At 38.2% G+C, this 288,358-nt stretch overlaps 1 protein-coding gene across 6 annotated transcripts; it reads right to left on the bottom strand.

The window, feature by feature from the left end:
• Positions 1-58,167: 58,167 nt before the first annotated feature.
• TRIQK (triple QxxK/R motif containing) lies at positions 58,168-175,298 on the bottom strand. 6 transcript variants are annotated; one of them, XM_061439388.1, is made up of 7 exons: positions 175,162-175,298; positions 166,155-166,360; positions 164,229-164,331; positions 153,714-153,868; positions 111,696-111,774; positions 66,540-66,625; positions 58,168-61,289 (listed from the first exon to the last, which is right to left on the bottom strand). In XM_061439388.1, exons 3-7 carry the CDS (start codon positions 164,272-164,274, stop codon positions 61,176-61,178), a joined length of 480 nt encoding a protein of 159 aa, XP_061295372.1. In that variant the 5' UTR covers positions 164,275-164,331; positions 166,155-166,360; positions 175,162-175,298; the 3' UTR covers positions 58,168-61,175. The 6 variants fall into 6 exon arrangements, with proteins under 6 accessions (XP_061295372.1, XP_061295370.1, XP_061295371.1 ...); XM_061439386.1 differs by having other exon boundaries at positions 111,696-111,777; positions 175,162-175,297; XM_061439387.1 differs by lacking the exon at positions 166,155-166,360 and having other exon boundaries at positions 111,696-111,777; positions 175,162-175,297.
• Between the last annotated feature and the right edge of the window lie 113,060 nt (positions 175,299-288,358).

Here is a 288,358-nt window from a genome sequence, read left to right as displayed (position 1 = left end):
GCTTTCAAAAATAATATGGATTCTTTACATTACTTGATTGTACTGTTGTTTTTTCCTTCTAATTTAATTTTTTCTTTACTCCTTATACTTTGTAGAATCTTTGTAAATTATATTCCATAATACTACTTACTATATTTCAAATACAAAGAATACTCAGAAGAAATGGACCAAAAAAAATTGTGTAAATTAAACTTTTTTTTTTTCATGGAAAGTAGTCAGTGTAGTAATCAAATTGTCCAGCTACATTACTAATGACTTGTGCCAGCATCCACCACTGAATGCTAGGTGTTTAATGAATGAAGACACCATAAAAACTGTCAACAGTTGTTCTCTAAGGGGAAATGGGATAATGAGTCACATTGATTTCTTCTTGTATTTTCTATGTTGAAACTTTCCACAAGAAGTTGTTATTTTGTTAGCAGAAATAATATACTACTTATATTGTGAATTTATGAAGTAAATTTATGATGTAAAGTATTATATACTTATATTATTTAGATAAATTTAAAGGTACATACAGCTGATAACATATTGAAATTGAAAAATAATTACTTTACATAAACTAGTTTCATAAGAAGCTTTTTTTGCACTGAATGCTGTCCCCTGTCTCATTGTGTATAGAGGCCTGACTTATTGTGTACAGAGGCAACTTAGATGGTTAATTTTCTTCTGCTGTCATGTTTTTCCATGTATAAATTAAGAGCAGTTGCATCAATCCAAATACAGGATAATCTTCCAAAATATATATTTAAAGCCCATTAATAGCTTTTATATTTAAATATAAATTTACAGACCTAATTTTGATTTAAAGCTTTCCTCTAGCTTTTATTAATTGTATTATTGGTTGCTGCTGCTGCTGCTGCTAAGTCACTTCAGTCGTGTCCGACTCTGTGTGACACCATAGATGGCAGCCCAACAGGCTCCCCCATCTCTGGGATTCTCCAGGCAAGAACACTGGAGTGGGTTGCCATTTCCTTCTCCAATGCATGAAAGTGAAAAGTGAAAGCAAAGTCGCTCAGTTGTGTCCGACTCTTAGCGACCCCATGGACTACATACAGCCTACCAGGCTCCTCCGCCCATGGGACTTTCCAGGCAAGAGTACTGGAGTGGGTTGCCATTGCCTTCTCTTGGTATCAAAATCTTAAGGGAGTTCAAATTTGGGCTTTCATCCCTGAGTCATTTTTATCAACATTTCATGTGCATTTTATGTCTAATTAAGTTTAAGATTAGATTAAAAATGAAAAGTACAGAGAATTGATCTCTATTATAGAATCATAGTTTATGATTACTAAGGAGATCAGCCCTGGGATTTCTTTGGAAGGAATGATGCTAAAGCTGAAACTCCAGTACTTTGGCCACCTCATGCGAAGAGTTGACTCATTGGAAAAGACTCTGATGCTGGGAGGGATTGGGGGCAGGAGGAGAAGGGGACGACAGAGGATGAGATGTCTGGATGGCATCACCAACTTGATGGACATGAGTTTGGATAAACTCCGGGAGTTCGTGATGGACAGGGAGGCCTGGCGTGCTGCAATTCATGGAGTCACAAAGAGTCAGACATGACTGAGTGACTGAACTGAACTGTAAGGGCCTCTTGATGAGAGTGAAAAAGGAGAGTGAAAAAGCTGGCTTGAAACTCAATATTTAAAAACTAAGATCATGGCATCTGGTCCCACAACTTCGTGGCAAATAGAAGGGAAAATAGTAGAAGCAGTGACAGATTTTTTTTCTCAAACTGGCTCTCAAATCATCATGGATGGTGACTGCAGCTATGATATTAAAAGATTCTTGCTCCTTGGAAGGAAATCTATGACAAGCCTAGACAGCATAGTAAAAAGCAGAGCCATCACTTTGCCAACAAAGGTCCATATAATCAAAGCTTTGGTTTTTCCAGTAGTCATGTATGGATGTGAGAGTTGGGCCATAAAAAAGGCTGAGCACTGAAGAATTGATGCTTTTGAACTGTGGTGCTGGAGAAGACTCTTGAGAGTCCACTGGACAGCAAGGAGATCAAATTAGTCAATCCTAAAGGAAACAAACCTTAAATATTCACTGGAAGAACTGATGGTGAAGCTGAAGCTCTGATTTTTGGCCACTTGATATGAAGAGCTGACTCATTAGAAAAGACCCTGGTGCTGGGAAAGATAGAGGGCATGACAAAAAGGGGATGACAGAGGATGAGATTGTTGGATGTTATCATCAACTCAATGTGTTTGAGTTTGAGCAAATTCCAGGAGACAGTAAAGGAGAGGGAAGCCTGGCATGCTGCAGTCCATGGGGTTGGCAATCAACATTAGCAACAACTTTCTCAGTCATGTCCAACTCTTTGCGACCCCGTGGACTGTAGCCCACCAGGCTCCTCCGTCCATGGGATTCTCCAGGCAAGAATACTGGAGGTGGTTGCTATTTCCTTCTCCAGGGGGATATTCCCAACCCAGGGATCGAACCCAGGTCTCCTGCATTGCAGGCAGATGCTTTAACCTCTGAGCCACCAGGGAAGCCCATTAGCAACAACAAGCAGAGGATATTGGGACTAGTTTGAGTCTCTCATATTCTTATGACAGATAAAATGACTTAATATGTCAAATATACTAATTTTCCTGAGAAAGAAATATTCCATAGAGCTAAACATATGGCAACTTAGTCTTAAAAGCAAAAGATTTCTTTAATTAACTAGGTTCACATGTATTGTTATTGTTGTTCAGTCACTAAGCTGTCTCTCACTCTTTGTGACCCCAGCGTCTGTAGTATGCCAGGCTCCTCTGTTCTCCACCACCTCCTGGAGTTTGCTCAAATTCATGCCCATTGAGTCAGTGATGCTATCTAACCTTTTCATCCTCTGCCACCCTTTTCTTTTGCCTTCAGTCTTTCTCAGCATCAAGTTCTTTTCCAATGAGTTAGCTCTTCACATCAAGTGGCCAAAGAATGGAGCTTCAGCTTCAACTTCAGTCCTTCCAATGAATATTCAGAGTTGACTTCCTTTAGGATGGACTGGTTTGATCTCCTTGCAGTCCAAGGGACTCACAGAGTCTTCTCCAGCACTGCAATTTGAAAGCATCAGTTTTTCAGTGCTCAGCCTTCTTTATGGTCCAACTCTTACATCCATACATGCCTATAGGAAAAACCGTAGCTTCGACTGTATGGACCTTTGTCATCATAGTGATGTCTCTGCTTTTCAATATGTTTTTTAGGTTTGTCATAGCTTTCCTTCCAAGGAGAAAGACTCTTTTAATTTCAGCTTTTTCACTCTCCTCTTTGGCCTTCATCAAGAAGCTCTTTAGTTCCTCTTTATTTTCTGCCACCAGAGTGGTAACTGGAAGAGGAAATGCCAGTTCACTCCAGTATGCTTGCCTGGAGAACCCCATGGACAGTTAGCATGTATATAGATAGATTAATGTGAAGAGATAAGATCAAGTTATTTCCTGATGAGAAATAATTTTTAAGAATAAATACTCCTGCAAGTATCCATGAAAAAAATAGGTCACAAGCAAAAGAAAGACATCATACAGATTTCCAGTTTCTCCATGATGTTTAAAGTTTGAAACAACCCTTTTAGAGCACTTCAGGGCAAAAGATGTAATGAGGAATTTTATATCCATCCAAGTTGTCGTGAGAGATAATCTCAAATAGTTAATGATTTACAAAGTTCATTACTAAAAATATTTCCCTGAAAAAAAGTCTCAAATATGTTACTGATGTAATCAAAAATGCACGAAGTATAGAATTCAAAAATAACGATGGTTTACTTAAGAAGAAAAATGAAAAGTTTTTAAATATGCTATTTTATATATAAAATTTATGATTAATGTGGTTATAAAACACAAGGCAGAGTCATTAATGAGAAAGTCTTGTTAGATAAGATATAATTTATAGTAAAATTCTTTTGGACTGTGGTATTGGAGAAGACTCTTGAGAGTCCCTTGGACTGCAAGGAGATCCAACCAGTCCATCCTAAAGGAAATCAGTCCTGAATATTCATTGGAAGGACTGATGCTGAAGCTGAAGCTCCAATTCTTTGGCCACCTGATGTGAAAAACTGACTCCCTGGAAAAGACCCTGATGCTGGGAAAGATAGAAGGCAGGAGAAGGGGACGACAGAGGATGAGATGGTTGGATGGACTTCATCCAACTCGGTGGACTTCAGTTTGAGCAAGCTCCAAGAGTTGGTGATGGACAGGGAAACCTGGTGTGCTGCAGTCCATGGGGTCTCAGAGTCAGACACGACTGAGCAGCTGAACTGAAAATTCACCAGTGACCAAATCAAAATTTCAGAGTACACAAACAAGAGTTACACACACAAATTCAGTTTGGGGGAAACACAAGTGTCATCATTTTTTCTCTTCTTTCCTTCCATTTCCCAAATTTTCTACAAGAGGAATAGTTAACCTATTTAAACAAAATGCACGTGCACGCATTAGTGCACGCATGCTCAGTTGCTTTAGTTGAGTCCACCTTTTTGCAACATTATGGACTGTAGCCTGCCAGGCTCTTCTGTCCACGAGATTCTCCAAGCAAGGATACTGGAGTGGGATGTCATGCATAACATAATGATTTTACGTTGTTCAGTCGCTAAGTCCCGTCTGAGTTTTCACCACCCCATGCACTACAGCACCTGAGGCTTCCTTGTCCGGCACTACCTCCTGAAGTTTGCTCAAATTCATGTCCATTCAGTCGTGGATGGACTATCCACCCACGTGATGGATGCTGTCTAACCACCTATCTATCTCATCTTCTGCCACCCCCTTCTCCTTTTGCCTTCAATCTTTACCAGCATCAGGGTCTTTTCCAGTGAGTCAGCTCTTCATGTCAGAGAGCCAAAGTAATAACATAAATGGAAAATTTTATTATTAACTTACATGTTTTTGTATTGAATGTTAATATATTTTATTAGGGTTAATACAGTGTACTCTTTAAATGTATATAAGCCACAGCAAACAATGTATTCCACATTTATCCCTGAAAGTAGCATTGCTCCCCAGCTATATCCCAGTGTCTTCTGGGAATCAAGATACTCTCAAGTTATTAATACAATGTTCATTTCCCCTCCTGTGTTTTCTGACTTGTTCTCCTTCTTTTACTGGGAATATTTTCAGTGCTCTAACGCTACGCAGACACAGCTTCTGTAAAGCTTCTACTTCCCCACTCTGTTGGAGGACATCATTCTTTCCTAATATATCACATGATGAATGTACAGCTCAACTCTTCCCAACTGCTTATAATTGCACATGGAATCTTTCAGTCTCATCCTTGGCCATGAATGGATGGGACCCATTTCCACTTCACTCTGTTCACCTTCTCTATTATAATCTTCTCTAAGCTTAACAAAGCTTTATTGCATTTTCACATAGCAGTCCCTTGCTTTGGTCAAACTCACAGTTCTAATCATTATTCCTGTTGACCTTGTTTGTGGCTCATACGCTTTGCACATAAGTCCCTCATAATCATAGTTTTGGATGATATTTCTTTATCCTTTACATATTCTTACATTGTCCATATTAACAGTGAAAGTATTAGTTGCTCAGTTGTGTCTGACTCTTTGTGACCCCATGAATTGTAAGCCTGCCAGGTTCCTCTGTCCATAGAATTCTCCAGGCAAGAATACTGGAGTCAGTAGCCATTCCCTTCCCTAGGAGATCTTCCTGCCCAAGGATCAAACCCAGGTCTCACCCATTGAAGGCAGAGTCTTTGCCATCTGAGTGACCAGGGGAATGCTATAAGCAATGATATTATTGGTTGTTCCTTTTTAAATGACAATTAAAGTTCATAATTATTCTTCCTGGGTCAAGAATATAAAAAAATCTAACAGAAAATTTTATAAGAATTTATCTTCATGCATGCTGATTTGTGAATGAAAAATGGAGACATGAGGTCAATTTTGGAAAGATAAAGTCAATGAAATGACAAAGAATGCAGTTAAATTCCAGTTTAAAAGTATCTGCTTAATAGCTTTTGATAAAGTCTCCCTAAAATTGCCTTTAAAATATATAAAGAAAGAATTTTTTTTTATAATTAGTACTATTATCCCAAATCAAGATATGTGGAGTTCAGGAATATTTCATCAAATACAAATATAAGGTGGCAGGAATATAAAAAACTTGTTAATAGACATCTCATGTTTGATCTCATTAAAAAGTGCAGGAAACAGTGGAAGTCCTTCTTAGGATTCTTCTATTTGAGAGAGTGTAGGAAGGAACCTTGTTTCCTTCGTTCAAAGCTCAGAGCATATAATGACCCCTGATCTGGTCACAGATCTCTTTTCTTTGATATTATTTTTTGTAAGTTGTGCATCATGCTATTCCCTTTTCACCTGATTTTCAGTACCCTTCCAGACAAACATCTTCCAGAATATTATAGGACAGTAATGAGACTCAACTGGTAGGAGCACTCTGCACTTAGGGAGGACTTGAAGATGGGGTAGCGAGAGGGGTTTTATTAGAATGACTAAAGGTTCTGAGATGGAAATAGGCATGGCATTTTTCAGGAAAGCTATTGCGATTGGAAGATAACGCACAACAGAGGAATGGTGGGAAGTGAAATCAAGAACGTAGGCAGTATAAGAAGTTTAGATCTTACTCCAATATCAAATGTTGCCAAAGAAGGTGTAAGCATGGGATGGTGTGCACTGATTCTTGCTTTCCAAAGGTCACTGTGACCGCAGGATGGAAAACCACTGAAAGGGAAAGTAGGGAGAGCAGATAAAAGGCACAGTCACGATAGATACCTTGAGTTAACAGTGCTTTTTGTATGTGTGACACATCCCTAGCAGGCGGGGATGCTAAGCCCTGTCAGAGCCAAGAGTGGAGCTGGGGAGGCAGTTTGTATAGAGCTTAGAGTGCAGTTAAAGGGGTTGGTTTGGAGGGAAAAGCACAATCAGGGTCTTGATATGGCAACCAATGGGGTCACAGTCTGAGCTGGGCCAGTGAGGTATTAGAGAGAAGGAGCCAGGATCAACAGCTAAAAACCAGTTTGCCCGCTAGGGCCTCTTAGACAACTGGTTTCGTGTAGTGTATTAGTTGGTTTCTGCTGTGTAACAAATTACTCCAAGATTCACGAGATCTAACTATTTATCATTTATTCTCACTGATGGGCCTGGAGGTTGGCTGAAGTTAACTGAAAGAGGTTGGGCTCAGGTGGGCTTAACTTTGTACGGTGGGTTGAGTCTCTTATATCCTGATGGGTTGGTTGAGACATACCCCTCATGTGGCTATCACCAAAAAACAGAGGGGCAAGCAGAGACGCCTGATGCCTTCAAAGGGCTGAGGCAGACCTGGTGCACGTCATTCCCACCCACATTCCCCTGGCTGAAGCAAATCACCTGGTCAAGCCCAATGTCTTAGTCCACTCGGGCTGCCATCACAAACATATGATGAACCAGGTGGCGTATAAGCAACAAAAATGTATTTCTCAGAGTTCTAAAGGTTAAGAAGTGCAAAGTGATGGCACCACCAGATTTGATATCTGATGAGAGTCTGTTTTCGCATTGTAGACCATTTTCCCACTATGACCTCACATGGAAGAAGGGGCAAAGATGTTTTGGGAACCTCTTTTATAAGGGTTTCCCTGGTAGCTCAGGCAGTAAAGAGAAGATTCTCTGCTGAAGGGGATGGCTACCAACTCCAGTATTTTTGCCTGGAGAACTCTATGGACAGAGGAGCCTGGAGGGCCCTAGTCCATGGGGTTGCAGAGTCAGACACAACTGAGTGACTTTCACTTTATAAGGGCACTAATCCCATCCATGTGGGACACACCCTCATGATCCCTCACTTTCCAAAGCCCTCGCCTCCTAATACCATTATCTTGGAGGCTAAGATATCAGCATATGAACTTTTTTGGGGGACACAGACTTCAGACCATTGCACCCAATATCCACAGGATGGAGACACAGTGACTCTAGGGGAAGAAACTGGAAGGTCACCTGGCAAAGGCTGGAACAGGACTGCCTTCATGTTATTTGTACAGGCAGAGCCACAAGCTTCTAAGGATCCATGGTTAGTTTAATGCTTTGCTATTGCTGTCTTGAAATTTTTAATCACATTTTAACAAGGAGCTACACATTTCCATTTGCCTGAGGTCCCGGAGGTGGTACCAGGAAGAGTGAAGCATCTGGGCGAGTAACAAAATCTGCCACAGGGAGCTATGCACATTTATATCATGTATTTTAAGGCACCACGTGGCCCACAGTTATTATTAAAAAGAAGCAAAAACATGATAATAACAGGAGTGATATACTGATTAAAAAGCAGACTTTATTAAAGGAAAATGAAAGATCTGAGATAAAGTAATAGGTGAGGAAACAAAACTGAAAGTCTTTGGGAAAGAAGTTTTAACAGCGAGAGTTGAGCACTGACAGAGGAGAAAGAGAAAACAAGAAAATTCTTCCCAGACTAATTTGAGCATAAGTTGATCATGACATCAGTTCAGTGCAGTTCAGTTTCTCAGTCATGTCCGACTCCTTGCGATCCTATGGACCGCAGCACACCAAGCCTCCCTGTCCATCACCAACTCCCGGAGTTTATTCAAACTCATGTCCATTGAGTCAGTGATGCCACCCAACCATCTCATCCTCTGGTGTCCCCTTCTCCTGCCTTCAATATTTCCCAGCATCAGGGTCTTTTCCAATGAGTCAGTTCTTCACATCAGGTGGCCAGAGTATTGGAGTTTCAGCTTCAGCATCAGCCCTTCCAAGGAATAGTAAGGACTGATCTCCTCTAGGATGGACTGATTGGATCTCCTTGCAGTCCAAGGGACTTTCAAGAGTCTTCTCCAACACCACAGTTCAAAAGCATCAATTCTTTGGCGCTCAGCTTTCTTTATAGTCCAACTCTCACATCCACACATGACTACTGGTAAAACCATAGCCTTGACTAAATGGACTTTTGTCAGTCCATTTGTTAGTCCATTACCAAAGTAATGTCTCTGGTTTGATCATGACATTCAGCTATTCAATTAACTGAGAAAAAACATACATTTTTGCAAATTTAAAAGATTGCTCTCCTGAATTTTATTCCTTTCAGAAATGTAGGATAATATTTTTAGATAAATGATTAAATCTGTTAACATCTCTTTAAGCAATTATGATACAATGGTTATAAAAATAAAGTTAGCTTTTAATTAGGATAAAAATTATTTATTGATAATTTTGGCTGGCAAGATTTCAAACACTATATTAGGTGATGATCATATGTTTTGTGACAGTATTATAGCCTGCATCATAAACCATTCTGAAATGTATTACAATATTAAAATTATTGGCTACTTAAAACATCATATTCAAATTGCATTCAAATTTCACATCTGCCTATGAACTAGTATATCAAGTCTAAATGCTACTAAATAACATACTTAATCGCTTAATCACTCACAGTCATTTTGTTCATTCTTAAGAAAATTTTTATTGGCCTACTCTGTGCTAGAAACTTTGCTTCATTGTTTTCACAGGGGCTGTTATCATATCTTTAAAAATCCTTCAATAAATTGTTAATAGATAGAAATAGTAACTTTTTACTATGACTTTCTTTTAGTAGAACAAATAAATTCCACTGGATTAAGGGCATCAAGCAAAGTCCCTTAGGTCTTAATTCAGAATGAAGTGTAAGAACATCAGGAGAACAGTGCCCAACATTTTGTCCAGCAATAAAGAGATTTAGACTTTTTCTATAATGTTCTGAAATAAATGAGACTATTGGAAACAATAGTTGAAAACATAAGGCTGTTGAGGGAAATGTGGTTATTAGAAGAGATCAGGATGCCTATGTAAAGAAAGAGATTGAAGACATATATAAAGGGACAAACCTTTATAAAAGTGATGTTGATAGTCATTGAGGAGTACAAAATAAGAGAATTCAGCAAATACAGGAAGCTGAACTGATAGCAGCAATTAAATAAATTTCTTTTTCAGCCACCTTTGACTGGTAAAAATCCACTTTGGACAGATTCTGTGGGGCTTTCTTGGTAGCAAAAAAATGTAAGCCATTCAGCAATTTATCCTTTTGCCAAGCTCATAAAATATTGTTCACTGTTCTAACATACCCCAATGAATATTCAATAAACACAAGATTGGGCTAAGAGGAAGCTATATATACAGAAAACCCCCTATTTATGCTATCACAATTTTGCATTTTCTCATTTTCTGAGCCATGAAGTTGTCTATGTTGCTAATGTACAGATTTCCTGCCATTTGCTATCATTTCTCAGAAACTGTTAAAACATAATCCCATGTTTGCTGTGAAATTAGCCTTGAAAAGAAAGCTGCTGAAGAGTACATAGCACCTTCTTCAGTAGTACACACCTCCCCAATTCCCACTGCTTTCCTATTTGGGTAGAAGAACACTGTATTTCTCTAGTCTGTGAACAGACTGACGTTCTTAAACACTCTCTGCTAGGCACTGTATTAGCCACTGAGACACAAGACAAGAGCTGACCACACCTGCTCAGGAAGGTTATCAAAGGGCAACGAGTACAGGAGAACTGCTCTGAGTTACATTGTAATTGGCTCATTCTCACTGCTGCATAAAGAATAGACTCAGGACAGATGGCCAGGACAGGGGGCAAGAATGAGGTCAGAGACTCTCTCAGTATCCATTGTGCCAGGGCTTAGGTCAGTCACTTGGCTAGAGCATTATTTGTGAAGATTATGAGAAGTAGTCGCATTTGAGACAGAAGTGGGATCCATATCCTAACAAGGAGTTGAGGATGAAAACAGGGTGTTTCGGTTGGCTTGAGGATGAGCGGCGGTACCATTTACTGGGATGACAAACATTAAGAGAGATGGGCTGGGGAAGAACTAGTAAATCAGAGGGGAGCACTGGACACATCAAGTCTGAGATGTTTGTTGGATGCCCAAGTGGAGAGGTTAGGTAGGTGAGGGAGAGGTTGGAGATAAACATTAGCTCTAAGTTATCGTCAATATGAGGATGACATTTAAAGTCATGAGACAGGATGAGATCATCAGGGGAGTAATTTTCATACAGAAGAGACGATGTAACAACAAGATGTCCTGCTTTACAGCAGTAACTTCGATCTCAGCTCCACTCTGAAGGGTGGTGATCTTGACAACTGATCACTTCCTGAAACTCACAAAGGATTCCAGGATTTTCTTGCACAGAAGCCACTGGCATCATGTTAGTCTCAGAGTGTGAGTTGTGTTGGCCCTCCATTTACTGGCTTTTTCTGAGCATGAATACAACCTCCTTCCTTCCTTATTTGAGTCAAAGGCCCTGGTAACACACTGGTTGTATGTTAAGAGGACTGTCAAACACCAGCACCCATCATAAGGAAGTTATGTTACAGAAAAAGGAAACAAAAATCAATGTCCACTATCATCACTTCCAAAGGACATCATCTGAGTCTTCTGGAACTTTCCTCCCTCCTGAGCAAGGGTAACAGATACTGCTCTCTATCAGTTGCTGCAAAACCTCATCTCCATTCCTCAGTCCTCTCTGCTCCCAGCCCAGCCCCTACACCTCATACCTTCCACAGCCTCAAGGAGCCTATCTGTTTAAATCACACAATTTAACTGTTTTTAACTTCCTCATTCCTAACAGTATCATGGTATACTCAAAAGTTCTAATAAGATGCTTTACTAAACAAAAGAGCAGTTTTTCATCCCAGAATAAATTCTGCCAGTCCCGAGAATGTAAAAAATTCTGCACTGTCCTTTGTTCTAACTATATTCGTATTACTTATGAATTACATGCACTTCTAAGGGGATTCCTAAACTTATTCCTGTTCATGTTCAGGTCTGGTACTTGCAAGCACTGTGCCAGTTTCCTGGGATGTGTTAAGTTTAGAAAAAACATTTAACTTTGTAATAAGCCAATCATTGTCCACAGTAAAATGAATGTATTGTATTCTTTCTAATGTTTTTTCACTTATACTTTCTTCCTATTATTATTCATTCTTCCTTTTCACTACAAAAGTGAAATAGAAATGACTGACTGGCCTACAGAAACAGGAAATCGCTGGGAAACCAGCAACAGAATTTTGGAAATGGCCCAGCGTGGGAGCTGGGCTCATCTCTGTCTGATCCCAGCTCTTCTCACACCAAGCTGTGTGGCCCCGAGACGCTCATTCAACTGGCTTTGGGTTTCCCATCTGTAACACAGTGACCATCCCCTTGGACGGTTGCTCTGGAGACAGAAAATATTTGTAAATATCTGCAACACAATAGGCACTATGTTCTTATTATTACTTGAGAGGTTCCGTTCCTGCCCTTTCGATGGGCTACAGAAGGTGGTCTAGCCACTGAGCAAGCTTGGCAACACCACGGATATTTTGCATAGACTCTGACCCTGGAACATGCAGGGGAACAATCCCTGGGTTGCCCATCTCACTTGTCAGCTATTATATTTGACTCCCATCTGCCATGTCAAAATCACAGGGCTTCTGCTCTTGGCAGGGAGCCCTGGGCTGTCAGCAGTTGCTGACAGGTGAGACCCACTGGCCCAAGATCAGAAAGCTTGCTTGCCTTGCAAAAGGACCCACCTCACCTGTCAGCTGTCACCATCACTCTCTTTACACTGCTCCACTCCAGGAAAGGTGATCTGTCATTCAGGAGAAGAAGTCTGGAGTTAGGAAGTACAAATGAAGTTATGGCTGTTTGTTTACTAGCTTGTGGGTGGTGTTTCTGAGAACTGCATTGCTTTCGGGGGGAACCTTTAGAAATGGCTTATTCCATGGCACTCTGGAGTCATACAGAAGGTTGTGAGGCTGGCTGGCTGGCTGAAAAAGTGGGGTGTGCTGCTAAAAAGACCCCAAATTAATCAGCAGATTCCACCTGGCAGGTGACAGGCCAGGCTCAGGGTCTGGCTGCCGTGAGTACATGGTGGGCTCCACCTGTCAGCTGGCCTTCAGCCAGTCTTTCTGAGTTTGGAGGCTGAGTTCTAAACATGAAACACTGAGCTGCATAAAATCAGTGGTTTGCCCTAAACATCCAACTGAAGGGCAGCATCTTTGGAAAAAGCAAACAAACAGTAAATGATATTAAAGAACCGCCCCTATCACTGCCCCTATATGTAAGCACCATTTTAATTCTACTGAGGCTACAGACTATAAGAAGTATGACAATTTCATCTCCTCTGCTATCAACATACACTAACACACACACAGAGACATGCGCACACACCATTATGTGCACACACGCACACAACACATACATAGTATTTTTCTTCCAGTTTTATTGAGATATAATTGACATACAGCACTGTATAAGTTTAAGGTATATAGTACACTGGTTTGAGTTTCATATAACACTCAACGATTATCACAATACATTTAGTAAATGTCTATTATCTCATAGAGATATTAATACAAAATTAAAGAACTCAATTTTTTTTTCTTTTTCCAGGAACAGGATTTACTAACACTTTCATAGAAAGCATACAGCAGTAGTAATCACATTTATCATGTTGTCCATTACATCGCTCAGACTGATCTGTCTTATATCTGGTAGTTTTTACTATTTGACCTCCTTCATCACTTTTCTCTTTCCCTTGTCTCCCACTCCTGTTATGTACAAGTCTAGTTTCTTTCTCCATGAGTTTGTTTTTTTTTTTTTCTGAAGTATAATTGATCTACAACACTATGTTAGTTCCTGTTACAAAACATAATGATTGTATATTTCTAGACATTTTTAAATGATCACAATAAGTTTAGTTACATTATGTCACCATACAAAGATATGACATAGTTATTGAGTATATCCCCGAAGTCTTTCTTGTTTTGGGTAAAAAAAAAATTGTGTGTGTTAGTCCCTCAGTCACATTTGACTCTTTGCAACCCCATGGACTGCGGGGTCCTCATTCGATACAGGCACCTCTGTGTACATAATCCCACAGGCAAGAATACTGGAGTGGGTTGTCATTTCCATATTCCCAAAGTCTTTCTTATTTGGGGGAAAAATACTTACCCTTTCAGAAACCCTCTTTCAAATACCAACTTCCTAAAATTAGAAATAAAGTAGCAATTACAAAATATCAGAGTAACACAAGCAGAGCAACAAAAAGGAGGAGAAACAAAAATAGTAATTTCAAAATACACAGTTTTTGTTACAACAGTAACTCAGGGACTTAAAATTCAAAACTTAGAGTAGTGTGAAATGGAACATTTATGTATTATCTTCCCCAACTACTTCCAGAAATTCCCACAACGTGACTTTTTAACACACACATTTGCTCAATGCTGTCTTTCCCCGCTAGGATTTCACCTCAACCAGTGTTTGCTGGGGGGTTTCCTGGGTGGCTCAGTGATAAAGAATCCACCTGCCAAAGCAGGAGCTGCAGGAGCTGCAGATGCAATCCCTGAGTCAAGAAGATCCCCTAGAGGAGGAAATGACAAGCCACTCCAGCATTCTTGCCTGGAGAATCCCATGGACAGAGGAGCCTGGAGGACTACAGTCCATGGGGTTGCAAAGTTGGACACGACTGAAAGACTGAGCACAGGACACACAGCTCTTGTGTGCCAGGCAGTGCTGTGGAAGAGGCTGCTGTTTGTCTAGCTCACCAGAGTTGAGCCCAGTGTGTGGTAAGAGCAGTCATTCAATATCTTCATGGACTTTACACCCCTTCACATAAAGTCAGTCTTTCACTGGTACTGGACTATTGAGAACCTGAAAGGTTGATCTCGTCTCAATCAAGAACACGACATGCCTGTACTTTGCTGTTTTTCCCAGTAGTCATGTATGTGAGAGTTGGAATGTAAAGAAAGCTGAGTGCTGAAGAATTGATGCTTTTGAACTGTGGTGTTGGAGAAGACTCTTGAGTCCCTTGGACTGCAAGGAGATCAAATCAGTCCATCCTAAAGGAAATCAGCCCTGAATATTCACTGGAGGGACTGATGCTGAAGCTGAATACTTTGGCCATGTGATGCGATGAACTGACTCATTTGAAAATACCGTGATGCTAGAAAAAATTAAAGACGGGAGAAGGGGATGACAGAGGATGAGATGGTTGGAGGGCATCACTGACTCAATGGATATGAGTCTGAGTAAGCTCCAGGAGTTGGTGATGGACATGGAGGCCTGGTGTGCTGCAGTCCGTGGGGTCACAAAGAGTCAGACAGGACTGAGCGACTGAACTGAACTGACCTGAATTGAACTTTAATCTCATTAGTAAATTACATCTTGTCCTGGCTGCCATCCATTCCCATTGAAAAGACAGCTAAAAAATTATATTTGAAAGACAGTGCCTAAGGCAATGTTTTCTAACTTGAATTATTCTATAAACTTGCCAACTTTCCAAATTTTTACATGGACACAATGATTTAGGCAAAAGGGGGAACAGGAGAGAAGCAATCAAGTTACTGAGGATGGGGCTGAGGGGAAGCAACCATTTTGTAGCAAGAGTGTTCTTGCCAGAGTTGGATTTGAGTTTGGGAATTAGGTTCAAGACAGCTATTCTTAACTATAGACAGACAGACTGGGTTCTACGTAGGCTGTGAGATGTATCATTGGTCATTTACTGCTAGTAAGAAATAACTGGAATATATGAATATAACTTTGATATAAACTAAAGACTGGAGGTCAATATTGTAGCTCTCACTCACACGTTTTTAAATTCTTTCTTATATGGTAGAGAAAGGACAGGTGATTTAGCAACACATCTACACATGCATTTCTCCGGCAATGGAAATGCATCACCCTTGTTAAAAAACATCCTTTCTGTGGTTGTGGCAAAAAGTGGTAAAGGATTTCTGGCATAGAAAATATATTTACTGTGTTATTCTCTCAGGCTATATCTATACCTTTATCGAGTTAAGACACCAGAGGGAAACAATATAAATGACATTAATTTCCCTTGGTGAAAATATTTCTACAATGTATATGAAGCCTTTTGCTTTCATAAGGGGTAATAACAATGTTGTTGTCTTATAAAATACATTAATTTTAGATTGGGTATTTTTATGATTCCACTTTAGCTCTTTTGTTGGTTTAATATATAGCTGTGACTATTTTGCTACTTGAGTGGTTGTTTTAGGGTTTACAGCATACATCTTTACCATATCACTCCATCTTCTTATGATGCTTCACTTACAGTATAAGAATCTTGCAACAGTGTGCTTCTATTTCTTCCTTCCTGGTCTTTGTGTTATTGTTGCCACAGATTTTAGTTCTCCATGTACTATAAGCTTCATCCTACACTTTTTATTTTTATTCAGCCAACCTTTTTTTCTTAAAAAAAAAAAAAAAGAGGTTTGAAACGAAGAAAATGATCTTGTGCGTTAACCCAGTATAGCCACCGTTTCCCATGCTTTTCCCTGCTTGTGCATGGCCATGTTTGCTTCTGGTACCATTTTCAATCTGCCTAAATGCTTTCCTTTAACACTGTTCACAGTATGGGTATGCTGGGGATGGATCCCTTTAGCATTTGTATGTCTGCACGTCTTCATTTTGTCTTCATTGAGGAAAACATTTTCACTGGCTAGAAAATGTAAGTTGACAGGTGAAATTTTTTTCTTTTCCTTTGCTGAAGATGGCAGCCATTGTCTCCTCACCTGCCTTCTTTCCAAAGAGAGCTCTGCTCTTATCCAGTTTCCCCCCGACTCTTTCTAAGACTTTTCTTTAGTGGGTTTGAAGCAATTTGATTATGATGGTCTGTGGTATAGCTTTCTTCATTTCTTGAGCTCAAGAGCTTGTTGAGCTTCTTAGATCTGTAGGTTTACAATGTCATCCAGTTTGAAATAATTTGACCCTTATTTCTTGAGCTTTTAATCTGCCTCTCCCTTAGACATTCCTTAATAAACAATATGCTTATTGTTAGGCTGTTTGAAATTTTCCAAAGCTTCCTGATGCTATATTCATTTATTTTAGCTTCTTTTTTTCCTCTATGTTTTGAGTAATTTCCACTGTTGTCTTCAAGTTCATTAATCTTTTCTTCAACAAGTATCTAATCCAGTCTTTTATATTTGCTTTTAAATTTATTTTATCATCTCACACATTACAGTTTTAATCAGTAGAAGAAGGATTTGGGTCCTTTTTATATCTTCCATGTCTTGGCTTAACACATTCGATCTTACCTCTAAATTTTGAAAATATGGAATGCTGTTATAATTTGTCTGCCAATTCTAACATCTGTGTCAGTCAATTTTGACTGATTTTTTTCCTCATTATGGATTGTATTTTCCTGCTACTTTGCATGTCTGGTAATTTTTTATTGGACGTCTTGTTGGATATTTATATATTGCTACAAATATACTTGAGTTGTATTCTGGAACAGGTGGAGCTACTTGGAAACAGTATGATCATGCTGGGTCTTGTTTTTAAGATTTGTTAGGTTGGAACCAAAGCAGTTTTAGTCTAGGGTTATTGGAATCCTAGTCACTGACCTGTGAATTAGAAATTTCTCTACTCCGACTTCTGGGAATAAGCGCTGTTCCTCGGCCTGTGCGAGCTCCTTGCACTGTTGCTTCTCATGCATTTGAGTGGTTCTTTCCCCAGCTCTGAGTAGTGAGCTTTCTCACAGGGATGTGCTGAGCAGTACTCAGCTGAATACTTGAGAGGGGGTTTCTGCAGGTCCCTGGAGCTCTCTCTGTGTGCAGTTCCTTCTTTCCTCCGTGGTTCTCTATCTTGAAAACACTGGCTGTGTTGGTCTCTTCAGAATCTCAATTCTGTCTCCTCACTTCAAAGAACCTGTACATTTTGCTTGGGTTTCCTTTCCCTGTTCTGGTCTTCCCAGATGTCCCTACTGGTAAAGAACCTGCCTCCCAGTGCAGGAGATGTAATAGACGTGGATTCGACCCCTGGGTCGAGAAGATCCCCTTAAGGCATGCACACCAACCCACTCCAGTATTCTTGCCTGGAGAATCCCATGGTCAGAGCAGCGTGGCGGGCTACAGCCCATAGGGTCACAGAGTTGGACATGACTGAAGCGGCTTAGCATGCAGGCACTACAGTGGCCTGGAAGCTCTCTCAAGGCAACAAGCTAGGACAGTTAGAGGGCTTACTTCTGTTTCTCATCAGGACTGCTGCCCTTTGTTATCCAGTTATGATATCCGGTATCTTAAAACCATTGTTTCTTATAGTTTTCCTGTTTTTCGGTTGTATGAGTCAGTACAGCAAATCTGGTCTTTGTTACCCCAGTGTTAACTACATAATACTAATTATGTAGATTAAATTAAATTAATTTTTGCTCTTTCCAATAAAGAAATCAAATTATCTCAATGCTAACACTTTAAATACAGTAATTTTAAATGTCTATTGTTTGATTTTTGCCTTAACATATTTATTTTTTTCCTTCCTGGGAAGAAAATACTCTTTCCTAGCTTTCTGAAAAATTGAAGCAATGGCTATACCTACATGAAATGATACTAATTTCCTTTAGAAAGTAACTGATTACTTGGGGAAAAGTTTATGAAATATTTTTACAAGCTTTTATAGCTAGTATGTGGGGATTTTAGAAGGCGTCTAAGTGACTGGGTGTCTAAGTCACTATTTCTCCCTTTCGTGTCATAGAAAGTTCCCCTGAGAAATTAGTGTAGAGTGGGCCTCAGTGATGTGGCAGCTTGGGCATCATAAAACATTATGGAAAACTCTTTTTAGGATTCTTAATTGTACCAGTGACTCTGGTACAATTTTGTTCCCACTTCCTGGTAATAATTAAATAAATACAATGATTTATTTAATTCTTCAAGACTCAGCCGAAACGAGTTGGTTTTTATTTTTCACAACTCTTCCAAACTAATGTCAATACTACCATCTTCTGCTGCTCACCTAGCATTTTGTAAATAGCTCCACTTACTGCTCACAGGGATATACAGTAGTCATTTATTGTCACGTCCTTTCCACCAATAAGAAAGAGTAGGCACTCTTATATTACAGGGCCCTATTGTTCATATTTACATCAGTACATCCTACCCACTACATAAGCTGATAAATATTTATGAGGCCAAATAACATGTAAGACATTCAGAGATGGTGGTAAGAAGATATTAGTGGTAGGAACCAAGAATAACTAATAGGGTGTGTATGTGTGTTAGTCCGTCAGTCGTGTCTGACTCTGTGTAACCCCATGGACCATAGCTCACCAGGCTTCCCTGTCCATGGAATTCTCCAGGCAAGAATACTGGAGCAGTTGCCATTTCCTCCTCCAGGGGATCTTGCTGCCCAGAGATCGAACGTGTGTCTCTTGTGTCTCCTGCATTGGCAGGTGGATTCTTTACCAACTGTGCCACCTGGGAAGCCCCAAATCTGACACTTTCCCTGGAAAGTGTCAGATTAGAAATGGAAAGTTACTAAGAGCATTTACCCTTAAATCAGAATGAATGCCTAATAAATGAATACTACTAAAGAAGATCAAATTTCATAAAACAAGTTTGCATATTTTCCTTTCAAAAGGTACAAATTTGATTATCTTAAAAATTTCTCATAATTTCAATATTTCAAAAACACTTGAGGCAAAGTACAAAATAAACACATACTTTAGAATCTATACCTACCCCATCTATCTATCTCCCTTTCTTCTCCATCCTCCTTCCCCTCCTTATAGCTTAAGGGTATTTTCTAAACACTGAAAGCTATTTTTTAAACCACTTACATAAATGTTCAGTATTTGCACTGAATACTGCAACTGTTTCAGGAACACTTAATATTTAGCCATCATCATATGCAAAACCTGTATACAGGTCAAGAAGCAACCGGACATTGGAAAACAAACTGATTCAACATGGGGAAAGGATCATGTCAAGGTTGTATATTGTCATCCTGAAATTAAAATCATATGCAGAATACATCATTCGAAATGCCAGGCTGGATGAAGAACAAGTTGGAATCAAGACTGCAGGGAGAAATATCAATAACCTCAGCTATGCAGATGACACCACGCTCAAGCAAAGACGAATTAAAGAGCCTCTTGATGAAGGTGAAGTTGGCTTAAAACTCAACATTCAAAAAACGAAGACCATGGCATCTGGTCCCATCACTTTATGGCAAATAGATGGGGAAACAATGGAAACAGTGAAAGACTTTATTTTCTTGGGCTCTAAAATCTTTGCAGATGGTGACTGCAGTTATGAAACTAAAAGATGTTTGCTCCTTGGAAGAAAAGCTATGACCAACCTAGACAGCATATTAAAAAGCAAAGACATTATTTTGCCGACAAAGGTCCATCTAGTTGAAGCTATGTTTTTTTCCAGTAGTCATGTATGGATGTGAGAGCTGAACAATGAAAAAGGCTGAGAGCCAAAGAATTGATGCTTTTGAACTGTGGAGCTGGAGAAGACTCTTGAGAGTCTCTTGGACTGCAAGGAGATCCAACCAGTCCATCCTAAAGGAAAACAGTCCTGAATATTCATTGGAAGGACTGAGGGTGAAGTTAAAACTCCATACTTTGGTCAACTGATGCAAATAGCAGACTCACTGGAAAAGACCCTGATACTAGGAAAGACTGAAGGCAGGAGGAGAAGGGGACAACAGAGGAGATGTTTGAATGGCATCACTGACTCAGTGGACATGAATTTGAGCAAGTTCTGGAAGCTGGTGATGGATAGGGAGGCCTGATGTGCTGCAGTCCATGCATGGGGTCACAACTGAACAATAACAAATATTGATATTTCCATAAGGCTTATCTCCATCTTTAGATCTGGTAAAAAAAAAAAAAAAATCTTTTTAATAGTAACTGGTCACCAAGAAGTAGGAGAATTTGATAATGAACAGAAAAGCAAATGCTTTAAAATGCTTAAAATGACCAAATCAGGATATTAGGATAGTAAAATCAGTATAAAGTAATAAGCAACCTCAGTTCAAAAATTTATTTCAAAACTACCTCTAATGTATTGTAATATGATGATAAAGTTGTGGTACCTCTAACATAAATGACCTGTGTGAAGGACCATTACCACTTAAGGTTTAAAGCTAACACACAAAGTTAAAATCCAGCGTGGTGCAAAGCCAAAAGGAAGTCTGCTTAATTTGGGGGCACACAGTGCACATGATGCACTGTTTGTTTCCCGAGTCACTACTTGGAGCCACTTGCTTCTAGACTTTCCATTCCTGCTGCCTCTTAGAACGTCTCACTGGGACTGAACTGCTACTTTGTATTAAACATGCTTCATATAAATACAAATCACTCCTCCCTTCCTCCCTTTCTCTCTCCCTCCCTCTCTTCCTTTCCTCCAACTTACATTTACTGCTGCACTACTGGTCAACGAAACAAAGCATACTTATCTCTTTGTCAAAGCAGAGGAAAGATAGACACGTGAACAAAGTAAATCTAATTGATAAGTTGGCTAAAGTGTCAAAAAGGTTATTCTCCACTTATCCCCCCTTTCTCCTACATCCATCCTTCTCCCTGTACCACAGCGGATGGGCATGCCTCTGAGAATACATTCTTCAGACTCTCTTGCCACCTGACTTGCAATTTATTCTGGCCAATAAGAGGCTGCTAAGGTGCACATCTCTGGCAATAGCAGAGCTCCTCCAGAATGGAAGTGCTCCTCCTCCAGAGCTCCACTCTCACTGGTCCTAGTAACCCTCCTTTCTCCCCTTACTCTTTCATCTCTGCTGCTGCTAAGTCGCTTCAGTTGTGTCTGACTCTGTGCGACCCCATAGATGGCAGCCCACCAGGCTCTGCCATCCCTGGGATTCTCCAGGCAAGAACACTGGAGTGGGTTGCCATTTCCTTCTCCAATTCATGAAAGTGAAAAGTGAAAGTGAAGTCGCTCAGTCGTGTCCGACTCTTCTCGACCCCATGGACTGCAGCCCACCAGGCTCCTCCATCCCTCTTTCATCTCTAGAGTTGGTAATTAATTTTCATTTCTAGTCTCCGAATGCATTTGCTTGTTCCTTTGTAAATAGTTTCTTGATTTGAACCAGCTGGAGGGCTTTCTGCCAAGACCCTACCTTGTTGTAGAAGCATAAGACAAGGCTGCTAGTTCTGTCTGGGGAAGTTAGAGAAGTGTATTTTGCATTGATACCTAAAAGATAAGTAGTTATTCCTAGGCAGTATGGCAGGTCGAGAAAGTACAAAGAGAAGAGACTGGACCTATAGTAGAGCAGAGTACGTAAGAACCTGGCATGAATATGACACCAATTATAAAAGACCCAGTATTTCCAAGCGTGAAGAGAAAGGCCTGGTCACCAAGAATTAAATCTTTGACGTTTATTTAGCTGATCCTCTCTAAAGGATTTTGGGCTTCCCCAGCTGCCTGCCAAACAGGAGACACAGGTTTGATTCCTGGGTCAGGAAGATCCCCTGGAGAAATAAATAGAAACCCACTCCAGTATTCTTGCCTGGGAAATCCCATGGACAGAGGTAACTGGTGGACTATAGTCCATGGGGGGGGGGGGTCACAAAAAATCAGACACAGCTTAGCGACTAAACAGCAGCAGCTCTAAAGGATTTTGAATTATTTACCAAATATGGTCAAATTTCCTTCTCATGAAAAATATGAAAACTCTGATTTATTTGACACCACTTATGTATGAGAAATTGTTCTAGCTGCTTTTGGTGTGTGACTGCTGTGTAGTATACTGAGGTGGGCAAGCTCAGGTAGAGGAGGTGAACAACTCTTTCAGAGAAACACCTAAATACTAATTGTAAATGGAGTGTCCATATGATCTACTATAAATAATGGCAAAGACATTCCTGTCTTTAAACTTAAAATGCCAGATTAATAAAGTGAAGCAGTAGACTTGGAATACTAGAATGAGCCTCAGAAATCATCAGATGAGTTGTTGCCGATTCATCTCTTTAACATCAGGGTATTCCCTGTGCATACCAGGAATGTAGCAATCAGAACTATCAGTCTTCCAAGGCTCCTTGATTCTACCTTTGTACAGTTCTTTGTCTTTGACAATAAGACAACTCTGTGCTTGAAGTTGAGCTAGAAAATAGCTCCTTATTTTGCCAACTAAAACAGCACTCCCCAAATTCTTTCTATATTATGCTGACATTACATGTGCTCTCTGGAAAGAGATTTCCAAGAAATATGGAAAAAAAAAAAAAGCCTGCATAATATCCACCTTATTAAAGAAGTTTTGTAGTAAGTGAATCTATTTTTATTTAATGCAAAGTTCTCCAAATATACTTGACCACGAAGTGTTTGTCTATTTTGCTTATCATCACATTGCATGTTAACATTCTAGGAACTGGTTGTCTTTGTGTAGATCCTCTAAAAATGAAAGCTTGAGCCAAGGAAAAAGTGGAGGTAATATATGTATGTAATATATGTAGAAGGTACAAGCCCAGAGAAGCAAATGGCAACCCACTCCAGTACTCTTGCCTGGAAAATCCCATGGACAGAGGATCCTGGTGAGCTACAGTCCATGGAGCTGCAGAGAGTTGGACACAACTGAGCGACTTCACTTTTACAAGCCCAGATGACACTAAAGAGGATGTGAAGCAGGCAGGGGTAGAATGTGTCAGCTGCCACTTTACAGGGAGCCAGACGGAGATACAGCAGAGTTACACCTCCACTCAAAATGAGTGGGTCACACAGGGGATAGAGGAAGGGAAGTTATCTGCCAAACTTCCTCAGACCACCTTCTTTATAGTCAAGGATGACCTATCCTAACTCTCCTCTATCCTCAGGTTGCCATGGTTGGCCCTCAGATGGTCCTGGGGAGTCAGATTCCAATCCCTACATTTGAATCTAAAAATAGAGGGGTGTGTCCTCAAGGGCAGGCCCACCTGTGGGGTGTAAAGGCCATCAGATCCCAGGCGTCAACCTGGACTGTAGCCAGCTCACAGAGCGTGGCGTGGTGGAAGCAGCTGCTGTGCTGTGGACTGAATGGTGCAGGACTGCCTTGGGATCATGGAAACGGTGATTCTCTTTTCACATAGTCATCCTTTAAATATTAGTAGGCTCATGACAACTTTGAGACTTTTTAAAGTTGATACCCTCAATTCCTAAGACCGAATCCTTTTGTCTGCCTCTCCTTTGGTAAAGTGAAAGTGAAGTCGCTCAGTCGTGTCCGACTCTTTGCGACCCCGTGGACTGTAGCCTACCAGGCTCCTCCGTCCATGGGATTCTCCAGGCAAGAGTAATGGAGTGGGGTGCCATTTCCTTCTCCAGGGGATCTTCCCAACCCAGGGATTGAACCCGGGTCTCCCGCACTGGAGGCAGACGCTTTAACCTCTGAGCCACCAGGGAAGCCCTCTCCTTTGGTAGCTCTTCTATTAATATTTACTTCTGGTCTATTTAAAAAGGATATATGTATATGTATAACTGATTCACTTTGCTGTACACCTGAAACTAACATGACACCGTAAATCAACTATACCCCAATTTAAAAAAAATTTTTTTCAGAAGGTACTTTAAAAAATGACTTCTTTTACTACAAACTGTATCCCTGGTGTCTAACTAGACTGTTCTACATTCTAGATAAAGGATTCTGTCCATACTGCCAAAAAAAAATTGTCTTTTATGGCACATGTATCACATTCTGTCTTGAGAAACTGCTAAGTTGTTTCTTTTCTTAAACTGCTGTTTACCCATCCTGCAGTAGAGGACTGGAAATTTTCATTATCGAATATACATTTAAAAAGATAAAGTTCAAAGAGTAGCACTTAAACTTTATCTTTTTAAATATATTATAGTTGAATTGAATCCATTGCTTCAATCAACTGGTTTATCCCACTATCTTAATCAGAATGAGATACCTTTCAGATTTATGTTGCTTGAAGTGAAGTGAAGTAAAAGTCACTCGGTCATATCTGACTCTTTGCGACCCCATGGACTGTATAGTCCATGGAATTCTCCAGGCCAGAATATTGGAGTGGGTAGCCTTTCCCTTCTCCAGGGGATCTTCCCAACCCAGGGATTGAACCCAGGTCTCCTGCATTGCAGGTGGATTCTTTACCAACTGAGCTATGAGGGAAGCCCACTTGCAAAATATGCTGTCTAACTCATTTTCTAGTATGCCTCCTAAAATTTTCCTGTAGGCTTGCACTAATTCTCTGGTCCAGGAGTCTCCAGACATTTTTGAAATCCCACCACCATAATAAAAAGATAATTGAAAGACTCAAAGTGCTACATATATATTATATGTATATATATGTTGCTGCTGCTGCTAAGTCACTTCAGTCGTGTCCAACTCTGTGAGACCCCATAGACAGCAGCCCACCAGGTTCCGCTGTCCCTGGGATTCTCCAGGCAAGAACACTGGAGCGGGTTGTCATTTCCTTCTCCAGTGCATAAAAGTGAAAAGTGAAAGTGAAGTCGCTCAGTCATGTCCAACTCTTAGCGACCCCATGGACTGCAGCCTACCAGGCTCCTCTGTCCATGGGATTTTCCAGGCAAGAGTATTGGAGTGGGTTGCCATTGCCTTCTCCAATATATATGTTAGGTAGTTAGAATAGGAAAACGGAGTTCACAGTGGCGGTGGCTAAAAGACAAAGAAGGGAAAAACCCATGAAAATAGAACAAAGGAAGGTCTGAGGACCAGAGTGCAGACTTCAGGTAGAACAAACAGGGCTCCTGGCTAGCTCGATTTACACAGGGCAGGCTCAGGGGGAGGAGAAAAAACATATAAAAAGAGGAGCCAAAGTTGAGCTGGGGGATTCTCTTCTCTTTGCGTCTTTTGGGTGGGCCTGCCCTCATGTCTTGAGGATGTATTTTCCTTTGCTTTCTAAATAAAACTGAACTGTAACACAAAGCTGTAACACTGGTCCGTCCATCGCTTCAAATTTTTGTTGCAATGAGACAGAACTGAGGAAATTACAAACTCCCCCAACATATATATATATAAATGAAATGAAGTCACTTCAGTTATATCCAACTCTTTGCGATCCAATGGGTGGTAGCCCACCAGGCTCCTTCATCCATGGGATTTTCCAGGCAAGAATACTGGAGTGGGTTTCCATTTCCTTCTCCATTACATGCATTATTATGGCATTATTTCATTAACAAACTCAAAAAATTTTTTAATATTTATCATCACCTTTAATGAAATTATGTATAATACTAAGATGAGTTTCAAATAACTTTAAATGTTAAGAAAAAAAAATAGGCTTGCTTCAAAAGTTAGATGCCTTAATTTTAAAAGTCTTTTTATTATTAGTTTATATTGTCGTTAATATCTCAAGGCAAGATAAGGTTTATTAGTTATAGCAGATAAGATCTACATATTGAATACTGTTCATAATAGTTTCTAAATATTTTTCAAATTCTTTGGGGATTTGATTAGATTACCATGATTATTCTTTCAAATATGACCAACAAAATCCTGTCCTAATATGTAAGAAGTCTCAGCTTTGCCATTTTCCTATTGTGCACGTGTATTTATGCTATTAGTATTGTCTTCATGCTATCAGTATTGTCTTCAATGGTTTTTTGTTGTTGTTGTTTTTTATTTCTGGGCTTCCCTGGTGGCTCAGTGATAAAGAATACAAACCCGCAATGCAGGAGATGCAGGAGATGCTTATTCGATTCTCTCCAAGAATTCCTGGAGAAGGAAATGGCAAGCCACTCCAGTATTCTAGCCTGGGAAATTCCATGGACAGAGGAGCCTAGGGGGGCTACCATCAATGGAGTCACAAAAGAATCAGACACAATGTCGCAACTAAACAATAGCACAACAAGGAATCTTTAGAAGGCATTTATCTGTTTTGTGGCAATGCTCATTTACTTAAAACAAGAAAATATATTCTTTAAATCAGTTTAATGAGGCACATAGCAGCCCAATACATTGCAATACCTTGAAAGCAAATGAGGGCAAGGCTGCATGCCTCTTCGTGTTGTAGATGAACCCTGTATATTTACAGATAAATGACTGCCTGATATACAATATGCTGAACAGAGGTGTTATTTTTAGGCCCCATGTTAAATATTAATTGAGTTTAATATCGTGATCATTTTCATATAAAAAATACAAAGATAGCTTATAACATTTTCTTTGCAAACCCAGCAAATCATCTTGTGCATCACACTTTGATGACCACTACTCTAAATCACACCTATTTATATGGTCAATTAGGGCAACTTATTCACCTCTCTGCATCTCAGTCATCTCCCAGTTAAAAATAAAATCATTCCTGTTGTAGTTTAGGGTCCAAATTACACAGTGCTCTTCTCCTTCAAAGCCTAATCAGTTCAGTTCAGTCACTCAGTCATGTCTGACTCTTCGCGACCCCATGGACTGCAACAGACCAGGCTTCCCTGTCCATCACCAACTCCTGGAGCTTACTCAAACTCATGTCCACTGAGTCGGTGATGCCATCCAACCATCTCATCCTCTGTCATCCCCTTCTCTTCCCGCCTTCAATCTTTCCCAGCATCAGGATCTTTTCAAATGAGTCAGCTCTTCACATCAGGTGGCCAAAGTATTGGAGTTTCAGCTTCAGCATCAGTCCTTCCAATGAATATTCAGGACTGATTTCCTTTAAGATGCACTGGTTGGATCTCCTTGCAGTCCAAGGGACTCTCCAACACCACAGTTCAAAAGCATCAATTCTTTGGTGATCAGCTTTCTTCACAGTCCAACTCTCACATCCATACAGGACTACTGGAAAAACCATAGCTTTGACCAGATGGACCATGGTTGGCAAAGTAATGTCTCTGCTTTTTAATATGCTGTCTAGGTTGGTCATAAGCCTAATGGTAAGAAGTGGAACAGGGAGATGGTTGAAAATCAAAGCCTCAGCCTATTTAGGGATGTGCATCACTTCAAAAGTATAATAATTCATAACAAAGATACATGATTGATAACTGAGGTCAACATGGCTGTCTCCTGCCCTCTCCCCAGCCCCATCCCCATGCCCACCCTTGACTCCTTGCCCAGGTCTAGACCTCAGAAATGGGGAAGAATGTGGTCTGCAAACAGCCTCAGATACCTGCTCCATGTCTGCTGCTTGGAGAGTAGCTCTGCCTCAGGGTAACAGCAGCGACACTCACTATATGCCTAGAGGGGAGCCCCAGTGGGCTCAGCAGAGCACAGTGAGCTCTATAACATGTCCTGGGTCTGTGAGTTCAAGGGCAGAGGGAGCTGAGGAAAAACCTCATCTTAATTCTCTTCAGCTAAACAAAGAGCTCAAGAGAACCAAGATGGAGTCTGTACCCACGACTGAGGGGCAACCGTGTGTGAGACAGTTGGGATGAGAAGCACTGACTGTTAGGCTCTCCACAGGCCTGGGAGGAGCAAGTATGGAGAGCAGAGAATAGAGCCAGAAATGTCCCCCCTTAAAATTCCCCTTAAAGGCCCCTTCCATGGAAATATAAAAATAGAGGAGAAGGATTCCTCCCTGAAAAATCCACCTGGCAGGACTGGTAAAATGATTAAAGGAAGTGTACCTGGAAAGCTCCTGAACATGGTTATATACGTAGCAGGTATTTCATAAAATTAGCTGAAAAAGTCAGAATAGTCCTTGAACTATACATCTGAACTCCAATGGGAAGAAGTTGCCAGTAATTACTAATAATGACTAACTTTTCCACAAGCACTTTAGTCCCTCCTTGTATATTATTGCTATTATTAAGTCCCTAACAAGGTTTGTTGGCATAGAACAATGCATTGCCTTGAACTGAAAATAGGCAGGAATTCAATAGAAAAAAAAATTTATAGGCAGTGTAGAACCCCTTAAGTTGAATTAGATTCTTAAATATAGTACTTATAGTACCCTTGATGTAAGCTTTTTTAAAGCATTAGGGGAATCAAACAAACAAGGTCTATATTTTTGCATAGGGTGTTTTATGTTAAATGCTGCAATATTTATGTTTGGCACTATTCACTCCCTGGGAAAATATAGGCTGTGTGTCTTTTGTTCCCTTGATAGTTCAGACACACTGATACCCAAGGGCTTACTACACCCACAGATTTTGTCACAATACTTATATTTTGAAAAGGGATTTTTACCATTCAAAAGCAAGCCAAGACTAATTTTGTAATTGATGTATACTGTGAGATGTTATTATTTAGTATGTGTGAAGTGCCTCGAATATCTATCGGCAGTGAATATGACATAACAATCTATTTTACACAGTAAAATGACTTGCCAGGATCTGTTTTATCTCCAACCAATCCCCAATTTAAAAACTCTTGTTTCTTTTTTTTTTTCCTTCTTTCTTTTTTTGCCTTATTTAATTTACCATCAAAGCGAGCAAAAGCTTGGATTATTTATCCAGTTCTCCCGCACCTATTTAGAACAAGTGGATTCTGACTTCCTTGTTAATTTCAAAAGTTAACGTTTTGCTTATGGAACATTTAAGTATTCCTTTCTTTGAGGTATTCCTTTCTTAAAGCAACCATAGTGAAGGTCAATTAGCAATATTATTTCCTAGGGCTATGTAACACACCAGTTTTTTTCTCTCAGAAATAGCAGAAGATAAGCACTTTCTTTTGCTTTTACTTGGGAAAATGGAGTGATGCTCAATAGTTGGGAACTTAGAGATGGCAAAAAGACTACTTCCTAGAGGAGAGTGCAGCACTCAAGGATCTATTGACCAAAGGTCAGATTCTAAGCAAAGAAGAAAGATGATGACTATATAAGGTTCAACGCTTTCCAAAAGGAAGAGCATGCATTTCAGTTATACTTTCTCCACCAAACTGTGCTGGCGTTATGTGTCAGGTGCTTTACAGATTCACCCAAATGCTTTAGCAAATAAATAAACCAAAGCTGCTAGAGGTTAAGGACATTAGTAATGTCAGGGGAGTTTGTGATTTCCTCGGTTCGGTCTCATCGCAACAAAAATTTGAAGCAACGGATGGACCAGTGTGACAGACCTGTGTAATTTCCTCGGATGGACCAGTGTTACAGCTCAGTTTTATTGGCAAGCTAAGGAAAATACATCCTCGAGGCATGAGGGCAGGCTGACCCAAAGACCGAAGAGAAGAGGAGCCCCCGGCCCAATGTTGGCTCCTCTTTTTATCTGTTTTTTCTCCTCCCCTGAGCCTGCCCTATGTAAATTGTAAATTGGGCTAGCCAGGAGGGCTGTTTGTTTTACCTGAGGTCCTCACTCCAGTTCTTGGACCTTCCTTTGTTCTATTTTCGTGGGCTGTTCCCTTCTTTGTCTTTTGGCCACCACCATTCTGGACTCCTTTTTCCTATTCTAACTATCTAACAGAAAGATCAGGAAGTTCACAGATCATGCTGCAGGGACTCAAGCCAACTCAGTCTATGATTTTTTCCACTAAACTATTATCATGTAAGAAAAAAGCTACACTCATCAAACTATCATTTGTGCTTCATTTGTACAGAAAGTCTAAGCTATTTAGATTCTAGTCCACTGCCACCTATCAGCACTATATCTGTGGGGAGGGATCACACTAATTTCAGTTCAATCACGCTGACTCAAAGGCATGCATGGGTTTATGATTACAAATACCTCTGTGATTCAAAAAGGCAACAGTTCTTCAATTTTTTCCAATCCATCAAGTTGACTACTTCAGAATAAAACACTCCTATATAAGATGTTGCATGCTGATAATAAGCTTTTTAAAAAAGAAATGGAATTAACATTCATTACGCCAGGTCTTGTGCAAGAGTTTGCTTTCGTGATTCTAAAATAACTTAACAGGAGGGTGTATTAGTTCCATTTTATGGATCAGGAATTTAAGTCTCACAGAGAACATGTCAGTTGACCAAGAAGACAGAAGAGGCCAGTAGTCGAGCTCTCCTAAACACAGAATGGTGGGAACACAGACACCGAAGGGATGAGACAGACCTAGGGTCCGGGCTGGCACTGTTCCTAACCATAACCTTGCCAGCCTCTGGACTATGCATAGGGGTATCAAGAAAGACTAAATTTCTCTCATTTGTTTTGCTTACGGGTGTAGTTTCTTTGATGACCTAGTTCTGTGGTGTGGCTTTTCAGGATCATTCTTGAGAGCTCTACCAAGTGTCCATTTCCTCAGCTCTCAGGATGACTTTGTAACCCATCTACTCATTGTAGAAAGTCCCTTCCTGCTTGAAGAAAATTAAGTGGATTGGTGCTCTGTTAGAGAATTCTCATCAATATTCATGCAAATACAATGGGTTAGTAGAATTTGTGAATCAGACAACATCATTTATACCCTTAGTACTTAATATTTTAGACTTTAGGCATTACAATTCATGAAAATGTGTAACCATATTGTTGGTTTAATAGAGGGCCAGACAGTTTGACTTTTCTTTAAAAGGCAGAAAACCTGGTAAGAGATAGGGCTAAAGGGAAAAACAAAACAAAACAAGGTAACAGATGCAGCAGCCCAGGATAAGATGGCAGCTTGTGGATTATCTGCAGCAATTTTTCTTCTTACTTTGTTTTACCTCTTTGCCATGTGTGTGAAAGAGAAACTAAAAAGTGAAAGCCTAAGGAAGAGACTGTGGAAGTCATGGACAAAGTTTTTTAAACAGAATAAAAATAAAGAAAAGAAAAATGCCATCAAGAAGTGTTAGATAACACATCACACAGAAAGATTAAATATTGTTTAAAAATTATCTCTTGATGTTAGTTCAAGATTTACAAATGGATTATGAACTGAAGTTTAGAACACACTGGTCTAAAGAGATTGTGTCCCGAGGAGTTCCAATTCTTCCACTGTCTTTGGGAGATCTTTCTCTTTCCCAATTTCTGCCTTTCTAGTCTTCCACTTTTTTTTCCCCCCCAGAGGCAGTCTTAATTGTGTCCTAGTAGTTGGAGTTTTGCCAAAAAAATCAACCCATCTTTCCAGCCCTATCTCCAAACTACCCAACCATTTAAACTTGTTGACTTTGACTTACCCCCAGGATTTCAGGAAACCAAATTATTAAACTAAATTGTGTCCAAACTCAATAAAGCAGCAATTCTTTTTACAATATCCCTGAAGAATAGCCATTAAACCTCTGCTTGAACAGTTATGTTAATGCTTTTGTTGCCTAATTAATTAAGGGAAGGAATTCAGGTCAGATGTGAAGAATAGTCAGGTATTCTTCCCTAAAAGCAATTAACCACTTGGTTTTAACGTTTATGCTCCTTGAAAACATTATGCTTATTTACATTGTGCTTCTTTATCTCCCTCCCCAATTCAGGTGTAAACAAAGTGATAAAGTGTTTTCTGGTGCATCTGTTAACATAATATTAGCTTCGAACAGCTGAGGATGGCTGGACCTTAACCTCTACTTTATTTCCTCAAAATAACAGTTGTCAGATGCATACATACAGACATGACTACATAAATAAAACCTCAGAAATAAACATTTGCAGAGAATCATATGCTCAAACTAAAATTTCTTAATACCACTCAATCAACTGATGTTTTAGTCTTTTCAAGTTCAAGTGATGATCAAAGATTTATATCAGATATGCAGATGACACCACCCTTAGGAAGAACGTGAAGAAGAACTAAAGAGCCTCTTGAGGAAAGTGAAAAAGGAGAGTGAAAAAGTTGGCTTAAAGCTCAACATTCAGAAAACTAAGATCATGGCATCTCGTCCCATCACTTCATGGCAAATGGATGGGGAAACAGTGGAAACAGTGGCTGACCTTATTTTGGGGGGCTCCAAAATCACTGCAGATGGTGACTGCAGCCATGAAATTAGAAGATGCTTACTCCTTGGAAGGAAAGTTATGACCAAGCTAGACAGCATATTCAAAAGCAGAGACATTACTTTATCAACAAAGGTCCATCTAGTCAAGGTTATGGTTTCTCCAGTAGTCATGGATGGATGTGAAATTTGGACTATAAAGTAAGCTGAGCGCCGAAGAATTGATGCTTTTGAACTGTGGAGAAGAGTCTTGAGAGTCCTTTGGACTGTAAGGAGATTCAACCAGTCCATCCTAAAGGAAATTGGTCCTGAATATTCATTGGAAGGACTGATGCTGAGGCTGAAACTCCAATACTTTGGCCACCTCATGTGAAGAGTTGACTCATTGGAAAAGACTCTGATGTTGGGAGGGATTGGGGGCAGGAGAAGAAGGGGATGACAGAGGATGAGATGGCTGGATGGCACTGACTCAATGGACATGAGTTTGGTTGGTAATTGGGAGTTGGGAGTTGGTAATGAACAGGGAGGCCTGGCATGCTGTGGTTCATGGGGTCACAAAGAGTCGGACATAACTGAGCGACTGAACTGAACTGAAATTTCGGGTGTACACAAAATGAATCAGACATATTGTTAATCAACTATACTCCAGAAAAATTAAAGCAACAACAACAAAACAGCGACAAAAATCCACATGGGGAGAGTTAAATATAGAGCCAACAGAGGAGGCTGCTCTCTGAAAAATCTCTGGTCCTCCACACCAAAAGCAGTAGGGATGCTGTTGAGGAGCCCAGCCCAGAAAAAACTACTGAGAAACTTGGACAAATGTGAAGTCCTGATCTGCATCTCCATATTCTTCTGTCTTTGGACTTTCCCCTTCCCCTTATTCATTATTCTTTAAGCATTTATATGCAGTCTCCTATCTAGGACCAGTTGTATGTATGTTGCCTTAAGGATCTGGTATTTAGGACCCACACCTCCTCCTTATAGCAGATCATCTGAGAGACTTAGAAAAAGAGAATGAATCTCAAGAAGAAAATGTTTTAGTTAACAGTCTCAGAGATCTCAAGCAATGGATATGTTGGACAGGAGCAAAGAGGAGTATTCTTTTATAGAGAGTATTCTTTTATCCTCTGACCAGAATACAGAGTGAAGAGAAGTAGACATTTCCTGTTGCACAGCTGAAAATAATAGCAGCTTTTTGAGGCAGACTACCTCACATTCTTTTGCTCCTATTTTCATTTCTCCACATTAGACAAATTTTTGAAAATATTGTCATTTTTTGCTAGTTTTTAACCTTTGCTTATCTTTGAATTTCTATAGCTAGAAACAGAAGAATGAAGAGATGGAGTTTTATTTCCTATTATACAGCCCAGAGTTTACCTTGATGTGAATTTGTGCAGGCAATAGGAACATACAGGGACATGATGGCAACCCACTATGTATTGTCCTCTGATCCACCTCCTTTGTCCTTTTCTGGAGTGAAGAACAGGGACAGCTGCTTTTAGCACAAACTTGGCAATTCCCCCAGAAGAGGCTCAATTAGCAAAGGTGATTTTCTCTGCTGGACTACTGTTCCCCAAAGAGCAGTGGCAGCATTTCAGCTGATTTAGTTATGACGGATGGGGATTGTCAGGTTCTAACTGTCAGTTCCTTAGATCAATAATATTGAGCTCTCCTTTGGGGTGTCCAAAGCAGTGGGTGTGGCATAGATCTTCCATCCTTTTCTACGAGGAAGAAATATCACATGCAACATTCCAGATCTCCCTCGCTTCATTTTTTCATGGTCCTAAGAAACCTGGGAATTCAAACATAAGTTTATCCTGTGCAGTGCAGAAAGCCAACACAATGAATAGAAGCTGATTCCTTTCTTAAAATGATGGTATATCTTTTTAACAAGATAGTGAAAATAAAAATCTTAGTAACAGAAAAATAAACCTATGTGTAGCCTATAATCTAGACAAAAGTCAAAGCTTTAGTTTATCTTATCTATGCATTTTTAAATAGGAAAAGTGAATGATCAGGAGAGCTGTATACTTCTGAAACACCGGAATAAGTCAAACTATAATTCTTTCTGGAGACACACTAGTTGTTTGTCTGTTTGTTTATTTACTGGAGCTTCATCTGCTTTGCTTCCATAATGTAGCCTACTCAGTCAGTTTCCCTGAGCCCAATGACCTTCTAGTGGAAACACTTGCAGCTCCTTGCCCAGTAGCTGAGCTGACCACAGGAGCATTCTCATACTGTGTGTGATGGGCAGATTGGAAATGCTGAGTAACAATGATGGACAGCAGTTGGAAGATGAAAAGCCTCACTTTCTCAACCCCCTGGTGCATAGCCCTGCGTAACACTCTGTGCAGTTTTCCAGCTGTCCCCAGGAGGACTGAGTCCCAGTTGCACATGTGGTTATCTGTCCATGCGTACCCTGTGTGGGCATCAGTCTCTTTCCTGCCTCCTTTCTGCACTCCCTGCTAGTGCTTCTTGTGGTCACTTCTTAAATAAACTACTTGTGTTCAAATCCTTGTTTTAAAGTGTACTGGTGGGAGAGCCAACCAGTGAAAAAAGAATATTTTTATTTTGCTACTGTTTTCTGATTATAAAAATCACACTTGCCTACTGAAAGTAACTTAGAAAATATAAGCTACTAAAAAAAAGACAAAAACTGTCAGAACGTAGATGCAGTAGATACTATTACATTTTTTAAAGTTTTGATGTATTTCAGTCCATATAAAAAACGTAAAGTATTAGAGTTGTATTAACCATTCAAGTTTGTATCCTGACACTACCATCACCAAGATGCATAATTTAGTAATTTAGACATTTCACCTTTAGCCATCTTAATTCTATTATTGGTAAACAATGTTTGCACACACAACCAGATTGTTATAAAGGTTAAATGCAATAAAATGTCAATGTGTCTGGTGCAAATCCAGTAGCTAATATTCGCCATTTTAGTTGTTCTCCTTTTCAGGGATTTTCAGTGAAATAGATGGTCTGCCTTTGCTTCTCCCAGCCTATTTGGTGATCTCTCTTCAGATCCAAACTTTCCAATAGGTAAAAGTATATAGATCAGTGTTACCCAAAGTATAGTTGAAAAAGTCACTGAGCATCAGAATTACCCAAAGAGTTTAATAAAAAGGAAAATTCCTATAGTCTACCAAGTCAATCTCTGAAACAAGGCCCAGCATTTCAACAAAGCACCTCACATGATTCTTGTTCCTGTTAAAGCATGAGAGGAAAATATTTAGGTTAATGAAAAGGACTTGGGAGACCTAAGACAGTGCTGTGGGCTTTCCCCTTTTTAGGAGTCAGACACACTGGTGGACATACCTGGGCTGAGACTTTGCCTACGCTGAAAGATCATCGCTGTTCCGAGTCTGGGCTTTGAAGCCAGGAAGACTTGAACTCAAGTCCTGGCTTTGCCCCTTACTTACTGTTGGATCTGGAGCTGGTTACTTGGTTACTGTGAGCCTCAGTGTCTTCCTATGTGAACTATGGGTAATAATGGTAACTATTTCAGAGGGCTTGCATGCTGTGCGTACTCAGTCGCTTCAGTCGTGTCCAGCTCTTTGCGATGCTGTGGACTGTAGTTCCTCTGTCCATGGGATTCTCCAGGCAAGAATACTGGAGTGGGTTGCCATGCCATCCTCCAGAGAATCTTCCCAACCCAGGGATCAAACCTGAGTCTCTTATGTCTCCTGAACTGGCAGGCTGGTTCTTTACCACTAGCGCCACCTGGGAAGCCCGGAGGCACTTGGGGATGATTAAAGGCAATAATGACGTAGGTAAAGCATAACACCTCGCTTAGAGAAAGTGACCAGTGAGTGGTTGCCATCTTCACAACTATTATCTGCTCCCAGGAAAGCACAGGCAGTATACGCTAATAAAGATTTCCTAAAAAATCTTCCAGCAGCTAAGCTGTGGAAGCATCGGTTCCTCACTGGGACAATATAACTAGAAGATAAATCATTGACTTCAAATTGGGTGCCACAGAATTTCCTACCAAGTTGTCAATTTCTTTTCCAGGACAAATTCTAAAACCAACTGAATGCCTAGATATCAGCTGAAAACTGGGATCTGCCCAGGTAAATCAGGAGACTACATGGTCGCCCTGCTTATAATTTAACGTTAATACTGCAAAAAGGCAGTCTTTGGAATGGAAAATCCCAATATTGCACAGTCTGTCATTTTCTGCTAGTATCTAAAAAAAATATGATCTCAATTTCCCCCAATTGTTCAATAAATCAGTGCTAACCCTATGCTTTCTAATTCTGGATTAAATAAATTATTTCTTTGTTTAGCAGACTATATTTGCCAAGAGGTGCTACTTTTTAGGTTATACTTCAATGCATGACAAATAATGTAACAGATACAATTGAAAAAATCATTTGTCAGCAGTTCATAATTTAATTTCTGTGACTGGAGAATGAGGTATGATGCAGTAGAGAACCATATAAAAATTTAGGAGAGTTAGATTATTTGGCTTGTCATCCTGACGCCATCACTGGCTGGCTGTGTGATCACAGGCAAATCACTAAACTCTGCTGTGTTGCACAGTTCCATCAGCTGGAAAATGAGAAAAATGCCACTTGCCCTAAGTCCTTCCAAGATTGGTAATAAGATCAAATGAGATGTCAGAGTAAGTGCTTTGAAAAAGTATGACAAAAGAACACTTATTTTTAGTAAAGGATGGAGCCTCACTTCAAGAGGAAACACCCATATCTCCTTTTAAGCCACCAAATAGAATTCAAAGAGACGATGTATAATTATAATAGAGCTCAAAAGATCTGGTCTCATGGGCCTCATCCTCTCTGTTCTGCTATTGTTGCGGCAGATGATTAATCATCAGATTCTTGACTTCCCTCTTTGCTGACTGGCCACCCTAGGGTTGTAGCTACATTTCAAATCCATCTTTGGGCTTTGCAGCGATGCAGGGCAAAAAGCCTTCCCTAGTGTTAGGGCATGCCAAAGCTGAACCTGGAACCCCCATTAGCCTAATTGACAGCATGACTTTCCCCTGGGGAGAAGAGTGATCATCTAGCTATTTATCTTGTCTGTAGGTTTATCACCACTGCGCTCAGGCAGAGATGCTTAAATATAAAAATGAGGTAAGGCACATTTTTGCCAGACTATGTGCCATTAAAGCCAGGTTGGGGGTCAGAAGCATGAAAGGGGAGCATCTGGGATCGCGGTCCTCTCTGTTGCCGCTTAATGTCTCAAGTGGCCTTGGCGTAAGGGGCTGCTCACGAGGGCACTAAGGGACATCTCTTTGTAATTGGGAGCAAGCTGGAGCTGCGTGGCCACTGCTACCCACGGAGCTGCTGCCTGCAAGCGGCTAGACTGCTGGTTTTCTGCGAGGCAGGAGAGGCCCATTAGAAGCATGGAGGGGCGGTTTAATTCTGCAACAAGATGTGTACAAATGTATGCCTCCTATTGAAACCCATGCAACAGCTTCCAAAGTTAATTAAAAGCTAATTTTCTAATGAGGTGGCAACACTGGCAACAACATGCTATCAGTATGAGTGCTGCAGCCAGCAGCCGGTGAGGGAACAGGCGGCCTCCCTCTTACAGGATGGAGCATCCTACCTGTACCCATTAATTAGCCTCCAGCTGTATTGCTTTAATACTAGACACCAGTATAGATGGTCATAAAACTCATAAATTGCTTTGGCATTGCCAAGACATCATTGATACTTATTTTACAGTAGGACTCTTTCCAGCAATAACGTCACAAGCAGTGAAATCCGTTCCTGGAAGTATTAAAGCCGGGGGCAGTGTGAGAGCAACTCTGTTATATGACGTGGACATTTTAATCCCTTGGGCAATCATTGTATGTGAAACAGACTTGAAATTAGCTTTAATAAATAGAGAGAAAGTACCTTAAATTAACTATACTTATGTTGATTTTGCCTCTTGTTTTGATTTCCAACACATAGCCCGGCAGGATGACTCGTGGTCATTATCCTAATGATATGGGTCTCCTGGACATAGTCAGAATGTGCCAGGCACCTGTGGCCGTTCCTTGGCGTGCTTCACAGGGAATGTATAATGATGCCATGCAAATAGATGCTGAGAACAACCAAAGAAAATGCTATGGAAGCTCTAGGATACTAGCTTGTTGGTTAAATTCTATCAGTAAATAATTGAAGACATACTTAGGGACTCTAAGATAGTCTAAGAAATTGAATAAACCTGTATTATATATCCAGTCAATGCTAAGCAGCAGGTATAAAAATTTGCTTCGAATGTACTGCTTCTGCAGGAAGCTTCTTGCTGCCAAAGGAGAGTAATCTTTTAAAAATTCACATGCTTTTAAAATAGTACAGAGATTGGTCTTTTCAGTTAACTAGTCTTTATGTACACACTGGCTTCCCTGGTGGCTCAGTCAGTAAAGTCTGCCTGCAATGCAGGAGACCTGGGTTTGATCCTTGGGTTGGGAAGATTCCCTGGAGAAGGGAATGGCAACCTACTCTACTATTCTTGCCTGGACAATTCCATGGACAGAGGAGCCTGGTGGGCTACAGTCTATGGGGTCGCAGAGTCGGGCACAACTGAGTGACTAACTTTATGTACATACTCCTTTCTCTTATTTCTGGATGTCTTTTTATTCTCTCTCATAGTCTCTTTTGTAGCTTCTGTCTTTCTCATTAATTTCTTATTCTTGTTTCTCCTCTCTCATATTCTTAGCAGATGGTATGTCCTTAGTACTTAATTTTAAATTTCAGAGTGACATCATTACAACACAAGTCCAATATTGCATACTTTATTGAGTCTTTAAGTAAATATTCATTCAGCAACTATTATGTGCCAGGTGCTGTTCTGAACCAGTGCTGAGGAACCACAATTAACAAAATCAATGACACTTTTTCTGTTGAGGAGCTGAGATTCTCATCTATTTCGCACCCAACAAAAAGCAAACAATCAATGAAGTAGATGCTAATCGCATTTAGCACATGGAAATACTGTAGCTTAGAGATATTAAATACCTTGATTAACATTATATATCAAAGCCTTGTATTTTTCCACTACACACATTGCCTTAGTTGAATAAATAAAAAAAAATAGCTCTGGGAGAAAATTAAGGTGGTAAACAAATCTTATGAGAACGGTCTTCAAAATTAGACATCTGTAAACTGGTGGTGTCAGACCCTAAAATAAATATTTTTAAAATTAAATTATTTAAAACAGAAAACTTATAACTGACGCCACAGAAAGACAAAGACATACAAACAATTATATATCAATAAAATGAACCACCTTAAAAAACTACCAGATCTTGGAAATGTACGATTTTCTATGACTTAACCAGGAAGAAATAGAAAACATGAACAGATCAGTAATGAAACTGAATCAGTAACTTTAAAAACCTCCAACAAGCAAGTCCAGGACAGGCAGTCTCACAGGTGAATTCTACCAAATATTTAGAGTAGAGATAATACCTATCCTTCTCAAACTACACTAAATCATTGCAGAGGAAGGAAGATTTCCTAATTCATTCTACAAGGCCAGCATCACTCAGATACCCAATCCAGACAAAAATACTTGAAAAAAAATTATAGTCCAATACCACTGATGAACATAGATCAAGAATTCCTAAGAAAACATTAGAAAACCAACTTCAACAATACATTAAAAGGATCATCCACCATAATCAAGTGGTATTTATCCCAGGGATGCAAGAATGTTTTCATATCTGCAAATCAATCAATGTGATACATCACATTAAAAATTGAAGAATAAAAATTATATGATTGTCTCAATAGATTTGGAAAAAGCTTTTGACAAAATTCATCTATTTGTGATTTTTTTTTAAGTGTCAGCTAAATGGATATAGAGGGAATATACTTCAACATAATAATGGTCATATATGACAGACCCACAGTTAACATTGTATTCAATGGTGAAAACAGAAACAAGTCAAGGATGCCCACTCTTGCCACTTTTATTTAATATGTTATCTAATAACACATTGATGTTGTCCTAGGAACAACAATCAGACAAAAAATAGAGAAAGAAATAAAAATATCAACTACAAATTGGCACTTGCCATTTACCTCTACAAGGATCAGGTCATAAGCTTCTGTGACTGCTGACCTTCAACACAGGCTGAGAGGAGGAGAAGGTGGAGATCACTGTGCCTTGGAAAAAGCTCACAGAAGAGAATTCAGATATTTTCAGGAGGAGATTTTATGAGCCCAATTCTTACATCTCCTCATATCTAGAAAAGTACTAAAATCTTTAATGGTGATGTCTATTTCTTGAGATTAGCAGTAACTGTCATAAGACAAGCAGCAGACTTCTGCAAAACAGTGTGTGCTTAATTTCATGTATTTTCCCTTTACCAAAATCACATATGCACTGACCTACCCCCTTATCTTTTTGGAGAAGCTTCTCAGAGCTATCTGAAATGCTATCTCTTAGGCTATAGTCCTGATTTTGTCCCAAATAAAACTTGACTCACAACCAACACATTGTGTGTTTTTTTAGTTGACAAAAGAATTCCAAATTGAAAATGAAGAAAAACTGTCACTGTTTGCAGATGACATGGTACTTTATATAGAAAACCTTAATGAGGCAGCAAGACTATTAGAGCTCATCAAGGAATGCAGAAAAAGTTGTAGAATACAAAATTTATATCTGTAAATCTGTTGCATTTGTATACACAAATAGCAAAACTATAAGAAAGAGAAATTAAGAAAATAATTCTATTTATAGCTGCATCAAAAAGAACAAAATACAGAGGAATAAATCTGAGGAGGAAGAAACTTGTACTTGGAAAACTATGAGGCACTGATGTAAGGAACTGAAGATGACACAAACAATATGAAGATATGTCCTGCCTGTGATTGGGAAAAATTAATATTATGATCATCATACTCTCCAAGGCAATCTGCAGATTCAAGAAATCTCTATCAAAATACAAACAGCATTTTTCACAGAACTTGAACAAATAACTGTAAAATTTGTATGGAAGCACAAAAGCCCCTCAACTGCCAAAATGATCTTGAGTAAGAAGGATAAAGCTGGATGTATCATGCACGCTGACTTCAAATTATACTACTGAGCTACAATAATCCAAACAATATGCCACTCAGACAAAAGCAGACACAGTAATCAATGGAACAGAATAGAGGGCCCAGAGCTAAATCCAAAATTACATAGCCAATTAACCTACAAGAAAGGAGGCAAATATACACAATAAGGGAAAGATAGTCTCCCCAGCAAATGGTTTGGGGAAAACTGGACAGCTACATGCTGTCAAAATTTAACTAGACTATTTTCTCATACTACATACAGAAATAAACTAAAATGGATTAAAAACTCAAACATAAAACATGAAATCTTAAAACGCCTAGAAAAAAACACAAGCAGCATGCTGTTTGACATCGGCCTTAGCAATATTTGCTTTTTCGCTCTGTCTCCTCCGGCAAGGGAAACAAAAACAAAAATAAATAGGACTACATCAAACAAAAAGTCTTTTGAACAGCAAAGGAAAATAACAGCAAAATCTAAAGGCCATCTGTGCTTAGTTGGTCAGTCATGTCTGACTCTTTGTGACCCCATAGACTGCAGACCACCACGCTCCTCTGTCCATGGGGACTCTCCAGGCAAGAAGACTGGAGTGGCTTGCCATATCCTTCTCCAAAGTGCCCATCAATAGATAAATGGCTAAAGAAGATATGATACATATATAGACACAATGTAATATTGCTCAGACATAAAAAATAATGAAATTTTACCATTTGTGACAACATGTATGGATCTGGAGTGTATTACGCTAAATAATGTAAGTCAGAGAAAAATGGATACTGAATGATTTCACTGATATAAGGTATCTGAAAAATAAATGAGCAAACATAACAAAACAGAAACACTCATCAATACAGAGAACAAAACAGGTGGTTGCCAGAGGGGAAGGGACTGAAGGAGAGGAAATAGATTAAGCAGATTAAGAGAGACAAACTTCCAGTTACAAAATACGTAAGTCAGGAGTATGAAATACATGATGTGGGGAACATAACCAAAATAATGTGACATTTTGCATGGTAACTAGACTTAGCATGGTTATCATTTATAATGCATAGAATAGAGATATTGAATCACTGTTTATATACCAGGAATTAACATAATGTTGAAAGTCAAAAAGTACAAACTTCCAGTTATAAGATAAATACATACTAACAGGTGTAATATACAATGTGGTTGATATAATTAATACCGCTATATGTTTTAAATATAAAAGTAGAGAGAAAATCCTGAGTTTTCATCACTAGAAAAAAACTTTTTCCCTAATTTCATATCTGTATAAGATGATGGGTATTTAAACTTATTGTGATAATTATTTCATGAGGTATGTACGTTAAATTATTATGCTGTACACAAACTTACACAGTGCTGTATATTAATTAGAAGGAAAAGTGAAAAAGTTAAATTATTTATATTACATTTTCACTGCCTCAATACAATTATGATAATCCTGATAAAGATAAAATGAGAAAAGTCTTTACAGATTTGAGTCTGTAGGTGCATTGTTCAAGGAGTGTGGGTGTCTTGAGCTTTCATCAGGTCCCCAAAGCTTGTTCATTCAACTGGTCTAGAACCATCACTTGAGAGGTTACATATACCTCTAATGCGTGCTTTCTGGTGGATTTCAATGTAAAAAGGTATATTAAAGAAGAATAAATTGAGAATAATATTTGTTATTCTTTAATACATCTTGAAAGCTCTCTTTAGAGGCATATGTAACTTCTAAAGTGATGGTTCTAGACCGACTGAATGAACAAGCTTCAATGTTACTCTCTCTGTCCTTCCCACCCTCTCCTATACCAAAGCGTCCACAAGTCTTTCTCTAGGTCTGCATCTCCATTGCTGCCCTGAAAATAGGGCCATCCTTACTCTTTGATGTGCCAGAAGGCTGTCTAAAGTGAATATTGTCAATATGAAATATTATCGCCAGAGAAACTAAAGATATTTTATATCATTCACTGGTTGGATTTGTTAAGCCGTAGGTTTTTTCTTTTAATGTTTACTATACAGTTTAACCATCTTCACTTGAAAAAAATGCTACCATCATCTTTCTTCTTAAAACACTGTAAATATAAACAGGTTTTGACAATAAAAGCAAAACAAACAAAAATACAACAAAAATTTTAAAGAAAAAACTTGCTACCACAAATAAAGAACAGATACCAAAAAAGTAGTAGCAGAGACTTTAAAGAATGCCATCAAGAAGTTCAAGTTTCTAAGTTCCTAAATGAATTGAAGTGAGAGCAAATTGATAAAGACAAATACAAAAAAGTTTCACTTATATTCCAAATAAGAGCAAGGAAGTTCCACATTGCTGGCTGCTTGGGTCCTATTGTATCAGTACTGACAGATGACAAGTAGAGAACAGACCTGGTAAAGGCTAACCATTTCTTTCTGCCTTGGTTGTCGAAGGAAGATGATCCTCAGATAGGAAAGCTGGGACATATGCTTGTAAGAGGAAATCAAAGCCTTCGATCCATAAGAAGAATTTTTGTCTCAACTACATTTGTCTCTTAGCTTTCATGTATCACTTATTTAAAACTTTAAGGAAATTTAGTGTGAATTCGTCAGTCTAGTTTGGATATCCTTATGGAATCATGGGGCTTCTCTGGTGGCTCAGATGGTAAATAATCCACCTGCAGTGTAGGAGACCTGGGTTCGATCCCTGGGTCTGGAAAAATTCCTGAGAGAAGGGAATAGCTACCCACTCTAGTATTCTTGCCTGGAGAATTCCATGGACAGAGGAGCCTGGTGGGCTGTAGTCCATGGGGTCCTAAAGAGCTGGACATTACTGAGTAGCTAACACACTCATGGGGTCACAAAGAGTCAGACACGACTGAGCAACTGAACACACACACACACACACACACACACACATACACAATGAACTCATGAAGACTTCCCAGGGGGCACAGTGGTAAAGAATCCACCTGCCTATGCAGGAGACACAAGAGACTCAGGTTCCATCCCTGGGTAGGGAAGATCCCTTTAAGTAGAAATGGCAATCTACTCCAGTATTCTTGCTTGGACAATTCCATTAATACAGGAGACTGGCAGGCTACAGTTCATGGGGGTCACAAAGTGTTGGACATGACTGAGCAACTGAGCACACACACACACACACACACACACACACGGAATCATGAAGATGTGAAATTTTGAGAGACTTGAGGTGGACAAACTTAGCTCTGCTCTTTCAAAGCAGGTCAGAGAATTTGACTCCAGTCAAGAGTCTAGGATGTGTTGTTTAAAAATGTATTTTGTGAGCACTTAAAGTGAAACTCCAGTACTTTGGCCACCTCATGCGAAGAGTTGACTCATTGGAAAAGACTCTGATGCTGGGAAGGATTGGGGGCAGGAGGAGAAGGGGACGACAGAGGATGAGATGGCTGGATGGCATCACTGACTCGATGGATGTGAGTCTGAGTGAACTCTGGGAGTTGGTGATGGACAGGGAGGCCTGGAGTGCTGCGATTAATGGGGTCGCAAAGAGTCGGACACGACTGAGCGACTGAACTGAACTGAACTGAAAGTGAAGGCAAAATTGTACAATAAGAACTTATATCAGGTTTATTTTCATTTATAAAATATTATGGAAATGCAGTAATCATATCTCATACCATAATGTGTTTAATAAGTTCCTTATCTGGGAACACTTGTTTTTTTCCTAGAGCAAAGTACAGCATGACCTTACAGATGTGAAATACAAAAACTGGCAGACTCAGTAGAAGTGGCATTGTTTATACAAATATGTCTTACTGACAGCAAAGATATTTAGAAGCTGAATAAGCACGGTTTAAAGACTGGCTCTAAAATCAGACATTTTTATTTTGAAAACTTAGATTCATTACTTCCAGATCACGACCTTGAAAAATCACTTCACTTTTCTAAGCCTCAGTTTCAATGCAAAATGGGGATAACAATATGGTTTGCCTCCTGGGGTTCTGTAAGGATCAAAGAAAATGATACACACGAAGTGCCTACCAGTAGACTTCACTGGCACAGTGCTCAGTAAATGGTAGCTTTTATTGTTACTATTATAACTAGCTAGTAAAATGTTGCCGTCTTGGTAGTTGTAAGCCAAAGCAATGCTTAAGGAAAAGGGGTCAATACAATAACATGACAAATTTTAAAACCGTCAAAGAAATTATCATATGAGGACTATTAATAATAAGTCCTAATCTTCTCATGTTAATATAATGCCTCATTAAATTGTTATTAGTAATCATTAATGTTAATTTTATTTCAGAGTGAGCTCTTCCAAGGTACTCAGAGAACTGTGAAGTCATACATAATAGATGTGTAAAACATTATAAAAACATGTGAAATAACAGTATTGATGTACATATAGTTCATTGAAACTGAAGAAAAGATAACCACTATAATTTGCATATTTGTAAATCTGTTTTATATATTTTCTATAAATATATATATTTTCCTATATTTTCATGTCTGGTTTTTCAGAATATGAAAAAGATACCTGCTTCTCAGTGATGCTGTGCTGTACCCATCACTCACTGAGTGGTTTCATCAAGCACAATGTTTTCAACAGGACAGGAATTAGTGTGCTCACTTCTTAATTTCAGAGTATGTTAGGTATTCAGGAAGTTGCTAACTAAGTGGCATTTTCCTAGTGATTATTATTGTGCCATTATAATATCAGCCCATTTACTGAATCTCAGCTATATAAAGCCAGTGCAGTAAAAGATGAATCAGACATGTGGCCAGCCTACAGGGGGATGATAGAATGTATGATGAATGCTAATGCTTGCTGGGCTGTGGTCAGCACCTTACTGAAGCTGAGATGCTCTGGGGAGGAAGGGACTGGCTATTCCAGTTGAGTCTGAAAGAATCAGTACTACAGATCTGATAGTGGGTTGATGGTGAAAGCAGAAAAAGAATCCAGAAAGTAAGGACAGTGTGGCCAAAAAGCAGAGAAGAAAAACATAGGTGAGCATTGGGGAATGAATGAATTTCATTCAATTTAATTAGATTGGAACCAGGGACTCAGATTAAAGACAGAGGAGTGCTGAGAGGATCACAAATGGACCTCTGAGGAACACTGGCCTGTTAAGGGCAGAGAGAGAAAGGGGAGGCTGCAAAAAATCAGGAGAGGTGAAAAAGTAGGCTAGGGAGTGACCAAATACAGTGGCAGTTTAGAAGCACTGGGGAGAGGATATGGCATCAGGTTGCAATTTTAAGTAGACTAGTTAGGGTCGGCCTCATTGAGAAGGTGTCATTTGAGCAAAGATTAGAGATGAAGGAAAAAGTCAATAGACGTAAGTCAGTGCAAAGGCCCTCTGGTGGAAGTGTGTTTGGTCAAATCAGGAAGAGCCTGAATTGTGGCTTTGGTAGAGCAAGTTGAGTGAAGAGACACTCCTTTGCCAAGCCCCTGACCTTCTTTTCCTCCACAGCACTTCTTATCACCTGGCATATTATGTTTATATATTTGTACATATTTTTTAATTTGTTCATTTTCTATTTCTGCTCACTTACTCCTCCAGAATATGCACTCTATGTGGACCTAGATTTTATCATTTTTGGCTCACTGCTATATTTCCAGTTGCTAAAAAGTGCCTTACTTCTAGTAGAAATATAGTAAATATTTGTTGAAAGAATGAATAAACAAGAATAAAGCAACATGGCAGGCCTGTATATGTCTACATTTGTGTATCTTTTCATTAAAGACAGCAAAAATTTGGGTATTACTGTAGTCACAGGCTATTGAGATCTGTGAACAAATATATTGCATATTTTATAATATGAAAGAATAAAGTCTAGAAGGCTAAAAGCAAACTAATTAATGAATAGATGTTATTAGGGTATATTTATGGACAATATGATTTTGGTTTTTTGTTTTTGCATTTTTCCTATAATTATTTTTTCTATATATATATATATATATTCTAAGCCTGTGATATTTGCTGAATTAACTTAAACTTTTGAAATAGAGGAGGTCTGTGTATATTAAAGCCTCGCTTTGGTATCTTATTATAATTTTTGGTTCGGTGGATTATAATTGTAGTATACCTCCACAAGCCACAATTTAATGAACCTAGAGCTTCATTTCTAGCACCAAAGAGAATTGGCAAACCTGGAGCTCGATAATGCTGTTTTGTTTCATTAAATGTTCTCACTGCCTGTGTGGAAATAAATGTGCGTCGTCCCTGACAGATGATAAAAGGCAGCAGACATCATTAGTGTCCATCACATGACTCCTGACACCTACTGGAGAGAAGGCTTCTGTTTGCTCATGATCAGAGGTAAAATCTTTCTACAGATTGATTTGAAATTACTTCTTAACTTCAGTGGTTCAGATCTGGCCATGAAGCCAAGAGTGGCTTCCTATTCCAACCTTAAAAACCTTCTTCTGAGGTTTTAAATTATTTCAGCTCTGTATTGCAGGATGTTTCAAGGGGGCAACCATGCTCACAAAGGAAAAGGGCTCCGTGGAATGCTTTATTAGAATTTCAAAAAAGTGCCATCTCTTGAACTGCTCATTACTAGGAACAACCTGATGCCAAGAAATTTATGATTATTAAAACATATAATTTGCATTTAAATTAAATGAATTAATAAATAGCAGAGATTACAAAAATGTGTTATATTTTCTTATTGCTTGCTGCTTTAATTTTTACACATGTTAAAATGAACAAAATTTATAGGTTTCCACTTATGTTTTACAGAGAAATTATTGAAAAAAAATAAATTGGAGAAACTACTTAGTCTCTATTATTTCCATCTTTTTCGTGAGAATATGTGAACATATTTGTGTTTCTTTTAAAACATGGCTTCTTTTAGAGAAATTCTCAAGATATTTTAAGTAATAGCTTTTAGAAGATATTTCTCGGGTTTATCTAACACATCTTTTTGAAAAGATGTATAGGGAACCCAAATATTTTGCTTAGAATTTCTTATATAAAAAGGTTTTCTTATATTGATAAATGATAGTTGTAATAACTAAACAGTTAATAGAGAAACTATTATGTGTATGAAAAGTATACCAGGTATCAGGATGAATCAGATTCAAATGAATATAATTTGAATTATATTAAATTATAAAAGTCCAAATTATAAAGTCCATTTAGGGGTATACAATTAGAAGACACAAAAACATTTTAAAAATAAAAATATAATAAGGTCTATAGAAACCAAATCAAAGGTGGCTTTGTACATTTAACCTAGAAAATGAGCAATTTCAAGATTTATTTAAAAACCGTGGGAATTGAGATAATGAAATCCTCCTGAAGTGAAATTTCTCAAGTCTTCTACCCAATGATATCAAAATATGACTGCAAATACAATCACAAATGGCTCAAGCATTAAGCCTTCCTAGGAAGTAGAAAATACCAAAATCAAACAGAAACATAAATACCACAGTCCAATAGGCATCTTATGACTACTGTAAGAGATTGCCCTAGTGATACAGTGGTTAAGAATCTGCCTTGCAATACAGGGGATGAAAGTTGATCCCTGGTCAGGGAACTAAGATTTCACATATTGTGAAGTAACTAAATCTCAACTACTAAATTACTGAGCCTGCACACTACTGGAGTCTGTGCACCACAATGAAAGATCCCACATGCTACAACCAAGATCCAGTGCAGTCAAATAAATATTTTTAAAAAGACTACTGTAAACCTGTGGGTTCCAAAATTAGGAAGCTTCAATTCAGTCACTCAGTCATGTCTGACTCTTTGCAACCCCATGGACTGTAGTACTCCAGGCCTCCCTGTCCATCACCAACTCCAGGAGCTTGCTCAAACTCATGTCCATTGAGTCAGTGATGCCATCCAACCATCTCATCCTCTGTCGTTCCCTTCTCCTGTTTTCAATCTTTCCCAGCATCAGGATCTTTTCCAATGAGTCAGTCCTTCCCATCAGGTGGCCAAAGTATTGGAGTTTCAGCTTCAGCATCAGTCCTTCCAATGAATATTCAGGACTGATTTCCTTCAGGATTGCTTAAGACACACCATTAAAAAGTGGAGCACATCAATAAGTCATGGACCCCAGAGAAAGGAAATAATACTAAGCGCCAACATTTGAGGTCTGGTATTTGGCACTTCACAGTACCAGCTATAGGAGAAAGGTTTGAAAATGAGTAATACTGGAAGAAGTTAGCAGCATCAAAAGTGCATAGCTTCCTATAAAGAATCATAAAAGTAGAGAAAAGATTATGCTCTTGAGCAAGTAGCAGAAATGAGAAAGAAGGTAAAAGAAAAACTGAGGATCTGTCAGAAATGAAAAAGAAATCAGGCATGCCAATCCTGCCTGTCTCCCCTACCACTGAGAGCATTCATCAAAGAAACTGTCTTCAGCAGGTTGTTGTAAAGAGAGAATCCTGGAGTACAGACTCAATTCCTAAAATGACTAGAAATAGAGAAAAAAATCAAGCCAACTACATACAAAGCTAATGGAAGAATAAAACAGAAAATTCAAATCAAAACACTTCAGCTGAAGAATTGTTCCATACCAAAAAACAACAACAACAAAACACAAATCAGAAGAATGCTAACACAATTTTTAACTGAACTAAAAATGCTCAAATAAACATTTGGAAATTAGATGTAGATATGTAGAGATGCAGATGTAAATGTAGATGCAGATATAAACTAGAAATAGAAATTTTAAAGCTTAAGACCACAGTGACAAAATGTGGAATAATGCAGTAGGAGCTGATCGATCTCAGCAAAGAAACTGGAAAAAAAAGCCCAACTCACAAACAGAGAATACACTGAAAGGTACCCAAGGTATATAATAGATTGTAGCAAAATTTACTGAGACTCAAGAAAAGCAGGAAAACCAAGAAGATAAAAGTGAAATAAAGTAGTAAGTAAAAGGGTCAAGGAAAATCTGGTGAAATGGAAGACGTGAAAAGAGAATTCAAAATACATATAGTTGAAGTGTCTGAAGAAGGAAAACAAAACATTCTCTAACTGACATGAAAGTATAATTGAAAACTTTTCAGAACAAAGAAAATATTATTTTTACATATTTAAAGGGCCCACTGTGTGCCCAGGAAACTAAAAAAAATAGAGAGAGAGAGACATATCCTAGAAAAACAATTAGAATTCAGGGTATACAGGCAGTAAGATCAAGTTACTTGCCCATGGAGGGGGAACTGGGAAAGAATGGCATTAAGCTTTTCAAGGGCAGCAACAACAACAAAAACAAAGCAATATTGTGGCAACATTTTGAAGAAATTGAAGGAAAAAAAGTGCAAGTCAAGTATTTTATAATAACCATATTGCCTCAAGCGTAAAGGCAATAGAAAAAAAATACTTAAAAGGTTCATGGATCCAGGGAATACTTTATAGATGAGCCCTTCCTTAGCTGGCTGAGCTTCATTCAACTAGGAGATAACCTAGAAAATTTTGGCAAAAGAACTGATGATAAGCATTTCATACATTTTTAATTCTAGAGTTAAATTTAAGAGTAAAATACCAAAAAGGGTAGATGAATACACTCTAGAAAAGTAGAGAGAAAACAACTAGAGATGGATGAAGGGAAAGACAAAGGAGAAAGCAGTCTAAGATTACTGACTGCTGTATAGGTAACAGACGAAGGTCAAGGGTATCATGTAAGCTTGACCGTCCACTGAGTAACAGATTATTTGTGAAAATGTATATTAAGTGTATTAAAAATGTATGAATATAAGTGAAATCTCTAGATAAAAATACCAATGTTCAAAAATACCAAATTTTTTAGAAGCAAAGACACATTAAATACAGTAACATATATATGTCAATACATTTGATGACTGTAAAGTTATAAAATTATTTGCAGCATTGATAATATTGAAAAATGTGAATGGGTTTCACTTAGCTATTTCCAAAAAAATTCCAAATCGGCTCATAAAACAAATCTGAACTCTGCGATTGTTAATTCTATGTAAAGGGCACACCTAACATACAGTGATTCAGAAGGTTGAAATTATAGTTATAGAAAGAATATATAAAAAAAACTAAGTCTGCAAGCATCGTGACATTTTTATTAAAAAAAACTGCAGAACTCAGATATAAAAGCATCAAAGACATTCTACAATGCTAAAAGCCAAAACTCATAATCAAGATTTAATAACTTTGAATATCAATACACCAAATAACAAGACACCAGATAACAGAGCAACCATGCTCAAAAAGCAAAAACAACAGAAAATACAAAGTTGCCCTAGTCTAACTGATGGATCAACGAGTGGTCACACCTTCTTGATGACGTCCTCCAATAATAACTATGGCAGGAGGAGGTCCTACTGGCATAGACTTGCATACAGGGTAGAGTACATGGCTAAGCATCCTCCAATGCACAGGACAGAAGCCCCACCACAGAATGATCTGGCCCAAAATGTCAACGGTGCCAACACTGAGAAACCCTATTCTAGGGAATGGGGTGTAGTATTTATTCATTCAAAAATATTTACTGTGGCAAAAACCATGGGTCTACAGGCATTCTTGGCATTTGAGATACAGCAATAAAACTCAGAATCCTCACTGAATGACCTCAGAGTCCAGTTGGAGAATTATATAAATGAATAATTGTCATGGAATAAATTCTCTGAAAGACAAAGAATCATCACCTCACCTATCCGTGAGTTGGAAGGGATGGGGACTGGAAGGGGAAAGGCCAGGCAAATCGGGGAACAGAGAGGTCTTCAAGGATAGATAGGTAGGCATTTTCCAAGATTAAATATAAGGAAATAGTTTTAGGCAGAGGAAAGAAAGGTGACAGTGAGTACAAAGGGACGTTAACAAATGACCTTCTCACTCCATCTACCTCATGCCCTCTGTGTTCCAGCCACTCTTGGCTGCAACAGGCCAAGTGCTAGTATATCTTTATCCTCTTTCAGTGGTTTTCTCTTGCTTTAGAAGACACTTTCCACTCTGTTTGATGAAACCATCACCATCTCCATCTCTCAAGATCATGTCACGAAAGCAAGAGTATTATTTTTGTTTCTTTTTGCTTCTTAACGTTTACGGATATGTTGCAAGCACAAAAACAATTCTGGCATGTAGCAAATGTTCATTTTTTTCAAATGAACAAGTGAATAAACCACAAATCGTTACCAAGTCTAAGCTCATACTGCTTGCCACGTGACAGGCCAATAATGGAGACTCGAGTTGTTGGGGCAAGGAATAACAACTTTATCTGGAAAGCCAGCAAACCAAGAAGATGGTGGGCTCATGCCTCAAAGAACCACATTGCCTGAGTTAGAATTTAGGCTTCTTTTATACTAAAAGGGGAAGGAGTAAAGTGCAGTATTTCCTGATTTTTTCATCAGCCTCCAGAAGAGATGTGTTAATTTCTTCTTTTGTCTAGTCATTCACAGGTGGGTCTGGTCAGGATGTTTCTTGTTGAGCTAAAATCTTTCCACTCAGTCCTGTCTGACTCTTTGTGACCCCATGGACTGTAGCCCACCAGGCTCTTCTGTCCATGGAGTTCTCCAGGCAAGAATACTGGAGGGGGTTGCCATTCCCTTCTCCAGGGGATCTTCCCAACCCAGGGATTGAACCTGCCTCTCTTGTATCTCCTGCATTGCAGGCAGACTCTTTACCATCTCAGCCACCAGGGAAACTATGAGCTAAACAAAGGGTAATTTAGCTTAACACTCGTTACCTGGGAGGCAGGATTCCCAGAGATGAGTCATTATGTATAACTTAACCTTATAGGCAATATCTCTAGTTATTAACTGGTAAAGGGATACAAAATATTCTTGCCTATTACAGTATCAGTTCTTTTCTGAAATACTCTTTAATTCTTGCTAAATATTCTTCCAACACACAAACACATGTACAACACAGAGACATGTTCTGTACTTAGTTGCTTTGGTCACGTCCAACTCTTTGCAACCCCATGAAGCACAGTCCCCCAGGCTCTGCCAGGGGATTTTCCAACCCAGGGATCCAACCCGTGTCTCCTGTGTCTCCCACATTGCAGGCAGATTCTTTACTACTGATCCACCAGGGGAGCCCAAGACATACATTCAAACAGAAGAGAACTGTATCACAATCACTTGTAATCCTTTATAACTTTTTTGACCTCTCTCTATGTCATTTAAGTATGCTGCTGCTGCTGCTAAGTCGCTTCAGTCGTGTCCGACCCTGTGCGACCCCATAGACAGCAGCCCACCAGGCTCCTCCGTCCCTGGGATTCTCCAGGCAAGAACACTGGAGTGGGTTGCCATTTCCTTCTCCAGTGCATGAAAGTGAAAAGCGAAAGTGAAGTCACTCAGTCGTGCCCAACTCTTAGGGACCCCATGGACTGCAGCCTACCAGGCTCCTCCGTCCATGGGATTTTCCAGGCAAGAGTACTGGAGTGGGGTGCCATTGCCTTCTCTGCAGTTAAGTATAATACATGCTATTTTAGTGAATCCATCACATTTTATTTTATAGAAGTAACAAGATAAGTAAAAAGACTCCTATATTGGACATTTACATAGCTTTAATTGTTTCTTTGTTTTTTTGACATTATGAAGAATGCTTAAAGTATACATCAAATTTAAGAAGTTTTAAAGTACACTGCAAAAGTCCCTTCCAGAAAGTGTGTGAGGTTACTATTCCCCCAAGCAGTATATTAAAGAGACTGTTTTTTCACATCTTTAATTAACACTGGGTACTGGCTTGTGTGTTAGATTTTAATTTAATGTGTTATAAACCAACAGTATTTCCTTTATGGCTTCTGATTCATAAATCAATGCCCAGAAATAATTTCCCTACTAAGAGCTTCTAAAAATGTCTATAATTTCTAATACTTTTTATCATTTCATTTTCATACAGAAATCAAATTCCATCAGAAATTAACTTTAAGTCATGGTCTAGGCATCTTTTAATTTCCAGATGGATATTCAGTTAGTGTATTTAATAAATAACTTACCTATCCTCATGACGTATAGGAAACATTAAATGAATATTCATGTTTTGATCTACTTCTGGACATTGCACTTTTTCTATTGGTTTATCTACTTTTCCTTGACAATGATATTATTTTATGTATTATAACTTTATAATACACTTTAATATCTGATGGGTTAAGGTTCTCTTTTCTATTTCCAGAGCAGAAGACTATTTTTATTAATTCCTTTTCTAAAGTTTTATTATGTCACCCTGTAACATTGTTTTATCCAATGAATTCTCTTCATACTTTTGCTGATTTTCTTCTAGATAATTCTATAGTTTAGATTGCAATTGTAAAAGATATTTCTATGCTATTTAGCTAATTACTGTATAGATAGATAAAGCTATTTATTTCACAAATATTTTTCTAAAAGAGCATGCTACACAAATCTTAATATTTTCTTAGTTTTCTAGTCCATCATATAATATGCAAATATTATACTTTTCCCCACATTTACTACTTATTCCTGTTGTTTTTAAAATCTGACGAACTGTCACTTTCAGAATAACTTAAAATAGTATAAAAGCATAAAGCTTTCATGATTTTAATAATATGAAGCATGATAACATAATTCTCATTTCAGTACTGAAGAGAACAAAGATTGCAATGGATTGAATCATATCACATATGTAAAATCTGTGCCTTTATAATGATAATAAATAAACAACAGGGACAACAGTGGTACCTCTTCATTGGCCACAGTTAAGAGTACTAAATCATTACTCTGAAATTTGGATTTCTTTAAGCTGTTTAAGCTAACCAAATAATTGGTAAAAATTGTTTTAAATAATTTCACTTAACATATGCTAAAGGAATGATGGAAAATCACCAGTTTGAAATGCCTAATGAGATTAATAACCTAGGAAACAATTATGAATGGATTAAAAAGCTTTAGGTAAAACTTTGATGTAAAACCTTATTTTGGAGGGAATCAGGTTACTAGCACATGAATCCAGTGACAAATTTTGGCATTGCTGTAAGTGAGACAAGCAGATATCATGTGTCTCATTAGGAATTATGAAATACCCTTGCTTTAAAAACAAATGACAACAACAAAATTGTCTGGATCTAACCTAACTTAGAACTTAACTTATATTTTACAGAAAATAGGAAAAATAGAAGGAAAAAATGAATAATAAAATGGAAAAGGCCAAATCTAGAAAGTTGAATGTTCAAAAGGACCAATAACTTGTTTTTTTCAACAATCAATGGCATGAAAGAAAGAGAGGTTTGTTGCTGAATACAGTTGACTCCTGAACAACGTGGGTTTGAACTGCAGGCGCCCACTTACATGCGGATATTTTTCAAAAGTAAATACTACTACACAATCTATGGTTGGCTGAATCTTCAGATGTGGAGGAACCAGGAATATGGAGGGCTGACTATAAGTTAGAGGCAATTAGTCCCCATATTGTTCAAGGGTCAGCTTTAAAAGAATTTAAGAGACATGCAAACGAAGGTAATACAGATCTTGATTCAAAACCTACCTTAAATAGCTATCTTAGAGACAATTAAGGACATTTGACTCTTGCCTTGGTATTAAGTGAAATGAGGAACGAATTATTTAATTTGATTAGCTTCTTAGTAACTAAAGAAAAAAAAAATACCTAACAGAAAACAAAAACAAAATACCAAAGTACTTTCAGGAATGCATACTTGTAGGTAAAAATGTCAGCATATTTGAAATTTGCTTTAAAATACCTCAGGTTACAGAAGAGAATGGGTGGAGTATATAAAAAGAGTGGCAAAACATTGGTAGTTGTTGAAACTAGGTGATGGGTAGATTGAGGTTCACTGTACTCTTCTCTCGAGCTTTGTGTAATACTTGTATTTAGTGACAGATAAAGAAAGCGACAGATAAAGAAAGCAGGTAAGAAGAAAGACAATTGAAAAAAAAAGTGAAGGATCAGTGATATTTCTAAGTAAAATGGTAGATATGTAGAGGCAGTTAATATAGTACGCACCAAGTATGACAAAGAACATGTGAGGTTCATACAAACAGAGAAGGAATGTTCAAGACTGCCAAGAATTTAGAACTGAGGCAGATAGGAGAGACGGTGAAAAGTGAACAAGAGAACTCAAATAAGATGCCGAGACGGGCACTATCTTGATCACAGATGTGGAGGAGCTAGTGCAATAAATAAGTTTTTAATGTCTGGGTCACTTCTCTTTGGTCCACCAGCTTCTCTCTCCTGTTGTTTTATGTACAGCATACTAATGTGGGCTAAGACTATGACCTCCATCATTGCTCATTATACCAAGAGTTATATTTGGTCATGTTTTATTTATAAAACTTTCTTTTAAAAAACTGCTACAATTTGAGAGAGTTTTAAAGATGCCTTTACCTTCACTTTATAAATATGAGAATAGGAAAAAAAAAGAGGCCTCTGAATTTTGTGTTATCCTACCTAGGATGTACAGAGAAGACAAGCCAATGAAGACCTGCCTTGTCACATTCAATAGAGCAACTGCAGAAGCAATTTGTTACCAGCAGATGGATAGTTGAACACTGAAAAGGATGATAAACTGGAACAAAATTAGATATTGAAATCAATTTCTTTTAGGCTTACCATGAAACTTCACATTTACACAAACAATTGTATTTGAAGAAGTCAGAAAAAAAAATGCCATACTAAGACGGGTGCCCATGAAAACAGAACTTTACACATGCTATAGCCTTTATAGCCACCATTTACTTGGTAGGTCCAAATATTTATAGTTCATTGTTATGACTGCCAAAACTGGCAACCACAAGGATTGTTGTCTCAATTAGGACAGTAAACAGATTGTCTCTTTTTTTAATGAAAAAATCTAAAATGTAATACTTCACAGTTTAACATGTTTATTCATCTAAACGAGCTAAAAAATAATGGTGCGACATCTGTTCGAGAGGCATTGGTACCTCAAATTTTGGCTGCCTCCCCACCAATTTGGTTGTTGTTTTAAAAAATGAAGAATAGGAGGGGGTACTGTCATCAAAAAATCTTCTGGCAAGTGAAGTATCTTATTTTTCTTGAAATACGATCTCATGTCTGTTGCTAGGGATAAAAAAAAATTTGTTTAACAAGGAGGCACAGTGCTGAATATGACAGTAGTTCAATTGTTTTAAATACATTTACTGACCCACTATAGATATTTCCACATTGGTATAGTTCTTTAAGCACCTCTCCCAGTTCCCTCTATATTTACCTATATAGCTAAAACCTATACAAAATAGCAAAGTGTTTCTGTATCCACTGGATTCATCTGCTACGATATTTTCTGTAGGTTATACTGATTTTAGATATGGTGTCAGTGGAACAAAATCTAGCAAACATCCTAACCAGACTGCACTGGAGCAATTCTAATAAAAGAAGGCAGTGCTGCTAAGGGAGAAGCGGTGTGAATCTCCCCAGAGAAGCCTCAGGTAAGTGTAAAGAAGCCTAATTGCTGGTAACAAGGAAATAAAAGCTTATCTTAGATAGCCTCTGGCTCAACAACCTTATTTATAGATGAAATACATTAACATTTAAAATCTGTTTAATTTCTAGAAGTTTATTTCTGAAGCTTATCTAAAGTATAACTTGTTCTACTGAATTATCATGACTATATAATTTCAGAATCTGGAAAAATAAAGCATCTTCATTTTCACATAAATATAAACATTATAATGAAAATTTAGTTTTACTTTCAGTAAGAGTGAAGATTTAGACTAAGTTAAATTTCAAACAATGAGTATGATTTTGAATGATAATTAAGATCAGAATAACGTATTTGACTTCCTGGAAAAGAGCAATATTTCTGTTTTACAATAGATCTAATGCTAGTTGTCTTGATCTTCAAGAAAACTAGGGTTAAATGTATATGTGCCCCAATATAAGCAAAGATCATAAATGCTAAGTGCTGAGTTGAAAAATATTGTAATTTTGTTTTATTTATTAAATACAAATAATTTTTGACCATATATCACATGCAAAAACTGTGCCAGGCTCTGAGAAGACTAAAAGAGATTAATTTTAACATGCATTTATTAAATATATGCAGATCACCACACTACTGAAATTACAGAAAAATAAGAATATATTCTCAGGACTTTGTAATCATCAGTTGAAATGGAAATATTTCTATTTTATGAAAAATTGAAAAAGGTTAGAAAATCTTCAAGTATTTTGTCACCTTAAAACAACAAACCTCATACTAGTACTAAAATAGGCTTTTAGTACATTTGTTTCAAAAGAAATTCTAGATGAGGTAATATTTTTACATCTCCTCTCAGATGAATTTACATTTTCTTTATTTTGCATGCAAGATAAGATGCAGTAACCATTTTCACTTCATTCACAACATTTCCTAGGTTGTACATTAAGTCCAGCTGCATTAGTTGAAATTATTTTTTCCTGCAGAAACAGCATGTTAACAGATTCTAATATTCTGAAAAGTAATTAAATTTTTCTGTTTTTGTCTTCTGAATTACTCTGAGCGATGAATTATTGCAGGGGAAAAACCCACTCCTAAAATCTGTCTGGTGCCAGTCTCAGACTTACACCAAATACCCCTCACTATTCAAAAGTGTAGTGCCCTGAAAACCGTAGGCAGGATAACACCTCTCTGACCTCAAAGATTCAAACTAGACTTCAACCCGGGATTTCTCTATAAAAAACTGCTGCTTTCTAACTAAGGTGAGTTTGAAAAATGTGGACTCCACGAAAATAGTGTATTGTAAACATACACTGTCTCACTTTACCTGCTATTTATTAAAATCAGAATTTAGCTCTTAGAACTTACCATAAGTCAGTCAGTCATACAAACAGACCAGCCATAGACTCAGAGTATTGGTAAAACTATGTAATGAAACTTGCCTATAATCATACTATGTTTAGCCTAATATTCATTATTATCAAAAACAACATTTTCTCCCAAAGAATACCTCAATGGTAGAACAGGATAATAAATTATTTTTTCAGGGTAATGAATTTTCAAACATTTCTAAGAGTATAATCATGTATTTTAAATACTATAAATTCTGTTATATCTCACTTGGATAGGTATCTAATAAACAAGTATTACATATCCTTGCATTTAAATTACCACTGAAATTAGAAATAATCTTTATTTAATACGACTGCATTTAGCACCAGATGGGAGGGAAAATAACTAAATGAAAATTGTTCACGTAAATGTGATAGGAGTAAGGGAAAACAGTATTTCTTGACATGTGGCATGTCACTCAGGAAAGTAAAAGACCCATCATATCCAAAATGCCAGCTTGGATATTCCCTTGCCACCCACTTCACAAACAGACATACCACATGGCATTAAATGCTGCAACCTTTCCTAAAAATGCCACTTGGATTGGTCCACTGTGGTGAGTATATAGGAACTCTTGGTCTGTCTCTTAAGTTTGTGATTTCAAGGGGAAGAATCCAGTAAATAGCATTGGCTAAATTCTGCCCTCAGCTGTTTGACAAAAAGGATCTATGAGGATACTGGATCTTTTGGCTATTTGCATCTAATGAAATAAATTAAATCACTTGAAAAAATTCTATAGAACAAAATGCTATACAGCCACATTCAAATCTGCAAAAGTCTCAAAGATATTTATCAAAACTTTGTTCTCTTGGTGAGTATGGAAACAATCTTTAACATTTTATTTACTCTTTATAAATACACTATAAAACACCTTAAGAACATGTTGCAAACTATTCATTTTCTATACACATTTATATAAGGTAGTAACTAACGACTCTGCTGTGGACACATATTTTTCCATTTTCTAAGCTTAATGTATTTGTGTGCTGTAAAAATATTTTAAAAATCCACTACCAGTAAAAAATATTGAATACATTAGTCATTATAACCCAACAAATGTAAAATACCTTGAAAAATCATATAAACAAAAAACTCCATATGCAGGTAATATAAGACACATATTTTCTTCTGTTACTTGCTTTTCACAAGAGTCTTAATTGATTTAATTCCCAAGAGGCAAAGTACAATTTTGTAAAACAAGTCTGCATTGTTCAGATATGAGACAACCCAAGAAAGTGCCTCTGAGTAGGTAGGACTTCTGCTATGACTGTTGTATGAAAAAGACTGCACAGTTAGATGACAGATTGTTACTCACTAACGAGAGGGGCAAACTGATACAGCAAGCAGCCAGAACAACATAATTAAAAAAGGATTCCAAGTTTATATTAGTAGAGTAATAAGTTAATTAAAATCAAGATCAACTGAACTTTCTATGTACACCAGTTCAGACAGCCCAAGAGGAAAGGAACTCTATTTTCGAGACATATGTGACTCTTTGAGCTTCTGTCATCCAGGTGCCATTTCTGATGGAGCACATGTGCACTGAACAGTTGGCAAGGAAGGAAAAAGATTACGGGAGATGTATGTGCAGATAGTCTCTCTAATGATATAAAATACGTCTGGAAAGAAAGCAGGGCTTCTCTGTAAAATGAAAAATTTCCCATGACTTTTCATCCCTTCTTAGGCGCTCAGTGTGACTAGAGAATGCTTCTGGAAATGAGGATATATACTCCCACTCATGATGTATATGGAACGAAACAGATTTGGTGATCTGCATGTGATGGAGTTATACACATAAATTGCCTAAGACATCCGAAGAGTTTAGGATCTGTTTCCCATTTTATCAAAATGCACCATGAATAGGTTGCCTGTCAAAGTAGAAAGATTTATAGGAGTATCTGGTAGCACACATATTATACTACATTGCTAGGTAAGGTTCTTTTCTTGATATCCTACGCAACTACTTAAAAAGATACTTCTGCAAACTGAAAATACCAGCAGAAAAAAATTCAAGATCTTGCTGTCTCAGTACTTCAGAAAGTATTGGTCCCTAGAGGTGCTTTTATAAAATTATTTCCTTTTCATGCATTGATTGCTGCTCAACTATTCTTCATCTGGTTCCAGATCAGGGTCAACATCTGTGGACAGTCTGAGATAAAAGAAAGCATAGAAAGCCAGCAGGAGGGCCAGTATAGCTGCAAGCACAAGGCCAACTTCCTGAGGAAGGAAAAAAAAAAGTAGATTTGAAATTCATGAAATGCGATTGGTTAATGTTATCAGTTTCATGACATAAAAAAAAAAGTCTAGAATGATCACATTCTTTTTGTTTAACACTTTCTGTCATTAAGCAAAGAAACTTATTTTGTGGTTGAGGACACCTATTATAATGGCAAGTACATCAGTGGGTGGGCTTCCCTCGTGGCCTGGAAAATCCCACGGACAGACGAGCCTGGTGGGCTACAATCCATGGGGTCGCAGAAGAGTCAGATATGACTTAGTGACTAAACAACAACATCAGTGGGTATAATAACAGAAGTATATTCATACTTGTTATTACTTTATTTAGCTTGTGTCTTTCTAATAATAACATTAACATTTACAATTTTAATATATTTTCATAGTTTAGATGTCAAACTGTTGGATGCAAGCAGTGTAGTTTGTACCTACACAGTTTATCTTTCTCTGTATTTCTTGCTTCAACACATTTATATTAGTTATAGCAATTGGACACAGATTCTAAAATGATCACTCCTTTTCTAATGGAAAGAAACAACTATAACAAGTTTCTAGATTATGTCTCTGCACTTGTGCCACCTGGGAAGCCCATAAACATCCTTATTAAATATTATTTTGTTAAAACTCTTATTTTTAACTTCTATAGTTTACAATGTGGCAGAACAAAACTGAATACTCTTGGGTCATGAAGCATGATATGATATGACAGAATTATCACAACTATGAAGGATGGTCCTGGGTACTTCACTTAGTGATCTGATGCAGATTATATTGATTATGTTGAAATAATAGCCAGGAAGTTTACCACATGCACAAGAGCAAAATCATATTATTTTTTAGAAAATCTATAAACTTTTTGTATTGATATAGAGACATATCATGAAGGAATTTTCTCAATATTAGCATATCACTTGGCTAAACAGAAAAAAGAACAAATTATGCCAGTACAGTATCCTAAAGGGCTTAAATATTCCCTTCTAATTTTCACTTTCATATCACACCCCTTCCTGATACTATTTTATGGAGAAACCATTTATTTGCACTTAATACAAATGTAGCTTTCATAAGCCACTTAATAAACTTTAAAGACAACAAAATCAATTTGGTTTATAATAAACATTTCATTTTTACCTGAATTTTGAAATTACAACTGGATATTTTATATAAATTTTTAGCTTTATAATTACATTTTTTTGGATCTGAAAACTATAAAAATAAATATTAATGAAAATCATGGGGTTGAAAGATTTAGTGTCAACTATTTTTGTTAAGATTTGATTTTTAAATCTACTTTAATGAAATCAAAACAAAACAAAAATTACTCTTATCAATATAATGCCAAATTAAAGTGAATTTTTCTCTGTTGCAGTTGGAATACTTTGGCATCTCAAAAGGGCACGGCAGCATCAGACAGGTTTCATTTATTTTCTCGTATCCACAGCTGTGCTCCCAGACCCATCTGGTTACACAGCTACTAATTTTAAGAGGCTGTAATAAACAAGTGACACACAACTGCAAACTCCATCTGTTCTGTATAGTGGACAACAGAAGTGTTCAACAGCAGTCACCATTCACATTCGCTTAACACAAGAATCAAGTTTTTACTCTTGATTGGAGGCCATGATTCTCATTCTCACTAATAATCACCTCTAATTGCTGCTTTTCAACTCCTCCTTATCCTTTCAAGCAACACTGTTTCACCTTCATTGTACATTTGTAGAATATCCAGAGGCATAGAAAAGAGGTTTAAGGGTAGAAAGTGGAGAACATTCATAGAATACAACTTCAAAGGACCTATTAATTCAATTAAGTCTATTCACTATACTATGTTATGCAGGTGAGGCTCAAGAAGTACTGGATGAGGAGGTACAGCAAGTCATTTTTGTCAAAATGTCCCTTTTCTGTTAAAGAGGTTATTACTGTGGGGACTGCATGTTTGGAAGGTTAAAACTGTGGTAAAATTGGAAAACACTGCCTTCAGAATGCTGGTTATGCTGATCATAACCTATACCCCTGACATTTATGACGCTCCTTGCCTTTGGCCATTTTTGGCTTTAGATCAGAAATAACAAAAAAGAATAAAAATAATAATTCCAGGTGGCTCATGTTAGCAAGATCTGGTTGACATTTGAATATGTCATTTATATAACAGATAAATCAAATTTTGATCCTTATTATTTTATTATAATTATTTTTCAAATAAACTTAATAAACCACTTAATAAATATAGATTTTTTCCTTGTAAATACTAGGAAACAGGTATTTGCATTCTAAAATTGTTTTTTACTAATTTGCAATTCTTGAAAAAAGTTTTCAAGTTGAACAGCAACCAAAGAGCAAATATTAGTCATGCAAATATTTTGTAGGTGGTATACTTTACTGGGTCATAAATATTTTGTTTACATTGGTAAGAGACAGGAAACAAAAATAGCTTCACAATAGAAATTAGTTCACATTTTGAAGTAGCCATATTCATGTCTTATTCTAAATCATTACTGTTTCTTGAATTTTTCTGTTGCTAAACATTCATTTATTAAAACACACTGGAAGCCCCTGAGGGTAAGGTACCCTACTGTGTAATTTTTATATCTCATATCCATGATTCCTCAATCAATTGATTTTAGATGGTACTGAAATCTGGAAGTGGTTTCTTGTAAAAATTTCTCCAAAACAATGATGCCTTTTCTTTCCTTTCACAGGTTCTACAATGTGGTAATACAATTTCTAAATAAATAATGAAGGATTGAGTCAGATTTATATAATTCATATGTAAGGTATATATTAAAATTATAGACTGCTTTGAAAACTTTACCGCAATAACATCCACAATACTATCTTCACAACAAAACTAAGAACGTTTTGTAATATGTAGTACAGTCACACAAGGCAGACTTAGTTGAAGTAGGGGATCTTTAGGCCAATGACAAGCATCCAAGGAAAGTCTTATTTATGCAAACCAGTAATAGCTACTTCAAACACATATTTATGTTAAGTGTTTTCATTGTATCATTGTATTATTTAATTCTCCCAACTATTCTGTGAGGTAAATGGCATAAAATCCATTTTACAAATGTGCTATCTTAGAGTCTGCATCACTATAACAGTAGAGGAAAGAAGCAAGTGATTCTAGGCCTCTTTATTCTGTGTTCAATTTTATCATTGCTGTTATTTTTCTATTCCATGCAGTTGTTCATATGTTCTATAGATTTACATTATTTGAAGAACGTAACTATGATTCCCTCTAAAAACTAAGTAGTCAAGTGATAAAAGATACCATTACAGTCATCCTGTATTAACCAGCTAAGAGTCAAACATGTCTGATGTTCGTTAGTCCTTAGTTGCTTCTCTGACATTATCGCTATGGATAAAATCACTCACCAGGGAAATTAAATAGCATTAAATGGCAATCCTGAAAGAAACTTCGTTATTTAAAATACTATACTAAAATGACAAGGCAATCAAAGTTTGACAGGGCAAGCTAATTAGGATGCTAGATTTGAAATGTAAAACACCTCCATGGTTCTGATTCTAAGAAGTTTCCTATCATTTTAATGGGGTTTTCACATAAATTTTCAAGCAAAGTAAATGATGTTTAAGGCTAAGGTTTTTGTTTTTCACAGGTTTACAAACCAAAATGCTTTGCTAGTTTATTAAAAAGGAGCTACGTTTTTGAGGTCAAAAACTTTTCTGTACGTGCTTTAAATCATAAATGAAATCTAAGAACAATTTTTTTCTCATAAGAGATAAATTCTACATTGTTTTGAAAAAATACTTTAAATGACTGTACTGTAAAGTAGACTTATACTAGAAATATGGTTATTTCCTCCGGGTAAAACCATAGCAAAAATTATAAGAGCCAATGAAAAAGGAAGTGTATGGGAAAGTGGTATACATCAATAAATGCAGGGCTGCACTGTTTTTCAAATTCTAATTTAGTTTCTCATTATATTGTGCTGCAAGTAGAGTGTGCTATCCCGATATTTTTCTGACAAAACAAAAGCAAAGTACTGTATTATGAAAGATAAAAGTAAATGACACATTCCTTTCCTGGAAAATGACAAGACCATGCTCTCACTACAAAAGACAATCATCAGGTAACTAACTGCAAAATAAGGAAATAAGCACTGGTTTTAGAAAGTTCATGTCATAGAAACAATTTTAAAGATGAATGAAATTTCATGTGAAATTAGAAGAAAATGTCAAAAGATTAATCTCTCTCTTTTAAATAAAAAGGTAATTCACTTTTTTTTTTTTTTCATTAAAAACCGACACACAGAACTAACTGAGGAGACTATTGTGAAAACACACCACAGCACACAGCAATGCTTGATCTAAATCAGCAACCAGGAGTAAAAAGAAGGCCGTGTTTTGTGATTATAATAGCAAATTCTGGAAGACAACCAAATATATCATCTGGCAGTTCAACAGCTGTTACAGCTTGGTAGTAATACCTTGGCATTTGCTATAAGCTATAACTTAGAAAAATTGATTTTTCATCTGCCAGATAAAAACCAAAATCTCCTTTTAACATTTTAATATTTAAATAAAATATATGTACTAGCCACTTTTACACATTTGACAGTGGAGCCACCAAAATAATTTTTCTATTTATAGTTTAATTTTACTCTAAATACTTGGCAGAGTTGACATGAGTAATAATGTAAATGTAATTTTGTTGAACTTCATTGTGATAGCACATTGGATTATCTGTTAACATCATTCTCAATAGCTTTTATCCTTCTTAAGCAGTAAAAACACTGGTTTTTTAAAAGAACATCATCTGGGAACATCATTAGAATTTCATCATCGAGAGTACTGACAACTAAACCAATACATGAGCAAAATTACGTATATTAGTGACCTAAGTGTATACAATTATAATTAAAATATAAACAACCATAAAGTGCAATTTTTTGCAAATGAGAAAAGTTTTTGATCCAGGCCACATATATCACTGAAGTGAAACAGAAGCTACAGAAAAAGTAAGTTGCAACTTTAAGTGTAACTGGTTCTCTTAAGTGATATTGGGTCTTAATCTAAGACCTGATAAAATCTTAGAATGGGAAGGATGTTTCTCATTAAGTAAATTCTTTTCAAAAGCCTTTAATTCCGGCATTTGACTTAGATTTTGAAATGTCATAAAACATTTAGAATTCAATATTTATGCAATCCATTTTAGAAAATGAAGTGGCAGGCAATATATCAAATTTTAAAGTTATCAAATATAGGTACCTTTATGCCAATTGCTGTTTTCTTTGCTTCTGCTTTTAATTTAGTTGCTCGTAAAATAGGTTTGGTTTTTTTATAATCCTGTTTACCTAAAAAGAAATAATTTCAGACAATGAGCTATAATTCAAGTTTAATAGCATCTGAAATGTCAAAGAACTTGTAGAGTAAACCTGGAACAGAAGTTGCAAAGTAATTCCCAGTTACAGAAACCATAAACTGGTCACCCTAAAAGGTCAACTTTTCTTTCTCCTACTTTTTCAGGAAGACGACTTGACAGACATATTCAGTTTCCTGTGAAGTGAATATCAACAAAGATTAAAAAAAAAATCCCTTTAGAGAATAAGATGTTTAAAGCAAAGGCCATCTGGAGCATTTGGAGATAAATATGGAAATAAATGAATATACATAAGATCCCATCAAATAGGTAAGGTTAAACATCTTCATCCTGGAGAGGGGCATGGCAACCCACTCCAGAATTCTTGCCTGGAGAATGCCCATGGGCAGAGGAGCCTGGCGGCTACAGTCCATGGAGTCACAAGAGTTGGAGACAACTGAAGTGACTTAGCATGCAGGGAAACAATTTTGTCTTGGTAACTGAAGAGTAACAGTTTATTAGAAATTTTATTATGGATATATCAAATATTCAATAATCAATTTGAGAAATATTCTCAAGCTTTCTCTAGGTAAGATATTGAAGACTGATCTGTAAATAATTAACTTTCAATTCATTAGAAAAAAATATTTAACTTCTGTTTGTTATCAATGGAGGACAGAATAAATATGGCTTGATAAATGATCCAGGGTAGCTATATTGAAATATTAGTTTCAATCTTCTTTTCCAAATTTAACAACCAGAAATGAACAAAATTGAGTTAGAGTCACAAAATTTGCTTTTTGCTGTGTACCATCTGGTGACCCCACTAATGAGTAACAAAAGAGCTATTACACAGTCTGTGAGGAAAATAGATTTAACAACAATAACAACAACAAAAACACTGACTAGAATAATATACATATTTTTGTTAACCAAACTCTTAGCTAAGAATTGAGTCAAATGAGGGTCAAATATAAGCATATGTCATTCTGAGTGGGAATTAACATTTGACCAAATAATCTCTTTGAGTATTTTATATTCTCTTATTTGGCCACACTGAAGTAAGCCTGAAAGCAGTTTATCTAAAGTATATCATCAAAGTGTAATGTGCAATATATTTCTTAATGTGTTTGCTAATGGTTCAAAAATATCTTTAAAATTCTATTAGATTTTTAGAATTAGAAATGGCAAGGAGAAGTGAGACAAATAGACTGGAATAACGAAGAAATGCCATATTTGTGTTTGTTAGACACAGAAAAGTATTTGTTTGGCTGAAGAATTATGTTTTTATTAAAGAAGAGTGTATGCTATTTTCTTAACTGTATGGTATAGCAGTCATTCTGGATCTATGAGCATGCAGAAGTCTAATAAATATTATTTGATGATAGAGCTTAATGATCCAGAAATGAGCCAATTGTAAGAATGTATATCAAATGATCTAAATTTAAACTATACAATGAACAAAATACAGAAAAATATTACTCTGACCCATTTTAAATTAGCAACATTTAATTTTGCTGAAAAAAAACCTTGACAAGTGTTCACTCGGATTTCACATTCTCAACAGTCAAACTATTCATGTCATTATTCCTGCTGAGATATAAACAGTTCAGAACAATGAAACTAGTGACACATCAAATGTCTCCACTCATGGTTACAAAACAAATTTTTAATGAGAATCTAAAAAGAAATTTCATTATTATGTATATGAAGCCAAGGAGTCATTTCTTATATTATCTTATATATGCCTTATAATAAACTCTGGGTGCAAGAGGGACAAAATAAATAAAGAAAAAAGAATTATCTTAACCCATTTGCTTTTCATAGACATACAGTATTTTGGATGATGTGTCTGTCATAAAATAGATAAAAAAATGCCTAAAAGAGTTAATGTTAAAGTGGGATTTTATCATTCTACTTCACTTGCCGTTGGCTAAATAATGCATTCTATTTCAATTCAACTATAATTTCTTAAAGAATAATATTTATAGATTTATATTAAAGTTGATACATTTGAAGCTATATTTATAATAAATAGTTTTAAAAATTATTGCACACCTCATACCTCAAAAAGTACATCTGTCATTAATGTAGCATTCTCTTTGCCGACTATGATATCCAAAAGTATATACTGCAAAATGTGGTTTCATTCTGCTAAGGGAAAACATTTACAGGGACATCTGCTAAGTTCTTTGTAACTAAAACCAGATCTTTCCTTTATATCCAATGAGAATTTTAACATTTTTTTATGGCTTCAAAAAATACCACATGATCATAAAAATATAAAAAAGAAGCTCTTGACTTTGCTTACTTACACCTAGGAAAAAACACTTTTATATAATCTAGATTTTATATGTAGGCAAATTCTGAAATCCAATTGGATCTGATTCTGATTACATCAGTAACACAATAATCAAAGTAGCAACTTAGCAATTGCTCATCATATTTTATATTAGGGAAATTTAAGCCCACTAAGCTAATACAGGGTCTCAATCATCTCATTTTTCTCTTCTCATTTTCACTATTCATCACATTTCCATATTTGAATTTCCCACGATACAGTTTAAGTAGCAAAAGTTTTCTCCCCCAACAAAAGCATCTCCTTAATTTCTGATGGACTGATTTATGTCTCTCTCCAATATAAGCCTATTATTTCATTTTATTTTTAAATTATCATACAGTAAAGTCAACAATTTTTTCTTTTGGTGTACAGTTATATCAATTTTAATGCTTATATACAGATTCATGTAATTACTACTACAGTCTAGATATAGAAAATTTATATTGGGTTGGCCAAAACCTTCATTTGTATTTTTCTATAACATCTTACAGAAAACTCTCTGGCACTATCCTTCTATACTCAACCTCCCTCCAACCCATAATTCCTGGCAATCACTGATCTATTGTCTATTTATCTAGCTTTGTCTTTTCAATAATGTGGCAATAATGTGACAAAGGTTTTTTTATTCAGCATCAATTCAGTTCAGTTCAGTTCCTCAGTCATGTCTGATTCTTTGCGACCCCATGAACTGCAGCACGCTAGGCTTCCCTGTCCATCACTTACTCCTGGAGCTTACTCAAACTCATGTTCACCTAGTTGGTGATGCCATCCAACCATCTCATCCTCTGTCATCCCCTTCTCCTCCTGCCTTCACCCTTCCCAGCATTAGGATCTTTTCTAATGAGTAAGTTCTTCCCATCAGGTGGCCAAAGTATTGGAGTTTCAGCTTCAGCATCAGTCCTTCCAATGAATATTCAGGACTGATTTCCTTTAAAATTGACTGGTTTTATCTCCTTGCAGTCCAAGGGACTCTCAAGAATCTTCTCCAACACCACAGTTCAAAAGCATCAATTCTTCAGTGCTCAGCATTCTTTATGGCCCAATTTGCACATTCATGCATGACTACTGGAAAAGCTATGGCTTTGACTAGACAGATCTTTGTTGGCAAAGTCAAGTCTCTGCGTTTTAATATGCTGTCTAGGTTGGTCATAGCTTTTCTTCCAAGGAGCAAGCATCTTTTAATTTCATGGCTGCAGCCAAAGAAAATAAAGTTTTTCACTGTTTCTATTGTTTCCCCATCTATTTCCCATGAAGTGATGGGACCAGATGTCATGATCTTAGTTTTCTGAATGTTGAGTTTTAAGCCAGCTTTTTCACTCTCCTCTTTCACTTTCATCAAAAGTCTCTTCTTCACTTTCTGCCTTAAGGATGGTGTCATCTGCATATCTGAGGTTACTGATACTTCTCCCAGCAACCTTGATTCCAGCTTGTGCTTAATCCAGCCCAGCGTTTCTCATGATGTACTACTCTGCATAAGCATGGTGACAATATACAGTCTTAACATACTCCTTTCCTGATTTGGAACCAGTCTGTTGTTCCATGTCCAGTTCTAACTGTTGCTTGCTGACCTGCATACAGATTTCTGAGGAGGCAGGTCAGGTGGTCTGGTATTCTCATCTCTTGAAGAATTTTCCAGTTTATTATGATCCACACAGTCAAAGGCTTAATCAATAAAGCAGAAATAGATGTTTTTCTGGAACTCTCTTGCTTTTTCAATGATCCAACGGCTGTTGCCAATCTGATCTCTGGTTCCTCTGCCTTTTCTAAAACCAGCTTGAACATCTGGAACTACACGGTTCTCGTACTGCTGAAGCCTGGCTTGGAGAATTTTGAGCATTATTTTGCTAGCATGTGAGATGAGTGCAATTGTGCAGTAGTTTAAGCATTCTTTGGCATTGCCTTTCTTTGGGATTGGAATGAAAACTGACCTTTTCCAGTCCTGAGTTTTCCAAATTTGCTGGCATATTGAGCGCAGCACTTTAAAAGCATCATCTTTTAGGATTTGAAATAGCTCAGCTGGAATTCCATCACCTCCACTAGCTTTGTAGTGATGCTTCCTAAGGCCCACTTGACTTTGCATTCCAGGATGTCTGGCTCTAGGTGAGTGATCATATTTACCTTTTAAAAAATTGCCAAACCATCTTTCAGTGTGGTTGCATTCGCACCAACAACAAATTAGAGTTCTGATAGTTTTTCATCACCACTAGTACTTGGTATTATTTTATCTAGGTTATCTAATTTTTCAGTGTATAATTGCCCATACTATTCCCTTATTAAAGTGAAAGTCATTCAGTCGTGTCTGACTCTTTGCGACCCCACGGACTATATAGACCATGGAATCCTCCAGGCTAGAATACTGCAATGGGTAGCTGCCGGGAGCCGGCATATTGTATATTGAGTGCATATTGCATATTGCATATTGAGTGCAGCACTTTCCACAGCATCATCTTTCAGGATCTGGAATAGCTCAACTGGAATTCTATCACTGCCGGGAGCCAGCGTGAGGAACTCCGCCCATGACAAAGGTCATGAGGAAGGAGGCTCGGCATACGCAAAGGCGGGATCAAGCCTCAGGGGTCTCCCTGGAAATTCTCAAGCATCTACCCCCAAAACCAGAGTCTGCCTACTTTCTGCTTTGTGCTTTCACCTGCACCTCTGACTTTACGGGGAGCTGTCCCCTACTACCTCTCTCTGAAAAAGAGTTAGCTTACAGCTCTAGTTAATAATTCCTGGGTGTGACAGTGTTTAACCTACAAATTCCTTTGGAAATCCTCTAGCCTGCCTGAATAGGTTTTTCCGGCCACATGTGATTGTTAACAGCCTCCCAACTGTGAGAGGCAGGAGATGTTCTAAACTGTCTAAACACAGATTCCTTTGAGTAGTTAAAAGATTGATTAGAAATTGTATTGGTGAAGGGTTTTTCACTTATTGGGCCAATGTTTGCTGCTAAGTCTCCATACTCCTTACCTACTGTGTCCTTGGCAGTGTATTGATTGATATAATGGGTGTATAGAAATGTAAGTAGTAGCCTCAATGTTTGTAACCTTGGACCCTTGAGTTGTCTTTTCTTGATTGAGCCCACCTCACCTTTGCCCTATAGGGATGCAGCTTTGTCCAATACTTTTTTGGAGGCTGGTGCCTGACTTTGGAATAATCACATTTAGAGAAAGATAAGTTTCTTAAAATGTTATCAGGCCTCTTGGCCAGAAGATGATGTAATTCACCTGAACTTTTGCATATGATAAGTTTGAAAGCCTGGCTTCGACTAGGACCAGGAGCTGCTATCCTTGCATGATTCCACCCCTTCCCCGATTATCCTCTATGCACAATTTAAGGTATAAAAACTACTTTGGAAAATAAAGTGCGGGCCTTGTTCACCAAAACTTGGTCTCCCCATGTCGCTCTCTCTCCCAAATTCTGGCTGAGTCTCCATCTGGAGCGCAGAACCCGCCATGCTTGCTAATTATGCCTGGGCTTCTAAGATCTGACTGGGGAGGCCTCAGTGTCTCCTCTCCTTCGGGAGAACGGAAGGACGCCTGCGGCCTACGTAAGTGGTGCAAACTTCTTGTCTTGAAGTTTTATTGGTCTCCCGCGTAAACCAAGCTACTCAGCCTCTTTTCTGCACTGAATTTTCCTACTGAGCTATCCTCATCCTATTACTCTTTATATCTTTGATAAATATTTAAATAAATAGGTCGCCTATGCCGTCTCTCCTTCGAATACCCTGGGTCAGCCGGGTCTGGACGCTGGCAGGTAGCCTTTCCCCTTTCCAGCTCTCCAAGTTTGTTGGAGAGCTTCCCAACCCAGGAACTGAACTGGGGTCTCCTGCATTGCAGGTGGATTCTTTACCAACTGAACTATTAAGAAAGCTCATATTCACTTATAATCCATGGTATAGTTATAAGATTGATAGTATTCTGGCTTATTTTATTATTGGTATTAGTACTATTTTTTTTTCCTCCCTTAGATAGTCTAACTAAAGATTTTTCAATTTCATCTGTCTTTCTAAATAACAACATTTGGGTTTTATTGATTTCTTTCTACAGATTTTTTTTCGTATTATATTTCCACTCTAATCTTTCTTATTTCCTTCCTTCACATTGCTTTGAGTTCAGTTTGCTCTTCTTTTTCTATTTTTTTAGATAGAGATAAAGGTTATTGATTTTAAATCTTTTTTATTAATAATGTCATTAACAGGTATAAATTTACATCTAAATACTGCTTTATCAGCATCTCATAAGTCATAAAGGAGAAGAAAAAAATATATACAAAAACACTTGTAGATATATTTACCTATGCAGTCACTTTTATTGATGTTAGCTTATTTTTTATTTGTGGATTCTAACTACTGTCTTATGGATTTTGATTTTAGCCTACAAAACTTCCTCGAGTGTTTCTTATAGGGCAAGTGTGCTACTGATGGATTTTCTGGTTTTGTTTATCCAAGAACACATTAATTTCTCCATTTTTTAAAGGATAGTTTTGCTTGGTACAGAATTCTTGATTGGCACTCCTTTGCTTTCATCACATCAATTCACTCTTTATGTCTGACTCTCAACAATTTTATTATCATGTGGTCAGGTGTGGATCTCTTTCAGTTTTTCTTACTCAAAATTTTGTGAGGTTCTTGAATATACAAATTAAAGTTTTTCATCATATCAGAGAAAGTTTTGGATGTTATTTTTTCAAATATTATTTTTGACCCTCTCTCTTCTTCCTCTTATTCTAGAACTATTATTATGCATAGACTTGTAGTCTGGATAGAGTCCTGCAGGTATCTATGGCTCTGTTCCTATTTAACCACATCTCATTCATTATTTTTATGTAATGTTTTTCAAACTGGATAATCTCAATAACCTCTCTTCATGTTTCCTGTTTCTCCTATAAGGTAAAACCTACTGTGAAGCTCTTTAAGTGAAATTTTTATATTTATTATTATATTTTTTCAACTCTAGAATTTCTATTCCCTTCTATACATAATTTACATTTCTATAATATTATTCTCTATTTATTGAGACATCATTTACATACATCAAGTCTTTAGACATGGTTTTCTTTAGTTTTTTGAACATATTTAAAATGAATGATTTAAAGTCTTTGTCTAGTAAGTTCAAAGTTTGAGCTTCTTTAGGGACACTTTCTATCCTTTTTCTGTGCATGGACCATAATTTGCTAATTTTTTTTCATACTTTTTGTAGAAAACAGTTTTCTACAAAATAATGTTATGTGGCAACAGTTAAATAATGTAAAATGGCAACTCTGCAAAACAGACCTCCCCTAGAATTTGTTGTTACTGGTCTTTGTTCTTCTTTTGTTGGTGTTAGTGTTTGTCTGTTTGTTTAGTGACTTTAATGGGCTAATTCTATAGAGTCTGTATTCTTTGTCATATGGAATCACTTCCCTAAATGTTCATCTAGAAACTGGATAGATATTGTCTTAAATGTCTTGAACCAGTAAATCTTCCAGGTTTGTTGAAGAGATGTTTCATGCTTTAACAGGACTTTATACTTCTGCCTTAGCCTTCACTTCCTGCTAGCTTCCTCAAGATCAGCAAGAAGTGAGAGTTTATAGCTTGCCCAGCTCTTTACTGGACATGGCATAGCCCTCCACAGGTTCATGACTTCTAGATCCCCAAGAATCTATCAGGGATTTTCAAAGACACTAGGATCATCGCATTATCTGGTCTAAAAAAAACAAACAATTTTTTTTAGGTCAGCCTCATGCTAGTAATGCTGCCTCAGGCAGTTGTGATATTTAATGCTTGCCATGGACTGTATTTCCCAAATGCCATCAGGAAAGGACTCTTCACACATAATGAAGAGTTTATTTGACCTGCCAAATAAAGACAAGGTCAAATAAAAACAAGTTCTTTGATTAGCTCTAATAATTTTCTGGTGGAGTCTTTAGGGTTTTCTATGTAGAGGATGATGTCATCTGCAAACAGTGAGAGTTTTACTTCTTCTTTTCCAATTTGGATTCCTTTTATTTCTTTTTCTGCTCTGATTGCTGTGGCCAAAACTTCCAAAACTATGCTGAATAGTAGTGGTGAAAGTGGGCACCCTTGTCTTGTTCCTGACTTTAGCAGAAAATTACTAGAGCTAGTCAATGAATATAGTAAAGTTGCAGGATATAAAATCAACACACAGAAATCCCTTGCATTCCTATACACTAATAATGAGAAAATAGAAAGAGAAATTAAGGAAACAATTCCATTCACCATTACAACAAAAAGAATAAAATACTTAGGAATATATCTACCTAAAGAGACTAAAGACCTATATATAGAAAACTATAAAACACTGGTGAAAGAAATCAAAGACACTAATAGATGGAGAAATATACCATGTTCATGGATCAGAAGAATCAATATAGTGAAAATGAGTATACTACCCAAAGCAATTTATAGATTCAATGCAATCCCTATCAAGCTACCAACGGTATTTTTCACAGAGCTAGAAGAATAATTTCACAATTTGTATGGAAATACAAAAAACCTCGAATAGCCAAAGCAATCTTGAGAAAGAAGAATAGAATTGGAAGCACCAATCTGCCTGACTTCAGGCTCTACTACAAAGCCACAGTCATCAAGACAGTATGATACTGGCACAAAGACAGAAATATAGACCAATGGAACTAAATAGAAAGCCCAGAGATAAATCCACACACCTATGGACACCTTATCTTTGACAAAGGAGGCAAGAATATACAATGGAGAAAAGACAGTCTCTTTAACAAGGGGTGCTGGGAAAACTGGTCAACCACTTGTAAAAGAACAAAACGAACACTTTCTAACACCAGACACAAAAATAAACTCAAAATGGATTAAAGATCTAAACATAAGACCAGAAGCTATAAAACTCCTAGAGGAGAACATAGGCAAAACACTCTCCGACATAAATCACAGCAGGATCCGCTATGACCCACCTCCCAGAATACTGAAAATAAAAACAAAAATAAACAAATGAGACCAAATTAAAATTAAAAGCTTCTGCACAACAAAGCAAACTATAATCAAGATGAAAAGACAGCCTTCAGAATGGGAGAAAATAATAGCAAATGAAGCAACTGACAAACAACTAATCTCAAAAATATACAAGCAACTCCTACAGCTCAACTCCAGAAAAATAAACAACCCAATCAAAAAATGGGCCAAAGAACTAAACGGACATTTATCCAAAGACAACACACAGATGGCTAACAAACACATGAAAAGATGCTCAACATTACTCATTATCAGAGAAATGCAAATCAAAACCACTAGGAGGGACCATTTTATGCCAGTCAGAGTGGCTGTGATCCAAAAGTCTATAAGCAATAAATGCTGGAGAGGATGTGGAAAAAAGGGAACTCTCTTACACTGTTTGTGGGAATGCAAACTAGTACAGCCACTATGGAGAACAGTGTGGAGATTCCTTAAAAAACTGTAAATAGAACTGCCTTATGACCCAGCAATCCCACTGCTGGGCATACACACCGAGGAAACCACAATTGAAAGATACATGTGTACCCCAATGTTCATCACAGCACTATTTATAATAGCCAGGACATGGAAGCAACCTAGATGTCCATCAGCAGATGAATGGATAAGAAAACTGTGGTACATATACACAATGGAGTATTACTCAGCCATTAAAAAGAACACATTTGAATCACTTCTAATGAGGTAGATGAAACTGGAGCCTATTATACAGAGTGAAGTAAGCCAGAAAGAAAAACACCAATACAGTATACTAATGCATATATATGGAATTTAGAAAAATGGTAATGACAACCCTGTATGCGAGACAGCAAAAGAGACACAGATGTATAGAACAGTCTTTTGGACTCTGTGGGAGAGGGAGAGGGTGGGATGATTTGGGAGAATGGCATTGAAACACGTATAATATCATATAAGAAACGAAACGCCAGTCCAGGTTCGATGCAGGATACAGGATGCTTGGGGCTGGTGCACTGAGATGACCCAGAGGGATGGTACGGGGAGGGAGATGGGAGGGGGGTTCAGGATGGGGAACACGTGTACACCTGTGGAGGATTCATGTTGATGTATGGCAAAATCAATTCAATATTGTAAAGTAATTAGCCTCCAATTAAAATAAATAAATTTAAATTAAAAAAAAAAAAAAGACAAGTTCTGAAAATGGGGATATGCAGTGAGTTGCTGGATGGGTCAAATAGTGACAGTTCTCAGAGGATGGGATTTGGGGTGGCCCCAGACCCATTCCACCTTCTCCAGTGACTGCAGGCTGCTGTCTTTCATGACTGTTATCATTGTAAGGTTCAGGAGAGGAAAATGGGACACTAGGGCGAGTTAAACAAAACAAAGCTCAATGCTTTTACTCAGATTTAGTGTTTTTCTCAAATAAATATACTTGCAAGGTTTTAAAATTTGCATTAATTTACAGAGTTTTTAAAAAGTTGATTTTGACAATTTTTTGCCATTGTTCTTGCTTATATAGATGAGTAGACTTTTTTAATTTAATTTTTAAACATTTTTATGATGTTTTGTTGGTTTCTGCTGTTCAGTTCAGTCACTCAGTCATGTCCGACTCTTTGCAACCCCATGGACTGCAGCATGCCGGGCCTCCCTGTCCATCACCAACTCCCAGAGTTTACTCAAACTCAAGTCCATTAAGTTGGTAACACCATCTAACCATCTCATCCTCTGTCATCCCCTTCTCCTCCTGCCTTCAATCTTTCCCAGAATCAGGGCCTTTTCAAATGAATCAGCTCTTTGCATCAGGTGGCCAACCAATTGGGAGTTTCAGCTTCAGCATCAGTCCTTCCAATGAATATTCGGGACTGATTTCCTTTAGCATGGATTGGTTGGATCTCCTTGCAGTCCAAGGGACTCTCAAGAGTCTTCTCCAACACCACAGTTCAGAAGTATCAATTCATAGGTGCTCAGCTTTCTTTATAATCCAACTCTCACATCCATACATGACTACTGGGGGGAAAAAAAAAAAAAAGCCTTGACTAAACGGGACTTTGTTGGCAAAGTAATGTCTCTGCTGTCTAGGTTGGTCATAATTTTTCTTCCAAGGAGTAAGTGTCTTTTTATTTCATGGCTGCAGTCACCATCTGCAGTGATTCTGGACGCCCCAAAAATAAAGTCTGGCACTGTTTCCACTGTTTCCCTATTTGCCATGAAGTGATGGGACCAGATGTCATGATCTTAGTTTCTGAATGTTGAGCTTTAAGCAAACTTTTTCACTCTCTTCTTTCACTTTCATCAAAAGGCTCTTTAGTTCTTCTTCACTTTCTGCCATAAGAGTGGTGTCATCTGCATATCTGAGGTTATTGATATTTCTCCCGGCAATCTTGATTCCAGCATGTGCTTCATCCAGCCCAGCGTTTTTCATGATGTACTCTGCATATAAGTTAAATAAGCAGGGTGACAATATACAGCCTTGACGTATTCCTTTTCCTATTTGGAACCAGTCTGTTGTTCCATGTCCAGTTCTAACTGTGGCTTCCTGACCTGCATATAGGTTTCTCAAGAGGCAGATCAGGTGGTCTGGTATTCCCATCTCTTTCAGAATTCACCACAGTTTATTGTGATGCACACAGTCAACATCTTTGACATAATCAATAAAACAGGAATAGATGTTTTTCTAGAACTCTCTTGTTTTTTCGATGATCCAACAGCTGTTGCCAATCTGATCTCTGGTTCCTCTGCCTTTTCTAAAACCAGCTTGAACATCTGGAACTTCCAGTTCACGTATTGCTGAAGCCTGGCTTGGAGAATTTTGAGCATTACTTTACTAGCATGTGAGATGAGTGCAACTGTGCGGTAGTTTGAGCATTCTTTGGCATTACCTTTCTTTGGGATTGGAATGAAAACGGACCTTTTCCAGTCCTGTGGCCACTGCTGAGTTTTCCAAATTTGCCGGCATTTTGAGTGCAGCACTTTCAAAGCATCATCTTTAGGATTTGAAATAGCTCAACTGGAATTCCATCACCTCCACTAGCTTTGTTTGTAGTGATACTTCCTAAGGCCTACTTGACTTTGCATTCCAGGATGTCTGGCTCTAGGTGAGTGATCACACCATCGTGATTATCTGATGATCTTTTTTATACAGTTCTTCTGTGTATTCTTGCCACCTCCTCTTAATATCTTCTGCTTCTATTAGGTCCATACCATTTCTGTCCTTTATTAAGCCTATCTTTGCATGAAATGTTCCCTTGGTTTCTGCTGTACAACAACACAAATCGGCCATAATTTTATATTTCTATATCTATATATGTACCAATCATCTCCCTTTTGAACTTCCTGCCCCTTTCCACAACCCACCCCTCTAGGTCATCATAAAGGGCCAGGCTGGGCTCCCTGTGCTACACAACAAGCTAGAAGAAAGCTATCTTACACCTGATAGTATATATATGCTGGTGCTACTTATTCCATTCGCCCCATTCTTTTCCTCCCCCACTGTGTCTACAAGCCCATTCTCTACATGTGTCTCCATTCATTCTGTGCAATTAGGTTCATATATCCCACCAATTCATGGGAAATAGATGGGGAAACAGTGGAAACAGTGTCAGACTTTATTTTTCTGGGCTTCAAAATCACTACAGATGGTGACTGCAGCCATGAAATTAAAAGACGCTTACTCCTTGGAAGGAAAGTTATGACCAACCTAGATAGCATATTCAAAAGCAGAGACATTACTTTGCCAACAAAGGTTCGTCTAGTCAAGGCTATGGTTTTTCCTGTGGTCATGTATGGATGTGAGAGTTGGACTGTGAAGAAGGCTGAGCGCCGAAGAATTGATGCTTTTGAACTGTGGTACTGGAGAAGACTCTTGAGAGTCCCTTGGACTGCAAGGAGATCCAAGCAGTCCATTCTGAAGGAGATAAGCCCTGGGATTTCTTTGGAAGGAATGATGCTCAAGCTGAAACTCGAGTACTTTGGCCACCTCATGCAAAGAGGTGATTCATTGGAAAAGACCCTGATGCTGGGAGGGGTTGGGGGCAGGAGGAGAAGGGGACGACAGAGGATGAGATGGCTGGATGGCATCACTGACTCGATGGACGTGAGTCTTAGTGAACTCCGGGAGTTGGTGATGGACAGGGAGGCCTGGCGTGCTGCGATTCATGGGGTCACAAGGAGTCGGACACGACTGAGCGACTGATCTGATCTGATCTGATCTGATGTATATATGTATACATATATAAATATACTATATTTGTTTTTCTCTTTCTGACTTACTTCACTCTGTATAACAGGCTCTAGGTTCATCCACTTCACTAAAACTGACTCAATTATATTCTTTTTTTTATGGCTGAGCAATATTCCATTGTATATAGGTACAACTTCTTCACCCATTTGTTTGCCAGTGGTCATCTAGGTTGCTTCCATGTCCTAGCTATTGTAAATAGTGCTGCCATAAACACTGGGGTACACGTGTCTTTTTCGATCACTGTTTTCTCAGGGTATATGCCCAGTAGTGGGGTTGCTGGGTCATATGGTAGATTTATTCCCAGTTTTCTAAGGGATCTCCACACTGTTCTCCATAATAACTGTATCAGTTTACATTTCTTCCAACTGTAGGATACTAAATATATCAGTTTACAATTCCACCAACTGTGGATGAATTGTTGGAAAAGGAGAAAAGGAGGGTTCCCTTTTCTCCATATCCTCTCTAGGATTTATTGTCTGTAGATTTTTTGATGATGGCCACCTTACCAGTCTGAGGTGATACCTCATTGTAGTTTTGATATGCATTTCGCTAATAATTAGTGATATTCAGCATCTTTTCATGTATTTATTAGCCATCTGTTTGTCTAGAAAAACACACTTTTGAGGTCCTTACTTGCCATTCAAGAAGTGCTTCTCTTTCATCCTTTTACCTTTAATATCATTACATTGGAAATGAGTTTCTTATCTCCAGCCTATATTTAGGTCAATTTATAAAATTTCAATGTGAAAATCCTCTGTCCTTTCATTGGTATGTTTAGACTATACACAGTTAATGAAGGGCTTCCCCAGTGGCTCAGCAGTAAAGAATCTGCCTGCAATGCAGGAGATACATATTCTATCCCTGGGCAGGAAGATCCCCTAGAGGAGGCAATGACAATGCACTCCAGTATTCTTGCTTGAAAAATCCCAGGGACAGAGTAGCCCAGAGGGCAGTTCATGGGATTGCAAAGAGTTGTGCATGACTGAAGCGACTGAGCAGAGTGTGAGCATTAAATGAAACTATTAACGTATTTTTATTTAGGTCTACCATTTTATTTTTGTTTTCTTTTCTTTCCTTTGATTTCCTTCTGTTGGACTGCTCATAGCTTTTTTTTGAATTATTTGAATATTTGTCAATATCACATTCAAATCATATGTTGTATTTTGATATATCTCTTAGAATAATGTTGCAATACCTTCCTTAGAGATTATAAAATATACACTTAACTTTTAAGAGTCTAATTCAGATCAATATTTTATAAAATTTCATATTTTAAACATATTCTATATCATTAAAAAATTTTAACATGCAATCCAATACAGTCCACATTGTAATAAAATGTCAACAAGCAACACATTGCTTTGTAGTGCTAGATTTATTAGTTGTTCCCCCTTTTGACTTTTCTGTGCCTATATTTTATTGTCTTGGACATATGTCACAGGTTAGGAAAGTTGCTTCCATTATATGTAAATGACTTTTAATAATTCAAGTCTTTAAATGCCTGCAAAGAATTATACAAGTGAATATACTACTGTAGAACAGATGTATTTTCCTTAAAAATGCTAGGCAAGAGACTGGTGTCCCTGTTTGATGCATCTGCTTATTATAGCTTAACTGTTTTACAATAAAAAGTGAAAGGCACATGCATAGTTAGAAGCACTATTATACTTGGTTACTGAAATTTTATATTCGTGATAAAAACTGCAAGTTGTCCTTAGATAATACTTGTAGTTTCATTCTGGAATAAAATATCTAACTACTCTTCTGTCAAGTGTTGTATTCAGTTTAGTTGAAGAATAGCTTTAGCTAGATCTGTACTATTAAAAAGTTAAATTATTCTCTGTGACAACCTTGAGGGGTGGGATCGGGTGGGAGGTGGAGGGAGGTTCAAGAGGGAGGTGACATATGTATACCTATGACTGATTCATATTGATTGCTGGCATAAACTAACACAATATTTAAAGCAATTATCCTCCAAGTAAAAATAAATATTTGTTTTTTAAAGTTACATTATTATGTTAACTATTTATATTAAAAGAATTTCCTTGATATAGTAAAACTGAAACAAATGCAGGAATAAATGTAATGTTCAGGTTGATAAATGATGACAAATGCCACTCTTAATCCTCAATCTCAATTACCTTCATCAAAATAGCCATAATGCTCTCTCTGATTTTCTCTAAAATAACTACATATTAAAACTTAAACTTATGAGATATAGTATACTAATGAAATGTCATCTTTGTATGTTTAAAATATTAAATATGTTTAATATTGAGTTGCAAAATCAATATTCTAATAAAAATTCTGTGACATGAAAAACAATTTTTATGCCTTAGTAAGAATATAGATTCTATTATCCATTATGTATAATTCTTAAAAAAATATTAATATATCTTTAGATGACCATATTATTAATATTGCCAATAAAAAAAGAAAATTTCTCTGAAATTCTGACATTGAAAGTTAAAATTCCTTTAGTACTATCTGAAATAGAGTGTGTTTCTGTCAATATCTCATTAGAAAGGTTCTCCTTTTGTATGTAAAATCTAAGATAATTATTAGGAAGAAATTAAAAAAGCCGTCCCCAAATATGCTAATGACAAGTAATGTACTTGGAGCAATAAAACATTAACTTTCGTGTTAATCACTGGACTTATAGTAATTATATAAGGGAAAAAACACTTAGAATATGTAAACTTTGCTATTTATGTTGCATAATAGAATTTAGCAGCTTTCTTCAAATTTCAAAATAATCTGCATTTTAAAAATTAATTTGGGAATACCAGACCACCTTACCTGCTTCCCGAGAAACCTGTATGCAGGTCAAGAGTAAAAATTAGAACCCAACATGGAACAACAGACTGGCTCAAAATTGGGAAAGCAGTATGGCTAGGTTGTATATTATCACCCTGCTTATTTAAGTGATATGTAGAGTACATCATGCATAATGCCAGGCTGGATGAAGCATAAGATGGAATCAAGATTGCCAGGAGAAATATCAACAACCTCAGATATACAAATAATATCACCCTAATGGCAGAAAGCAAAGAGGAACTGAAGAGCCTCTTGAAGGTAAAAGAGAGTGAAAAGCTGGCTTAAAACTCAACAAACAAATATCATATATTATGTGTGTATGTATGTGTGTGTGTATGTATATATATATATATATATATATATATATATATATATATAGGATCTAGAAGGATGGTACTGACGAACCTGTTCTCAGAGCAGCAAAGGAGATGCAGACATGGACAACAGACTTATGGACAAGTGTGGAGGAGGAGAGGGAGAGGGTGAGATGAATGCAGAGTAGTATGAAACGGTATACACCGACATATGTAAGCAGAAAGCCAATGGGAATTTGCTGTATGACTCGGGGAACTCAAACTGGGGCTCTGTAATAACCTAGAGGGGTGGGAATACACGGGAGGTGGGAGGGAGATTTAAGAGGGATGGGACATATGTACACCCATTGTTAATTTATATTGATGTATGACAGAAATCAAATCAATATTGTAAAGCAATCATCATCAATTAAAAATAAATAATTATTAAAAAAAAAAAACCTCAACATCCACAAAACTAAGATTATGGCATCTGGTTCCATCACTTCATGGCAAATAGACGGGGAAACAATGGAAATAGTGGCAGGTTTTATTTCCTTGGGCTCCAAAATCACTGTGGACAGTGACTGTACCAATGAAATTAAAAGATTTTGTTCCTTGGAAGAAAAGCTATGACTAAACTTGACAGTCTATTAAAAAGCAGAGACATCACTTTGCCAGCAAAGGTCCATACAGTCAAAGCTATGGCTTTTCCAGCATCATGTACAGATGTGAGAGCTGGACCATAAAGAAGGCTGAGTGCTGAAGAATTGATGCTTTTGAAGTGTGGTGCTGGAGAAGACTCTTGAGAGCTCCTTGGACTGCAAGGAGGTCAAACCAGTCAATCCTATAGGAAATCAGTCCTGAATATTCATTGGAAGGACTGATGCTAAAGCTGAAGCTCCAATACTTTGGCCACCTGATTAGAAGAGCAGATACATTAGAAAAGACCCTGATGCTGGGAAAGATTGAAGGCAGGAGGAGAAGGGGACGACAGAGGATGAGATGTTTGGCGGCCTCACTGAAACAATGGACATGAGTTTGAGCAAACTCCAGGAGATGGTGAAGGGCAGGGAAGCCTGGTCCGTTGCAGTCCATGGGGTTCCAAAGAGTCAGACACAATTTAGTGACTAAACAACAATCTGCATTTAATGCTGAAAAATGGGCATTTTCAGTGAGTAACATTAAAATTTTCATTTTCACACAGGAAATCTATATTATAAAATTTCTCTTTGAACAAATATTAGCAACTGATTATCAAATCACTGTGACTGTACACATATATATTGAATAGCTTATTCTGGCTAGCAAGTAACAAAATATTATTATCTATAAGGAAATACAAAAGTTATATCTGTATGTCTATATATCAATAATATTTTTAAAAATTTTTTCACCTGTATCCAAGCTCTTAATTACATGAAACATTATTTTTATGGTTAGCAGACAGAGTTGGTAGATTCTCTGAGAACAGTATTGTAAATACTGTAACATCAGAACATATCACAATTTTTTTAGTTAATCTTATGCCAAAGAATAACTGACAATATTCACAACTGGTCACAAGAACTCCTATTTTCTTAAACAATGCTTTCGTTCAGTCATTAAAAATTGTTTATTGAGTACTTACACTAGATAGAAACAGTGTTCAAGGTACTAAAAATAAAACTTTGGCAAAACAGACCAAATGCCTGTTATCTTGAACATTATAAAAAGATGGATAATAAGCACATAAAAAGAATAGTTCAATTTGCCAGGTAATGAAAAGCACTAAAGAGAAAAACACAGTTGGCAAGGGGCAGAAAGGAATAGCAAAAGATGTACTGTTTCAAGCAGAGTGGTCAGGAAAGGCCTTCTTGATAACAGCACTTGGCATTATCAGTTGATGTCACTTATCCAGATACTTGAATGAATTTAGGAAGTCATGTGGATACCTACTGGAAGTGATTCCAAATACTGGCATATAGAGCTGTAAAGACTCAGAAAACACTAACTTTTGGAGGAGGTCAAAATGTCACTGAAGTTTCTCAAGTCAGAAAGAGAGCTTAATAGGTAATGAAATTTAAAAGTTCAATGTCTGATGTCAGGCTCATTGTTCAAAAACCAAGTGTCAATATCTGAGTATACGGGCCCAAATAATATCCTTGGAAATAGGCAAAATCTCCAGCTTGGTTTCCTGACATGTGATGTGAGAGCTTTAGAAAGTAAGACTGAAGTAGAAATATTATTCCCCTTCCTTACTAAAGTGGTAAATCAAAGGGAATGCATATTCCTGGAGAAGTTTCAGAAACTGACTATATCATGAAAAACTAAGTATGTGCTTATGCTGATTATTTTCATAAATCTATTTATTTCCTCACCGTCTAGTTGGTCTTAGAGACTAACTGAGTAATACTAAATCTACTATGGCAGAATTTTTTTTTAATGCACTTGTTCAGTTGCTAAGTTGTACGATGCCATGGACTATAGCACACCAGGTTCCTCTGTCCCCTATTATCTCCCAGAGTTTACTCAAATTCATGTTCATTGAGTCAGTGATGAACATGACTAACAATCTAACCATCTTGTCCTCTGCCATTCCCTTCTGCTTTTGCCTTAAATATTTCCCAGCATCAGGGACTTTTCCAGTGAGTTGGCTCTTTGCATCAGGTGGCCAAAGTATTGGAGCTTCAGCTTCAGCATCAGTCCTTCAAATGAATATTCAAGCTTGATTTCCTTTAGGATCAACTAGTTTGATATCCTTGCAGTCGAAGGAACCCTCAAGAATTTTCACCAGCACGCCAGTTGGAAAGCATCAATTCTTCAATAGTCAGCTTTCTTTATGGTCCAACTCTCACATCCGTACAAACTATTGGAAAAACCATAGCTTTAACTATATGGACTTCTGTTGGCAAAGTAATGCCTTTGCTTTTTAACCTAGATACACTGTTTAGGTTAATCATAGCTTTCCTTCCAAGGAGGAAGCATCTTTTAATTTCATGCCTGCAGTCACCATCTGCAGTGATTTTGGAGCCCGAGAAAATAAAATTTGTCACTGCTTCCACTTTTTCCTCTTCTATTTGCCATGAAGTGATGGAACTGGATGTCATACTTAGCTTTTTGAATGCTGAATTTTAAGCCAGCTTTTCCACTTTCCTCTTTCATCCTCATCAAGAGGCTCTTTAGTTCCTGTTTGTTTTCTGCCATTAGAGTGGAACCATCTGCATATCTGAGGCTGTTGATATTTCTCCTGACAATCTTGATTCCAGCTTGTGATTCATTCAGCCTGGCATTTTGCATGATGTACTCTGCATATAAGTTAAATAAGCAGGGTGAAAATATATAGCCTTGTCGTAATCCTTTCCCAAATTTGGAACCAGTCAGTTGTTCCATGACCAGTTCTAACTGTTGATTCCTGACTCGCATACAGGTTTCTCAAGAGATAAGTAAGGTGGTTTGGTACTTCCTTCTGTTTAAGAATTTTCTACAGGTTTTGTGATTCACAAAAAGGCTTTAGCAGACTCAATGAGGCAATAAATGTTTTCCTTGAACTCCCTTGCTTTCTCTTTGATCCAATGAATGTTGGCAATTGGATCTCTGGTTCCTCTGACTCTTGAAACCCAGCCTGTACATCTGGAAGTTCTTGGTTCCCATACTGCTGAAGCCTAGCTTGAAGGATTTCAAGCATAACCTTTCTAGCATGTGAAATGAGTACAATTGTATAGTAGTTTGCACATTTTTCAACATTGCCCTTCTTTGGGTCTGGAATGAAAACTGACCTTTTCCAGTCCTGTGGCCACTGCTGAGTTTTCCACGTTTGCTGACATATTGCATGCAGCACTTTCACAGCATCATCTTTTAGGATTTGAAATAACTCACTGGAATTCCATCACCTCCACTAGCTTTGTTTGTAATAATGTTTCCTAAGGCCCACCTGACTTCACTTTGCAGGATGTCTGGCTCTAGGTGAGTGACCACGCCATCATGGTTTTTTTGGGTCTTTAAGATCTTTTTTGAAGTTCTTCTGTGTATTCTTGCTACCTCTTCTTACTCTCTTCTGTTAGGTTCTTACTCTTTCTGTCCTTTAATGTGCCCATCCTTGCATGAAATGTCCTCTTGATATCTTCGATTTCTTGAAGAGATCTCTAGTCTTTCGCATTGTATTGCTTTCCTCTGTTTCTTTGTACTGTTCATTTAAGAAGTCCTTATCTCTCCTTGCTATTCTCTGGAATTCTGTGCTCACCTTTTCCCCTTTCCTTTTGCTTCTCTTCTTTCCTCAGCTATTTGTAAAGCCTCCTCAGACCACCACTTTGCCTTCTTATTCTAGCAGAATATAAATGTCCTTTCTACATGGTTACAACTAGCTAATTAACCTACCCAATGAGTTTTTCTAAATTCTGATCACAGATACCATAAGAGACTATATACCTTTACTGGAAGGAACAGTAATATACTGTTTGTATACTAAATCAACTCTCCATTTACTGCTATAATCTAATTCTGAGAGTAACTGCCTCACCAACCTGTACCACATCATGGCACTGGTACGAAATAAGCCTTGAAGAAGATATGAAAACTTTGTGAGATACCTCATTCAGATATATATCATTCATTTATATATATATCACTTATATATATATATATATATATATATATAATTCATATATGGGCTTCTTTACTAGTGGTAAAGAAGCCACATGCCAATGAAGGAAACATAAGAGAAATGGGTTGGATCCCTGAGTTGGGAAGATCCCCTGGAGGAGGGCATGGCAACCCACTCCAGTATTCTTGCCTGGAGAATCCCATGGACAGAGGAGCCTGGTGGGCTAGAGCCCATAGTGTCACAAAGAGTTGGACATGACTGAAGTACCTTAGCATGCACGCATGCATTCATATATATATATATATATATATATATATATATATCATATATATGAGAGAGAACACAGAGCATTCTGTTAAAAACACAGAGGCTTGTCAACTACATTTGATTCATGAAATCTCATTGATTTAGAGCATAGCAGGATTATCTGCAAAAAATGAGTCAACTTGCTGCACTTGTGCCATATCTATCATTAAGAATGAAACATAGGCACAACTTCTTATAAAACTGGCATTACTTGATAATATCAAATATCTATACCTCTGATTCAATGTTTTTCTACTGTGTATATATTGCAGAAAAATTCTTGTTCCTGTGAACCAAAGAGCAGACATGTCTGAAATTATTTATAGAAACCTTATAATATCATTCATAGAGAAAAAACTGAGAATCATGCAATTGTCAAAACCAAGAGAATAGGCTGGAAAATATTGGTATAGGCAGATGATGGATTATTATAAGGCATAGAAAATTAATGGACCATATCACCATTTAGCAATAAGAATAAAACTCAAAAATATGATATTCAATAAGAGCAAGTTTTATGACAATATATACAGCATGATTTCATTTATATAAGTTCATAAACAAAAAATACATTGTTTAACATGTACCTAGGTGGAAATTTCATAAATGAAATTAACACAAAATCAAGATAGTGGTTCTCTCTCACCAATACAGTGGCATAGAGGGTGTTGCAATTGGGAAAGTGCATAAAGAAGTATATATCTTATATTTAACCTAGATAATGGATACATGGCTGCTTACGTAGTTGTCAAGCTTTTTCATCTACATGCATATTTTATGCATGGAGAGAATGTGAAAAGGTGCTAAGACATGGTACAATAAAAGTTCTCTGGTAGATTGCTGTGCAAGTTCTTCTACCTCTTAGAACTTATGACATAGCATAGTCAGTGGAGCCTTAAGTGCATCTAACTAACTGAGACATAGAAATAAGCCTTTAGCATGTCCCAATAAAAAAGAAGTGGCAGCCTCTAGGGTTTTGAAATAATTCCATACACCCTTCAACAGGAAACAACTGCTATGAAACAAAGCCTGGATTGCTACCAAGCTCTGATGAAGACTAACTATCTGATTATGAGACTCAGGGACCATCTGGCCTGAGCTACCAGTCATGAATTGGGAGTCATCTCATCCAACAAATCATAAAGTTGTGTACCATTTTAGTAGTTTACAAAATGTATGTGGATGGTTCTTTAAAACATGCTGCACAATGGAAGTAAACCGCTGTTTTGGAGGCGGCCCTAAAACACTGTCTATGAGGGAAATCCTCCCAGCGGCCAAAGTCTAAGTAGTACATTTTGTTGTATAGCTTACCTAGAAAGAGAGGTAACCTAAGATAATACGTATTATTTTTTCCTGAATTGGAAACTGAGCCTTCCGTTTAATCAGTTTGGATTCTTCACGCCTATGAGTAAACAGTAAAATGGAGATTCGCAGTGTTGGGTGGGGTAAATTAATTATTATAATAATGTTTGCTATTAAGGAAAAAATGATTTGTTAATACACAATGAGGACTAAAAGAAATATGGAAAGCTGTGAAGGAACTCCTGGGTTAATTCCATGTATTGCTATGACCAATGGTAAATTGTAATGAAATAACTATACAGTCAACTGTAATCTTGGGCTTTTCAGGTGTCACTAGTTTTAAAGAACCCGCCAGCTAATGCAGGAGACTTAAGAGACACAAGATTAATCCCTGGGTTGGGAAGATCCCCTGGAAGAGGCCATGGCAACCACTCCATTATTCTTGCCTGGAGAATCCCATGGAGAGAGGAGCCTGGTGGGCTACAGTCCACAGGGTTGCAAAGAGTCGAACACTACTGAAGCAACTTAGGATGCATTCTTTTTTTTTTCTTTTTTCTTTTAAATTTAAATTTATTTATTTTAATTGGAGGCTACTTTACAATATTGTATTGGTTTTGCCACACATCAACACCAGGGCTTCCCTGATGGCTCAGATGGTAAAGCGTCTGCCTGCAATGCAGAAGACCCAGGGAGTTAGATCCCTGGGTCGGGAAGATACCCTGGAGAAAGAAATGGCAACCCACTCCAGTACTCTTGCCTGGGAAATCCCATGGATGGAGGAGCCTGGCAGGCTACAGTCCATGGGGCCGCACTGAGTTGGATATGACTGAGCGACTTCAGTTTCAGTTTTTTGTTTCCGCACAACTGTAATCTAGAGATGATTTAAAGCATACAGGAGGATGTGCATAGGTTATTCACAAATACAGCGGGCCCTTGAACAATGCAGGGGTTGGGGCACTGACTCTCTGCACAGTCAAAAATATAGTAACAACTTTATTGTCAGCCTTCTGGTCCCACATCCATGGATTCACCCAACTCAGGATCCTGTAGTACTCTACTATATATTTATTAGGGAAAAAAAAAATTCATATAAGTGGACCTGAGCAGTTCAAACCCATGATGCCCAACGGTCAACTGTATTTTGCCATTTTATTTCTATAAGGGACTTGAGTATCCATGGGGGTTCTAGAACCAATCTCCCATGGATAGCAAGGCCAACTATCTGTCTTTACAACAAGAAAAATCACTTAGAACCTTCAGGAATGAAGATTTATCTTTCTCACTAAAGGCAAAGTGCTCATCAAATTAAGAAGCTTGCTAAAATAGAAAGATCTAGAATGAATATTTGAGAATGGAGATCATAAATTAAAACCACAATGACCAGCTACAAGACTGACAATAATAACCTGAACCTATAATTCCTTGCTTACTCCTCTCCTAAAGTGTAATGCCTATCCTCTCTACACAACCAATTTCTAGGGAAAAACAAAAACAGCATTATAAACATTTAAATATTTCTTTCTCACAAGAAAGATAAAAGTCTAAATATAACTCAAGATCCTAGACTTGGAAAGCAACAGCCCCTGGTTTGGCTGGAAAATATCTGGGTAGCTTTTGAGAATCTTCTTAGATATTCTTAGGATTATTTCATGATAAGGAACAGAAAGTCAAATTGAAATAACATGAAAATGAGAGAGAGAAAGAAATAGAGGAGAGAGAGAGAGTATAATTGATTACTGTTGTTTCCAGGAGATAAAAGAAGAGTTTATTTCTTGATTCAGTCTGGAGTCATGGATATCTCCAGCCCTGACTCACACTCTTACAAAACTAAGAGCAAGGTGGAAAGGATATTTTTCCTTGGGATCATTTTAATAATTTGTATGCTCCAAAAGGTTGTCTCACAAGTTACTTCCAATGATGGAAAACTAAGATTCATTCAATAATATGTGTACAGTTCCCAATTCAAGCAACTTTAACAAAGCAAACTACTCTGTCTCTGATTTCTGCTGTTAAATACAAACTGAAAACTTATACTTGAAAACTCAGCATGTATAATCACCAGAATATCCTGCTTCAAGTCTTAAATAGGGATCACAAGTATCAACTAAAAGCAAAATAATAACTAAAAAAGAAAACATTTATACCAAAGATATTTGAATTATGTATGCCTGAATTTTTTATAGCAAATATGATGCCATACATTCTTATAATTTTTATTTATGTGTACTTTGCAAACAATCTGTGTAATATCTGTTTTTTAAACAGAATACTTTCAGAAGTCATTTTCATTTATAATCTCTAATCAGTAGGCGCTATGTATGTTAAAAGTTCCTTTCTTATTCCATATAATTAAAATATATTTAACTTTAGCATGAGCACTGTTTTTGTAAAGAATCATAAGAACATATATTTAATAAAGATCATAAATATTTTGGTACCTCAATATTATCATTTACCATTCCTCATATTATATTAATTTAGGAAAGAACAGAGTAATCAATATGTTCTATTTAATTCAACATAAAAAGTTACATTTATGCCGTGAATTATTTTACACTTAAAGCAATAGTCAGTGTTAACTATGCCATAGTTTTACAGTCTCTTCAGTTTAATAAGAGAATAGATTAACCGCTTTTTGCTTTTTGATTCCTTCGTTTTGCCTAGAAACAAGACTGCATCTTTGCCCTGTGTTGATACTGCTGTCTAAGCTCATTATCATGTGAATATCCGGTTATTGTTTTATAACTGTTCATTTTTCAGAAGCCCACTGATTTTTTCCTTTCTTAGAACAGTAGACTTTACACTAGCCCCACTCATTATCATCGTGTGGCAGTACTGCTCTTCCTCTGCCTTTGCTGCTTTAAAAATTAATGCACTGTTATTTTCTGAATACTGCATAAGCTGCTTATGAGTACATTATGCTATCAAGCAAGCACATGCAGAAAAGCTTCCTAAACTGTTATTCTTTCCATGAAAATACAGCTGGTTCTGCTTCAAAGGCACATCTTTTCACCTGCAAATGGACTTGCTCCTACACTTATTCCTCAATTCATTGTCTTTTATTTGTGTCTGGAAATCTTTAATTGCCTTTAATTAGAAAAAAGTAAATTCAGTGCTTTAATCTTGCAAATACATTCAATCATAATTCTGTCTGGGATGAATACCAAGTCCTATTCACTGTCTGATCTCTATAACAAAGATATATAATTTATTGTCCATTTATATAGACCACACCAATTAAGATACAATAGAAAAGCGAAGAGATAAGAGTCAAAATATTTGAAAAGAAAAATTTGCAATCTAAATTTAATTACTCAAATGAATTATTAGAAGACGAGTTATTTACAGCATGCCAAAATTACTGACAAATAATAAAAGTTGCTAATCAACAATACTTCTATATTTCTTTCAACATTTTTAAATAATTTCTCATCAACTGCTTCAAATCCCTTCTCCCTTCCTTAAAAAAGCAAAAAGCTATTTGGGATCTTATTTTTTTCATATTATCAAAATTATACATAGAAGAACATTACAATTTGACATGGAGTCATTTTCCAACTACTATATGAACACAATTTTTAGTTATTATATTATAAATTACAAATAACTGTAGAAAATTCTTTGCAAAAGCAAGGGTCAAGAGTCTTATGAAAGTCTATAGCAAGTTCCAATAGCTAGGCCAGTAAACAAAACATCTGCATTTTGATAGCTGTAAGATTTATAAACTCACAAATTACATGATCACAAGCAAAATAACATTATAATTTTAATCAGTCAGTTGATAAAAGAAAATTATTACAAAAACCAGAAACACAATAAAACACAGATCTAATAGAGTCTCATCAGCACTGTATACCTTTATACATAGCTGGTCTTATAAAATGATGCTATATATTTACCTAAAGAAAAAAAAAGAGGTATTATCTATAAAAATAATATTTGAAAAAGTATTTTTCATAAAATTATTGAGGGCTATACAGAGGAAACTAGCGAGTTCATCCTCAAAAACAAAAATCTCAGGAAAACTTTTGCAATTATATTACAGAGGCAACTCAAACAATGATGATTTTTCAAATTTTGGACAAAATAAAGGGATGTTAATTCTACATTGCAAGGACATACCATTATTTAATGGCATTAGTACTAAAAAACAAGCATTTCACTTTGGACTCCTACAAATATAATGCAGTAAGTTGCTTATATAAATAAACTTCCTAGAAAATGCATTAAAAATACTAACCAAGCAACAATTTATATACGTATGTGTAAGGGAGCAAAATTTACCACCCCAAACGTCTTTTTGGCATGCAGATCATTTGAGTTGAAAACAATCAAGGCCCAAAAACACTCAGGAAGAAACTTGTACCTTCTCCTACTTAAAAAATTTAGATAGAAGATGTGCTCTAAGAATAGAGCTATCACTAGAGATATCTGCAAAATATATTGGGCAGTGTAGTGTGGTGGGAAAAACTCAGTAGTGCCTAAAGATCAGAGTGAACTCTTGTGTTCCATTATCTCTGCCTGTCTGACTGCTTAGTCACTCAGTCATGTATGATTCTTTGCAACCCCATGGACTGTAGCCCACCAGGCTCCTCTGTCCATAGGATTCTCCAGGCAAGAATACTGGAGTGGGTTGCCATTCTCTTCTGCAGTGGATCTTCCTGACCCAGGGATCAAACCTAGGTCTTCTGAATCTCAGGCAGACTCTGTCTTCTGAGCCATGGAAGCCCCCATTATCTCTGTAGGACCCAGAAAACATTTGTTTACCAAACATTTGCTTTCCATCCAATGTGAATTGCCTTCCTCTTCTCTGAAATCCCAAACCACCACCCCAAAGTCCTTCTTTATTTTTAGCTGAAGATGGTATTCAAGGTGAGGGTTTCAGCCATGTGGGTGAGTTAATTTTTCCCAGGCCTCTCCCATGTAAATGTGTTACTAAACTTTTGTTTGATATTTGTCCTGTTAATCTATCTCATGTACAATATTATGAACCTCCATCCATAGTTATTCAGGTACTCTGTCTATGGATATAATCCCTTGAATCTATTTGTCACTTCCACTGTATGAGATTTGATTTAGGTCATACCTCAATGGCTTAATGGTTTTCTCTGCTGCTGCTGCTGCTGCTAAGTCACTTCAGTCATGTCCGACTCTGTGCAAGCCCATAGATGGCAGCTCACCAGGCTCCTCCATCCCTGGGATTCTCCAGGCAATACTGGAGTGGGTTGCCATTTCCTTCTCCAGTGCATGAAAGTGAAAAGTGAAAGTGAAGTCGCTCAGTCCTGTCTGACTCTTTCATGACCCCATGGACTGGGGCCCACCAGGCTCCTCCATCCATGGGATTTTCCAGGCAAGAGTACTGGAGTGGGGTGCCATCGCCTTCTCCAAATGGTTTTCCCTACTTTCTTCATTTTAAGTCTGAATTTGGCAATAAGGAGTTCATGATCTGAGCCACAGTCAGCTTCTGGTCTTGTTTTTGCTGACTATATTCATTGGACCTGAAGGTGAAAGTGAAAGTTTCTCAGTCGTGTTCGACTCTTTGGTACCCCATGGACTATATAGTCTATGGAATTCTCCAGGCCAGAGTACTGGAGAGGGTAATCTTTCCCTTCTCCAGGGGATCTTCCCAACCTAGGGATCGAACCGAGGTCTCACACATTGCAGTTGGATTCTTTACCAGCTGAGCCACAAGGGAAGCCCTGCACCTGAAGGTGGAGAAGCTCTATAATCAATCTGATTTTGGTATTGACCATCTGTAGAGCTGTCTCTCATGTTGTTGGAAGAGGGTGTTTGCCATGGTCAGTGCATTCTCTTGGCAAAAGTTGGTTAGCCTTTGTCCTGATTCATTTTGTACTCCAAGGCCAAACTTGCCTGTTACTCCAGGTATCTCCTGACTTCCTACTTTTTCATTCCAGTTCCCTGTTGAAAAGGACATCTTTTTTGGTGTTAGTTCTAGTAGATCTTGTAGGTTCTTCATAGAACCATTCAGTTTCAGCTTCTTCAGCATTAGTGGTTGGGGTATAGACTTGGATTACTATAATATAGAATGGTTTGTCTTGGAAACGAACAGAGATCATTCTGTTGTTTTGAGAATGCACCCAAGTACTCTATTTCGGACTCTTTTGCTGACTGTGAGGGCTAATCCATTTCTTCTAAGGGATTCTTGCCCACAGTAGTATATGTAATGATCATCTGAATTAAATTTGCCCATTCCTGTCCATTTTAGTTCACTGATTCCTAAGATGTTGATGCTCACTTTTGCCTTCTCCTATTTGAATACTTCCAATTTACATTGACTCATGGACCTAACATTCCAGGCTCCAATGAAATATTGTTCTTTACAGCATCAGACTTTACTTTCACTACCAGATACATCCACAACTGGGTGTTGTTTCCACTGGGCTCAGCCTTTTCATTTCTTTGGAGCTATGTTTCTGCTCTTCTTCAGTAGCATATTGGGCACCTATGGACATGGGAAGCTCATCTTTCAGTGTCATATCTGCCTTTTCTTACTGTTCATGGGGCACTCAAGGCAGGAACGCTGAAGTTGTTTGCCATTCCCATCTCCCATGTACCACGTTTTGTCAGAACTCTCCACCATGACTCTTCCGTCTTGAGTAGCCCTACATGGCATGGCCCACAGTTTCATTGAGTCAGACAAGGTTATGATCTATGTCATCAGTTTGGTTAGTTTTCTGTGATTGTGGTTTTCATTCTGTCTGTCCTCTGATGGATAAGGATAAGAGGACTGGCTGTGGGAAGAACTGGGTCTTGCTCTGGTGGGCAAGGCCATGCTCAGTAAGTCTTTAATCCAATCTTCTGCTGATGGGTGGGGCTGAGTTCCCTCCCTGTAGTTTGCCTGAATCCAAACTATGGTAGGGGTAATGGCGACCTCCTCCAAAAGGACTTATGCCAGGACGCTGCACCTTCCGGGACTGCTGCTACCAGTGTCCCTGACCCTGCGGCAGGCCACTGCTGACCCACGCCTCTGCTGGAGACTCCTGGCACAGTCCTTTGTGGGGTCCCTGCTCCTTTCTCCTGGGTCCCAGTGCACACAGGTTTTGTTTTTGCCTCCAAGAGTCTCTGTTTCCCCAGTCCTGTGGAAGTTCCATAATCATATCCCACTGACCTTCAAAGTCAAATTCCCTGGGCGGGGGGCGGGTGTTTCTCAGTCTCTTTGCTGGATTCCCAGGTTGGGAAATCTGTTGTGGGCCCTAGAACTTTCACAACAGTGCAAGAACTTTTTTGGTATAATTGTTCTCCAGGTCATGGGTCACCTGCTCAGTGACTCTATAATGGGGCTAATGACAACCTCCTTCAAGAGGACATATGCCCCACACCACACCTCTGAGGATGGTGCTGCCAGAGCCCCCATAGTCTCTGCAGGCCACTACTGACCCATGGCTCCACAGGAGACACTCAGACACCCAAAGGCAGGTCTGGCTCAGTCTCTTGTGGAGGTCACTGCTCATTTCCCTAGGTCTTGGTGCACATGAGGTTTTACTTGTGCCCTCCAAGCATCTCTGGTGGGTACGAAGTTTGATTTTATACTCAGTTGCACCCTTCCTACCATCTTCTTGTTGCTTCTCCTTTGCCTTTGCATGTAAGGTTTCTTTTTTTTTGGTGGGATTCAACATTTTCCTGTGGGTAATTGTGAGTTAGAAATTGCTAGGCAGTCTGGTTCCAAATAGGAAAAGGAGTACGTCAAGGCTGTATATTGTCACCCTGCTTATTTAACTTATATGCAGAGTACATCATGAGAAATGCTGGGCTGGAAGAAACACAAGCTGGAATCAAGATTGCCAGGACAAATATCAATAACCTCAGATATGCAGATGACACCACCCTTATGGCAGAGAGTGAAGAGGAACTCAAAAGCCTCTTGATCAAAGTGAAAGTGGAGAGTGAAAAAGTTGGCTTAAAGCTCAACATTCAGAAAACGAAGATCATGGCATCTGGTCCCACTACTTCATGGGAGATAGATGGGGAAACAGTGGAAACAGTGTCAGACTTTATTTTGGGGGGCTCCAAAATCACTGCAGATGGTGACTGCAGCCATGAAATTAACAGACGCTTACTCCTTGGAAGGAAAGTTATGACCAACCTAGATAGCATATTCAAAAGCAGAGACATTACTTTGCCAACAAACGTTCGTCTAGTCAAGGCTATGGTTTTTCCAGTGGTCATGTATGGATGTGAGAGTTGGACTGTGAAGAAGGCTGAGCACCAAAGAATTGATGCTTTTGAACTGTGGTGTTGGAGAAGACTCTTGAGAGTCCCTTGGACTGCAAGGAGATCCAACCAGTCCATCCTAAAGGAGATCAGTCCTGGGATTTCTTTGGAAGGAATGCTGCTAAAGCTGAAACTCCAGTACTTTGGCCACCTCATGCGAAGAGTAGACTCATTGGAAAAGACTCTGATGCTGGGAGGGATTGGGGGCAGGAGGAGAAGGGGACGACAGAGGATGAGATGGCTGGATGGCATCACTGACTCGATGGACGTGAGTCTGAGGATGGACAGGGAGGCCTGGCGTGCTGTGATTCCTGGGGTCACAAAGAGTCGGACACGCCTGAGCGACTGAACTGAACTGAACTGAGGCAGTCAGTGTAGAACTTTGAGACCTAGGTCTTGTTTTACTATATCCTTTGTCCTGAGTTCCTGGAATGTGTCCTCAGTCAGATAAATTATCAGCACTCAGATCCAGGGAAGGGGAGTAATTAACTTATGTTCCATATGCCTGAGGGAAAAACAACTGGTGACCATAAATCTTAAACTCATACATCTGGTCCATTATAAAATGGCCAGGGGATGACTTAATCCAAGGATCAAGAGAAGATATAAGGATGTAAAGCTAAGCATCTTGACCTTTAAACTGATTGGATAGAAATAACATGATTTAAGAAGAGGAGCCAACCAAAAATGTACAGATTAATACTGGTAAAGATACAAAACTGCTGTAATCCCTACCTTTTGGGGGACTCTGTACCCACTCTCAGTGTCTTTGCTGGGAGCTTTGTACTTTCCTTCTCTCTAAAAATCCTATTCACTAGCTACCATAAGTGTTTGCACATTTGTGAATTCCATTCTTTGGCTCCACAAACAAGAACTCAGAATTCCCATTTCAGCTGTTTAGTAGCTAGTTTTGATCTAGGTGTTCTCCCAGGAGAAGAGAAGCACACATCCTTCTCTGCCATCTTGAAAACCAAGTTCCAAAGATTATCAAGGACAGATAAGGATGCTTTCCTAAGTGATCAATGCAAAGAAATAGAGGTAAATAATAGAATGGGAAAGACTAGAGATGTCCAAGAAAATTAAAGACACCAAAGTAAAATTTCATGCAAAGATGGGCACAATGAAGGACAGAAGTGATACAGACCTAAGAGAAGCAGAAAATATTAAAAAGAGGTGGCAAAAACACACAGAAGAACTATACAAAAAAGATCTTAATGACCTGGATAACCATGATGGTGTAATCACTCATCTAGAGCCAGACATCCTAGAATGCGAAGTCAAGTGGGCCTTAGGAAGCATCTCTAAGAACAAAGCTAGTGGAGGTGATGGAATTCCAGCTGAGCTATTTCAAATCCTAAAAGACGATGCTATGAAAGTGCTGCACTCAATATGCCAGCAAATTTGGAAAACTCAGCAAGTGGACACAGGACTGCAAAAAGGTCAGTTTTCATTACAATCCCAAAGAAGAGCAATGCAAAAGAATGTTCAAACTACCACACAATAGCACTCATCTCAAATGTTAGTAAGGTAATGCTTAAAATCCTTCGAGCTAGGCTTCAACAGTATGTGAAACAAGAATTTTAAGATGTTCAAGTTGGATTTAGAAAAGGCAGAGGAACCAGAGATCAAACTGCCAATATCTGTTGAATCAAATAAAAAGCAAGGGAATTTAAGAAAAACATCTACTTCTGACTCATTGACTGTGCTAAAGCCTCTGACTGTGTGGATCATAACAAACTGGAAAATTCATAAAAAGATGGGAATACCAGACCACCTTACGACCTCCTGAGAAACCTGTATGAAGGTCAAGAAGCAACAGTTATAACCAGACATGGAAAAATAGACTATTTCAAAATTGGCAAAGGAGTATGTCAAGGCTGTATATCATCACCCTGCTTATTTAACTTCTTTTTTTTTATTTTATTTTATTTTTAAACTTTACAATATTGTATTGGTTCTGCCATATATCGAAATGAATCTGTCACAGGCATACATGTGTTCCCCATCCTGAACCCTCCTCCCTGCCCATACCATCCCTCTGGGTCATTCCAGTGCACCAGCCCCAAGCATCCAGTGTCGTGCATCAAACCTGGACTGGCGACTCGTTTCATATATGATATTATACATATTTCAATGCTATTCTCCCAAATCATCTCACCCTCTCCCTCTCCCACAGAGTCCAAAAGACTGTTCTATACATCAGTGTCTCTTTTGCTGTCTCGTACACAGGGTTATTGTTACCATCTTTCTAAATTCCATATATATGTGTTAGTATACTGTATTGGTGTTTTTCTTTCTGGCTTACTTCACTCTGTATAATAGGCTCCAGTTTCATCCACCTCATTAGAACTGATTCAAATGTATGCTTTTTAATGGCTGAGTAATACTCCATTGTGTATATGTACCACAGCTTATTTAACTTCTATGCTGGGGTAGATGAAGCACAAGCAAGAATCAATATTGCTGGGAGAAATATAAATAACCTCAGATATGCAGATGACATCACTCTTATGGCAGAAAGCAAAGAGGAACTAAAGAGCCTCTTCATGAAAGTGAAAGAGGAGAGTGAACAAGCTGGCTTAAAACTCAACATTCAAAAAACTAAGATCATGGCATCCACCACTTCCTGGCAAATAGATGGGGAAACAATAGAAACAGTGACAGACTATTTTCTTGGGCTCCAAAATCACTGTAAATGGTGCCTGAAGCCATGAAATTGAAAGATGCTTTGCTCCCTGGAAGAAAAGCTTGACAAAACTAGACAGCATATTAAAAAGCAGAGATATCACTTTGCTGACAAAGGTCCGTCTAGTCAAGGCTATGGTTTTTCCAGTGGTCATGTGTGGATGTGAGAATTGGACTATAATGAAAGCTGAGCACCAAAGAATTGATGTATTGAACTGTGATGTTGGAAAAAAACTCTTAAGAGTCCCTTGGACTACAAGGAGATCCAACCAGTCAATCCTAAAGGAAATCAGTCCTGAATATTCATTGGAAGAACTGATGCTGGGGGGAGGAGCCAAGATGGCAGAGGAGTAGGACGGGGAGAACACTTTCTCCCCCACAAATTCATCAAAAGAGCATTTAAACGTCGAGTAAATTCCACAAAACAACTTCTGAATGCCGGCAGAGGACATCAGGCACCCAGAAAAGCAACCCAACTCTTCGAAAGGAGGTAGGAAAAAATATTAAAGACAAAAAAAAGAGACAAAAGAGGGAGGGACGGAGTTCCGTCCCGGGAAGGGAATCTTAAAAAGAGAGAAGTTTCCAAACACCAGGAAACCTTCTCACTGCCGAATCTGTGCCGAGCTTTGGAAGCACAGAGGGCAACATAACAGGGAGAAAAAATAAATAAACAATTAAAACTCGCAGATTGCGAGCCCTACGGTAACTCCCCCAGCAGAGAAGCAGCTCAGAGGCCTGCATCCGCCATTAGCAAGCGGGGGCTGGGCAGAGAGGCGCTGCGCGGGCTGCATCGCTGAGAGTAAGAATCTGGCCTGAATACCCTGAGCGCTATCTGAGCGAAATAATTTGGGCTAGCAAACCAGACTGTGGGATATCTACCACGAGAAAAGCCAGCCCTAACCTAAGACCGCCAGGCCCGTGCACGGAACAAAGGACTGAACAGAGATAGCCGGCTACAGATCTTCCCCCTCCGGTGACAGGCAGCCAGAGCCGGAAGGGGGCAATCGCAGCCCCAGAGAGACATTATCTATAAAACTGTAAGCAGGCTTCTTTGCTAACTAAAACTTCTTGGGGGTCTGGATGGTCAACATCTGCCTAAGAAGGTGTGCCGGTTTTACGCCCAGATAACCGAGTGGCGGGGAGGCGATAAGTCGCAGCACTGGCGCTCGCCAAACACCTCATCACCTGAGCTGCTCGGACCTGGGAAGAGCACAAAATGCAGGGCCAACTGAGTCTGCGCCTCTGAGGACTACCCGAGTGCCTGAACCTGAGCGGCTTGGACCTGGGAGGTGCATGCAATCCAGGGCCGGCCTCAGATTGTTCCCGGCGGAACAACCTAGAGCCCGAGCAGTGTGGGCAGGGTGGCTACACGCGCCGTGAGCGGGGGCAGACCCAGGGTGGCTGAGGCACTGCGAGCCCACGCCAGTGTTATTTGTTTGCAGCATCCCTCCCTCCCTCCCCACAGCGTGACTGAACAATAAGCCTAAAAAAAAAACAAAAGTGTCCTCTACTGTCCCCTTTGTGTCAGGGCGGAAACCAGATACTGAAGAGACTAGCAAACAGAAGAAGATATAACAGAGGGAAACGCCTTGGAAGCTACAGGCAATAGATCAAAACCCTGTGGTTACTACGGACTACATAGGAAGGGGCCTATAGATCTTGAGAAATATAAGTCTGACCAAGGAACTAGCCAAAAATGAACTGAACCCACAACACCCACAACAAAACCAAGAAAGTCCCAGATATATTTTTATTATTTTTACGATCATTCTTTTTTTTAATTAAAAAAAAAATTTTAAGTCCTCTATTGTTCCTTTAATTTTCACTTTTATAACCTATTACTTTGCAAAAAAAAAAAAAAAACCTATTTTTTTCTTCTTCAGCAAACTTCATATATATATATTTTGTAATTTTTTGACCTTGTTTTTTTTTTTTTCTTCTTTTCTTTAACATTGTATTTTTGAAATTCCAAACTCTACTCTAGATTTTTAATTTTCGCTTTTTGGTATATGTTATCAATTTTGTACCTATAGTTTTTTTTATATAATTTCTGTGACTTTTTTTTTTTCTTCTTCTTCTCTGTTTCTTTCTCTTCTTCTTTTATATAACATTGTATATCTGAAATTCCAAACTCTACTCTAGATTTTTAATTTATGCTTTTTGATATTTGATATCAATTTTGTACCTGTATTTTCTTTATAATTTTTGTAACATTGTTTGTTTTTGTTTGTTTGTTTTCTCTCTTTATTTTTCTTCTTCTTTTTTTTTTTTTTAACATTGTATTTTTGAAATTCCAAACTCTATTCTAGATTTTTAATTTTTGCTTTTTGGTATTAGTTATCAATTTTGTACCTGTACTTTCTTTATAATTTTTGCGACCTTGTCTTTGTTTGTTCATTTTTTCTCTCTTTCTTTTCCTTCTTCTTTTCTTTAACATCGTATTTTTGAAATTCCAAACTCTACTCTAGATTTTTAATTTTTGCTTTTGTGTATTTGTTACCAATTTTGTACCTTTAAGGACCCAATCTTCAGGACCCATTTTTCACTAGGGAGAGAGATTACTGGCTTGACTGCTCTCTCTCCCTTTGGACTCTCCTTTTTCTCCACCAGGTCGCCTGTGTCTCCTCCCTAACCCCTCTCTACTCTACCCAACTCTGTGAATTTCTGTGTGTTCCAGACGGTGGAGAACACTTAGGGAACTGATTACTGGCTGGATCTGTCTCCCTCCTTTTCATTCCCCCTTTTATCCTTCTGGCCACCTCTGTCACCTTCCTCCTTCTTCTCTTCTCTGTATAACTCCATGAACATCTCTGAGTGGTCCAGTTGTGGAGTGCTCATAAGGAAGTGACTACTGGCTAGCCCACTCTCTCCACTATTGATTCACCTCATCTCATTTGGGTCACCTCTAACTCCCTCCTCCCTCTTCTCTTCTCCATGTAACCCTGTGAACCTCTCTGAGTGACCCTCACCGTAGAGAAACTTTTCATCTTTAATGTAGATGTTTTATCAATGGTGCTGTATAGAAGGAGAAGTTTTGAAACTACTGTAAAAATAAGACTGATAACCAGAAGCAGGAGACTTAAGTCCAAACCCTGACTCCAGGGAACTCCTGACTCCAAGGAACATTAATTGACAGGAGCTCATCAAATGCCTTCATACCGACACTGAAACCAAGCACCACACAAGGGCCAATAAGTTCCAGGGCAAGACATACCAAGCAAATTCTCCAGCAACAAAGGAACACAACCCTGAGCTTCAAGATACAGGCTGCCCAAAGTCACCCCAAAACTATAGACATCTCTTAACTCATTACTGGACATTTCATTGCACTCCAGAGAGAAGAAATACAGCTCCACCCACCACAACACCGACACAAGCTTCCCTAACCAGGAAACCTTGACAAGCCACCTGTACAAACCCACACACAGTGAGGAAACGCCACAATAAAGAGAACTCCACAAACTGCCAGAATACAGAAAGGACACCCCAAACTCAGCAATTTAAACAAGATGAAGAGACAGAGGAATACTCAGCAGATAAAGGAACAGGATAAATGCCCACCAAACCAAACAAAAGAGGAAGAGATAGGGAATCTACCTGATAAAGAATTCCAAATAATGATAGTGAAATTGATCCAAAATCTTGAAACTAAAATGGAATCACAGACAAATAGCCTGGAGACAAGGATTGAGAAGATGTAAGAAAGGTTTAACAAGGACCTAGAAGAAATAAAAAAGAGTCAATATATAATGAATAATGCAATAAATGAAATTAAAAACACTCTGGAGGCAACAAATAGTAGAATCACAGAGGCAGAAGATAGGATTAGTGAATTAGAAGATAGAATGGTAGAAATAAATGAATCAGAGAGGATAAAAGAAAAACGAATTAAAAGAAATGAGGACAATCTCAGAGACCTCCAGGACAATATTAAACGCTACAACATTCGAATCATAGGGGTTCCAGAAGAAGAAGACAAAAAGAAAGACCATGAGAAAATATTTGAGGAGATAATAGTGGAAAACTTCCCTAAACTGGGGAAGGAAATAATCACCCAAGTCCAAGAAACCCAGAGAGTCCCAAACAGGATAAACCCAAGGAGAAACACCCCAAGACACATATTAATCAAATTAACAAAGATCAAACACAAAGAACAAATATTAAAAGCAGCAAGGGAAAAACAACAAATAACACACAAGGGAATTCCCATAAGGATAACAGCTGATCTTTCAATAGAAACTCTTCAAGCCAGGAGGGAATGGCAAGACATACTTAAAATGATGAAAGAAAATAACCTACAGCCCAGATTATTGTACCCAGCAAGGATCTCATTCAAGTATGAAGGAGAAATCAAAAGCTTTTCAGACAAGCAAAAGCTGAGAGATTTCTGCACCACCAAACCAGCTCTCCAACAAATACTTAAGGATATTCTCTAGACAGGAAACACAAAAACGGTGTATAAACTTGAACCCAAAACAATAAAGTAAATGGCAACGGGATCATACTTATCAGTAATTACCTTAAACGTAAATGGGTTGAATGCGCCAACCAAAAGACAAAGACTGGCTGAATGGATACAAAAACAAGACCCCCACATATGTTGTCTACAAGAGACCCACCTCAAAACAGGGGACACATACAGACTGAAAGTGAAGGGCTGGAAAGAGATTTTCCATGCAAATAGGGACCAAAAGAAAGCAGGAGTAGCAATACTCATATCAGATAAAATAGACTTTAAAACAAAGGCTGTGAAAAGAGACAAAGAAGGTCACTACATAATGATCAAAGGATCAATCCAAGAAGAAGATATAACAATTATAAACATATATGCACCCAACACGGGAGCACCACAGTACGTAAGACAAATGCTGACAAGTATGAAAGGAGAAATTAACAATAACACAATAATAGTGGGAGACTTTAATACCCCACTTACACCTATGGATAGATCAACTAAACAGAAAATTAACAAGGAAACACAAACTTTAAACGATACAATAGACCAGTTAGACCTAATTGATATCTATAGGACATTTCATCCCAAAACAATGAATTTCACCTTTTTCTCAAGTGCACATGGAACCTTCTCCAGGATAGATCACATCCTGGGCCATAAAGCTAGCCTTGGTAAATTCAAAAAAATAGAAATCATTCCAAGCATTTTTTCTGACCACAATGCAGTAAGATTAGATCTCAATTACAGGAGAAAAACTATTAAAAATTCCAACATATGGAGGCTGAACAACACGCTGCTGAATAACCAACAAATCACAGAAGAAATCAAAAAAGAAATCAAAATTTGCATAGAAACGAATGAAAATGAAAACACAACAACCCAAAACCTGTGGGACACGGTAAAAGCAGTCCTAAGGGGAAAGTTCATAGCAATACAGGCACACTTCAAGAAACAAGAAAAAAGTCAAATAAATAACCTAACTCTACACCTAAAGCAACTAGAAAAGGAAGAAATGAAGAACCTCAGGGTTAGTAGAAGGAAAGAAATCTTAAAATTAGAGCAGAAATAAATGCAAAAGAAACAAAAGAGACCATAGCAAAAATCAACAAAACCAAAAGCTGGTTCTTTGAAAGGATAAATAAAATTGACAAACCATTAGCCAGACTCATCAAGAAACAAAGGGAGAAAAATCAAATCAACAAAATTAGAAACGAAAATGGAGAGATCACAACAGACAACACAGAAATACAAAGGATCATAAGAGACTACTATCAACAATTATATGCCAATAAAATGGACAACGTGGAAGAAATGGACAAATTCTTAGAAAAGTACAACTTTCCAAAACTCGACCAGGAAGAAATAGAAAATCTTAACAGACCCATCACAAGCACGGAAATTGAAACTGTAATAAAAAATCTTCCAGCAAACAAAAGCCCCGGTCCAGACGGCTTCACAGCTGAATTCTACCAAAAATTTAGAGAAGAGCTAACACCTATCCTGCTCAAACTCTTCCAGAAAATTGCAGAGGAAAGTAAACTTCCAAACTCATTCTATGAGGCCACCATCACCCTAATACCAAAACCTGACAAAGATCCCACAAAAAAAGAAAACTACAGGCCAATATCATTGATGAACATAGATGCAAAAATCCTTAACAAAATTCTAGCAATCAGAATCCAACAACACATTAAAAAGATCATACACCATGATCAAGTGGGCTTTATCCCAGGGATGCAAGGATTCTTCAATATCCACAAATCAATCAATGTAATACACCACATTAACAAATTGAAAAATAAAAACCATATGATTATCTCAATAGATGCAGAGAAAGCCTTTGACAAAATTCAACATCCATTTATGATAAAAACTCTCCAGAAAGCAGGAATAGAAGGAACATACCTCAACATAATAAAAGCTATATATGACAAACCCACAGCAAACATTATCCTCAATGGTGAAAAATTGAAAGCATTTCCTCTAAAGTCAGGAACAAGACAAGGGTGCCCACTTTCACCATTACTATTCAACATAGTTTTGGAAGTTTTGGCCACAGCAATCAGAGCAGAAAAAGAAATAAAAGAAATCCAAATTGGAAAAGAAGAAGTAAAACTCTCACTATTTGCAGATGACATGATCCTCTACATAGAAAACCCTAAAGATTCCACCAGAAAATTACTAGAAATAATCAATGACTATAGTAAAGTTGCAGGATATAAAATCAACACACAGAAATCCCTTGCATTCCTATACACTAATAATGAGAAAACAGAAAGAGAAATTAAGGAAACAATTCCACTCACCATTGCAGCGGAAAGAATAAAATACTTAGGAATATATCTACCTAAAGAAACTAAAGACCTATATATAGAAAACTATAAAACACTGGTGAAAGAAATCAAAGAGGACACTAATAGATGGAGAAATATACCATGTTCATGGATTGGAAGAATCAATATAGTGAATATGAGTATACTACCCAAAGCAATTTATAGATTCAATGCAATCCCTATCAAGCTACCAACAGTATTCTTCACAGAGCTAGAACAAATAATTTCACAATTTGTATGGAAATACAAAAAACCTCGAATAGCCAAAGCGATCTTGAGAAAGAAGAATGGAACTGGAGGAATCAACCTACCTGACTTCAGGCTCTACTACAAAGCCACAGTTATCAAGACAGTATGGTACTGGCACAAAGACAGAAATATAGATCAATGGAATAAAATAGAAAGCCCAGAGATAAATCCACGCACATATGGACACCTTATCTTTGACAAAGGAGGCAAGAATATACAATGGATTAAAGACAATCTCTTTAACAAGTGGTGCTGGGAAATCTGGTCAACCACTTGTAAAAGAATGAAACTAGAACACTTTCTAACACCAGACACAAAAGTAAACTCAAAATGGATTAAAGATCTAAACGTAAGACCAGAAACTATAAAACTCCTAGAGGAGAACATAGGCAAAACACTCTCTGACATACATCACAGCAGGATCCTCTATGACCCACCTCCCAGAATATTGGAAATAAAAGCAAAAATAAACAAATGGGACCTAATTAACCTTAAAAGCTTCTGCACATCAAAGGAAACTATTAGCAAGGTGAAAAGACAGCCTTCAGAATGGGAGAAAATAATAGCAAATGAAGCAACTGACAAACAACTAATCTCAAAAATATACAAGCAACTCCTACAGCTCAACTCCAGAAAAATAAACGACCCAATCAAAAAATGGGCCAAAGAACTAAATAGACATTTCTCCAAAGAAGACATACAGATGGCTAACAAACACATGAAAAGATGCTCAACATCACTCATTATCAGAGAAATGCAAATCAAAACCACTATGAGGTACCATTTCACACCAGTCAGAATGGCTGCCATCCAAAAGTCTACAAATAATAAATGCTGGAGAGGGTGTGGAGAAACGGGAACCCTCTTACACTGTTGGTGGGAATGCAAACTAGTACAGCCACTATGGAGAACAGTGTGGAGATTCCTTAAAAAACTGGAAATAGAACTGCCTTATGATCCAGCAATCCCACTGCTGGGCATACACACTGAGGAAACCAGAAGGGAAAGAGACATGTGTACCCCAATGTTCATCGCAGCACTGTTTATAATAGCCAGGACATGGAAGCAACCTAGATGTCCATCAGCAGAGGAATGGATAAGAAAGCAGTGGTACATATACACAATGGAGTATTACTCAGCCATTAAAAAGAATACATTTGAATCAGTTCTAATGAGGTGGATTAAACTGGAGCCTATTATACAGAGTGAAGTAAGCCAGAAGGAAAAACATAAATACAGTATACTAACGCATATATATGGAATTTAGAAAGATGGTAACAATAACCCGGTGTACGAGACAGCAAAAGAGACACAGATGTATAGAACAGTCTTATGGACTCTGTGGGAGAGGGAGAGGGTGGGAAGATTTGGGAGAATGACATTGAAACATGTAAAATATCATGTAAGAAACGAGTTGCCAGTCCAGGTTCGATGCACGATACTGGATGCTTGGGGCTAGTGCACTGGGACGACCCAGAGGGATGGTATGGGGAGGGAGGAGGGAGGAGGGTTCAGGATGGGGAACACATGTATACCTGTGGTGGATTCATTTCGATATTTGGCAAAACTAATACAATTATGTAAAGTTTAAAAATAAAATAAAAATTAAAAAAAAAAAAAAAAGAACTGATGCTGAAGCTGAAGCTCCAATACTTTGGCCACCTGATGCAAAGAGCTGACTCATTAGAGAAGATCTGATTCTCAGTAAGACTGAAGACAGGAGGAGAAGGGGCTGACAGAGGATGAAATGGTTGGATGGCATCACCAACTCAATGGACATGAGTATGAGCAAGCTCTGGGAGATGGTGAAGGACAGGGAAATCTGGCATGCTGCAGTCCATGGAATCACAAAGAGTCGGACAGGACCAAGTGATTGAATAACAGTAATCCATAACAGAATCCTCAGAACAATTTAGTATAAGAAGAGGAATGAGACCTTACAATTATGTTACTTTCTCTGTCTTATTTTTTCTTTGCTCTTACACATATGAATATAACTAAATCAAAGGAAAATATGCAATGATTATAGAACAGAATACTTTAGAGATTTTTAGTATGTTTACTTTTAAAAATGGATTATGAGATATAATTCAGTTTCAATAAAAATCCTAGCAGATGCTTTATTTTTTCTATTATCAATGATGACAGAAATCAGAACAGTGGTTGCATATGGGAGGGTGGGATAGAGACATTGGAACTATTTGAGAGGATAGAAATGTTCTGCATTTTGATTGGCATATATGGTTACATGGATATATACACTTGTCAAAATTCTAACAATTGCTTAAGAGTTGGATATGAATTGTTCCCAAATATGTTTATTCTTTATTCATGTGGTTTCGCACATCCCATTTGATCAAACTTCAACCTGGTAAGTCAGTCCTTCTCTTTAAATACATAAATAATATAACAATCCACACTATTATTGATACAGCATCCTATAAGTGAAGGGAGGATATAAAAAATCAAATATCATAAAATTTCTCTCAAGAGATAATATAGCCAGAATTTTTTTTATTTTTCAGTTATCAATTAGATGAATGAGATCTTTTCATAAGACTTTTGATTGTATGTTTTATTTTAATATATGCAATAAAATTCCATTGACAGAGGAACCTGGCAGGCTAGAGTCCATGGGGCTGCAGATTGGACATGACTTGGTGACTAACCCATGGTCACACACAGCAATAATAACAATGATCACATATTATACAGTAAAAGGCATCTCCAAAGCAGTAAGTCGCTTCAGTCATGTCCGACTTTTTGCAGCCCTATGGGTTGTAGCCCACTAGGCTCCTCTGTCCATGGGTTTCTCTAGGCAAGAATACTGAAGTGCGTTGCCATGCCCTCTTCCAGGGGATCTTCCTGACCCAGGGATCAAATCTGCATCTCTTAAATCTTCTGAATAGGCAAGCGGGGTCTTTACCACTACTGCCACCTGGAAATCCCTTTTAATGTATAGTCGTTTGTTTTTATTTATGTATTTAGAGTTCCATTTATATGAATTGGCTTCTCATATTTTCTGCCCATTTTACCATTGGGTTTCCAGATTATTTTATTTATTTATAGTAGGACTTTATTTAGGGCTTCCCAGGTGGTGTTAGTGGTAAAGAACCCACATGCCAATGCAGGATACATAAGACAGGTGGGTTCACTCTGAGTCGGGAAGATCTGGAGAAGGGCATGACAACGCACTCTAGTATTCTTGTCTAGAGAACCTCATGAAGCTTGGCAGGCTATGGTCCACAGGGTTGCAAAGAGTTGGACACGACTGAAGCAACTTAGCGTACACACATGCAGGGTTTAATCTTTCGACAGGTAAATTTTTAATTAGTTATAAATTTTAAATATTTTCCCTTTGTCTGCATCTTCTTTGTTTTGCAGAAATATCTTTTCCTTTAGGAGTATACTTTATGTATCATATTTATAAAAGAGGTATATAGTCTTTTGGTATCAATTACTTCTACTTATTTTCTGACTTGCAACTTCTTTGTTTATCTGTTAGTTATTTAGAAGAGTTTTTTAAACTAATTATTATTGTAATTACTTTCTAATTTCCAAAGGGATGGGAACAGGTGAGAACAGGAAGGAACATGTAAGAAGAGAGGGTGATGGGGGGCGTAGAAGTTAACTTTTTTACTTTTAACCGATTTCTAATTTACTACACTGTTCAAAGTTTTAGTTGTAGGATATTGCTTCTATAAAGTTGAGGAGACTTGATTGTGACCTAGTATGTAGGTAATTTTTTGTAAATACTCCATGCATTATTGAAAAGATTGGGTAGGAAATCCTGCACTTAGAGCACAGTCTCAATCAGAGAAGATTCCTTTTATCTTTCTATGCTGATGACTGGACTTCTCTCTAGTTCACCATTTTACTAAGGTTAAATTTTAATGGAGAATTTTGAGGCTATCACATTATTGCCACCAAGAGTCATCAACAGAACTGAAAGATTTCATAAGGATAACAAGAAATAAACATGATAATATTAAAATTACTGACTACATACAAGCACACAGCCTTAAGAATAAAAATAGAAGTATTTTTGCTTTTACCAAGTCAATAAAAATTGTAAGAGCTTCAAAAAATCCTAAGTACAAAAATGTATTTCTTTATAGATAAATAAGTCTGCGCTTATTTTTGTTCTTTAAAACCTCTGTGCATTCCCTTGTTACTCATATTCTGTGCATCATATGTATGAGGAAAAAGTTATTTTGTTAATATCGCACACAACTGCTTTTTTTTCTTCATCTTAATTCATAAGAATGTATCAAAGGGGATTCATTGCTTACCAATTTGCTTTCTGTACTGATCAACAGGAAGTTTTATAGTGGAGGCATCTTTTCTGCCCATCTTTGATCTCCAAGATGCCTGCTGCAAAAGAAAAAAAATAATTATGATGAAGTCCTAAAAAAATCAAAAGGACTGTCTAAAAGCTACAGGAATAATTCATTTCATAAAATTTGCTTTTAAAGCAATGGGTAAAAATTCATTTGACTCATTCCCATTCAGTTCAGTTCAGTTGCTCAGTTGTGTCTGAATCTTTGCGACCCCATGGACTGCAGCACACCAGGCTTCCCTGTCCTTCACCATCTCCTGGAACTTGTTCAAACTCATGTCCATTGAGCCCGTGATGTCATCCAACCATCTCATCCTCTGTCGCCCCCTTCTCCTCCTGCCTTCAATCTTTCCCATCAGCATCAGGGTCTTTTCCAATAAGTCAGCTCTTCTCATCAGATGGCCAAAGTACAGGAACTTCAGCTTCAGCATCAGTCCTTCCAGTGAATATTCAGGATTGATTTCCTTTAGGATTGACTGGTTTTATCTCCCTGCAGTCCAGGGGATTCTCAGGAGTCTTGTCCAATACCACAGTTTGAAAGCATCAATTCTTCAGCGCTCAGCCTTCTTTATTTTTTTTTTTTTTCTCAGTAAATTTTTATTATATTTTCCATATCTCACTTCACAGAAATTCTATTTTGGCCAAATTTCTTGGTACTACATTTATTTTTTTTTATTTTTTTTTTTTTTTTTTTTTTTATTTATTTATTTTTTTTTATTCTTCCAATTTTATTTTATTTTTAAACTTTACATAATTGTATTAGTTTTGCCAAATATCAAAATGAATCCACCACAGGTATACATGTGTTCCCCATCCCGAACCCTCCTCCCTCCTCCCTCCCCATACCATCCCTCTGGGCCGTCCCAGTGCACCAGCCCCAAGCATCCAGCATCATGCATCGAACCTGGACTGGCAACTCGTTTCCTACATGATATTTTACATGTTTCATTGCCATTCTCCCACATCTTCCCACCCTCTCCCTCTCCCACAGAGTCCATAAGACTGTTCTATACATCAGTGTCTCTTTTGCTGTCTCGTACACCGGGTTATTGTTACCATCTTTCTAAATTCCATATATATGCGTTAGTATACTGTATTTATGTTTTTCCTTCTGGCTTACTTCACTCTGTATAATAGGCTCCAGTTTCATCCACCTCATTAGAACTGATTCAAATGTATTCTTTTTAATGGCTGAGTAATACTCCATTGTGTATATGTACCACTGCTTTCTGATCCATTCATCTGCTGATGGACATCTAGGTTGCTTCCACGTCTTGGCTATTATAAACAGTGCTGCGATGAACATTGGGGTACACGTGTCTCTTTCCCTTCTGGTTTCCTCAGTGTGTATGCCCAGCAGTGGGGTTGCTGGATCATAAGGCAGTTCTATTTCCAGTTTTTTAAGGAATCTCCACACTGTTCTCCATAGTGGCTGTACTAGTTTGCATTCCCACCAACAGTGTAAGAGGGTTCCCTTTTCTCCACACCCTCTCCAGCATTTATGGCTTGTAGACTTTTGGATGGCAGCCATTCTGACTGGTGTGAAATGGTACCTCATAGTGGTTTTGATTTGCATTTCTCTGATAATGAGTGATGTTGAGCATCTTTTCATGTGTTTGTTAGCCATCTGTATGTCAGCCTTCTTTATGGTCCAATCTCACTCACATCCATACATGACTACTGGAAAAACCATAGCTTTGACTAGACGGACAAATCAGCAAAGTGATGTCTCTGTTTTTTAATATACTGTCTAGGCTTGTCATAGCTTGCTTCCAAGGAGCAAGCATCTTTTAATTTCATGGCTGCAGTCACCATCTGCAGTGACTTTGGAGCCCAAGAAAATAAAGTCTGTAACTGTTCCCAAAATTATTTCCATTGAGTGAATGAAAGTCGCTCAGTTGTGTCCAACTCTTTGCAACCCCATGGACTGTAGTCTACTAGGCTCCTCTGTCCATGGAATTTGCCAGGGCAGAACACTGGAGTGGGTAACCATTCCCTTCTCCAGGGGATCTTCCCAGCCCAGGGATCAAATACAGGTCTCCCATATTGCAGGCAGATTCTTCACCATCTGAGCCAACAGGGAAGTATGTTATTCCCATTAGATTTTGGAAAAAAATATAAAATTACTTCAAATAAATTATCAAAAAATATAAAAATTACAAAATTATTTCAAATACAATTGCTGGTAATTAAATTTCCCAAATGTTTTTCTTGGCAACATTCATTTTATCAAATACTATCAAGGCTCAATTAAACCACCCTGTTATAGAGCTGAATATGGTATTTAAGTTGAGAGTTTCAGTCATTTTGATGAGCTACTCTGTTTTCCTGGGTCTCCCATGTATGCGTGCTATAAACTTTTGTTTGAGTGTCGCCTGTCAGTCTGTCTTATATTAATTCTTAGACCAGCAAGAAGAGCCTGTAAGGGTAGAAGAAAATTTTTTCCTCTTGCATACTACATTATATGCACTGTTTGATTTAATCCATAACATATCTTTCAAATCCTATTCTTGTTATTGAATTTAAATATTGTAGCACAGAATGTGGGAGAAGGCAATGGCACCCCACTCCAGTACTCTTGCCTGGAAAAGCCCATGGACGGAGGAGCCTGGTAGGCTGCAGTCCATGGGGTCGCTAAGAGTCAGACACGACTGAGCGACTTCACTTTCACTTTTCACTGTCATGCATTGGAGGAGGAAATGGCAACCCACTCCAGCGTTCTTGCCTGGAGAATCCCAGGGATGGCGGGGCCTGGTGGGCTGCCGTCTATGGGGTCGCACAGAGTGGAACACGACTGAAGCGACTTAGCAGTAGCAGCACAGAATGCAACCTACCAACCAAAATCCATATTCTCCGTTTCTTCCTGGCACTATATTTCCTAGCTTCAAGTCAAACATTTCACTGAATTATTGCCAGTAGAATATGAACGGAAGTGATGTGTGCCACTCCAGACCTGCACACTAAAAAAATCTCCCTGTGTTCTTTTTCCCCTTCCAGTTGGCTAGAAGGGAAACAATCCCCCGACAAACCCTAGGATATATTTGTAAGGACACAGAATCCTGATCTGCTTGGGATGGAGGAGGGTATTATCTCACTTACGTACTACTACTGTCGACTGAAAAAATGCATAATCTACAAATTGAGAGTAAAGACAGCGTACCTAATAACTCTAAGAGACTGCTCCAAAAAGGCAAATCGGGGATCCAGGATAAAGAGAAGTTTTTTTTGTGACAAAAGACCAAGTTGGAACATAACATGATTATTGTTAATAAAAGAGAACCAGACGTGTCAAGTTTAAGAAATTTAGCACTTGTCTAGGTAGGGGAAGATGCAGGAGCCCGGGTTCACTGAAATCACTCCTTTGTTACGCACTTCAGCCATCTGGGGCCAGCACCCTGTGCTTTCTCATCCCCAGCTTCCTCAGGTACACCATCAGGGGTGGCTGCTGTGGCTGCCTGCGAGGTGGGCTTGGCCAGCCCATTTGCCTCCATCCTGAGTTCCCTCAGGGCTCACCATCCTGCGGCTGTAATGTAATGACTTGATGGCTGCAATATCCTTTGTTCACTGACAGGGCAGGCAACGTTTTAGTTCTCACCCTCATTGTACTCTACTGAAAAAGAAATGAAATTCTACTGTGACCAAATCATGTACATTGGTGGGGTCTATTATAGACGTTAGCGTTCCCCAGAGTGGGGCCTGGAAGGTGTCCCTCACTGCTTCCAGGAAGGAGCTGCAGGATAAAGATGAAGTCAGGCAAGAACTAGCCAGTTAACAAGCAAAACCACGAGGGATTAGAGGGCCCAGTAATTTGGGAACAAGTGTGGAAAAGGCGACTTCTAAATACCAAATAGCAGAAAAAAAAAAAAATTAATGAGATCTTGAAGAAAAAAGTGCTCATTAAGACCTCTCAGTTTTAAAATGGAGGAGGGGATCAAGAGCAGATCAAGAATGTTCCTTTCTCACCTGAAGCTATTGTTCCAGATCACCTGGAGGCAGCCACTATAGAGAGACATAGGAGGTCTGATGTTTATAGAGAAAGCGGACTTGAGAACCATGTCTAGGAAAGAAATTGAGGTGTGATTACTGGCAGGTGGAACTAAAAGGAAATGGTAAAAATGTTACTAAACTCTGAGGGAATTGTATTTACAGGGAAACCAGAAACTTTGTTTAAAAACATCTGTGAATGAAAACCAATCAATCCTTGGCCCTCTAAACTTAAACCAACAGAGCGTTGCCATAAGAAGACAAACTGGATATGTAACGCACTTCATAGGTGACCCGGAAGAGGAGTCATCCAGAAGGCAGAGAAGGGAATTTCTCCAAAAAGACCATAATTAGAGGCTAAGCAAGAAACTCCTACTGTCACTATAATGGGCCTTCTCAGTGGTCTCCTGTACAACATGGATCCATGATCCCACTGTGTTTCCCATCTTGCCTCTAAATGGGAACAATTATCGGAGATATGAAGCAGTTGTCCTTTGCTTCACTATTATTTATTAGAAGCCAGGTGAGGCTGGGAATAGTAGGTAAATTTCATTATCTGTAAACCTCAAGGAACCACTGACTGTGTACTGGCTTGAGAACCATGACTTTGGAGATGGAGAACTTTAGGATTTCCCTACTGGGCAGGCAGGAAAAAGGATGCACATGGCTAACTCATGATCAGAAATATGGAATTTAGGGAAAGCTATTTACTAAATTGCATGTTCTCCTTTTTTTCTTTCCTGGTCACACTCAATTACATATTTCAGCTTCCTGTGGGCATGTGACTGAGTTTCAGTTAATGGAATATAAATAAATTAATCTCCTGGAGAAGGGAATGGCTACTCATGCCAGTATTCTTGCCCAGAAAATTCCATGGACAGAAGAGTCTGGCAGGCTACAGTCCATGAGGTTGCAGAGTTGGACATGACTGAGTGACTAACACATGGTCACACAGAGCAATAATAACAATGATCACATGTTATACAGTAAAAGATATCTCCAAAGTAATAATTTCTACCTATATGTAATAAAATTATAAATTCACCTAAAATCACTTTTATATTCATAATAATCTTCAGATTTAATATCACAGTAATTGCTGCTGCTGCTGCTGCTGCTGCTAAGTCACTTCAATTGTGTCCGACTCTGAGGAATGTACAAAGTTAAACAAAAAGTCAAATAAATTGTCTTCATATCTCATAAACCATGTAGTTATTACATCTAAGATAATACATCCTTAAATTTCAGAATTGAAACCAAGACATCACCTAATCCTATATTCTCACTTGTTATAATTCAGAACATTAAAAATAATTCTAATAATACAAAACCCATAAATGTCAATAATTTTATTATAATTTATTCATATAGCAATTCCATTTGCAAGTGTTTTGCATTTGTTAATTGTAGATAGGACTCAAGTTATTTTGATCTTGATTGCGTAAGACTAGACAAGATATCAATACATTTTAGGAAGGAAGTTAGTTTAAATGAATAGAGGCACCATATATTATTCCCTCTTTAATTTATTCTTTTTGTTGTTGTTGTTCACCCTCATGGAATAGCTTAAATGTTTAAAAAGCAAGTTATTAAGGCTACTTACCAACACAGTCACTCACTATGTTTCCCTCAGTTCTTTCCTGGTCATTTAAACAAACATCTAAACAAACAGAACACTGTGGGCTTCCCTAGTAGCTCATACGGTAAAGCATCCGCATGCAATGCAGGAGACCCAGGTTCAATCCCTGAGTTGGGAAGATGCCCTGGAGAAGGAAATGGCAACCCACTCCAGTATTCTTACCTGGAGAATTCCATGGATAGAGGAGCCTGGTGGGCTACAGTCCATGGGGGTCACAAAGAGTCAAATAAAGATAACACTTTAGAGGCCAGTATTTTATTCTTTTATTATCTGGAGTAAATTTTTAAAATGTCAGGAACTCACAGAGACTATCTTCTCACCAAAGTAAATTGAACTTTATTTACTCTAAAATATACTTTAAATATAAAAAACTATAGCAAAAATTAAAAAGCTAAATAACCTAAAGTTTTATCAATATAAGGGCCTATACTCTATGAATGATACATTTTAGGTATATAATAACCTGTGAATATGAAAACTTTAAGAGAATTCCAACCTAGGAGAGACATTAAAGAGGAACTAGTTTTTCTATTTAGGTGATTGGTAATTCCTATGTAAAATTTCAAAAATTTAAACTTTATTCTTGTCTTTGAAATTATCTTCTATTTTTTAAGCAAGGATACATTTTAACAAATGTTGAAACAAACAAAAAAAGCCTAGAGGACACACATATGTCCTATGATAAAAATCAGATTTTTATCAATATTAGTTGCAAAAATGCAAGAAGATGGGAAATATTTTACTTTCCTAATAACCATATTGAGCTATTTTAAAAGACCTATAGAGAAACCCATCCATGTCTATGGTACAAACTGTCAATGCCTCACACATCTAGAACCTCTAAATTGCTCTGACTTTCTTTGTTCTTCAAAGCCTTGCAGTAATCATCATTCATTTCTATTGCTTTGATGGTTAGATAGCAAACTCCCAAGAAATCCAGGGAGACATTAGCACATACAGCCACAATTTCTAATAAGACAGCTATTTGCATATCAGATCAGCCACAATTTAAAATGTGTTGTGATAGATGCGGAAAGGGAATAACAGATTTATATTAGCATGTACAATACCAAGATTGTTTTCACAATTTAATTCCTTAGAGATTACATCTCATCACCTTCTTTCATAAAGAAGGCTACATTCCCTGAGGAATTAACTTGCTCTGAGATCCAGCTAAACTAAAATATGGATTAATAAGATAATATTTATTATTTATGAATTTTGCTGTAGGAATGATTTCAGATTAAATCATCAGAGAAGTTTTTAACATTCTTGAAACTTGATAACACATTTTTAAGGAAGAAAAAATTGCTAATTTTATTTAATGCCTAAATTGCATATTAAAACAATTCATAATTAACTTTACTTGATTAAAACTGTATGTTCTTTAAGACTTTTAAAATTAAAGAGAATACTTAGTTTTTAATATCTTTTCTTAACCTAAATTTTGCACTGCAATTTGCTACCTGTATTTTTAAGCATAACATGTGACCTTTAAAACAAAGATAGCGTTATACTCAGTCACATTCCAATGAACTTATTTTATTGCCCATTTATACCTCTCTTATGAAATCTAGAAAGTACATGTAAAGAAATAAGAAACATGAAGCTTTCACATATGTCTCTGCTTCCAGAAAAAGAATTCAATCCAGACCGTGATATTTAAATACAGATTAAAACATAGGTTATTAAAAATATTCAATCCATGACCACAAAAAAATAACCAGCTCAGTTATTAAGGCTGTAAGATAGAACTTACAAAAAAAAAAAAAAACCCCTCTTACTTAAGTATGAAGTTATAAAGAGGCCAAAAATGTTTGGCTATGACTTGATCAGAATTGAGAACCACTTATGAAAATACCATATTATGCTGGATGCTGGAATGAAGAAAGACAAACATCTCCGATCTAACATTCCAGGGTAATATTCTAAAAACTCAAAACTGATCAGGTAATTAACATGCTTAAGTCATCCAAGTGATGGCCCTTTTCCCTATATTAAGCAAAACTCCTTACTATAAAGAGCTATTAATGATTCAGGTTTATCATTTGCTCCCCACTCATGTTACTGTGCACTATCAAATTAGGCTTCTAGGCCCATGATTTGACAAGGTCATTTACTTTTTACTTTAAATGTCAGTTCTGTATCTCCAAATTCATGGAAACTATATTTTAATATTTCAAACAAGGGTACATGATTCAGATCTCCAGAGATAATTCTCCACACTTAAGGAAATGAAGTTCAGTTCAGTTCAGTCACTTAGAGGTGTCTGACTCTGTGAACCCATGGACTGCAGCACGCCAGGCCTCCCTGTCCATCACGAACTCCTGGAGTTTACTTAAACTCATGTCCATTGAGTTGGTGATGCCATCCAATCATCACATCCTCTGCCTTCAATTTTTCCCAGGATCAGGGTCTTTTCCAATGATTCAGTTCTTATATCAGGTGGCCAAAGTATTTGAGTTTCAGCTTCAGCATCAGTCCTTCCAATGAATATTCAGGATTGATATCCTTTAGGATGGACTGGTTGGATCTCCCTGCAGTCCAAGGGACCCTCAAGAGTCTTCTCCAACACCACAGTTCAAAAGCATCAATTCTTCGGTGCTCAGCTTTCTGTATAGTCCAACTCTCACATCCATACATGACTACTGGAAAAACCATAGCCTTGACTAGACAGATCTTTGCTGGCAAAGTAATGTCTCTACTTTTTAATATGCCATCTAGGTTGGTCATAACTTTTCTTCCAAGGAGCAAGCATCTTTTAATTTCATGGCTGCAGTCACCATCTGCAGTGATTTTGGAGCCCAAGAAAATAAAGTCTAACACTGTTTCCACTGTTTCCCCATCTATTTGCCATGAAGTGCTGGGACCAGATGCCATGATCCTAGTTTTCTGAATGTTGAGCTTTAAGCCAACTTTTTCACTCTGCTCTTTCACTTTCATCAAGAGTCTCTTTAGTTCTTCACTTTCTGCCATAAGGATGGTGTCATCTGCATATATGAGATTATTGATATTTCTCCCAGCAATCTTGATTCCAGCTTGTGCTTCATCCAGCCCAGCGTTTCTCATGATGCACTCTGCATATAAGTTAAATAAGCAGGGTGACAATATACAGCCTTGACATACTCTTTTTTTCCTATTTGGAACCAGTCAGTTGTTCCATGTCCAGTTCTAACTGTTGCTTCCTGACATGCATACAGATTTCTCAAAAGGCAGGTCAGGTGGTCTGGTATTCCCATCTCCTTCAGAATTTTCCAGTTTATTGTGATCCACACAGTCAAAGGCTTTGGCATAGTCAATAAAGCAGAAATAGCTGTTTTTCTGGAACTCTCTTGCTTTTTTGATGAGCCAGTGAATGTTGGCGATTTGATCTCTGGTTCCTCTGCCTTTTATAATTCCAACTTGAACATCTGGAAGTTCACGGTTCATGTACTGTTGAAGCCTGGCTTAGAGAATTTTGAGCATTACTATACTAGTGTGTGAGATGAGTGCAATTGTGCAGTAGTTTGATCATTCTTTGGCATTGCCTTCCTTTGGGATTGGAATGAAAACTGACCTTTTCCAGTCCTGTGGCCACTGCTGAGTTTTCCAAATTTGCTGACATATTGAGTGCAGCACTTTCACAGCATCATCTTTTACAATTTAAAATAGCTCAACTTGAATTCCATCACCTCCACTAGCTTTGTTTGTAGTGATGCTTCCTAAGGCCCACTTGGCTTCACATTTCAGGATGTCTGGCTGTAGGTGAGTGATCACACCATCGTTATTATCTGGGTCGTGAAGATATTTTTTGTATAGTTCTTCTGTGTATTCTTGCCACTTCTTAACATCTTCTGCTTCTGTCAGATCCATACCATTTCTGTCCTTTATTGAGCCCATCTCTGCATAACATGTTCCCTTGGTATCTCTAATTTTCTCTAAGAGACCTCTAGTCTTTCCCATCCTATTGTTTTCCTCTATTTCTTTGCATTGATCACTGAGGAAGGCTTTCTTATCTCTCCTTGCTATTCTTTGGAACTCTGAATTTAAATGGGTATATCTTTCCTTTTCTCCTTTGCTTTTCACTTCTCTTCTTTTCATAGCTATTTGTTAGGCCTCCTCAGACAGCCATTTTGCTTTTTTGCATTTCTTTTTCTTGGGGATGGTCTTGATCCCTGTCTCCTGTACAATGTCACGAACCTCCATCCATAGTTCATCAGGCATTCTGTCTATCAGATCTAGTCCCTTAAATCTATTTCTCACCTCCACTGTATAATTATAAGGGATTTTATTTAAGTCATACCTGAATGGTCTAGTGGTTTTCCCTACTTTCTTCAATTTACGTCTGAATTTGGCAATAAGGAGTTCATGATCTGAGCCACAGTCAGATCTCAGTCTTGTTTTTGCTGACTCTATAGAGCTTCTCCATCTTTGGCTGCAAAGAATATAATCAGGCTGATTTCGGTGTTGGCCATCTGGTGATGTCCATGTGCAGAGGCTTCTCTTTGTTGTTGGAACAGGGTGTTTGCTATGACCAATGCCTTCTCTTAGCAAAACCCTATTAGCCTTTGCCCTGCTTCATTCTGTACTCCAAGGTCAAATTTGCCTGTTACTCCAGGTGTTTCTTGACTTCCTACTTTTGCATTCTAGTCCCCTATCATGAAAAAGACATCTTTTTTGCGTGTTAGTTCTAGAAGATCTTGTAGGTCTTCATAGAATCGTTCACCTTCAGGTTCTTCACCATTAATGGTCAGGGTATAGAGTTGGATTACCATGATATTGAATGGTGTTCCTTGGAAATGAACAGAGATCATTTTGTCATTTTTGAGATTCCATTCTAGTACTGCATTTCAGACTCTTTTGTTGACTATGATGGCTACTCCATTTCTTCTAAGGGATTCTTGCCCATAGTAGTAGATATAATGGTCATGTGAGTTAAAGTCACCCATTCCAGTCCATTTTAGTTTGCTGATTCTTAAAATGTCGACATTCACTCCTTCCATCTCATGTTTGACCACTTTTAATTTGCCTTGATTCACAGACCTAACATTCCAGTTATGCAATAATGCTCTTTACAGCATTGGACTTTATTTCCATCACCAGTCCCATCCACAACTGGGTGTTGTTTTTGCTTTGGCTTCATCTCTTCATTCTTTCTGGAGTTATTTCTTCACTGATCTCCAGTAGCATATTGGGCACCTACCGACCTGGGGAGTTCATCTTTTAATGTCCTATCTTTTTGCCTTTCCATACTGTTCATTGGGTTCTCAAAGCAAGATTACTGAAGTGGTTTGCCATTCCCTTCTCCAGCGGACCACGTTTTGTCAGAACTCTCCACCATGACCCATCTGTCTTGAGTGGACCTACACAGCATGGCTCATAGTTTCACTGAGTTAGACAAGGCTGTGGTCCATGTGATCAGATTGGTTAATTTTCCATGATTGTGGTTTTCAGTGTGTCTGCCCTCTGATGGAGAAAGATAAGAAGCTTATGGAAGCTTCCTGATGGGAGAGACTAACCGAAGGGGAAACTGGGTCTTGTTCTAATGGGCAAGGCCATGCTAAGGAAATGAAAATTAGTTAATTAAAAGACTATCAGAACTATGGTTTTCCAATAATCTTGTACAGATGTGAGAGTTGGACCACAAAGTAGGCTGCATGCCGAAGAATTGATGCTTTCAAATTTTGATGCTGGAGAAGACTCTTGAGAGTCCCCTGGACAACAAGGAGATCAAACCAGTCAATCTTAAAGAAAATCAACCTGGTATATTCACTGGAAGGACTGATGCTAAAGCTGAAGCTCCAATACTTTGTCCACCTGATTCAAAAAGCTGACTCATTGGAAAAAAATCCTGATACTGGGGAAGACTGAAGGCAAAGGGAGAAGGGGACAACAGAGGATAAGATGGTTAGACAGTATCAGTGACTCAATGGACTTGAAATTCAGCAAAATCTGGGAAATAGTAGAGGACTAAGGAGCCTGGCATCTTGTAATCAATGGGGGTCACAAATAGTAAGACATGACTTAATGACTGAACAACAGAAAAGACTATCAAAGTGTGACGTAGCATTCAAGTAGACAGTTTACACTTTGACATAAGTGTAATAGTGAGACAGGTCTGTTATAGAACACATTCCTACTGTATAAAGCTGGAGAGCTTAACAGTGGTCTTCCTAATTTTTCAGGGATCAAACTGACCATTTTTGTCTTTATTTGACAAATTACTTTCCTTTGTAGGTGCAGAAAGAGCATATAAGAACTTGAATGTGTGAAAAGGTGAGTTCTAAAATGGTGATCACTTGGCAACATTGACATAAAAATTAACAAGAAAAGTAACTATAGGACAGTACTCTGTATGACTCCAAAAAGTTACATTATAAGAAAGAAATCTTAGTGGTTGGGACTATCCTTCCACCACACTTAGAACTAAAGTGATTACAGCTGGGACAACTGTATATTCTTACAGGAAAAAAAAAACCCAGGACCCTATCTTATCACACACAAAACTCACAAAAGATATAAATAATAAAACAACAAAGCTGCTAGGGAAAAAATGAAGATTATTTTCATGACCTTGGGGTAGGCAAATAACACTTTAGAGAGAGAACACAGATAGTATGTAGCATCAAAGGAAAAAAAAAAAAAAGCATCTACTGGACTTAATCAAGTAAGAAAATAAATAGGTGACCTATATATAGGAAGCAAATATTCATAATACCTGTATATGACAAACCGAACTTGTATCTAGATTGTATAAAGAATTCTCAATAATGTAAAACATACAAACCTACCAAAAAATGGATAAAAGACACTTCACCAAAGAAGATATTCATATAACAAATAAGCACACAAAAAATTTCTCAACACCAGTAGTAATCAGCAAAATGTAAATTAAAATTAGAATTGTATCACTACACACCCACTAGAATAATTCACATAAAGATTTGCTCTACAGAATGTTGGGAGGATGTGGAGCAACTAAAACTCACATGTGTATAAGTTGTAAAATCATACAAATATGTTGGAAAATTGTTAAGCAATTTCTCATAACGTTAACTATTAATAATTCTTCTCTTATGCATTTATCTAAAAGAAATATATACATATGCTCACACAAAAAAAAAGCTTCATGAAAGGATATTCATAGTATTTTTATTCATAATAGCCAAAAAAATGGAAACAGCCCCAATGTTGATAAATATAAAAACTGGAAAACTGTGGTTTATTCACATAAAGAGATACTACCCAGAAAAAAACTACTGATAATATGCAACAATGGAAATTAATCTCAAAAACAGTACTGTAAGCAAAAGAAGCAATGACTCTTTTGGACCTAAGTTGAATAGGCATTTACCATTTCATTATAAGTGGCCTTATAGCATGATTTAACCAATGTAATCCCTGCTCCTTCCCTGACACATACACTTAAGTATACTTTCCGTGGGATAAGAAATATGTACAAGGTGAGAAAGCACAGATCAAAAGTCTAGACAAATCTATTACAAAATAAGTAAAAGGAAGGAGAGAGATAGGATAATGAGTAGAGAGGAACTAAGGTGGAGGGAGATTTTCTTTATGCCTTGTTTTGTTACATGTGAGGGCATGTTTGTTTTCCTTTAGGTTTTCTTTTTGTTTTAATTTTTTATACTTATTTACACACTTATTTTTGGCTATCCTGGGTCGTCTTTGCTGCACACAGGCTTTCTTTAGTTGTGAGTGGACGCTACTCTCCAGTTGTGATGCATGGGCCTCTCATTGCAGTGGCTTCACTTATTGCAAAGCACAGCCTCTAGGGTACATGGGTTTCAGTAGTTGCAGCATGTCACCTCAGTAATCATGGTGCGTAGGCTTAGTCTCCCAACAGCATCTGGAATCTTCCCAGACTGAGGATCAGACCCATGCTTCTTGCATTGGTAGGTGGATTCTTTACCACTAAACTCCCACGGAAGTCTGAGATGTTTGTTTTCGAGAACACATGGAAATTTGAGTTGGTCTAAACATTAATTGGAAGGACCTAGTACAAAGTATGGAGAAGGCAATAGCAGCCCACTCCAGTACTCTTGCCTGGAAAATCCCATGGATGGAGGAGCCTGGCGGGCTGCAGTCCATGGGGTCGCTAAGAGTCGGATACGACTGAGCCACTTCACTTTCACTTTTCACTTTCATGCATTGGAGAAGGAAATGGCAACCCACTCCAGTGTTCTTGCCTGGAGAATCCCAGGGACGGGGGAGCCTGGTGGGCTGCCATCTATGGGGTCGCACAGAGTCGGACACAACTGAAGTGACTTAGCAGCAGCAGCAGCAGCAGCAGCAGCAGTAGTACAAAGTAAGGAGGTGAAGATACAGGGGGAAAAAACTAGAGAATCATGGAGGTTTCCAAGTAGATAGGAAGGGACAGAATTCAATGTACACTGAAGTACTAACCATAGCAGATACTTACTTACTTCACTTCAGCAGGAAAGAGGAAAAACAATGAGTAAAATTATACGTAAATTTCGAGGTTTGGTACATAAAAGTAGAGGGAGCTCTAAGTGGTAGTTCTCATTTCATATGAATTAGGAGGCAAGGTTATCTCCTAAAAGTTAAATGGGAGGTAAGAAGTTTGGAGATTTAAGAGTGCAAAGGCTGAAATTTCTGTTGTGGAGAAATGGAAAGAGGTGTCTAGGGAAAATAGGATAAATCAGTAACATTATGAGACCACATTAATTCAGTAACCATGAATCCATGGTAGCAGCAAACTACATGATTGCAAATAATGTATTTCTGAGTGCTCAGCTGTGCATTGCTGGTTTAGGGGAGGGGTAGACAGCTGGATCAAGCAAAGTTTCAATTTTCTCTGACAGGCATAACAGAAGGGCAGTAGAGCAAAAAAGACTAGGATACTATATAAAGTAGGGGAAATAATGTACCATGGAGTTTAAAGATAGAAAAAGAAGTGAAGATTGGTTCAGAGTAGCAGAGTAGAAGGATGTGCACTCTCCTCCTGCGAGAACATCAAAATCACAATTAACTACTGAACAACCGTTGACAGGCAGATATTGGAACCCACAAAATGATACCCTATGTCCAAAGACAAAGGAGAAACTGCAGTGAGATGAGAGGAGGGGCACAATCATGATAAAATTAAATCCCATACCCACCGAGTACATCCTAGAACTAGAGAACAGATCACAGAAGTTCTTCTACTGTTGTGAAGATTCTGAGCTCCATATCAGGCTTCTCAGCAAGGGGTCCTACAAAGGGACTAGGAAACCCCAGGGAATCTGACTTTGAAGGCCAGTGGGATTTGACTGAAGGTCTTCCATAGGACTGGAGGAAATAGAAACTCTACTCTTACAGGGCACACACAAAATCTTGTGCAAACCAAGACCCAAGGCAAAGGATTGGTTATCCCACAGAAGATTGAAGACCTATATGCTAGTGTTAGAGGGTCTCCTTCAGAGGCATGGGATAGCAGTGGCTCACCACAGGGACAAGGGCACCAGAAACAGAAGTCCTAGGAAGTACCTGTTGGCAGGAGCCCTCCTGGAAGTCACCCTACCACAGAGCCTGCAGACTCCAGGGCTGGGTAGCCTCTGGTCAAACAACTAACAGGAATGGAGTATGGTCACACCTATCAGCAGACAAGCAGATAAAAGTTTTACTGAGCATGGCCCTGCCCACCAGAACAAAACCCAGTTCTATCCACTGCCAGTCCCTCCCATCAGGAAGCTTGCACAAGCCTCTTAGCCTTATCTACCAGAAGGCAAACAGCAGAAGAACTACAATCCTGCAGCCTTCCAAGCTAAAACCAAAATCACAGAGAGTTAAAAAATGAAAATACAGAGGATTATGTCCCAAATGAAGGAACAAGATAAAATCCCAGAAAAACAACTAAATGAAGCAAAGGTAGTCAATGTTCCAGGAAAAGAATTCAGAATAATGAAAGTGAAGATGATCCACCATCTCAGAAAATGAATGGGAGCAAAGACAGAAAAGATACAAGAAACGTTTAACAAAGATCTAGAAAAACTAAAGAACAAACAGAGATGAACAATACAATAACTGAAATAAAAAATACACTAGAAGGAATCAATAGCAGAATAACTGAGGCAGAAGAATGGATCAGTGACCCAGAAGAGAGAATGGTAGAAATTGCTGCCTCAGAACAGAATAAAGAAAAAAGAATGAAAAGACATGAAGACAGTCTAAGAGATTGCTGGAACAATATTAAATGCACCAACACTCACATTACAGGGGTCTCAGAAGGAGAAGACAAAGATAAAATATTAAAAACAATAGTGGACAAATGACAAATAACATAGGGAATTCACACCAGGTTAACAACTGATTCCGCAGCAGAAACTCTGCAAGCCAGAAGGGAATGGCGTGATATATTTAAAGTGATGAAAGCGAAGAACTTACAACCAAGAACACTCTAACCAGTGAGGCTCTCATTCAGAATTGGCAGAGAAATCAAAAGGTTTACAGATAAGAAAAAGTTAGGAGATTTCAGCACCACCCAACTGACATTACAACAAACTCTGAAGGAACTTTTCTAAGCAGGAAATATGAAGGAAGAAAAACACCTACAAAAGCAAATCCAAAACAAGAAAATGGTAACAGAAACATACATACTGAAAATTACCTTAAATGTAAATAGATTAAATGCATCATTTAATGCAACCAAAAGACATACACTAGATAAGTGGATACAAAAACAAGATGTGCCTACAAGTATGCTGTCCACAAGAGATGGATCTCAAACCTAGGGACACATAGAGACTGAAAGTTAGGAGATAGAAGAAGGTATTCTACACAAACAGGTATCAAAAGAAAGCCGGAGTAGAAATATTCATATCAAACAAAATAGACTTTTCAAGAAGAAGATATAATACTGTAAATATATTTGCCCCCAATATAGGAGCATCTCAATATGTAAGGCAAATACTGACAACCACAAATGGAGAAATTGACAGTAACATAATAATAGTGAGTGTCTTTAACAATGGACAGATCATCCAGACAGAAAATTAAAAAGGAAACAAAGAACAAAGGCCTTAAATGACACATTGGACCAGAGGAAGTTAACTGATATTTACAGAGCATTCCATCCAAAAGCAGTAGACTACTTCTCATATGCACACAGAATATTCTCCAGGATTGATCACATACTAGGCCACAAGGTGAGCCTTGGTAAACTTACGAAAATTAAAACCACATCAAGTGTCTTTTCTGGTCACAATTATGAGATTAGAAATAAACTACAAGAAAAACACTATAAAAATATCTACTAAATAGTCAATGAATCACTAAAGATATCAAAGAGGAAATAAAAATACACTGTGAGAAAAATTAAAATGAAAGCACAATGATTCAAAACTTATGGCATGGAGCAAAAGCAGATCTAAGAAGTTTATAGCAATACAATATTCAAGAAACAAGAAACGTCTCAAATAAACAACCTAACCTTATACCTAAAAAAAAACTAGAGAAAGAACAAAATCAAAGTTAGTAGAAGGACAGAAAGTATAAAGATTAGAGCAAAAATAAATAAACTAGAGACAAAGAAAAAAACAAAGATCAATGAAAGTAAAAGTTTGTTTTTTGAAAAGATAAACAAAATTGATAAACTTTTAGCCAGATTCATCAAGAGAAAAGGGGAGAAAATTCAAATCAATAACATAAGAAATGAAAAAGGAGAAGTTACAACTGACACCACAGAAATACACAGGATTATAAGAGATCACTACAAACAACTTAATGCCAATAAAGTAGACAACCTGGGAGAAGTGAAAAAATTCTTAGAAAGATACTGTCCCCCAATACTGAATCAGGAATACAAAATATAAACAGATTAATCACAAGCACAGAAATTGAAACTATGATTTTAAAAATCCCAACAAACAAAAGTCCAGGACTTGATGGCTTCACAAGAGACTTCTAACAAACATTTAGGGAACAACTAACATCTATTCTCAAACCATTCCAAAACACTACAGAGAAAAGAAAACTCCAAAGCTCATTCTCTAAGGCCGCCATCCCCCTGATACCAAAACCAGACAAAGATATCACACAAAAACAAAGTTACATACCAATATTACTGATGAACATAGATGCAAAAACCCCCAACAAAATACGAGCAATCTGAATCCAACAATACATTAAAAGGATCATACATCATGATCAAGTGTGATTTATCCCAGGAGTGCCATCATTTTTCAATATTTACAAAATGATTATGACAAACTACATCAACAAACTGAAGAATAAAAACCATATAATCATCTCAATAGGTGTAAAAAAAGCTTTTAACAAAATTCAGAAACCATTTATGATAAAAATCCTCCAGAAAGTGGGCATAGAGGGAACACACCTCAACATTATAAAGCCCATACAAAAAACCTACAGCTAACATCATACTCAGTGGTGAAAAGCTGAAATTGTTTCCTCTAAGAACAGAAACAAGACAAGGATGTTCACTCTTGCCACTTATATTTAACACAGTTTTGGAAATCCTACCTACAGCAATCAGAGAATAAAAAGAAATAAAGGAAATAAAAACTGGAAAAGAAGTTAAACTGTCAGTGTTTGCAAGTGACATGATACTGTACGTAGAAGATACTAAATGTGTTACCACAAACCTATAGAGCTCATCAATGAATTTGGTAAAGGTGTAGTTTACAAAATTAATACACAGAAATCTGTTGCATTTATATACACTAACAACAAAAGATCAGAAAGAAAATTTCAAGAAATAACTCCATTTATTATTATATCAAAATAATGAAATACCTAGGAAAAGACTTACCTAGGAGACAAAAGACTTGTACTCTGAAAAACTGTAAGACGCTAATGAAAGAAATCAAAGAAGAAACAAACAAATGGAAAGACATACCATGTTCATGGACTGAAAGAATTGTCAAAATAGCTATACTGACAATTGTCAGTATTGTCAAAACAGCTATACTGCCCAAGGCAAACTACAGATTCAATGCAATCCCTATCAAATTACCAATGGCATTATTCACAGAACTAGAAGAAAGAAAAAAAAAAATCTTAAAATTTACATGGAGACACAAAAGATCCCTAATAGACAAAGCAATCCTGAGAAAGAAAAGCAGAGCTGGAGGAATAAGCTCCCTGACTTCAGACTATACTACAAAACCATAGTCATCAAAACAGCATGGTATTGGCACAAAAATACAAATATAGATCAATGGAACAGGAAAGAAAGCCTAAAAATAAACCCACACAATTAATATAAAGCAAAGAAGGCAAGATAACACAATGTTGAAATGATAGTCTGTTCAATAGCTGGTACTGGGAAAACAGCCATATGAAAAAAATATATAATTTGATCATTCTTTAACACCATACATAAAAATAAGCTTGAAGTGGATTAAAGACCTAAATATGAGACCAGACACTATGAAACTCCTAGAGGAGAACAGGTAGAACATTCTGACATAAATTTCAGCAATATCTTTTTTGATCCATCCCCCAGAATAATGGAAATTAAAACAAAAATAAACAAATTGGACCAACTTAAACTCAAAGTTTTTCACAGAAAAAGAAACAATAAACTACGTGAAAAGACAACCCACAGATTGGGATAAAATAATTGTAAATGATGTGACTGAGAAGGGATTAATCTCCAAAATCTACAAACAGCTCATGAGGCTTAACTATCATCATAACTATCAACCCAATCAAAAAATGGGCAAAAGACATAAATAGACATTTCTCCAAAGAATATACAAAGATGGCCAAGAGGCACATGAAAGATGTTCAGCACTGGTAATTATTCAGTTCAGTTCAGTTCAGTTGCTCAGTCGTGTCCAATTCTTTGTGACCCCATGAATTGCAGCATGCCTGGCCTCCCTGTCCATCACCAACTCCCGGAGTTCTCTCAAACTCATGCCCATCCAGTCGGTGATGCCATCCAGCCATCTCATCCTCTGTCGTCCCCTTCTCCTCCTGCCCCCAATCCCTCCCAGCATCAGAGTCTTTTCCAAGGAGTCAACTCTTCGCATGAGGTGGCCAAAGTACTGGAGTTTCAGCTTTAGCATCATTCCTTCCAAAGAACACCCAGGACTGATCTCCTTTAGGATGGTCTGGTTGGATCTCCTTGCAGTCCAAGGGACTCTCAAGAGTCTTCTCCAACACCACAGTTCAAAAGCATCAATTCTTTGGCGCTCAGCTTTCTTCACAGTCCAACTCTCACATCCATACATGACCACAGGAAAAACCATAGCCTTGACTAGACTATCTTTGTTGGCAAAGTAATGTCTCTGGTTTTGAACATGCTATCTAGGTTGGTCATAACTTTCCATCCAAGGAGTAAGCATCTTTTAATTTCATGGCTGCAATCACTAGAGAACTGCAAATCAAAATTACAGTGAGCTATCACCTCATACCAGTTAAAACAGCTATCTCAAAAAAATCTATTAAATAAATGCTGGAGTGCCGGGAGCCGGCGAGAGGCACTCCACTCATGACAAAGGTCATGAGGAAGGAGGCTCGGCATACGCAAAAGCGGGATCGAGCCTCAGGAGTCCCCCTGGATATTCTCGAGCATCTACCCGAAAAAACCAGTGTCTGCCTACTTTATTGCTTTGTGCTCTCACCTCTGACTTTACTGGGGGCTGTCCCCCACCACCATCTCGCTCTCTCTGACAAAGAGTTAACTTACAGCTCCAATTAATAAAGTTCCTGGGCAATTAGGAGTGTTTAAATACAAACCCCTCAGATAGCTCTCTAACTTGCCTGACAAGTTTACCCAGACTCCTACAGCTATGCATACGATCCTTTACAGTCTCTCAGCCTGGAGAGGCACGGGAAGCTTAAGATATTCAAATAGCTTAGAGCCTCTCAGAGAGTTAGAAACTGTTCAGAATAAAACCAGTAAAAGATTTCATTGATGAGCCAATGCTTGCTGCCAAGTTTCCACATCCCCTGTATTGTATCCTTGAATGTGTATTAATTAATATAGTTGGTATATAGAAAAATAAGTAGTGGCCTTGGTGTTAGCAACTTTAGACCCTTAAGGTAATAAATTCTTTCCTTTGTTGTAAACCCATTACACTTCTGCCCTATAGGTATGCAATTTTATCTAACACCTTCAGAGAATGGTGCCAAACCTTAAAATAATTACTCTTAGAGAAAATAAGTCTTATGGTTGACAAGCCTTTGTCAAGAGTCATAAAATGTTAATAGGCCTTCTGGCCAGAAGATGATGTAAATCACCTCAACCATTTGTATACGATAAATGTGCAGGAAAGAAACCCTGGTTTTTGACAAGGATCAAAGACTGCTGACTTTGCATGATTTCACATCCCCTATTATCCTCTATGTGTAACTTAGGGTATAAAAACCCCTGTTGAAAATAAAGCTACGGGCCTTGCTCACCAAAGCTTGGTCTCCCCATGTCATTCTTTCTTTTCACATTCTGGCTGAAGTTTCCATCTGGAGCGCGGAGGTCCTCTGTGACCATTTATTTGCCTGGGCTTCTAAGACCCACTAGAGAAGGTGTCTAAGGTGGGACACCTTCCGCTATTCGAGAGGGCACCTGCGGCCTCCGTGGTCAGAGCTAACCTGGTGTCACAGGTTATATTGATTTTCTGTGTAAACCAACTCAGCCTCTTTTCTCCAATGAATTTTCCTACTGAGCTATCCTCATTCTATTACTCTTTATATCTCTAATTAATATTTACATAAATCACCGATGCCATCTCTCCTTCGAATACCCTGGATCAGCCGGGGCTGGACCTCGGCACTGGAGAGGGTGTGGAGAGAAGGGAACCCTCCTACACTGTTAGTGGGAATGTAAATCGGTACATCCAATACAGAATTTGGTAGTACTTTAAAAACTAAAAACAGAGGTGCCATATGACCCTGCATTCCCACTGCTGGGCATATATCCAGAGAAAAAACATAGGATACATGCACCCCAATATTTGTCACAGCACTGTTTACAATAGCCAAGACATAGAACAACCTAAACGCCTATTGACAGAGGAATAGATGTAGAAGACGTGGTCCACATATACAGTTAGATATTACTCAGTCATAAAATGAACAAAATAATGCTAGTTTTGGCAGAATGGATGGACCTAGGGATTGTCATACTCAGTTAAGTAAGTCAGAGAAGGAGAAATATCATATGACATCTCTCATATGCAGAATACAAAAAGGAATGAAAATAGACTCAACAGATTTAGAGAATGAACTTATGCTTGCTACGGGAGAAGTAAAGGGGGGAGGGATATTTAGGGAGTTTGTGACTGACATGGAAACACTGCTATAATTAAAAATGAATAACCAATAACTCCTACTGTATAGCACAGGAAACTCTGCTCAATGTTATGTGGCAGCCTAGATGGGAGGGGAGTTTTCAGAGAACAGACATATATGTATATGTATGGCTGAGTCCCTTTGCTGTCCACTTGAAACTACCACAATATTGTTAATTGGCTATACTTAATACAAAATAAAAATTTTTTAATTAAAATAAAATAAACATTATCTAAAAAAAGAAGTGGAGATAGCAGCAATTTAAGAGTTAAGAAGAAAGCAGATTTATTTTCGGACTTAAAAGATTTGGATGAAGCCAAACTACCAATGTCTTATTTCACTCGAGAAGACCTAAAGGTTATCAATAGAACATGTGAGGTGATTTATGTTATCATTGAGATGGAGTAGGTTATGATAGAGGGTGACTAAAATGATAGAAAAACATTATGGCTGATAAGGAAAGGTGAGACCAGAATAATACATACTTCAATACATATGAATAATGAAGGCACCAATGGCACCCCACTCCAGCACTCTTGCCTGGAAAATCCCATGGGTGGAGGAGCCTGGTAGGCTGCAGTCCATGGGGTCGCTAAGAGTCAGACACAACTGAGCGACTTCCCTTTCACTTTTCACTTTCATGCATTGGAGAAGGAAATGGCAACCCGCTCCAGTGTTCTTGCCTGGAGAATCCCAGGGACAGGAGAGCCTGGTGGGCTGCCGTCTATGGGGTCACGCAGAGTCGGACACGAATGAAGTGACTTAGCAGCAGCAGCAGCAGGAGGGTGGTACAACTGGAGTTAGGATGGAAAGAAAAACTAAGATAGGGAGACTCTGTGCTTTGAATGTCCACAGATAACAGCAAAGAAGAGCGGTAAACGGCACTACAGTCTAATGGAATGAAGCACAAAGGAGTCAGGCCTTTTTTTTACTTGTCACTCCCCATGCACGGAAAAGGAAACGATCTAGAAGTGGTAATAAATAAAAAGGTAACAACTGACTCTGAATCCACGGGTATGTGGAGGGTTAAAGAAAGAATAGCCACTGCATTAAAAAGCTTCAGGGAAATGGTGTCTATGACAAGAATAAGGTTTCAATTAACATCAAGAGGTAAAAGTAATAACTGCTTGAGAAAGTATGGGGTTCAAGAGGGGCATAAGAAAATTATAGAGAGACAAGGAAATAGCAAAAGACTGGTCCAAAAAAAAAAAAAAGAGAAAAACAGGCCACAAAATAATATGACGCATATGTGTTAAAGGGAGGACAAATGGTCAAACAGGTCATCTTAAACAGTGAATGACAGCTTCCCTCATAGCTCAGTTGGTAAAGAATCTGCCTGCAATGCAAGAGGCCCAGGTTCAGTTCTTGGGTCGGGAAGATCTTCTGGAGAAGGAAATAGCAACCCACTCCAGTATTCTTGCCTGGAGAATCCCATGGACTGAGGAGCCTGGCAGGCTACAGCCCATGGGCTTGCCAGAGTCGGACACAACTTAGCGACTGAAAACACCAAATGGTGAATCAAGATAGCAGGAATGTAGAGTATATTGAACCAACTCATCTCAAAATTGAACAGAGTACTCAGGCCTCCCAGCAGTCAGCTGAGACGTGGGTAAAAATGGGAGATCCCAGTACCAGTGGGAAGAATCTGCTGCCCAGACCTGAGGATCTCAGTTCCAGGGAAAAGGCTCGGGACTCAAGAGTCTAACTAGGCACACAAATTCACCAGGAGTGACTAGAAGCCCTAGGCCAGTATTTCCCAAAATGTGTTCCATCACCAGCAAAAATATAGATTCCTGGGCCCCAGGAATCCCAAGGGATAAGGTTCAGGAATCTCCAGGGGTTTTTTGTTTGTTTGTTTGTTTAGGCCATTAATGTTTGAAAGACACTAGTTTTCTTTTTAACCAGCTGTTGGGTAATTCTCCTCTGTGGGAGCATTTGAGGAACACTGCTAGAAGTAGATGTGAAGCCTGCACCGGGACCATGAGACCTTTTGGCCTTTTCAGTAGAGGCCGAGTGGGCAGTCTGCCTCGTGGAAGCTTTTCAGGACCAGCTAAAACCTCAGGCTTTTTCTGAATTCAACAGAAAATTATAGAAGGGTATTGTGCAATGTGGTGAGTAAATCAGATACTTTTTAATAATATTAGAAAGACTAGAAGGTTTGAACATAGTTAATAAGCTTTAAAAAAGCCAAATTATATTCAAAGGCAACCCACTAGGGGAGGAATGCAGCAAGTGGGTAGGAAGTGACAGTCTGGTATTCGACTTTTAGACTATGGGAACACCCTGGATGGGGGCATGAGGCAGAGGAAATGGGGAAGCCAACTGTGCTTTAAAAGTAGAGTCATAATTAAAAAACAAAGTCCCAGGTCGCACTCTTCAGAGATACCTGGTCAGTAATGTTGGGGAGGGAGGGGTCAAGGAAGCTGCATTTTAAACAAGCACCAACTCCATGTCAGAGTTTTCAAACTCATTTGGTATGTGGACCATACTTGGCAAAATACTAGGTTAGAGATATGATACCATCATCAACAGAAATACGTAATATAGTGGGAGAAGTAGGTATGGGGTAGGTGGTGAGGGCAGAGTATTATTATAAATTCATATTATAAAATGTTTCAAATGGCTATAAGAAAACAATGTACTTGTTTTTCCTGAAACCTAATAGAATTAGTTAATCCAAACATAATGCACCACAAATTCACTGGTCTTCATAAAAAAAATATCAACAAATATTTTACTTACTTTTATTTTAATGCCTTTCTAATGCACAGATTGTTGTGGCATCTGGACACATGACATACTTGAAAACAACACATTAAATTTATACTGCCCAGAATAGACAAAAAAGCTGCCTTGCATGTATCATCAACAACGCTCATAATTTAGGGGTAGGGAGATTAGTTACATTATTTTTTTTAATTCTGAATTGCATAAATATCAAAGGAATAGGCACTTCAAATCTGGGAGGGATTTATATCTAGACCGTGTTCCTAAGCAGAGAAATGATCATTATGATTTACAAAGTTTCAGTTCAGTTCAGTTCAGTCGCTCAGTTGTGTCCGACTCTTTGCGACCCCATGAATCGCAGCACGCCAGACCTCCCTGTCCATCACCAACTCCTGGAGTTCACTCAGACTCACAGCTATCAAGTCGGTGATGCCATCCAGCCATCTCATCCTCTGTCGTCCCCTTCTCCTCCTGCCCCCAATCCCTCCCAGCATCAGAGTCTTTTCCAATGAGTCAACTCTTTGCATGAGGTGGCCAAAGTACTGGAGTTTCAGCTTTAGCATCATTCCTTCCAAAGAAAACCCAGGACTGCTCTCCTTCAGAATGGACTGGTTGGATCTCCTTGCAGTCCAAGGGACTCTAAAGAGTCTTCTCCAACACCACAGTTCAAAAGCATCAGTTCTTCAGCTCTCAGTCTTCTTCACAGTCCAACTCTCACATCCATACATGACCACTGGGAAAACCATAGCTTTGACTAGACGGACCTTTGTTGGCAAAGTAATGTCTCTGCTTTTGAATATGCTATCTCGGTTGGTCATAACTTTCCATCCAAGGAGTAAGCATCTTTTAATTTCACGGCTGCAGTCACCATCTGCAGTGATTTTGGAGCCCAAAAAAATAAAGTCTGACACTGTTTCCACTGTTTCCCATCTATTTCCCATGAAGTGATGGGCCCAGATGCCATGATCTTCGTTTTCTGAATGTTGAGCTTTAAGCCAACTTTTTCATTCTCCTCTTTCACTTTCATTGGAAATGTATTTTAATTTCCTGTACTATATTTACAAAAGAAGATGTGTTAATTAAGCTAGACTGGCCTATCATATAACTTTTAATAGTTAATAAAACAATCACTAATGACATACATTATACTGTCTTTCAAATAAAGGGGGCTTCCCAGGTGGCTCAGATGATAAAGAATCCGCCTGCAATTCAGGAGTCCAGGGTTCGATCCCTGGGTTGGGAAGATCCCTGGTTAAGAAGGAAACGGCAACTCACTCCAATATTCTTGCCTGGAAATTCCATGGACAGAGGAGCCTGGCCTGGGCTACAGTCCAGGGGTTGCAAAGAGTCAGACATGATTGAGCAACTAACACTTCAAATAAAGGTTATTTTGAGTATAAACTGTACTTTTAAAAAGTTTATGTAGGTTACCATAATATGGTACCAAATAATACTGCAGACCCTGTTTTTACTAATACAAAGTAATATATAAGCTGATATAAGAAGAGAAACGTACTCAACCATGTAAAAAAGAACAAAGAAGTCCACAATTCAAATATAAATCAGTAAGTCAGGCAGTGTGTACACCACATGCTACAAGCTACTAACAGTAGCTCAGCATGAGAGAGATACCAAGGCTATCTTTGGCTTCAGTGAGTTGAAGTAGGGAAAAGGTAGTTTCGAATCTTGTACCAAAACACCTTCGGATTGTTTTTCCTGATGAGAAATTGAGTAATTAAAAATAGGATTCTAGTTATAAAGGTCACAAACTGATTTTTCAACACTTATAATCCCTTTAAACTAGGTTATTTTAAGAGAATTTTATGAAACCCAAGATTGTTTCAATTATACCAACAACAAAAAACTTTATTCTATCCAGATGGTATCAAAAACTGGTAGCTAAATGATGAGAGAAAACAATAAGCTCTAGATGCAAACATCTCACATGGCATCTATTCTTATCTCTGAAATTCCTAAGTAAACAGATATATGTTTGTTTTATGATAATTCTTCAATATGAACTCCCTTTTCTTGGCTGTGAAGTAATATTAGCAAATTCTTCTCAGAGCTTTCAATAAGTTACCTGAGACACAGGTTTTAGGAGCAAAATGTACAACTTGTTATGTTTAGCCCAAATGTTACACATATGACTGGGAATTTCTAAATAATATATCTGTATAGATGAAATGTTCTGATTCACCCTAAATCTATCAAAATCACTATTTATAACCAAGTTTGGCTTATTTCAAAGTTAAAAATCTTTTTCTTAATTTACATGTATTTTACATTGAAGTAAACATGAATCAAGTTCCCAAAATGTTTTAGGACTATATACTATTATTAGTTTGGCTTTACTGAAGAGCTTTACCAAGTCTCCACTTGTGCCTTGTCAGTCTCTAAGAGAAGATTTGAAAATGCCACATTTCCAATGTTACTTGTCCAACTTTTCAAATTTTGCACATTATCACCCTATAAAACTTTTGTTTCATGTAAAGTTTGGTGAAATAAAGGGATTTTCAGAAAGCTGATTTAGGATTATAACGGAAGAGAATAAGCATCCGGTTAATGAATAAAAGTTATCAAGAACTGGTTAAGAGACATGCTTATCAACCAGCTCTGCAGCTTCAGATGTGAAAGAAATATTCTGTCAATAGGAACCTAAAATAGGGTGACTATACATCCCAAATCAGGGCACTTTTGAGGTCTCATGTCAATGAGGCCCTGTGACACCAGCTGAACAACTATAAACCAGGGCCCATCAGTATTACTCTAACCCCAACTATGAAGCACACAAGGGCAATTCACAACACACTGTAGCTCAACTGGTTTGTCTTTTACAAGGTGTTGTAGGGTGAAGGTTAGAATGGCAAATCTTCTTCGGGAATATTTACATTTCAGGAAACAGATGACTATTTTAGACAACATATGCTGCAGATAAGAGAATACCACAAGATAGGCTGTGCCACAGGACAAACAGTTCTTATTTATGAAACCTCTCTCTTGGTGATGTGTGGCAGTAGAGTACAAGTGTCCCTCATAATTCTAGAATCCCCAAGGATGCCAGGATCTTTCACGTTCAAGCCCCTTATATAAGATAATACAACATTTGCATATAAAGTCGCTCAGTCGTGTCCGAGTCTTTGTGACCCCATGGACTGCAGCCCCCCAGGCTCCTCTGTCCATGGAATTCTCCAGGCAAGAATACTGGAGTTCATTGCCATTTCCTTCTCCAATATAACCTATATACATACAGCCACATACTTTAAATCATGGCTAGACTATTCACAATACCTAATACAATACAAATGCTATGAAACTAGTTGCATGTGGCAAGTTCAAGTTTTGCTTTTTGAAACTTTCTGGAATTTTTTTCTCGTTTTGAACCATTTTGATCCTGTTGGTTGAATCAGTGGATGCAGAACCCAAGGATATGGAAGGCCAACTGTACTTAGTATTGAAACTCTTAGGCATTAGTGTTCAAGTCAGTACTCACCCGATTTTCCACCTCCATCACCTTGATTTATTGCTTACAATCATCATAAGCATTTTTTCCTCAGTCTGCTTGTTAAATTTTGGTGCCACCCACAGTACAACTGGGCTTCGCTGGTGGCTCAGCTGGTAAAGAATCTGCCTGCAATGCGGGAGACCTGGGTTTGATCCCTGGGCTGGGAAGATCCCCTGGAGGAGGGGATAGCAACCCACTCCAGTATTCTTGCCTGGAGAATCCCCATGGACATAGGAGCCTGGTGGGCTACAGTCCATGAGGTTGCAGAGTCGGACATGACTAAGTGACTAAGCACAGCACAGTACAACCAGTCCACATGTGCTCTCCTTGGGTGCCCCACTCCTTCAAAGATGTATTTATATATCCCAAGGACCTATATCCCTGGCCCTGACCTAAGGGATCAGTGCAAAGACATAGAGGAAAATAGTAGAATGGGAAAGACTAGAGATCTCCTCAAGAAAACTGGTGATATCAAGGGAATAGTTCATGCAAGGATGGGCACAGTAAAGGACTGAAACCGTAAGGACCTAACAGAACCAGAAGAAAATAAGAGGTGAAAAGAATACACAGAAGAACTACTAAAAAATGGTTTCAATGACTCAGATAACCATGATGGTGTGGTCACTCACCTAGAGTGCTTCATAGAGTTGTTCAACTTCAGATTCTTTGGTATTAGTGGTTGGGGCATAGACTTCCATTACTGTGATGTTGAATGGTTTTCCTTGGTACTGAACCAAGATCATTATGTTGATTTTGAGACTGCACCCAAGAACTGCATTTTGGACTCTTTTTTTGACCATGAGAGGGCTACTCCATTTCTTCTAAGGAGTTCTTGCCCACAGTAGTAGATACAATGGTCATCTGAATTAAATTTGCCCCATTCCCCTCCATTTTAGTTCACTGCTTCCTAAAATGTCAATGTTCACTCTTGCCATCTCCTGTTTGACCACGTCCAATTTACCTTGATTCATGGACCTAACATTCCAGGTCCTATGCAATATTGTTCTTTACAGCATCGGACTTTACTTTCATCACCAGACATGCACAACTGGCTGTCATTTCTCCTTTGGCTTAGCCTCCTCATTCTTTCTGGAGCTATTTCTCTGCTCTTCTCCAGTAGTATACTGGAAACCTATCAATCTGGAATGCTTATCTTTTGGTGTCATATTTTTCTTGCCTTTTCATACTTTTCATAGGGTTCTCAAGGCAAGACAGTGATTTTCCATTCCCTTCTCCAGTGGACAATGTTTTCTCAGGCCCAGACAAGCAGGGACATGCCCTTCAGCTATTCCACATAGCCGTAGGACATGCCCAGCTACCAGTTGCCCCACTGCTGATCCTCCTGAGTGTGTAAACTTTCACTGGTCTAGGAAAGGAGAGATATACCCATCTGAATGCAGAATACCAAGGAGAGGTAAGAAAGCCTTCCTAAGTGAACATTGCAAAGAAATAGAGGAAAACAATAATGTGGGAAAGACCAGAAATCTCTTCAAGGAAATTAGAGATACCAAGGGAACATTTCATGCAAAGAGGGGCATGATAAAGGACAGAAATGGTATGGACCTAACAGAAGCAGAAGATATTAAGAAGAGGTGGCAGGAATACACAGACAAACTATACAGAAAACATCTTAATGATTTAGTTAACCACAATCGTGTGATCAGTCACAATCATGTGATCACAATCATGTGAGCCAGACATCCTGGAGTATGAAATTAAGTGGGTCTCAGGAATCGTCACTACAAACAAAGCTAGTGGAGGTGATGGAATTCCAGCCAAACTATTCAAAATCCTAAAAGATGATGCTGTTAAAGTGCTACACTTAATATGGCAGCAAATTTGGAAAAATCAGTGGATATAGGACTGGAAAATGTGTGTTTTCATTCCAATCCAAGAGAAGGACAATGCCAAAGAATGTTCAAACTACCAGACTATTGCAGGCATTTCACATGCTAACAAGGTAATACTCACATGCCAGCAAGGTAATACTCAAAAACCCTTCAAGCTAGACTTCAATAATATGTGAACCAAGAACTTCCAGATGTACCAGCTGGATTTAGAAACAGCAGAGGAAACAGACATTAAATTGCCAACATCCGCTGGATCATAGAAGAAGCAAGAAAATTCCAGAAAAACACCTACTTCTACTTCATTGACTATGCTAAATTCTTTGACTGCGTGGATCACAACAAACTATGGAACACTCTCAAAGAGATGGGAACACCAGACCATCTTACCTGCTTCCTGAGAAACCTGTATGCAGGTCAAGAAGGAACAGTCAGAACTGGACATGGAACAATGGACTCGTTCAAAATCGGGAAAGGAGTACGTCAAGTCTATATATTGTCAACCTGCTTATTTAACTTGCATGTAGAGTGCATCATGCGAAATTGCAGGCTGGATGAAGCACAAGCTGGAATCAAGATTGCTGGAAGAAATATCAATAACCTCAGATATGCAGATGACACCATCCTTATGGCAGAAAGCAAAGAGGAACCAAAGAGCCTCTTGATGAAGGTGAATGAGCAAAGTGAACAAGGTGGCTTAAAATGCAACATTCAAAAAATGAAGATCACGGAATCTGGTCCCATCATTTCATGGCAAACAGATGGGGAAGCAATGGAAACAGTGACAGACCTTATTTTCTTGGGCTCTAAAATGTGGGTGGTGCCTGCAGCCATGAAATTAAAAGATGTTTACTCCTTGGAAGAAGAGCTATGACAAACCTAGACAGTGTATTAAAAAGTAGAGCCCTTGCCAACAAAAGTCCATTTAATCAAAGCTACAGTTTTTCCAGTAGTCATGTATGGATGTGAGAGTTGGACCATAAAGAAAGCTGAGCACCGAAGAATTGATGCCTTAGAACTGTGGTGTTGGAGAAGACTCTTGAGAGTCCCCTGCACTGCAAGGATATCAAACCAGTCAATCTAAAGGAAATCAACCCTGAATATTCATTGGAAGGACTGATGCTGAAGCTGAAGCTCCAACACTCTGGCCACCTGATGTGAAGAGCTGACTCATTTGAAAGGACCTTGATGCTTGGAAAGATTGAAGGCAGGAGAAGAAGGGGTTGACAGAGGATGAGATGGTTGGATGGCATCACTGACTCAATGGACATGACTTTGAGCAGAGTCAGGGAGTTGGTGAAAGACTGGGGAAGCCTGGCATGCTGCAGTCTATAGGGTTGCAGAGCGTCAGACATGAATTAGCAACTGAACAACAACAACCAAACCTTTACTGGATACTGAGTGTTGGTCAATGTGCTGCCCCAGGGCCTGAGCAAAGGCTCTGCTGGATTTTTTGACTGGAGCTTACAAATGTTGGAGGATGCCCAGGAGTGGAGGGCTCCCAGGCCTTTCTGCTGTGCTGGCTGCCCTGGGGCTGATCCGCCACCCAGGAACCTCAAAAGGCTCAGGGATTCCCAGCCTCACTGTTGAAAAGACATATGAGTATACCTAAACTTGCGAATAAGAATGTCAGTGTTGAAGTCATGGAACCTACCTTAAATATTTTAAAGGCAGGAGCTGATAATAACTAGCCAGCATATCAGTTTATTTAGTACAACAGAATCACAGAATCAGAAGAAACATCAGAGATGAAATACATCTGTTTGTTCTTAACCTTTAAACAAGCCTTATCGGAGAACCTGAGTTCAACCCTACACTGATCCTACTAACAATAGCAAAAAATAAATAATAACAAAATCTTTGTCTAAGAAGGATCACGTAAATACTAATCTCAGATTCTGCTATTACAGTAATCATGTGAAAATAGACAACTGGCTTTTGTCTACATTGGTAAAAAAATATTGACCTAGTTGAATGCTCATATTTGAAAGCAACACATCCACAAGATTGATGCCTTTCAGTAAAACTCTAGGACTCAACTAACAAAGGATATCCAAAGGAATGATATATCACATTAATTATGCTTGGTTAATTTCCCCATCTTTAAAAAAAAAAAAAAGCTATATAAATTGTGAAAGGACTATCTGAGAACCTCAGCTGGTAAAGAATCCACCTGCAGTGTGGGAGACCTGGGTTCGATCAGTGGGTTGGGAAGATCCCCTAGAGAAGGGAACTGTTACCCACTCCAGTATTCTGGCCTGGAAAATTCTGTGGACTGTATAGTCCATGGGGTCGCAAAGAGTTGGACATGACTGAATGACTTTCACTGCACTTCACTTCACGTCTGTGAACAAAGGAGGATATTCTATGTAAAAATTAAACTTCTTAAACATTTAAGGAGTTCTAACTGTGACCAGCTGAAACTTCAGTACTTTGGCCACCTCATGCGAAGAGTTGACTCATTGGAAAAGACTCTGATGCTGGGAGGGATTGGGGGCAGGAGGAGAAGGAGACGACAGAGGATAAGATGGCTGGATGGCATCACTGACTCGATGGACGTGAGTCTGAGTGAACTCCGGGAGTTGGTGATGGACAGGGAGGCCTGGTGTGCTGCGATTCATGGGGTCGCAAAGAGTCGGACACGACTGAGCGACTGAACTGAACTGAACTGAACTGTGACCTGCATCCTATCAAAGGCACACTTACATATTACAAATAATCCTTAAAGATTATTTAAATATTTAAAGATTAAATTAAAGATTAAAATTATTTAAAGATGATTTAAAGACTTTAAAGACTCAACTTCTTTAAAGAAGTTGACCAGATGCAATCACTACACAACATTCTCTGTTAGACCCAACTTATGTATTTTCCCACATTCACTGTCTCCTGGATGCTCAGTCACTTGCCCAATGCATAGCACCAGCAATTACCCACAACTAATCTAACAGTGCTAGCTGACATGGCTTCCTCTGGGGGGTGGGTGAGGGTAAAGGTGAAGGTACTATTTCCAACACCACCTCCACAGCGACAGCAATGCCTACACGTAGATCGATAAGAAGCTTGGCTTCTCCCACCACTTCCAAATCCCAAGCCCCAGAGCCCCAAGGCAATCTGAAAAGTACAAGGATAGAGCTTTGACCAATAAAAAATAAGTGACAGGAAGATGTTAGCAGATAAATTTCTTTCTCTTCCTCAATCCAACTAATTGGCTCTATACAGCCAGCCTGGAGATGTCCCACATGACTAAATAAAAGTCTATATTTTCTCTTACACTGTGGCCAGTTCAGTAACCACCTTATATTTGTTTTTCCTCCTTATCTAGTTTTTTTTTCTTCTATTTTTCACTCACTCTTGTCTCCCTAGTATGGCATCCAAGTTTAAGCTGTGCCTCAGAATCTGTTGTCTGGGGAGCCTGGGGTAAAATATATGATTCATTATTCTATTTCTGCCCTATCAATTCCTAAATACAATATAGCTTTTTACAGTTAACTGTGTTTTCTCAAAACAGTTTTGAATGACCAAGAGAGACCAAGAATAACTCTCCATAGGAATTCATTAGCTACTTTTTAAAAGTAGGAATCTCAATGTGTGGGTTCCTATGTCTCATCTGTTCTAAACACAGATAAGAAAAAAGATATAATAATAGCAATAATTCTACTTACTGTAGAAAGTAGGATGTTAGATGTAAATACAAAAATGGTAAGTAAGTAGAGAAAGAAAGAGCTGGTATTAACTACAAAAATAATGAGGCAACCCTGGAGCACCCAGTAAATTAAAAATTACCCATACATTATACTGATAGGCAATGACTATATCAAACGTGATTGGTAGAATTCTAAGATTGCCTCCAATATGCTGTTCTTTGCAAATCTCTTCCTCATCTACAGTGTGGGTAGAATCTGTAAATATGACAAAATATAACTCCTAAGATTATGTTACATTAACAGCAAAAGGGTTTCACACAGTTAGTTAATGTTCTACATCAGCTGACTTTAAAATAAGGACATCATCCAGGTGGTACTGATCTAATCATACGAGCATTTTAAATCACAGTCAAGAAGTCAAAGTAAGACAAGTCAGAGAAATTCAAAGGAATTTTATGAATAAGAAATTCTCCATTGATGGAAGGGTCCATGTAGCAAGAAATAAAGGTGACATGGAGGAGATTAGTCAACCAAGAAGGAAAGGAGGAGGTCTTCAGTCCTACAACCACAGGAAATTAAATTCTGCCCACAACCTATAAGAACTTAGAAGTAGATTCTTTCACAAAACCTTGAACAGTCTGGTTGGCATTCGATTTCAGGTTTGCAAGATCCCAAGGAGAAAACCTATTACGACCATGTTGGACTCCTGACCCACAAAATTGTGAGCTAATAAGTGACTGTGATGTAAGCCACTAAGTTTATGGTAACGTGCTATGCATTATAGAAAACTAATACATGTCTGGAAATGAATTAGCTAGTATCTAGTTTATTGAATCAGTTAAACATAGCTATTGGTTATCATTAGTAATTATTTATTTTGGTTTTGTTTTTGTTTCTTTGTTTGTTTTGTTTTGTTTTGTTTTTATGGCAGCACCACACAGCTTGCAAGTTCTTAATTCCCCAACCAGGAACTGGATCTGGTTCCCACAGTGAAAGCACTGAATCCTAACCATTACCAGGGAATTCTCACTAATTATTTTTAAAGACAAAAAAGAAACATATAAAGTTTGTTAGATGCTCTCCAAGCTACATTCTTATCAGGAAATTAAACTGCCATTATACTCTACTAACATTTCCTTTAAAGGTTTCTATTTTACAATCAATTTTTATTCTCTATAAATTGGCATTACTACTTTGCAAGTTTTCTCTCTTTCCCGCTGGTCAATTTTCAACAGAGTTAATTAAATCCTCCTTCATACAAGCTAACATTTTATCTCAGAATCAAGTCCTCTAGAAGAATATTTCAAAAAAAAAAGAGGGTGATTATTGTGAACAGTGTGCTATTTTTCCCATGAACTAATAGAATAATGATGATGTTCAAAATGAAAGGCTGCAAACCTGGGAAATACATAAATGCTTCTGAATTAAAAATTCAATTATTTTAATATAGTTTATAAATATATATTTATATCACTTTCCTTTATGCACTGTCACTTCTAATATGACTAAGCACAAATCTCCTTCAGCCATAACATATAATAAAATAATGTATTTTATTTCTGCCTTAGCCATTGATATTTGAACTAAATGTTATTCAGATATCTATAGTACTAATTGAAAAAACATCCTTTCATCTTTCTTATTTTTATTATTTTCAAAGAATTTGAGAAACATACACTTTGGATCTTCTGGTTAAAAAAGTAGAAATGAATATAGACAACTTCAGGTCAATGATCTTTAAGTGCTCACTCATATGGTATCCATTGGGAACATGAGCAATAACAACAAAATCAGGAGTAGTGATGACTTTTGTTTGCAGTTTCACACCTCTTATAGAATCACTTGCTTTATTACATGGTAAAAGTACAGAGTAATAGAATACTAGCAAGTTTTACTGAATGTTTCAAGTCAATTTGTTTATTGTGAGAATTCCATTTAAATTTTTACTAAACCCACATTAGGCAAACACTAATGCAAGGAAAAATGGCATTTGTAAAATGAACTAACATACTAGAGTGAATGGAACGATGGATGGGTTCAAAATTGGGAAAGGAAAATATCAAGTCTGTATACTGTCATTCTGCTTATTTAACTTCTATGCAGAGTACAGCATGCAAAAAGCTGGGCTGGATGAATCACAAGTTGGAACCAAGATTGCCAGGAGAACTATCAACAACCTCAGATAGGTGGATGATACCATTTTAATGGCAGAAAGCAAAGAGGAACTAAAGCCCCTTGATGAAGGTGAAAAAGGAGAGTGAAAAACCTTGCTTAAAATTCAACACTCAAAAAACTAAGATCCTGGCATCCAGTCCCATCACTTCATGGCAAACAGATGGAAAAAGGTGGAAATAGTGACAGACTTTTATTTTCATGGGCTCTAAAATCACTATGGATGATGACTGCATCAATGGAATTGAAAGATGCTCGCTACGAGGAAGAAGAGCTATGACAAACCATATATAAAATAGATAGCCAGTGGAATTTTCTGTATGACTCAGGGAACTCAAACAGGGGCTCTGTGACAATCTAGAAGGGTGGGATGGGGAGGGAGATGGAAGGGAGGTTAAAGAGGGAGCGAACATGGGTGTGTACCTATCGCTGATTCTTGTTGATGTTCAACAGAAAACCATAAAAGTCTGTAAAGCAGTTATCCTTCAATTAAAAAATAAAGTGGCAAAAAAAAAGGAGGAAAAAAAAAAAAAGCAGAGGTATCACTTTCCAGACACAGGTCCATATAGTCAAAGCTACAGTTTTTCCAGTAGTCATGTTTGGATATGAGAGTTGGACCATAAAGAAGGTTGAGCACCAAAAAATTGATGCTTTTGAACTGTGGTGCTGGAGAAGACTCTTGAGAGTCCCTTGGACTGCAAGGAGATCCAACCAGTCCAACCTAAGGGAAATCAGTCCTGAATATTCACCGGAAGGACTGATGCTGAAGCTGAAGCTCCAATTCTTTGGCTGCCTGATGCGAAGAACTGACTCACATGAAAAGACCCTGATGCTGGGAAAGATTGAAGGCAGGAGGAGAAGGGGCTGACAGAGGATGAGATGGTTGGATGGCATCACCGGCTCCTGGAGTAAAAGCTCCTGGAGTTGGTGATGGACAGGGAGGCCTGGCATGCTTCAGTCCATGGGGTCACAAAGAATCAGACACAACTAAGTGACTGAACTCAACTGAACTTAGATATTCATTCCAGTGTTGTCATGTTCCCAATGAGACAGCTCCATGTATTAATTTTAGAGTACAAAGTGCCATTAATTTTCAATGAAATTATTAAAGGAAGTTGCTAAGATATATATGTTCAGAGACATAGCAGCATTTACAACTGAAAATAGAAGCAAAGAATATCACACCTTATAAAAAATAATATAACTATAAAAAAGGACAGAAAACATTTATTTCCCAGTGAAAAATATACTCACTCTGGGAAGAAAGAAAATGACTAATATATCAAAATGAAAAGTCAGAAAATAGTTTAATAATAAAGGCTAACTCAGAGAAAATCTACATTTCCTAGAATACTTTGATGATAGGAAAATGATAAGTAAATTATTTCCCAAGTGTGATGTATCTAGGAAATAGATCAGTGAAACAAAAAGAGTAATATCATCACAGCATACAAACAGAAAATTCACATATAGAAGCAAAAAAATCACAGTTTACATTGCATTCATGTTTAAAATCAAACATCACTTTTTCACATTCTGAAGATTCTCCCCCCCACCCCAAATATGGAAAGAAAAACAAGCCAGGACTTTAATATATTTTTTTTCAACCTGGAACAGCTGCAAAAAACAAATCTTGCTGGAGATAAGCTTGGTTATAAATATCAACATTCCCTTTAAACAAGGGAGTCCAGTTTTCATACCATCTGCCTCTTTCTAAAAGTAAAAAAAAAAAAAAAAAAGAAAATCGTAAACCAGGACATTCTCTTTCAAATAGGCATTTGGAAATGAATGTCATAAAAAGGCTGTGAACTCTTCTGGGCCCCTGTGTTTAAACTTGCCCTTTTGGTTCATTTTACAAAATGGAATTTTATGAAAGTAAACAACTGAGTGCACTAATAAACTTCATGAAGCAATTAATAAAGAAAAAATATAATTTTTCAACTGTTCAACCCAGGAATTGAACCAGGGTCTCCTGCATTGCAGGCAGATTCTTTACCAGCTGAGCTACCAGGAAAGCCCAAAATAAAAAATAATTGTTCAACTTTTTCACATTATTGACCATAATCACAATCTCTGGTCCAAATTTCCCCTTGATGAATCATATTCCCTTACCGTTTATTTTTTAACTATAATACATTTGTCACTTTTGCTACCTTTTTCCAAAATTTTTTTATAGCCTGTTCCTAAGACTAACACGTTATCTCTTTCAGTACAGAAGTCTAGTTACTACAGAACCAGACTTTCAATACAGGTTCTATCCTCTGCAAAAATCTCTCCTATGCCTCTCTCAAGACAGTGGTGTTTTCATGCTTCAATTTCAAATTTACCTTAAAACCTCCTTTCATCTTTTGCCCTTAATTATTTTTCGTTCTTTGTTAATGACCTTGTGATTGAACACTTCAATTTTTCACTGTGCCACATTATTACATCTTCAATAACGAAGTTCATAAACCATATCCATTTTTTAACTCCTTAAAGCATTCACAAGAAAGAATAGATGCGAGATGATCCACCGAGCAGAGACATTCAGAGTGGTATAGTAGAGACGGCTACATAAAAGAATATCCACTACAGTAATATGAGACCACCTGAGAGAAAATAGAGGAAACAGAGAACAGAAAAAAATGGTATTTTGTCTTTTAATGATAAAGGTAAATGTTTAGTCAATTCCCTGAATTACAGTGGTAGGATTCTGAAAAGCTACTAAAACAAAACACCTAGGGAGCCTTGGCATAATTCATTATCATCTTCATGTTTATTCTTTCCCTTCCTCTTTTTTTCTATACACACATAAACACACCCCTATATACTGCAAACAAAAAGAAGACTGAGTCTTTAATCATGAGCATTTGTAGCTATTTTGATGCTAAAATGCACTTAAATGTGTCCTTCATAGGAAAAATATGTCCTAAGACTTCTCACTGTCGATCCGTTTAAGCCACAGACCGCCTAGGTCTGTAATTATAGAAAATAAAGTTCTTTTACAAATGACATTTAATTGCTTTCTTGGAATGCTGCATCTTCAGTGTATAAGAAGGGAGGAGAGAAGAGATTTCTTCAAAGTCATGGTCAATAATATTTAAAATGAATAACCATATTATAGCAATCAATATTTCATTTCTTCATGATCTGATGCAAGCATGACAAAATATGAACAATTAGATGATCAGTGTTGCAACAGGAAAGTTATTTTACCTTAGACCTTTCAATTGTTACTTTTAAAAGGTGAAAAAGCTCTTTTCATATTAAATTTAGTCTATTTTTTATTTTCTGACTTCCCTTCAGTAGAATGTTTGTACAGTTGTTTGTACACTAAAAAATCTCAAATAAATTAGAACACTGGATACTCAGTACATTTTTGAACAGATATTTTCCAGACCTATTATGTTAACTTAAAACATCCACATTTTATGCTTAATTATTATAAATTTGATTTTAAAAGCTTTGAATTTTAAAATATTACTATAAGTTCTCTTTTATAAGGAGATGAGTCTGATAAAGTATGAGTTAACTCTTCCTTGCTTTAACTTATTTCCTTTCTGGTTCTGTCCCTTTTTAATTGTTTACTAAGCTAAGCTCGTTTACCATTTTTCAAATCAGTACAGTAAGAATTCCTCTCTCATGTGGCTGCTGTAAGCGTTAAATTAAATTGCTAGTTCATTTAAAGTACTTAACATGGTGCTCCTCACATAGTAAGTGCTGGATAAATGTTGTTAGCATCATTACATCATACTGACTTAATCACTTACTCACTGTGGAGTCACCATACAGTCCAAATAAGCTTTTTAAGAGAAAAAAACTAATCTGAACTTGAAGACCTTACATTCATGTAAAAAGTCACTGAGATACATAAAGAAAAAAAGAAAAGGATGGTCTCATAATATCTATGTGTAACTTAATTACATATAAATAGTACCCTTTCTGCTATCATTTGGTCTCCTAACCATCTTCTATCATCAGCTAAGTGGCTTCAGCAAAAATATCTTTGGATAACTTAAAACAACAACTTACATATATGGTCTTCTTCTTAATGTGTTGAAAACTTTGGATGAATAGATTATCACTTATATACTTACAGTTTATGTATATAAGGAGCATTCTAAAATACTTTCTAAAATGGAAGGCTTCTGAACAACAACAAAAATCTTGAACATTGGTCCCATTTTTTAAACTAACAATTTAATCTTTGTCAGAAATCTCAAATTATTCTCCAGTCTAAGAAAAGAATCTTCTCCATTCAACACTTGCACTACTTCTCTGTTATTCCTTCCTCAGGAGTTCAATTGTAAACCCTTGATGTTATTTCTAAGCCTATATGTCACAATTTCTCTTATATATTCACACTTGAATTAGATAGGTAAGTATGGTTCTTTTTACTAGAGCAGTGGTAATCAAACATTAGATAAAACTGGTTCCATTAATGATCAAAACTTGAATTTGCAGTACCAAATTTAGCATTCCAAATGTTAAAAATTACCCTAGCTCTAAAATATAACGCTGAGTAAGAAATATAATTTTAGGATATCCTTTAAATTACAGTCCATTCCAATGTTTTCCAAAAAAAACCCTTAAGAAAAATATAATAATATTCAAATCACTTCTCTATTTTATTTTTGAAAATTAACTTCACTATAACATACTATTTATTTCAAGGTCCATCATAAAAATGATTTTATAAAAGCACTTGATAACTACCTCACTAATTTTAGAAATATTTCCCCTACTATTGGGTCTTTATTATTTTGACCAAAATTTGGGAGCAGGGAATAGATTACATATCATGGGCCCTTTTAATGAAAATGGCATACATAAAATTCACTTAAAATGTTTATTTTCAAATTATTACTGAACTCTGAACAATTTAAAGAAAAAAAGCAATTGAACTTTGCAAAGCAATTTTTACAGTAAAATGTTTAACCTGATTTTGTACAAGTACAGAACTCTGCCCAGCAACCTCTCAGTCCCAAGTTGATCTCATCTCCTGTTTGATTCAGTAGCAACTCCAGGTTGTGTTTCTCCTGAAACACATCTTCATCTCAGTCTGGGCACATGAGTTTGTTTCCCAAATCACAAAAATATAGATCTTTAGGTAAGGTCAACTGACTTTGCCAGTTCACTCTCATTCTCTCACACACACCAAAACACACATTTACACATATACCAAACAGACAAAAATCTGCATACGTGTGCTCAGACACAAACATTGATCATGTCAGTACTTTGATCTCAGTGCAAGAAGTGTCCCGTCTCCTTCAAGTATAAAAAGTGTCCTACTTCCTCTGTGCCCTGGAGTCTACACCATAAATATATGGGGAACCACTGAAGAGTTCTAACTAGAATGAGGGGTGGAAAAAGACAGTAGAGGATAACGTCACATAAATAATAGGGGCCCATTTTCTTCCATTTTATGACAAATTTCTTCTCTCCACGAGACTTATGAGACATCAATGTATCAATTAATCAAGAAAGATTTAAAATAATGTTGAATAATAGATATTTTATTATCCTAATTTGTTCTGTGACCTTAATTGCTTATATGCAGGTACATTGATTTTGCTGCTGCTGCTGCTAAGTCGCTGCAGTTGTGTCCGACTCTGTGCGACCCCATAGACGGCAGCCCACCAGGATCCCCCATCCCTGGGATTCTCAAGGCAAGAACACTGGAGTGGGTTGCCATTTCCTTCTCCAATGCATGAAAGTGAAAAGTGAAAGTGAAGTCGCTCAGTCATGTCCGACTCAGCGACCCCACGGACTGCAGCCTACCAGGCTCCTCCATTCATGGGATTTTCCAGGCAAGCGTACTGGAGTGGGGTGCCATTACCTTTTAACCAATGTATAATTATCAAAATACAGTAAAGTACCAAAATATCATAGTGTACCAAATATCAAGAGAGATCAAATATTTTAATTTGGCAACAAATTCTCATAGACAATAATACTAAATGATTTAACAAATTAATCAGATAAAGGTTTATGGTTTTATAGACCTCACTCTGTTTTCTTGGATTTATCCAAAATCACAAAATAAATTCAAGTAAAAACATTTCCCCATCGTAATCCTGCCTCCCATAAGAAAGAACAAATTCCAAACTCAAGTTCATTGCCAAAAACAAACAAAAACAAGAAAAACAAAGTGAAAGAAAACAAACCACAAGTCAAAACACCTTTTGCCAAATGTTAAATCAAATAAACACACCTTGTGCTTTGTCCTTGAGGCTGCCAAGTCTGAACTCTGGAGAGCTGCCAAGAGGTGAGATGTTTCCAAAGGCAAGATCTTTACTGAGGAAGCTGTGCTCGCATTCCTGGCAAATTCAATTCCACCAATAATAATATTCTGATTGCTTTTTCTTACTGGAATTCAAATAGAGTATATGGAAATATTAAATGGATGATCTCCAGTTCCTTAGTGTATGCAAAATAAAATCACTGTAGTAGCATTTTCCAAGTTGTGGTTTATGGCTCGCTAACTCTATTATATGTTCATTCAAATTAAGTTTCTATGCCAATATATACTTGAAAAAACACTGCATACTATTCCCCCCTTTACACAAGATACAATTTCATTAAAAGGCTCTGAGAAGTCTTGTAATAGAAAAGCCTATTGAAATTTACTTGAACCGAGGTGTCCCAAACTTATTTAAGTAAAGACCCTCTTTCACTATAATCAACAGCAACATTATTTATGCAGATCACACTTTAAGAATGATTCATTGTATAGTGATTATCTGTAAAGCAGTAAGAGATGTTTCCTCTACATTTTAGACTTAAATATGAATATAGAGACTGATTTGAATTTATTTTCCATTAGGGCAATTTGTAGAGTTGATCTATAAACATAATTATATTTATTCAACCATAATTTGTTAAGTACATGTTACTTTCTAAGCCAAATTTTCATTAAAAAGCAATAAGAAAATAAAATAATGTACAGTTTATTCATTTTTTTCAAAAAAATATTTACTATCCAGGAACTGAACTTATCTCTAGCTTTATGTTCCAATTGTTCTCACATAAATAAGAATATCAAATTTAAGTGGTTCCAAACTGCTATCTGATAATAATAAGCAACTCAAAATGTAACTCTAAGTATTTGAGAATACAATTTTTACTAATTATAATTACATCATTAAAAATATCTTGCAGAAGTGGCCAAGATGATGAAGTAGGAAGACCATAAGCACACCTCATTCCAAACAGATACACTAAAATTACACCTACTTACAGAGCAATTCTCCATGAAAACAACATTAAGACTAGCATAAAGAATCTTCTACAACTAAATACGTAAAGAAGGGAAAACACGGAAATGAATATGAGAGGGAGAGATGCCATATAGTCAGAACCCATTTCCTCAAGTTGTCAAACCACAAATGAAAATAATATCAAAATCTTAGTGTTCCTCCCCATGGACTAAGGGGTCTGATCCCCACACTAAGCTCCCTAGCCTGGGGATCCTGCACCAGGAAGACAAACCCTCAGAACACTTGGCTTTGAAAACCAGGAAGTCTTGTGTTTGGGAAAACCAGAAAGCTACAGGAATAGACTCTCTGCTCTCAAAGGGCATGACCCAAACCTCACAAGCTTTGCCTCCCGGCACAGAGGCAACAGTCTTGAGAGGAGCGTGGTCAGATCCACTTGCTGACTCAGAGAGCCTCCCAGAGAGGCAGGAAGCAACTGGGGCTCCCCATGGGGATAGAGAATCTGGCAACAACCATTTCTGGGAGCTCATTCTATGGCAGTAACATCAGCATTGTCAACTCTCATTTTGGAATCCTGCCTCAAGCCAGTAGTGGGACAGCAAAAGGCCCATACCTCCCTGGAATGTGTAGACAGCCACGCAAAGACTTGGCTCCTCTCTCTAGCAGTAAGTACCAGCCCAGTAACCCCCTGGACCATGCAAACAGTCATGTTAGGACCTAGCCCCACCCAGCAACAGGTGAGAAGCAGTCCTGTTTCCCCCAAGCTGTATAACCAATGGCATGGGAAGCTCATTCTATCCCTAGCAGGCCTACAGCTAACACATAACACATGACTTCACAGTCAACCAGGCTGGGGCCAGCCTCACCTACCATCACAAACATGGTAGTTGGCCCCACCACAACAGACAGCACATGCAGTCCATGTAGGGGACACTTTTAGAACATATAGTTCTGGTGACCAGAGTGGAGGATGCCGTTGGGCCACCCAGGATGTCTATTACATAAGGCCACTTCAAGAATAAGACATGTAACTGATCAATCTAACAAATACAAACACAGAGAACTGGGCAAAATGAGGTGACAGAGAAATATGTCTTAAATGAAGGAACAGGTCATATCTCAGAAAAAGACGCAAACAAAGGTGAGATAAGCAATCTATCCAATAAAGAATTCAAGGTAATAATCATAAAGATGCTCACCAAATTCAGGAGAATGGATGAACACAGTGTGAATTTCAACAAAGTATTAGAAAATATAAAGAAGACCCAAATGGAGCAAAAATTACAATAACTGCAATAAAAAATTTACTAGCAGAAATCAATAGTAGATTAGATACAGAGGAACAGATAAGCCATCTGGAAGATAGACTAGTGGAAATTAACCAAGCTGAATGGAAAAAAAAAAATTAAAAAAAAATTAGGATAGTTTAACAGTTCTCTTGGACAATATCAAGGGAACTAACATCTACATTATAGGAGCCTCAGAAGAAAGACAGGAAGGAGCAGAAATAATAGCTGAAAATGTCCCTAACCAGGGGAAGGAAGCAGACATCCAAGTCCAGGAAGCACAGAGATTCCAAAACAAGATGAACACAAAAAGGCTCATTCCAAAACACTTTATAAATAAAATGGCAAAAATTAAAGATAACAAGAGGATATTAAAAGCAGTAAGTTAAAAGCAACAAGTTATATTAAGGAACTCTCCTAAGGCTATTAAAAGCAGCAAGTTAAGTTTGAGGAAACTCCCATATCAGCTGATTTTTAGCAGAAACTCTGCAGATGAGGAAGTAGTGGCATAATATATATAACAATGAAAGAGAAAAACTCACAACCAAAAATACTTTACCTGACATGGCTTTCATTCAGATTTCTTAGCAAAACCAAAAGTTTTACAGACAAGCAGAAGCTGAATTCAACACCACCAAACTCAGTCTAAAAGATATATTGAAGGGACTCCTCTAAGTAGAAAAGGCCACATTAGAAATATGAAAATTATGAAATGAAAAAAAATCTCACTGATAAAGGTAAACATACAGCAAAAGTAATAAATCACCTACTTATAAAACTAGTAGGACTATTATCATCTATATCCACAATAAATAGTTAAGAGACACAAAAATATAAACATCAAATGTAGCAGTGGGGGAATAAAAATATAAGGTGGTCAGAATGCCTTCAAAGTAAATAGATCATAAACTTAAAATAATCACACACACACACATATACATATGTGTATACATACATACATAGGTTGTTATATATGAACCACACAGTAACCACAAATCAAAAACCTAAAATAGATATACACACAAAACTGCAAAAAAAGAGAATCTAAACAACATTAAAATAGTCATCAAGTCAAAATGGAAGAAAAAGAACAAAAAAAGAAAAAAGAACTACAGTAAAAACCCAAAAACAGTTAATCAAATGACAATAAGTTCATACCTATCAAATAATTACTTTAAGCTTAAATGGACTTAATGTTCCAATGAAAAGGCATTCACTGAAGGATTAAAAAATTAAGACCCATATATACGCTTTTTACAAAAGATTCATTACATATCTAAAGACACACATAGACTGAAAGTGAAGAAATGAAAAAACTACTCATGTAAATTGAAACAAAAAAGGCTGGCATAGCGCTGACAGATGAAATTTTTTTACAACAAAAACTGTAACAAGAGATAAAGAATGTCAATGCATAATGATAATGGGATCAATCCAACAAGAAGATATAGTAATTGTAAATATAAATGCATACAGTATGGGAGTACCTAAATAAAGCAAATATTAACCAATATAAAAGGAGAAACTTACAGTAATACAATAGTAGTAAAGGATTTTACCACCACACTTACATCAATGGACAAATCATCTAGACAGAAAATTAATGAGAAAAACACTGGCCCTAAATGACATATTAGAGCAAATGGAATTCGTAGATACGCGTGAAATATTCCATCTCAAAATATCACAGTACACAAATTCAAGTGCACATGGGACATTCTCCATGACAGACCACATGCTAGGCCACAAAATACACCTTAATAAATTTAAGAAGACTGAAAATATATCAAGCAGTTTTTTCTTACCAAAATGCTATGAGACTAGAAATCAAATACAAGAAGAAAAAAAAAAAAAACTACAGAAAATGCAAACATGTGGAAGCTAAACAATATGCTAGTTAAACAACCAACGAGAAACAGACAAAAATAAAATGAAGTAAAAAAAATACCTGGAGACAAGTGAAAATTAAAGCACAACAACCCCAAATCTTTGAAATGCAGAAAAGTTAGTTCTAAGATGGAAATTTACAGTGATAAAAGCCTGTTTTTTTCAGGAAACAAAAAAATATGAAATAAACAATCTGATCTTACACCTAAAAGAATAGAAAATAAAGAACTAACAAAATCCAAAGTTAATAGAAGGAACTAAATAAAAAATACCAGAATAGAAATAAACAGAGACAAAAAAAGGAGAGAGAGGAAGAGAGGTAAAGTTCAATAAAACTATTAGTTGGTTTTTGGAAAAGACAAACAAAATGGATGACTCTTTAGCCAGACTCATCAAGAAAGACAGAGCGCGCTCAAAACATTAAATCAAAATGAAAAAGGAGACATGACACCTGATACCACAGTTGGCCCATAAGAGATTACTATAAGCTATTATGTGCCAATAAAAGGCTCATAAGAGATCACCACAAGCCATTATGTGCCAACAAAATGGAAAACCTAGAAGAAATGGATCAATTTCTAAAGATGTAGAATTTCCCAAGACTGAATCAGGAAGAATTAGAAAATATGAAGAGGAAAAATTACCAGTAATAAAATTTAATCAGTAATATATTAAAAAAAAATACTCTCAACAAAATCTAGGCATAGATGGCTTCATAGTATTAGAAGTCATAGACACAGCAATCAAACAAGAAAAAGAAATGAGAAATCCAAATTGGAAAGGAGGAGACAAAATTTACTATTTAGAGATGACATGAATATATTTATGTGTGTGTATACTATATATATACACATATATGTAAAATATGTATATAATTTATGCTGTGCTGCGCTTAGTTGTTCAGTCATGTCTGACTCTTTGCAAGCCCATGGACTGTAGCCCTCCAGGCTCCTCTGACCATGGGGATTCTCCAGCCAAAAATACTGGAGTGGATTGCCATGTCCTCTTCCAGTGGATCTTCCCAACCGAGGGATCAAACCCAGGTCTCCCACATTACAGGTGGATTCTTTACATCCGAGACACAAAGAAAGCCCAAGAATACTGGATTGGGTATCCCTTCTCCAAAGGATCTTCCCGAACCAGGAATTGAACTGGAGTCTCTTGCATTGCAGGTGGATTCTTTACCAGCTGAGCTACCAGGGAAACCCATATGATTTATATACACATACAAATATACAGAAAATTCTAAAGATATAACCACAAAACTGTTATGACTCCATGGTTAGGACTCCTCAATGAATTCAAAATGTTAATATACAGAAACTGTTGCATTTCTATACACTAGCAATGAACTATCAGAGAAATTAAGAAAATAATCCCATCTATAATTACATTAAAAAGAATAAAATACCTAGAAATAAATCTAACCAAGGTTGCAAAAGACCTGTATTCAGAAAACTATGACACTGATGAAAGAAACTGAAGCCACACAAATAATTGAAAAATATACTGTGTTCATGGACTGAAATAGTATGGTTAAAATGATCCTATCATTCAAGGAAATCAACAGACTTATGCAAGTCCTATCAAATCCCAAAGGGTTATTTACCAAACTAGAACAAATAACTATAAAATTTGTATGAAAACATAAAAAGACCCTGAAGAGTCAAAGCAATATTGAGAAAGAAGAGCAAAGATGGAGCCATCACCCTCCCTTACTTCAAACTACACTACAAAGCTATGGTAATCAAAACAGTGTGAGAGTGGCACCAAAAAAAAGACACAGAAATCAATGAAATAGAACTGAGTCCAAAAAGAAACGTACACTTTCCTGATCAATTAATCTACAAAGAAGGAAGTAAGACTATGAAATAGGGAAAAGACAACCTCTTCAATAAATGGTGTTGGGTAAACTGGCCGGTTACACGTGACCGACTCACAGTGCACTACTTTTCCACATAGTATACAAAAAAAAAAAAACTGAATGGATTAAAGACTTAAATGTAAGCCATTAAACCATAAAACTCCTAGAAGAAAACATAATATGCTCTTTAACATTAGTCTCAGCAATATTTTTTTGGATCTGCCTCGCCAGGCAAGGAAAATAGAAGCAAAAATAAACAAATAGGACTACATTAAATAAGAAAGCTCTTGCACAGGTGAAGAAACTATGGCAAAACGAAAATGCTGCCCACTGAATGGGAGAAGATATTTGCAAATGACAGATCTGATACAGGGTCAATATTCAAAATATAACAAGGATGCATAAAACTCAGCTTTAAAAAACAAACAAACAAACAAACAAAAAAACCAAATACAAAAAGCACAGAAGACTTGAATAGACATTTTTCCAATGACATAGAGATGGCCAACAGGCACATTAAAAGATGCTCAAAATCATTAATCATCAGGGAAATGAGATATTACTTCACACTTGTCAGACTGGTTATGATCAAAAAGACAAAAATTAACAAGGGTTGGCAAGAATGTAGAGAAAAAGGAACATAGGGAACTGTTGGTGAGAATGTAAGTTGGTATAGCCACTATGAAAACAGAATGGAGGTCCCTAAAAAAAATTACAAATAGAACTACTATATAATCTATTAATTCTATTTCCTGGTATTTTTCTGAAAAGAATAAACACTAATTCAAAAAGACATTGCATCACAGAAAAAGCAAAGGAATTCCAGAAAAACATCTCCTTCTACTTCACTGACTATGCTAAAGGCTTTGACTTTGTGGATCACAACAAACTATGGAAAATTCAAGATACGGGAATTCTAGATTACCTTACTTGTCTGGTAAGAAACCTATATGCAGAGCAGGAAGCAAAAGTTAGAACCAGACATGGAACAATGAACTGGTTTAAAATTGGGAAAGTGAAGTGAAGTCGCTCAGTCGTGTCCGACTCTTAGCAACCCCATGGACTGCAGCCTACCAGGCTCCTCCGTCCATGGGATTTTCCAGGCAAGAGTACTGGAGTGGGGTGCCATTGCCTTCTCCATTAAAATTGGGAAAGAGTAGGTAAAAGCTGTATATTGTCACCCTGCTTATTTAACTTATATGCAGTGTACATCATGCAAAATGTCAGGCTGAATGACTCACAAGTTGGAATTAAGACTGCTGGGAGAAATATCAACAACCTCACATATGCAGATGATACCACTCTAAGTGCAGAAAGTGAAGGAAAAAAGCCTCTTGATGAAGGTGAAAGAGGAGAGTGAAAATGCTGGCTTAGAACTCAACATTCAAAAAATGAAGACCATGGCATGTGGTTCCATGACTTCATGGCAAATAGGTGGGGAAAAAAGTAGAAATAGTGACAGATTTTATTTTCTTGGGCTCCAAAATCACTGTGGACAGTAACCGCCATCACGTAATTAAAAGACACTTGATCCTTGGAAGAAAAGCAATGACAAACCTAGACAGCATATTAAAAAGTAGAGACATTACTTTGCTGACAAAGTTTCGTGTAGTCAAGGCTATAGTTTTTCCAGTATTGTGCTGGAGAAGACTCTTGAGAGTCCCTTGGACAGCAAATAGATCAAACCAGTCAATCCTAAAGGAAATCAGTCCTGACTATTCACTGGAAGGACTGCTACTGAAGCTCAAGCTCCAATACTTCGGTCACTTGATGCAGAGAACTAACTCATTGGAAAAGATCCTGATGCTGTGAAAGACTGAGGGTAGGAGAAGGGGGCAACAGAGGATGAGATGGTTGGATTAGCATCATTGACTCAACAGATGTATTTGAGCAAACTCTGGGAGAGAGTGAAGGACAGGAAAGCCTGGCATGCTGCAATTCATAGAACTGCAAAGAGTCAAACACGACGTATAGACTGAACAACAACAAGAAGGATAGCTATACCAAAAGACAGACAATAAGGAGTATTGATGTGGATGTGAACAAACTAGAACCTTCACATATTGCTGGTAGGAAAGCAAAATGGTGCAGCCACTTTGGAAAGCAGTTTGGCAGCTCCTCAGAGTCTAAACAGAAAGGCCATGTGACCTAGAAATTCCATTTCCAGGTATACATGTGACAGAAATGAAAATATAGTCACATAAAAATGTGTACACAAATGTAAATAGAAGCATTATCCCTATAGCCAGAAAGTGAAAACAATCCATGATGAATAGGTAAACAAAATGTGGTATAACCATACAATTCCATATTAATTCAACATAAAAAGAAGTAATGAAATATTGATACATGGTACAACATGGATGAACTTTGAAAACTTTATGCTAAGTGAAAGAAGTCATTTACAAAAAGTCCAATTAATGCATCATTCCTGTTTATTCTCTTTATATATAATATTCAGAATGAGAAAATCTATCGGAGAAGGTGATGGCACCCCACTCCAGTACTCTTGCCTGGAAAATCCCACGGATGGAGGAGCCTGGTGGGCTGCAGTCCATGGGGTCACAAGGAGTCAGACACGACTGAGCAACTTCCCTTTCACTTTTCACTTTCACACACTGGAGAAGGAAATGGCAACCCACTTCAGCGTTCTTGCCTGGAGAATCCCACGGACGGGGGAGCCTGGTGGGCTTCCGTCCATGGGGTCACACAGAGTCGGACACGACTGAAGTGACTTAGCAGCAGCAGCAGCATAGGAACAGAAAATAGATTGATAAATGGTTACTTAGGCTGGCACTTCAGCTGGTAAAGAATCTGCCTGCAATGCAGGAGACCCCAGTTCAATTCCTGGATAGGGAAGATCCTCTGGAGAAGGGATAGGCTACCCACTCATGTATTTTGGGGCTTCCTTGGTGACTCAGCTGGTAAAGAATCTGCCTGCAAAGCATTAGACCTGGGTTCAACCCCTGGGTTGGGAAGATACCTTGGAGAAGGGAACAGCTACCCACTCCAGTAATCTGGCCTGGAGAATTCCATAGACTATACAGTCCATGGGGTCACAAAGAGTCAAACATGACTGAGTGACTTTCACTTTCACTTTTCATGGCTGAGGGTGAGAGCAAAAGAAATAGGGAATGACCAATAAAGGGTACTTTTTGAGGTGATAAATATATTCTAAAATTAGATAGTGATGATCACACACCTCACTCTGAATATGCTAAGACCACTGAATGGTACACTTTAAAATCATAAATTTTATGACTGTGAATTATATCTCGAAGCTGTTATTAAAGGAATCATAATATAGATGTGTAGTCTTTATCTAAAATGCTTGGGCCAGATGTGTCTTGGAGACTACAGAAAGTAACTATGTCTCACAGCTACTATAATTATATAACATGTATGGGGGCAGCATAGCAATATTTCACAGCAAAATCTTATCAATATTGACACTGACTAAAAAAATAAGTATATAAGTCGTCCCCTGTCACTTCAAGGCTGGTTTGCATCAAATGAATTTGTGAAAATCTTGGGAAACATTTTTCAAAACTTGGGATTTTGAAAATGTGAATAATTGGTGTTGAACCCTTATAATGATGATGATTAATATCAGTAATAATAAAAATATCAACAGTTTCCATTTGTTGTGTTAAGCATGTCACATATGTTATCAGAAATTCTCATATTCCTGTGGGATAAATACAATAAAACCCAACTGGAAAAACTAGGTTTTCTAATTATTAAGTGAGTTTTTCAAGCATGCACAGTTAACAGGGAAAAGGTAGAAAATTGAATTCAAATCTATCTAATCAAAGAACTCACTCACTTTCCTTTACAAGGAAGAGCTGTGTTCAGATCATTTATCTGAGATATAGATTTTACATCTGTAAAATGGAGAAAAGACATTGGGGGATTGTTTGTATATCTCCCTCAAGGAAGAACTGTTATAAATAGAATATAAATGGGTATATCTCAAGGCAACTTACGCCGCATGAAACTATAAGTCATAACATTGGAGAATTTTAGGGAGGGCTACATTTGAAAAATTTAAGAACCAATATCTAAATATTATTAATACTAATCTGATCATGTGTCTCTACAGTTCAAACGTCTGAAATGGATCTTCGTTTGCCCACAAAATGAAGACCATTTTGCATGACATACTAGGCTTCTTAGCCTGGGCTAACAGGTCTTTATTGTCTCAACTCCAGCCACTATTTTTCCAAATTCTGTTCCAGCTACAGAATTTCTTTCATTTTCCAGTCACACGACCCTACTGACAGTCTAGTGGCTTTACACATCTTATTCTCCATGTTACCTTAGCGCCAGCCTCATTCACCTTGAATTTGCAGGCACCCTTCAAAACTGCGTTTCAATGCCACTTCCTCTGAAATAATTCACCTGTGCTTGCCACAAATATAGGCTGATTAAATGATTGACACACAACCAACTTATTAAATGTGGTATGTGCTTACATCTAAAAGCACGTACGATTTTGGCATACCATAGTAAAGCATTCATTTTTTCTTCTTACAGCAGTATTAACTGACTTTTGTCTTTGGAAGTGATATTTGAAATCTTTACATGAATTTTGTTTCATTTAAAGCATGAAATGAAAAAAAGAAAATCTAGATTATTAAATATACAGAATAATATATACTTGGTTTTAACCTCAGTCCATATAAGACCAAAGAGATGCTACGGTAAGTAGCATATTGAAGGGCAATAGCTGAGTAAATTTGGGTACCATGGACTGAAATCAAAGTCTCAGTCTTATACACCAAAGTTCATACACATACTTTAGATTAGGAGTTGCAAAGTTTGTCTGTAAAAGGTCAGATCAAAAATACTTGGGGCTCTTCAGGTGAAGAGGCAAAGTCAAATTATAACTCAATTTTGTCAGTGTGATTTGTAGTGCTCTGAGGAGCAATGCAAAGCAAGGAGAGCACCGCATTTACATCACTGTTGCAATTACTCAAAACTGCTGTTTTAATGCAAAAGCAGCTATAGACAATATGTAAACAAATGAGTGTAACTGTGTTTCAATAAAACTTTATTTATAATCAATAAGATTAGAAATTCATATTCTTTCACCTTGCAAAAATTATTGTTTCAATTTTTTCTCAACCATTTAAAACACAAAAAATATTTTTGGTTCCTGGGTTCTATAAAAACAAGCCAGATGTGGGTGGGCCTGGGTCACAATTTGCTGGATGTATTTTTTAATGTATTCATATCTTAAATTACCAGGTTTCATCTCTGGCGTAAATAAATCAAAACATCACATACTTTATTAAATCTAGATTATTATTACTGAATAAATTTTACATTATATATCTTCTCATGCAGTTTTTACTTAAATTTTTAATTAGACTTAATTATTTAAAGCCACTCTATATCCTAGAAACCTATATGTTTTGATTTTTAATATACCATTGCTTTTGCACTTATATTGTATCATCTTATTATTATCTTTTTTCCTCCAGAAGTAAAAAGTATGTAGTTTAGAGGTTTTATATATTTAAGAATGGTTTTCTGTTGCTGTGTGTGAACAAAACAAATTGCATGGAATTTTAACTCTAAAAATATTTATCTGTTGTCATCTAGTATTTAAAACTACAGAAAAAAAGTCTGCAACCATATTAAGTTTGGTTTCCTGATAATAACGCCCTATCTTCTCCTCTCTCCTTCTACATATAGGAAGGATTTTTTTCCTTCATCATTATGAGTTGAAAAACTGTTGACATTGTGTATCTGAGCTGTCATACTTATATAAGAAATATCCTTTCTGTGTCTATTGATCTTTTTTAGCTCAGAAAATTTTTTTCCTGCTATTTCTGTTTATTGAAAATTCAGGCTCCAAGTTGTTAAGGTATGACCTAAATCAAAACTCTTATGAATATACCAAAACTTTTATGAATAGATTCAAGGAACTAGATCTGGTAGACAGAGTACCTGAAGAAATAAGGACAGGGATTCGTAACACTGTACAGGAAGGGGATACTAAAACCATCCCCAAGAAAAAGAAATGCAAGAAGGCAAAGTGGTTCTCTGAGGAGGGCTTACAAGTAGCTAAGAGGAGAAGTAAAAGGCAAAGGAGAAAGGGAAAGATATACCCAACTGAATGGAGAGTTCGAGAGAACAGCAAAGAGAGATAAGAAAGTCTTAAATGAACAATGCAGAGAAATAGAGGAAAACAACAGAATGGGAAAGACTAGAGATCTCTTTAAGGAAATTGGAGATACCAAGAGAACATTTCATGCAAAGATGGGCACAATAAGGGACAAAAATGGCAAGGACCTAACAGAAACAGGAGAGATTAACACAAGGTGGCAAGAATACACAGAACTGTACAAAAAAGCTCCTAATGATCAGATAACCACGATGGTGTGGTCACTCACCTAGAGCTAGACATCCTGGAGTGTGAAATCAAGTGAGCCTTAAGAAGTATTACTATGAACAAAGCTAATGGAGGTGATGAAATTCCAGCTGAGCTATTTCAAATCCTAAAAGATGATGCCGTTAACATGCTGCACTCGTCATGCCAGTAAATTTGGAAAACTCAGCAGTGGCCTCAGGACTGGAAAAGGTCAGTTTTCATTCCAATCTCAAAAAAAGCAATGCCAAAAATGTTCATATTACTATACAATTGCACACATTTCACATACCATTGAGATTATGCTCAAAATCCTTCATGATTTTCAGCAGTTCATGAACCAAGAACTTACAGATGTACAAGCTGGATTTAGAAAAGGAAGAGGAACCAGAGATCAAATTGCCAACATATGCTGGATCATAGAAAAAACAAGGAAATTTCAGAAAAACATCTACTTCTTTTTCATTGACAATGTTAAAAACTTTTGACTGTGTGAATTACAACATACTGTATAATATTCTCGGAGAAGGCAATGGCACCCCACTCCAGTACTCTTGCCTGGAGAATGCCATGGATGGAGGAGCCTGGTGGGCTGCAGTCCATGGGGTCACTAAGAGTCGGACACAACTGAGCAACTTCACTTTCACTTTTCACTTTCATGCATTGGAGAAGGATATGGCAACCCACTCCAGTGTTCTTGCCTGGAGAATCCCAGAGACAGGGGCGCCTGGTGGGCTGCCGTCTATGGGGTCGCACAGAGGCAGACACGACTGATGTGACTTAGTAGTAGTAGTGGAATATTCTTAATGAGATGGGAATACCAGACCACCTTACCTGCCTCCAGAGAAACCTGTATGCAAGACAAGAAGCAAAAGTTAGAACTGGACATGGAAAAACAAACTGGGAAAGAGTACATCAAAGCTGCATACTGCCACCCTGCTTATTCAACTTATATGCAGAGTACATCATGCGAATGCTGGACTGGATGAAGCACAAGCTGGAATCAAGATTGCTGAGAGAAATATCAACGACCTCAGATATGCAGATGATACCATTTTAATGGCAGAAAGTAAAGAGAAACTAAAGAGCTTTCTGATGAAAGTCAAAGAGGAGAGTGAAAAAGCTGGCTTAAAACTCAACATTCAAAAAACAAAGATCATGGCATCCAGTCCTACCACTTCATGGCAAATAGTTGGGGAAAAAGCAGAAATAGTGAAAAGTTTTATTTACTTAGATTCAAAAACAATGTGGATGGTGACTGCAGCCACAAAACTAAAGACACTTGCTCCTTGGAAGACTAGTTATGACAAACCTAGAGAATGTATTAAAAAGCAGAGACATCACTTTGTTAACAAAGGTCCATATAGTCAAAGCTACGGTTTTTCTAGTAGTCATGTATGGATGTGAGAGTTGGACCATAAAGGAGGCTGAGCACCGAAAAATTGATGTTTTCAAACTTTGGTGCTGAATAAGCCTCTTGTGAATCCCTTGGACAGCAAGGAGATCAAACTAGGCAATCCAAAAGGAAATCAACCCTGAATTTTCATTGGAAGGACTGATGCTAAAGTTCCAATACTTTGGCCGCCTGATGCGAAGAGCTGACTTATTGGAAAAGACCCTGATGCTGGGAAAGATTGAAGGCAAGAGGAGAAGGAGACAACAGATGATAAGATGATTGGGTGGCATTACTGACTAAGTGGACATGAGTTTAAGCAAACTGCAGGAGACAGAGAAGAACAGGGAAACCTGGCTGCTGCAGTTCATGGGGTCACAAAGAGTCAGACGTGATTTAGCAACGGAAAAACAACAACAACAACAGTCTCTTTATTACATTTTTCTGAATTGTTCTGTTCTCTTCTTTAGGAACAATTATCAGAAATTCCAAGCGTTCATACAATGGACTTCATTCTTTTTTCTCCAAACACAGTTTTCTTTTCATGCATTCAGTATTTTAGCTAGGATAACTTTTCAAGTCTGTTCTCCACACATTAAATTTTCTATAGTAACATCAGTTCTACTCTTTACTGCCTCAAATGTGGACTTATTTAGTATGTTATGTGGTAGGCAGGATAATGTTCCCCCTCAAAGATGCCCAAGTTCTAATTTTTAGAACTTGCGAATGTGTTACCTTATACTGCAAAAGGAACTTTGCAGATGTGATTCAAGGAATAACCTCCTGGACTATCCAACTGAGTCTCTAAATGTTTTAAGTTATCCTAGTTGTGGTCATAAGTGTATCTGACTACAGAAGAATAGTCAGAGAGATGCAATGTTGCTGGCTCTGAAGATGGAGGAATCATCTTTATAAATCAATGAATGTGTGCAGCTCCAGAAGATGGAAAAGGCAAGGAAACATCTCTCCCAGAGGTCCCTGAAAAGAAAGAAGTCCTGCCCATACACTGATTGTAGTTCAGTAAAAGCTATATCAGACTTCTGAAGTACAGAATTATAACATCCTGAATTTGTGCTAGTTACATCAGGAATATAAAACTAATACAATTCTCACATTTTTTTCAGTTTTTTCACTCTCTTTTTGTTCTACCTTATCTTCTTTCCACCGTCACTTAATCATGGCTCTTTTTACACAGAGTTCTCCTCTCTATGTGTTAGATATCAAAGAATTCTATCAAGTGTTCTTCCTTACCTTAAAATTCTTCTCAGATTTTCACAGGTATGCCTGAGTATTCTGCCAATTTCCTTTTTCTTGGCTTTGTGGGATTTTTTGTTGTTGTTGTTTCACTTTATTCATTTCAAATGCTATATTTATCCAGAAAAATTTGGCATTGAAAGAACCTATATAGATCATTTCTACATAATCCAGTGTTTTCCAAATGTGTGCATGTGTGGAGGTTGAGGGAAATATTGAAGAAAGAAGAAGAGAATAAACCTCTACAAACAGACAAAATGAAATCAGGAACTGGGAGATTATTGTTTAAATTATACCTTAAAAAATCTAATATATCCCTGCCCAGAAAGATTCAGTGCTATAGTGAATCACTGTGAATAATGAGAATTTTCATAATATGCAAGCATATTCTTCAGAAAAAAATGGTAGAAAACCAGTAAAAATCTTCAACTCTTGCTATTCTCAAATAAGGAACTTGATGCCTGAAGACATTATAAAATCTAACAAATGATATATCTACTGCAAGAAGCCAGGTCTGAAGCTTTCAATCCAGTGCACTTTCTACCTGGTAGAGGTTATAAACTGCAATCCACAATTAGGATCTGTCACAGGTATCCATATAATTTCTTATACAGATATATATTTGAATGTTTTAAAATTCAAAGTACGTAAAAAATGCTTTGGGATTAAACTATCTTCGTCTTCGCCAAAATTTTAAGGTGTTCAGTCTAACTGGTCTGCTGCTTTTGCAACTTTGTTCTGTAAAATACCATTACAGAAGAACTAAGCTACTTTATTCCTGCTTCATTCTCCATGTTTGGCTTGAAAACCATGAAACTGATAAGATCCTCTCATTTAAGGACTTGTATCCACCTTCTGATTCAATACAACAGAGTTTGTTAAACCACTAAGTACAGAGGATTTATCTATCATTGTCTTTTTAACACTGCAAAACTAAAAAGTAAGCTATGGTGATCTAGTCGCTAAGTCATGTCCCACTCTTGTGACCTGCCAGGCTCCTCTGTCCATGGGATTCTCCAGGCAACAATACTGGAGTGGGTTGCCATTTCCTTCTCCAGTGGATCTCCCCAAACCAGGAATCAAACCCAGGTCTCCTGCATTGCAGGCAGATTCTTTATCTGAGCTACAAGGGAATTAGTAAAAAGTAAGCTAAGAAGAGAGTCCCTTGGACTGCAAGGAGATCCAACCAGTCCATTCTGAAGGAGATCAGCCCTGGGATTTCTTAGGAAGGAATGATGCTAAAGCTGAAACTCCAGTACTTTGGCCACCTCATGCGAAGAGTTGACTCATTGGAAAAGACTCTGATGCTAGGAGGGACTGGGGGCAGGAGGAGAAGGGGACAACAGAGGATGAGATGGCTGGATGGCATCACTGACTCCATGGACGTGAGTCTGAGTTTACTCCAGGAGTTGGTGATGGACAGGACAGCCTGGCGTGCTGCGATTCATGGGGTCGCAAAGAGTCAGACACAACTGAGCGACTGAACTGAGCTGAACTGAAGCTAAGAAGCCGTCTTTTCTTTTTCATGAAAATGTATACCTATTCACTCTATTGTTGCAAAGATACTTAACACTCGAACCATATAAGAAAGGATTAAATGTACATAATAAGTGTGACCAAAACTTAGCTCTTAGGAATCTATGATTCTTTTATGTTCAATAAGGATATATTTAGTCTTAAGAATATCAAATATAATTAAATATATATTGCTATTTTCCACTAATATAATTTTAGTCATTCCGAGAGAATACCAAAAAATAACCATATTCTAAGAAGTATTTTTAAGACCTTCACACTTAAGAGTCAAATCTATTGATATCAAAAACATGGTACATACTCAACAGATGAATAGATAAAGAAGATGTGGTATGTAAATATAAAAGCTTCCCAGGTGGCACTTGGGACAGAATCTGCCTGCCAATGCAGGAGATGCAAGAGGTATTGGTTTGACTCCTGGGTCGAAAGATCCCCTGAAGTAGGAAATGGCAACCTGCTCCAGTATCCTTGCCTGGAAAATTCCATGGACAGAGCAGGCTGGGGGACTACAGCTCATGGGACTGCAGAGATGTGGTGTGCAAGTATACACACACACACACACACACACACACACACATATATATATATATAATAGAATACTATTTAGCCATAAAAAGAATAAAACCTTTCCATTTGCAATAATACAAATGGGCCTAGAAGGTATTATTCTCAGGGAAATAAGACAAATACTGTATATTATCATTTATATGTGGAATCTAAAAAATAAAATGAATGAAAATAACAAATCAGAAACAGACTCACATAGAACAAATTACTGGTTATCAGTGGGGAGATTGGAAGAGAGCAGGGGTATGATAGGGGTAGGGTACTAAGTGGCATGAACTACTATGTATAAAATAAATACAAGGATATGTCATAGAGCATAGGAAATCTACCTAATATTCTATAATAAATTTAAATGGGGTATAATCTACAAAAACTCTGAATCACTATGTTGTATGTGTGCTTAGCCACTATGTCGTGTCCAATTCTTTGTGACCCCATGGACTGTAGCCCACCAGGCTCCTCTGTCCGTGGAATTCTTCAGGCAAGAATACTGGAGTGGGTTGCCATGCCCTCCTCCAGGGAATTGTCCCAAACTAGGGATCAAACCCAGGTCTCCCGCATTGCAGGCAGATTCTTTATTGCCTGAGCTATCAGGGAAGCCCAAGAATACTAGAGTGGGTAGCCTAGCCCTTCTCCAGGGGATCTTCCTGAACCAGGAATAGAACCGGGGTCTCCTGCATTGCAGGCAGATTATTTACCAGCTGAACTACCACGGAAGCCCAGTAGCTTCTAAAACTGATACAATATTATAAAACTACTACACTTAAATTTTAAAGAAAACAAATAAAAATAAGGAAAAAATATGGTACACAGGAACAAAGGCTAGGGGGAAATTTGCTCCAGTTTCATGTTTCTTTGTGGAGGAACTCCACTGGAATAGTTTGGAGATGATTTTGGCATTGGAGTAGAGGAAGGAAATTTTTTACTGAGCTGGTGGACCTCTACATTATACAATATTCATCATCCTTAAACTTCAAGGTCCTAAAAGCCAGTAGCTTTTAAGGATATCCTGTTAATAGTCTGAGCAAACTCCAGGAGATAATGAAGGACAGGGGAGCCTGGCTTGCGGCAATCCATAGGGTTGCAAAGCGTTAGACACGACTTAGTGACTGAACAACAACAATAATTTAACAACATCCCTACATACTTCAAATGGCCCAGAGGTACTATCCAGGATGAAAAACCAGAGGACTAGATTAATAGCCCTGGCCTCAGATCCCACTCTGTATTCACAGCTTCTCAACAGGGAAGTTATCTGATTCAAAGCTGAAATCCACTGGTCCATATTATTTCAATGGGGAGAGATAACCCATTACAAACCTGTAAACACTAGAGGTTTATCTTCTTTTTCTCCCCTCTCTGCCCTAGATCATATAGACCAGTGATTCTAACTGTATCTATCTGTTCCTTAAACTGAAATTTTCTCTCACTGGACTAAAGTCTAGGTTCTGAGACAGGAAGTAGAGCTAGAAAGGGGAAGGAAGTATTAGTACTCAGTTTTGGTCTCCCACTGAAAGCAATGCATCCAGTCAGCTCTGTTGTAATGAACTGGATATTACCAACTCTACCTGTCTGTTTACAAATGCAATAGCTATTATTTACTAAGCCCCTAAAACTCTAATTCCATTAGAACTGTCTCTGTAATCAATTTATCTTTATACTAGTTTTTCTACTATAAATGATGAGTTAAGAAAATAATAGTCAAATACTAAACAGTTTGAATATAACTGTAAGTGCTAAAGAACAATACTCATGTTTATTACAAAACACACATATTTTCCTTTTTCATCATTTTCCCTATCTAATGATAGTATCTACTACTGATGCCCACTTTTATTAATAAAGTTAGATAAAGGTATATTAGCAAACAAAATATTTCTATTTACTGCCTTCCATTTTAATACAGAAATCAGGAAAAGAGCCAAACCAGAGTCAAATACAGTATTTTTTAGCCATGGGAAATTATGTTATAAAGGTCATTCATTTGAATTAAAGAATTCTAGTAACATATTGGAGAAGGCAATGGCACCCCACTCCAGTACTCTTGCCTGGAAAACTTCACTTTCACTTTTCACTTTCATGCATTGGAGAAGGAAATGGCAACTCACTCCAGTGTTCTTGCCTGGAGAATCCCAGGCACGGGGGAGCCTGGTGGGCTTCCGTCTATGGGGTCACACAGAGTCGGACACGACTGAAGTGACTTAGCAGCAGCAGCAGCAGCAGTAGCATATACTAAAAGTAATTTTTTTATTTGTCAAAAATGGACTTTGATAAAAGAGAAAGTTTGTGTATTTAATATTTGTCTAAAAAATACAATTTACCATTTCCCCAAACAAGTTGACAATAATTTCTCTTTTCATTTGCTTAAATATAAGAATATTCTTTGAAAGAATGATCAAATGGCATTTATAATAAAATTCAATTTACATGGTTTTAACAGTCAGCTATCATTTATTGATCATTGGTAGTTCATGTTTGTTAAATACTAAAAAAGTAAACTTTTTTTTTTTTAAAGAAGAAGAAAAAGGATTCATTGAAGACCATAAACTAAGGTAAGCCACAGTAAGATGCATTGTGGAAGACATGGAAGAGACCCAACTCTCCTCCCAGTACTTTTGGATATAAATTACTCAAGTCACATTGGAGTGAGGCAAGATGGGAGAGTAATTTTCTTAACTCTCAAGAAGCTGATCGAAAACAGATGTTCTTTATCCAACATCCACTTATGTTTCGAATTGTGTCTTTTTCTAAGGGGAGAGTCAGTAGTTTCTCTTGGCTTCTCAAAATGGTATATACCACCAAAAAGGTCATCCATCATTGAATTAGAAAGTAATCTGTCCCAATTTTTTCAGGCTATGCATATACTTGAAAAAATCTAGTGATATCAATGGGGAAAAAATGTATGCAGGACATTTCAGGTACTACGTAAGAAGAACTAATACTGAATCAACAACAGAGATCATATAGACCAAAAAAAAGGTTAAACATGTAATCAATAACAGTTTACAATTAGCTCTCCTTACGTTTTATAACCAAAGGGCACATAAGTATCTCCACCTCCCAGATGAGAGAAGTTATGAAGGTTACTGCCCAATGGCAAATATTTCCTAACAGCTAGATTCCTGATTTTAGGTCAATCTTCCTAGTGGTAACAGGCACTACAAGCTTCCTTCTTGGGGATTTACACAGTAAACCTAGCACAAGGAAGTAAAAGCAGACTTTTAGTTTCTTTGTGTTTTCTCTGTGGATTGTTTGCTCTGCTGAATCATTTGAGGCCAGACGATGGGGGCAAAGAAGAGATCTGAATGGTTATCTATGGTTACTATCTCACAGTTAATCATTAAATGGGGCATTGAAGCCAAAGAGGGCTTCAGTTACTTAGTACCAACCACTCTTCTCCATAAGAGGGTCTGAAAGGGAGATCATACATTAATAGGACCTGTCCAAAAATGACTTGCCTCAACTTCCTGAGAAGCTCCTTGAACTCAAACAGCAGCAGCAATCAAAAAGACTTCCAGGTGGAAGAAATCACATCTCCTATCTCCCTTGTCCTAGTCATCCACAGGGACACCATTACCTTGTGGCTTCAAGCATTCACCAAACCCCAGGAAAAGGCTCATTCCCGCCCCACCATCCTGGCAAATAAAGCCACCTCAGGCTGCCTGAAACCCTTCTCTGAACGTGTTCTGATCTGCAGATCCTTGTTCATTTTGGAAGGCGAGGAGCGAAGTGTGCAGAGGAGTAACATGGGAGAGGGAGGCCTGAGTGGGAGCTCTGCACCCACTACATCGGAGAGCAGGACAGCGAAATCAGGGGACGCGAGTTCACTGAGGGCACAAGGGGGGCTAGCCCCAACCCAAGGGGAAGGCCGCGGGGAGGCGGGCCGAGCCCCGCTTCGCAGGGCCGGACGGCCAGGGCCAGACACGCTGGCAGGGCGGGGCCCGCCGTTTCTTAGCAACCGCGGCGGCCACGCCCACCCGCGAGCCCTGCGCCCGCCGCCCCACCCCCACCGCGAGCGCCCCAAGCGCCCGGAAGGCTCCTCACGCACCACCGTTCCTACGGGGTTTCCTGGGCTCTGGAGTCCTCCACTGCCAAAGACCCCTGCGCGCCCACCTCCGCCCAGTACTCCCAAGTGCAGCTCCCAGGGGTGGACCGAGCGTCCCCTAAACGCGCTGAGGGCCCAGTGAGGAACCGCTTTCACCCCCAGACCCCGAGCTTCACGGGCAGGGCCTCCCCAATCCCCTCGCCGCCCCTGCCTGACACACACACACCACACACACACCTCAGTTCAGCCAGCGCAAGGGCCGACCAACTACGTGTCCGGCTGGAAATGTTGCTGTCCACGGTCCTGTCACTCAGGGGAGGGGGCGGGACGAGCCTGCCGGACTCCCAGAGGGCGGCACGGGGAAGAGGCGGGCTCGACGGAAGGGGGCGGGAACAGCTCTAACCTGCGCTCCGATTGGCCAGGCTCTCTGTCTATCCTCTGCTAGAGCCCCCCGACGGAAATGCGCGGGCGATGTGGCCTTTCCTCAACGTTTAAAGGGATTCTCAAGCCCTCACCCCTGTCTAGCAAACTGACTCTAGAAATTGAAAATAAGGACTGCCACTTGTTTTTAAATATAAAACACAGAAATACGTTCTTTTGATTATTGAACTTTTCTCACCTCTCTCACACACACACATTCCCCATCCAAACTCTTTGGGGGACATCCCTGGAGGGAAGGATGAACTGTCTAGGAAAGCAATGTTGTTTGCAGATGCAAGCTTTTAACAGACTGATTAGGAAAGGTTTGGCGATATGTCCAGATTCCCAGTTTTCACACCTTTCACACACACAAAATGGGAATGAAATATTGTTACTAGCTGTCTTTTGCACAGCGTCTGACGATTGAATGATATTTACCTGATAATCCTCACAACGCCCAATGAAAGTTTTATCCACAATCTATGGACAAGGAAACCAAGTCGGAGAGTGACATTCATTCAATTGTCAAAGTGCCTGTAGTCATTATTTGTATGCTGTGGTAAAATGAGATTAAGTATCTTTTTTAAAAACATTACGTGACTTCCATTTTAATTTTTGTCTCATTGAAGTATAAGTCACTTTCCTCTAGGCCAGTTCATCAAATCTTTCAAAACAAACAAGTGCATGAAAACCTTGAGAAAGGAATAGCTTACAAAAGAGACAAGTATAAACAGACTAACTAGAAAATTCTGTGAGATGTCCCAAGATATCAGGGTCAGGAATTGAGTCTAAAATGTAATTCTATTTTCTGTCCTTCTAAATCCTTTGTTGGTCTCCAGTTTCTCTTCCAGAAATAGCTGTAGAGTTAAATGGAATTATCTTAATACTCTTAACCAGATTTGCATGTGTGCAGCTTTAAAATCGGAGAAGGTAATGGCACCCCACTCCAGTACTCTTGTCTAGAAAATCCCATGGCTGGAGGAGCCTGGAAGGCTGCAGTCCATGGGGTCGCTGAGGGTCGGACACGACTCAGTGACTTCACTTTCACTTTTCACTTTCATGGGTTGGAGAAGGAAATGGCAACCCACTCCAGTGTTCTTGCCTGGAGAATCCCAGAAACAGGGAAGCCTGGTGGGCTGCCGTCTGTGGGGTCGCACAGAGTCAGACACGACTGAAGTGACTTAGCAGCAGCAGCTTTAAAATAGTAAAATCCTTTTTCTATATTATACCATAGTATCATATATACCTATATTATTCCAATACCCAGAAGTGTATATCTTGTCAGATATGGTAGTAAGAAATAAAATAAAAACAAACAAAAACAATGCCTTTGGATAAGTGTGTTGAGAGTCAATTAAAATGGCCACCATACTATGATAAAACTGTTGGAGTAAAGGAAACATATTCCAGTTACAAATGATTTTATCCTCTTGATGTACTAAATTTCCAAATTCTTCTGAAAGTTTGCTAGTTATGAATCATTCTGTACGAAAAGTGTTTTCATTTATATAACTCATGATCTGCATTATGTTACTTTAATATTTTAAAAATGTGGTTTTACACTAAAATGTGTTCTGGTTCTAAATTAATAAGTATAGTGTGTAAATAAATACTGTAAGATTTAAATAAAAATGGTGAATTATTTATTTGAATCCTTTTTCAATTGCATATTCAAATCTCAGCAAATGAATATCTGAATATTCTTACACGTTTAAGAGATTTAGTCAGTTAAGTCCCTCAGTCACGTCCCACTCTGTGACTCTGGGGCCTGCAGCATGCCAGGCCTTCCTGTCCAGCACCGATTCCTGGAATTTGCTCAACCTCCTGTCCATCGAGTCAGTGATGCCATCCAACCATCTCAACCTCTGTTGTCTCCTTCTCCTTCTACTTCCAATCTTTCCCAACATCACAATCTTTTTTAATGAGTCATTTCTTTGCATCAGGTGGCTAAAGTATTGGAGCTTCAGCTTCAGCATCAGTCCTTCCAATGAACATTCAGGACTGATCTCCTTTAGGATGGACTGGTTGGATCTCCTTGCAGTCCAAGGGACTCTCAAGAGTCTTCTCCAACACCTCCGTTCAAAAGCATCAATTCTTTGGTGCTCAGCTTTCCTTATAGTCCAACTCTCACATCCATACATGACCACTGGAAAAACCATAGCTTTGACTAGATGGACCTTTGTCACAAAGCAGTGTCACTGCTTTTTAATATCCTGTCTAGGTTTGTTATAGCTTTTATTCTGAGAAGCAAGTGTATTTTTAGATACCTTTGCAATATTAAGTATTATTCTTGAATGTACATCTTTTTTATATCTCATTAACCTAAGTTGCATAATTTTTATGTTAAGGTCATGCATATTTTTTATGAATATTTGTTTTTAGGTTTGTTTTTTGGAATACTGCAGTTTTTTTGCTTTATAGATTGCATTTACTATATGCATTTTATTTTCTAATTGCTTACTATTAATTTGTGGGAAAGATATTGATTTTTGCAAACTGATTATGTATACAGCCATTCAACTTGGTTTAATTTCTTAGCTGCTATAAATGTTTGTTGATTGATTTGAAATTTAGAATCATGTAAAAATAATGATGAACCGTCTTGGAATTTAGAATTATGTATAACTGATAGAGTTGTTTCTCCCTTTCCAATGTATATACTACTTCATTTTTACTATTCCCTTAGCTAGGACCTTTGATATGATGTTGAAGAATAACAACAATAAAGAGAATCTTCATCTTGGCATCAATTCTAATTTGAAATATTTCTGAAGTGTCAGCATTATGATATGATGATCACTTAAATCTTTGGTACTTTACTAAGTTAAGGAGGTTCTACTCCAGATTTGGTTTGTTTTGTTAAATATTTTTATCATGAGTGAATATTTGCTTCTATTTAATGTTTATTATTGTGCATTGAAATGAGCAACAGCATTTTACAGTTGTTACATTAGTAGCTATTCTAATGTGGGAATATATTTTACCCTAGAGAAACATTATTGGTCATGCTTTTTTAAAAATATGCTGCCTAATTTTATTGGTGAATACTTTTTATGTTTTCTGTATCTATTTTGGAAGTACAATTGACATACTGTGGGACATGTGTGTGTTTGCTATCATTGCCCAGTTGGGGAACTGTTCAGTATATTAGGTTAATAAAACAACTTAGGAAACTTCACCTTATTTTCTTTGTTTTGGGAAACTTTGCAGAAAGTTGGGATGTTGTTTATTTCGTAAAGTCTTACCAGAACTCACTATCTAAGGAAAAACCTGGGACTGATATGCCTTCAATTTATTTTGGGGCTAAAAGGTTTAATTCAGTTGTTCTACTTCCTCTTGAACACACTTGAAAATTCACATTTTCTCAAAAGTATATACTTTTTTTTTGGCTTAAAAATTTATGGTCTAATATTGTACATTCTCTTATAATATTTTAAACTTTACTCAATAAATGAATGAACTTGAATTCCTAATGTGTTCTCCTCCTTTTTCATGACCATAGTTTTCAGATTTGTTTATATTAATCTCTCCAAAAATCTTGTTTTTGGTTCCTGTTGTCTGAGGAGCCCTTACAAATTGCTGAGAAAAGAAAAGACGCAAAAGGCAAAGGAGAAAACGAAAGATACACACATTTGAATGCAGCATTCAAAAGAATAACAAGGAGAGATAAGAAAGCCTTCCTCAGTCATCGTTGCAAAGAAAGAGGAAAACAGTAGAATGGGAAAGACCAGAGATCTCTTCAAGAAAATTAGAGATAACAAGGGAACATTTCATGCAAAGATAGGCACAATAAAGGACAGAAATAGTAGGGACCTAACAGAAACAGAAGATATTAAGAAGAAGTGGCAAGAATACACAGAAGAAGTGTACAAAAGAAGATCTTCGTGACCCAGATAACCACAATGGTGTGATCACTCACCTAGAGCCAGATCCTGGAATGTGAAGTTAAGTTGGCCTTAGGAAGCATCACTACGAACAAAGCTAGTGGAGGTGATGGAATTCCAGTTGAGCTATTTCAAATCCTAAAAGATGATGCTGTGAAAGTGCTACACTCAATATGCCAGCAAATTTAGAAAACTCAGGACTGGAAAAGGTCAGTTTTCATTCCAATCCCAAAGAAAGGGAATGCCAAAGAATGCTCAAACTACCACACAATTGCACTCATCTCACACGCTAGTAAAGTAATGCTCAAAATTCTCCAAGCCAGACTTCAACAGTACGTGGACTGTGAACTTCCAGATGTTCAAGCTGGTTTTAGAAAAGGCAAAGGAACCAAAGATGATTGCCAACATCCATTGGATCATCAAGAAAGCAAGAGAGTTCCCAAAAAACATCTACTTCTGCTTTATTGACTACACCAAAGCCTTTGACTGTGTGGATCACAACAAACTGGAAAATTCTGAAAGAGATGGGAATACCAGACCACCTGATCAGTCTCCTGAAAAATCTGTATGCAGATCAAAAAGCAATAGTTAGAACTGGACATAAAACAACAGACTGGTTCCAAATCGGGAAAGGAGTACATCAAGGCTATATATTGTCACCCTGCTTATTGAACTTACATGCAGAGTACATCATGAGAAACATTAGGCTGGATGAAGCACAAGCTGGAATCAAGATTGCAGGGAGAAATATAAGTAACCTCAGATACACAGACAACACCACCCTTATGGCAGAAAGTGAAGAACTAAAGAGCCTCTTGATGAACATGAAAGAAGAGAGTGAACAAGTTGGCTTAAAACTCAACATTCAGAAAACTAAGATAATGGCATCTGGTCCCATCACTTCATGGTGAATAGATGGGGAAACAGTGGAAACAGTGACAGACTTTATTTTCTTGGGCTCCAAAATCACTGCAGATGGTGACTGCACCCATGAAATTAAAAGATGCTTGCTCCTTGGAAGAAAAGTTATGATCAACCTAGACAGCTTACTAAAAAGCAGAGACATCACTTTGCTGACAAATGTCCATCTAGTCAAAGCTATGATTTCCCCAGTAGTCATGTATGGATGTGAGAGTTGGATCATAAAGAAAGCTGAGCACTAAAGAATTGATGCTTTTGAACTGTGGTGTTGGAGAAGACTCTTGAGAGTCCCTTGGACTGCAAGGAAATCCAACCAGGAAATCAGTCCTGAATATTCATTGGAAGGACTGATGCTCAACCTGAAGCTCCAATACTTTGGCCACCTGATGCAAAAAACTGACTCATTTGAAAAGACCCTGATGCTGGGAAAGATTGAAGGCAGGAGGAGAAGGAGATGACAGAGGATGAGATGGTTGGATGGCATCACCGACTCAAAGGACATGAGTCTGAGTAAACTCCGGGAGTTGGTCTGGACAGGGAGGCCTGGCATGCTGCAGTATATGGGGTTGAAAAGAGTCAAACATGACTGAGTGACTGAACTAAACAGAACTTATATTACATGAACTTTTGATCACTCAATGATGGTTGGAAAGAAACTTCCAAGATCCATTTCACAGAAAATCCTTATTTTAAACACTTCAGTGCTTATTAAATAAGTCTTTATTTAGTAACACTTTGACTATTTGGCTTGACTCTTATCCAACTTAAAAAATAATTATTATTGTCCATTTATTTATCTCTTTTCCTTATTAGATAGTGAGCTTCTTATGGTTAGGGTCCATGTCTTACTAATTTTCACAGTCTGTCACACGGTAAGCTATAATATTAATAAATAATACATGCTATTGGAAGGAATGAGGGAAATGGGAAGGAAGGTTGCAAGGGCAGGAAAGAAGAGCCGACTTGAACAAGATAAAGGAGTTAAAATAGGGTTTTCAGACATGAAAGTTCAATAAAGATTTTACTTCTGTGCATGAATTTGATTTTTAAATTGTGTGTGGTCCATAATATAGAAGTATCTCCGAAATTACTCAACATACAATAAAACTACAGAATATAAATATGTTGTTAAGCAGGTGCTGTCAGTGTTTGTAGGTGCTAATTTTTACATGTCCTTTTGTAACATTATTCATGCAGTTCTGTGCTTCCCGCCACAAAACAATCCATTTTTCTTAAATAATAATAATCGCTAGCAGCCCAACTATAATAAACAACCCTACAATAATGTCAGTATGTGCCCATACAGAGGAAAGAGAAAGGATTACTTCAGAAAACAGATGTCAGCTTCAAGCTTCCAAGGATTTATTATAAACAGAAATGAGTAAAGAACATGAAAAATACTTTGGCAGTGTTATTTGAATACAGAGCTAATGAAAGGCTATATTCACCATCAAATATATGCTAACAGCCAAATTGCCAGAAAATCTACTGTTTCATGAGTGGTCTATGCCAAAACACAGACTACAATTATACATAAAAAATGGTTAAACAAAATGTGGAACAGCAGGATTAACTTTCTACTGGGAAATCTGTTTCAGTATAATTGCACTCTGTTGTGACAAATAGGAAATATATGCAAATAATGAATTAGAAATCAATTATGGATAAATAAATAATGTTACAGAAAAAAAGATATTGTAAGATTAAAATTTGTGAATTAGCCATTATTGTGAAGAACTTTTTTCTCTTTGCTATTCATTTCAATCAAGTAACAATATATATGTAAGCCCATTATAGCTTACTCTGAAAATTCTTTTAACTTTTTTCATTCAAATTATTTTGCTATGTAAACAAAATACTAGGAATAAGTTTTAGCATTTTCATTGGAAAAATTTAATATTTTTAAAGACATATGCCATCTAAGAAATGTTTTAAATAAAATAAATGTTTTATGTTTTGCAATTTTGTGAATCTTACTACTTGATTTTGTTTGTTTGAAATTGTTATTGATGTTTTGAGTAACAATCAAGTGATACCATAAAAAATAACTTTATAACTTTTAATTACATGTATTTCAAGTATCAAGACTATGCAAGAATACATTGTTTAGAGGACCCTGCTATAATACATAATAGTGTGGGGCGAGATGCTACATTTATTTTAAGAGAGGGGAAAAAAAAAAAACCTGTATTTCATTTGTTACACTGCTAACTTCACTTTAGGTAATTGCATTCAGCTTTATTATTGCCCAGAGCAATAACTGATTGTTAGTTATTGAAGTCTGAAATGATTTTCTCATTTCCCAGGGGACTCTAGAGATTTACATCGTGCACAGCAGTAACTAATAGATGTAATCTGGTCATAATGTAGCTATACAATGTGTTATTTACTTGTGGAGAACATAGATGTTCAACATTTTAACATTTCCTCAAGAAGAATGGGATAGTTCATTCAAGATATAAATATTAACTGTATACTGCTCTACCAAAAATTGACCAGAAATATTTTGTTAGAATTTATAAAAAGTATGCATATATATGGACATGAAGTAATATATAAAGAGGTTTTTATCTTTTGTGATTTTTTATTTTTATTGAAAGACTTTTGAAAAAGTATATTATTTTAAAAAACCCTCTCCAAAATTCCAGCATATTTCTAAATTATAACATCTAATATATAATCAAAGAAAAACAATACTGCAAAATAAATATAGTATGTGGTTATTCTGCAAAAATATTTTTTATTTTTTAAATGGGCTATTTTTCCCATTATATCTTTTTAGTTTTATCGTTTTACTAAACCCTCACTCAGAAAGTTAGACAAGCATAAGCTTTCTCAGCTTGCTTTTCATATTAATTTGAGGCCGAATGTTTGAATAAAGGTCTTGGAACCCTAATTAGCAATAACACACACATAAACCCAGAACAGCAGAGAAACATACAATTTTTTACCAAAATCTTCACTTTCACTGTGCAGAAGACTGTCTTTGTTTGACATGAGGGCATTGGTATGTTCTCATTCTTTGCAAGATGTACATGTGATGCAAATTTATTGCATATGATTCTTGAATAAATAAAATTCTAATGGTAGCATAGTGTAATAGGGGCAAATGTTTTATTAAAGGAGATTTTTCTTTTCTTTTTTTTCTATCCAGCTGATATAAATGTTTTATGAAGGTTTCAGAGTATTCCTCCTGGAAACATTATGGAGCCTGTACTTCTCACAAAGCAGGAGAGATTTTTGCATCTTACTCCCATTAACCCTAATGAATGTTTCCCACAAAACACCTTATATATCAGAAACAAAAACATCTTTTTTTCCAAATAAAACTTAAAACAAAACTTCCTTTAGCTATGCAAACATATATATATATATACCTCAGATCTTAATTTATTATGTATACTATACCCTAAAAACATATTAATTCTTCTACTAATTCTGGAAATCCTCACAGAAAACTAGTGATCTACAAGGCTTCTCAGCAAAGATTTAATAGCATAGAGCTTTAGTGAGGACTCATATTACACAGATTATAAAATATGGTATAAAGTATCATTATAAATAATTTAAACTAGAGTACAGCCATCACAATAAATGAACAAAGTATATTTTCCAAAGTAGCGCCCCTTATTTAAAACAAAATGCTGCCCACTTTCTAATTCAAAAAAGATCAATTTTTTTTTTTCACTTTTCTGTGTGCCTTCTGGCATTGATCTCACTGAGAGATTTTAAATCAGGGGATATTTTAATATTCTAAATAGAAATTATTCAGTGTGACATGATAGAAAAGAGAGTATGAGATGCATATTTGGCTTCATTACCAATTTAGCTTTTCTAAACTAGTCTTGGAGAGACAAACCTACCAACAATGAAGAGAAGCGTTCTTGTAATTTTAATCTCGCTGAGATGTAACGCAGAGAATTTACAAAATGAACCTTGCAAATATTTCACTTACATAGAGACTCAATACAGCTTAGAAATACTTTGAAATTCAGGCCTTGTTTCTGAAATGTGAATCCAATCCCTATGATCTGGGCAAGGCAATGGCCTGATGCAGATTGGGAAAGACTTCCTGAAAGAAGACATGCCTGAGCTGAGTCCTAAAAGCTGGTGTCAGACCAAAGGCTTCGGGCATGGGGCTGGGGGTGAGCTGAGAACAGGCAGGTATTTATGGCAGAATATTCAACAGACGCAAAGGCAGAGAGCAGAGTACGCTGTGCGTCGGAAACGGAACGACGGCTCGAGCAATGTCAGAAGGCCGCAAAGGAAGTCCGGACACAGAGGGAAAGGGGGAGAAATTTGTTGCGTTTATATGATACAAAATTATACAGTTATTATAGACAAACTGGCTAAACATAGATTAGCATGAATAAAATTTAATAGCAAAATTCAGTGGAAAAGAAACACCCAATTGAATATATATCATATAGTTTTTGCTCTTCTTATTCAGTAGCTCAGTCATGTCTGACTCTTTATGACCCCATAGACTGCTGCACACCACGCTTCCCTGTCCTTCACCATCTCCTGGAACTTGCTCAAACTCATCTCCATAGAGTCGGTGATGCCATCCAGTCATCTCATCCTATGTCATCCCCTTCTCCTCCTGCCCTCAATCTTTCCCAGCATCGGGGTTTTTCCAATGAGTCAGCTCTTCGCATCAGGTGGCCAAAGTATTGGAGCTTCAGCTTCAGTGGCAGTCCTTCCAATGAATATTCAGGACTGATTGCCTTTAGGATGGACTGGTTGGATCTCCTTGCAGTCCAAGGGACTCTCAAGAGTCTTCTCCAACACCACAGTTCAAAAGCATCAATTCTTCAGCGCTCAGCATTGTTTATGGTCCTACTCTCATATCCATACATGACTACTAGTAAAAGCACAGCTTTGACTAGATGGACCTTTGTCAGCAAAGTAATGTCTCTGCTTTTTAATATACTGTCTAGGTTTGTCATAGCTTTTTTTCCAAGGACCAAGAATCTTGTAATTTCATGGCTTCCATCACCATCTGCAGTCATTTTGGAGCCTAAGAGAATAAAGTCTGTCACTGTTTCTATTGTTTCACCAACTATTTGCCATGAAATGATGGGACCAGATGCCATGATCTTGGTTTCTGAGTGCTGAGTTTTAAGCTAGCTTTTTTACTTTCCTCTTTGACCTTCATCAAGAAGCTCTTTTAGTTCCTCTTCACTTTCTGCCATAAGAGTGGTATCACCTGAGGTTATTTACATTTCTCCTGGCAATCTTGATTCCAGCCTGTGTTTCATCCAGCCCAGCATGTCACATGATGTACTCTGCATATAAGTTAAATAAGCACAGTGACAATATACAACCTTCATGTACTCCTCTTTCTATTTGGAACCAGTCTATTGTTCCATGTCCAGTTCTAACTGTAGCATCTTCACCTACATACAGGTTTCATATGACATGTGGAACATGTGTAAAGTTTAAAACTACATAAATGTATACTCAATTTTTTATGGTTATACACAAATGTAGTTAAAAAACAAAAGACCACAGACCAGAAGAATATGCACTAATATTAGAAAGCTATTGCTCCTGGAAGATTGGAAGAGAAATATTACTCAGAGTATTTGACAGGTCCCAATAATTGACTCTCTCCTTTACTAACCTCAGGATCAATTAACAAAAAAATGAAAAACTGAAGAGAAAAATATTGCCTCTATTTTGATGAAGTCTAGGTTGAGGACTGCGGTGTAGAGATACAGAAAAATTGATTTCATAATACTGAAAATAAACTTGGACAAAGGTGTCCACACTCTCACTAGCAGCTTTGGACATAAGTTTATGTATGTCAAAAGATCATAAGTATGTAAATAGATCATTCTTGGAGGGTGAAATCTTGTAGGGTCTTTCTCCCTGTAAAATTGTTGTGCTGTGGGAGAGCAATATTGTGATTTTACTGTCTGAAGGGGAGGAGCTGAATGCCCAAACCCTGTTTTTTCTCTCAGATTCACCAAAATAAACAGCCCATCCTCAGAAAAGAGAGAAGTGTTTGGAGAGGCCAGTATTGCTACGCTAATGACAATGACCTCTATGTCTAAGGAGACAGCACCAGTAAGCAGTAAGATTTCCTCTCTAGAAGATTTAAAAATAGCTTACAAAGAATGCAAACTTCCCATTTGCAGCAACTGCAATCTGTTTTGCTCCCTGAAAAATCCTAAACACCAAGAAGAACTGCTGCCCCACAGCAGGTGCTCAAAAATACTTGCTGAATGAATGAAGACCTTATTTTCTTTAAAAAAAAAAAATGTTCTGAAGAAAGCACCACTTGATGTTAACACTTATTTATTTTTGATGAAGAATACCTGTGTATTGTGATACTTGTTTGATTCTTCTATAAGTTTGGAATTTTTCCGTACATAAAGTATGAGGCTAGAGATAATCTTAGCAGTAAAGGTAGACAAAGAACAGATCTTGAAGACACTCAAATGCCTTGTAGATGGGTTAAGTTCTAAGAACAACTGACAATAATTTATTGAAGCCACACCGCTTCTGAACTTAATGAGTCTAGGTCCATTTCCTGGATTAAGGATCACCTGGAACAGAAATGAGGAGAAAGAAAAGAAATCTGGTAAAGGAAAATAAAAAATTGGCAAAGGCTATAGTACTATTTTTGCATCCTTCCTGTTTTGATATGTTTTGATGGAAAATCCCTCGTGATGGATATCATGAATGGAGAGGAATGTTGCCCCAAAGCATCTGATTTCAGACAAAAATACTGTCAATGTAGCCAAAGCCCAGTTTGTATGTGGCTTACGTCTGCTTCAGAGTTTCTTCTAATATCCAAGATTCTAGTGGTGGTAGGAGAAATAATCTGATCATTAAAGAGAGTTTTGTGTTTTTTTTAACCCCAAAGACAAGAAAGGCAGGTTTTTATAGTAAAATGAGTTGAATAAAATGTGTGCCTTTGACAATTTCTTTTATTCTTGCCTTTCAAGTAAACTTAAAGGTGCTTGAGTGAAGGCTCACTGGCATTGTATTTAACAGTTTTCAGAGTCCTGATACTACATAGAGATCCTGCTCTCCACAACACACACACACACAATTGTATGGATAGCCTTGCTCACTTCTGCTTTCCTCAATTGTGAGAGCTCAAAATGGATCTGGCATCAACTTAACCAGAGTCAGCTTCCCTTCCACAAGTTGAGGAACACAAAATCTCATAGTACTAATACAAGATGGGCAGAGACATTATATATATATATATATATATATATATATATATGTAATGTGTGTTTAGTCACATGTGAGTCTCTGCGGTCCCATAGACTGTGGCCCTCCAGGCTCCTCTGTCCATGGAATTTTCCAGGAAAAAATATTGGAGCTGGTTGCCATTTCCTACTCCAGGGGATCTTCCTGACTCAGGAATCAAACCCACATCTCTTGCGTCTCCTGCTCAGATTCTTTACCACTAACACCACCTGGGAAATATATATATATGTATGGAGAAGGCAATGGCACCCCACTCCAGTACTCTTGCCTGGAAAATCCCATGGACGGAGGAGCCTGGTAAGCTTCAGTCTATGGGGTCTCGAAGAGTCAGACACGACTGAGCGACTTCACTTTCACTTTTCACATCCATGCACTGGAGAAGGAAATGGCAACCCACTCCAGTGTTCTTGCCTGGAGAATCCCAGGGATGGCAGAGCCTGATGGGCTGCCGTCTCTGGGGTTGCACAGAGTCGGACACGACTGAAGTGACTTAGTAGTAGTAGTAATATGTATATACATATACACAAAAGATTTTTTTAACAATTAAAATTAGTGAACTCTTGGTTAATAACAAAATTTTGGGGAAAGTACTTTGGGTGGTGTAATGTGTATATGTGTTTAGAGTCTGAAAATAAGGGAGAAAAACCCAACCTTTCTAAAAATTAATCCTCAGCATCAATTTTGTTAGATGTTTCTTATGTTTTTTCTTCTTCTTCCTGAACTGTTGACCACCAAGATATTTAAAGATTGAAAGAAAACTCTATTTCCTCAGCAGGATTACATAAGGAAGCAAAATTTCCACTAAAGTCAGGATGATCTATTCATTTAAACATTTCTCTTTAGAAGCTCCTAAAGTGGTGATATAGAGAATGGGCTTCTGGACCCAGGGTGCCTTTATAAAATCCTAGCCCCAGCACTCCCTAGCTGCAAACTGACCTTGAGCAAATAATCAAACCTCTCTACAGCATAATTTTCTCAACTATAAGTAGGGTGTTTTAATATTTGCTAACTCACTGGGCTGGAATGTTAAATAAGCTAATATATCAAAATAACTTAGCAGAGTGTATAACATATTAATCAGTCAATAAATGTTGGCAAATGGGTTACTGACATTTTAAATTATTAATAACAATTTACATGACCTTGCCCATTTGCAGCATGTCTATTGATAAGTGTGTACTACCAAAATACATAGGCAACAAGAAAACATTGAATAGCTAACACATTGATTTGAGTTCATGGTTCTTGACCTCCCCTTTTAGTTAATTCAGTGAGGCAACTAATTGTTTCATTTTGTGTTGATAAAGCTTCATCTGGTAAATCCCTCAAGATTTAAATCGTATTTTTAGTACATCCATTTTATTTAATGACAGATATTGACTATTGGCAGTAGCAACAGCGTTAGTCACTCAGTAGAGTCCGACTCTTTGCGATCCCATGGACTGTAGCCCCCCAGGCTCCTCTGTCCACAGAATTCTCCAGGCAAGAGTACTGGAGTGTGTTGCCATTCCCTTCTCCAGGGGAATCTTCCTACCCTAGGGATCGAACCCAGGTCTACTGCATTGCAAGCAGATTCTTTACCATCCAAGCTACCAGGGAAGCCTCTTACGTTTTTTCAAAGTTGTTTGATGCAAAAGATAATGTACTTGCTTCTGGTTTCAATTTTGTCTGCATGTTGTTCATGTTTCCTGAGAAAACTGAAGCTCCTAGAGAATAATCCCCTCTTTTATTGCATAGAGTGCTCACATCAGCATATGAGAAGTTACATTATACCCTGAAAGTGTTAGAAGAAAGAATTAGTAATTTAATAAGTGGCCCGAAGTGAGGACTTCAGGCAGCAGATTGGTCCTGGGTGGTCATGTTCTCTTACCAACTGACTCTGCAGTCTTGGCCACCGTGATGTATCAGTTGGACATCTAACTTCAGGGTGTCCGGAGGCTTCTGAGGAGGGGTGAAGTCAGAGTCTTCCTTCACAGTAACACTGATTCCCAGTCTTCCTCTTGGTTGGGATTAGACTGGGAGACACATTGAGAGGTAGCTTGTTGGTGGTGGAAGTGGAGGGGAAAACATACCTGAGTGAGCCCATTCGAGGCAGAAGCTGGAAGCTGAATGGGAGGGACAAAGAGCAGGGGTGGAGCCCAGGCAGCTGAGGAAACAAGGCGACAACCTGCATTCGCATCAAGCCTACATTCCAGTTGCCACAAGGTTTGGCTGTTTGGTCTTTCTTATTCTTGTTTAAAACACCTTTTTTTTTTTTTTTTGTCTGGCTTTCCTTGAGGATTGGCTAAGATTCCTGTTTCCCTTATTTTTATAAGATTCCCTGTAGGAGGTAACCTGAATGAATACTTGTTCCTTCCAAACAAAAGAACCTATATAAGAACCAAAATAACAGAAAAAATTGTTAACTTTGGGACTTAAAATATGTACCATATTAATGTAGTTTATTAGTGCAGCAACATTCAATAATGAAAAAATGCCTTTGTAGGATTTTAATACTGGACAATCTTTTACATTCTATAGCAAGATTTTTTGTTTGTTTTCCATGCCTAATCTATAGGGGGAAATGTATGAGTTTATTTCCATAAACAGTTCATATTTTGAGCACTTGTATAGATATAATGCGTTAGGGATTTATGCTAATTTCATATAGCAATATTAAAATAATTAGCATAGCTTTATTTTAAAATAATATTCTTATTATTGTTCATATTATAGAAGTTTAAGGATATAGAATTCTTTTAAAAAAATCCTTTGGGCTTTAACTTTTACATAACGAAAATGATTAGTCTTTTCAGCTATTACACAGTATGCATTTCCTGTGACAATTAAGTAATTTAACTGTTGATGATAATTTCGATATTCACGACCTTTGATGTTGAAGTATTGAAAGCACAGTAAAATCTGTCTTTGCATGCCCTTTCTTTTGTGCATTTAAATATGAAGCAGTGGGCTTGTGCCACTTTATTCTGATGGAGGTAGAGGGGAGATGGAAGTGGAAGTCTGCCACTGAATTTGAATTATGTAGGGAACATAGCCGTGTTGTACTCTCTTGTCAATATCTCCTTCCAGCTGGTGCTGACATAATTAGGCACATCAAGCACAGAAGAAGACATTTTAAATTCAAAGCACTGTTCCAAGTCCTGTGAGCGGCTATGAAAGGTGCCTGAAGTAATCAATAACACATGGGAAGGTATGCAGTTGTAGTAGGTTATCCACCCACCTTGGGCCTATTATAAGACATAAAGAAGTAGAAAAGCCAAGATTGTTAACTTCTTCAATGTAGCCTTGTTTAAAGAGTTTGACTTATTAGAACTGTATTTTCTTTAAAAAATCTTTTGGGCTTTAACTTTTACATAACAAAAATGATTAGTCTTTTCAGCTATTACACAGTATGCAATTCCTGTGACTATTAAGTAGTTTAACTTAGAATTGAATCTTTCATCACAGGCATAATGCAGATAAATGTAAACTAACTGAGACCAGAAACTTTAACTTCCATTGTTTTCTACCATACCCCCACAGGGTATGTGTCAGCTAGTAAGTGATCAATAAGTTATTGTCAAACAGAATGTATATGTAAATGGAGAATCCTGGTCTTACTTATCCTTATTAGTCAAGTGGGAATACAGTGTACATTATGGGATTGTTATGTGGATTAGAAATAAATTAGATAAAGCCTCAAAGCATCTGTAACAGAAACTGATGGTCCATAAAGTAGGAGACTCATACAAACATATAATTGAAATTTTAATGGAGTATGGTATACATTTTGGCTTTTAAAAATATGTCCCTTGGGATGGACATGTACACATTGCTATATTTAAAATGGATAACCAACAAGGATCTACTGTAGAGCATATGGAACTCTGCTCAATGTTATGTAGCAGCCTGGATGGGAGGAGAGTTTGGGGGAGAATGGATACATGTATATGCATGGCTGAGTCCCTTCACTGTTCACCTGAAAGTATCACAACATTGTTAATCTGCTACACTCTAATACAAAATAAAAAACTTAAAAAATATATGTCCCCCACTGTCTTGTTTGACTTCCATTGCCTCTTCTCTCACCAGCTCCTTTCTCTTCATTCCTTTCCAGCCCTCTACATCCTAAACATTTGTTTGGCAGAGCAGTTTAATTATCATTTTAAAGCTGATCTTCAAAGCTCATGACTTGAGGGTCTCAGATGCCACTCTAAAAGGTTTCTCAAAGTGTATTTCTAAACCAAGGCACTTATCTTCCAAGAAAAATTTTGGTGTCAGCTGAGATTAATTTTCCACTCACTTCATATATGTAATTTCCACCGTCATTCATAGAAAGTTCTGTCACAGTTGAAAAAATACACCATATGAAACAAGGTCTGTAAATACCTTCCTAAAGCATGGAGGAGTATACATTACGTTTTTGATCCTAAAGAATGAAAGAATCTAAACGGTGGTTTTCAGCCACAAGGTAGAATTCCAAGGAGTCTCTGAGAGAAGAGAGGTTGACTGTAGAGTCTCTAAGCTCTCAAAAATAAACATTTTATTAGCTTAATATATAAATACTTCTTTGGGGGAAAAAAAAATCCATGCTTAAAGGAAAAAAAAAATTGAAAGCTGGAGGAATAATCAGAAAAATGCTGCCCAATAAAAATTCTATGGCATATGGGTGGGGACTTGACCCTGCCTACTGCAAGCTGGCACAAGCCCTAAGCCCCCACAGGCTAAAGAGCCAATTGCATAGGAAGGTGAGCCCACCCTCCCGCTGACCGATAGCCACTGCATCAGGCACAGCATTGCAGCCAACGAGACTGAAAAGCAGCCCACCTTATCTGTGCAGCCACAGTAACTGGTCCCACAAAACCAGAACTGCAGATGGAGCCCACATAGAATAACTCTGGTGACCAGAGGCGAGTGTACTGCTGTGCCTAATAGGGCACCTTCTCCAATTTCAGAAAATGAAAACAACTTACCTAACACACAGAAATTAACACAGAGAACAGGTTAAAATTAGGATGGAGAGGAATAAATTTCAAATGAAGTAATAGGAGATGATTTCAGGAAAGGAACTCAAAAAAGTGGCAGTAACAAATACCTAATAAAGAATCCAAGGCAATGATCATAAAGATTGCCAAGCTCAAGAGTGGAGTGGATGAACACAGTGAGAATTCAACAAAGGACTAGAAAATATAACAGCTGAAGAATATAATAACCAAAATAATAAAAAAAAAACTAGAAGGAATAAATAGTAGATCAAATGAAATAGAAAAAAAGGAATCAGTGATCTGGAAGACAGAGTAGTGGAAATCACCCAAGCTGAATAGAAAAAAAATTTTTTCTAAATATTTGAAAATGAGGATAGTTTAGGAAATTTCTAAGACATTAAGCAAGCTAATAATGAATTATAAGGATCTCAGAAGGACAAGAAAGAAGGGGCAGAGAACTTATTTGAAGAAATAATACCTGACAACTTTCCTAAATTAGAGAAGAAAATAGATAGCTCCAGGGGCATAGAAAGCACAAAACAAGAGGAACCCGAGGAGGTCCACACCAAGACGTGATGAGAAGACATTTCAGTCATGTCCGAGCCTTTGTGACTCTGTAGACTGTAGCTCACGCACTCCTTTGTCCGTAATATTCTCCAGGCAAGAATACTGGAGTGGGTTGCCTTGCTCTCCTCCAGAGACTCTTCCTTGCCCCAGGGATCTAACCTGCATCTCCTGTGGCTCCTGCATTGTAGGCAGATTCTTTACCCCTGAGCCACTGGGGAAGTTCCCACACTAAGACACTTTATGACTAAAATATCAAAAATTTAAAGATAAAGAGACAATCTTAAATGCAGCAAGAGAAAAGGAGCTAGTTATATTATGTGCAAAGGAATTATGAATAATTTATAACATGATGAGTTTATTTTTTAGCAGAAATTTTGCAGGCCAGAAAGGAATGGCATAATATATTTAAAATCCTTGGCAGAAAAGCTATGACAAACATAGACAGCATATTAAAAAGCAGAGACACTACTTTACCAACAAAGGTCCATATACTCAAAGTTATGGTTTTTCCAGTAGACATGAATGGATATGAGAGTTGGACCATACAGAAAGCTGAGTGCCAAAGAATTGATGCTTTTGAAGTGTAGTGGTAGAGAAGACTCTTGAGAGTCCCTTGGACTGCAAGGAGATCAAACCAGCCAATCCTAAAGGAAATCAATCCTGAATATTCGTTGGAAGGATTGATGCTGAAGCTGAAGCTCCAATACTTTGGCCACCTGATGCAAACCACTGACACATTAGAAAAGACCCCAATGCTGGGAAAGATTGAGGGTGGGAGGAGAAGGGGACGACAGAGGATGAGATGGTTGGATGGCATCACCAACTCAACATACGTGAGTTTGAGCAAACTCTGGGAGATGGTGAAGGACAGAGAAGCCTGTCATGCTGCATCCATGAGGTCTCAAAGGGTCCAACATGACTGACTGACTACACAACAACAACAACAACAAAACTGTGTGACATATCTGAAAATGAAATCACCTTTATCTTTGCTTTCACAGCATAATTTTCCCCTGCAAGTGGTCTGCTTGAAAACAGGGAGTTCTCCAATGAAGGGCTTTTGTTTATATCGAGAATTACATAGTTCACAGTCTCTAAAATGTTATTTGTTACTGTTAACAAGCAGGGTTGTTGTTTGTTATTCTAGTAATATATCCATTTAACAAGAGTGCCTGGTGAATGCTTAGCAAAGTATAATAGATATCATTTCTTTACAACATCAAAGTATTATTATGCACAAAACAGGCACTTAACCTAACACATAAAATTTCAGAATCCAGAGTCTAAGAGACATAGCACCTATAAGATACAAGATACTTAACAAGAATTTGATGACTGAAGGTGCAATGAAATTATACTATGAAATTCATAATTACCTTGAGAAGGCATATTATACTGGACCTTTTCAGAGGTCTTATACCCCTGTACAGTAGAATAAAGTTAAACTTATCTACCCAAAAATCTTTACTCAAAATGATGTATTTTTAAGTAAATAAAAAGTTGAGAACCTAAAAAATATGAATAGTGATTTAGCCACATTACATTTCAAAAAATTTTCTGCTTTGAGTAGATACATTTGGTTTCATTTTTATGAATTTTTATATTTGATTTTTTAAGACTGTTTTCTGTAGTTTAATCTTTGTGGGTAATATAAAACCCAGAGTACAAACCACACACTTAATGATGAGATTTCCTTGAAACCAAAAATGAAATTCTTGTAAAGCACAGGGCATTTTAACCTGACTTAAAAACATCTGATATTTCTGTTTTCAGCTAACTATATAGCTTTATAAACTGTTTCCAATAAGATCATATTCTATTAAGTTTAACAAGAAAAATTAATAAAACAAAACCATAATTTTAGAAACAGATGGTACTAAGTCCTTTTTTCCAGTCATGACATATAATACCAAGGTGTTTTATAATAGTAACTGAGGCAGAAAACTATAGTGATATTGTGGTTTTAAAATAATTCTTGTTTCAGTTCTATAGACATTTGAGAGACTGAGAGAGTGTCTATTATCACAATAAAAACTCAAGAGTACTGAAATTGACCCCTACATTTACACACAATTTCCTGAAATCTTATAAATCACCTGTAGTACCTTTTTCACTTCCCTCCTGAAAGACCACTGAGGAATTAACTACAGGGTTTTAAAAATTGAAGGAATGTTTCAGCACTACAGTATTTGCACAAGCCATCAGATGCTACCCAGGTTTGGGAGACAGGCTTTTATTAAGTATTTGTTGTCTGGCCTATTTTAGGTCTTGCTGTATAGTTTGATACTTTTAAAATAATAGAAAATCATTACAGGTAATAATTATATGAGATCTTGATTTAATCGATCAATTCAGGAATTAAACCTAAAGGGTTTTTAATTGCTGTTCTGTAGACTTTTAGAGCTTCCAGTCACCTCTGTCAGTCCCTCAGAAACAACAAAATGCATTTTGTAGCTAAAGTGAGACTGTTTCCCTATCAAAAATTGCCTGTTTTTATTATTGTAAGAATTGGTCCACTGAACTTAGTTCAGCCTCCAAGGTCTCAGTGAGAATGCTATGATTAATGAGGTGGCCATTAATGTCTGTAGATTGAACGACCAAAATCTGATTATATTAAAGTGCTTCCCAAACATTAGGGTCACATTAACAGTTTATTGAAACAAGCTGATAAAATTTAAAATGGTCATCTAATTCCCTTGGGTTCCTAATTATTGCATGATAAATCACTCTGTAGAGAAATCTATTACAGTGTTCCAAATGAGAAAATGTAATTTACTGTACCATTACTAGGGTGTTTGAAGCACTTCACTTCTTTAACAGGAGGATTTTGCTAGAATGAGAAAGAAACTGTTCATATTTTTTTGAAGGGTCTGGCCTTCAATAAAACCTCTTAATGATAAATCTTCCAACTATGAATTGAGTAAGAAAAGTGATGCATTTTATGAGCCTGCATTATGTAAAAACAAATTACATTAAAGTTCCTTATGAGTAGATTACTGAAAGTTCAGTGTGAATGAGCCTTTATTGACGCTCATCTGCTCTTCAAAAGGAAATCGCTGCAGAAAGCAACTGTACCCTATGAACTAGCTGAAATGTTTCTCCACTGTAGAAGTATGGTCAAGTTCTCTCCAGAGACTAATGCCTCTGCTTTGAAAGATAATTTTCAGAGGTACAAGCGGAACAAGTGGAATCTTTGCCTGTTCAAGCTTCAGATCACATGTCAGCCCCTGAATGCAGGATTTCCAGGAATGGCCCCATCGTTTCATGTATGGTTAAACAGTTGAGATCATGTCATCATCTATTTCTGGAAAAACCACTGACCAAGAGAGGGGAGGAGGAGGTAAGCATTTCTGGGAATGGCTGGAAAAGTGGTGACCACCATCATTTTGGTGTAACTGATGACAAAGTTAAAGAAAAGGCGTAGATGCATGTACAAATAATAGGAAATTGTTAATCTATGCACTATTTTTGGTGAAGAAATATTCTAGGTTTTGATACACTAAATTACTAGAATGATTATTCAAATTCAAAGACAAAAAAGTGTTTCTGGGCAGCTTTCTTTGACATTCTCTCCTCCCCAACACAGAGTGGGCTTTGGGCCTCACTCTCCACAGTCTGAGTTGACTGCATAAACCTATAACAAAGCACTCACCAAACTGTATCGTAATAATTCCTATGTTTATGTGACCTACTAGCTCTTCAAGGACAAGTGATTATATTATGAAACGACTGTTTAATTCTCGGCACTGCACAGTAAATGTTCATGAAGTATTTGTCGAATGCAGGATAAGTGAATGAATGAATTTTAAAAATGAATGGATCTCCAAATGGTAAAATTTGCCATTTTATTTCCCCAGTATTCTGTGGCTGTTTTACACGTTTAATATGTAATTGGGATGCCTTTAAAAATTCCTCCTGTGCTTTGTTTTTAAGCATACTTTTCATACCAGATACGACTGTACTGGTATCAGTTCTCTTTCAGTTGCCCACATGTCCCACAAAGAGAGCTCATGGGATGAGTTATGCTTGGTGTTAGTACATCCAGTACATTTTAGAAACTCAGAAGACAGAGTGACTTCAGAGTGGACTGTGTGTTTTGGTGGTTGGGTAGGAGGTTGAGAGAGAGCTCCTGGCGCCGAGAGTGGGGGTCACGCTTGTGGTTAGGTCAGCCTGTGCTCAGCCCCTGAGATAGTGGGGTTATTGGAAAGGCGGGTTGGGCCACCTGGGAAATTGTGACAACAAACCCTCAAATTACCGCTGGCTTTTTAAACGTCCCCAGGAAAGTTCAGGTACATTTATCACATTTTTTCACTCAATTCGTAGTTGGGAAATTCTTTTTAAAGAGTTTTTCAAGTGTCCACAGGTGCCTTGGTAATCCTGTTTTCAGTATCTTGATTTGAGGAAAGGACTATGAGAAATGATAATACATGGAGCAGAGAGAAATCTAAGAGCTATCTTGGGTAAAAATGGGTGAATCATATGGATGCCTTCAATCAAGTATCAGACACTTTGATTTTCTATAACAAAAATTTTTATAAGAATAAAATGTACCATATTGAATTTCAGAAGTTAAATGTTTCTGTGGTTCAAGGTTTACAGAACTGATAATGCAACTAGCAAGACAGGGTGCAGTATTTTTTAAAAAAATTGCATCATTTTCTTTACCTCAAAGAAATATATTCTTTGATATAATCTATTTGAAACATTATTCTCATTTAGTGGCTAGAATCTCCCTCCTCCCCATATATTAGACCTTAAACTATCATAATCTTCTGTTTTAATTCTGTTGTTAACAAATATAGAGTACGAATTTTTTGATAACCACGACTTACTTGTTATTTCCCTTGAGTCTTTACTCAAATTTCTTATCTGAAACTCTTTTTAACCAAAATACCTAAAATATCATTTTTCCATCACCATGTACCCCGATCCTTTAAAAAAAAGCCTTCAGAACACTGAATATATTAACATATTATATATTTTTTCAGCTTATTGTCTATTTTCTTTCACTTAAATTTAAGCTCCATAAAAATAGAAACTTTATTTTTTATTCATACATAAAACCTTAGTGCCTGGAACCTAGGTGCTCATATAACATTATACGTGCTCAATAAATATTTGTTGAATAAAACATGTAGAGGGAGCAGATTGTATTCATTACAAGGGTATCTTCTGTTTGCAGAAGAGCACATCGGTTATTAAAACTGGAATTCAGAATGCACATGGGGGTGTAGTGATCCGATCTGGATTTTCGAAAGCTCACTTTGACATCACATACAGAAAGTGAAAGTGAAAGTCGTTTAGTCATGTCCGACTCTTTGTGACCGCATGGACTATAGAGTCCATGGAATTCTCCAGGTCAGAATACTGGAGTGGGTAGCCTTTCCTTTCTCCAGGGAATCTTCCCAACCCAAGGATTGAACCCAGGTCTCCCGAATTGCAGGCGGATTCTTTACCAGCTGAGCCACAAGGGAAGCCCAAGAACACTGGAGTGTGTAGACTATCCCTTCTCAACAGATCCTCCTGACCAAGGAATCTGGGTCAGGGGGTTTCCTGTATTGCAGGCAGATTCTTTATCAATTGAGCTATCAAGGAAGCCAAAGGGTCAGAAACAGTTGCTGAAATCTGGGATTGAACCAGGGACCTTTAGATCCCTACTGAGCTTTTTCAGCCACCCATCACATATCTGTTACATACACAATGATTCATTTTTACATCAGTTTTAAGGAGCAACCATTTTTAACAAATTTGAATTACATCACTTCTGATGGGCTGTCAGTAAGTATTGAGTTGAAATGAGCATCAAGAAGGAAAATAGGAAACAAGGGTCCTGGATCATTGAAAAATTGGATTTCTTTTTCTTAAGTAATTAGACAACAACTTGGCTGGGTGGCATTTCAAGTTTCCTCAGTTCACGTTCTCCCATCTTATTATTTTTTTTCTTTTTTTAATCTTCAAAGATCTCAAAACTTGGAGGCAAAGGCTTACATTTACTGAGGAGTCCAAAGAGGTCTTCAGCGACTTAGTGACCCTCAGTGAGAAGCTGGACCTAAGTCTGCAAGAGGGCAACTTCTTGAACTCCTTGCCATGCAACACAAGGAGCTTACTTACAAGGACCCAATGGAATTGAAAGTCCAGAGAAAGGACAAAGAGAGACAAGAGGAAGAAGATAAAACTGAAGAACCAAAGAGATTCATGATGCAGGAAATGGCAAGGGAATGTTCTTTATTTGAAAAGGCACTGTGAGGTCTTGAGGTATAGGATCTGATACATGAAGGTTGCATCAGCCATTCAGAATGCAATCCAGGGCTACTATGTCATCTATAAAAAGAAAAAAAAAAAAAAAAAAGAGCTACTACCTAAACATCACTGGATCATGTTTGCAACCTGATGTGAAGAGCTGATTCATTTGAAAAGACCCTGATGCTGGGAAAGATTGAAGGCAGAAGGAGAAGGGGACGACAGAGGATGAGATGGTTGGATGGCATCACCGACTCCATAGACATCAGTTTGGTAAACTCCGGGAGTTGGTGATGGACAGGGAAGCCTGGCATGCTGCAGTCCATGGGGTCGAGAAGAGTCGGACACGAATGAACGACTGAACGACTGAACTGAACTGAACTAAAGACAGAATTGAATCCAGCAAGGAACCAGAACCTGTGCAGTTAACATGAGGCATGAATGAAATTGCAGCTCAGTCTCCATCTCCCATTGCTGACAACCCTTCAGCTCTAACGTCTCCCACTTCCACTGCCTCCTCCAGTCAGAAGCTCTTCTTGGCTGTTCACTTGATACCAGCCCCTGTGTGCCAGCTCTACTACTGTCAGTTCAGTTCAGTTCGGTTGCTCAGTCGTGTCTGACTCTTTGCGACCCCATGAATTGCAGCACGCCAGGCCTCCCTGTCCATCACCATCTCCCGGAGTTCACTCAAACTCAGGTCCATTGAGTCGGTGATGCCATCCAACCATCTCATTCTCTGTCATCCCCTTCTCCTGCCCCCAATCCCTCCCAGCATCAGAGTCTTTTCCAATGAGTCAGCTTTTCGCATGAGGTGGCCAAAGTACTGGAGTTTCAGCTTTAGCATCATTCCCTCCAAAGAACACCCAGGGCTGATCTCCTTTAGAATGTACTGTACTACTGTGCTTTTCAAGGTGCTGTACTATAAGATCAAGAATGCTCTTTATTTTTGTGGGTTTTTTTAATGTATCATTTGTCTGAAAAGTATTATAAACCTATTGCAGTATAGAACAATGCATCTGCTTGTGTTAGCTGTTTCCTAGGCTAACTTTGTTGGCCTTAAAAGCAAATTGAACGTACAAGCGTGCTTTAGGAATGGAACGTGTTTGGACTTACTGTACTAAATTAAAAATCATTGTAAATTGAATTCACATTTTCCTTGACGTTCAGCACTTTTCCCCCCAAAGATTTAGTCATAATTTGGGTTTCTTCTCCTGTGAATTGCATATTTATATCCTTTGTCGATATTTTTCCCGGTAGTTGGTCAGATTTTTCATATTAATTTGTAGAATTTCTTTTGATTCTATTCTGGATATTAGTCCTTGGGGTGAGTATATGGATTGCAAATATCTTCTCATTTTCTTTTTAATTTTATTGTGCTTTTAATGCATAAACATTGCTCCTCTACTGTAGTCAGATTAATCAAACATTTCTTTTCTGATTCAGGTTTTTTAAGTCTTATTTCATAAATCCTTCCTACTCTAAGCTTATAAAGAATTTTCTGCTATATTCCTTACTATCCTATCGAGAACTAGAATCCTATCCCTTTCTCTGCAGGCACTCTTTACCCACTCCCTACTCCCACTGGCTTTGCTTTTCTCCAGAGCACTTATAATTTTCTAATATATAATTTATTTGTTTATGTTTTTATTGTCTGTCTCACCACATTAAATGCATGCTTCATAAGAGCTGGGATTTTTGTATGTTATTTTTATTAATGTATCCCTAATACCTAGAAAAGTGTTTGGTATAAGTAAATGTTTAATAAATATTCATAATTAATAAATTAATATTTATTCTTATAAAAGATTTGGCTTTAAATATCTTTGAATTATTTTTGTGTGTATGACATAAAACAGAGTTCTATTTTTGTTTTCCAAATGGAAACAAATTATCTCAGCCCCATGAATTCAATATCCCAACCACTGCATATATGCAGCTCTTATATATAAATATAAATATAAATATAAATATAAATATATATATATATATATATATATATATATATATATATATGGACTTCCCTGGTAGTTCATTGGTAACGAATATGCCTGCAAAGCAGGAAACCCAGATTTGATCCCTGGGTTGGGAAGATCCCCTGGAGGAGGGCATGGCAACCCCCTCTAGTACTCTTGCCTACAGAATCCCATGGACAGAGGGGTCTGGCAGGCTGCAGTCTATAGGGTTGCACAGAGTCAGACACAACTGAATCGACTTAACAGCGTATATATATATATGTCTTCACAGATTTTATTCACCAGAATGTAAGCTCCAGTAAAGCAGAGACACAATTTTTTTAATCTGCTCTATGCTCAGCATTGGAACAGTGCTTAGGAAAATGGTAGATTATATAGACTATAAGAACAAATGATTTATAACTGGATACAATGACATGATTGGATTTCACAAATATAATATTCAACAAAAGAAGCCAAATACTATGGAGTACTTACCGTATGATTCCATTTATTTGAAGTATAATACAGGCAGCTCTTAGACATCAGAATAGTGCTTGGCTTTCAGAAAGAATAGTAATCGAAAGGAACCAAGATAGAGGTTTCTAGATTGCTGATAATGCTCTGATTCTTCATCTGGTTGCCAGTTAATTCAATAAAGAATTTCAAAAGTTTGATAAATATTTATTGTGGACCTAAGTCATTCTGTTGCTTTGCCCCTGTATGTCTGTGCCAATACCAGACTGTATTTATTATTATACGTAAAAATAAATCTTCACATCCAAGAGAATGAGTTTTTCACTTTGTTACTATTTATCAAATGTATATTAGCTAAAATAATCAGCATTTTTCCTGCCTTTTCAACTGTACTCTGGATAATTAAATAGCAAGTGAAGAAATGTTTCTTTTTATAGAAGGATTCTAACTAATAACGTAGAAGAATTATTATCATAACATTAGAGTATAACCATTTTTTAATCTCATCTTTATTAATGATCTACTCATTAATGAACAATGACTGCTAATATTTCAAAGATAGAGGCATTATGTAGAAGAATGCCATGTAAGTGTCTGGTCAAAAAGCAAACTAAAATACAATGGTACTTGAGTTTTATGAAGTCTCTACATATAACTAACAGTTTTCAGGAAAAACAGAAGGCAGAGGAGGATGTAAACTATGAGATACAGTGTACACTGTAAGAAGTGTATACGACAAACATCCTGACTTCTCTTACAATTAAATTGCAAAGAGAAAAGCAGTAGACTGAGAGGTAGGAAGAAATACATAGACTTTATGCCAATTGCAATGCATGGGTCTTCTTTGAACCCTGAGTCAATAAAAGGAACTGTAAAATTATTCCATTTATGAAATAATTGGAAATTTGAACATTAAGTGGGTATTTGACAATATTAAGATAGGTAGAATGATGTAGTGGTGGCTAGTTACATTTTTTGAAAAGAGTAAGCTCTTATATTTTAGATAGGCAAAATTATTGAATGAAGTGAAAGATATTTCATTAACTAATCCCAGTCATATAATTTTGTGCTGTGCTGTGCCTAGTTGCTCATTTATGTCCAATTCTTTGCAACACCCATGGACTGTAGCCAACAGGGCTCCTCTGTCCATGGGAATTCTCCAGGCAAGAATACTGGAGTGGGTTGCCAAGCCTTCCTCCAGGGGATCTTCCCAACCCAGCAATCGAACTCAGGTCTCCCGCATTGCAGGTGGATTCTTTACTGACTGAGCCACCACTAATCCCAGTCACATAATTTTAACATTGGCTTAAACATATCTTTATACGCACACAAACCTGTTTGCAGTTTACTGAAAATGTATTAAACTTAAAGATTAATTTGGGAAAAATTGGTATCTTTATAATATTTACTCTTTTTATTGTATCTGTTTTGTAGATCAAACTCTCTCTACTTATTCCCCTTTACCCAACAACTTTTTTCTTTCTTTCTTTTTTTTTTTTTTTGGCCACTCTGTGCCACTTGGGCCTGTGGGATCTCAATACTCTGACCAGGGATTGAACTCTGGGCCTCGACAGTGAAGGCCCAGAATTAAGTCCTAACCACTAGGCCCCTGGGAAACTCCCTCAAATATATTTTCTAACGCACTCTTACAGATTAATCTTAGAATATTTTGCCAACTTCCTCAAAAACATGATTTGAAATCTGAGTGAATTCTAGTCGTATATTTATCTGGGAAGAACTGAGATGTTACAAGCATTGCCTTTTAATAAAACACAAGACATATATCTAGCCATTCAGCTGCTTTTAATAGTGGAAGATATAACGAATATCTTCTATTTGCCTTATTCCTAAACAATGCACATTTATTACTGCTGCTGTGAAGAATGGCAGTGTAGTGTATGGAGTACGGGCTCTGAGGTTGGACTGCCTCGCTTCATAAATTACAGCTGTGTGCTTTGAGACAAATTGCCTAACTTCTCTCTTTGAGTCTTCCCATGAAAAATGATTATGGGAATAATAATTATTTTTTCTGCCTCATAGGGTTTTGTTTCTCATTGTTGTGAGGATTAAGTAAGATAATATTTAACACCTTAATTGTGAGGTAAGTTTTTAAATAAGTTAAAATCTAATACTTTCTGTGTATCTCCCTTACTGCCATGACACACAGAAAGAGGTCAAGAATGTTAGTTACTAAATATTAGATTATTTATTATGTTGAATACTGACCTTTCATTGGTATTATTTCCGTGTCTTTATGAAGAATGAGTGTGTTAAATTTCACAAAATGACTTTTCAGGTATTTATTGAGATTATCGTGTTAAGTATTGATATTATGTCGTATGAATAGATGACACTACACTTCACTGTTTTTGCAGTGAAAGAAAGCACAGAAGTGTTTCCATCATTAAAGACTCTTGTTAACCTAGATATGTCACTTCTTCAGTAAATTTTGCTATCCCATTTTTCTGACACTGCAGTGAGGGAAGTCAGAGTAAAAGAGGAGGGAAGTTCTGTTAGCCACAGAGTTGCCAAATAAAAATACAGGACAATCTATTAATTTTGAATTTTGGAAAAAAATAATAATTTTAGAACGCATGTATGCTAAGTCGCTTCAGTCGTGTCCAACTCTATGTGACACTATGGACTGTAGCCTACCAGGCTCCTGTGTCCGTGGGGTTCTCTAGGCAATAATACAGGAGTGGATTGACATGCCCTCCTCCAGGGGATCTTCCTGACTCAGGGATCAAACCCCTGGTCTCTTACATCTCCTGCATTGGCATGCAGGTTCTTTACCGCTAGCATCACTTGGGAAGTCCATTTTTTTTTTTTAAGTGTAAGTGTAAGTGTATCCCAAATACTGGATGGGACACTATCATACTAAAATTATTTTTTTATTATTTTATTATTTTGTCTGAAAACTAAATTTAAGTCCATGTCTTATATTTGTATTTGCTAATTTAGTTAAGAAACTATTGTCATTGATGACAGCAGATGGTGAGGAATGAAAGTCTTTGAGAAATATGATTCTGGGGTTGAGTTTTTAGACCTTCACTCACTAACTCCTTCTAAATACAGACCACACTCATGCCTGATTCTTCCAGAAAAAGAAAAGAGTAGAGTTTTCCATTTGTTTTAATCTCAGTTCTAAAATGTTATGTCCCAAGGCAGAAGCAGTGACTTCATCATTGTTTATCCTGGATATTGGGTTACTGCAGAGGCTTGCGCTGAGAGTAACCATTACGGAAACCAAAGTGCCCGTCAGTAGTGGAAGAAACACTGCCAACAGTAGCATCAAAAACCACAAGAACCTCTTGCAGGTTGTTTCATACGTCTATGTACGGTTCTCACATTTAAAATTTTACATAATGCATTTGTCTTATTAAAAATGGAAACAAAGAGAATGTACTTCCGTCCATTAATCTCCTCCAGGTGCTTTGTCCTTTTTTTCTTTGTTTCCCAGCTGGTTTTATATTTCTTTCTTTCTTTTTTTTTTCTTTCCAGTCCTTGCATCTTTATTTGTTCTTTGAAACACAATCAACATTAAAAAGAAAAAGGCATTAAACCAACGAAAGCATGGCTATGGTTTCTGATTTAAGTAGCACTTCATTTGAATTGGAACTGCCTTCTTAAATTAATAAGATTGTTCGTTTATCAGAGGTTCTTATATATCTCTTCAACTGACGGCAGGTCACGAGTTTGAATTCCAGTCAACCATATAAAGCTATACCTTGACCTTGTCTGGCCAATGAGCCATCACTTGAACCAAAATAATTTTCCATTCTCTCCATTTATCCAAGTCAAGCAGGAGCTAGCAACTCAGTGGATGAGAACCACACTTATTTAAAGCAAGAGCTTGTCCTTCAGTTCAGTTCAGTAGCTCAGTCATGTCCGACTCTTTGCGACCCCATGAATCGCAGCACACCAGGCCTCCCTGTCCATCACCAACTCCCGGAGTTCACTCAGACTCACGTCCATCGAGTCCATGATGCCATCCAGACATCTCATCCTCTGTTGTCCCCTTCTCCTCCTTGTCCTTAGTTTATTAAAAACAAAAACTTCCCCCAGGCATTCTGAGAAAAAACCTTCTGGCACGGTCAGGTACAGGTTTGAATTCCTAGTCTTCCTTTCAGTTACTCTGATCACAAGTGGTTTATTTAACATTCCTTAACTTTGCTTTCTTTTTGTATAATGGGGAAAGGAATGCTGAACTTTGCTTTCAGCATTGTTGTTAAGCTTATGTAAGGCAATGCCAACCTCTGTAATTTTTGTTAAACTTTTGGTGGGAAGGTAAAATGATAACAATCATTCGGGGAAATATTTTGAAGGTTTGGTTCAAGTTAAGTATACACCAGCTTTGACCCCTGGGTGGGGAAGATCCCCTGGAGAAGAGAATGGCAACCCACTCCAGTATTCTTGCCTGGGAAATCCCATGGACAGAGGAGCCTGTTCGGCTGCAGTCCATGGAGTCCCAAAGAGTTGGACACGGTGGAGGGATTAACACTTATATACCTACCATGTTATCTGGCCATCCCATTCTTGTGTTCACCCAAGAGCAATGAAAACATATGTCTATAGTAAGACTGTACACCAAGTTCACAGAGGCTTTATTGGTAAGAGATAAAGCTTGGAATCAACCCAAATGCCCAATCATAGGTACACTGATGGAAATCTGTAGTCTTGCTATCAGGAGACTTCCAGTTAGCCAATGGTGGTCTGTTATTTCTTGAATCCCTTGTGCTTGATGAGGGGTGTGGCTACTTCAATGGCTCTCCAAAGGTAAGCTTATTAGCTTCTTCCACCAATAAAGCTGTGGGAGCTACTGCCCAGAGGCAGCTGGGCCAACCTTGGCCCACAGAGTCTATTTGCTTGGAAACGTATCTTATAGGCTGAGGAACTTCCGCTAGCTTCTGTATGAGGACTCCCAAGGCTGTACCCTGCTTTTCAGCCATGTGTAAGAGGAGCAGACTTTTCAAGTTGGGAAGACCGAGAGCAGGGGCTCCAGTGAGGACCTGCTTTATATGATTAAAAGCCTTTCTACGTTCCCCGTTCCAAAGTAATGCTTCTCTATCTGGGCCTTTAGTGGATTGATAAAGGGGCTTAGCAATATGTCTGAATCCTGGAATCCAAATTCTACAAAATCCTGCCAGGCCCTAAAAGGTATGGAAATCTTTCTTCATCTTTGGAGTGCTCAGGCCTGATATAGCTAGTTTTCTATCTCAAAATAACTGTCTACTTCCAGGGTTTATAATATATCCCAGATACTTAACTTGCTCTTTGAGATTTGTGCCTTTTTCTGAGAGACTCTGTAACTACAAGCCCCAAGAAAATTAAGGACTTCAGTCGTATTTTGATCTGAGGCCATGGAGGGTCTACATGTTAAAATAACAGCTATGTACTGTGGAATAGCACCTTCTTTTAGGTGTATTTCCCTTAGTTCCTTTCCTAGGGCCTGGCGAACAGGTGTGGGCTGTCCCAAAACCCCTGCGACAACCCTCTCCAGGCATATTGCTGCATTTGGCCTGAGTGAGGATGAGTCTACTTGAAGGCAAACAGGTCTGGTGAAGAGGAATGAACTGGGATGCAGATGAAGGCATCCTTGAGATGAATACAGGAAGCCATGTAGTGTCCACAGGGATTTGGGTTGATGTGTTATAAGGACTGGCCACGAGGGGATGTATAGGGGCCACCACATAATTTACTGCTCTAAGGTCTTGTACCAACCTGGATTTCCCACTTGGCTTAACAACTGGCAGAACAGGAGTGTTGCACTGGCACAGGCACCAAGAGGCCACGCCTTAGGAATTTATCCACAATGAGTTGTAAACCCTTCTTCTCTTCCAATTTTATAGGATAGTCTCTTAGGATAGGTGATTTCTGGCCTAAGGCTAATTCTTACAGGGTGGGTGTTTATGGCCTGTCCAGGAATTCCTTTGTCCCGAACTAAAGGATCTACTGCTTTTAGAATATGACCAGGAATAGAACCTTGCTCTTCTGGCTGGTCTGTCTTAGTCAGAGTTGAAATAAGGGGCTCCTGGAGGCCTCCCAACCAGAGGATGTCCCCGAGATAGCTCAAAATGTCCCTCCCAAGGAGACAGATTTCCCAGGGAGCCAGAGATTCGTTCCCTCATCAGCAAGTTACTGTAGAAATGCCCCCTATTTAAAAAATGGCCAACTACCCACTATTTGCAATGCGGGAGACCGGGTTCCATCCCCGAGTTGAGAAGATCCCCTGGAGAAGGAAATGGCAACCCACTCCAGAATTCTTCCCTGGAGAATCCCATGGACAGAGGAGCCTGGAGGGCTACAGTTCGTGGGGTCACAAAGAGTCAGACACGACTGAGGGACTAACACACATGCAAGGAGAGGGATGGGACACTGAGGTACAACTAGAAAGCCATGTGTGATCAATTGCTGCTCAAAGTGGCAATTGAGAGGTCCGGTGAAATAATGTGTGCGAGGCTTTCCATCAGCACCATTCACAGAACAGATTTTGGACAAGCGAGGTCCAGCATGAGAAATTCAGACAGAGTAAGTGGCTCCCATATCAGTTAATAAATCGATTTTCTTACCTGCCATGTCAAGGACTACCAGGGCTCCTCGATCCAGATAGATGTCTCATTGGGTGGGAGCCACAAGAAACCTCAGTCTGCCTCAGTTGTGCAGCATGAGATCTTGGGAACAGGAGCCTCCCCCTTCCCTTTGAAACTGGGGCAGTCCTCTTTTAATGACCTGTTTCTTTGCAGGCTGGGCATGGCCCAGGGGGGCTCTTTATGGCCAGTTAACTTGCATTTGTAGCACTCTCCCTTATTGGTCTTACCTCCAGACAGATAGACTTTCTTGGACCCCTTAGGCTATCCTGAGGTCTCAAAGCACGGCTGACAGCAACAGCTATCAGTTGTGCATTAGCCCTGGCCTGACTTTTCTCATGTTGGGTTCTCTCTTCCTCCTGAGTTTTTTTTTCAGTTATTTAATACCCTACTCTGTAGCTCAGCTGCTAAAGAATCTACCTGCAATGCAGGAGACCCCAGTTCAATTCCTGGGTCAAGAAGTTTTCTGGGAGGAGGGCATGGCAATACACTTCAGTATCCTTGCCTGGAGAATCCCCATGGGTAGAGGAGCCTGGTGGGCTACAGTCCATGGGGTCACAAAGGGTCGGACACGACTGAACAACTAAGAACAGCACAGCACAGCACATTTAACACCCCAGTGGCCACATCTAGGAGCTGGGGCGTGGACGTTTGTGAGCCAAATTGTAACTTTTGGAGTTTCCACCTAATATCAGGGGCAGACTGCCTAATAAAGTGCGGTGCCAGCAGGGACCGACCTTCAGAAGTGAAGGGATCTATACTGGTATATTTCCTAAATGCCTCCACAAGCCACCAGTAAAGGCTGGATTTTCCTTTTCTTTCTGGGTCCCTCCTTTAACCAGACTTTTTTCTCATCCCTTATAATATACGTTGAATCATATGTTTCCTGGTTTCTGTTCCCTCCCAGGAATTATAATTCCAAAAGTGTTCCTGATTTGGGACAGCATCTCCACCTGTAGCACAATGTTCAGGTTCATCTCCGGCAAGCTGGTCAGCATATCCATGGCTTACTGTCCAGATTCTCCGTTTTTCTCAGGAATATAGCAGGTAGATAGACCTACCTACCTATCCTTCCAAGTTAAATAATAGATCAAAGGCTGGGAGGTGGGGGGCATGAAACCCTTCAAGAAACTTACTAGGGTCTTCAGGAAATTGACCCAATTCCTGTTTGTCTTGGGGTAAGGGCTTCTGTTGTGGCTCAGCTGGGAAAGAATCCGCCTGCAATGTGGGAGACCTGGGTTCAATCACTGGGTTGGGAAGGTCCCCTGGAGAATGGAAAGGTAACCCACTCCAGTATTCTGGCCTGGAGAATTCCATGGATTCAGTCCATGGGGTCACAAAGAGTCAGACATGACTGGATGACTTTCACTTTCACTTCACTAAGACGGTTAAAGAGAAGGGCATATGTATTCTGATTGTCCCTTCACTGTTCGCCGCTTCCCTAAAAAGGCATACTTTCTCCAGTCATGAGTGATAGGAGACTCCACTGAGAGTTACCCCAGAAGGACTAGTCCCTGTTTCTTTGGGTAACAAATAGAATGGACAGGAACAAAGAGATGGAATTTGGGATTGATCAAAGGGACCAGGAGAAACAGATGATTCAGGAGGAGAAGGTGGCTCAAAAGAAGTAGATGGCTTGGGAGAAATAGGAATACTGTGAGGAGCAGGGGAAGCTCGGTATTCCCCCCTGAGAGACAGGAGATCCTAGGAGGGGATCATCCAGAATGTCAGAAGAGATTTCTCGTTCTTCAGGTTTTAAATTACGAGTCATATAGAGCGGGATTTTGGTAAAGTACCATGAAAGCCTGAACATGGACAATCTAACTCCACTCTTCCATTCTGCAGCACTAAAGATCCATTTGCAGAATGGTGTTATAATTTACAGACCTGTTTTCAGGCCATTTTTCTCCATTCCCCAACTTTGTATACAAAGGCCAGGCATTGCTGCTCTAGGCGCCTGTTGCAGTAGGGCTCCGTTTTTAAACCCTTCGATTTTAATGAGTTTCCACTTCTTAAAGATATACTCCAGAGATGTTTCTTGTGGCTTGAAAGAGGACCCTCCCATGCTGAGTTACCTGCACCCAAGAATAAGAGAGCATTCCTAGAATGAAACCTGGTGTCCTGGAAATATTTACCAGGAGGCTCTAACCCAAAGGGGTTCAGGGCATCCACCAAATTCCCTTTGAACCTGATGGTGTTTCAAGTGTTTTCTACTCCACCATTGATTTCTGGCCAGACGTCTCTGGTTCTCCTTGTGACCTTACACAAGGTACCCAGCCTGGCATGGCTAGAGAAGGGCTTCTGAACCAATGCAGACAGGTTGCCAGGACTTTTCCTGAGGTGGGATCCCTTGTCTACAGGGCTTAGGCCTATGATATGTCTTCCTACGCAGGAGTTATCCTTGAGACTGAACACCTACAAAGTTTATAATTTGGGCTTCTGGGTAGCCAGCCCAACAGACTGTCCATAGCAGTGTGGAGGCTGCAAGACTAGAGTGAAGGGGGTCCCATAGATGCAAAGAGGAACCTGTGGAGAAATTGGAGTTGGGCAAAGTGGAAGATGGCACCGTCTTCAAGGCCTGAGGGCCTGGAGGCAGAAGCATTCTCATAGTAGATTTCTGGGCATAGATTGAGGTGAGAGACTGGCAAGTAGAAGAACCCAAAATCCTTTGCCTTATCTTCCTGGAAGCTAAGGTAGAATTGGGAATCGTCTGACTATTTTGTCTGACAGCAGCCCTGAGTTTGACAGTGGTCGGGACGTGGTTTAGGAGTGATGTCTAGGAAGCCATTCGTCAGAAGGGTGAGGAAATTAGAAGAAAGAGGCCTTGTTGTGCCAGTGAGGTAGGAAAAGAAACATGGTGGAGGGTTCTGCATGGAACAGAGAGAGGGAGAGAGCCAGAGCAAGAGAGGGGCAGAGATGCCGTGGGCCCCAGCACGACTGGAAATCACGTTTCCACCATGTTCCAGAGGACGGCATCAGCTCTCACCCAAGCATTATTTGAATCTGAATGGCCTGAGAAATTCCCTTCCCCTGGCACCCCCAGTGTTGTGGGGAGCCATGATGCTGGGAGCAGACAGAGATTATGCCCTGCGGGTCTTAAAAAGAAAGTAAAGAGGAGATGGAGAGAAAGAAGGCATGAGCGAAAGTCCCTAGGGACCTCAAGCCATGGCTGGGCGAGGCCAGGGGTTTACCTTGACTTCCTGAATTTCTGGGTTTCAGCACCAGGTATGATCTCGGGTGGCCTCAGCCTGCAACGGCTTGGAGCGGGGCTTGGGTTTCCAGCCAGAGACCGAGATGGGATCGCGTCAGTGAAAGCACCAGATAGCACCTGGGTTTCAGTCTCTGGCTGGGAACCCAAAACCCACTCCAAACCATCGCAGGCTGAGGCCCCCGGAGAGCAGTCTATTCATCCAATGTATTACCACTACTGCTAAGCAATAAAATAGAATCAGCTGATGATACACGATGAATCTCCAGATAATTATGTTGGATGGAAGAACCAGAATTGTACTACATGACTTCATTCATATTAAATTCTAGGAAATGTAAATGAATGTATAGTGACAGAAAATACTGCTTGCTTGGAGATGGGAGTGGAGGGAGAAAAGGATTATAAAAGGCGCACAAGTAAACTTCAAGGGCTGATGAAACTCTGTGTTACTTAGATTATGGTAATGGTACCAATGTACTTATGTCAAAATCATCAGAGCACACCTTGCAGATTGGTGTAACAGTGTGCCTCAAGGAAGCTGAAACAAAATGCAAAGTGGTATCATCATTATTAATAAACTCAGATATACTACCCACAAGGAGAATTTTTTTTTTCCATGAAGAATCAGGATGGTTATTCCTGTACACATTTTGCCTGGGAGTTTCCTTGACTTGTGCTGTTATCTTAGCACAGTTTTGTTTTGTTTTTTTTCCTTTGTTGTTGTTGTTTGGGAGTTTTCAAAATATTTCTAATTCACCATCATTACAATTCTCCGTGAGAATTAGAACTCAAAAAAGAATTAAAATTCATATTGTATATGCATATGTTCCAAGTTTAACATATCAAAATTATCATCATACTTGTTACCTGAATTTCTTAGCATTTTCCTTTTTTCTATCATGAAAGTATTGTATTAGGCTTCTTTAGAAATGAACATGTTAGTTCCTTGTCTGCTGTTCTGATATCCAGAAATCTCTTCAGTAAATCACTGTTACTCCCATCTCCAATTCACCTCTTCTAGTTTACCCAATACCCTTGACCTCTCTTCACACATAATTTCATCTGCCAAATGATTCCTAACCTCTGCTCCTTCACTTCTAACAACACCACAAAGACCATGATTCCTTCTCCTTGTCCCGTAAATCCTGAGCAGAATGGCTCAGTATCCTCTTTTGCCTGTTCAGCAACACAAATCACCCAGGGATGTGACAGAGAACGTGCGATGGGCCATTGGATATGAATAACATAACTTTGTTCTCTTAATGAAGTTCTTCTGCTGCTGCTGCTGTTGCTAAGTCGCTTCAGTCATGTCCGACTCTGTGTGACCCCGAAGAGGGCAGCCCACCAGGCTCCCCGTCCCTGGGATTCTCCAGGCAAGAACACTGGAGTGAGTTGCCATTTCCTTCTCCAGTGCATGAAAGTGAAAAGTGAAAGTGAAAGTGAAGTCACTCAGTCGTGTCCGACTCTTAGCGACCCCATGGACTGCAGCCTACCAGGCTCCTCTGTCCATGGGTTTTTCCAGGCAAGAGTACTGGAGAGGGTTGCCATTGCCTTCTCCCAGAGATGCTAAAAGTAAGTTATTAGCATATAGAGAAAAATTAAGGGAAGAAAAGAAAGAAGAACAGAAAATGGGAGAAAAGAAGAAAAGAGGAATGTAATCAAATTCAAATCCATGTTTTCTAAATAAACTCAGCATGTGGGCTGCTTTACGACATCAGTATCTTTCAATAGCACAGTGGTGCTAAGTGTCACACCTCCTGCCTTCCAGCTCGCACTAAATACATATATAACAGTTAGAGCAATCTTCCATGAGGATTTCACATCACATACTCTCAGCATAAAACCTTTCGAAGGCCTCTGATTGCATCGCATTCGTGATGGCTTCCAGTGTCTTGTCCCTGGTTACCCTCTAGCCTTATTTTGCACTAACTCTCCTCCCTTTTCACTTCGTTGTGAGCAACCTCAGCTTATTATTAAGCTTATGTCATGCTTTTTCCTCTGCCTCATAGCCTTCGCTTACAGTGTTCTCCTTCCACGCCACCCCAACACTTCATGTCACCAACTCCCCAGCATTCTTTAGGCAGGTCATAATTTGACAGCCAGTGTCACGGCCAGTCCGTGGAGCCACTGAGTAAACACCAGTCTAAATGATGTACTCTCATTATACCCCCTGTGGAAATTGTATGTTTCCTTTCTGGCATGGATAAAATTTTTTATATTGTATTTGCTTGATTGGTTTTTTGTTCAGTATCTCTCCTTCATCAGACCCATTATGACAAGGACTGGGAAACAATGTTTGTTAGTTTGAATTTTTGTTTTCTTTTCACTTTGTTTTGCTCTTACTCTCCATTGTTTCCAAAGCTCGAAATACAGTGGTGACTGGCACACAGTAGTTGTTCAGTAGAAATTTGTTTAATTAATAAATGAATGAATGGATAGGCGGAAAACGATTCTGTGAAACAGACTCTTATTCCCTCATTACCTATGAGAAAACTGAGGCTTAGAATGTTTAAACTGTCAAGCTCATCACTGTTGCTCAGTCACTAACTCGTGTCCAGCTCTTTATGACCTCATGAACTTCAGCACACCAGGCTTCCCTGTCTTTCACCATTTCCTGGAGTTTGCTCAAACTCATGGCCATTGAGTCAGTGATGCCATCCAACCATCTCATCCTGTGTTGTCCCCTTCTCCTGCCCTCAATGTTTCCCAGCATCAGGGTCTTTTCCAGTGAGTCAACTCTTCACATCAGGTAGCCAAAGTATTGGAGCTTCAGCATCAGTCCTTCCAATGAATATTTAGGGTTTATTTCCTTTTGGATTGACTGGTTTGATCTCCTTGCTGTCCAAGGGACTCTCAAGAATCTTCTCCAGCCCCACAGTTTGAAAGGATCAGTTCTTTGGTGCTCAGCCTTCTCTCTTTATGGTCTACTTCTCTCCTACATACATGGCTCCTGGAAAAACCATAGCTTTGACTATATAGACCTTTGTCGTCAAAGTGATTTCTCGGCTTTTTAATACACTGTTTAGGCTTGTCATAACTTTTCCCCCAAGGAGCAAATGTCTCTTAATTTCATGGCTACATCACCATCCACAGTGAGTTTGGAGCTCAAGAAAAGAAAATCTGTCACTGTTTCCACATTTTCCTCATGTATTTGCCATGAAGTGATGGAACTAGATGCCATGATCTTTGCTTTTTGAATGTTCAGTTTTAAGCCAGCTTTTTCATTCTCCTCTTTCACCTTCATCAAGAGGCTCTTTAGTTCCTCTTCACTTTCTGCCATTAGAGTGATGATATCTGCATATCTGAAGTTGTTGATATTTCTCTCAACAATCTTGATTCCAGCTTGTGAGTCATCCAGCTGGCATTTTGGGCATTTTGCATGATGTACCCTGCATATATGCTAAACAAACAAGGTGCCAAGGTCATACATATTCCATTACTCACAGAAGAGATAATGAAGAAGATAACAAAAAGAGACAGGTAAAACTAAGGAAAACTCCACTGAAGGGAATAACATCCATGTCTTAAATATAAGCTTTGGTTTACTTTTAGTTGCACTGAAAATATATTTGCTTATATTTACCATTTTAAATCAAGAACCAGTGCTGACCCCTCAAAACTACTAATTCAGAACACAAGTTCAATGTTCCCCTGCAGGTACATTCTGGAAGTGTGGGAAAGTTAATATTGGGGAACTTGTGATTGACTCCTGAGAGAGTGAGTGGATAAATGCCTCCAGTCTTCCTGTCTTTCACAGGGGCAGTTTGGAGGTCGTTTGCCACATTAGCCTAACAAAGTTTCCAGAGTGTCTGACCTACTTCTTACAGTGGTGACCAACTCCACATCCTGTCAAACTGAATTTCCCTCCTTCCTTGTTACATTCCTCCCTCTGCTCACTCTTGTTTCTTAGGCTCACTTCATTGACACACAAGTTCTATCTTTAGGGTCTACTTTGCAGAAAATCAAAGGTAAGACATCTTCATTTATTTAAGTTCTTAATATGGGCACAGGTGAGCACCAGAGTACACATTCAATGGCAAGCCCTTGAAAAATTCAATGTTTAGGGAGGTACCAAAAATGTACACATGACCAATTCTAATAAACATACTTTTTGTGATAGATGAATTTCAAATAGAGCTGAAAAAATATGGAGCTTTTGTTTTGATGGGAGAATCAGGGAACAATTGAATAGGAAATGAAGATTTGAGGAGTCTTTTTCAGGATCAACAGAAGTTCATTAAACTAAGGAGGTAGAGAAAAGCATGACAGATCACCAGGTTACAAAGCACACATTAAATCACAGAAAGACATGCTATATGTTGGAAACAGTGAAACTTTCAAAAAATCTGTAAGAGCTAGTGTCGAAGGTTAGTCACCAGAGGAGGAATATTACAGGTAGTGAAGTGACAGAAAGGCAGGGACGAGGGTTTTAAAGAATAAAACCCTGAATTTTGCCCTGTAACAATGTGTAAGCGTCAGAAACCTTTACACTGCAAAGTTACGTCAGATCTGAGTTTTTGAAAGAAAATTCTGTAGGCTATGAAGAAATGAATGAATTGAACTTGGGGAAAACTGGAGGCTAGGAGAGATTGTAAAGGTGGTGTCAGTGAGGCTGGGGAGAGAATTCGAGAGATATATTTTACAGACAAGCATAAAACAAACAAGCAATGAGCTCTGAATGTCTCAAGTATTCCAAATGTATCAAAGGTTGTTTGTTTTTAAAGAGGTTCCCCCATACCTCCAATACTTTTCTATTTTTTGCTCCTATTCAGACTAACTAACCAAATGTTGCCCATTAAACATGTAGCACTATCGTCTCAAGTTGATTCTTCTGGACTGCATTTGCATAGAGGACGTTGGCCGGGGAGCATCCCTGCTGTCAACACCCATGATGCAGTGAAGGAGGTAAGGCTGGGTGAAGAGATTTGGACTGTGATGCTCTCACAACAAGGACTTCTGCCATGCTACATAGGGAAGTCTGAGCTTAAGTGGTCTGGAATTGGCTGGGGTTGCAACAGAAGGACAAGACCTTCACATTCCCTCCTCTGGGGACCAGTCTTTGAATGGGGAGCTGTCCCCAGGCAGGAGCAGTAATCTCGGACTTAGCGGCTGTCTTCTGCTCAGGGCAATCCCCAGAAAGGGATTCAGCTAACATTAGGAAGAACAGGTATCTCAGGCCTAAAGCGGGCGATCTGACCCCACACCACACTGTCCACTACAATGGCTATTACCCCGGTTGAGCGCTGAGATCCTGGTACGTTTCAACAAGATCAGTTTTAACATGGGGCACGCTAACTTGACTAACAACAGAGCTGATCAGCATTTTAAGGCAGAAAGACCGAATAAAGCCCTTCTTTATGAGATTGTTTTGTTCTTGTTGTTCTTTAGAAGATGAGTTCAACATACTGTTATAATCCTTACAGAATGCATAATTTAAAAACAATTTTTTAAGGTTTTTCCAAAAACAACTTATGAAAGACATCTAAAATTTTCTAAGTAGTAACATTAAGGAAGTTCCTTTACAGAAATTTTCCCTTTATTAAGTTATTGCTGGTGTCAAGTAGTGATGAATTCCAGCACTGAGAAAATAAGTTTTGAAACAAGTCACTATATCAAACTGAAACCTCAGGTAGGCATGCATAGTCAGGGGCTGCTCTAATATAAATAAGTAACCCGAGTCGGGTGTTTCCTTCCACTCTGGTAACTGAAAAACAGTGTTGTAAGTCAATATTCTACAGTGTAGAAGTGACATTAAACTTCGTCTCCAAACAAAAATCCCCACACAGGTGCCCTGAAGAAGTATTTGATCTACTGTGCTTTCGAACATTCTGTTCTTATTCACCGCTTTTCAAAGAAACTCCACTTAAATTTTTAAGGCATGTCATTCTTCTGAGACATCCCCCTCCAGAGATTTTCTTCCTCATCCTCTCTTCAAAGGCCTTCCTTTGTAGCATTTTCAAATTCCGATTCAAGGTATCAATACGTTTCTACTCCCAATTTGATACGAGAAAGAAAAGTCTCACATTTTTGAGACTTTGTTTTTCCTAAATATTTATTTCAAATGCTACATTTTCACAGTGGTTTTAATCCTAATGTCATCCTTAAAATCAATCATTATGGGTCCTTCATGTGATCTTTTCAGAATGCAATAAAACAGATTGTTTTTAATGGCTGTTCCAGCAATGAAAAATATCTGTGTTAGGTGGAAACAACAAATTGATGCTTTTTCAATTCCTTTTAATGGCACGAGGATCTTTGCAACCTGCTGTGAAAAATATTCTCTTAATGATAGGCCTGTGGCACAACTTAAGGAGTCATCAAGAAATAAATGCGTCGCTGTCTGGTTGGCAGCTTGGTGTCCCTTAATTGAAGTGTTATAAGATTCTGTGCAGAGGAAAGCCTCCAGGGTTTCGTAGCTAAATGGCACGGACACCTCTGATGAGACATGCAGATGAAGATGTGTCAATATAATCTTCACCAATTTGCCGTAATAGCAGGGACTGATTAATTTTATAACCACGGGTGCTTCTATTAGCTAACCTAAGGAATGATTTAGACTTTATTAAGCGACTTATTTCTATCCTTTTTCAAGAGAGATGTCTGCAACATAGTTTATGTCTGAGTGCTGCACGGTGGCACATTTTCTAACAAGGAGTCTCAATTTATTATTGAAGAAAGGATCGTGAGCTTGTCTTGGCTTAGATGAGGCTTAGCGGCAGCAACTTTTGGGGCCTCCGAAGATTTCAAATGCACTTCAGCGAATCTTGGAGTTTCTCAAAACTAAAGTAACTTCATATCTGAAGCAACTGAATTGGCAACTCTTAAATACATTTTTAATGGGCAAAAAGCTGAAGTAACGGAATCAGGAGTATGTGGCTGTATATTTTTATCTTTTTCTTGATATAAAGTTGCTTTAATATTTTATTATAATTGCCCTTGGACATCTAACATCATTGGGTTACACATAATCAACTAATGCTCTATAATTTAGGGCTTTGTTCAATAAAAAATTAATTATCATGCTTGGGTGGGCAATGTATTTGGAAATTGAGCTACATAATTTTATGCATAAACCAGGCTCCAGTTTATATACCGAAACCAAAATTGCTATAACGTTCACAGTGCAATAAAAATCAGATACAAAGACTCATTTAAACCTACAGAAATGTGAGCTCAGGGACACACCTTTGTATTTTTTTTTTTTAAACTATAAAAAGAAATGAGCCTGGTTTGCTATAAGTTGAATTTCCAGTAAATTTACTAAAAGAAAAAAAAAAAGCGGGAGCCCATTAAAAGCCCATTCTATTCCACAGGCAGGCTACCCAATGAGACCATTATTAGTACTTAATACTACTATAGAGCCTGGCATTGTAGAATGCCTCGCTTAGGAGATGTGATATTTTATAAATATCAATCCATATCCTTTTCTCAGGACAGAGGACGTTTCTAAACAGCCTTTGGAGGGGAGGACAGACACCACTCTGTCCCCCTCCAGTGTTCTTTTCTTCTAGGCTTATGTTAGGCTGTAGAGAAAGAAACTAATGACAGTGAATCTGAAAAGATCTATAGTCTCAAATTTTATTTAATCTCTATAAAAAACAGAAGGATTCACTTCTAGCCAAAATATAGCAAACATCCTGGATACATTTTAGAATGGAGAAGTTTCACAATCATGATGAAAAAAATTTCAAAAATGTTATGTGGTCCTAATTTAGTTATGGAGTTTTTTTTTTTTTTTTTTTTTAATCTTACTTAGAATTTTAATGATACTTTATTGTTCTCTATATTTAGGTTTTTAATTTTTTTAATTTATTTATTTTATTTGGAGGATAATTATGCTACAATATTATGATGGTTTTTGCCATACATCGACATGAATCAGCCACGGGTATACATTACGGAGTTTTAAGGCCATGTTACAAGGTGAAATAAAGAGAAGACTTCAAACCTCTAACAATATGCGGCGGCGGCTGCTGCTTAGTCTCTTCAGTCATGTCTGACATTGTACAACCTACAGACTGCAGCCTGTCAGGCTCCCCGGTCCATGGGATTCTCTAGGCAAGAGTACTAGAGTGGGTGGCCATGTACTCCTCCAGGGCGTCTTCCCGACCCAGGGATCGAACCCAGGTCTCCTGCATTGCTGGCAGATTCTTTACCACTGGGCCACCAAGGAAGCCTCTAACAATAGAGGAAAGATAAAAAATCATGTAACTGAGCAATTTAGACAAGTCAATAAACTATAAATGATACATATTTCCAAGTAATTTTTACATGCTATTCTCAAATTTTTCTGTTCTCTAGCCCAGTTTAGTGAAAGAATATTGCATTAGGAATTGAGGGAGTCGGTTCAAATACTAGCCTTACTGCCAGGTAGCTATGAAAACTTTAGCAAGTTCATTAAGCAGTTAGAGGCACATTTTCTCTATTAGCAAAACACCAAAGTTGGCATTAGGTCATCTTTGAGGTTGCATTTCACTGTATCATTTTACTTGCAATAAATCAGGACAGGGTTTTGATACACACTTTTGTATTTGAGAAGTATGTTTAGCAAAAAAACACACTTGTAATTCTAGTGATACTGGAGATTTATACCCCTTTCAGAAGGACACAAATTCTAGGGCATTTCTGGTCCATGGTAAAAAGATTATCAGAGCTAAGAAAAAATGGTACTACATATGTAATTAATTACCTAATATTTATGTTTCAAGTGGGGAGTGCTGGTAAGTGATATCTATGTAATTGCCAAAGAATGGGTAGTCATAGGAGTAAATTACCAATGGTGACAAGTAGTTTTAAGCGTTATAAGAATTTCAGCATTTCTGATCAGTACCTAACTTTACTGTTTTGAAATTAGATTTCCAGTCAATTCTAATGTCACATATATAATCTATTTTGAATATAAGAAATAAATAAAAGTAAAGGATTGAATAAAATGCAACTAGAAATGTTAGGTGTTTAAGGTGTTCAGTGTGTTTGTCTACTTAATTAAAGTTTTCAAATTTGTAGGAAGAAGGGAAATGAAGCTTGTGTGAGGATTCCAAGAAAACATAAGATGTAGATTTAAGGGAAATTGGTAAATATAATCAGTGATGTCAAAATATTTGTGACGATATACAGCACTGAAAATAAGTGCTAACATGCCTCTACACAGATGCATATTTATTTATTACACACATGTATGTCTAAAGCATGAAAAACTACTAGGTCTAAATAACTCATAAATTGTAATCAACATAGAAAAGACTAACACAGGAAATAATGTGAGCATCACCAGGCAAGATGTTGGGTATAACACTTAAACATATGGAGTATGCTCTCATCACAGAAAGGTTTTTATTGACCCTTACACAGGCTGAGGCAGCTTCCCTACTGGGAAACATGATTTTAGAGTGTTCAAGTGAAGCCAAGAAAATCAGAGAATGCATCCTTCAGAGCCAATCATGATCTTCTCATCCATAGGAGTCAAGAGCATATTTCCACGGATAATCATTTATGGATGACCACGCACTGTCCTCTCAGGGGTCTGCTTGTTGAACTCTGTACCAGAGAACAAGGTTATTAATTGTGCTGACAAAGAAATGTATAGGTAAATACATAAAACACATTAAAATTTTAATAATAACTTCTGGGTCCATTAAAACATGCTTGTTTCAGTAAAGATCACCTAAGTTTTTATGGCAAGGAGGAAATGTCTCTCCAACCTTGGGTGAATAATTCATGGTGTAGTCCCTGGCCTTAATATAGTGCTTGGATTGATGAATGTTGAACCAAATTAAATGCTAAGATAAGGAGGGATTGATTTGAATGAGATATTCTCTGTGACTTGGGGGGTAATAATTAGACACATTTGTGTTTATATCATAGAGATAGCCGACTGTTATGATTGCTCAATCAAGCCCTATCTATAGCAGTATGAGATGAGGTGGTACGAAACTTAAAACTTAGTATGTTCCCTGAATAAATAGGCATCCATAGGAGTGACAAAGTCATGGATATAACAATGACCACATTTTCATACAGTTTTGTAAGAGACAAGCCTGTAGTAGATGGAGAAGAGCTGTGGGAATGAAAATGAGACCATACTTCACAATTCACTCTTTAGCATGTGTGTGTGAGTTCTGTACTTGCATTTCAATTTTTAAAATTATCTGAGTGTTCTCTTTTCACGCATTCATTTCATATCCCTTTGGAGTATAAAAGTATGATCCACAGCAGCAACCCTCAAAATCTTCTCATCTCAATCATTCTTTGCACTTTTGGAAAATTATTGTAGACATCAGTGAGATTTTTCTTTTTAAAGTATTTTACTTATTATTTATTTCAGAAGAATGATAGAAGTCCAGAATATGTTAAAATGTCTATACTTTCTTAATCAAGAAACAATACAAAGGTTTGTGAAGAATGGCATGTTTAAACATTATTTTTTATTTCTTTCAATATCTGACTCAATAGAAGACAATAGGATTCTTATATCTTTGCATTCCAAGTGTGGAGCTATGCTATTTAGTTGAAGCATATGAAGAAAACCCTGCCTCATACAAATTTTAGCGAAGGGAGAAGCATTTGAATAGTCCCTTCAGAAAATAGTATTTTCAGAAAATTATGGACATTTCTTTTGGACAGTACTAAAACTCAGCAAATGGTGATTTCATAAAGTTATTTTTAATATGGAATATGAAACCCCATCACTGGGTGCAATGTATTTTTTTGTACCTAATAAATCAAAACTCTTCTGTATCACTAGTGTTTTGAAAGATTTTTTAAACCCATAGATGATTTGATAACACCCTGCATTGATAATTTGAAAAATATTAGTTCACCAACTTCCAAATATTAACATGCTTTGTTTTCAAATGTCAGCACATCATGTACCCTTTGCAAAAACTTCACCATAGCCTCATGAAAATGAGTGAAAAAGGCAAATATCAATACCATCTTTGTATTGCTGTGAATGCTGTTCTGATCTTGCAGACTTCCCAACTGTACCTGGACCACACTTTGAGAACCACTGATTTACAGTTACTTTCTGAGGTCTTAATGAAATAGCTGTAACCATCAATACACATCCTACTTCATGGAAGGAAAAAGCAGTTTGTTTTCCAAGAAGCAGGTTGGGAATCTCCTTGAACGTCAATAGGACCATGTGTCTGCCCTGGGCTCTTGGGCAGAGGAGGTACTTCCCACAGAATGTGTGTAGTCCTGAAATAAATGTTTTGAATCTTTCCATATAAAAAAAGTATTGTAAATATGTTTAAAAACTTTTTTTCCCTTGCTTAAAAAAAAAAAAAAAAGATCCAGGAAATCAAGTTTCAATTGTTCTAAATGTGATTATGGAAAATTTAAAAGTATATAAAGGATGAAATTACTTACACACAGAGAACATATTGCTTAACCTGGTTTTCATAAGCACACACAGTGGTCTTAAAACTAGTTATTTGCCAATACTTTGATATAATGTAGCATTGATGCCTAGCTCATTGCATATGAGTGGCATTTTAGAGAGGTCTGGGGAGGGCTTCAGCAGTGGGGGAAGGACGTCCTCTTTGCTGCTGGGCCAGATCACGACTATAATTCTGTTATGCGATTAAGGTTTGCTGTTGTTGTTTTGGCCTTCCCAGGTGGTTCTAGTGGTTGAGAACCCACTTGCCAGTTCAGAAGACATAAGAGACACAAGCTCGATCCCTGGGTTGGGAAGACCTGCTGGAGTAGAAATAGCAACCTGCTCCAGTATTCTTTCCTGGAAAATTCTGTGGACAAAGGAGCCTGGTGGCCTATAGTCCATAAGATCACAGGGAGTCAAACACGACTAAAGCCACTCAGTACACACTCCCACTGTTGTTGTTTAGTCAGTCGGTTGTGTCCGACTCTTTGCGACTCCATGGACTGTAGCCCACCAGGTTCCTATCCATGGCATTTCCCAGACAGGAATACTGGAGTGGGCTGCCATTTCCTTCTCCAGGGGATCTTCCTGACCCAGGGATTGAACTTGCATCTCCTGCATTGACAGGCTGATTGTTTACCACTGAGCCACCAGAGAAGCCCCATAATTAAAGTTATCTCCATCTATAATATTAAACATTTTTTCAAAGAGAAAGGTCTGCATCAACAACTCATGTATAAGATTACCGTATTTCTTGACTACAGGGAAAATGAAAGAAGACACAAGTGAATCTAGAATGAATGACTGAAGAAAACAGCTCTTTCTGATGTACTTTGCATGACTGGACCATTGTTCCCTTATTAATTTCAAATTTTGTAATAAGTCAAAATGAAGCCTAAATAGGAAATAAAGTCAACCTCATATTAAGGTTTTGGGAAAAATACAATAACTGCCTATATTAAAATAAATGAACCTTCTCATATGATTTTTCGAGATTGACAACTGACCAAAACCTATTACATACGTTACATAGTACAATAAAAATAGCTGCTCTGGTTAGTCAGAAAGTCTTTGCAGCTGCAGGGGTAGTTCTTGGAAATAAAGTTTGTGTTTACACAGGTGCAGCCATATTTAACAAAAAAAAAAATTTATGCACTATGCAAACAGCTGCCTGTCTGTTTTGTTTGGCAGAGCCTTTTCCAACTGAAACAATTTGTATCAAGCCCATTGCTCTGTGATACCTATGTAAACAATGCAGAAAAATTCCTGTACAAGGATGAGGTTTCTCGTAGTGTGTCTTTTAGACAAACTATTAAAGCAGGAAGCACTTGATCGGAGCCTGCTAAGAAAACTATGCCCTTAGTGAAATACTTACCATCTAATATATGTGCATAAGCTGCTGGAGAAGCATTAAGTTTGCAGGGAGCAACTACCAGGGGCTTCCTCTAACTCCAGTAATTTGAAGGCAATAATGACTAGCAGAGGGATTAAAAAACTTGAACATTTTTTCCTTAGCAAATCAGTATTCTATTCCAGTTTTAGTTGCATTGTATAGATTATTTCCCAGACTATCTAATTATAAAATATATATTCTTTGATTATGTTACTACTAAGAATTAATTAGAGGCATTATATTTAAAAAGTCACATATATTTATAAAATTATATTTAGACATAGGCATTTGATTTATTTTCTTAAAAAACCAACATAACTTATACCTTATGCAATTTGTTCATATTGATGTAAGAAATTCATTTTTGTTTTTTTTTTAATTTAATTTTTAAATTTTATATTAGGGTACAGTTGACTTACATCTCTTAAAGAGATGGGAATACCAGACCATCTTACCTGTCTCCTAAGAAACTTGTATGCACGTCAAGAAGCAACAGTTAGAACCCTGTATGGAACAACTGATTGGTTCAAGATTGAGAAAGAAGTACGACAGGGCTGTCTGCTGTGACCCTATTTGTTTAACCTATACACTGAGTACATCATGAGAAATGCTGGGCTGGGTGAGTTACAAGCTGGAGTCAAGATAGGTGGGAGGAACATCAATAACCACAGATATGCAGATGATACCACTCTAATGGCAGAAAGCAAAGAGGACCTAAAGAGCCTCTGGATGAGGGTGAAGGAAAAGACTGAAAGAGCCACCTTAAAATTAAATATTAAAAGAACTAAGATCATGGCATCTGGCCCCAGTACTTCACGGCAAACAGAAGGGGAAAAGGTGGAAGTAGTGACAGATTTCCTCTTCTTGGGCTCTAAAGCCACTGTGGATGGTGACTGCAGCCAGGAAATCAGAAGACGATTATTTCTTGGTGGGAAAGCTATGACAAACCTAGACAGTTTGTTGAAAAGCAGAGACATTACTCTGCTGACAAAGGTCCACATGGTCAAGGCCATGTGTTCCCAGTGGTCACACGTGGTTGTGAGAACTGGACTATGAAGAAGGGGCAGAATGCCAAAGAATTGATGCTTTCAACTCTAGTGTTGGAGAAGACCCCTGAAACTCCCTAGAACAGCAAGGAGATCAAACCAGTCAATCTTAAGGGAAATCAACCCTGAATACTCGTTGGAAGGACTGATGCTGAAGCTGAAGCTCCACTATTTCGGGCATCTGTTGCAAACAGCAGACTCATTGGAGAAGACCCTGATGCCGGGGAAGATTGAGGGCAGAAGGATAAGGGGACGACAGAGGATGAGATGGCTGGATGGCATCACCGATGCAATGGACACGAAACTGGACAAACTTTGGGAGATGGCAAGGGACAGGGAGGAATCGCAAAGAGTCAGATATGACTGGGTGACTGAACAACAACAACAGTTGACTTACAGCGTTGTGTTACTTTCAGGAATACAGAGAAGTGATTCAGTTATACATGGACATATATCCATTCTTTTTCAGATTCTTTTCCCATATAAGCTATTACAGATATCCCATGTGCTATACAATAGGTTCTTGTTAGTTATAAAATCAGAAATTCTTTATAGTGTGGTGGAAAGAGTTGCTTTATTTTCAATTCCAATGTTTATGTTAAATTTAACCATCTTTTCCAATATTTCAATAGTGATAAACATGTTCCAAGCACTAACTGTGTAGGCACTGAGAACATAGTAGTGAATAAAAGAAGACAAAAACTGTCACCCTGAAGACCAAATGTGCTTCAGGAGAATGTTAGAAGTTAACTGCTGTGAGCTTTGTGAAAAGTTAGTATAGTATAATCAGAAATATGAGTGATCTAAAGAGGAAATGACAAGGGATTAAATGGCAGTGATGAAAGGAATAGACCCAAACTAAGTTTGCCAGAGATCAAATTGCCAGCATCCTTTGGATCATACAAAAGCAAGAGAATTCCAAAAGATCCTCTACTTCTGCTTCATTGACCATGCTAAAGCCTCTGACCAGGGGATCACGACAAACTGTGGGAAATTCTTAAAGAGATGGGAATACCAGACCACCTTACATGCCACCGAGAAATCTGTATGCAGGTGAAGAAACAACAGTTAGAACCGAACATGGAACAACAGACTGGTTCCAAATTGGGAAAGGAGTTCGACAAGGCTGTGTATTGTCACCCTGCATATTTAACTTATATGCAGAGTACATCATGCAAAATGCTGGGCTGGATGAAGCACAAGCTGGAATCAAGATTGCTGGGAGAAATATCAATAACCTCAGATAGGCAGATGACACAACCCTTATGTCAGAAAGCAAAGAGGAACTAAAGAGCCTCTTGATGAAGGTGAAAAAGGAGAGTGAAAAAGTTGGCTAAAGACTTAATATTCAGAAAACTAAGATTATGGCATCTGGTCCCATCTCATGCCAAATAAATGGGGAAACAATGGAAACTAACAGACTTTATTTTCTTAGGCTCCAAAATCACTGCAGATGGTGACTGCAGCCATGAAATTAAAAGATGTTCACTCCTTGGAAGAAAAGCTATGACAAACCTAGACAGCATATTAAAAAACAAAGACATCACTTTGCCAACAAAGGTCCTTCTAGTCAAGGCTATGGTTTTTCCAGTGTTATGTATGGATGTGAGAGTTGGACTATAAAGAAAGCTGAGTGCCAAAGAACTGATGCTTTTGAACTGTGGTGTTGGAGATGACTCTTGAGAGTCCCTTGGACTGCAAGGAGATCCAACCAGTCCATCCTAAAGGAGATCAGTCCTGAGTGTTCATTGGAAGGACTGATGTTGAAGCTGAAACTCCAATACTTTGGCCACCTGATGTGAAGAACTGACTCATTAGAAAAGACCCTGATGCTGGGAAAGATTGAAGACAGGAGAAGGGGATGACAGAGGATGAAATGGTTGGATGGTATCACTGACTCAATGAACAGGAGTCTGAGTAAACTCTGGGAGTTGGTGATGGACAGGGAGGCCTGGTGTGCTGCAGTCCATGGGGTCGCTAAGAGTCAGACACGACTGAGTGACTGAACTGAACTGAACTGATGACTGATGACTGATGACTGAGGATCCTTTCTAGTGTAGGATCCCAAGCATGGCCTCAAAATTCTCAAACATATGAGGCAACTGTGATCCTGAATTCTCTGCTATACGTATAGAAATTGTAGCATGTTGAAATGCTCCACGGTGTAGAACATATTTCTATATCTTTATAAACATTCTCTATAAATGTATAACTGCTTAATAGTAGAATATTAAATGCATTATAATAATAAATGTTAAGACAATATTTAAAGTTTTAGAAAACTATTTTAGCTGTTTAGAACATAGGTCTTAAGTTACTTTAATTCATTAAATTGAAATTTCTGTTTGTTTAGTTTTGTATTGCAGTTTAAGTTCTGTGCTGCGGTGTGCTTAGTCAGTCAGTCATGTCCGACTCTTTACAATCCCATGGACTGTAGCCTGCCAGGCTCCTCTGGAATTCTCCAGACAAGAACACTGGAGTGGGTTGCCATGCCCTCCTCCAAGGGGTCTTCCCAACTCAGGGATAGAACCCAGGTCTCCCACATTTCAGGTGGATTCTTTACAGTCTGAGCCACAATTCTTTAGCTGAAAGTCATATGTATTCTTGGATATATCAGACTGTTACTGTATTTTCAGGGGGGTCCTGGCTAATCCTAAACAAGCAACAAGTTTCTTGAATGTGATGAAGTCAAACGAATAAATAGGCATAAAGTTCTTCATTTTGTGCTGTACTCTAAGATCCTGCAGACACCAGTTCTAAATTCTATGCTGCTAGCTAAATAGTTTAAACGAAATGTCCAGCAGGAAATCCAAAACACTGGTCTACAAAATATCCAAGACATACTAGCTGTGTCCTGAGGCTAATGTGGGAATTCCAGTAAGATTTTTTAAAATCACAGTAATAAATCATATCAGTGTCAGCAATACACATGCTAACAAATGCTTGATTTTTCTAGGCTTCTAGAACCTGAATGCAAGGGAAGTTACTGGAATATCTTTCCAGAGACTTTCAAGTTGAAACAATGAGGAAAACAGAGCTAACATCCTACAAAGAGCTTTCCTCATTACCCTTCTTCAGAATGACTCTTCTATGATATATAGCTACTCTCTCAGGAGAAATCCACAAAAATAGCTCAAGGGAACGTGCTATGATCTTTGTATTGTTAATTACTTTTCAAAGTGTGATTTCTTAGCCAGGCCTTACTTTTTCTTGGAAATTTATTATTTTCCCATAATGAGTATATCTCTGATTTGTGAAGAAAATGGATGAGGTTTCCATGCAGAGGTAGAAACCAATGAAGAAAACCCTCCTGTCTTTTACTCCTCCCTCTACCTTTTTCCCTTTTCCTTCTTAGTTTTTACTGCTTGCCCTGGTAATAAGTGTTTTTTGTGAAAAGTCTTTAAAAGTAAAAAATGTATGAAGAGGATAATTAAAATCCCCAAGAATCCTACAATCCAGGGATGAATACTTCTAAATTTTGGTATATTTCTCCCTATATTTTCATGGAGGTTTTGTTTTGTTTTGTTTTGTTTTAACATTAGCAGTATTAATAAGTAGGCTTTCTGGGCCAAAGAGAAAAAGTTTGTTTGTGGTTCTTAATGGATTTTGCTTTTATTCTCAGGCAGACACTGACTCACATTTCTATCATGAATAAAGGTGCTCGTCTCATTGTAACCTTGCTAGTATTGTGTGCTTTTTAAAAATACATATATATTTTTTCCTGTATTTAAAGTTAATTTAACTTATACATCTTAATTACTAAAATGCTAGTTTTGTCACATTAATCTTATTCAGTAATTATTTATATGTTATATTGTTTTTCTCACTGATGTGTATCTTTATATTTTAATACTAACTCTGCATTTTCATAATGGTGGCAAATGTTTCCCATTTTTCCATTTACCTTTTAGTTGTAATAATTTGTTTAGGGGACAGAAGTTGTTAATGATTATATAGTCTAATGGGTTGATCTTTTTATTTGTGGGGTTTTTTATTTGCTTTTATGTTTGTAAGAACATTATACATTCAAAGATCAAAAGAAATTCACTTGTAATTTGTAAGTTTTCTCTTATAGTTTTCTATTAGTAAAATTTAATTGCTTAATTAATCTGGAACTAATTGGGGGCCTGTGAGTTGAGGATTTGCCATTTCTTATCTCTTATCCTGATTTATTTTCTTCAGAGTGCCTATCACTGCCTGCTATTATATTATTCACTTTCTCTTATTGTCACTAAAGCGTTTGATGCTGGAGGCAGAGCTTTTGTCTATTTGGCCCACTGCTATATCCACAGTGACTGAAACAGTGCTTAGTCACATATGTGATCCCCAAAAAGTGTTTGTTGAATGGATGAATGTTGTATAAAATAATTATTTTGTAAAAATAATAGCTTATTCTCCTTGAAATTTCCCACTGAAAACAAAATTTCATCATTATGGTTATTGTAGTTGAACTGGACCAAGCTTTTGAAAGTAACTTTTCATTAGTATGACTCAAATCAGCAGAATTGACAATAATCCCATTTTATAGATGAGCTGACCAAGTTGGGAAATGAAGACCGACTCATCACACTTGAACTCAGAATTCTTGGTCCCTATTTTTATTTAGCAATTTCAATCATTTATAAAAGAGACAAAAGACTATCAGAAAGCAAATGATCTTGTGAAAAAAAGTAGAACCACTTTTTTACTTTTCACTTCAAATTTCCGAGAGTAATAAATTTTATATGCCAACTGTTTATCCCTATTAGAGTCTTTGAAACCAACATTCAAAATATATTTTTGGTGTCTCATAAAAATTTTTTTCAAATTTTTGTGTAAAAATAACTTAATTATACCAATTAAAACTTAATTATATGATTAAAGCTTAATTATGCCAATTTTGTTCATAACTGTACATAAACTCAATGAATTTGTGAGCTTCTCCCCTCAACAGTTCTTGAATACTGGCTATATGCCAGTTGCTGTGGTAAATTATTTCCTTATATTCTTTCATCAAATCCCTTCAAAAACTGTTTTACAGATAAGGAGGCTGAAGTTCCAGGAAATTAAGTAATTTTTCCAGGATCACTAGCCTTGCAAGCAACAGTGCTGTGATTAGAAACTGGGTCTTTCTGCCGTAGACTCTTAACATGATGCTCAGCTGCATTGCCTTCTCTGTGCCTCAGTGGCTCATCTGTAAATGAGAGGGTCTCTGTAGGTTTTAGATTTGAGCTTTGTTGAGCCTCCAAATTCCTTTTGCCAAGGAACAAAAACATGAGATAAAAGCTCAGTACTCTGGTACAAGCAGGGGAGGGCAGTCCCAAAGTCTTCCCTCTCGCCCTTCCCCAAGGCTCAGGAGCCAACTCTCCAGAACCCTAGGACTCCTTAGAATATTATTTGAAGACCCTGGCTACTCTAGCTACCTTCAGAGTATTTTCTGGCTCTACGAGTTCCTGCTGAACTGAAGAAACACGTATTTTAAAAAAAAAAAATTAGAACTAGTAACAGATTCACTTAAAGAAGCAGTAGTCTGGTTCACTATTCCATTTCCCTTAGATTTCCTCTTTTGAGAGGATTAAGTGTTTTAATACATTAACACACATATGAAGAGACTAAGTTATCATTTTAAGTAGTAGTTTCCCATTTCTCTTTCTAAGAACAGAAGAAATATAAACATCATTCATGGATCATAAAAAATAAGGATATAATTAAGTATACATATGAACTTGATCATTAGTAGGTTGTACCTCTTATTTCTCATTGTTTTACTGAAGTTCATGTTTGCTGGTGGCAACAGTTTGCAAGAATATAAGAAATTAAAACTAAGTGAGTGGATGAAATCCTTTCATTCATTTACAATTTATTCTTCTCCTGTAACAGCACGTCCATCATAGTCTTGAGTTTTAGTTCTCGGCTTGCCAACCTGATTGGAAAAACATGGCAAAGAACAAGATGCTTCCAAAAGCCGCTGCAGAAACATGTGCTGTGAGTAGACGTGAAAAATTCACTCTGCAAGTGTGAGCTGAGCACCTATTATGTACAGTCACTATGATAGGAGCTTGCTGGGGCCAGAAGATCCAAAGTCAGGGTCTCTGTTCCCAGGGGAAATGCCACATGCTGCAGCAGCCACGTTAACCATGAGTAAGTACCCAAAGTGCTTGCCAAAAACGATAGCCCAGAGGTGGAGAGGGTGATCAGCTCCGAATAGCAGATTCCTGGATTGCATTTGAACTTGACCGTGAGTGTGGGAAGGGTCCCTAAGGTTGAAGGCCTTTATTTATAAGTTTGCACTTCCCAGGTGGCACTGATGATAAAGAACTCATCTGTCAATGCAGGAAACAAGAGACGGGGTCAATTGCTGGGTCAGAAGGATTCCCTGGAGGGCATGGCACCCCCTCCTCCAGTATTCTTGTCTGGAGAATCCAGTGGTCAGAGGAGCCTGGCGGGCCACACTCCATGGCGTTGCTTGGCCACAGTCTCAGTTTTCATTGCAGCACAATGCCATCATGTACTGCTCTAATCATTCCTAAAAACGTCCTTGAGATGGCTCAAATCTGCTTCCTTTCCTCCATGCATCCCACTTCTGTGGGTTCAGACGCCTTCCCATTGAATGACCAAAATAGGGCCCTAGATGTTCCTACCACTTCTAGGTCTTCCTGCTTATTTTCCAATATCTTCTCCCCATCAAAGAGCCACTCAAAGAACTTTCAAAAAGTGAACATCTGATTATATCATCCTTCAAATTTCACTGGCTTTTCATTGCCGTCACACACAAAAAAATCCAAAATCTGTATGGCATAGCTTGTCTGGTGTTTTATCCCATCCCTAAATGACTTTTAAACTTATTTCTTGAAGTTCCTCAACTTACACTATGTTAAACTTGCACAAAACTGCGCTCAAGGACTTCAATGATTCATGCTGCTCTAGATCTTTGCTCTTTCACTCCACTCCTTTCCTGACTAAGTCATTTGTCTCTTGGGTCCTTGTTTGGATGTTGCCTGATCTTAAAGGCCTTCTCTGGCCCCACACCTAGATTAAATTCTCTTTCTATGAATTCCCACAGCCCCTATAATTATCACTGTTGCACTCAAATTGCTCTGCATTACTTTTCTTGTTTACTTATCTATGTCAGACTAGGACTGTACTCTGTGAAAGATGAAAGGAAAGAAGGAAGGGAAGAAGGAAGGAAAGCAAGAATTTAGGCAGTAGAAATTAGAGTCATCCCTCCTTACTGAGAAGGCAATGCAGGAATAATATAGCAGCAGTAGATGCTACATGAATGCACATCTGATTAAAAAAACAAAACAAAACACTCTCCTGTAGAGAAACATATTTCACTGGAAATTAGTTGTCAGGTCAGACTTTACATTCGAGGGTTGAGAGTGAAATAAGGGTAGATATGTCTATATGTGTTGGTTTCCCTGGTAGCTCAGTTGGTAAAGAATCGCCTGCAATGCAGGAGACCTAGGTTCAATCCCTGGGTGGGGAAAAATCCCCTGGAGAAGAAAATTGCAATGAACTCCAGTATTCTTTCTTGGAAAATCCCTTGGACAGAGGAGCCTGGCGGGATACAGTCCATGGGGTCACAGAGTCGGACACGACTGAAGCAACTAAACCACCACCATGTCTATATGTATAGCAGTAAAAATCTGCCTTTAATGTCTTATCTAGACCTTATGCTGTAACATAGTATATCTCCCCCACCCCAAGAATAAATTTCCTAGCCCCAGTAGAGAGAACACTATATGGGATGACCCCTTGGTGTAAGGGCTTCCCAGGTAAAGAACCTGCCTGCCAATGCAGAAAACGTAAGAGACACAGGTTCTGATCCCTGATTGGGAAGGTCCCCTGGAGGAGGGCATGGCAACCCACTCCAGTATTCTTGCCTGGAGAAACCCATGGACAGAGGAGCCTGGGTTCTGAACACTGAACAAATTAGGGAAAAGGTATTTGTTTTTGGAGTATGTGCTGACATTAGATACAGTTGGTAGAAAAAAATGGGACATTTATACTCAAGAGAAAGAAACTTGAAACTTAGATTAAGACCTGTCCTCTGCTGCTGTTGCTGCTAAGTCACTTCAGCCGTGTTCGACTCTGTGCGACCCCATAGACGGCAGCCCACCAGGCTCCCCCGTCCCTAGGATTCTCCAGGCAAGAACACTGGAGTGAGTTGTCAATTCCTTCTCCATTTATGAAAGTGAAAAGTGAAAGTGAAGTCGCTCAGTCGTGTCCGACCCTCAGCGACCCCATGGACTGCAGCCTACCAGGCTCCTCCACCCATGGGATTTTCCAGGCAAGAGTACTGGAGTGGGGTGCCATTGCCTTCTCCGAAGACTTGTCCTCAGTGAAGCTCAAATCCCTAACTGGACAGTGGGGTATTTTCAAAAGTGTTAATATTTTAAGAAAATATTGAGAAACATCCACTCTCTGAGCTTTATTCATGGAATAGGACTGAATTTAGTAAAGTTTATCATCACCCATCAAGCAGATATTATTTTTTTTAAAGAATCTTTCCTTTAAAATATTTGAACACCACCTTCGCTGTTTTCTTCATAGCATTTGCCTAAATTCTATGACTCTTTCGTTGGTATCTTTTCGCATCTAGGATTCTAGGCCTACATTAACAAGAGGTTTGTGCCGGCTCTTGGCAGATTTTATTATGTAATGTTTTTTAACTACTCAGTGGCTTCAGCTTGACTAGAATCTTAGCAACCTCTCACTGTCTCAGTCGGCAATGCCTTTCATCAAGAATAAGGACATTAAAGGAGTAAAAAAAAAGAAAAAAATTAAATGAAACATGTGTTTTAAGAGATTTGAATAAGATATTTTAGTAAGTCAATTTCATGTCACCATCTTGAAAATTTACAACAGTCAGCAATGTAAACATGCACTTCACAAACGCCAGCAGTTGCAGACTGCAAAGTTCATCTACTCATTCAGTGAGGCAGATGTTTCATTTAATACACTTCATACTATAGATTAGGATTATTTTTTTCTTTTCCTCTTTTTTTTTTTTGAAAGGAGTGGGGGAAAAAATTCCCTGACATGCTACTAATATCATCTCACACTGAAGGCCAGATGGCAAAAATGCAAAGGCTGCAGCTTGGTTTATGTACTATATTGTAGGGGGAAAGGAATTTTGTTTCAGAATGAGTTTCAGCTTGATCATTTGTTACTCTAATCTAAACATGAGTCAATGAGTAAAGTAGTACCAGCCAAACTTCAAAAAGTTCTTGAGAGTAAGTGCTTTAAAATGCAATACATCTGGAAAAAGCGCCTTACAGCATCTCGACCTACCCCATCCGGAAGAAACAGAACATAAAACTTGGGTGGCTGCTTTAGTGAGAACCCTTTACAGAGACACTTAGTCAAAAAAAATATTATGTTGTACTTTGGTCACTTTTTTTTTTCTGACCCCATCCTGGAGCTTGGGGAATCTTAAGTTCCCAACCAGGGATAGAACTTACACCCCCTACAGTGGTAGCATGGAGTCTTAGCCACTGGGCCACCAGGGAATTTCTCCTGTCACTTGTCTTCACGGAAAATTTGGAAACGCTTCTGTTTATAACATTGTTTGCATCATTGGCATTTTGTGTTATGACTAACTTTAGAGTTACATCCATTTATCCACATTTGTGGTTTTTATTGGTCAGTCATTCAGTGGTATCCAATTCTTTGCAACTTGGACTTGGACTGCAGCACACCATGCTTCCCTAACCCTCACCATCTTCCAGGGTTTGTCCAAACTAATGTCCATTAAGTCGGTGATGCCATCCAACCTAGAGGAGGCAATGGCACCCCACTCCAGTACTCTTGCCTGGAAAATCCCATGGATGCAGGAGCCCGGTAGGCTGCAGTCCATGGGGTCACTAAGAGTCAGACACGACTAAGCTACTTCACTTTCACTTTTCACTTTCATGCATTAGAGAAGGAAATGGCAACCCACTCTAGTGTTCTCACCTGGAGAATCCCAGGGACAGAGGAGCCTGGTGGGCTGCTGTCTATGGGGTCACACAGAGTCGAACACAACTAAAGTGACAGCAGCAGCAGACATCCAACCAGCTCATCCTCTGTCAGCCCCTTCTCTTCTTGACTTAAATCTTTTCCAGCATCAGGGTCTTTTCTAATGAGTCGTCTCTTCGCATCAGATGATGAAAGTATTGGAGCTTTAGCTTCAGCATCAGTCCTTCCAATGAATATTCAAGGTTGATTTCTTTTAGAATTTACTGGTGTGATCTCCTTGTTGTCTAATGGACTCTCAAAAGTCTTCTCCAGCACCACAGTTCAAAAGCATCAATTTTTTAGTACTCAGCCTTCTTTAAGGTCCAGCTCTCACAACTGTACATGACTAATGGAAAAACCAGAGCTTTGACTATACGGACCTTTGTCAGTAAAGTAATGTCTCTGCTCCTTAATTCGCTATCTAGGTTGGTCATAGCTTTTCTTCCAAAGAGTAGGCGCCTTTTAATTTCATGGCTGCCATCACCATCCACAGTGATTTGGAGTCAAGAAAATAAAGTCTGTCACTGTTGCCCCATCTATTTACCATGAAGTGATGGGAACAGATACCATGATCTTAGTTTTTTGAATGCTGAGTTGTAAGCCAGCTTTTTCACTCTATTCTTTCACTGTCATCAAGAGGTTCTTTACTTCCTCTTGGCTTTCTGCCATAAGGGTGGTGTCATCTGCATATCTGAGGTTGTTGATAGCCTCCCGGCAATCTTGATTCCAGCTTGTGCTTCATCCAGCATGGCATTTCTCATGATTTACTCTGCATATAAGTTAAATAAACAGGGTTACAATATACAGCCTTTTTTTTTTTTTTAACTTTACATAATTGTATTAGTTTTGCCAAATATCAAAATGAATCTGCCACAGATATACATGTGTTCCCCATCCTGAACCCTCCTCCCTCCTCCCTCCCCATACCATCCCTCTGGGTCGTCCCAGTGCACTAGCCCCAAGCATTCAGTATCGTGCATCGAACCTGGACTGGCATCTCGTTTCATACATGATATTTTACATGTTTCAATGCCATTCTCCCAAATCTTCCCACCCTCTCCCTCTCCCACAGAGTCCATAAGACTGTTCTATACATCAGTGTCTCTTTTGCTGTCTTGTACACAGGGTTATTGTTACCATCTTTCTAAATTCCATATATATGCGTTAGTATACTGTATTGGTGTTTTTCCTTCTGGCTTACTTCACTCTGTATAATAGGCTCCAGTTTCATCAACCTCATTAGAACTGATTCAAATGTTTTCTTTAGCCTTGATGAACTCCTTTCCCAATTTGAAACCAGTCTGTTTTTCCAAGTATGGTTCTAACGGTTGTTTCTTGACCTGAATACAGGTTTCTCAGGAGGCAGGTAAGATGGTCTGGTATTTCCATCTCTAAGAATTTACCGCTGTTTATTGTGATGAGCACAGCAAAGGCTTTAAAATAGTCAATGAAACAGAAGTAGATGTTTTTCTAGAATTCTCTTGCTTTTTCTATGATCCAACAGTTGTTGGCAATTTACCTCTCATTCCTCTGCCTTTTCTAAATCCAGCTTGTACATCTGGAATTTCTTGGTTCACATACTGTTGAAGCCTGGCTTGGAGAATTTTGAGCATGATCTTGCTCATGTGAAATGAATGCAATTGTGCAGTAATTGGAACATTCACTGGCATTGCCCTGCTTTGGGATTGGAATGAAAACTGACCTTTTCCAGTCCTGTGGCCACTGCTGAGTTTTACAGATTTGCTGGCTTGTTGAGTGTATCACTTTAACAGCATTTTTTAGGATTTGAGACAGCTCAGCTGGAATTTCATCACCTCCACTAGCTTCATTTGTAGTGATGCTTTCTAAGCCCCACTTAACTTCACACTCCAGGATGTCTGGCTCTTGGTGAGTGGCCACACCATCATGATTATCCGGGATATGAAGATCTTTTTTGTATAGTTCTGTGTATTCTTGCCACCTCTTCTTAATCTCTTCTGCTTCTTTTAGGTCCATATCATTTCTCCTCTCTATTGTGTTCATCTTTGCATGAAAATTTCCCTTGGTATCTCTAATTTTCTTGATGAGAACTCTAGTCTTTCCCATTCTATTGTTTTCCTCTGTTTCTTTGCATTTTTCACTGAGGAAGGCTTTCTTTTCTCTCCTTACTATTCTTTGGAACTCTGCATTCAGATAGGTTTATCTTTCCCTTTCTCCTGTGCCTTTAATTTTTCTTCTTTTCTCAGCTATTTGTAAGGCCTCCTCAGACAACCATTTTGCCTTTCTGCATTTCTTTTTCTTGGGGATAGTTTTGATCACTGCTTTCTATATAGTGTTATGGACCTCTGTCCAAAGTTCTTCTGGCACTCTGTATATTAGATCTAATCCCTTGAATCATTTTGTCTCTTCTACTGTATAATATTAAGGGATTTGATTTAGGTCATACATGAATGGAGAAGGCAAGAGCACCCCACTCCAGAACTCTTGCCTGGAAAATCCCATGGATGGAGGAGCCTGGTAGGCTGTAGTCCATGGGGTTGCTAAGAGTCAGACACAACTGAGCGACTTCACTTTCACTTTCATGCATTGGAGAAGGAAATGGCAACCCGCTCCAGTGTTCTTGCCTAGAGAATCCCAGGGACGGGGGAGCCTGATGGGCTTCTGTCTATGGGGTCGCACAGAGTTGGACACGACTGAAGTGACTTAGCAGCAGCAGCATACATGAATGGCCTAGTGGTTTTCCCTACTTTCCTCAATTTAACTCTGAATTTTGCAATAAGGAGCTCATGATCTGAGCCATAGTCAGCTACAGGTCTTGTTTTTGCTGACTGTGTAGAATTTCTCCTTCTTTAGCTACAAAGCATATAATCAACCTGATTTCAGTATTGACCATCTTGTGATGTCCATGTGTAGAATCATCTCTTGTGTTTCTGCAAGAAGGTATTTGCTATGACCAGTGCACTCTCTTAGCAAAACTCTGTTAGCCTTTGTCCTGCTTCATTTTGTACTCCAAGGCCAAACTTGCCTGTTACTCTAGGTATCTCTTAACTTCCTGCTTTTGCATTCCAGTCCCCTATGATAAAAAGGACTTTTTTTTTTTTTTTTATGTTAGTTCTAGGTTTTCTCATGGTTAAAAATGATAATTAATTTTACAAACTAAAAAGCTAGTTGTTAAGCTCCTAGTTCATTAAACATTGGTACTTCAAGGGACCAGCTCCACTTCTTATCTTCAGGGTTAAATTTAGAGCAAAATTCAGAGTTAAATTGAAGAAAGTAAGGAAAACCATTAGGCCCCTATGGCCTAAATCAAATCCCTTACTATTCTACAGTGGAAATTACAAAAAGATTCAAGGGATTAGACCTGATAGAATGCCTGAAGAACTATGGACAAGGTTTGTAACATTGTACAAAAAACGAAGATCATGGCATCCAGTCCCATCACTTCATGGGAAATAATGGGGAAACAGTGTCAGACTTTATTTTTCTGGGCTCCAAAATCACTGCAGATGGTGACTGTAGCCATGAAATGAAAAGACGCTTACTCCTTGGAAGGAAAGTTTTGACCAACCTAGATAGCATATTCAAAAGCAGAGACATTACTTTGCCAACAAAGGTTTGTCTAGTCAAGGCTATGGTTTTTCCTGTGGTCATGTATGGATGTGAGAGTTGGACTGTGAAGAAGGCTGAGCGCCAAAGAATTGATGCTTTTGAACTGTGGTGTTGGAGAAGACTCTTGAGAGTCCCTTGGACTGCAAGGAGATCCAACCAGTCCATTCTGAAGGAGATCAGCCCTGGGATTTCTTTGGAAGGAATGATGCTAAAGCTGAAACTCCAGTACTTTGGCCACCTCATGTGAAGAGTTGACTCATTGGAAAAGACTCTGATGCTGGGAGGGATTGGGGGCAAGAGGAGAAGGGGACGACAGAGGATGAGGTGGCTGGATGGCATCAGTGATTCGATGGACGTGAGTCTGAGTGAACTCCAGGAGTTGGTGATGGACAGAGAGGCCTGGCATGCTGTGATGCATGGGGTCACAAAGAGTCAGACATGACTGAGTGACTGATCTGATCTGATCTGATCTGATAGGAGATGGTGATCAAAACTATCCCCAAGAAAAGGAAATGCAAAAAGGCAAAATGGTTGTCTGATGAGGCCTTAAAAATAGGGAGATACCTATTACAAGTGTAGTCTACAGAAGCCTAGAAGGGATAAAAGTCTGGCAGTATGTGCCATCTCTGGCAGATTGGAAAGTAAAAGAGATAGAAAACAATCTTTTCCTTTACCTGTAGTCTAGTATGGCCCTGAAACTCCACTGCTTTTCATCAGATTTTTAAATGAACCCCTGACTCTAATAAGATTGAGAATAAACAAAAGCCTACTTGGAGAAAGCAAGGGAGTTCCAGAAAAACAGCTACTTCTGCTTCTTTGACTATGCTAAAACCTTTAACTATGTGGCTCACAACAAACTGTGGACAGTTCTTAAAGAGATGAGAGTAGCAGACCACCTTATCTGTCTCCTGAGAAACCTGTATATGGTCAAGAACAACAGTTAGAACCAGTTATGGAAAAACTGACTGGATCAAAATTGGGAAAGGAGTATGACAAGGCTATGTATTGTCATGCTGCTTTTTAAACTTAAATACAGAGTACATTGTCAGGGAATGTTTAACAGTGAGATTCCTGTGTGCTGTTTCCTATCTCTCTTGAGCCCTCTGTTCCTTATCAGTTCCTGATAGGAGCCAGCTGAGTGGCAAGCCACTCCTAGGACTGAGATCAAAGAGAAGGGATTCTTGCATAGGATTTCCTTCATTAGCTTTTCCATATGGTGAAAGGGATTATCTACAACCCTCTTTTGATATGGATTGTCTTTTGGCTTTATGGCCTCTATTACTCCTCTATTACTTCCACATCCAAGGTAAGAGAAATCCAAGTAAGACAGTAGGTGTTGCGAAAGGCATCAGAGGGCAGACACAGAAATCATAATTCACAGAAAACTAGGTCTGTCTAGTCAAGGCTGTGGTTTTTCCAGTGGTCATGTATGGATGTGTGAGTTGGACTGTGAAGAAAGCTGAGCACCGAAGAATTGATGCTTTTGAACTGTGGTGTTGGAGAAGATTCTTGAGAGTCCCTTGGACTGCAAGGAGATCCAACCAGTCCATCCTAAAGGAAATCAGTCCTGAGTATTCAATGGAAGGACTGATGCTGAAGCTGAAACTCCAACACTTAGGCCACCTGATGTGAAGAGTTAACTCATTGGAAAAGACTCTGATGCTGGGAGGAATTGGGGACAGGATGAGAAGGGGATGACAGAAGATGAGATGGCTGGATAGCATCACCAACTCGATGGACATGAGTTTGAGTGAACTCCGGGAGTTGGTGATGGACAGGGAGGCCTGGCGTCCTGCAATTCATGGAGTCGCAGAAAGTCGGACACGACTGAGCGACTGAACTGAACTGACTCCTTGTTTCCTTGGTAACTTGTAAAGCTTGGTCTTTTGATCTTTATCTGAAGAAGCTACCTTGTAATATGGTATATATACCCACACAGAATTCAATAAACCACCCTTGTTCCACAAGAGACTTGGGTTCCTGTGTCCTTCTTTCTCTCTCTCTCTCTCTCTGGTTGATTCCCTGGAGCACAGAGGCCTGCTGAGCTCATTTTCCTGCCTGGGCTTCCAAGACCTCTCAAGACTTCTTGAGAGGGCACCCTGAGCCTACATGAGTGGTACAAGCTCTGTCCAAGGGCTTTGTTGGTTTTCAGCATAACCCAGGGAATATTAGCCTCTTTCTTTTCTTTCTTTCACATTCTTATTGTCAACTCCGGACCACCAAGTTCCGGTCCATTGAAGGACCCCAACAGTACATCATGTGAAATGCCAGGCTGGGTGAATAACAAGCTGGGAATCAAGATTGCCCCATAAAATATCAACAACTTCAGGTAGGCAGATGATACTACTTTAATGATAGAAAGTGAAGAGAAACTGAAGACCTTCTTTTGAGGGTGAAAAAGGAGGCTAAAAAAGCTGTCTTAAAACTCAAATTTCAAAAAATGAAGATCATGGCATCCAATCCCACCACTTCATGGCAAATAGAAGGGGAAAAAGTAAAGTGTCACATTTAATTTTCTTGGGCTCCCAAGTCACTGCAGACAGTGATTGTGGCCATGAAATTAAAAGACGCTTGCCCCTTGAAAGGAAAGGTATGACAAACCTAGACAGTGTATTGTAAAGCAGAGTCATCACTTTGCCAACAAATATCAGTATAAAAGCTGTTGTTTTTCCAGTAATCATGTATGGATATGAGAGTTGGCCCATAAAGAAGGCTAAAGTGAAATCCCAAGTCATGTCCAACTCTTTGCGACCCCATAGACTGAAGCCTACCAGGCTCCTCTGTCCATGGGATTCTCCAGGCAAGAATACTGGAGTAGGTTGCCATTTCCTTCTCCAGGGGATCTTCCCAATCCAGGGATCAAACCTGGGTCTCCCGCACTGCAGGCAAACACTTTACTGTCTGAGCCACCAGGGAAGCCCAACGAAGGCTAAGCACCACAGAATTGATGCTTTTGAACTGTGGTGCTGCAGAAGACTTTTGAGAGTCCTTTGGGCAGCAAGATCAAACAAGTGAGTCCTAAAGGAAATAAACCCTGAGTATTCACTGGAAGTACTGTTGCTGAAGCTGAAGCTCCAAGACTTTGGCCACGTGATGCACCTGAGTCGAATCACTGGAAAAGACCCTGATGCTGGGAAAGATTAAAAGCAAAAGAAGAAGGGGACAACAGAGGAAGACATGGTTGGATGACATCACCAACTCAATGGACGTGAGTCTGAGCAAACTCTGGGAGATAGTGGAGAACAGAGAAGCCTGGCGTGCTGCAGTCCATGGTGTTACAAAAAGTCAGACACAACTTAAGGACTGAAAAATAACAACTACCTGCATGTTTACTTTAGCTTTCCAAGAATGCTTTCATCACCTATAGAATAGGAAACAAACAGGTACATGTCAAAGGGAACACTATATTTTATCTAACTGAAGATTTTAGTTTAATTGGGAAAGTGGGGTGTATTTCCATTGTTTAAATGCAATCTTTCTTCTGGGAACAAGTTTATCCTCTGGGTCTTTACCTAAGTATGTGTCAGAGTGCATCCATTCAAGTTGATTGGGCAAGATGATATTCTGTCTTGATAATCTTATGCCCTAAACTACCAGTGCTTTTTCATTCTGTTTGATCTTATTCTTCTCACCTTTATTAGGATCTAGGAAACTTTCAATAACATACCACTAGCCTTTCCCAATTTCCCCCCCCTCTCAATCCTAGCTATAGAGAACTGTGTCTCTTGCTACTCAGCACCCCCACACTCCTTTTTCTCTTAGTTGAGTTTTGGATTTCCTGGGGTGATTCTGAGTTTGTAATGCTGAATCACAAGAATGGGAAAGAAGTACAGAAACAGAGAGAAAAGGAAAAAACGGATAAGAACTCTGGATGCTGAGTTTTGTCCAGACTTTGTTCTATTGAAAACAATCTGGATTATTGGAATGTAGAGAGGAAATTTTGAAGAGATCCTGGAGGCTAAAATGCCTTACATAATGAAAGAATAGGAATGGAAAAAGATAGAACCATGGCAAAAGTGAAAGTTCAAGTCACTCAGTCCAACACTTTGCGACCCCACGGACTATACAGTCCGTGAATTCTCCAGGCCAGAATACTGGAGTGGGCAGCCTTTCCCTTCTCCAGGGTATCTTCCCAACCCAGGGATCAAACCCAGGTATCCTACATTGCAGGCAGATTCTTTACCAGCTGAGCCACAAAGGAAGCCCAAGAATACTGGAGTGGGTAGCCTATCCCTTCTCCAGTAGATCTTCCCGACCCAGGAATCAAACCGGGGTCTCCTGCATTGCAGGCAGATTCTTTACCAACTGAGCTATGAGAGAAGCCTGAACCATGGCAAGGTGTTCTGGAAAAATTGACAAGGAGCAGCTAGTGAGAAGTAAGAGAACTGGGGAGAGAAGGAGGTAGTTATGATAAATGCTGCTATGATTTTACACCATATTTTATATAATAATTTTAAGCAGATGTAAGTAAAAATTGGAAATGTTTTTAAGAAAATTTCCTCTGGTTCCTATACTCTGGATACAATTCAGTATGAATACTAAGGCACATGGAATCCCACATCTAATGAGGATTTCATTTGTTCTTTTTTCCTCTTTGGTTTTGTTTTCAGTGTTGTGCACTAGAGAGAGATAATGTATAGGTGTCTTAGAAACAATGAAAGCCTGATATAAATTCAAAGTTTTATTGTCAGCATCAATGCTAACTTTTGAGTGAAACATATATTCTTTTGAAATAATTACTCACATTAATTTCAACTCCCTTCACTGATAAACATATATGCAAGCATTATAGCAGTTTTATCAGTGGCTAGGAGCAGTAAGTCCCTTTCAAATTTGTGAGAAGTTTTATGAAAATGTATCTATTTCCCAATACTTCACACATTCAGGCTGGTTAAACAAAGTCAGGGGTCATTTAGGGCAGCAGTTTTCAAAGACTAGTCCATAATAAAATTTTTACTGACTCACAGTAAAATGTAAAACATATAGGACAGTGTAGGAAATGTATCCAAAAGCTAAGTGCATTCAATATAAAGAATCAGATAAATAGAGATTTTATAGTAAAATATTATTTCTTCTGTGAATGACAATGTTAATATTATTAGAGCAAAATATATGTTAATCACCCTCTTTTAAGTGGCACACATTCTTTGAAGCTTTTTCTGATGTATGAACCCCAGAAAGAAGCCTAGGAACTACCAATTAAGGGCTCCAAGGCTGTAATACCCTAAATGCTCCCTATAGACACAAAGGAACTTAACTTTATAACTTCTAGTCACTGACAAAGCTCTGGTTCAACAAATCACATTAGCACAGACATACAAAAATAAGGGAACTATTTTTGGTAGATAGATAGTGTCTTTCCTAAGTGCAGCCATAAATTTGGGGCATATGAAAATTTTAAAGAATAGTAAAAGGTTTTTGTATAGTTCATTAGCTGAACTGGATGCCTATTGAAGGCATTTTCTTTGACTATTTAGAGTGCAGCCCAATGCTCAGAGGAGTACAGTTGTTCAGTAAATATCTATTTATTGAAAGAATAAACAAATGAAAACAGTTAACCTAGGGAACGTACTGGTGGTGAATGTATGGGAAAGATATAACCTGTGGATTTCATTAATAAGGTACTTTTACTATCAAAAATATTTAAAACATACATAAAGGAAACAGCAGACAGCAATTTAACAAATACCCATCTATTTAAAACAAGGAACTATGAATATTAATATTCTGTCTTATTTCCTTGAGAACTGGTTTTCTTTTAGAATTAAGAATAGGGCTTCCTGGTGGCTCAGTTGATAAAGAATCCTCCTGCAATGCAGGAGACGCAGGTTTGATCCCTGGGTGAGGAAGAGCCCCTGGAAAACGAAACGGCAACCCATTCCAGTATTCCTGCCTGGAAAATTCCATGGATAAAGGAACCGGGCAGGCTACAGTCCACCGGACTGCAGAGAGTCAGACGTGACTGAGTGGTTGAGCATACATACACACACACACAAAGCTGACTAACAGTGTTGCTACTGTAGTAATCCTTCTGAAGTGGGTTCTTTAGATGTCATTTAAAAATCTATTAATGTTGAATGTATAAATCTAGTTAACTCATTTTAACTTGTACAGAATATTCAGTAGTGTGCATATCTTTAGTTATATTACACATTGCCAAATTACTCTTCCAAATGTTTCAAAAATTAAATTTCAAACAATAGTACGTCTGATTTTATGTTTCCCCACATCTTTATCACTATTTATTATTATTGAAATTTAACACTTTTGCAAATCTAATTATTATGAATTTTTGTGTGTATTGCTTCCAAAGGTGGATAGAGTTTTACAGCATAACTCAGTCCTATTCTTGCTCATTTTTCTCAATTCCATAAAAGCAAAAGAGCCCCCAAACTATTTGTGGATCAAATCAGCTGTCAGAGCTCTCAATTATTTAGTTCAACAACTTGAAGATACACAGTAAATAATATCTTGAGGGTTGTTTTATGCTGTCTTGTTCTTTGTTGAAGCTGTTATAAACAGAATGCGCACACTTTTTTATATGAAAAGTGTAGACCACAGATAACAAATTGATTATTTTCTGTATGATTTGTAAGATAAGCTTCTAACATCTCTTTTTATTACTTGATTAAGAGATAATGGGCCAGATTACTCAAAGCAAGAATAGATTCTTTTCAGATTTTAATAAATAAAGTTATCTTAATGATGATTACCACATTTTATATTTGCAATAAAAAACAACGCATAAATATCAAATTGTACTATTATTAACATAAGCTTCAGTTTTCTGCCAATGTAAAAATCTGGTAATTATCACTAGAATCATTCTCTGAAATTAAGAAGTACTGCAGATAAATAGGGATTAAGAATGCCATTTATTTCTTAACATTCTAAAGGCAAATATATCCACCTATTATCCTTTTCAATAACCTGACACAATGACAATGGAATAAAAGGTTGTCACAGCATAATAGTACCTGACTGAAAAATTAATACTGAGGTGAAGCTGGAGCATTTATCAAAAATAAGTGTCGAAGTGGAAGGGAAATGGTTATTTTTTTCAAAGTGAGAGACATTGATCCTGTGATAATGTTCTAAGAAAATAACTTTATTTCTGTTACACCAATTGACTGATTTTGACACAATTATTTTTAAAAAATAAAATTTGATGGGCTACAGCTCATTTTGTTTCTTAGGGATTTATTTGCTCACCTGTGCTTCTGTATAGGACCAACATGCATCTTCAAAGCCTTGAATGCAATAAAAATACAGCAGCCCTATGCATTCCTCACTCTTTCCCTATCCCAGCTCTGACCTTTCATCTCCCTTTATTTATAGTCACTGAGTTACACCGAGGAGCCCTAGGTCAGTGATGGTTTTCATAACGGACACCAGCCTGAGCATTTCCTATCCTTTTAGATGTTTGTGGATCAAAACAGTTGTCAAAGCGCCCAGTTGTTTAGTTTACTTTAACAACTTTCAGATACATGCTAAGTAATTACTTAAGGCTTGTTTTGTACTATCTTGTGTCTCATCTATCAATTTCCAATTGATGAGGATTTGGAAAGGGTCAAGAGTTCCACACTCCCTTTCACGGTTGCCTCACTGGAGTCTGCAGAAAGGGCAATACTCTTCAGCTTCACTCTCACCCCTGTTTATTGTTACAGCTGAAAATGTAGCATCAGTTCAGTTCAGCTGCTCAGTCATGTCCAACTCTTTCCAAACCCATGAATCGCAACACGCCAGGCCTCCCTGTCCATCACCAACTCCCAGAGTTCACCCAAACTCATGTCCATCGAATCTGTGATGCCATCCAGCCATCTCATCCTCTGTCATCCCCTTCTCCTCCTGCCCCCAATCCCTCCCGGCATCAGTCTTTTCCAATGAGTTAACTCTTCTCATGAGGTGGCCAAAGTATTGGAGTTTCAGCTTCAGCATCAGTCCTTTCAATGAACACCTAAGACCGATCTCCTTTAGGATGGACTGGTTGGATCTCCTTGCAGTTCAAGGGACTCTCAAAAGTCTTCTCCAACACCACAGTTCAAAAGCATCAATTCTTTGGCACTCAGCTTTCTTCACAGTCCAACTCTCACGTCCATACATGATCACTGGAAAAACCATAGCCTTGACTAGACGGACCTTTGTTGGCAAAGTAATTTCTCTGTTTTATAATATGCTATCTAGGTTGTCAAAAATTTCCTTCCAAGGAGTAAGTGTCTTTTAATTTCATGGCAGCAATCAACATCTGCAGTGATTTTGGAGTCCAAAAAAATAAAGTCTGACATTGTTTCCACTGTTTCCCCATCTATTTCCCATGAAGTGATGGGACCACATGCCATTATAGTTTTCTGAATGTTGAGCTTTAGGCCAACTTTTTTTTTTTTTGGACTTCCCTGGTGGCTCAGATGGTAAAGCATCTGCCTGCAATATGGGAGACCCAGGTTCGATCCCTGGGTTGGGAAGATCTCCTAGAAGGAAATGGCAACCCACTCCAGTATTCCTGCCTGGAGAATCCCAGGGACAGAGGAGCCTGGTTACAGTCCATGGGGTCGCAAAGAGTCAGACACGACTCAGTGACTTCACTTCACTTCAAGCCAACTTTTTAACTCTCCTCTTTCACTTTCATCAAGAGGCTTTTTAGTTCCTCTTCACTTTCTGCCATAAGGGTGCTGTCATCTGCATATCTGAGGTTATTGATATTTCTCCTGGAAGTCTTGATTCCAGCTTGTGTTTCTTCCAGCCCAGTATTTCTCATGATGTACTGTGCATATAAGTTAAATAAGCAGGGTGACAATATACAGCCTTGACATACTCCTTTTCCTATTTGGAACCAGTCTGTTGTTCCATGTCCAGTTCTAACTGTTGCTTCCTGACCTGCATACAGATTTCTCAAGAGGCAGATCAGGTGGTCTGGTATTCCCATCTCTTTCAGAATTTCCCACAGTTTTTATTGTCCAAGATCAAGTGTAGTATCAAGTGTGTAATGACCCTTGTAGATAAGGGAAATTCCAACTCTATAGAACTTCATTTTTTATGTTATAAAAGGCAATTTTCTGAACACATGAGTTCATCATTATATTTGGTTCATTCTTCCCATATTTTTATTTTTTTAAAATACCTGCTGTCCTTATCAGTGAGGTTAAAAAAAAATAGGGCTCATTTTAAAATTATATAACACAATTGACATTGTCCCAGTAAATCTTGACCTGTTTTATGTTTTATGCTTTACACTGACTCCTGTCCACCCACCCCCCCGCCCCACCTCCCCACCATGAGCAAATGACACAGAAATGTACTTCTAGAATTCCAATTCTGATCTTTGGTTGCTTCTCATGAGTGGAATTTTAGCACAAATCATACAAAAGTAAGGGACAGTCACTGGTCTTATGAAAATACAATAAAAGTGTACAAAGTGTAGTTTACAGTAAGACATTCACTGTATAATACTCCACCAGCCTTCTATCATATGTACCCAGTGGTGATCAGTAAACATTAATGAATAATAATGATCACTTGAAAAAGCCATTGAAATTGCTTCAAGGAATGAAACTAGAGTAAATGATTGGTATGTAAACTGCATTTCACCTGAGGGAGAAACTGGTAAACAAAGGCAATACACATTGCTTACAGGTGATCATCAGTTTTCTGTAGCTCATAAGGTGGTTTTCTTTCTTCGTACCGTGGGGTTTAATATCTTGAGCCTCGCACACCACCCACCTCCTGTGTAAAATTTACACAAGCATTGAAAGATTGTGGAATATCCAAGGAAATCATTTTTCAGTCGATTGAGTTCTTAATGGAAAAAGCTCTCTGAATGCTGTCTTACAAATTAGAAGATCCCCTGCTTTCTAAATAGTTCAATTGAAACCAGCTTTGTATTTATCCTTCAGGTCATTCAGGCTGAAATGTTGTTAAGTCTTAAGACTAAAAGTCAGACTTTAAAAGGTAAAATGTCAAGTCCTTTTAGGCTTCAGCTGACCTTTTAAACCAGATTAGGGATTTGAAGCATTACACATGGATTTCTACATTTTATATCCCCATATTTAACAAATGATCAAATATAACTCCCAAGAATACTATTTTTACAAGTTTGACATTTCAGGTCTGAGAGGTGGCTGGCTGACTCTTTTTACATAAATTTGCTGGTGGGGGAATACTTTAGTTTCAGTGAATACTTTGGTTTATTCTACCCCTATTTCTTTGAAGAAACTTTGTATATTTTACAGTATGGTGGAGAAAAACCAATGCCTTAAAATAGTCACTAAAAGACTGCAAAATGGAGAGGTCTTTGTATATCTTTAGTTGAAGACCTAAAACAGTAATAATAGATACTTAATCCATTCTTTGCACTGATAATTAAGGTGAAAAAAACCAATGCATATCTCCAATCATAAATTTCTTGGGGATTTACTAATGTGTGTGTTCTCCACAGGGTTTTGCCCACCAATAATTTATAGAAGTAGTCCCCAAACATTTTGATACCCTGGACATATCTACCTTCAGCACAATGGCACCTAGCACATTTCAGACTGAAAAATGATCGCATGAACTGAAGTTAGTGAGAGGTGCAATTTCAAATAAGTAAAATAAGTAGAAACAAGCTAACACTGCCTTCCTTGATCCCTACATGGCTTCACACAACTCTGCTCACTCCTCATCTTTTCATGATGTCAAGACAATAATCACAGTGATGGATTAAGTTTTTGCAAGACTATAGAGGGTTTTTTTTTTTTTTTTTTTGCAAACTTCCTTTTTACCTAAAACTGCAGAACAACTCCATACTGCAGATACGCTCCTGAATCTCCAGGAAAATCTCTCTCCCATAAAATGATTGTTATTTTAATAAAGGAGACTTCTGTATAAAGCATCATGGCCAGAGCAGTGTTTAAAAGTAGGGAATGAGTTTCAGTAAGGGTGAGAAGACTGTTGTTCAGTCACTAAATCATGTCCAACTATTTGCAACCCCATGGACTGTAGCACACCAGGCTTCCCTGTCCTTCACTATCTCCTGGAGTCTGTTCAAACTCATGTCCACTGAGTTGGTAATGCTATCCAACCATCTCATCCTCTGTCACCCCCTTCTTCTGTCTTCAATCTTTCCCAACATCAGAGACTTTTCCAATGAGTTGGCTTTTCGCATCAATCAGGTGGCCAAAGTATTGGAGCTTCAGCTTTAGCAACACTCCTTCCAATGAATACTCAGGGTTGATTTCCTTTAGGATTAACTGGTTTGATCTCTTTGCAGTTCAAGGGACTTTCAACTGTCTTCTCCAGCACCAGAATTCAAAAGGATCAATTCTTCAGCACTCAGCCTTGTTTACAGTCCAACTCTCCCATCTGTATGTGACTACTGGAAAAACTATAGCTTCGACTATATGGACCTTTGTCGGCAAAGTGGTGTCTCTGCTTTTTAATACACTGTCTGGGTTTGTCATAGCTTTTCTTCCAAGGAACAAGCATCTTTTAACTTCATGGCTGTGTCACCGTCCTCAGTGATTGGGAGCCCAAGAAAAGAAAATCTGTCACTGTTTTCACTTTTTCCCTTCTATTTGCTGTGAAGTGATGGGACTAGATGCCATGACCTTAGTTTTTTGAATGTTGAGTTTTAAGCCAGCTTTTTTTATTCTGCTCTTTCACCCTCATCAAGAGACTCTTTAGTTCCTCTTCACTTTCTGCCATTAGAGTAGTATCATCTGCATATCTGAGACTGTTGCTATTTCTCCTGGCAATTTTAATTCCAGCTTGTGATTCATCCAGCCTGGCATTTTTACATGACTTACGCTGCATATAAGTTACATAAGGGAGAAAGGAAAAGCTATACCCAAATGAATGCACAGTTCCAGAGAATAGTAAGTAAGGAGAATAAGAAAGCCCTCTTCCGTGAACAATGCAGAAAAATAGAGGAAAACAATAGAATGGTAAAGATTGGAGAAGACTGAATTACTCACAGATGGCATTATTTCTTTAAAGGGAAATCAATAAAAAAGGGCCAGTTGTGGCATCCATTGAGTGTTTGTGGATCATTTTCTATGGCTATGGCCAGACTTCTGGGGGCTACTGAAAATCCAAAAAAAAAAAAAAAAATCAATTGTTGGGAACCCAAATTATCTGACTTTTATTTAGTGAGGGTTTGAAAGGCTCTGGTTGTGTTTCAACTTCCTATCTTGCTTAAGTCTCTGTCCTAGAGTATTGCAGACTTTTTCTGGGAACACTAAGTCACACCTCAAAATTCTTTTTGAAATGGGTTATTCATAATTTTTTGATGGAAAAAAAACAGATATTCAAGTTTAAAAAAAAACACACACATTTGACCTGAATCTTGAAGAATAAAAATTAATTCCAGAGTAACATGCAGAAATGTTTCTTTACATTTCAGGGCATGGGATAACCAAAGATACTTAAAAGTAAAGTAGAGGACAAATTTAAGAAATAAGAAAACATTCATTTGTGGGGCTCTGGCTTAACACAGTAATTTAACAAACCGGAAGCTACAGAAAAGAGTTTTGTTTTACCTTGATGGACATTGTTGAACAAGTGTGAATTACTCTCTGTACATATTATCTTTAGAAAGGACTGAAGAGGTAATCTAGTTTGACACCACGTTTTTGTGAATAAAAATAATGCAAAAAATAATAATAAATGAAATACATATTGAGAATACTAGTTGATGACAAAAACCAAATGCAAAACATCTAAGTCCTGAGTTTACACGTTTTGGTTTTTCTTGTAATAGCCAATCTCAGAAAACCAAAATTGGCTATTTAATATATTTCTATGTTGAGGTAAAGAAGCATGCTTAAAAACTATTTTGAAAGTCATTAAAAATAAGTATTATAATTGGAAAATATCATAAAATCTTAATTTCTAGCAATAACAAGATGGAAAGAGCAACTCAACTCACATGAATCAGATAAATGATTTCAGGTCAATAATTACCCTTCATTTTGGAAGCAATTCTCTTATGTAGTATTACTGATATCTGTCTCTGAGGAATGCAGCTACTTTGGTTTTTCTTAGCTTATATTCTTCTAAAGTTACAATAATTTGCTCATTTGAAATATACTAAAGGATTATTATCATACTCAAAAGAATATATATATGTATATACATATATATATATGCCAGTTATGCATCCTTCTTTCTCAATTCTCTGTTTTTCAGTCACAAGTCGTGTCTGACTCTTTGTGCCCCTTGGACTGCAGCCCACCAGGCTCCTGTGTCCTTGCAGTTTCCAGGCAAGAATCCCGGAGTGGGTTGCCGTTTCCTTCTCAAGGGGATCTTCCTGACCCAGGGATTGAACTCGAGTCTCATGCTTGGCAGGTGGATTCTGTTCCACTGAGCCACCTGAGAAGCCCCTTCTCAGTATACCTACTGCTATTTGTTGTTGCTATTGTTGTTTTTGCCAGACTCTTTCATAAACCTGAAAAAAATAGACATTTCACACACAAAAAAAAGTTTCAAAAATATATTTGATGTACATAGACAGGAATATTGAATAGTTGTTAGTGATCTGTTTTTAATGGATGTTCAAAGCCGAAAAATAGTTAAAACAACATTCATTTGCCTTCAGTGGGACATGAGGATGGAAATTACAGGTTAAATGTAAATAATAACTTTCTGAAAGTTGGAGATAAACCAAATATCTGAGGGATTTTATGGAAATTTCTCTGTTAACCAATTACACACTCATCTTTCCAAGATGATTTACATACAGTCTTGTCTGATGGAATATTAGAACTTGAACTCTTGAGGTGCCTCTCAGAATAGCATTAGAATAATAGATGTTTCAATACTGTCATGAACTTCTACATCCTTCATTTTCTTTGACGAGTATTAAACTATATTTTAGATGAAAAACGAATATTGTGATTGCTATCAAGAATGCAAGTGCTGTATTAGTTTCAGATAACCCATGCAAAAGATAAAGGATTTCAGTATCATATAAAAATAACGTTGGGTATCTATATGTGGAAAAATTAACTAATAATTCTCAGTGTAATGTTTCCTGCACTGAAATAAGATAGGTGGTGGACAACTGATGGCAGGGAAGTAAAATAAGTCTTTGCAGTTCTCTACTTGTATTTAATGTAGTAATCACTAGGTAAATAACTATGCCTTTAACAGACAAAGCAACAGAAAATGGGAAGAATAACCAACAAATACAATCTATGCTCTTTTCAGTAAAAAGTATGAAACAGTAAACAGAGCATTATTTTTTATTTTAAATCAAATTAAACAGTACAATGTAGGAGCCATGAGCTGTGCTGAGAACTGAGAACATAAAGTTATGTAAGTTACAGCTGAACCTATTGTGGTAATTATATCACAATGTATGTAAATCAAACCATGATGCTATATGCCTTAAAATTATACAGTGATGCATGTTAATTACTCCTCAATAAAACTGGAAAAGAATTTTAAATACTTAGGCTACATTCCTTGTTCTTAAGAAGCTTAATCCCAGTTGTTGTCATTTATCAGGGGGTTGCCAACAAGTAGTGGTATTAAATGTGATATTAGAAGCCCAGAATTTGAAGTTGGAAAGGGATGGCTCTGCTGGTCACTACACGGATGGCCATGGGCAAGTGGCTTCACAGCCCTGAAGCCCGGTGCCCTCATCTGTGCCACAGTTATGTGAGGAGACCTTTGCCACGGAGCTGGTACTCTTCTAGGAATCTCCTGTGTGCCAATCATTTCAACCTCACAATAACCTTTTCAGCACCCTGATTTTTTGTGGATGAAGAACTCTCTAAACTTTAAGTAACTCATTCCAGGTAGGAAAGCTAGTAGGTGATTTAATTAATATTTGAACAAAAACAGTTTACTTCATACCTGCCCCTTTGGTGAGCATAAAAGAAGGTGAGAGCTCAAGTGCTTAAGTGCTTAGCACGGAGCTTGGCACAAAGTAAATAGTAAACTCGACCTACTTGTGCCAATATTATTACTGTTGTTGGGGTTACTGACGTTACCATGATTTCTTTCACTATTGCTCCAAATAGCTTGAATATAGAAGAAAATTATGTTGTGTTACATATTAGTAATACAATTGATTTCACTGAGCACACACAATGAATTTTCTTATTAATTAGAGTGACATCAATTTCTAGCAACTAGTAACAACCAACATTTCAAAAGTTGATTTCTTTTTAGAAATTCTATTTTCCTTCAACCCTTCTGTTTGGAGGCATTTTTATTTTAATAGCATTTTCACAGGGAAAAAAAAATTAAAGGGAGCTTGAAACAAGCAAGGATTGAACTGTGAAGTGGTCAAGACATAGCGAAAATTATATACGTAAAGAACAAACTCAGATATATGAGTTTGCTGATGTTTTCCAACTTTCAGAATAGCCAAAAGTTCAAGCTACATAAGGAAATGGCAACCCACTCCAGTACTCTTGCCTGGAAAATCCCATGGACAGAGGAGCCTGGAAGGTTGCAGGCCATGGGGTTGCAAAGAGTCGGACATGACTGAGCAACTTCACTTTCAAGCTACATAAAAAAATCACCAAAGTATCCAATCAGTTCAATGAGAAGGAAGAATAATACCTTCCTCAAATTTGACATGAGTAATTTTGTGTCATTTAGACTCAAAAAAACTGCTTATTTCCCTTATTTTAATTTCTTAGCTTGATAAACCTTATTTAGCAATAGAAAGAAAGGCAGTGGGTCTATTTCATTTTACAGTGATAAAAACTTGTGTAGTCAAGATGTTCAATCTTTCAGAAAAGCAATTTTTTACCTATAAAATGTAGCAAATCTCTCCTTCAAATATAGAAGTGGTGTGAATTTTAATTAAATAATATTGGATAAAATACTCTGAGATCCATGGAGGAAAGATGTTTCAGATACCAAGTAATTATTCTTTTATTATTATTATGTCCATCCTGGAAGACCTAAGAGGGTTGATTTTTTTCTTGTAATAATTTCCATTATTTCCAAATAATTGTTGGTTCAAACGTGCTGGCACCACAGTAAAATGTTACAGTCTGCTGGGAACCCTACTTGACACTTATGTCTTCTCTCTCTTTAGTCTTTAAGCTTCAGTCTATATGTTCTCTGCTGTTTGGGCATGTGATTCAGCAATACGAATTAAAGAATTTCATTTTATCTCTCTAATTAACATCCTACTTCACTTACTATCCTGACTAGTTTTTTTTTTTTTCCCAGAAAACAAAGAAATTGCAATAAAAGTACCTGTTTATAAAATCTGTAGGAATGAAGATTATAATATTTGCATGAACTCGGAAGCTCTAGCTAAATGTGTGAGCTTGGGAGCAAAGGGGAAGGGATGTGTGGGACACGCAGGGGTGTTGGTCTTGGTGGTTCCCGGTACTGTAGGCTGAGGGACACAGTGTCTTTCGCACAGACTTGGGAACCAGATTCTGGGTTAAACTCTCTACCAGAGAATGAGATTTCCTTGAAAACTTAGAGGTCATTTCATTGGCTGTCAGTGTGTTCATTCTAAGTCACTTCAGTTGTGTATGACTCTATTCAACCCTGTGAAGGTAGGCTGCCAGGCTCCTCTGTCCAGGGGATTCTCCAGGCAAGAATACTAGACTGGCAGCCAAGCCTTCCTCCAGGGGATCTTCCTGATCCAGGGATTGAACCTACATCTCTTATGTCTCCTGCATTGGCATTGGCAGGCAATTTTTTTTTTTTTTAACCACTAGTGCCACCTAGGAAGCCCTCCATTGGCTATATTTGAAAACTAATATTTTATTTTTTAAGATATTTATAAATTTAAGAAATTTGCAGGCCATAAGAGATAAGCAAAAAGTAAACATCAGACTGATTCAAATTTAGGATATCCCATAGAATGGTTACGTTGATTTTTTTTTTCTGATACATTTTAAAGACAGATAATTCCAGTTATCTATATTGAATTTTATATCCATTTTATATCACTCTTTCACATCCATCCTCAAACCCCCAACTACCCCCATATCCATCCCTAACCCCACTCCACCCCACTTTTGTTAAATACATACCCAAGACACTATGTTCTTCTCCATTATTGCTAGGGAGAAAAGAAAACACACTTTCCCTCCAAAACGCCATGCACCCTGTTAACGATGCCATGCAAGCCTGCAGTTAAATTCTGGTACCAGCAAACCAATTTACAACTTGAAAGTCACAGCACAATGGGACATACAGTAACACAAAGAAAATGTTCTGTGTAAGGAAACTCTTGTGAAAAGAACAAAGTGGTTCTAATAAGCCAAGAAAAGAATTTCTGTAACTTAGGAAATTTCAGTCTCTACTAGCAAGGTATTGAGTATTTACACAAATGAATTATGCATTCAGAGAAGCACAGATACTGGAAATGCCATCACAGAGATTTAAGACTGCAATCTGATGAGCCAAGCCCCTGTTCTCCCCAGTTTTCTACCATAGCTTTATCTTCTTGAAGGTTTGCAAGAACTGAATGCAGATGCTTGACCGAAGAACACAAGGGCCGTCATGGGCCATATGCGACCTCATCATGACTGCATACCATGGTTTTATTTTCATCCCCTTCAACACTTGTTTTCTGATCTCATGTGGAACCTGAACATCTTCTACCTTATTTTTCCTGTGGCTATACCCTTTCTCACTGGGTTTCTCTGTATGACTTTCATGTATAGATGGAAAGAATACTGATCAGACGATAGAAATTATCCTTCAGTTCACAAAGAACTGAGGCAAGGCTGTAGGAAACTGTTAAAAAGAGAGGAAAAGCTTCTGCCAAGGTTTCTGGGATTTCCATTGACTGGAAGGATGTCTCCTCATCTATAACAATGATGACGCATATTCTAACTTAAGTAGTGTTGTCAACTTAGACCAACTCTGCCTTCCAAGGAGTAAAGTACTTTACTCCCTTAAAGTACTAGATCTCTCATCTGTTGGGGTAAATTAGTAGACGCAATTAAGGAGTTTTCTAATTGTATTTGATTTCTTTTTTTGCCATAAACCAAAGAAATCATGTTCATAATTATTATTCATGGTTTATAATATAAATTAGTGATGGCTTTATACATACATATAATACATTCTATACATATGTATATAATTCAAGAAAATTGTTTAAAAGCCTATTACCAAGAGATTTGAGTGTCTTATATATGTATATGTGCATAAACACATTTTAGTCAAGTTTTATGCTAACAAAAATAAATCATTTAAGTAACTCTGGAGGTGGGAGGTTCTAATTATTACCTGCTTCAGAAAACTAAAAGTTTCATTTTTAAGTCTCACTTAACTACATGTGTTCCCTGAGACATGGAAAAGAGTTGTTTCCTCAATGCTTCCCATTTTAATACTGACATAATGAAGTTGTCCAAATAACTGACATGCAGTCATAGATATTTGAAACTTAAATAACAACAAAAAACTGAAAAAGAGAATTTATAGAATGAGCTCCAACAGCCATTGATATATCAAAGTAGTTCTATCAACAATATTTGTACCAGAAAAGCACAAATATTTAATCAGAAAAGACAAACAGTCACAATACACAAATTTCTAACTTGACTTTAGCAATCTGACTTTGCTGTGTCATTCAGGATAAAATTCTTTTTGGGTGAAGTAGATGAATAATGTCACATGAATAGGGTAACAGACGTCACTCTAAACTCCACAATCTGGATTCAGCCTGATGTATTGTAGTCACTCAAATAAAAGCAAAACAGTGTAAAAATAAAACAAACAAAAAACAGGAATTGTGGAAATAAGGTATGCACTGCAAAGCAGCATACATAACTTAGTAATGGTGTTCGTAAAATTAAAACTATGACATTTTCAGGAAGATTGGCTGTGATTGATGGCTCAACAGTTTGGCAATGACTCTGACTATAGAAATAAGACAGCATAAGAGGTGAAAATGTAAACTCCGTGAGCAGGAATTCTGTCTTGAGAATCACTATGTCCCCAGAACCTATTTAAGAGGTGCTTAATAATTGTTTAATTAATATTTGAAAATATTCACACCAAATTTAGGTAACCTTTCCTGTTTAAGTTTTAGAGTTGTACCATGATTATGTAAGACGTGAACTTAGGGGAAGTTGGGTAAAGGATATGTAAGAGCTCCTTGTATTATCTGCCCATGTGTGTGTACATGTGCTCAGTCTGGGCCTACTCTTTGCGACCCTTGGACAATAGCTCGCCAGGCTCCTCTGTCTTTGGGATTTCCCAGGCAAGAATACTGGAATGGGTTGCCATTTCCTCCTCCAATTATCTGTGCAAATTTTCTGTAAATTTAAAAAAATATATTAAAAAAGGTTTAAAAATAAAAGATTTTTTTTTTTTTTTAAGTTTCACTGTGGAGAATCATGAGGTGGTCTGGGATAGTGAGGGTAGGGCTACCTGCCTGGACACTTCTCTGGAGACTTTGTGATAGTGATAACGACTTTTCATGAAAACCGCAGAAGCAGCCAAAGGAGCTCAAAAAGTGAAAGTGTTACTCTCTCAGTCGTGTCTGACTCTTTGCAACCCCAAGAACTGTAGTCCAAGAGGCTCCTCTGTCCATGGAATTCTCTAGGAAAGAATACTGGACTGGATTGCCATTTCCTCCTCCAGGGGATCTTCCCAACCCTGGGATCGAACTTGAGTCCCCTGCATTGAATCTTTATCATCCGAGCCACCTAGGAAGTCCATAAGAAGTGAAATTAAAAAGCAATATCAGTGAGCTATGTTCATTCTCTGAGGATGTTCAGAATATGAAGGAAAAGGTTTAATTTTTAAATGAAATAAGATGGTAGATTAAGCCACTTTTATTACTTATTAATATATTTGGATGATAATATAATGATGGCTCTGAATAGCTAAGAAATCAGAGATTCTCAAGTTGTCATAACTGATAAATGGGCTCTACTCCTAGCGTAGAATGTGGCTTTTGGTTTACTAAATGTAGGAAGAGTCAACTTTATTGTGAAAGAAAAATCAAAAGAAAAAAGGAAGGCAGAGGAGGGAGACAGAAAGAAGGGGAGGAAGGATGGCAGAAAGAAAGAAAGAGGAAAAGAAGAGAGGGGAGAGAAAGATAAGAGAAGTTCCATTGTATTCTTTCTAATAAATGATACACTCAGCTCTAGCTCAGAGCCGAGGAGGTAGCAGAAGGTGTCATCTACAAGGCCTTCAGCTGTAGGCCATTCGTATAAAGACTTTACACCTCGAAACATTATTTCGAAAATAATGTTCTAAACACAGTGATTTTTAAATCATGTAAACATGTGTATGACTTTACAGATGTGGTTTGTGGGATTAAGGGTGGAGCATTCTTTGTTAGAAAGGACTCAGACAAGTGATACTAATACCACTGGGGAAGACACTGCTGCCCGTGTTTATTTTTAATATGGTTTTACAGGCATAGAAGTAATTCAATATTTGGATTTATTTGCTTTATTCATTCTAAAGGGTAATTTTCCACAGTAGTAAATGTTTTACCCTTAAAAACCAAATGGGGTTTGTCTACCAAGGGTCATTTATTTCTAGAGATAGGAAGTTTAGTTCACACTTTATTAGTTCTTTGTTTACTATTTTCCATTATTATTGATACTTTACTTTCACCATATCCTTAGACTGCTTATTGTGTTATAGACAACAAGTATGTGTATGTGAATGTTAAAAGTTAGTATAAACTTTATATTGATTATACTGAGGGTTTGGGGTGTTTTTGTTGGTTTCTATATCATTTAAAGCAACATTTATTATTACTGTTCAAAAACCTTAGGCTGCACTGATAATATAGAAACTTAATCACTTCAGGGAAATACCTCTTACAACAGATGAGTTTGTCTAAACAATGGAGGGTGACCCCAAATAAGAAAAGCTTGGCAGCCAAAAATAAAAAACAACACAATCAAATAGAACAAGAAGAGAAACAAAATGTCCACTATATACAAGAAGGTATAAGTATTAAGCAAATCTGAGGAGGGCAGAGAAGATGGAAGATTGGAGGTCGTGCACTGTGGAACTGACTTCCTTGAAAAGGAAAATGGCTTCACTTCCTCTCCCGGGTTGCAGGACTATACTCAGCTTCCGCCTGCCCCACCTCTCCAATTCCTTGCCGCTCAAATCACAGTTTAGGTAGGTGGGTTTTCCCTGTGGAGACATTGCCGATTCCGTAAATAAGGGATGAATCTTTGCTGGCATGACAGAGAGATTGAAGAGAAGGCATGACTTTCTACCAAAGATGATTTACGCTGTGTTGGTGCCATCTCACTGTGCGAGCATTACCCCTAAGGCCCAATGACTGCAAACAATGACCGTTCCTTTCCTTACAGTGTCTGTGAGTCATGAGTCAGCGCCTGACCTCACTGGGTCCCTGAGGCTCAGGCTGTCTCACAGGGAGTGGTCCAGACATCAGTCCGAGCTGTGATCATTTCAGGCCTTCCTTGAAGGACATGATCCACTTCCAGGCTCATGGAAAGATTCCAATCAATTATCTGAAGGGGATTACAGGAAAAAATCATATAAAAATGCACTACAGAAGAAAGGACAGGGAGCCAAATTGCTTGAGGAAGAAGGTGGAGGAACACACAATTTACACTCCCAAAATGCAGCAAGTCATAATGCAAAATATTTGGTAAAGAAAAATAGTTGGGTATAAAATAATTTTTACAAATATTTTATCTAGAAAAAGTAAGTATCCTTGATAAATGAAGTAAAGGAAGTTAGTTAAGTTGCTCAGTCCTGTACGACTCTTTGCGACCCCATGGACTGTAGCCCACCAGGCTTCTCCACCCATGGGATTCTCCAGGCAAGAATCCTGGAGTGGGTTGCCATTTTCTTCTCCAGGGAATCTTCCTGACCCAGGGATTGAACCCAGGCTTCCCGAATTGTGGGCAGATGCAACCCCAGTTTAATTTTCTGTGAAGCTAGGGGAAAAAAAATGCCTAAAACTATCTTGCATAAATTAAGTCTGACAATAGGTTAGAAAGTACCGATGGTAATAGTGATTAACTTTTAATCATAAATCTTGAACTCAAAAGTTCAGCACGTTCCCCATTTTAGAAAGAAAAACACTAAGGTTTTCAAATCTGAGAGCACAGGCACATCAATTTTAGTAGCTAACTTCATTAACAACATTCAGTTTAGTTATACTTTCTAATTTTGCATTTATTTTTCCAGATGGTTGTAGAATATTTATATCACAAAAGTTTTCCTCCTAATAATAATATGAGCTTATTGTTTTTATTATAATTCTCTGTGAAAAAGTAAAGAATTTAAATGGAAAAAATTTCAAAATGAATGTAAACTTCAAGACCAGCTTGGAGGAAAAAGTTTTATTGCAATGAGTTTCTTAAGAAGGATGTTGTCAAGGAGCCTCTATGTTTAAATATGGTTTGATGTCACCTAAGTAATAAAATTCAATTTGCTTTTGTGCTTTAGTACAGCATTGGAGGATTGGAAAGCTTCCCAGACTCACTAGGCTGGATATGAATTCTCACCTCCCTCAAACTTCTGTGTTCAGGGAGTGCCTTTCCCAATTATAGCTGCATTCTGACAGTAACTAACCATTACCCTGAGTGACAGGCAAAGAAAGCCAAGAGCCTTGAGGCTAAGAGAGAGAAGTGAATGTGATCTCCAATAACACAGTCAAAGAGGGTTCCTCCTAGACTTGTTCTCATGCCTTCTGATTCAGCGGCCAATTGGTGTGTATAAACTTGCACATATGCATCATTGGGACACAGTGAATACATCATAGGGACATAGCTACAAGGCGAGGTGATGCAAATGAGGTCATCATTTGCATTTGATGACCCCATTTGTTTTGCTATTATATCAAAACAGCAACAAATAATTCAGCAGTCAGATAATTTATTAATACAGTGGCAATTTCTCCATAGTAAAAGCAAATTAGCGATTATGAAGAAAAGGTCTACCTCTATTTTATTGACAGTTTTAATAATACTTTTCTAGGTAGTTAATTTTTCTAAACTTTTTTTTTTAGGAGTGGAGAAGAAGCTGAGGATTTTTGAGTTCAGTGTTAAATTTTACACTTTAGGAAACATTGTTATTTGCAAGGGAGAAATTTAGAAAAGCAAAATACTGTATATATTCAAACTGAAAAATTCACACAAAAATGCTAAAACAAAAGGTACACTCAATTCTACTTCATCCTAAGAAACTGCCTTTAAACATTAAAGTTGTGATTTTTCCCATCAGATTCACACAACACACATGCACACACACACAAGTTACCGATAATGAACAACACCTAATTATCTGATCTATGAACTAATTGAGCCATTAATAGATTTTAGAAATATAATTGCATTTGATGTGTGAATCTGACCTTTATAATCATTTCTATACCTAATCCTTTAGTTTAGTTATTAGCTTTTTAATCACTTAAAACTTTTTTTACAAAACTACAGAAAGCCAATCTAAATGAACCATTTTTCCATTTCAGTTCTTTGAAAGTTTATTTCTGAGATAATTGTATCTTCCTTGAACCTTTTCTCCACCGTTCTTCACCTGACCTGTAAAGTTAAAATCCAGCAAGAGGGGACTCTTCTAAACTAGGTTTTCCCAAAATGTGCTTCACAGAACATTTGTCCCACAAGATGGTATTAGATATTCTGAATTTAAATATGAAGCAGAAAAGTAAGATTAAATAATATTGACTAAGTTTCTTAATTCTATTGCTGTTTAGAACTTTTTTCTTACGAACGCTTCTTATGAATATCCAGGAAGTGAGGACTTTAGATGATACTTCATAAGGATATTGGGAGCTTCTCAAGTGGTGCCAGTGGTAACAAACCAGCCTGCCAATGCAGGAGAAGTAAGAGACGTGGGTTCAATCCCTGGGTTAGGAAGATTCCCTAGGGGAGGGCATGGCAACCCACTCTGGTATTCTTGCCTGGAGAATCCCATGGACAGAGGAGCTAGTGGGCTACAGTCCATAAGGTCTCAAAGAGTCCAACACAACCGAAGTAACTTAGCATGCATGCATACACACACACCAGGATATTGGTTATGGGACTTTTCTTAATTGAACATTTTAAAGGGTTAGATTTTTTTGAGAAACTCATTCAGTTCAGTTCAGTCACTCAGTCGTGTCTGACTCTGCAACCCCATGAATCACAGCACGCCAGGCCTCCCTGTCCATCACCAACTCCTGGAGTTCACTCAGACTCACGTCCATCGAATCACTGATGCCATCCAGCCATCTCATCCTCTGGCGTCCCCTTCTCCTCCTGCCCCCTATCCCTCCCAGCGTCAGAGTCTTTTCCAATGAGTCAACTCTTTGCATGAGGTGGCCAAAGTACTGGAGTTTCAGCTTTAGCATCATTCCTTCCAAAGAACACCCAGGGCTGATCTCCTTGAGAATGGACTGGTTGGATCTCCTTGCAGTCCTAGGGACTCTCAAGAGTCTTCTCCAACACCACAGTTCAAAAGCATCAATTTTTTGGCGCTCGGCCTTCTTCACAGTCTGACATCCATACATGACCACAGGAAAAACCATAGCCTTGACTAGAGGGACCTTTGTTGGCAAAGTAATGTCTCTGCTTTTGAATATGCTATCTAGGTTGGTCATAACTTTTCTTCCAAGGAATAAGCATCTTTTAATTTCATGGCTGCAGTCACCATCTCATTAGGTTCAGGAATTTTTTAAGTGATATCTTAGGTAGCCAGAACTTGGTAACTATAGCAGAGCGATGTGTCTGATTAATAGGAACAGAAGCAACCCTAAACACAGATCACAGCAACTTATTGAGAATAGTGTGTGAAAAATGGAGGGTTTTTTTTTCTTTTAATTTTCGTACAGGCATTTCACAGAAGAATATGTTCAAACAGCAAATCAACATATGAAAAAGTTCAGAAAGGAAATGCCTATCAATATTAGAATGGAAAAAAAAACACCAAAATCCTGTAATATATTCAAATAATGAAACACTCTAAAGTAATAAAAACAAATTACAGATTTATAAAACACTGAAAACAAAATCTCAAAAACTTAATACATAATATAAAGATATATTTATGATCTAATTCATGCAATATCCAAAAATCATATTAACCCTTTTTCTGGAAGAGGGATGCTTGCTTGGGTGTTAAAACCATAAATAAAAGCAAAAGACAAAAACAGTTACCATGACAAGCAGAATTTTGGTCAGCTGTAGTAGGGAGGAGGCTTCCCAGGTGGCGCTAGTGGTAAGGAACCCCCCTGCAAATGCAGGTAACATGAGATGCAGGTTCGAGCCCTGGGTCAGGGAGATCCCCTGGAGGAGATAATGGCAACCTATGCCAGTATTCCAGAGAAGGCAATGGCACCCCACTCCAGTACTCTTGCCTGGAAAATCCCATGGATGGAGGAGCCTGGTGGGCTACAGCCCATGGGGTCACTAAGAGTCGGATACGACTGAGCGACTTCCCTTTCACTTTTCACTTTCATGCATTGGAGAAGGAAATGGCAACCCACTCTGGTGTTCTTGCCTGGAGAATCCCAGGGACGGGGGAGCCTGGTGGGCTTCTGTCTATGGGGTCGAACAGAGTCGGACACGACTGAAGCGACTTAGCAACAGCAGCAGCATGCCAGTATTCTTGCCTGGAGAATCCCATGGACAGAGGAGCATAGTGGGCTGCTGTCCATGGGGTCACATGGAGTCAAACACGACTGAAGTGACTTAGCATGCACGCATGCACGTAGTAGGGAGGAAGAGAAGGATGACTACTGGGAAGAGCCCCAGTGGATGCTGGGGGAAGGAATCTGGGATGCTGGGAACGTTCTTTCTTTTCCTGAGTCATAACTGCTGGGTGTTTGCATTGATATAAGTCTTAGTGCTGCACTTTTGTGTTTTGTATTTTTTCTAAGTGAAAAGAAAAGAGCAATTCATGTTGTTTCGAGGTCAGAGGGTTCAAAACTTAGGTCCAAACAAATTTACTTCTTTTCCAAGCCAGTTTTGGAAACTCTGTGTTATCTCTGAGTATGATCATGCTATAGGAGCAAGAAGGAAACAAAGCACCCTCACAAGTCAGACTGTTCAATTTCACTCTCTTCATAAAAGATCAATATATGTAGTGACATGTAGGAAACTGCAAATTAAACAATAGAAATGATGGTTCTCCATCAACATCTCTTTTGTCTCAACAGTTACTACCTTCCAAGCACTGATAACAAGCAACCTCTACAAAAAGGACATCAAGTTGTCAGCATGGTTTCCAAAACCATTCCAAACGAAGGATGGTCACAGTCATGGAAGGTTAACATCTATCTTTGCATTTGGCTGTTGCTGCTGCTGCATGGCTTCAGTCGTGTCCAACTCTGTGCGACCCCATAGATGGCAGCCCACCAGGCTCCCCCATCCCTGGGATTCTCCAGGCAAGAACAGTGGAGTGGGTTGCCATTTCCTTCTCCAGTGCATGCATTTGGCTACTCTATCATAAATTGCAATAAAGAGGAAAATGTCATGACAAGTCATCAGTAACTGAATAGAATAAAATTAAAAGACAAGATCATAATAAGATTTCAGGGTTTGCTGATGCAACAACATCTACAAACAATTTTTCTCTGCTCCAGAGGCTACCCACAACAATTTCACTAGACTCCTACAACTGAAATCGCGTTTCTTAATTCATCCTTTATAAAGATTTAAATCACGTCTGCTCTCCATCTCGGGTGTAAGAAATCAGAGGTCCCTAAGTGATTTTCAGAGAGTCAAATGCCATGTCATTTATAGGGTGGCAGCCAGGATTAATGACCTTTAATTTGAGCTCAGATAACTTTAACTCCCCATGGGGGTAAAGGGAATGGAAAATCTGGACAATCAGTTCCCTAAACACACTTTGGTGAGTCCATGCTGCTGTGCTTGTTGTTGCTGCTAATGACATTCCTGATAAGATATTTTAATGGAAAATATTTTAAAATTATTTATTGAGTGCTTACAGAATATTAAGCACTTTATTGATCCCTTTGCTTGAACTATCCAATCATCCTTATAAAAATCCAGGGAAGGGGTTTTATATCCCCATTTTACAAGAAAAATTGTTTTCTCTAACTTGGGCCTTTAATGTGAAAACGTTCTAAGATGTTGGAAATAAAGATACAAACATGCAGTAATTCATGTAACTGTATTTAAGGTTGAGGTCGGTAGGGAAAGAGCAAATTAGCCAACATGGCATGGTCAGGCTCTCTTGCCCCACAGCCTCTCACTCTTGCCCCACATTTTGCAAATAAAATGTAACAGCTGAGATCAATTATGGCACTGTGCATGCACCTCAGGAGGTACTCACTTGGCCATGGGCTACTTTTGTTATATAAGCTCCACCTGGAAAGCCCTGGGGGCTACGTTATGTGATGTTACGGCTGCTGCTACGGCTGCTATGCCAGACAGGAGAGAATAAATGTGTCTGCAGTTCCTACTGCTCCTTGCGTCTTCTTCCAGCCTTTTAACTCACTCCTCTCTTACCCTGGGTTCAACAAAGAGTGCGCACAGTGAGAAACAGAGACACAGTTGGCGCTCTGAGCAGGATCAGCGAAACAAGGTGGCATAGGTGGCTTTGAAAGTGCTGGCACTCTTGGCAATAAACCCAGTGTGCTGTTTCTCAAACTGTGGTCATTGGACCAATTGCATTAGAATTATCTGGGGAAACTGCTGCTGCTAAGTCACTTCAGTCGTGTCCGACTCTGTGCAACCCCATAGACGGCAGCCCACCAGGCTTCCCCGTCCCTGGGATTCTCCAGGCAAGAACACTGGAGTGGGTTGCCATTTCCTTCTCCAATGCATGAAAGTGAAAAGTGAAAGGGAAGTTGCTCAGTCGTATCCAACTCTTCTCGACCCCATGGACTGCAGCCTACTAGGCTCATCTGCCCATGGGACCCTCCAGGCAAGAGTACTGGAGTGGGGTGCCATTGCCTTCTCCGATCTGGGGAAACTAGGAGCACACAGATTCAATGTTTCTTTCGCAGACTTACTAAAGCAGAAGTTCTGGGGTATTAGCTAAGAATCTTCATTTTTAGCCAGTTTCCTAGGTGACTCATATGCAAGCTGAAATCTGAGAACTAGTCGTCTGCACAAAAGAGGCAGTGAAATGGTTAAACAGTCAAACCCTGAGCAGCTGCCTTTAAAGAAGGGAAGTTTAATATTGCTTCACAGAAGGCATTGCAACTTCTTTCACTGGAGCAATGAAAAAGGGTTGTTGTTTTTGATATCAGATTCAGTCTAAAAGATTCTTCCAGTCCAAAGCTGATGCCCACCGCTGCAGTGTTCAGGAATAAAATGAAAGAAATATAGAGACAGAGCTAACTCATCATTCAAAAAGAGTGGAGCTCGATTTTTGCAATGTAGTAAAATATACAACTTAGCAACTAAACAGCAAAAACAACTGATATACAACTTAGGGGCAGTAAATGGAGATATTGCCTGTTGAAGTAGAGTCTGTGATCAAATACTGGTTGCTCTTAGTCTTTCCCCAGCTGGTACTGATCATAGCCAGGTACAGTGTTCAGCTAGTTCCTTTGAGTACACCTGGGTAAAACTTCCACCTGTTCCTAATGGTGAAGCTCGGCAGTTACTTTCAGAGCCAAACTCTAATTTTTGTATCTGCTGTGCATTATTAATTATGCTGAAGCTCAACATTTACTAATTGGTACAGAGCTCTTATTCCAATCTGGGTCATGGGAAATCCACAGTCATTTTTTTGGTCACCATCCTACAGTCTGGAGTTGGAGATCCCTTCAAGGGATCCTGGTGAAGATAACTGGGCCAGTTAGTTCCCACAGCTCCATCCAGACCCTGAGGGTCAGGGAGGCAGAGTAAGTCACCAGCACCCAGAGAGATCAAGTCCTAACATGTTATTTCTCCCAATATTATCCTTTTACCAACAGATCTCAAAAGACTACAATTTAATTCGAGGACAAAGTGGAAGGAGTAGCTTTTTCTAATTGAGTGAAAAGTTCTGTGACTAGATTCATTGCCGTGTGGTTCTTAAACCCTGGATTGTATTTGTGCTACATTTTATTTCCCACCCCAGAATGTAAGAAAACAATTGTATTAGACACTATAAAAGCATTGTTCCATTCTGCAACTAGATGGTGATGTATGGAGAGCATTGTGAACATGCTTAATGCCACTGAATTATGTACTTTAAAGTGATTAAATTGTGGATTTTATGTTACAGATCTTTTACCAAAGTAAAAAAAATTGATTAAAAAACCCAGAAAACACTGTGTTACATTCAGGCATGAAAAAGCAAATGGCACTTGCTTCTGATGGTGTCTAATAGCTTCCAGCTTGACCTCTGCATGCTGGAATGGTTACCTAGTTATTCGTCATTAGTTTTTATTTTTATCTAGTGACATTATAAAATTTTTACTTACATGTATCATGACAAATAACTGAATTTCTATATATTCATTATTTTTATTCATAAAACAAGTGTCCATTGAGATTTACTGTAAATGAGACACTGTACTAGAGATTGCTGTAAAGGCAAAGATGAGTCAACAAGACCCCTGCCCTCCTGAGATTTGCCTTCTAACATTAGTGAGAAAATGTTTGCGAGCCTTCCTTATGCCAGGCACTGCCCAGGCAGAAGGAAACAAAATGTAAGACACAGTCATGTCTTTTTGGGGAGTTCAGAGTCGAGTGTGGAGAGAGGATTTAACACATATTCTACCAGAGCGGGAGCGAAGGCATTTGAGGACACAGGCTTTAGATGGAAAAAATCAGGGATAAGACTGGTTTCCAGACATCATGGCCTGTATTGGGAAGCGCATGCAACACACAAACATTCACGGCTTTAGGCGAACCTGGACGCCAGCAGTTCTAGGCTCTGTTCCCTCACTCAGTGGTTTATACAGACCCTGGGAAAACGCAAGCACGATGCTCACATTTTTTTCCCCAGATTACAGTTCTAGTTAATCCAGTTAGCACAGCACCAGTTATCTGACATCTCTATATATTCAGTAACAAACCCCAAGGGCTAGGCTATTCTAGGACTTCTGCACACCTGTCCATTAACAGGACTAGCTCTGTGACCTTGTATGAGTCATTTCTCTTTTCTGAGTTCTAAAACAATGGAATCAGGTGCTGCAAAGATGACTATTTCTGTACTGATGTATCTTTCCATGTGACCCAATACTTTAAATGTAAGGATTTAGAAAAATACTTGATACAGCTGAATGTTTCTTTAAGATTAATAATAAAAAATCAGCTCTGCTACACTGGAAACTTGAGTGCCAAGGGATAAGTGGTATCTAATAATTAATAAAAAGTGGTTGTGAAGCATTTTGCAAATATAAAATGCTAGATAATTTATAAATATTTAAATAGTTATTAAATTTAATATGAATATTACATAGATTCCATTTTGATTTTCTATGCCACTTTATTGCCTCAGAGTGCTTCACTGATATTAATTATGTTACTGTTGGTGTTATTGCTGTTAATTGTATGGTTTCTGGAGGGGTATATCCCAGGTAAAGAAGAGAGGGAAACTGGGGTGAATAAATTAATTGTAGGATTTTATTGCTGGAAGGAGTTATTCTCTTCTGTTGCAGTATATTTGAGATTTGTCAGTTAAGGGCCTGGTTCATAAGTTTCTTAGAAACTTAGATCTGGTTTTGACTTTGCTTCTTCTGATCTTATTTGCTGAATTATAAACTCCTCCAAGTCACACAAGACTTTATTCAGCTTTGCATTCCTCCAAAGCTTCTTAGTGCAATGTCTACTTGACTGCTTCAAAAAATACTTGCTAAACCTTGAAAGAAAAGAAAGCTAACACAGTAAGTGCTCACAGGTCCTAGTGGCTCCACTTCATAACTTGGGCAATGTTCACACATTCTCAAGGAGGCAAAAAATCCCATTTAAGAGATGAAGAAACTGATACCATGGCTGACCAAGGAGAGTTCAAAAACGTATCCACCTGGTAAGTGATGGCTCTAACTCCATTTGATGCTAAAGTGCTTGCCTTTTCTCATCGCTTAATATGTCCACAGAAACTCAACAATTAATGAAGAAGTGGAGTTGTTGGGAACAGGAGTTTGTAAGGAGTTATTTCATTTTAAAACATCATTCTTAATTGAGGGTTAGAAAAGGCTTTGGAAACTTGACAAAGGAAAGAAAGAGGAAGCAGCAATGAAGGAGAAGGGGGAAACAATAGACCCTGCAAAGCAAGAAAACATTGAAATACAAGGAATGCTGCGAACACTTGGCTGCAGAAAAGAAGACAGACCGGAACTCACAGACCACTTCAAGGTAGTAACTTGTGCAGGGTTGGGAGGGAAGATCATCAGGAATAGGATTTACCTAATACCCCAGAGGCTTAGTTGTGGAGGTGTGGTGGAGTCTATAAGCAAAACCACAAAGCAAGCACAGGAGAAAGTAATTGGCTTTGCTGATAAGAGGCGAGCAGGAGAGCTGGCTGCAGGTGGGCCCAGTGATAAGCAGAATGTATGATGCTGTGAAGCCTTGATTGGAATAGTTTAATAAAAGCATGTGACTTGCCAATTAGAAGCTAGAGGTAAAATATGATTCTGCTGCTAATTTTGCATCCAAGTAGAATTATACTGTGATCAGGCTAATAGAATGGCATTGAAAATCCATCAGCACTGCATGGGAGACCCACTATCTAGCAAGCAGCTGAACAGAAGCAGTAAAGCATCACTATCTCCACCTTACCTGGCCCGTGAGCGGCTCATGCGGAAACAAACTTGTGCAGAGGCAGCTTGAGAAGGGGAATAGAGGATCCCCAAGGTACACAGGAGGGTTCCCAGGTGGCACAGTGGTAAAGAGTCCACCAGCCAATGTAGGAGACGTGGGTTCTATCCGTGAGTCAAGAAGATCCCCTGGAGAAAGAAATGGGAAGCCACTCCAGTATTCTTGCCGGGAAAATTCCATGGACAGAGGAGCCTGGTGGGCTACAGTCCATGGGGTCACAAAGAGTTGGACATGACTGAGCATGCACATGAGGTGCACAGGAAAAGGGTGCAAGCCTCACCACCCAGTCCCAAAGAATCCCTAGCCTGCTGGGAACTGGGTACCTCTGGATGCACTGTGCCCTGAGGGGCTCCTGGGGGACTCTAAGAGCAGTTCTTCTGCAGCCTTCCAAGTGTCTTGCCCTGCAGGAATCCCGTGCCTATTGGAGGCCCCTCTGTGAAACGAGGTCCTAGTGTTTCAGACCAGGAAGGTCCTGCTGGAGATTTCTCTAACTAGGGTCAAGCTTCACTTTAACTCCAGTAATTAAGAAAGAAAGAGAGCATTCAACAATACAGAGAGAAACTAGTATCTGAGTGTACATATAAGTGATCCAACCTGATTTAAAAAAAAAACAAAACAAACAGGATATTCTTTTCTCTTCTTTGGCACGAGTTAGGATTCTCTTTTCTCCTGACTCCCACCACTGCTCTCTTCTGTACTGTCCACACTGGGACCTGGATTAAAAGCTGATTTACATCTGCTGTGTGCCCTAATTTCCCAAGAGCGTATGCATGAATTTACAACAAAGGAGCTCTCCTTTTATTTCCATGAAATGCGGTGCACAGTGTCATTCAGCAGCTAGTGACATGTGGGCTAGCAATAATAAGGCCTTGCCTTTTGAAATAATGTGTGAAGAGTCCATATTTAACCGTTCTTCCTATTCAAATGAATTCAGATATTGAGATCATACTGTTGAGCATCTGAACTCTTAAAGCACCATGCAACCTGAGGTGCTATCCTGGTAGAGAAGCCACTGCCTTTTCTTTGAAACAGAAACTACTTAGCTGGTACTGAAAGAAAGATTAACACGATACAAACCACACCCAACCCACAGGCCTCCTGAGGCTTTGTACTGATACTGCTTTTCCAGTCTCATTCTTTAAGCCAGGCAAATACCAGCCTAATTTCCACTCTAGTATTCAAATCCAAGTAGGTAAATTAACCCTGCTGTTTCTCCCAAGAGGTGATAATACTTGCTTGATTTGGAAATACCGAAGTGAAGACCTTCTCATCCATTAAACAAGAACACTGAATTTCTTCTTTCACATCTCAACAAAACTGAAAATAGAAAACTTTTCTTTTTTTTTTTAATCAAAGAGCATGCTGATTGGTTCAGACTGTTTTTAGCTCAAGTACATTTACTAGCAACAGAGATGTACGACATAGGAGGACGATACTCAAGTCCTTGAAGTGTTCTGACAAGGAACTAAATATTTGAGTCTTTATAATAATCTGACGCTGATGTTGCAGGAAAATGGGGTGGAAGAGAATGATCATGTCCCACATCTCTGGCCAGTTCTTGGGAGGGGTTGCCAAGTGAGGGTCCTTGACTTGATGCAGAAAAGAATTTGAGAGCAAGCCATAGGAACATGAAAGCAAGTTTGTTTAGAGAGATACACATTCCACAGACAGAGTGTGGTCTGTCTCAGAAGGTTAGAGTGGTCCTGAAATATGGGGTGGCTAATTTTTATGGGTAAGTTTATAGGGTAATGAGTGGGGGAAATAGTCTAGCTATCTTGGAGCAGGGGTGAGAGTTTCCAGGAACTGGGGTGACCCAGGAGTGACCCAGGGTCACTGCCCACTTTTTGGCCTTTTGAGGTTGGCCTTGGAACATCCATAGGTGTCATTCAGCATGTGCTATTATATCACAGTGAGTGTCTAATGGGCTCCAGGTCTACTAAAATGGAATCATCCCCCGTTTGGGCCTAGGAGGTTCTAACCAGTATTTCTGTACTATCTTCAACAGCTGTGTCATCCTGCTCCCTTCCCTCCTGTCTCATTAATTTGTACTTTATTGATTCTGTAGCATAATTGACAAGAAAGCTAATATGGTTAGTTCAAGAGGTCTAGTTGCTACAAAAATGCTTACTGAGTAAATGAATGAATTAAAGTAATGCATAAAATAAATGTTAAAACAATACAAATTCAAATGAGTACTCTTCCACATAATCTTCCCTCTTATATTTTATGGAAGTAATAATTGTAACCATTATCACTCTTGATAACTGATAATTCTTGATAACATGAGCATTCCTCCATATATATTTTCTAACATATATAATAGGTCTCTCAAAGACATGCATGATGTTATTCAGTTGTGTGTGATTCTTTTCGACCCTATGGACTGTAGCCTGCCAGGCTTCTCTGTCCATGGGATTCTCCAAGCAAGAATACTAGAGTAGGTTGCCATGCCCTCCTGCAGGGGATCTTCCAGACCCAGGGACTGAATCAGCATCTCCTGCAACGCCTACATTGCAAGCAGACTCTTTACCCCTGAGCCCCCAGGGAAACCCCTCTCAAAAATATTCATGTCCTAATCCCTGGAACCTGTGAACTTTACATGGTAATAGAGATTTTGCAAATGTGATTAAGTTAAGGATTTTTAGATGAGGAGATTATCCCTGATTATCCCAGATGATCTGGATCTACCAAATTAATCACAAGGGTCCTTAAAAGTGCAAGAGGGGGGCAAGAGAGCCAGAGTCAGACAGGAATTTGAAGATGCTACACTGGTGCTTTTGAAGATAGAGGAAGGGACCACAAGTCAAGGAACTCAGGCAGCCTCAAGGACAGAACCGACACTCTTAACCCATCATATATTAGTCTCTAATGCATGATGGGTACATGACCCATTGTGCTAACATTCTTTATCAGGAGTTATATTACTGATCTCAGGTTCAGCTCATCGCTGCTCAAAAGCCAATAATTAAGAGGCAAGTGTCAGTAGAAAGGAAAGATGCTTTAGTCAGAAAGGCCAGCAGTCTGGGGAGAAGGTGGACTTATGTCTGGAGATCATCTCTGCAGATTCTGTCCAGTTATTACCATTTTTAAAGGGAAGGTGGGGGAAGAGAATCTCAGCGAATCATCCAGGTAGAAGGTTGGGTTCTGCACTGTTGTCTATTGTGTGCAGACTGGCTAACTCTTCAGCTGTTATCTTCCCCATGTGATCTGCCTGCAGGATTGCTTAGGGGGGCTGCTGGGGGTTAGAAAGCTAATCATTCTTTAACTACTTCTTTCTTCATTATCCTTTTTATCTAGGATAAGAATCAACAGGTTAGACAAGGCATGGTGTGCATTCAGGGGAATATTAGTCAGGAGTTAGCTTAAATTGCCTGGTGATCTCATTCCTCATAATTAAGTTCTTTCAAGGTTAGAGGGAAGTAGAAATGGGCAAACAAGCAGGGAGCAGAGGCACTGCTCTCAGTTAATCGGCCACAACTTATTTGCATGACATGTGGGGTGCTTGTTCATATTAAGGTTCCCTCCATTCCATCACAATTGTCTCTTTGAAACCTTCTCACTGATAACAATAACTCACATCCTAATCTTTATCCCAGAGATGGTACATCTACAGCTATGCAGAAAAACAGGGGGCAGAGTCAGGGTTTCACTTGTCTCTAAAGGAGAGAAAGTTTGCTGCAAGCTGTCGCACCAAGAATGACTTCATTAAGTCCTAATTCAGGCTGAGTTAGAGTGCTGGGTGCCCTAGTTACTGAAGCAAAAGTTATTGTGGACAAAATTAGGTTGCAGATACAAATCTTGAATTTAAATGTAACAAACATTAAAGAACAAACAAAAAAACAAATGGTTACAAAAATTAGAATGAGCTTTCAATTAATTCTTCCCTTGATTATGAGATCCTTCATTGTAAGGATTATGTTCAAGTTTAAAATTCTCAGAAGCTAGTGCAGTTTACTGAATTTAGTAGAAGTTAAATGTTCATTGTAGACTGGTCATTGACTGACTATACCATCAGAAATATATCTCTTATGGACATTGTTTCATTGCTCAGCAGTCTCTTTTGTAGGTTCTGGGATTTTTCCCATTAGTCTTGACAATATAGCTCTATGACTCTCTCAGATGACATTTTCAAGGCCAGTAAACTGACTTCTGCAATTTTCTTTCTTAGAAGATAATATTAGCATGTCTGCATGAGTTAATGTGTTTTCATAAGGATCCTCTAGGATAGAGCAAATTGTTCAATTTGGTTTTAATAGAACAATAAATAAATTAGGAAAAAATATCCATGATAAATATAGCAACTGCCCCAGTATCCAGAATACTCAATCAGCAGTGACAAGAATGGCCTTCTAAAATATAAGCTCTTTCTTATAAACACTTATAAATCAACAAAACTCACAGAAAATTATTAGAGCTCTCCAACATAAAACTTCTTTTAGGAAAATCACCATAACATTTAAGCCCGCAAGTGTACAGAAGGTATTAAAGAATTAGCAGGCAACCATACTAGATCCTGCTCTTAGCTGAATTTTATGTCAACTGGGGCACATTTTCTAAAAGTAAATATCTACATATATACAATGGAGTATTACTCAGCCATTAAAAAGAATACATTTGAATCAGTTCTAATGAGGTAGATGAAACTGGAGCCGACTATACAGAGTGAAGTAAGCCAGAAAGAAAAACACCAATACAGTATACTAACGCATATATATGGAATTTAGAAAGATGGTAACAATAACCCTGTATACAAGACAGCAAAAGAGACACTGATGTATAGAACAGTCTTTTGGACTCTGTGGGAGAGGGAGGGGAAGGATGATTTGGGAGAATGGCATTGAAACATGTATAATATCATATAAGAAACGAATTGCCAGTCCAGGTTTGACGCAGGATACAGGAAGCTTGGGGCTGGTGCACTGGGATGACCCAGAGGGAGGGTACGGGGAGGGAGGTGGGAGGGAGGTTCAGGATGGGGAACACGTGTACACCCGTGGCAGATTCATGTTGATGTATGGCAAAACCAATACAATATTGTAAAGTAATTAGCCTCCAATTAAAATAAATAAATTTTAAAAAAAAGTAAATATCTATCAACTATCCCTGATTTAATATCAACAAAAACGTGTGTGATCAGCTGGAAAGAAAAAGTTCAGTAAGTAAGACATAGAGCTTAGGTCAAGTTTCTGCTGTGTCTTCTTCTTGTCCATACTTTACTTGAAGGAGTCCCTCTATGTGGTTTGACACAGGTTACGAATGAGCAAGCCAGCAGGCTTGAGAAATTCTGAAGACGTTTCACATAGGATCCGTCAATTGCTCAGAGGAATGATAAGCCAGGTTCAATCGTGGGGCTGCAGAGAGTGGAGGTGAAGGCCCACTGAAGTCCTTCTGCGGTGACACTCTGCTCTTCCTCCTAGATTTCCTCTCTCAGTTCGAGTCCTATTCTCTTTCTCCTCAGTTCTACTTTTCTAATCCACTCTCCTTTTCATCACTTTTCTTACCCTCCTTTATTTTCACATGTATTTTTTTTTTTCTGTCTGCTTTTCTCTTTGTATTTAACTGGACTTGACCAGATGTTGATGTATAATTTTATGACATGATATTCATGCAATACAGGTTTAAATGCTTTGCTTTTCATCTTGTCAGTGGGCAAGTTGGACATTCTATGTATGTTTTTCCTCTCTAAAAATTATTTCATTTTAAGTTCTTCAACACTGATCATTTTCTGTATATTGTTCTTCAAAGACTGGGTTTCCATTCTGCGGTCGACAAATGCTCCAGTGTGCAAGCTTTTCTTCAGTTCCCGCACCTGCAGAGACGTGGCCCAAGTGACCTAGTATTTCAGAGGGAGAAGGAGAATGTGGCAGAGAGAGAAAACTGCTCTTCAAAAGGAAGCCGTCGTTAAGCTAAGATGCACAAAGAGCAATTGTGAATTTGTGTTTAGGGACCTAGAATTCTCACCACTACCCTGATGGAATATAAAGGTGAGAGGTATTTTACTGATGTGCTTTTCCTTTAAAATAAATTGCAGTGTCTAATGCTAATGTAAAAACATGATACACATTTTCAACTCCATTTAAATTTTTTGTTACTGACAAAAATAGAAAACTCACTGATGCCCTAAAATATCTCCCTGTGGTTCAGGCAATATCGTCTAGGATAAGTTTTTCATTATGAATTTCAAACTCTTGAAAGCATTAAAGACAAAGGCCCCTCTATTCCAATGGGAATGTAGAAAATATGAATAAATCATAACACTCTGATGTTAAGGCATTACTAGAGGTCAAGTGGACTTCAAGCTATGTGGCAGCTTCTTTTCTGATATTTTAATAGAGTTTCATTTCTCCTAAGAAGGATAAAAAATTTTGCATCCTGTATTATTTTCGGATGAGGGATACTCATTTGAATTAATATCAAGATGCATCCCACACAGAATTTTTTAAAAAATCATCAATCTGCCATCTTATCCACATTATTTTGTACCTTCGGGCTCTTGATGTAGTTTTTATGAACAGGATTCAAATAAATTGGCTCTTTTTCCTTAGTGGTTTCTTTAATTACTTTGTTATTATCCAAGGAACTGGCTTAATTTAAATGAACATTGTGTTCCTGCTACTACTATCCAGAGAAAACACAGACTCAGAACATGCTGTTTTGTAGTTAAAGTGTATTTCTCTGCATGGGATGCCAGAATCTGGCAGTTCAATGGCATCTTCCTGTTTTATATAAAGAGCAAATTCAATCCGTCTTGTGAAATCACTGACTTCCCCCAAACACCTATTCATTTCACTAGCTACAATGAATAAGTAGTAAATATATAAAGCAATGCCTTGCTTTAAGTAAATCAGATAACATTTCATTCAAGACAAGCAATCCAGCAAGTGTATATAGCTTTTTTTACCAAAAACATCTGTATAGGAGGTACTTTTTAAAACTAATTATGGGCCGATGTTATCATGAGTGATCCAATGCCCCTCCCCTCAACTTCCCAGATTTTGACATTACACAGACTCTTACTGAACATGTATTTGGAACCGAGATGTTTGCAAAGGTGCAGGATTCCCTCCCTCTTCATAGCTTTGATCCAACAAAAGTATAGAACAAGTTTCAAAGGAACCTAAAATACATATACATATGTATATAAACATTAAGATGCTATAAGTATTTTACAGACACCATGAAAATGTAAAATTGCATTTCATTTCCTGAAATAGTTTTCAACCCCAGCTCCATCTCTTTAACTAAAGCCATGTGTGAGGAAAGCAAGGTTAATCTTCGGAAACATTCGGTTTGGGCTATTGACTAAGCCCCTACAGAAATCATGGCCTTTCCCCTGTTGCAGGTAGAATGGAGATCAGACATGCTCATTTACCAGCAGGAGAGCCAGAAAGGGAGCAAAGTAAGGCGGGTTCCCTGCCTGTGCCTAGGCAGCAGGCTCTTATTGTTTCGTTTCACATCTTTCACCTGAGACTGTACACATCCGTCATACCATGGAGAATGGAGTCTTATTTTTTAATATGCAACAAGTAAGCTAAAACATGATCCTTTGCCAGAGGTGGCATTTCCTGTGACGCCAGGAGAGTTGGTACATGCCCTTCAAATGATGGCAGGGATGGCTATTGGAGGGAAGAAACAGTGTCACTAATTGTAAGCTTCAAGGTCGGACTAGAGTGATTATAAAAGCTCACCTTCTGAAATCAAATACACCTAAATTTAAACGTTGTTATGTGATCTCAGCTCCTGTAGGCGTTACTTTCCTCATTTCTGAAATGGGGATATGTGCAGTGCCTGCCTGTTCAGATGGTATTGCGGGAATTCAACATGAAAAGGCACCTGAAAGCTTTGGCATGGCTGCTGGCATATACTGTTCAACGTCATCACCATTACTAAAGTGGGCTCGGAAACTTCTCGTCATGCCCTGAAGCAAACTTCTGCTATATAAACCCCAGGCATTTATCTCCTTAGTTGCTGCTGCTGCTGCTGCTAAGTTGCTTCAGTCGTGTCCGACTCTGTGCGACCCCAGAGATGGCAGCCCACCAGGCTCCCCCGTCCCTGGGGTTCTCCAGGCAAGAACACTGGAGTGGGTTGCCGTTTCCTTCCCCAATGCATGAAAGTGAAAAGTGAAAGTGAAGTCGCTCAGTCGTGTCCGACTCTCAGCGACCCCATGGACTGCAGCCTACCAGGCTCCTCCGTCCATGGGATTTGCCAGGTAAGAGTACCGGAGTGGGATGCCATTGCCTTCTCCGATCCCCTTAGCTAGTGTTTCTCAAAAGGTACTTCTAGGACTGCCTGTATCAGACTCTCTTAGAGTCTGTACTGTTGTAAACAGTACAAATTTCTGGCCTCTGCTCCAGACCCCAGAGTCTCTGGGTGTTAAGTTGGGACACTCCACTTTTAACAAGCTTGCTAAGTTTGAAAACCACTGCCCTAAATGAGGTCACCTCTCAGCCTGTTCTCCAAAGCTTATGAGCTTGACACCAAGCGCACTTGACCCAGACAGCTAGTCATTACGGACACCTGCTGGGTCCCTTTTCACACGAGTACTTAATTCAGGTACGGACTTAATGAGAAAGCAATGTTAATGGAACAAGCTCTACTAAAGTGCTGTGCCCAGAAACTCCTGTACCTTCCTCTTCCAGCCTTCTGTAGCTAGGTCATTTTATGTACCCACCTCTCTTTCCTTCTCTTTGCCCGTAAATCCTGCAAACCCTTCACATCTAGCTCAGGGCCATTTCTTCAGGGAAAGTGGCCTGACCACCATTCCTTTCTTCCATTTTTGTATTCCTACACCAAATAGCACCTGTAAACGTTTACTGGCTATTAACCATGCGGTCCCGTTTGTACCGTTTTCTAAAGCTGGCACTGTTACGTGTGCATGCCTTCTGCATATCTTTGTCTCTCTCCCTCTCTTGTGAGGATATAAATCTCTTAAAGGCAAATGCTCTGTGTTAGATTTCTTAGACTTCTCAGTTGTCTTTGAGGACTGTGCATAGGGCTCTGAAATTCATTTTCTGGAAATATCTGTTGAATGGGGAGGTGTGTCTCGACATGTACACACTTCAGGTTTTCCTTGCAAAGTGTTGAGAAATGGAAGACTTGATGTTTCCTCTGATTAATCTTAACAATAATAAGTAGGACAGCCAGGTAGCACGTTTCCTGATATAAGGACATGGGAAATCTACAGCATCACCTACAAAACATCCTTGCTTGAAAATTTGAACGTGAGTCTAAAAAAGTCTCCAGATTTACCAGTTTAGAGAAAATACAAGGGATGGAATAATAAGGTAAACTCCACCATACAAAGTTATCAATCAAATTCAGAGAATTGGAGGTGCTGTGACAACTGATAAATCAATGACATAGAAAAAAAGTTTGGGGAGGAACTGCTAACAAATAAAAGGGACTTTACAGAGACACACTACGGGCAGTATGCTAAACTTTTAAGATAATGAAGGAAGTTTAAATGTGGACTGGGCATTTCAATGAAATGAATAATTGCTACTAAACTTTTAGGTGTGAAATGGTATGGTGGCTCTATTTTTATATGCTTTTATCAGTTAGATATGCATGCTAAAATATTTACAGGTTAAATGGACTAGTGTACTTTAAAATATTCCAAAGGAAAACGTGGCGGGGACAGGTGAAGCATGATTGGCAAAGTGTTGATAGCTGTAGAAGCCTGCTGATGCGTACATGAGGGTTCATTATTCTAGCCTCTCTACTGTTGTATGTGTTTAAATAACAAAAAGCTTCAAAAATATTTGGGCAGAAACATACCTCATACTCACCCTTTCCAATGGAATGAGAATAGAAATGCTTGTTTTGAATGTAAAAGGTCTTGCTTTCAAAACAGAGAGAAATTTTTTCAGAATATTTAAAATTTATTATTTATGTTATACATTTATATGCTGACTTGTTCCACAAAGGATTTGAGAAGGAAAGTTTTTGGAACGGATATAATTGCTGCAGAAAGCATTGTTTATGCATTCATTCATTTAGGTCACTTAGAGGAGGTTTCAGCACCAGGGGTCTCTGGTTGCAAGTACAAAGAGAAGATAATAATCTAAGGGACCCCCTCACCTGGATGATTTTCCCATGTCAATCAGGCAAAAGCTTGATTGAACAGATGGGCCTTAAGCTGTGCCCTGAAGGCCAGCCGACTGTGTCAGAGCAGAGGGCAAAACAAACCAAGTCATATGCCTTCCCTGCAAGATCTTTTCATCCTGGCAGAAGCACATCAGTGAAGTACAGGCATTAAAGCCCTGGTTGGCTGATTAAAAATTTATTTCACTGCTACTTCCAAAGAGGATTTGAAGTAGTGTCACAGAAATATATTCTCTGGGCCTCCTGCCCCAAATCTGGGGGTGGGTGGGGGGAGTAGGGGGAGTGAGCTACATGACCACAGGAATGCCTGAGCTATGTAGGCACAACCAGAAAGCCAAGATCTTTCTCTCGCTCCAAAGCACCGGAAAATGCTTCAAATATTGAGAGTCAAGACAAGGTTGAGCTGTTTCTTAAAGGTCCAGAATCTAGACTTGATTAGTTTCCCAGAAATTGAAGAAGACAGCTCTGAGCAGCTACTGTTTTAGAATAAACCATTTGAAATTCCACTATTTGACCAGGTTGCCAAAGAAAGACAATTTCACGGGGCTCCACTTAAGAATATAATTGTCAGATGGATTATGGTATGATTGTTAGGAGAAATAAAGACAAGAAAAGACACAAAGAAGAACTAATAGGAAATACTGACAGTAAGAGAGAAAACAGACTGTCTTTCTTTGTTTTGAGGCTGGGTCCTTGGGACTATGATTAAATCATTAACAGAAATTAGAGAAGAAATCAGGACTGAGATGAATAGGATAATAAATTGATTAAAGATATGTTGAATTTGAGATGATAGCAAAATATATAGGTAGAAACATTTCTACCTACATATTTGGAGAGATGAAAAGTAATTCCTATTTATTTTATTTTTAATTAGAGGATAGTTGCTTTACAATATTGTTTTGGTTTCTGCCATACAACAATGTGAACCAGCCATAAGGATACATATGTCCCCTCCTTCCTGAACCTCCGCTCCACCCTCCCACCCCATCATACCCCTGCAGGTTGTCACAGAGCACCGGGTTGAAGTCCCTGTGTCACTCAGCAACTTCCCGTTAGTTATCTATTTTACGTATGGTAATGTAAACGTTTCAGTGTTACTCTCTCAACTTGCCCCACCCTCTCCTTCCCCTGCTGTGTCCAAATCTCTTCTCATGTCTGCATATGGGTTCATCTCTACCATTTTGATAGACTCTGTATGTGTATGTGCTGCTGCTGCTGAGCTGCTAAGTCACTTCAGTCATGTCCAACTCCTAGCGACCCCATGGACTGCAGCCCACCAGGCTCCTCCGCCCATGGGATTTTCCAGGCAAGAGTACTGGAGTGGGGTGCCATTGCCTTCTCCAATGTATGTGCTAATATATGAAATTTGGTTTTCTCTTTCTGACTTACTTCACTCTGTATAATAGGCTCTAGTTCATCCACCTCATGAGAACTGACTCAGTGTTTTCCTTTCTATGGCTAACTAATATTCCATTGTGTATATGTACCACAACTTCTTTATCCATTCATCTGCTGATGGAGAAGGAAATGGCAACTCACTCCAGTGTTCTTGCCTGGAGAATCCCAGGGACAGGGGAGCCTGGTGGGCTGCCGTCTATGGGGTCCCACAGAGTCAGACACGACTGAAGCGACTTAGCAGCAGCAGCAGCTGATGGACAACTAGGTTGCTTCCATGTCCTAGCTATTGTATAGTGCTGCAACCAACATTGGGGTACATGTGTCTTTTTCAGTTATGTTTTTCTCAGAGTATATGCCTTGTAGTGGGATTGCTGGGTTGTATGGTGGTTTTATTCCTGGTTTTTAAAATAATCGTCATACTGTTCTCCATAGCGGCTGTATCAATTTCCTCTCCCACCAACAGCACAAGAGGGTTCCCTTTTCCCACACTCTCTCCAGCATTTACTGTTTGTAGACTTTTGATGATGGCCATTCTGATCAGTGTGATGTGATATAACATTGTGGTTTTGATTTACATGTCTCTAATAAGGAGCGATATTGAGCATCTTGTCACATGTTTATTGGCCATCTGTATGTTTTCTTTGGAGAAATATCTATTTAGAGCTTCCTCCCATTTTTTAATTGGGTTGTTTGTTTTTCTTATATTGAGTTGAATGAGTTGTATATTTTGGAGATTAATTATTTGTCATTTGTTTCATTTGCAGTTATTTTCTCCCATTCTGAGAGTTGTTTTTTCATCTTGTTTCCTTTGCTGTGAAAAAGCTTTTAAGTTTAATGAAGTCCCATTTGTTTAAGTTTATTTTTTATTTCCCTTACTCTAGGAGGTGTGTCAAAGAGGACATTCCTGTGAATTATATAAAAAGGTGTTTTGTCTATGTTTTCCTCTAAGAGTTTTATAGTTTTGGCTGTACATTTAGGCTTTTAATCCCTTTTGAGTTTATTTGTGTGTGTGGTGTTAGGAAGTGTTCTAATTTCATTCTCCTACGTGTAGCTGTCAGTTTCCCAGCACCACTTATTGAAGAGTTGTCTTTTCTCCATTGTATAACTTGCCTCCTTTGTCAATGATAAAGTGTCCATAGGTGCGTGGGCTTACCTCTGCACTTTCTATGCTGTTCCATTGATCTATATTTCTGTTTTTGTGCTAGTACCATACTGTCTCGGTTACTGTAGCTTTGTAGTATAGTCTGCAGTCAGGAAGGTTGATTCTTCTGGCTCTATTTTTCTTTCTCAAGATTACTTTGACTATTTGGGGTATTTCGTGTTTCCATACAAATTGTGATATTTTTCTTTCTAGTTCTGTTTAAAATGCCATAAGTAATTTGATAGGGATTGCACTGAATCTTTAGATTGCTTTGGGTAGTAAAGTCATTTTCACAATATTGATTCCTCCAGTCCAAGAACATGGTATATCTCTCCCTCTGTTTGTGTCATCTTTAATTTCTTTCATCAGTATCTTATGTTTTTCTGCATAGAGGTCTTTTGCCTCCTTAGCTAGGTTTATTCCTAGGTATTTTATTCTTTTTGTTGCAGTGGTGAATGGTATTATTTCCCCAATTTTGCTTTCTGATTTTGCATTGTTAGTGTATAGGAATGCCAGGAATTTCTATGTATTAATTTTGTATCCTGCACACACGCATGTGTGTGTGTATATATATACACACATATATATATTCATTTTATGTATATATATATATATGTGTGGAAAATGAAAAATAAAAGGGAACAAAATAATAACAAAGAGTAAAAAATAAAATAAGTTTAATAAGCTAATAGAAATAGTAGAAAAAATAAGAAAAGATAATAATTTGAAAACAAGGGAAGTCAGAAATAAAGCTAGATGCCAATAGTTAAATATGACGATATTCATGTATGTTCACCAAGGAAAAGAATCTAAGAGAAAAACAGAATTCCTGGACTAAAACACAACGAGTTAGAAGTGGAATTCAGAGAATGAGCTTAAGAAAGAAGATTCAAGGAATCAAGAAAAGATCATATCATGGTGACTATTGAATACAAAGCTCATAATACACAATATCTCCAGAGAATCCAAGTATGTTGAATAATGCAGTTCAAGGTCAGTTATTTCCCAGTTGACTCAGTCTGACCTTCTTGCCTTCATGATTAGTTATAATTTGTCTATTTGTTCCTGTGAGGATAAAAGTACAACTAAACTGTTTCAGCTATGGCATTGGGGGTTTCTAGAATCATTCTTAAAGTAAATGTTTTCTCTCTTAATTTCTCTTTCTTTCTTTAATTTTGCATTCTTTCTGGACATTAAATGCTATATTTTTTCTTATGAGTATTTCTAACCCTATGGTAAGTAACATATAGCAAACTGAGTTGCCAAGAGGAGGTGTTTGCAGGCCCTTCCTGCCCTACCCTTCACAGGGCATGGTTGGTTTGGAGACTGTCAGCTATATGCGGGGCTGAGCCACTGAAGCCTCTGGGACATCCTGACCCTTTCATCATCTGTGTATCTGCATAGCTAGGTCTCAGCAGAACTTCTGTGATCATGATAGCCCTCATTTTCAAGGAAAGTTTTCTGTAAGTTAGAACAGGGCTATGGCATCTGGTCCCATCACTTCATGGCAAACAGATGGGGAAACAATGGAAACAGTGACAGACTTTATTTTCTTGGGCTCCAAAATCTCTGCAGATGGTGACTGCAGCCATGAAATTAGAAGATGCTTGCTCCTTGGAAGAAAAGCTATGACAAACCTAGACAACATATTAGAAAGCAGAGATGTTACTTTGGCAACAAAGGTCCATCTAGTCAAACCTATGGTTTTTCCACTAGTCATGTGTGGACGTGAGAGTTGGACCAGAAAGAAAGCTGAGCACTGAAGAATTGATGCTTTTGAACTGGGGTATTGGAGAAGACTCTTGAGAGTCCCTTGGACAATAAGGAGATCAAACCAGTCAATCCTAAAGGAAATCAATCCTGATTATTCATTGGAAGGACTGATGATGAAGCTGAAGCTGAAGCTCCAATACTTTGGCCACCTGATGCGAAGAACTGATTCATTGGAAAAGACCCTGATGCTGGGAAAGATTGAAGGCAGGAGAAGAAGGGGATGACAAAAGATGAGACAGGTGGATGGCATCACTGACTCGATGGGCATGAGTTTGAGCAAGCTCTGGGAGTTGGTGATGGACAGGGAAGCCTGGCATGCTGAAGTCCATGGAGTTGCAAAAAGTCGGACATGACTGAGTGACTGAACTGAACTGATGCAGTATATACAGTGTTTCCAGCCCTAGGAACTACTTAAGTCCCAGAAAAGATACACATTTTGAAGATTCCCTAGGTTTTCATCATGATTTAGAGAGACGCTATTGCTTAGGTTGTTACTAGTAATTTGAAATTCTCCTTTGCTTGACTCTTGCTGCCAGGAGACAAGAGGACAAGAGAGAACAAAAGGCAAAGACTTTGCTTTCATTTAACTTGACCTCTAATTACAAAAGGCCCAGCAAGTCTTCCTGAATGACTTAAGCTGGCTTCTCATTCCACCTGACCTCCCAGCAAGAAAGATTTCTGGTTGAACACCTGGACCTGGCCCCAGCAGTTCTGGGCCCAGTCCCAGCCCTGGCACACCTCTCAGCTGCACATGTCTTGAATTCTGTTCTCTTTTATATAAATATAACCACCCAAACTGGAGAGAGAGGCTGGAATGAGAGGAAACTAATCGGCCTTTTGGAGTCAGTGGTTCTCAGGATGCCTGGGAATTGTGTTTGCCTAATTAGTTCTGCCCCATTATCAGTGTGGATAACCTAGAGAGCATCATGATTGGTTTGACAAAGTTAATGGATGATCCGCCATGAAAGCTTGATCACCAAGGAGCCAGCCACGGTTCCAGCTGGAGGCTGAACTGGGCTTCAGCCTTTCCACACATCATCCCACAGTTCTTGTGCCTGTGCAGTAATCCCTCTTGCAGGAGTCTTGAGCTTCTATGCTCCACAAAATATAAGCAATCCTCATTTTTCTCCGTTATGCTAAGCTCCTATGGCCTACAGCTAGCTAAATTTGGAACAAGCATCACATTGGTATTTCAAGATTCCCTCTCCCCCCACTCCCCAGCTCCTATTGCCAGATAGACAACAGACAGTTAAATATCATTTAGCTTCAGGCCATGCCTCTGAGATTTGTTCATGACTTTAGTGTCTGACACAGTAAGAGACAGTGCTTCCCAGATCAACAGTACCCTAGGATCCTGTGAATAGGGGTGGCTTAGAGAGTTCACTTCTGTGAATTCTGGACTTTGTTGGATCTTGCTACCTGGCTCCTCTGGACTTGTTTGTGGTTATGAGTGTGACTGATAAGCATATCAAACAAATGCCACACAGATCCTGGGGTAGCTCTGTGGTAGCAAGATGATAGAGGGAGAAAAAAAAAATAGAGCGATAGAGCAATGGATGTCTACGAGCAACACTATTTTACACATTTTTCTGCTTATTCCATCAGCCAGCATTTATGGAATACATACCCTGTGCCAGGCACTAGTCTAGTTCCTACAGATAAAAAAGTAAACTAGAAACAGCACTTTTCCTGAAGGAGATTTTATGGTCTAATGGGGAAAGCAGGCCCGTGTCTTATGTTTCTGCCATCCCCTCTCCATTATTCCAGACATACCATTTACGGGAAATGGAAGTAGGATAAGAAGTGGCTCTGGTTTCTCGACACACAAAGGAAAAAAGATTCTCTGCTCAGTTTTACTCTGGCAGACTGTCTGGAGCGTTCAGCCCTGGGATAAATCATCTTGCAACCATAGTGGCCAGGCTGTGGCTTGCATTTCCACCCCATGTCTCTAGCTTTGATGTAACTGTATACGAAGTCCAAGCACGGTGTAACAACTCCAAGAAGAGACTATCACCGTATCACCAGGCATGAGGAAGATAGACCTGAAATGGTCGATGCTCTTCAGAGGTCTGGAGACTCAACTCAGATTGACAAGGGCAAACGTAGTTAATGAGCTGAAAAGGACTGAGGCGGTGTGGTCCAGTCACTGTTGGGATATAGGAACTCAAATGATGTTAGCAGTCTTCAGAATGTCTATATCCCTTTGTCCTGTAGTCCTTCATATTTGCTCCATTTTTGAGCAAGATCCCTAAACCACTTGAGGTAAGATGGCTGTTAACAGCTCCCACCTTATATCCTTCAAGTGCCAAGTCAGATAGAAAAAAGTTTCCTGCAACTCATCCTCAGCAGTACTTTGAACAAAAGTTTGATTCTTCTCTTATTGACATAAATTTGGTAACACTCCTAAACCTGAGTCAATCATTTTGTCCAGGAAATTGAGTATATTCATTTACTGGGTCACATGACCAATATGAAGGAAGAGCTGTTCTCAGCATCATCCAAAGCCATGTAGAATAGTCTCCCAGAGGAAAGTAAAGGTACCATTTTCAGAAGAAAGAAGGATAAATATTTTGAGGGAGGAAACACAATAAAACAAAAAATACCTATAAATGTCAACTCTAAGAACTTTGATTAGGTGTATGCCAAACTGGATTTTCTGTGCTTATTTTATTTCCCCAAAGCAGGAAATACATGGGATATTTGTGTAAATTGAAAAATCTCATCAGAAGAGAAGCTTTTGTTTTTTTTCTCAAAAGAAAAGGAAGAGTTGATATTTCAAAATTCATGATAGACTTTCAGAAACATGAAACCTAAGGACAAAAGAGAAGTTGTACATTGAGGGCAGAAGCCCTCAGTCTTAGGAAGACCTGAGACAGGTCACTGAGGCAGGCTCAAAGCAGGGACCCAGTAAACAGAACTGGATTGCCATTGAGGCTATCTCTTAGACTCAGCCTAAATGTGAAAACTAGATCATTGCTTTGTCACTGACATAAGTGTGATGAGGGGCTGAGAATCAAAGGGAGAAGGTCAAGGTCGGTTCTGAAAACATCAGTGGGGTTCAAACAACGTATAGCTGACAGTTGCATTTCACAGTTTTATTTGATGCACATCTACTGGAATAAGAACAACCCAGAGGGATGGGGTGGGGAGGGAGGCGGGAGGGGGCTTCGGGATGGGGGGAACACGTGTACCCGTGGCTGATTCATGTCGATGTATGGCAAAACCACCACAATACTATAAACTAACTATAAACTAATTTAATTCTCCAATTAAAATAAAATTTGAAAGACAATGTAAACATATGCACACATGTATTTCTTATATAACTCTGATTCAGTTTTTCTTACAGCTCCAGTGGGGAATCAGATGTCTAGGTCTTTGCAATTGATGAGACACAGACTCTTAAGTCTGAGTCCAAGTCTATGAAAGCCTTCTGGTAGGAGAATCCTACTCTTTCTTCTCAGTGAGATATGATTGGGATCAATTATCTGTATCTGAAGTCAGGGATGACCTATCAGCAGGTCACAGAAGTGC

Source organism: Bos javanicus, chromosome 14, assembly GCF_032452875.1.
Source record: "Bos javanicus breed banteng chromosome 14, ARS-OSU_banteng_1.0, whole genome shotgun sequence".
Lineage (NCBI taxonomy): Eukaryota > Metazoa > Chordata > Mammalia > Artiodactyla > Bovidae > Bos > Bos javanicus.
Note: the sequence above shows the minus strand (reverse complement) of the source record. Positions and strands in the feature narration are given on the sequence as shown.

What these genes read in the sequence shown, in the direction of transcription:
- TRIQK (XM_061439386.1), bottom strand. Translation starts at nt 164,274, where the DNA reads ATGAATGCTTTACTATGGTATGCCAAAATCGTACGTGCTTTTAGAT. An exon ending in TCAGTACAGAAAGCAAATTG is followed by an intron (nt 66,626 to 111,695) that starts GTAAGCAATGAA and finishes ATTTCTTTTTAG; the next exon opens with GTAAACAGGATTATAAAAAA. An exon ending in AAACAGCAATTGGCATAAAG is followed by an intron (nt 61,290 to 66,539) that starts GTACCTATATTT and finishes TTCCTTCCTCAG; the next exon opens with GAAGTTGGCCTTGTGCTTGC.